This window comes from Citrus sinensis, chromosome 9 (genome assembly GCF_022201045.2).
Source record: "Citrus sinensis cultivar Valencia sweet orange chromosome 9, DVS_A1.0, whole genome shotgun sequence".
Taxonomy (NCBI): domain Eukaryota; kingdom Viridiplantae; phylum Streptophyta; class Magnoliopsida; order Sapindales; family Rutaceae; genus Citrus; species Citrus sinensis.
Genome location: NC_068564.1, coordinates 16,566,625 through 16,854,982, shown reverse-complemented (window position 1 = coordinate 16,854,982; position 288,358 = coordinate 16,566,625). Strand labels below are relative to the sequence as shown.

Sequence of the window (288,358 nt, the reverse complement as noted above, 5' to 3'; positions counted from 1 at the left end):
TTTTATAAAATTAAGATAATTTTGGAGCAATGAAGTAATAAATTACCTAATAAAAATGATTTAATTATGAAAATATAAGTTTATATAATTTAATTACTTTGTTGTAGATGACAATGAAATTTAAGTAGTACCAAAATCTTATTGTAATTTTATTTCATATATTTAATTTCGTGAATATATACACATATATATAGTAGTTTGTCGGTCTGAAATCTTTAAGTACGGGAAAAATCTAGGAAAGCTTTAAAATCGTGGGGTTTTAAAGGATTAAAACTTAAAACGCATATAAAAGCGCTTAAACTGCACGGTTTATACGTTTTTTCGGACTTTCCCACACTTAAAAATTCTGGATTGGAATGTTTATACATATATAAGTAGTCAAATCATAATTATACGCTAACACTAAATATATAGGTAGCACAAGATCTGTAAAAGATCATGAGAACGCAGATCAAGAGAGGATCTTGATTCATATTTAGGGATTGCGATCCTCTCCTGATTTGAGCTCTCCTGATCTTTAACAGATATTGTACCACTTGTATTTTAGTGTTAGTGTATTATTTGAATTTAACTAATTTTACTTTTTTATTTATTAACTATCAATCACGTTAATAAAATTTGCTCAGTAGAATATCAAATCAAGAGAGGATTTTGATCCATATACATAGACTACGATCTTCTCCTGATCTTTTACAGATCTTGTGCCACCTATATTTGACTACTAGTGCATGAATAGACTTTGACTACTTCTACTTTTTAATTTATTAGCCGGAAATCACGTTAATAAAATTTGTTCAGAAGAAGATAAAATCAGGAGAGGGTTCTGATCCTTTATTAACGTGATTGGTAGTAAATAAATTAAAAAGTAAAAGTAGTTAAATCATAATCATATACTAGCATTAAAATACAAGTACTCAACATTTGTAAAAGATCAGGAGAGCTCAGATTCGAAGAGGATTGTAATCCTTCTATATATCACCATTCATCCTCTCTCACCTATGCTCTCCTTGACAAAAATGTCAAACCGATTGATAAGGTCCCAGTCAAAAGCTTCCTAACAATCGCAAAAGACAAACTTAGATGCTCTACTTTGGGTGAGAACAAACCACAAGGCAAGTGTTTTTTTGATTATTTTTTCTCAATGAATTTTATTGATTATTAGAGCTTATTTATACTTTAAACGTAACCAACTACTCCGATATGCAACCGAGAGTGAAGCCTTACACATAGCTAAACAAGTAAAGAAGATAATATAAATGCAACAACTTAGCTGCAAATCCGATCAACTAAGCAACAATATATAACTTAAATGCAACAACTTAAGCTATAAATCCTCCACGGATAGTTGACGTAGCCGACTCCTCTGGCATTTAATTATTCCACATTCTGCATGCTGCATGCATGAGTTTCACGTCCTGCATGCATACTCTTCATACTTAGGATTTGGTTTAGGCGCCCTTGATGACCTCCATGGCTCCCTTTCCTTATCACCGATGCTGTCGAAATCCTCAGCAACTACGGTCTGATTGTATACAATCCACTTGTATTTGGTTTTAACATAAAAAATAATAGAAAAATGATTAGAAATCGTTTATTTAGAGTAAAAAGGTTTTAATAATTAGAAATTTTTCTAATGAGAATTTCAGCACTTCAATACTTTTGTACGCACTCCCTGATTGGAAGAGCACTTTTTAATAATAACTAAAATAAAGTGCTCACTTAAAAGCACTTTTTTAACATAAATTTAATCAAGACCAAAGTGGCGCTATAGTAATAATATAACTCCCTAAAGTTGCATTTGAAAGTAATCGAATTTCACCCGTAAGCTAGAAATTGAAACTCATACAGAAATGCGGTTACGATGGCGATGATGTCTTGCTGATGATGAAGAATTGATTTGATGATGATGAGGGATGGGGAGGATTAAAGGAAATGCGGCCCTGTTGAGCTATAGTGGAAGGTTTGTTTTGTTTTTTTCATTTTTTTTTTTGCTTTTATATTATAATTAAAAGTTGGTTTAATAGCATTTAAAAATAAAGTAATCCGGTCCGGGTTTCGTAAATATAGGTTCAATTGAACCCGGATTCAGACCTAGATAAATTCATGTTTAGAGAGCACTACCAGATTCCACATAATATTTTCATTACGTACAAGTGGAATTCAATCCAATTCGTTTAGGTGCGAACCCCACAACATGGCTTTTCGAATAGAAACTTGCAATTACCATAAGATGCATCTACTAGGCAAACTTAATTGCATGGTGTGTGACTGCCCACACTTAATCATTATGCTCTATCTCTTATTTAAATGTTTTGTCCCACGCTGAATGGATGTTGGTTATACCTCAAAATATATCTATTTATTGGCTGAGAATGCAAAGTAAGGAAGTTGTATTCCTCCAATATGCGTCCATTTGTAGTAGCTGTAACAGTGACCAAGTGGTTCACCCCTTAATTTCAATCATATAATTATTTTTTTTGATAAAATCAAAATATATTAGAAGCTATGAAGAAATAAATTACCTAACAAAAAATAATTTTATTATGAAAATATATGTTTATGATTAACTACTTTATTGCAAATGATAGTGAATTTTAAGCAGTATTAAAATCTGATTGTAATTTTATGTTATTTTTTTTTAATTTTGTAAAAAAAAAATAAAATTAAAACGTGATATACTGGTATTCCTTAAGAGTTTCAAAGAAGTGTTAGAAGCTTTAGGCGAGTCAACCTCTTTTGGACCCAGGCCCAAGTCAAGAGCAGCAGCACCTCATAGTTTATTGACTTTCCCTATTAATTTATTTTTCGTTACGTTTGGTTCCCTATAACCATTAAGCAAGGATGCCAATTCATACGCCCGTTTTACTCCATTTTGCTAGAACTACTGGTTCAATTAATGTCTGATTCCGAGAAAGAGAACTTTTTTCCTCACTTTTAAGACGGACTAATAAGTAAACTTTCTTCTTCCTTTTTTCACTTTCTCATAACGGAGAGAATTTCCGAAATTCTACTTGCTTGTATAGGGCAGATTTCTTCTTCCAAAATTAAGAAATGCAACCACTCTATAGTCTTCACCGCTTTCTTTCCTTACTTAACTCTAATAACGGAGGGCCCACGTTAAACGGATTGGGCTCACAGAATACTTCAGGGCTGGAGTGAAGAGCCACAAAAGCACCTGTCAGGACATGCCATTACTGTATTTTTTCAAAGCTTAATAAATTATTAGTGACTGAGGATATGGGAGCCAAACCAGCACTTATCGTCCTCGCCGTCCTAGTGTATATTATTTATTTTATGCACGTACACGGAGCTTTTTCCGCAATTTTTATTAGGCTATGTTTGGTTCTCAATTTTTTCAAGTTTTCAATTGAGTATTTAATCTAATTAATTTTACAGTCTTTAATCATGTTTCTAGTAATATATATAATGATTTTGCTTTGAAGTAAGTAGATAATTAAATTACACTCTGATTTGTATTTTTCTTTTTCTTAAACTTTTATTAGAAAGGTTTTTTTTTCTTAACGAACATTATAATACGTGTAATTAATTTGTGTTTCTGTTTATAATTTTTTGGTATGATTTGTATGTTTTTTTTTTATTTATCATACATCAAGTTTTGTATCATAATATATCATCATATCTGTTATTATTTATGTATGTTTTTTTCCATATGGACCAGATTGATAGCTTGAGCGTTTGCCTCGAGATCCCAGAGATATTTCAGAGCGTCAATGTCTCAGAGATGTCTCAAAGCCTCAATGTTCCACCAATCTCTCATGCCTAAATGAAGATAAAAATCAAGATAATTCTAATGTGTCTACAGTATCTCCGAGCCATTATTCACACGAACACACTTCAACAATTTAGAATTCACTACATCAAAACACTAGTCCGCCATAAGAACATAGCTATCCTATTCGTTATCGGCTGTCGGAACACAATCATCCCCTTTATAATTGTAATCCTACTCAGAATCCTCAGCTAGAATATGATACTTTTTATTCTTATAACTACCAACTTCTTGAATCTAGTTATCCTTATTATACTCGTGATTATGACTAAAATGAACACAATTATCACACACACCAACCCAAGAAATCTGACCATGATGACGCAAAAAAATATCTGATTGGTTGTTTAATCCTAATCCTAACGATTATTTGTTTAACTCTAATCCTCAAAGTCCCTCGTATTAGTTATTCTTCATGACTATATGTTAGAAAAATAACAACAGTGAGTTAACAAATAAAATCAGTAGCTAATTACACGAAATTAATTGGCAACAGAATTAAACTGCAACAAGACAGCAACTGAAATTAAACAACAGCAAAAAACAGCAACTGGAAATCAAACGAAAAAAAGAAAATAAACCTGAGGCCTGACAGCGTTCTTAAAATAGATTTACCACCTACTGTAATGCTTTAGGTTTGCTGGTAAGTGCTCTGTGTGCTGGTTTTTGTGTGTGTGAAAAACAAAAGAGGAAGCTGCCTTTTTATACACATGTGCGGATGTAACAGTAGCATAGTATTGAATTTCCGAATTCAATATATGCCATTTAATTATTGTAACAGCCAATTGAATTGTTTAAATTCAATTCAGCCAATTGAATTCAAAAATTGAATTGCATAACAACCCAAAAAATAATTGTGAACTTGTTACAAATCCTTTGAATTAAAAAATTGTGAAACTACTACAAAAAAATTAAAAGGAAATTAAAAATGTATCATGCTAGCTTGAGTGATTTTGGGCTGACATTCGCGTACGTAGGACGCGCGAGCGCACACGAGTTAAACCAAATCGGTCTTGGATTCGCACCCCCCTGCGGACGCGCGTGTGGAGAGCCTCTATCTTTATAATTCTTGCTCATGCATGGGTAAGTGTCTATATATAAACACAAATCCCTTGGCTTATTTTTCTCTTGTGAGATAAACCTCATTTCCTTTCAAATTTCCAACTTCAAGAGTGTACTTTGAGAGACAATTTTTCATTCACTCAAGCACCATTTTGAGTAAATAAATACACATTTACGAAGTATTCACGGAGTAGAAGCCGAACTTCACAAGATTTCCCACTTTCGCTAACTGGGACCCACTCAGAATGTGCCCTCAAAATAGCATATTGATATGCTATTTTTTCAACCCTATAAAGTCATTGTTGTTTGATTGATTTTACGTAGGTTTAGAACTTAATTTGGAATTTAGAATTGCTAATATGAGTCATTTTGCAATCTTTTCTTTATTCAACAGAATTGAGGAACTTTATTTATTTTAAAGTGATGTGTTACATAATTTCATATTGTATTGTATTGCTAAATTGAATTATTAAATAACTATATTTGTATTTCTTACAATGCACATCATCATATCACAGCGAGCTGATTACATTTGTGAGAACTAACAATTTAACTAACACTACAACTTATGATGAATGTAATATAAAATTCCCAAGCAGCTATCATTGATATGACTACCATGCACTACATCTATTGATTGGTCGGATGTAAAAGAAAAAAAAATAGCTTTTACAGAATATAGACCGCTGGATTTGATGCCTTACACAATCAGCGGCTGCAAAATAGTAGTGAGAAGTAGAATTTCATTCTAATTACAATAGTAATTACAATAACAATTGTAATTGCAATTCCATCAATAATTTCAATTGTTATTAAATAATATTTAATAACAATTATAATAACAATAGCAATAACAAAATTGTAATTGTAACAATAATTAGAATAACAATTGTAATCACAACTTTTTTAATGATACAATTGTAATTACAATTTCACTTACCATTGCTATAACAATTGTATTTTTAATTGTAATTAAAACTACAAATATAGTTGCAATTATACAAGAACAATTACATAGCCGTAACAATTACAATTACAGCTTCTATTACAATGACAATTAGAATTCCTATTGCAATTATAATTCCAATTCCAATTCCAATTATAATTACATATTCCAATTAAAATTCCTATTACAACTACAATTTCAAAATTTCAATTACAATGTCAATGTTAATTCCAATTATAGTTACACTTCGAATTTTAGTCTAGTGACAGTTAAAATGATTGACTAATTCCAATTTCAATTGCAATTTATATTAAAATAATAATTAATTCCTATTACAATTATAATTATGAATTTTTACATAATGGGTTTATAACTTTGGCTTTTCTTTTTTTAATTTATAAAAAAACTTTTTAACTAATTTGTTAACAAGTTACAATATTTTTGAAGAACTTATATCTTTTATTAATACTAATATTTTATACCATTGATCAAATTCAACAATGCACATTAGTTACATTATTGATATTGTAAAAAAATAGAAGTATCATAGAATAACCCTTACAATTACAATTGCAAAGGATTGCAATTAAATCTGTTGAATTTTTTCTAAATGAAAATAGCTATTTATTAATCAGACAAATAATCATCGAGCTATGAGCTCCAGAGGAGCTTCACTTAACCAAATACAACAGTTTGGCTTCAGCAATCCCAATTTAGACAACTTGCGAGCCACTAAATTACAAACTCTGGGGACAAACTTAAACGCAACATTAGCAACATCTTTAGCCAGATCTTGAATCTCATCAACTAGCGATCCAATCTCAATCTAATCTTACTCTAACTTGTGAGCTTGCCAATGATCAATCTAATTACATTTTCCAAACTCGATTCGATAATTAAGGGATAAAGCCCTATTAATTTGGCCATTTTTAGAACTTCATAAACAGTAAGTGGTTCAACAAATTCAACATCATCTAAGAAGTGATATCTTTTAGTCGCTACAGCCATGATTCCTCCTTGAAAGTTCTTTATAATTGCTCGTAAGCCAACCAATCCTCTATTATAATTTACTAGAGCTGGCAAAATAAGTCATCAGGTTGTGTTCGTGTCGTGTCAGTTTCGTATCATGTCAAATTTAGGTCGACCCAAACCCGACCCATTTAATAATTGTGTCAAAATATTGAGACCCAAACCCGACATGAAAAAATAATTGAGTTACCTAATAACCCACTTAATATCAATATATGAAAACAAAATTTACATCAAACATTTACATACTGTCATACATACATAATTTATCAATATTATAAAATATACATATCGACCAAAATATTACAGATTTACACTATTGAAGTTTTAATTATATATATGTAAATAATATTATATATCGATATTATAAAATATGTATGTCTACCAATATTTTACACATTTACACTATTGAAGCTCTAAATGTATATAAAATTTTATAAATAAAATACTGTGTTTATATTCATCTTTTCAAAAAATAAAAATAAAAGAGGGGATTATCTCTAATATTTGAGTTTTGATGACAAGAACCTGCAAATTATTTTAAAATAGAAAATATGTAACACTCTACTTAAATATCTATTTTTAAAATGTCTAAAACATAGTTACTTTGAATACGATTTCTACAAGTTTAACACAATAAATAAAACTTTCTTCATAAAGTAAAAGTCATACAGAGATTCCATAGTTTATTTCAAAACTTGATTATTACATAAAGCTAAGATGTTTATTTTATAAAAAAAACAAAGCTGAGCCCATCTTAAAATCCCAATGTTTGTTATGCCCATATGCACTTCGTCCTGGTTAGGACTTGGCGCTAACTTGCCCTACTCATCGTTACCTGCAATGTAAGGACTTTATGAGCTAATGCCCAATAAGATAACACTTTTATGCATGTATAAATTATGATGCATATGGATGACCATCTTAAGCTTTTAAAAGAAACTTAGAAAACACAAAATAACTTCATTAGGGCCCTAGGTATGTTGCACTACAAGGTTGGCACTTTTACTCTTTAAACAATATGCCCTTAGGCCTCATTAGTTGATCCTTAGGGTGTTACGTATCGCCATCCCCAAAAGATTTCTTTTCACTTAACTTTGAGGGCTTGCCCTCCTTGGAAACTTTGCCACCAACTAGTACAACAACCTATTTTTCATAAATTTTTTTTCTGAAACGTCTTTTCATAATGTAATCCATGATATGCATACATTCAATACAACTTATGTCATAACATTTGAAGTTCCTAGATGCATAACAGAATCAATACACAACACTATTTAAGAACAAGATTTTTAAATACAGGCGGCATAACCGACCATAGCATAATTAAGTATAAGTATCACAGATTAGGTGGCAGAGCCGACCATAACATAACTAAGTATCATTAATTAGGCGGCATGACCAACCATAACATAATTAAGTATCATAGCTTAGGCGGCAAAGTCGATCATAACATAACTAAGTATCATAGATTAGGTGGCAGAGCCGACCATAACGTAACAAAGTATCATAGCTTAGGCGGCAGAGCCGACCATAACGTAACAAAGTATCATAGCTTAGGCGGCAAAGCCGACCATAACATAACTAAGTATCATAGATTATAACTAATCACATCATAATAGCCATCACAATATAAACGAATGGTTGAAACTGAAGTTAAGTATGAAATGAATTTTGTCCTTACATTGCAGTTAAAGTGTTACTTACCTTTTGACCTTGACTTCTCTAGACTTTTCTAAATTGAGGATTTCTCTACTCTTGATATAACTTAGAATAGAAGAGAATGAAATTTTTAGGTTGCATTGAAAATGAATGGGGTAGGGGGTATTTATAGGATTTCTTAAGGTTAATGGATGACTAGGATTTTGCCACCATAACTCTTGATCAATGGTTGAGATTAACCTTCATAAATAACTTACTAAATTCTAGAATTCTTAACTTTCTCTACATACTTCTACTTACATCATCACTTATGTCATCATTTCTTATGTCATTGCTTATGTCATTGCTTATGTCATCATTCCTTAAAATTAAATATTATAAACTTAAGGGGCTTGTTAGCTTAAAATAAATTCTAATATATTTAAGCGAGAAAATTGTACCTCACAAAATATAATCGTGTCATTGATCAGGTAAATAAGTTAAGAACTTTAACCCTAACCCAACACATAAAAAAAATCATGTCCACCCAGACCTGACCCATTTAATAATCGTGTTAAATTTGATGGCCCATGCCCATTTATTCATGTCGTGTTCGTGTTGGATAATTAGGTTTTGTCGAATTTTCCCAGCTCTATAATTTACAACTACATCTACATTCATTTTATACCAAGGAACATTATGGGGAACCAATGTCGAATGGAATAGTTTTTTCTCAAGACCGACTTGTCTAAAGAGTTGGAGAGATCTATAAAAATGCAACAGATCCACTACTCCATTATAGGTTAGTAATGGACAACAATTTCCTCTTCCAAAAATCCAATTATTCCTTGAACTCCAAATAATCTAAGCTATCATCTTAAACAAGCCATAATCATCTTTATTACCATTTTCTATTATAGACCAGGCCAGCTCCTTGAACCTTAAGTGAGGAATTTCCCATAAAGTACCAAAAAATATAGAGCTTTTATATCTTTTTAGCACAACCACACTTTACTAGAGCATGCATAGTAGCCTCACAATGAAGTTTACATCTAGGGCACCAAGATTCAGTCATGATTTTTCTCTTATAGAGATTTTCGTAAGTTAGAAGTTGAAATAAAGTTATATGCAATGCATAGTCATTGTAAATCTGAGTTTTTTTTAATATAGATACAAAATGTATAGATTGCTCTAATCCTATGATTGTGTTTATCACACAAACCATAAACTTCTAAAGAGATTACAATTATCAACATTTATCAAATAAAGCACCCAAGTAGTCTACAATTTATTAAATGGAGACTTTGTACAACACATGTGTCATGACATGCATGAGGAAGAATGCAACATGATGTATGATAAACAAATGTTAACCAGGTGTACTTTCGTTATTACACCCCTGCAAGGTAGACATTTCGTCGTGTACATTAGTTTCAATCATGAAGCAACAAATGGAGTATTGTGAAGACCTTTGTTAAGTGTGTCAAGAGTTGATTTTTAAATGATTTACTAAAAGGAAAGCGATGATTTTTATTGCTGTGACAAGACACACATACCTTGAATGAACTTAGTCTTACATGTCTTAACGGAGTTTAACATAGTTTTTAAAATTTCATTCGAGGGGTGACCTAAAAGCTTATGCCAATGATTTAGAATAGGCTTTATTATGATGAAAGAATAAGTAGAGAAAGATCTATTGGAAAGAAGGCATTTGGGCCACTTGTAAATCCCCTCTCCATTCTAGCCTTGCAGTAGAATTGCCCACATGCTCAAGTCCTTGACATGAAAAAAGTGGGGAAGAATTCAATAAAGATATGTAGAATTGTGATGTAAACATCAGATTCCTATGCATGGATGAAAAATAAAGTATGTAATATAAAGAAAAGTTTTTACTAAGAGAGTCAAGTAAAAGAGAACTAGTGTGAGAAATGGAAAGATCTACACCCTTGCCAATCATCAAAGTACCATTTCCATGATAAGGACTTTTGATAGAGAGATTTTGTAGATTACTACGATAACTCTATGAAACGAGAGTTATCATGACACTTTTAGACTTGAATCAGTAACACTTAGAGAGTAAATGATATGTTTTTATTGCATTTTAGTTATATTTTACATGAATATCCATTTTAGTTTAATTCTAATAAATTGAATTGTTTTAGAATAATTTATGCTTAGATTATATACATAATTGTAGGTAACCGAAAGCTCAAGTTTGAAAGAAGGAATACTGCCGCAACAAACTTGTATTGACAATGAAAGAACTTGACTACAAAAGAATTGAAACAAGTAAGAAATAGTGAAGATGTTGTAGAACGTTGCTGTAGCACTGTTGCTGCAGCAATCCTTGAGCAATGAAAGAGAAGATTTTGCACGCATCAACTAAAAGATTGCGATATGGAGTTTTCAAAAATGGAAGATACGCGCCTTAGACTTCTGGTTGCCCTAATTTTAGGCTACAAAAGGAGCACACATACAAAGAAAAGAAGGAGAGTCATCACCAAAGAAGAAAAGCACATAGAAAAACACGAGAAAACATAAATCAAGAGAGAGATTGAAGGCTGTCCTAGAGGAGAAATTACAGACATCAATTGGAAATTAGTTCTTCTTATTCTTTTCTTGTTTTCTATTTATTCATGAAGATATATTAGATGGCTGAAACTCTTTTATTTATTTTTCTATTACAAATCATGAACTAAATTTGATTGTGGTTGAGTGATAAATGATCTTAATGGATGTTTGATTGGCATATGTGTGTTGCTCTGTGTTTGCTATAACATTTTGTCTAAATTGTGCTTAATTTAATTCTCTATTTCGGCTGACCACCCATTTAGGGATACTAACTAAGAAAGAGTCTAAAAAAGGTCTGACTTAGTGGATCTAATTAAGACAATACTTGGTTTTAGATTGAGTTTCCCAAGTTGAGTTAATTTCAATTTGATTAGGGTCATGCTTGATCTAAAATTAGTGATGAACTAGACATAGGGATTCACATTGTAGGGTAAATGGAACCTAGATCGATTAATGTTATATTTAATGTTGGCGTAACAATTGGTCACTGTTAGGTCGAATTAGATATAAGATATTTAACATGAGACAATTGAGGATGTATGAGAGATTCTACCCAATGCTGTATTATATGTTGTAGCAATAGACTGAAAATTGAAAATAATAATCAACACCATTAAGTGAGTTTATTCACTCAACTACTCCATTCCCATTGGTTTTATCATTGTGTTTGACGTGAGAATTTTTTTTACTGCATTCTTATTTATTGTATTTTTATTAGTTTATTAGTTTTATTAGTTGCTTTATTTTCAATTAAACAAAACTACATTGTTAAGGTTGGATTAGCAAATCTGATAACATCAATCCCTATGGAGGCGATCTAAATACTCATCAGTGTATTACTTGCTGTGTACACTTGCACATTAACACTTATAGCATTAGAGATTGCACACACCAAGTTTTTGGCGCCGTTGTCGAGGATTGATTGCTCATTGTGATTTGTGAAATTAATCTTAAATGGTGCTAATTTTTTATTTTATTTTAATTTGTTTGTTTTGTGGACATGACTAATCTAGCAACCCTTGTATGCGCAAATACAAACAATGTTGAATTTCAGTTTGATCTAGAAATTAAAAGAACTGCAATGATATTAAGAAAAGAGCAAAGAAATTCAAAAGCTGCTATAGAAATGGATGATTTATAAGATATGAGGAATTTGAACCCTCAAGGAGAAATACAACGAATGAATGCACAAAGAAGTCAAAAAGGTCAGAATGAGCATATTATTTATAGGCCACTAGGGAATAACAACATTATTCATATGGCAGATGATAGAGACAGAGCCATTAGAGATTATTCAGTGTTGACTCCTCAAACCATAAACCCTGGAATAGTTAGATCTGAAGTGCAAGCTGATAACTTTGAGCTCAAATTAGTGATGTTCCAGATGTTGCAAACAATGGGGCAATTCAATGGGTTATCATATGAAGATCCTCATCTATACATCAAGTTATTTTTGGAAGTAAGTGATGCTTTTAAGATTGCTGGCATATCGCAGGAAGCCTTGAGACTCAGACTTTTCCCGTTTTCTTTAAGGAATCAAGCAAGAGCATGGTTGAATTCTTTACCACTTGACTCTATCACCACATGGAATGACTTGGCTGATAAATGTTTTATGAAATATTTTCCACCGACCAAGAATGCAAAATTAAGGAATGAGATCACATATTTTTATCAATTTGAAGATGAGAGTTTGTATGATGCATGGGAAATATTTAAGGAGTTACATAGGAGATGTCGTCATCGTGGTATTCCTTGATGCATACAGTTGGAAACTTTCTATAATGGTCTCAATTCGAGTACTAGATTAATACTGGACTCTTCAACAAATGGGGCTTTATTATTTAAGTCTTACAATAAGGCTTATGAAATTTTGGAGAGGATAGCTAACAATAACTATCAATGGCCATCAACCAGGCAAGTTGCAGCAAGAGGAGCAGCATGAGTCCATAATGTAGATGCCTTAACAATATTATCAGCCCAAGTAATCTCATTAACAAATATAGTGAAGGCTATGATTACTACTCCAGTAACTGTTAACCAAGTTGCTGAAGCATCCTGCGTTTATTGTGGAAAAGGACACTGATTTAACAATTTTCCTGAGAATCCAGGCTCGATCAACTATATAGGCAACTTCAACAGACGGAACTAGAACAATCTATATTCAAACACTTACAACCCTGAATTGAGACAACACCCAAACTTTTCATGGAACAATTAAAATCAGCATGTTGTAGCAACCAGTGGACAAAACAGACCTGCTCAACCACCTGGATTTCACCAGCAAAATCAAGGGTAAAGAAACACTAGCAATGATCAACTTAGTTATCTTGATGAGATACAACACTATCATTAAGTCATCGGGCCGAAGGTAAAGGAGCGGTGGTAATATGGTGGGCAATTAGGTTGGTTTCGAAAATAAAGTTAGTGAAATCTTTGGTAGTGTGACCTTTTTGGTCATAAAGTTGGCAAAAACCCTTATATCCTTTTTTTCTTTTAAGAAAATTGGTTGAAAGAATTTTGGTTAGGTTGGTTATTTGAATTTGTATGATGTCAATTGGAAGATTGTGGAGTGAGTGATGGTGATGCAGATTGGCCACAATTTTGGTAAGTGTTTCATCTCTTTTTAGATACCTTCAAAGTCAACCAACTTGTCATACAATTCATCAACAGTGATGGAATTTTATTGGGCTCAGACACTATCTATGATTTCTTTAAACTCTTTCTTGATAGTGTTGACTATGTGAACAAATAAATCATCACCTATAGTGGAGGAATCAATGAGAGTTAACTCATCAGCTATAGATCATAGATTATTCAAATAACCCGCGAAGGGTTGATTATCTCCACAAGAGCGAGTCAAGCACCCTTTGAGTTTAAAAACTCTACTTTTACTTTTGTTGAAGTATAATCGTTCCAGTTTTTCCCAAGCCTGCTTGGATATTGAACGACTAGCAATCAAGGGTGATACCCTTTCTATCAAGGATGCAAGAACCACATTAAAAATTAATTGATCTTGTCTTTTCCAGAGAGAGTATTCTGGGTTTATATTAGAGACAATGTTGTTACTTGAAGGTGAGATTTGATCAGGACATTGGAAGTGTTCCATTTATGTATTTTATCAAGTCAGAGCCATAAGCTAACGAGGGAAGCTGGGCTATCCAAGAAGTTGTTGGGTGTCAATCGAATTGGGAGCTGAGTTGGAACATCGACAAAGAAACACTCCTTGATTTGAGTTGCTAACTGTGTGGTTGAAGTTGCTGTAGAATGTTGGCTAATTATTGCAAGGATTGTAAATCTTGTTAGAGGTTGCTCTGATACCATGAAAGAAATTTATATTCAATGCATAATCATTGTATGGCTGAGTCTTTTAATATGGATACAAAATGTGCAGATTGCTATAATCCTATGATTGTATTTATCAAAGAAAGCTATAAACTCCTACAAAGATATACACTTATCAACACTTTTACTCCTAAAAAGATAAAGCACTCAAGTAGTCCACAATCCATTAATTGGAGATTTTATAGCACCAATCCTTTAATTGGAGATTTTATACAGCGCACGTATCATGACGTGGATGAGGAAGGATGCCACATGAGATAAAATAAACAAAATGTTAACCAGATGTGGTTGTATTATTAGCAGCAAGTTGTTGATGGCCCTCAAAAAGAGTATTTTAATTTGTATGGTACAGAACAAGACCGTAACTACTTAAATCCACCTTAAGCACCATTAGGATAAAAAAGATTTTTAGGAAATTTCATCAGTAAAGATACTTAATAACCACTCTTCACTGAATAAATTCCTCTTTTTTCATAATACTAGGTTAATTTGTTTAGTCTCGAAAAATAAGGAAGATGAATTTTTTGAATAATTCACCATCAATTGGGAGAAACGTTTGTAGACTAGTTGTTTATTCCAATAGCCCCTTCTATCAGTGAGTTCAACAACCATAGTTTCATCAGGCAAAAGCTTTGGTAATACTAGCTGGAAAGTATGAGGCTTTGGTAGTTATCTATCTGAGTAGACAACAATTGATTTACCATCACCTAATCGTCATCTAGAACCATTCTCTAAAACTTATTGGCCCAAAGTAAACTCCTCCATATATATAAAGGGTTTGACCCCAACTTACTTTTCATGACTCCCTTCTAGGTAAATATATAGTCTTGAGTACCCTTGACAACAGTAATTTTGGACAATGAAGCAACTCCAATATTGCTTGCTAAGAAGTGCTTGATTAAAAGCTCTAAGATCACAAAAGCCTAACCCACTATCTTTTTTCGACACACACATCTTTTTCTAGTCCATCTGGTGAATGCTCCTTACCTTCTCATTAGATCCCCACCAAAATCTTGCAATGATTTCTTGAATATCATCAATTTTGTGATGGAGGGATAGAGAAGTGATTAGTGCTAAGAGGGATAGAGATGTGATGGAAGTTAACCCACTATCCTCAAATAAATAGAGAGATTTGCGAAGCTAAGTTTTTCCATGATTCCTATTAAGTGTTTAGGTTTGACTGGAGATATCTTTGTTCAGGAACAAATTTTTTATGGAGCCATAAATCAGGATGGTTTGTATGATGTTCATATATCGGCGAAGGTTGGGTTCCACCCCCACTGGCAACCATGGATCTCATTTTTTTGAACATTCGAAGCTTAGATCGGATAATATTCATCTAAAATATTCTAGATTGAATACGAATATTAAAAATTATCCAATTGGATATTGGACAACATGGATTATTTGTTTATTTGTTACCACCAATTTAAATAGAATTAAAATTAAAAAATTATAATTTAAAAAAACTAAAACTAAAAAGCAATATTATCAATAATATTGTTTAATTAAATCGTCAACATTATTGTTCTAGCAGTTACGGTACTGTCACCAGTAGAGACAATGTTGAATGTTGGCAAATTTGACACTACCAGTTTCATAGTTATACGGTGTATAGAATATTACTAATTTTGTCGAGCCAAACTAGACGATAGTGGTAAATAGGTCACCAAAAGTAGCGGCAACAACATGTTCCGTTGTCTAACTGTGGTGCATTAAGATTCATGGTCACCTTGGTCATATTCATTGGCTGATGGTGAGTTTAGTTCAGCTAAGGGTGTACCTCACTACCCCGCCAGCAGCCATGAATCTCATTTGTTATAACATTCAGGACTTGGATCAGATAATATTCATCTAAAATATTCTATATTGAAGTGTGAATATTTTTAAAATTATCCAATTGGATATCGGACGAACATGGATATTATTTGTTTATCTAGTACTACCCATTTATCTAAAATTAAAATTAAAAAATTATATTTAAAAAAAATAAAAAACAAAAATATCAGCAATATTATTTAAGAAGTTGGCATCGTCATTCTTTTAGCAATTACGGTGCCATCACAAGTGGAGACAAGGTCGAATGGTGACAAATTCGACACCACCAGTTTTATAGTTATATGATCTACGAAATAGTACTAATTTTGTTGACCAAAGTAGACAATTGTGGCGGAAAGTCACCCAATGTAACGGTAACAACAAATTCGATCGTCTAACTGTGGTGCATTGAGATTCACAACCACCTTGGTGATACCCGTCGGTTGATGGTGATTTAGTTCAGTTGGCGGTGTACCTCACAGCCCCATCGTTATAAAGAGGAGTTAAGTTGCAGCCATTGTTTAAGGATGCATTTTCACTACATCATTTAGTTTTATCATTGTATAAATCTTAAAATTTTGAATATGATGGTACCTGAATCATCTTGATTTTACCACCTTATTTTCCATCTTAGAATAGTAACAACAAAGATATTAATTTATTATTATTTTTTGTTTAGGGGTAAAATTGGAATGATATTTCTAGACTAATAAATGAATGACACGTCAACAATTATAAGGGCAAAATAGGCACAATACTTAAAGGAGTATAAAGATGCCATTTGGAAGAATTTGCTATATTGGATGGACTTGAAAATCAATAGTCAAGTTTAGATGCTTCAAGATATTTATGAGAAAGAATAAACCTAGTACAAAAGGTATATTCTTGTTCTTTTTCCCCAAATATGACACATAGCCTTAAAAATATCTTCTCCTTTTAATCTAAGCATGACATACAGTCTTAACTTTTATGCACTCTCTTTACCACTAGCCTCTACTATATAAATGTCTTATTCACCCATATTAGGGCATGCTCTCTTAAGTTGTCATCCATTTGCCTCCTCTTCTCTTGTTTCACACACATACTCTCACTCTTTCTCCATCTTTTAGATCATCATTCACTTCTCTATTTTTTGGAGGTGCTTTTTTATCTCCACCTTCATCATCTTCTCTACCTTATTATCATTCTCTATAACTTTATTCACCATCTTCATCTTTATCAAGACCAAACATTTTTATATAACTATCTAGCTTATTTTATTCATCTTGTATAATGTAAAATCTTATGTAACCTCTTATTTATACAATAAATTTGTGATTACTTGCTCCTGTGGACGTAGGCTAAAGTTCGAATTATGTAAACATTGTATTTTCATTGTATTTATGTTTGTTTTGTTGCATTTTCAATTTGCAGTCGAGATTGTGTTTTAGGTAGACTTGACGTACCCCACTTGCACTAAGTAATCGGTGAGACACCTAAGCTATCCTTTGAGTACATCTAAGCTATGCCTAAACTAACATTACCCCTCATATCAACTACTACAAGGCTCTACTGAGCTCTCCCTATTTTTCCTCACACGACCATCTCAGTTTACTATGCATATTCCTTTAGTTCACCACCTACCCCAAACATCATAAAAACATACCTAAACCCAAACTTAGCGAACGCTCCCACCAAATATAAATTTTATTTGCTTGAATCAGATTTAAGTTAGATCCAGTAAGCACCACCCAATTGGTTCGAATAGGATCCTAGCGAAAATTTGGTGAAAACATTTTATATTATAAGAATTATCTTTTAATATTAATGATTTAAGGAATACGAATAAGATAGATTTTTTAATTTAAAACATATTATTAATCATGTTATTAGCATATTAATAATACATTAGTAACATTAAGGATGGCAAAATCTGGGTCCAATTCTGAGTTCAACCTTCCCAATTTCAAACTTGGATATCAATTTTTCTTACCGAATCCGGATTTAAACCTGATTTTTTTTACTCTAAGTCTAGCCCGTGTTCAACCCAAAAAAATCCGGGTTCCCAAATTGCAGGTTTTAGATTTAATCCAAGTGAAAAAATCAAATATTGATTTCATGGTGTTTTTAGTGTTTACCTGGTTGTTGCGATTTTAATATGTTGATATGCTCTAGATTTAAACACAAAAAACAGCAAAGAGGTAAGAAGAAGACAACAACGGGAGGTAGAAAAAAGAAAAGTCGCAGAGGCAGTGGCAAAGGAAATCAAACAATCAACAGGGAACAAAAGAGAGAAGCAAGCATCCTTGGGAGTGCAAATGGAGCTGGGACCGACTTACTAGATAAAGATAATGGAAATTTTCCATATGTAGTAGGTGATGATGCCTCTAATATTGGAGTTACAATCAATGGTAATAGCTCCAGTCGTGGGTTTAAGAAAGTTATCTCTAAAATCTGCCTTAATACAAAATGCTTGTTGATTAATTGGCAAACTTAGACCAGGTTATGCTTGACCATGCTGCATTGCTGTCACTATCTTGAATTTTGCCTGATTATGTTTTCTTGGCTATTTTTTTGATGATGTATTTTCATGATTGAAGCGATGATGATTGATAATAATGATTCGATGAAGAGAAGTTGAAGATAAAGGAAAAGGAATGGCTTTGAGGGCTGCGGCTGTAATGTGAATTAGGGGATCTTTTTTTTTCCTACTTATATTAAAAATAATTAAAAAATTAATAGTAAAATAAAGATATCCAAATCTAGGTTTTGGATATGCCGGTTCATCCAAACCCAAATCCAATCGGGTCGATAAAAACGCATACAGATACTAGATTTATTTTAATTCAGTTCACATTGAATCCGGTCTGGATTTTTTGGGTTTGTCCGCGTTCGGGCTAGGTCCAAGTTAAATTGCCATCTATACGTATTATTATCTTATATGATTTTTGAATTTAATATGTGTGTGTGTGTGTGTGTGTGTATATATACAGGGATATTATGGATAATTATAGATTTGCACATATATGTGCAATATCCATATCTAGCTGGCATTTGCAATCCTTAATTCTAATTACAGTTATAATTCTGATGACAGTTTCATCTTAATTACATTACAAATACCATTACAATTGTATTTTCAATTCCAATTTCAGTTACAGCTCAATTCCAGTTACAATTACAAGTTCAATTTCAATTCCAACTACAGTTACATTTGCCATTACCATTACAATTATAATTACAATTCTAATTCCATTGATAATTCTGATTATTTCAATTCAATGACAATTACAACCATACACTATATAAATTGATGTAAGTCATATTTTGTTGACGCCAAAATCTAGTCGAGTTGGTGTATGGGCTACCAACCAAATGTCAACGCTAGCATTTGAATTTGTTTATATTGGGATATAGTCTCTACCTAGAAGTCTAAGTAGAAACCAACAACCATGAGCTGAACCTTCGCAAGCACCTGTAACCACAGAAAATGATCAAGCGCGCTAGAAGTTTTTCTGGTGTTAACCCTCCAACGCTCTAGTCAGGTTATGGTGTACTAGAAAAATATAGTGTCTATCTATTTGCACAGATGAATGCATGAAAAAAATAAGAAATCTCTCTTGTTTAAAATAAAAAATAAGGAAAGAAGAACAAAGAATGTAGAAGAGATAGTGTAAAAAATATATAAAATGGATAAGACCCTTACATTTTGAATTCTTTGGGAGTTTGATAGAGGTTAGAATCCTCTCCCCGTTGGACTACAAAATAGCAGTCTAAAGATAGGGCTCAATCCCTATCGAGAGAACCAAGGAGTGGTTTTGATAGAGTCTGCTCTTGGTTGGCTCAATTTAACTCTCTTCGCTAGGACCCTACTCATTGGTTACCTTCTAACCGAGATGATGTACTTAGGGTTAGTGCGGGGGTAAAAGCTTGTTTAATCCCTATATTATGAGGTTAGTGCCAATTTAGTCCCTATATTTTTAAAAATACCTCAAAACATCCCTACTACTAAATATTGACACTTATGCCATTATTTTTTATTCTTTTTAACTTGCTTTTACAATATCACACTCTTATATTAATAAAAAATTATATTATCAAATTAAACTCAAAAATAAAATAAAAACAAAAAAGGTATATAGTAATTTTTGTGGAAGCTTACGTATGTCTAAAAAATTAATATTGTAAAAAATTACATTATCAATTTTTTTAGAAAAATTAATATTTTAACTCAAGAGAGTGTTCCACAAAAATTAGTTTATATTTATATTTTTTTTATTTTTTAGTGTTAAACTGGTAATTTATTTTTTTTCTTTTTAATAATATCTAAAAAATTATTATAATAAGGTAATTTTGTAAAAATAAGTTAAAAGGAACAAAAGATAATGGCAAGAGTGCCAATAATTTAATGATAGGGATGGTTTGAGGTATTTTTAAAAATATAAGGACTAAACGGATACTAACTTCAAAATATAAGAACTAAACGTATTTTTATGCTTAGTGTGAAGTGAGCGTAGTCGGGTTTTAGGAAAACTTGATTGTGGTCGTACTATTCTACCACTCAAACATATTTTAATTTTAATATTATCAACATAATTGAAATAATATTTGTTATATACTTGTATTATTGCTCTAATAATATTCGTATAGAACACTAAAAGTAACACATAGGCGGGTAATCTACGGCCTTAGCCTTTAGGAAAAAATTCATTTATCATCTTTTTTAGGGCAAAATAACTAGCCTAGTTTTTTACCCAAAAATTTCAATTCTAATATTGCTAGATTGTTGTTATCATCATCATCATCATTGTCTCGACTATTGTATGGCAGCCACTAGCCCATTCGTAGTTTTCATGTCGATACGTATTATGAAATATTTGAAACTTTTACCTTTTATAACTTGTGACATAAAACTTTTAGTCTTTTAGTTAGTGTTTTTTTTTTTTTTTTTTGTCTAAAGACTAAATCGATCTGATCCAATTTCCTTTCTGGGCTATTAATCTGCCTTTTAAGCATATTCCAATGCCCTTCTAAAAGAGATATTAAAATAAATGTGATCATATTTGAAATAAAAACATGATGGCTATAGTATAATGATTATGAAGACCTTTATAGATAACTTAGTTTGAATCTCAACAACCATATTTATTTTTTTAGAATATATTTGATCAATTTTGCGCGATTATCTTATATCACTATACTGAGCTAAACCTTTCCTAATCTAAGTTCCTGGGTCCACCATTTTATTACTCATTACATCTCCTCTTAACGACTTTGAGTCTATTAAAAAGAGATTTTATACTTTAATACATATCAATAACTAATGGGTTTTTAGATAGTGCCTAGTTTCTTTTTCACTCAAGGGTCTCATCTAGTTTTGGGGCTATTGAGACCTTTGTCTAAATCCCAACAATGTATTTGATCATTTGTACAAGATTGCTATATATTACTAGATTGAGAGCCAAGTCTCCCCACTCTAAATGCATGGTCTGCCATTTGGTGATACAAATGGTAGTAAAATTTACGAAAAAAATTATTTTTTATTTGAAAAAAATGAGCGAAACCCTCTTATTTATCAAAACTAATCAAAAATCCATTCATATTTGGAACAAAACACTATAAAACCCCCTGCCATTATACTTATTCCTAATTATTAATGCTTTTGCTTCAATTACTGTTTAATGATTGAGGGGCTGCAGGGGCCCCCCCCCCCCCCGCCGCCCCCCCAGTTTTAATAAATAATACAAACATTTATAATAAACATTCTTCATTAACAAAAAAAAAAACACTCAAAATATTTAAATATAGTTTAGGAACAAAGATATCTACACCCCTAAAATTTGGAAAAATGGTCACAAAGACCCTAAGTTTTCAATAAGGGACACTAAAACCTCCTTTTGAACATAATACCCTTTCACTCTATAAACCCAAAAATATTGACCCTAAAATTTTACAATAAATAGAAATAGGGCATTAAAATAAATGTAATAATATATACATTTTAAAATAATTTTAATATTTTTTCAATGTATTTGACCTATTTTATTATATTAAAGTACTTTTAATAATAAATAGAAACTTAATATTAAAATAACGAATTAAAATTAATTTGAATTTAATATTATGTAAAAAATAATTTTGATGTTATAAATGGGGAGACATTTGTTAATTGTAAAATTTGTTTGACCCACATATTTATTTAAAATATTTATAATAAATATAGATATATTATTGAAATAAATATAATAATTTAAAATTTTTAATATTATTTTAAATGTTAAAAATAATTTAATAGTATTAGTCTACTAGATAGATTATATCATTTATATTAAATTTGTATTAATTAAAAAATTTTAAACACAATTTCTAATTACTATATTCAAAGGGTATTATGGTAAAAAAAATGGAGTCTTGATATCCCTTTTTAAAAACTTGAGGGTGTTTATAACCATTTTCCCAAAACTTGGTGTATAGGTTTCCTTAATTCCTTTTCCCTTTAATCTAATAAAAACTAAAACTAAAACTAAAAAATAAAACCAAAAGCTAATCTTATCTTAGTCCTAAACCTAAATCCTAATCCTAATCCATACATTTCACACGTTTCATGCATACACAGCAACTAGGGGGCCGCCTCCACAATGCTCTCACATCCAACAACCAGCGAGCTGCACTTTCGCCCTGACTACCAACGATCACCAACCAGTGCATCCACTTCTGCGAGGTGCGGCCACCACCCCCAACCACATCAACAATAAGCTGCTTGTATGTTCTAATATTTAATAGATAAAAGAGAATTTATAGGAAGAAAACAGGTTATTCCGAGTGAACCACTCTCTAAATCAAGACTCCACAGTATAGAAAATATTTATCTTTCCTCTAGTACATTTATCACAACACATGTATAAACAAATAGATATCTACTTTTAACTCACAAATAAAGCACATCTAAATTAACTGTAACACAATAACGATAGGCTAGCATGGCTCAAATTTATTACACTAAATAAACGTGCTTTTATCCTCAATGCAAATAAGTGTCCCTTCAATCATAAAAAATTGGGGATTTTGACATTTATGGCCAGGAGCATATTTTCTATGACAGTAATAGTAAAGTGCACAATCTTTATAATCCTTCACTTCAATTGGGGTAAAACATCTGATGATTGGTGGTGTATGATTGATGGGTAAAAGTCCTAACAAACTTTGAGTTATAGACTGGATTTGAGAGGGTTTGTTACAAAGGTTGCACTTTTCTTCAATAAGTCTAGCAAGTCCAATGGTTGTTGATAATGACTGAAGATTTTGAATAACTCTAACCAAATTTCATCTTTGAGTCCTCCAACAAATCTATCAATTAAGAAGCTTTCAGATACATCCTCTACCATCTGAAACAATCTCTCAAATCCTTCTTGGTATGCCAATACGGTGGTTTTTTGTTTTAATTAGAATAAAGTCTTTAAAGTATCATCGAACTCAGTTGATCCAAATATTTTAAGATAAGCTTGTGAAAACTTAATCCAAGAAATTGGTTCTTTTGTTTTCATTAGCCAACGAAACCACTATGGTGTAGTTCCTTTAAAATGGAAAGCCGCCAATTGCACTTGGTATTCCTTTATAATCTTCTTATACTCAAAATTTTATTCGACCCTATAAATCTGAGTATTTGGATCTTCACCATTGAAATTTAGGAATTTTAATATTGGATGAAGGACAAATTTATTTTTCTAATAGATTAACTAGATTCTCTTGACATCAGACTTTGTATCACATTTGCACTGACTTAGGAATATTGGGAAGTTAATTGGTTATACTTGGTTCGACTCTAAAATTTGTTAAGAATATCTTAAATAATTGCATCTTGATTTTCCAATTTTTTTTTATGGTTTGGTTGCATCAGCCATTGGGAACTTGGTTTTGATACCAAATGTTATATACGTTCTAATATATAATAGATATAATAGAATTTATACGAAGAAGAAAGGTTGTTTTCAGTGAACCCCTCTCCAAATCACTACAAGAAAAATAGTATTTATTGACTTTAGAATAGTGTTAAAAATTACTTTCACTGACACCTACTAATTGTGTCAGTAAGTGTCAGTAATCTGGCAGTCAGAAAAATAGTAACACTTGTAGGGGTTTGTGATTACTATTACTATAGTATTACTAGATTTATGACACTATGGTATTAATAGTTACTGATAATGATCGCTTGTTAAAAGTTACTTTCACTATAGTATCACAAATATTATGATACTATAGTGATAGTGTTTACTAACAATTATTACACGTCAATAGTTTGTTTTACATCGAGGAGATGACATTATAGAATGAACGGATACTAATACTTTAGTGTCAGCAATTTGTAATACTATAGCATCACTAATATTATGACGCAATAGAGCTCTCACTTCCTAATACATTTTTTAGCGTCAATGGCTTGAAAGAAAAGATGCTCATGCATTATTGTTGTTATTCTATTATTTTCATTGTTCTTTTAGTTTTGCCAATCAAATAATGGTATTCAAAGAAAATATTAAAATTAAACTAAAGTACGAAACTGAATAATTAAATATAAGTATATAACATTCCTACTAAAATTTAAATAGGTACCAAATAAAATACAAATACAAATATCTAAAATATTGTTTGAAAACATCTCAAATATTTACATGAAACAACATAATGACAGTTTGCGGAAAACAAACATCCTCAGTACATCTACTCTTTGACCTTCGCCTTTCCCACCTATAAGTGTAGCATATAGAATCAATTAGCTACTATGCTACAAAAATCAATTCTTTGGTATTTACAAGCAAAAATATAATTTACCTTATTATTGTATGTTACAATTAACTTTGCAACAGACATGGCCCACTGATTGCGAAGTTGCGAGAGATCGGCCATAGTGTACTCATCACAGCCCTTGAACTTCAAAAATAAAGCAACAAAATGTATTAATAGAGACCCACTGTACAACCTTCTTTCTATTACTCTTCACTTGATGCATTGTTATCCCACTATAAGTAATAAATAACAGATGCAGCAAATTAATCCACAACATAAAAAATTAAAGAAGAATTAAGTAAACTAATTAAACTTACTCATTCACCATTTGCTTCAACTCATCATCAAGATTATCACCTAATGGATCAAGATAATATATTTTTCACCTCACCATATCAATTGCTACTAGCACCCAGTGGCCACTAAACAAACCATTAAAAAAATAGATTACAAGATAAATTTAAATAATTTATGTTAAAAAAAGAAAATAAACAAAAAATAAATAAACTATACCCTGGATTATATAGGAACACAATCATCTGGGTTATTTGTATCTTGTCTAAAAGGTTTGAAATATAGGAACACCTATTTGGGTAGCTTGCTTGACTTGAATGTAACTTGGCTATTAAAAAAAGAAACTTTTATGACATGAATATAAGAAATAAATTAATGACAGTTTGTAAAATCAGAAAACATAATAAAAACATAAATCAAGTTTTTTATTTCTTGCTTGATCCATATCTCCAAAATAGAATTTGAGAGCTCTGTAAACTCAATGACTTCATTGCAAATTTGCTTGTCAAATCTACTCTCCCAGTAGACATCAAAAGTCTTCAGATCATGTGCAACATAATCGACCGTGGCAGTGAGCTCTCAATCATCAAAGAAAAGATGTTCATCTGTGAACTTTGGTTCTCATTTCATGCTTTCACAGCTCCACAAGTATTCTTTCTCAGAACAAGTTTCCTTGCTGTCACTGATTTTGCAACAATGGGTTCCTTTGTTGTTTCTTTCTGTTCATACAGATATACCACGGCGTTTGTAGGAGACTTTCGGCCATCGACTTTTCTCTTTGAAGGAGTTAATCTTGAAGATCTTCTTGGGCTGATTTTTTTAAGTGGCTTCACAATCTACTGGGGGTGGATTCTGTGCAGGGGAGGTGTGTTGATGTTTTTGTCTGGTTTTGGATAAACAATGGGGACATTGGTCACTGACTTTGGGGTAGCTTTAGGGTTGTTAGGAACTGACTTTCAAGTAGCTTTAAGGTTGTTAGTCACCGACTTTGGAGTAGCTTTGGGATTGTCAGTCACTTACTTTTGAGTAACTTTGCTGGGTGATCGACTATCTATCTCCATCTTAACACTGCAACCACCTTTGTAGTTAGGAAAGTTAGAACTACCAACTTCAGTGTTGTTGCAGGCGTTTATCCTTGCATTCATTTAATCTAATTGAGCTTGCATGAACTGAAAACTTTCTTGATACATTCTCCATTCTCGCGCCAACTCTTTAGGATCAAGAATATTGAAATACACGGATGGGGTGATGAATTGACCCAATCCTTGTACCCGACTTCCATTAGGCTTCTTTTGAAGGGCTTCACCCAGGATATCATTCGATCATTGGGATTGGAATGCTCCCTGCTCAACTTAGCTTCTTAGCTCACTTTAAAAAATAAATACAAAAATATTTGATCAAAATTAGAAATAAAAAAATAAGTTAAATAATGACAGTTTATACATACATCGCATTACTAGCATTTTTCAAAATAAACAAAGCAACCTAATCTATTAGTTCACATTATCTTGGATTATAAAATAATTCAGGCAGCTTTCAGTTTCAAACTATTTGCATTGGTAAATTTCAATGGTGGTGGAAACTTACAATTCTCTCAGCCACTTACTGCACTTCAGGTGTATAAGTTCCATTTTTTTTTTGTGAGCCAATAACCAGGCTTCACTGCGGTCAACCTCACGCTCAAAAACTCCGAGGTCCAACTACTGCAATAATTCAATAAAAATTGAATTCAAAATTGCTATAAATCATCATATTATTTGTATTGAAAATGTCATAAGTTTGTATAGAGTGGTTATTGTACTTACTCTTTTGTGCAAAAGCCTAGCATATCCTGTGCTGCCCAAGTGATGATTGTACACATTCTTCACTTTTTTTTCCTTTGTTGCCTTACTTTTTTCCTGCACAAAATGGATATTGATTAAAATGGTTACATGAACTCAATAATATTATCTAACAAACAAAGTTTTAAACGTACCTGAAAGTTTTCAGATAAAATCTTATCAACAAAGCTCTTCCAGTCCTCTTTTCTAATGCCTTCATACCCACGAAAAGGGTTTTTCAGTGAACTCAAGTTGTTTGCATTGGGCAGAATATATTCATTGGCCAACTTACATCTAAAGCCCCTTAATGCAATTCCCATCCACTTAAACACTTGGGTTTTCTCCTTAAGACTCAACTTGAACTTTTCCTGAAAATGAATCCATAACGTCTCCTTAATGTCTAGTGGCCCTTTCCTCCAATCATCATATATAATTGGAACTCTTTCCCATACAATCACTCCAATGTAGTTCTTCAGATCGTTTCTCTTTTTTCCAACTGGAACTCCATACAAATTGTACATAACCTCAGCCTCATCACTAACTCCTCTCTTCAAGTCTTTCTTTTTTGTAAGGTTTCGTCTTGGTCTTCCTTCAAGATCTAGATCATATGTTGGCTCCTCATTTTCTACCATGTCTCCAACAAACCTGCAAATAAATAAAAGTGGATGAGTGCACTAGATACCAATATAATATCCTAATATAATAATAAAATAATAAATTAGTTGTTGACTTACGGGAAGTAGTGCTAATAAGGCATAATAGTTGGATTATTCATTTTTCGCACCAATATTTACATGAAAAACATCAACAAATGATCTTACATAAATTCCTCATCACCTAAATCTAACTTACATTGTGGAAAATTGTTGAATAATGGCTCATACTCATCAATGCCATCACACATAGCCTCATTTGAATAATTACATTTTTCACTCACTGAACAAACAGCTGATTTACTATTATCTAACTGATCTTTCACATAAAACACTTGCTTTGTGTGACCAACTAGAATGAAATAGTCAGATTTGTAGCCTATTCGATCTAAATTGACTATAGTGAACCCTAACTCATCAACGTTAACCCTCAATCATCTACCCAATCGCACTTGAAAATGACCTTCTTAACCCCCAGATAATGAAGCTGCCAAATTAACAACCCCATAAAAAGGCATATCTGTAGAATGGGAATTTTTGTCTTTCGAACTTGAAATCTGTATAGTGGTAGCAACCACATAAACGCCACTGTTTTGTGTTCTGTGGTTGTCCCGGCCTCTCGTATCAAAATGAAAACCATTAATACAGTAGCCTTTATATGTAACCACACTTAAGTGGGGTTTGTTTGCCAGCCACCATACTTTTTCGTCAACCGCTACATTATTTTCTTTATCAGTTATTACTTATTGTTCAATTAATGAAACCACAATAATTAGATGAAAGAGAAAAGTTTGTTTACTTTTACATGGATACTTTTATTAGACCTAATGAAGCTAATATAACCTTTTGTTTCAGCCAATTAGCAAACGTACGGGAGTGCTTGTTTGGCAACCATAAAGGCTTTTTTAATTGACGAGGGTGTTTTGATTGCAATAAGGCCAAATGCTCCCTAAAATTATACCAACAGAATTAATAAAATTGAAAAAAAAAACTTAACGAAAAAGAGGTGCAAATTTTTAGTCACATACTCTATGTATGGTTGAATCTCGGGGGTGTTCACCAAAACACATTTGCACCTCCGAGTGGCCTTTCCACTGTAAAATCAATTAGACAACCAGTAGATACTCCGATTGATTTACAATTTGAAAGGTATTCAGCATAAAATTCAAGTGCTTCCTCAGCAATATAACACTCTGCAATGCAACTTTCAGGACGGTATCGGTTGCGTACATAACTCTTTATAGGTTTCATTTCCCTCTCCAATTGATACATCCATTGAAGGTAAACCGGGCTACATAATCTAACTTCTTCAACTAGATGGACCGTTACATGGACCATTATAGCGAAGAAGGCAAGTACGAAAGATTGTTCTAAATTGTATAATGTGATTTTAAGTTCCTTTTGCAATTGGTCTAGAGAATCGGGCTCTACTACCTGAGAACACAAAGAATTAAAGAAGAGGCACAACATGATTACTACAGATCTGACATTTTGAGGTAAACAATTCCGAATTACTAATGGTAGTAGTTATTGCATCAAGGTATGACAATCATGAGATTTAAGCCCGTGAAGACGACAATCATTCATTGAAACAAGATTTCTAAAATTAGAACAATAGCCATCAGGAAATTTGACACCTTGCAAGGTTTCACAGAACATTTTTTTTTTCTTTCTTACTTAAAGTGTACAGGGCAAGGGGCAGGACTTTGTTTTGTTCATCAGGAGCTAATACAATAAATGCTTTGTTAATTTTCTCTCTAAGCTCTGGATGTGTAAGATCTTTTCTAGCATTAATTTCATCTTTTGTTTTCCTCAGTTGATGGAGTAATATGCCATAAATGCTCTCACATACATTTTTCTCAATATGCATCACATCTAGTTGATGGTAAACTACCAAATGTTCCCAATATTCTAAATCAAAGAAGATTGATATCTTTTTGTAAAGCAACTGAGCTACATCCCCATTACCCTCACCTTCACCTTGAACTTCATTATCACCCTCACCCTCAACTTCAACCTTACCCTCAACCTCACCTTTACCTTCACCCTCATCCTCACCATCACCATCACTCTCACCCTCATCTTCATCATCACCCTTACCTTTACCTTTACTGTTACCCTCACCTTTACCCTTACTGTGACTCTCACCCTCACCCCGTTTTTGATTTTTTTAGACCTTTTTTTTCCCAAACTTGGTGTTAATGTCAGCCACCAAGTTTAAGATCTTTGTACCAGACAAAGGCCTAGGAGGATTTTCAATAAACAGCCTATGGCCCATATATGACATTTTCCGACTATACGGTAGCCAACATACACATGTATTTGTCCCAAAAACTGGACAACCCTAGTACCCCTTAACAATACACCCATACAGGTTTCTATGAGCTAGAAAGTCACTAATCGTCCACATTAACACAGCTTGTAAATTAAAAGTTTGTTTCTTATAAGCATCAAACACATCGACACCTACATCCCATAAGGTTTTCAAGACCTCAATCAATGGTGCTATGTATACATTTATGTCATTTCCAGGTTGTTTAGGGCCAGATATCAGTAGAGACAACATCATAAACTTCCTCTTCATTCACAGCCATGGAGGGAGGCTATATGTTATCAATGTAACAAGCCAACAACTATAAGTAGTGCTAAGTGTGCTATGTGGGTTAATCCCATCATATGATAAAGCCAACCGAAGATTTCTCAACTCTTAGGCAAAATCAAGCCATTTCTTATCAATTAACTGCCAAGCTGGTGAATCTGCCGGGTGACAAAGCTTGCCATCTCTAATTCTTTTATTTTCATGTCATGTTAAGTTCTCAGCAGTTTATGGTGATTGAAACATTCTTTTGGATCTAGGAATTATAGGAAAATATCATAACACCTTTTTAGGAACCCCTTCTCTAATTTTTTTTTATCCATCTTTTCTTATTTGCCACCTAAATGCTTCACACCTTGGGCATTCACTAAGATTCTTGAACTCATTCCTATAAAGAATGCAATCATTTCGACATGCATGTAATTTCTCATAATCTAAGTCTTATAGCTTCCTTATTTGTTTGGCCTCATACATGGACTTAGGCAAATTATTATCATTTGGCAATATCTCATTCAACACTTCCAATAAAACTGAAAACTCACTATCAGACCAGCTATAAAGTCCTTTTATATTGTACAGTCTCATTAGACCCGATAACTTTGAATGCTTTGCACCCAGATATAGGGGCTTTTCAGCATCTTCAAGCATATCTTTAAAAGAACTAGGATCTTTATCACAATGTTCAAAAGCATCATGAACCATGTCATCTACATAACTATAATTCGGACATGTAAAACGCTGATTTTGTGGCTGGTCTTGGCATTTTACAGAGGTAAGTTTCGAGTCCGCCTCACCGTGCCAATTTCAAACTAAATATTTTTCTAGAAAATCTTTTTTAAATAGATGTAGCCTCACTTGTTCATGAGTCAAAAACTCTATATTACAACAAGAGGTACAAGGACATCTAATTGACATTCTATGTTCAGAATTAAGAATGGCAAACTCCAAGAAATCATCAACCACATCACTATACTCATCAGACAATCTATCACATAATATCCAAAGTTTTGTCCATAATATGATTGTTACCTGTTCATTTGTTAGATGTTATTAGTTTAATAAGTTTAGATAAATTGCACAAATAACTTCAAACTCTTATGTTTAAATTAAAAATAAAAATTGCAAAATAAATCTAAGTTCTATTTGTTTAGAGTCACTTAAATACATGTATGCATTCAGCAACCCTACAAAGCATATATGTAAGCATTCAGCAACCCAATAGAGCATATATGTAAGCATTCAGCAACTCAACAAAGCATACATGTACACATTCAACAAGCCAACAGAGAATACATGTACACATTCACCAAGCCAGCAAAAATACATGTACACATTCAGCAAGCCAACAAAACATGCCACATCCACATTTTTCAAAATTTCATTTTCATATTAGAACAAACAAAAGTATATATTATAACAAACAATTTAATTCCAAAAGAGTCTATGCAACAAAAACGAAACTAAGACCATGCATGTCAATATTTAAAACATGTCAGTACAAGTAAAACTCAAAGCACAACAATAATAGAAACTGAAAGAAAGTGAGTGATTTAAAAGAATTACCAAATAAAGACAGTTGTTACACCATAAACTTTTGTGATTCTTCAAAAGTGAGAGATTGAACTGAACATATTAATTCAACTGATTAGAGCTGCTCAATTGAAATAAACATGCAAGATATAAGAAAAAGTAATAACAAACTAAACATTCTAGTTGAAAGTCAATAATTCAATATTAAAATGCAAACAAAAGTTTCCTATACAAACAAACAAAAGGTCCCTTTCAAAAGTTTATTAATTTGAAGATCATGTAAAACAAATAAAAAATAAAAACAAACAAATTGCATGTGGTTGTGACACTAAAATGGCCAAGGCTATTATATCCATCAACATATGAATGAAGATTTAATTATATTGTTAATTACTATGTCAGAGAGCTGTACAAGGGAAATCACATTAAAAAAAAATTAAGGACAATGTTTGTTGTTGTTGAAGGGTTTGCATGTGAAATATTACATTTATACCAAGTCTAGCAAGGGCATTATAGGGAAATGATTGATGAATTGACCGGAATTGAATATGTATCTTTATCAATGGCTAATTAAATGGAACAAGTTAAGCTCAAAATTGAAAGCATCATGCAAAATTCTAAATGCAATTTCAATAAACGGGGAAAATGAGAAAAACCCAAATCTGCATGGACATTGTATCCATCAATTCCAGTTAAAGTGTACATGAAATTCAAAGTCAAGTGACATGGCAACTAAAGAAAGAGAGGAAAGAAAACTGATTTGAATCAAGCACTTATAAAAGCACTCTTAGTTAAAAACTCTGGTACAATAACTCAACTTTAATTGCCTTTACCTCTCTGTTATGTTTTCCCAGGTCCCAAATTATAAAAAAATCAAGATTATAGAAAAAAAAACTAAGAATTTTAAAACCCATTCTATAGTTAAACGGCAACAAAACAACATGCATGAGGAAAATAGGCACTGTAAATTGGAAACATAATAATTAAAAAAAATATAAATAAATAAATAAATGGCACCTTCAAAAATGAATTTATCGTAGTGGAGAGATCGAGAGAGAGATCCAAATCATGATAAAAAGGAATTCCTCTGCTTCGGGCTTGGTTGGGATTAACGTGAAGTTTGATTAGAATGTACAGTATCAACAGTAGGGGATAGGATTTTAGGGTTTTGTTTACTTAACTTTGATAGAAAAGGAGAACCGAGTGGTGAAGAATGATGAGTGAATGACTTCGAAAAAAATTTGGTTCGATTTTGGTCTTAGGGTTAGGATAAAACGATGCGTTTTACTTATCTTTATTTTTTTCTAAGTGAAACAATACCGCTTCTAACTAAAAATATATTATTTACTTGTGATATTTCAGCCAAACCCGCTAAAATTTTCACTCATGAGTGCTCAATACATTTCAAGTTCTTCATATAACAAAAATAATATTCTACAAATTCAGTAGCATAACTAACAAAAAGTCACAACGGTTTTAATTTTAAACTTAAAAGCTTTGGCTTTGAAAGGTCTTGGATTCGAATGTCAGTTTGAAACGAGATTCAAATTTTATTTTCTTTTACTAATACCTTAGTGTCACCAAGAAAAAGACCATTGTCTTTTTCTTAAACTTAAATGCTCCGATGTTCGAGGTCCCCGGTTCGAATTCCATCTATTACATGATTAGAATTATTTATTTTTATTACTAATACTTTAGTGTCAAAGATTTCTGATGTCTAAATTTCAGACACCATAGTATTATTAATTTGTGATACTTATGTGTTAAACACGGAAAATAGCCCATATGTATAAAAATACTAATATTTTTTAATAAAGTGTCACAAACCAAGTGTCAATAAAAACTATTTTTCTAGTAGTGAATCAAGACTTCGCAGTTTAGTGAGTACTTATTTTTGTTCTAATACATTTATGATAATATATGTAAAAGAAAATAGATAACTGCTTTTAACTCACAAATAAAGCATATCTAAATTAACCGGAACACAATAACTGTAGGCTAACATGATCATACTGTTTACACTAATTAAACATGATTTTATCATCAAAGCAAACAAACAGGCTCTTTTGCATGTATCCCAGCATGCCACCACGCCATCACTTGCACACTAGCTCCGCAGCAACCACCATACGGTCCTTCAGAATCACACCACCCTCACCACTAACAAGAGCGCCATAACTCTCTTTGTCGCTGTCGGCTTCCAAATTATGATTATAGCAAGTGAATTTGATTTAATTTTGGGAATTGAAATAGTGATTTGAGGTTAGCCTTCGTATAGACATGCTTTTGGAATTTATTAAATTGAGATTTTCTTGAAACTTTTTTATCTAATACTGATTATTATCTCACAATTTGTCAATATTAAAAGACTAGAATGCCCTTCTAAGGGTAACTATTAATGTTGACTTTGTATGTACGACTTTATAACGGCAAGGGAGTTTTACAATATTTTGAAACATGAGGGAGATTTTATTAGTTTTGATAAACAAGAGGGAATTTCAATGATTTTCTTGTTTTCATTTTTTAGGTTCAAAATCCATCCAAAAAAAGAAAATAAACGAAAATATAAATTTAACAATACTATGGTTCTATAGTTCAATGGCCATATAAAATAAGAAATAATATTCTTGCTAACATTAAATTAGAGCAAAAGCTTTTATGTCACCTCTAAGACATCTTCATTGACACAATTTTTTATTTTCTTCAATAAGTTTTACGATACCAGTTCAAAGCCTCTTGCATCCAGATCTCACTTTACAATGTTGTGCTCCACATAGTTCAAATTGTTTTTCTCTATTGATTTCAATTCAGCTTCCATCCATTAAAAAAAATCACTTGGAAAAAAAATTAATTGGAATTACGATTATATTAGTATAAATTGTAACTTAAAATATATTACTTGGAAAATGTAAAAACAAATTTGCAGAATTTAATTGTTAAATAATTTACTTTTTTTTATTATGTCGACATTCCTTGCACTTAGAACATATCACAGTTCTCAATACATCCTTACCATCAAGATGGTCTTCTAATCTCTAGACAAGAACCAGGAGATCGTTTTGCTATTGGTGGGTTCACCTTCAACTCTAGGATGTCCTATGGAACTTTCTAAGAGGTAATGCACCAACTGAATTGACAAGTACTGCATATGCCTTCAATAATAATTTCTTGGAGCAAAAGTAAGAACATAGACATATGTAATCCACTAGAGCCTATAGGCAAGCAGCAATTGAATGAGCACAAACAAGTAGATCAAGTGGAATAATTTATAGCTATAAGTCTTGTAACTTATGTCGAATAACCCCTCTTTCACACTACCACTTCAAATCTGTAATTTATGCTTAGACACAGGATGAATGTCCATTCTTTAACCTGAGCCTTTCTTTCAACTACTATTTTGTTTGCCCATGTCGTTAAAGGAGTATCATTGTTTCTGCCACCTTTTTCCTATTGTGAAATCGTTGTTGTAATGCTTTTCTGAAGTGGTTAATCAAATGAGTTATGAAAAAATTTTGCAAAATCGTCATAAAAGAATTCACATTATCCACAGTGTTAGTAGTTAGAATAATGTACCCCCACCATCAAATTAAGATCGCGGCCACTTACACATGCCCACGTTATTTTTTAAGCAATTAGCTGCTCTTGAATATATCCACTACAACCCTTCAAGTTGTGTTCTAAGCTCTTTACATCTATATTACTTTGCTACCTTTATAAACATGGGCTCAAACTTATCCCAAAAAGCTTTTGACATCTTAAATTTTGACTTGACATTATCTTTTATATATTAAAACAAATGCCATGGGTAGCAATACTTATTAGTATTAAAAAAAATTTTATTATCAAGCGATAAAAAATATTATTTTGTACTTATATTATAATTTATATTTGTATTTATGCAATATATTAGGGATTATTAATTATTTCTTAACTATATTTAATTTTCTATAATTTTTGTGTATTTATTAGATTAAATATTAAATTCACGTAACTCGAGACTCCAAACTGATAAACAAATGTCAAATTTGGATTCCGAAGGTCCGAAAACTTTAAAATGAGTCAAGATCGGCTTAAAATTGAACTTGTGTAAAAAGTTAACTTTTTTGTTGACTTAGTACTGATTGGATGATAAAATGAGCTTACAACAGATATAAGTGCATTGGATAGCTGTCAATTTTGACTAAATCTCAACCATTCATGATTCAATGGTCACGATCGTGCCACGTGGCAATGGTTGGTGAAGTAAGTTGTAGGATCCGAACCTTTGTATTCAAGTCGACCCGATCCACCCATTAACTCGCCAAATCTCAATTGTTTTTTGACTGAATCGAACGTCTCACATGCTGCCACGTGTAATGTTGACTTTTGAAGTTTGACCAGCCGTTGGAACTTGATTTAATGGCTATGAGGAGCACATGCATAAAGCTTGTGATGAATCACAAAACACTAAATTATGAATGTATTTTTCTATAAATAGAGTCTCATTTTATATTTTGGGCATCTCTTTTCTTCTCAATTTCCCTGTAATATTAATTTTCAGGTGTTTTTTAATATTTTACATAATTATTTTTATAAATAAAATTAGTTTTTTTTTTCAATTTTTTTTATTCCTTTTAATTATGAGTAATTTAATTTTAATAATTATTTTTATTTCAATTATTCTTAGCTAAATAACAATAGTTAGGGTAAGGTGAAACTCTTAGGAAATAAATATGATTAATCAAATTCTATTTTTAATTATATAGATTAAACTATTTTTTATTTAATTTTATACATATTTTATATTTTGAAAATTTGATGTATTGTAGACAAACAAAGGAGTTTGGCACAATAAGTTCTCAATATCTTAATATAAAGTATGGTAAAATGGTATTTTGACTTATTGTAGACAATTAAATTTTGGCACAATAAATACTTAATCCATAATAAAATTAATAAGAAAATAATAATAATTTATATAATTAATCTTTACTGCAATAAATAAAAAAATGGCAAAAAGAATTTATTAAAATTTATTTACTACTAAGAGTGGATCTATAACCCTAACTAATTCAATTTCATAGTTTCATTTACATTAAGTTGTTTATATTCAAGTTTTAGTTTCAATTTTCGATAAAATAAAATAAACAAATTAAACCTTTTCTTTATGGATCAACTTCGGACTCACCGAACTATAATATAACAAGACACTCTTATACTTGGGAGTTGAAAATCACTTTTAAATTGTGTTAAGTTTTTGGCATTGTTGCGAGGGAAAAATATTTATTTTGTTTTAATGTTATGTTTCTCACTTTTCTATTGTGCAAAGTTTCATTTATCCCCTTTTCCTCTTCTTAAATTTTGTTTTGTCCACAAAATGTTTCAGAATCTTCACTTTCATCCCACAGGGACATGGCTTTGTTCTAGACTTCTAAAAATTATTGTGTGCCCATAAAATTATAAAGAATTGGCAAAAAGATCCCCGGACAAAATTTCTAATAATAATCAGACTTGGACTTACATCTTGGACTTATTTGGACTCAATTTGGACTAAGCAAACTGAATATTGACTCTTATTTTTTAAAAAAATTTAGTTATTTAATTTTAAATTTTATTTTATTATATGGCTGGCTTGACCGTCTAAATTTTAATTTAACTTTCACTTTTGTTATTATTTCGCATTTATTTTATTCTTTATTTTATATTGTTAATTTAAATGGTCGGTTCAACCACCTAAATTGTTATTTAATTTTCATTTTCATTTTTTTCACATTTTTTTTTTACACTTATATTATTTGCATATTTAATTTTCATTTTTTTGGGTGCAATTTTCATTTAGTTCTTGTGTTACTTATTATTTTGAATATTATCTTTGTGACATAATCATTGCATGAGACGATGATCTCTAACTTCAAGTAGCAGATTAATTCGTAGATCTCAATCTCCATCACCAATCATGGACGAGATCCAAAATGAAAACTTTTTGGCCAAACCTAATCCTCAGATTGATCAAGGAGACGATCATTCTCAACATTATGCACGTTATCAGAATCAATCAAGGACTTTGAGAGACTACATGAATCCAACCAGAACGGGAGCACCGTCGTGTATAGTATTTCCTCCAGAAGCATCTCGATTCAACTTCAAACCAAGTATTATTCAACTTTTACCAACATTTCATGGTTTAGAATCTGATAATCTATACTTACATCTAAGAGATTTTGAGGAAGTTTGTAATATATACGCAAACCAAAATTGTAGCATGAACATAATTAGATTAAAGCTTTTTCCTTTTTCATTAAAAGATAAAACTAAAACTTGGCTACAAAATCTTAGATCTGGATTAATAAGAACTCGGAATAACATGAAAAAATAATTTTTGAAAAAATTCTTTCCACTTCATGAACCAATTTTACTCAAAAAATTGGAGAAACATTATACCAATGTTGGGATAGGTTTAAAGAATTGCTCAACATATATCTACAACATGGTTTTGAAACTTGACGATTGGTCACTTATTTCTACGAGGGCTTGACACCCCAAAGTAGACATGTTGAAATGATGTGAAATGATGAATTTAGAGATAAAAATCCTGAAGATGCACTAGATTATCTTGATCAATTAGCTGAAAATGCACAACACTATGATACTGTTGGAACTTTTGAATTGACAAATAAACCACAACCATCTCCATCCAATGGAGGAATCCACAATATGAGGGAAGATCATGATTTACAAGCAAAATTTTGCATCCCTAGTTAGGAAGGTTGAAGCTTTAGAGCATAAAAAGAGTGATCAAGTAAAATATGTTCAAGAAATTGCATGTAATGTTTGTAATTCTAATGATCATTTCACTCAAGATTGTCTCACTCTGCCTGTAATTAAAGAATGTCTACATGATCAAGCTAATGCTATTAACACTTTTAATAAGCCAAACCCATATTCACATACTTATAATCATGGTTGGAGAAATCATCCAAATTTTAGTTTGAGGAAAAAATAATAATTCACAATCTTCACAAGCACCACCTCCATAAAATTTCAAAATGATCAGTCTTGTGCACCATCTGTTCCACCACCATGGAAAAATCTGAAAGAATCAATGCATTCATTCATCAGAAAGCAAGATGTTATTAACAATCAAAATGCACAAACTTTTTCTGATTTGAAGGATACTCTTGATAAAATTGTTTATGTACTCACAATTCAAGAAACAAGAAAATTTACAGTTCAACCACAACCAAATCCTAAGATTCAACAAAATCCACCCGTGGACTAAGTCAAGTCAATTATAACTCTTCGTAGTGGTCACGTTACTGATAGACTTATTCCTGAACCTTGTGAAGATGATGAAAATTCAAAGGGTAAGGAAGGACTAAAGGAACTTACACCTAGTGAAGAAATAACTAGTGTTCCACCTGAACCACCATTTCTGTATGCATTAAATAAACCAAAGAAATCAAACTACTATTCTGAAATTTATGAAATCTTTAAGTTAATATTTCTCTATTAGATGCAATCAAGCAGGTACCTTCATATGCCAAATTTTTAAAGGACTTGTGCACTGTTAGGAGGAAATTAAAGGTAAGAAAGAGTGCTTTCATAACCAAAAAGGTAAGTACCGTTCTATCTACTAATAATAAATTGAAATTTAAATATTCTGGTTGTCATATTATTTCTTATATTATTGGTGATCGCAGAATTGAGCATGTGTTACTAGATCTTGGTGCTAGTGTAAATTTGCTTCCATATTCAGTTTATTTTCAACTTAATCTCGGTGAGTTAAAATCAACTTCAACTACACTTTTGTTCGCCAATAGATCAGTTTAAGTACCAAAAGGAATAGTGGAAGATGTTTTAGTACAAGTTGATAAACTCATATACCTTGTGTATTTTATTGTCTTAGAAACTGAACCTATTGTGAATAAATATAAACTAATTCTTGTAATTTTAGGTCGACCATTTTTAGCAATTTTAATGCTTTGATTAATTGTAGGAATGGTTTAATGAATTTATCCTTTGGAAATATGACTCTGGAATTGAATGTTTTCAACATGTGCAAGCAACTTAATGAAAATGATACTGATGAACAAAAGAAATTGTTTGAATCTTGTATAGAGGAAAATATTCGAAAAGTGGATTTTTCTGAACTCTCTGATGTTTGCTTAGTTAATTCAATTGAGTCAAATAAGTAGTTTGAATTTGATATTTCTAATATAAATTTGTTGCTTGATTATGTACTGACTTTACAAAATTATGATGAAGAGGCAAAATTTGAGGAGCTTGGAATGATTCTGAAAAGTAATTTTTAGAAGTGTAGAACAAAGCCATGTCTATGTGGGATGAAAGTGAAGATTCTAAAAGACTTTGTGGACAAAACAAAATTTAAGAAGAGACATAGAGGGTAAATGAAACTTTACACAAAAGAAAAGTGAAAATCAAAACACTAAAACAAAATAAATACTTTTCCCCTGCAACAACGCCAAAAGCTTAACACAACTTAAAAGTGATTTCTAACTCTCCAATTTAAGAGTGTCTTGTTATATTATGGCTCGGTGAGTCCGAGGTCGATCGACAGAGAAAAGAATTAATTTTTTTATTTTATTTTATCTAAACATGAAAATAAAACTTGAATATAAACAACTTAATTTAAATAAAACTATGAAATTGAATTAGTTAGGGTTATGGATCCATTCTTATTAGTAAATAAAATTTAATAAATTCTTTTTGCCATTTTTTTAGATTTATTGCCCAAAATATTAATTATGTAAATTATTGTTATTTTCCCATTAATTTTATTATGTATTAAGTATTTATTGTGCCAAAATTTAATTTGTCTACAATAAGTCAAAATACCATTTTACTATACCTTATATTAAGATATTAAGAATTTATTGTGCCAAACTCCCTTATTTGTCTACAATAAATCAAAATTTCAAAATATAAAATATGTTTAAAATTTAATAGAAAATAATTTAATTTATATAATTAAAAATAGAATTTGATTAAATCATATTTATTTCCTAAGAGTTTCACCTTACTCTAACTATTGTTATTTAGCTAAGTATAATTGAAATAAAAATAATTATTGAAATTAAGTGACTCAAATTAAAAGGAATGAAAACAACTAAAATTGAAAAAAAAAACTAATTTTATTTATAAAATTAATTATGCAAAATATTAAAACACACCTGAAAAATATGATTACAGGGAAATTAAGAGAAATTGAGAAGAAGAGAGATGCTCAAAACATAAAAATGAGATTCTATTTATAGAAAAATACATTCATAATCCAATGTTTTGCAGTTTATCATAAGCTTTATGCATGCACTCCTCACAGCCATTAGATCAAGATCCAACGGCTGGTCAAACTTCAAAAGTTAATATTACACGTGGCATCATGTGAAACGTCCTATTCAGTCAAAAAACAGTTGAGATTTGGTGAGTTAATGGGTGGATCGGGTTGACCTAAATACAAAGGTTCGGATCCTACAACTTGCTTCACCAACTATTGCCACGCGGTACGATCGCGACCATTGAATCATGAATGGTTGAGATTTAGTCAAAATTGACAGCTATCCAATGCACTCATATCTATTGTAAACTCATTTTATCATCCAATTAATGTTCAATCAATAAAAAATGTCAACTTTTTGTACAAGCTCAATTTTAAGCTGGTCTCAACTCATTTTACCTAATAAACACAAAAAAATACACAAAATTAAATATAGTTAAAAATAATTAATAATCCCTAATATATTGTATAAACACAAATATATATTATAATACAAGCACAAAATAATATTTTTTATTGCTTGATAATCTAACAATTTTTATAACGACACTCTTGATGGAAATAACAACTCTTTTGATGGAAGTGCGTCGAATGAAGGTAATTACTAATTCTAGACCATCACTAATTACTAATTCTAGACCATCACTAATTACATCATATAATTTCATCATAAACCATTCCCAATAATCATTGTTTTTGGAATCCCCAAACTCAGTAGCTACCACACACAATTGATTATTTCCATTCAAGAGTATTGTCACAAACGTCGTTAAGTACTATCTATTGCAATCACTAGCTTGATGCACTATAAAAAACCATTGATGCAAGATCCAATAGCTACAAAATAGCACAAGAAACTATTATTGCCATTCAATTTCAGGTGAGTAATTGTACCTTTATTTTCCTTCTCCAATACATAAAAGTACTTGAGGAGTAAGTTATATGACTCCGATGGACTTCCTTAAATCATTTCAAGAACAAGTTCTCTAGTCCAATATGCTTGCTAGTATAATAAGTGAATATTGTGCTCCTATTGCATATATGCCAGAATGTCATTTGGAGTATATATTTACTTCTCCTGAATAAATTTTTTTATGATGAGATGACCGACAACCCAATTCCTTGCCTAACGAAGAACACTGGGCAACACCTCATTATGACAAGTGTGTCTCTTGTCACATCTCATCACTACCTAATTGACATTCTTTTGATTTGAAGTTCTCTTTGCACAAAGACACCATTTACATGATTTTGAAGCACAATGCGCCTCGAAATGTATTAATATGGATCTTGCAACCTTGAAATCGAACTTATCTCTAAAGAAAACTTTGAGCAGCTATAATATTAAATTAAACTTGAAATCAAACAACTTCCCCACACAAACATCATTAGACCTACAACTTTGAACAAAGTCTAGAGTAACAAAGTCTGTAGGAAAAACTGGAGTAATACTAACAAAGGGGTCAACTACTAGCCCTTTAGAATAGGGCTTTAGAGTAACAGTCAACTTTAGTGTGCTTTATGCTCATTTTGAAAGTGAGGCAAATCTTTCCTATCACCAATTAGACCTTTATCATGCAATTGTTCCTATCATTGATAGTATTATCAAAATTACTATCATCACCATCATCAATAAGAGCATCGAAAACACCATCATCCCTATCATCAATTAGACTATTGAAAAGACTTTCATCCCCATCATCAATAGGGCTATCATGCGATTCAGCATTAATGTTCTCTACTAGTGTATTATCCATCTCGTTAATGGGGTTATCATTATATTGAAAGGAAGAGTAACCTTATAGCAGCAAAGTCATCGGTGGTACCACCTCTTTTTCAACAACCGCCAGCGTAATGTTGTTCTCATCAATGTGATCATTATTCTAGTAGATTCAAGATTAATGTTGCTACATTAATGTCGTTACTGGTAACACCTCTTCTTGAATATCAGGGATGTAGATGCTTGCTCTGTATGAAGTTTGAGCATCTTGCATCACAGGCTTTTGATCCGGTACTTTAGGGGAAGTGATAACAAAAATAGCTATGCACTCATAGTTCAATAGATTAGAGCCCACATATAACACAACATTTACCATTTCATCATCAAGTATGTCCATAGGTAGTGAACACGCGGGTTGGGTAGAAAAAACTCGACCTTGAACTTTTCTTCACTGTGATGCTAACATCATTTAAATTTATTTGCAAAACCTCATACATTCTTGCAAGAAATTGATCAGACATACAATCTTTCCAAAAAAAAAAACTCTATTCATGCCATTCATGTATTCAAAAATAATCATCTGCCAATTTCTCCCATGATCCATCAGAACACATTTAAAGAACAACTACTCCATTAAGCTTGAATAGTTATGAAAAGAATAAAAAAATTATTATACAATTAAAAATTGAACCTATACTTAAGTGTGAAGGCACATGTCGTACAAGCTCGTTCGTTTTTTTGGTTTCATCTCTTAGGTTGCTTTTACTCAAAATACTCACATAAATTTCAAAAAAAACGAAATCAAAAACCATATTTGTAATAAAAATAAATGCTAACTTTAACATCTTTCTTTCCAATTGATGATTTTATTTATATAACTACATTTGTTTCATGAAGGTCATTTGTTGACTATGGGTGAGGTTTGATATTTTGTTGAGAATGACATTTGTTTTGCAATTTGTTAATATGTTTGAGGGTATTTAGGTTTAAAAATTAGATTTTTTGCTACAATAGATTTTAAAAAGGGTTGGGCTACTTTAAACCCACTAACTCCCTCTCTAAGCTCTCTATTTAAATTAAGTTTTTATTTTGAAAATAATTTTTGTTATAGTTACTTAATCAACCTTATTTCCCTTTCTCTCCCACAATTTCACAGTAAGCAATTTAAACTTTTATCTTTCAATTTCAAATAAACATTGACTCGTGCTTCTCAACTTCTAAACATCAATTTCATAATGGCTATTACAAATCGAGAAATTAAAAACCTACCATAAAAAAAGAATGTCAATCAATTTTTACTAATTAAGATTCTATGGATTTCTTATTTATTCTTGAAACAACAAATTTAAGATTAACAAAAGGAATAAAATAGTAATAGGAAGAAAGAAATAAAGTTTTATTACTAAGAAAAGAAAAAAAATCAATGGCCAAAAGAATGAAATTCAGATTTCAAGATGCATAATGTGATAATATAGAGAAAATACAAATCTTAAAATTGAGAGAGAACGAGTACGAATAATCTTGAGGTATTAAAATTAACACATATATATATTAAGGTGGGTATAAAGAAGAATTTGATGGATTCAAGACTCACCCCTTTGAGAAGCACAAAAGTTTTTGGCTAATTTATGTAAATTTTCTAAAGACAACTAAATTTGGACACTGCACTCATTCATTGAACTAAAGCGAGATAAGGAACCGATGTTGCCAGTTATTTCAAGGAACCGATAGGAAAATAGCTTCTATTTTCTTTTTATTTACCTAATTTAAAAAATTAAATTAAATTAAAAATAGAATAAAAATATGTAGGGAGTTTCCACGCCTCCGAGGAATTTTGAAACACAGTAATTCCTCAAACCATCTCAAGAACGCCTTTAAGGAATGCCTTCTTTAGCAGCAGAAAATACGACTTCAACTTAAATTCATTCCATCAACGTATAAACTCAAGAAGATTGTAGTTACAACAAACACACAAAAGGGCATAAATACCAGAATGGCAAAAAATATTTTCAGATATAAAGAGATACAAAAATTAAAGAACTCCAAAAAAGGGGTTATTTATTGCAGAGGTCAGCTCAGAGCCTGCTGAATTGAGCACCGCCATGTCAACCTTCTCTCTTGGTAGAAACAAGAACTCACCCCCTTCGATTTTCTCAAATCCGCACAGCTCAAGAAACTCTAATCCCCCCTTCAGTGCACCAACTCTATCCTGTTAATTGCAACACAGCATGACATTTAGCGAAAACAATTAAGAAAAGCAATCAACCTCGTATTACTGTATCATGGACCAACAGAAATCTTCGTATTGCATATGGGTGGGAAAACAAATTGGCAAACCAAACTTCTGTCAAATCCTAAACCAATCAAATCAAAATTTAATGGATTCGGATTTCATTTATTTAAGAAACGAATATATTCATTTAATTCGTTTACCATACAAAATTAAATTAAATAATAAATAAAAGCAATAAATAAAGAATTCAATGGATTCATCTAAATTCGATTAAAATCTAATCAATAAAATTGATTTATTACAACTAGATCCAAGCTAAACACAATTACAATAAAAAAACAAGAGGCAAAAGAAACTCAAAAGGCATAAGGAAGGATCAAAAGGCATAAGGAAGGATGACTTTGACAGTTGTCATAGGCATAGCTATTCAAGACCTTGTCACTGACACAGCAAAGAGACGTGAAGCTAGCCAGAAAATGTTGGATGAGAGCATTGATCTGATTTTTGGGATGTTTGGTTTGGCTTTCGTTTGGGACAACAAAGAAACGGGTCTTCAAATTCAAGTGAGAGAGATTACAATAGAGTAAGGAAAATGAAGAGTGGAGCTAGCGCCGGCTGATTAGTGATGATGTCGTTGCTTTCATTTTCTTTTTTGTCTTATTATCATTTCATAATTAAAAAACTCCCTTGTACCTTGAAAATGTTCAAACAATTTTTTTATTTAATTTTAATGGTAAATAAGTAATTTTATTAAAAATGTCATTTATTAATCTATTCATTTATAACCCATTTAATAAACGAATACGAATCTGTGACCTCAAACCGGGATTCAATTCATTTATTTAATGAATCAAATCGGATTCACCTATTTATTAAATAAATCAATTTTTTCAAATCCAAACCCATTTATTTCGACTCGAATCGAATCAGATTAATGAATCCTGACCCAAATTGCCACCCATAGTATTGCATCATCATCATTAGGATTTTTGGCAACAGAAATCTACTTACTTCAACAAGTATCAAGATCTATTGTGAAAAAGTTCCATACCTGAAAAGTTTGATTACTGAGTCTGATTTTTCTGAACTTCTCCTCATTAGGATTTTTGGCAACATTCCCTATATATGTTAGAAGGGTCTGGAATGCTCTCTTCACTTTAGCATCATCATCCTAGTCCAACAGAAAACAAAGTGAAATGACTGGACGTGATATAAACCAACTTAACAAGCATTACAGAATCCCCACGGCAGAAAATTGAATTTTAAGGGGAAAAAATAAAAAGAAAAGCAGCAAAAGAGATGTTAACATAGAAATGTATATGCATAGTTCCAAGTAACAATATTTTCATTGAAAAAAATTCAACCAGAAATACTGATTCCATTTTTACTGAGCAATTTCTTCCTTGCAGAAGGAAGGCAATATCCATAAGACATAATAAACACATATTCCTTTTGTTTAATGTTAAATAGAATCCATTCATCAGCTCTACTTGCAAACTACCAAGCCTTCAGCAGGTACAGGGTATTCTGCATGATCACCACATGTTAAAGGTATATATTCAAAAGATTCAAAAGCTGACTTCACAAATGTTCAAGAGAGACCTTCAAGATACTCTCTTAAATTTAGTAAAATGTCCAAGATGAGACCTTAGTAATTTAATCGACCATTTTCATTGGTCCATCCGCCACATATGTTGGTGTCCTTGTGAGGGTGCATGGAATGCGTGAGCATGTATGTGTAAAGAGAGCTTATACTTCTCCTCATATACAAGAGACTCTTCGTGTAAAAGGCTGCTGGTTGCTTCAATAGGCAAAATCTCTAGGGATGGTACAAAAGGCCTAGAGTTCAAATCTTGCTCACGAGAAGGTTGGGAGGGGCTTTACGTAATATTTTTTTTAAAAAAAATATTGTAAAATGTATCTTTTGCAGAACCAATCACTCTACTTAAAATGTTTATCCATGCGCATCATCCATTTGATATTTCTGGTCAATCAGGCATTCTAAGTCTCAGATCTAAGTTTATGAATTTTTAGCAATTGATAATATATGATTTCAAACTGGGCCATTACTAATTGTTCAAGCAAAAAATAACAATTCCAAATTGTCTACTAGCACAACCACTGAATGACACCAACGGATCATATATTGAAAGCCATTGAATATGACTGACTATGTATGCTTAAAGTTCTTTTAAAGTATTTAATAGCCAAGAAATAATCAAGAGCATGGTGTGCTGATCAAATTTACCTTGTGATTTTGTTTAAGAGATCGCAAACACTCTCTCATTTGCTCTACCTTTGTGGCAGGCCTAATAGGCAACATGCTCTGCAATTCAGATGCAAAAATGATGTATTTTCAAAATACATCTGGAGCATATTTTAAATGAATACATCAGAACCTGAAAAATCAAACAACCTAATACCTTTTTCTCCTCGACAACGGGTGCCGAAGATTTCGTGGTTGCAGGATCTTCTGGGGGCAATCCAAGTCGCCTCCTCCGTTCTGCCTGTGAAGATGTAATTACAGTAACTAAACTATAATAGGCAATTCCGAATGAAATGTAAAATAACTTATGGAAAGCAGTTTATAGACAAGGACAATTAAAAATCCTATACAAGCAAATTTTCACCATTGCCATTACTTACATGATAAGGAGCTAGCAGGTCTTTGCCCACTCAATAAAAAGAGAAGTTTCAAAATTTCCTCTTTCTTTAAATGAAAAATTAAATGACCGTTGATGAATATAAAGCTAAATATATTAAATACATTACTTAAGATTTTGGGGGGGGGAAGAGGAGCAGTAACCTTATCTTCTTCCAATTTCTGACGAATTTTTTCCCTAGCTCTTTTCTCCTCCTCTTTCTCAGCTTTCCGCAAGGCCAATATTCTGGAGAAAACCAATTGTTCAATCCCAATGAAGAATGAAACAAAGTAATGCTTATCAAAGAGCATCTTATATTATACAATATTATTTTATTGGAACACAAATTCCTTGAAGTAGTATAAAAAGGATACACTAAATCAAGACATACCGTTTCCTTTCATTTTCTTCCTCAATCCGTTTTGCTTCTAGCAGTTCCTTGCCTATTCGAATTCTTTCCTGCCAGAAAGAAAATACTAGAGCTGAAAAAAATTTACCCAAAGACAGGAAACAAATTTATGGAGGTAAAATTAAGGATACAGGGCAATGTATCGCAAATATAGTGAAGTTATACATGAAAGTTGTCCCGCCTGTCAAAATTTAATCCCTTAGATGACTGCAAGTTTATACGTTATTACAAACGATAGTTGCATCTAGCTGGATGTCATTCTCAAGTCAAAGATAATTATGGAAAGTACTGAAACAAAGCTATCAATTGACATAAGCCAAACTCCAGAAAACATTTTTCTCGTTCAGCAGTATGCTGCTGCCACCCCCCTACCCTCCACTCACTTTGTCCGTTTGTCCCTCCCTTTTGATCACTTGTGCAACACAACAAAAACACGAATTTCCTCCTTTCTACCCATAATTTCAGGGTATCTATTACAGCAACTGTGGAGCAATTACAAATTAAGGGGGATGGAAAAAAATTAAAGCTGAAAACAGCAGGCTATATTTAAGTTCCCACTAAATCAAAAAAAGAAGAAAATGAAGAAGAAGCAATATGTAAATGATACATATACAGAAATTATATGGGCTTATTTCATCAATGCCAGGAAAACAATGACATGCCTACATAAAAGAAAGGATTATCCCGTTTGTCACAGGCTTACACACAGACATACATATCAGCACATGCATAGGTATTTATGTATCTGCATTTGACACTGCAAGTAATTCTAAGATAAGCGAAAAAGAAAATTAAGAACCACCTTTTCCCTCTCTCTTTCCATTCTCTTTTCTTCTTCCTCTTTCTTCTTGCGAGCTCGCTCCCTTGAGATATTTACAAGAACAAGAGATAGAAAAGATTGATATGAAAAGTTGAGAATAAGCAAGCCTCAATACATTGGAGATGGGAGTTTACTGTCTCAAAGAAAAATATTAAAGCATAATTCAAAACAGTCAGAAGATATGGAAGTTTACATATGTATCGTGCATGTATAGGAAACTGAACAATATATGAAAGTTTACATTAAAAGTTCAAAAAGTCTAAAAGAACAGAAAAATTAAACCTCTGGAAACCAAAAAAATTACAAAAAGATAAATTTTATTTAATAATGTTTAACCAAGGAAAACAAGGGTCAAAAAAGAAATAAGAATCTAAAAACAGATTATTTTACTGCAGGCAAGATTTAAGCCCTATAACCTAAACTAAAGCCACCTATAGAAACATTGCCTACTAGGATGCAGCCAAGAACCAGAAAATAGTGTCCAAAGATGCATTCGTAATGTAAGATAGCATGTAGCAATTACAATATCCATCACTGAAGAAATAGACCGCATAAAATATGCCATACCTTAGTTCTTGTGCTTTGAGCTTAATTTCCTCTGGTGTAAGAGAAGATTTAGAAGCCTCACCACCACCACCACCACCACTGACAGGTACCTGAGCACAAACAACCCAACAAGATTAAGACCATTTTGAACCACACAAATACACACACACACGTGTGTGTCAACATATGCGCGCATGCACACACATATATATAAGCATAGATAGATACATAAATATACATACATGTATAGGTACATGTATGTACGTACACACTCACAAACACATGAAATCTCAAAGCAAAGGTCTTCGCTCCTCTCCATCCATCTTTTCTAGGCCTATAGGTTTAGAAAGCTAGAGTTGCTGCCCGCATAGAAATGCAATGACTACACCAGCACCAATGCAAAGGAGCCATTGTCATCTCTGTCTGCTATTAATGTAACCATAGGGGGTCAAAGGAAAATAAAAACCTCTTAGTATTCAACTATTAGGAAGCTGGTATAATGTAAGTAGTTGTTCTAATTAAAATAATAAGAACAAATATTTAAACCGTAAACAAGGTACTAATTAAGTACCTTGTAAAGGTTATTAAACCATTTTTTTTTGTATTGATAGTGATAACTTATATAAAAAGCCCTTGTTTATATATATTTCAAGCCAAAGGCAAAGTGTAACTTTCCAATGTGGGACATTTGAATTTTCATGTCTGATCTTGTAAAAAATTTTTCATCATATTTCTATTGGGTTGATGAGAACTGGTCCAAGACTTGCCACCATTTTTTTCTTCTCATTTGAGATATCATGTACAATAATGTTACGGATCCCAATATTTGAGTCCAAACTTGAGTCCCATTACCATGTGTCACTCATCTATTGAATGATGGATTTCACAGCTGTAAAATTACTTAACCACCATTGAATGGATGAATACCACATCTGTTGGAACTCAAATTGGGACTTAGATGTTGGGATGTCTAGCATTGCTCTTATGTAAATGAATCCACCACTGAAACTAATAAGTTAAAAGTAAATGGTAAATAAAACAAAGCAATTCCCATTTATCTACTGCTGGCCATGTTGGAAGGAAAGAGACACCTTTTTTCTGCTACATAATTTATTTCGTACACTTCAGGAGGCTCCATGCCTTCTAGAATACTTGAAGACTAAAAAAACTTTCAATTGAAGGTACTGATATTCTTTCAATTGGTAGGGTCTTTTTGCTTATCCTCATATCATTCAAACGATAGCATTGGGCATGAAATGCTATCATTTTATTTTGACCCAGTTTAACAGTTTTTTTATTTCTTCTCTGAAGTTTATGTTAAACAAAAAATAAAATAAGTAAAATAATTGAATTCTAACAAAATAAGAAAAGAAGTAAAATAATTCAATTTTAACTGTGATCAATGCCTTTGGCTTTTGAAAGAACTTTTTGAATCATTTCAAATGTCCCAATCAAAAAATTAACTTTTTCCTTTGGCTTTGTAATATACATTAGTAGGAGTGTCATGTCATTATAAAAAAAAACAAACGCTAACAACCTTCACAAGGTAATTATTTTATAGTACCTTGTTTCCAATTTAAATATTGTTCTTATTAGTTTATTTATAGTTGTCAGAAGGGAAAAAATAAAAAATTCCATCGGACTCCTAGGAAGCTATCGTACTATCAGTATGTACATGTACATGTACATGCATGTGTTTGTACATACATATAATATATAATATGTGCGTTTTGTTTTGGGGGGGGGGGAGAATTTGGAGCTTCTTTTTTTATCCCCTCTCTTTTAAATATTACATTAACGCAATCCCAAGATCTTCCTAACCTATTGTGCTCAAAATGCAGACCTCAAAATTCAGACCTTTGTAATCATACCACCCCAAGAGATAGTACAAGTTGAAACAACTAGTACTCACATGGAAAAAAAAATTATTTACTATTTAGAACAATGAGAAATAAATATTTATAATATCTTGCTCTAGTAAGCATGTTACTTGCCTCACAGCTCACTACACCATCACACAACAGCATGCTAACCAATCACATCTTGATTTTGTGGGTGTGAGGGTGTGCCAGTGGGGGGTTGGGTCATGCTCTCAATTCTCAAATGATTATATAGTAAAAAGGCTACCATGTCCTAATATGTCAAGGAATGAGTTGACTCCATGCATTCTTTATTTGAACCCTTTAACATCAAGAAATATAACCTTGAAGTAGGGAGCCTACTTTCTTGCACCAAAAAAGGCTACGGCAGCCTTTATCTTCCACTTAAAACAATATAATATATAAACAAATTGCCAAAGGTGCTGGAGGAATCTTTAATAGGATAATAGCTGGTCCAGAATTTAAGAAAATCAACACATGCATAGATATGAGTAAGCATGCATATCATACCATGGGCATCTCATCGATGTCTGGGTCATTCTCATGCTCGACTACCCAATTTACAGCAGCCTCAACACTAGCATTACCTGAGATTGAAAGCACTTTTTCTTTTAATAAGAAACTCAAAAATGTATGAAAGAAGAAGATTTAAAACAGACAAAAGGACAAGCTGTCGACTGAGAAAACAAGATCGAAACATAAAATTAAAATAGCTGTAAATGAATAATTAGCCTGTAATCAAAAGAAAAGATAGACATAATGCAAACAAAATATTTAAAGAAAACTACCATTATAAGGCATCCGCAAAACCCATATACATAATATAACTTTGAAAGTTGCACAATCTTATAGTACACAAATCACTAGACAAAAGTTCCATCAGTTAATTTTATTAATCAACTAATAGATAAATGAAATAAAAATAATAATAATACAACACATATATAGAGGAAAAAGATAATGAAAATGTTGTACTTCATCTGCTAAGCATTAATCTACGGACATTTTCCACTTCTTGTGAAACCACTTTTCTACGAATAGTCTATCCTAATTCTTATAGGCCAAAAAACATATCACCAAACAGAACCAATAGAGAAAGTAAGAGGATTGAACAAGTTCCTTTCCACTTATACAAAGGAAATTCAAAAGGACACCTAGCCAGTTGTCATGATTAACAAACGAGCTTCATTAATTATGTATAAACCAATAAGCAACATCAAATGGAAACCATCTGACAAATAGACTCCAAAGAATAGTTGGTTCCTCTTATGCAATGGAAAACAACAACACAGTGAAAGTCAATCAGGGAAATGTGCCTTTCCATTCTCCAAGCCCACAAAACCAATCTTAGAGGTACTCTTTGTAATACCATAATTTTCAATTATCAGATTTCCTTTGTTCAGAGATGATGGACTATAACTAAAATACCCAAAATTGAAGCCTCAACCTCAGTCAAAGAATTATTATTATAGTCTAATAAAAAATCATATGATAATATTATTCAATGACCTCACCAGAATAATAAAGAGCTCGGGTTGCCCGTGCAACTGGAAAACCCATTGCTTCTAGTTCCTTGAGCAGCTCTTTGTCAACTTCAGGTTCAACCATTTCTACAGTAGAAAAAAGGCAATTACTAAAGACAAAACAAAGATGATAAAGAGCACCAAGAACCATTTGGTTTCAAAAGCAAAAAGGAAAAAAATTACCTTGAAACCCATTATGTTCCTAAACATAGGAACCCTAGCATAACAAATGCAAACAATTAAATAGCAATGTTTTTCCAACATGACAGGATGACCAGTATCAAATATTCATGATCTAGAACTATATGCCACTTCTTAAAGCAACCAGAGACCTTGGAAAAGAAAAGGTGCTAGAAGAAAACATATCATTCGAAATAGGCAAAAACCAAAGGGATGGTGGACCTTGTGTACAAGGGCTGGAAATTGAAATGACACAATAATGGAGAAATCCTTCCAGAATATTACATAAATGAATCCATTACGGGTTGGCCAAAGAGATTAATTGACTACTCAATCGCAATGCATACAAAACACTAAACTTCAAAAATACCTTCTGGTTGGCTACCACTCATATCCACATCTATGGCCTCTCCAGAATCAGCAGTTGCTTTCGGAACTTCTAAGCTTATAGGCTTTGCAGCCTCAGAAGTCTTATCTACAAAATCGGTATGACCAGTTCTCTTCGTATGCAGATCAGTTTCCTACACAATCAAACAAAACCAAACCCCAACAGTTACAAACAATGCATAAAAAAGAAAAAAAAAACATTTTTTGGAGTTCGTTTCGGAGAAACAATCTGTCGTTAATCAGGAACATTCATTCACAAACACGATCGCAAAATTCTAAGTCCTAATATGGTTTCAATTAAGCAGAAAGTTAATGATCAAATCTCAATTGAATACATAGAAGTTGCAGCAGCATAGCATAAAGTTAGGTGAAGAAAAAGTGCATGAAATGGAATGGCAGGGAAGGGAAGGGAAAACGGTACCGTTTTTGATCGGCAAGGTTTGCCGCAAGTAGCGCAAACGAGATTGAGAACAGCTTCGGTGGATTCGGAGAAGTTGGAGTGAGAGGTCAGCTCCGCGTGCTCTTGCGCTTCCTGTACAGACCTCAAAAGGGCCCCACAGTCGCCGCACTTCAACGAGACCCCCGCCATACGTCACCTCGCCTCCAATTCAATTGGATCTCCGAATTAGAGAATTAGATTTAGCAGAGTAAGAGAGCCCCTTGTGTTGTTATTTATTAATTAATAGTACTACTGGCGATGATGCTTCACTTTGTTGTTCGTCAACTTGTTGGTCAGGTAAACGATGAAAAATTTAATTTCGATTTTCTTTTTCTTTTTTAATTATAATTGGAAAATAATTCTTGTAACACTGATGAACTTTTAAAATTTAAGAATAACGTTGGTATTATTGTTGACTAATATTTTTAGAGAAATTATTTATCATTTACCCTTAAACTTGTTCTCCCATAAAAAATATTACAATACCTTCAAGTTATTTTATTCATATATTCTAAATACTTCTTTGGAATTAAGATGTTATATTTTTAAGGAACAGTTATTTTAAAAATAACTATAAAATAAAAATTAATAATATATAATAAATATTAATTTTAAATAATAATTTTGATAAAATTATTAAACATATAATAAATTTTCTATTATACAAATAAAAAATCTTATCAACATAACTTTTAAACTTCAACAACTAGTATTTATCAAACACTTTAATACCGTAACTTAAAAACTACAACTATCCAACCTTAATTTTAAATGTACCATAAATTTATAATATAAATTATTCATCCACCAAACCATTAGTTTTCATTAAAGAACTAAGAAAAAAGGTAATGAGCCCCCTAATGTTTAGAAAAATAAACATAAGTAAATTATTTTTAATAATAAATTTATTTTTAATTTATAATTACTATTATTTCCTTATGATAAATAAATCAATATATTAACTGGACATATTTGATTAAATTCAATAACCAATTGAGCAACCTAGACCTCAGCGGCATGCGCTTCAACAAGAAGATTAGAGCTGAACACACAAAGCAAACAATGACAGCCGCCATTCTAGAGGCTATTCCTACAAAACATCGAAGTCGATCGCAAAACTGTCCCCATGTTGCCTTATTCATCGATGAATGAAGCCCGAGGAAATTGGTTTCACATCCAAGAATGGAGTTTATTTTGGTGACAATTTCATTTAGGGTAAATTCCATTGTGCCCCCTACTAGATGACTATCTTCAAAATACCCCCAAGGATACGAGAACATCACTCTAACCCCCCCCCCCCCCCTCCCCAAATTATCGTGATCTCCCTATTGAAGTTATGAGCTTAAAGGGTAAAGTCGTGTTTGAACAAATACCATAACGAGCATTATCCTAGAGGAATGTGAGATGTCAAATCAAGATAGTCTTTCAACTACTTCCTAGAATTTTATAATTTTATATAGGATGATAGTTTATAATAAGTTATTTTCAAAATTTTAATTAAGAAAATATATAAGTGGTTAAATATAAAAATAGTAAAGTATCCTTTTCTCTTGGCGCGAACCATCATTTTGTTCACAGTTTAGAGAGAGAAACTTTTAAACAGAGCATCAAAATATTAGCCATAAACAACGCATTTCTGTTCGAAAGACTACAAAAAAAGTGACCATTGGAGAGTGGTTGCTGGTAACAACCTTACGATGGCAAAGGTAAGAAATTTTTTTTTCATTCAGTTATTTCCATTAAAATGGGTTTAGTAGCATTTTTTAAAATGTAGGACAATATTAATTAACAATGTTCTGTATATATGAAAAATTTGTGCTATTACTGTTATTATTTGAAGAAAATTGGTTTAAACCCTAGTTATTAATGAATTGGGACATTTTGTTTTCATTTTACCATTAACAAAATTTATAGTATTTTTTTTACAAATAAGTTGCTGGAGATAAAAAAACAAGCATATACATTTTTATGATTTTTTTTATATATATTGTCTTGAGTGGTTGTTTAGTAAACATAACTAAGAAACTAAATTATTAATATATACCCTATATGTTTTGGTTTTAGTGATGGGTATTTTGGTTTTGTTTTCATTTTATGATATCATGACTATGTTGGTGTTGTTATTGATATTTGTAATGCTTTTGTTATGGAAGAGGCACTTGAAGGTGAAAGGCTTTGTCAACCTTTTTAGTGAAACTTTTGAGGTTGGCCTCATTGACACTGACTTTTTGAGTTGTTATGATCAATACTGCAATGAAAAGAATGGTTTGGAGAAACAATTATAGAGATGAGAGACTCATCATTAAAGTTACACTACCATGAAATGGAAAGAAAGGTACAACAAATAATAATCATGAGTTGTATCAGATATGGCACTTGCATAATGAGAAGTATATAGGTATTGTGTTTGACATGACCATCATATCATTTAATGTGACGAATGTGATTAAAAGAAGGTTGTTTAAGGATGATATAGAAGATCTTGCTGCTAGGCTTAATGCAGAACCTCAGAGTATGTTCTTTGTGTTTTAGAGGTAACCAACTGACAATGTTGAAGCACAACAATAAGTACATGTAACTACTATTGGAAAAAAAAAGTGTTAAAAGAAAGTCACTAGCAAGAAAGAGTTCAAGAAGAATTTCATAGACCAAATTTTATAGGCTCTCTATTCCAAAACCAGAGTCCACAACTAAGGCCACCACTGCAACAGAAGATGATATTCAAACACAAACCACAACTAAACTTGATACTATAACAAAAGCTAACAATCCTAAAACAAAAACCACAACTCAACCCACCACTGCAACAGAAGCTAAACCTGAAACACAAACCACAACTCAACCCACCACTGCAACAGAAGCTGAACCTGAAATACAAACCACAACTCAACTCACCACTACAGCGGAATCTGAACTTAAAACACAAGTCACAACTCAACCCACAACTGCAATAGAACATAAGCTTGGAACACAAACCATAACTCAAATCATTATCTTCAAGTCCAAACCATATCCGGATCATACTCATGGATCTCCAACTGAAGTTGAACTTGATATTTAAACTACACAAAATGTACTAGAGAAATTAAAGGCACCTATCAGAAATAATATACAACCTAGTGTGTTTAATCTTTTTGTCACACCTACAAAAGAGGCTGTAGATAAAACATTCTTAGATTTTGATTAAGTCACAATAGAATTACCACCACAATTTGACCAAACCTTATTCCCAATACCAACAACAACAATACTACCTTAGTTTGACAAAACCCCCCATCATCAATGCCTACATTTAACCATCCTTCAGGTGATGATGGTCCAAAAAAGGGTGCTGATGAGGATGAGGCTACCTTACACCTTTCAAAGTATAGTGATCACTTATCTAATTTTCATGTTACTGATGAAGGCCTGGATAAGTTTGCAGTGGAAATTAATGAGGAAGATGTTGAGATTGTTGATCCACCACTGTCTCAATTCTTAAAGAATAATACATCCCATAAGTCTAAAAGATCAATTGTTGCATATTCTCAAATAGAGGTAGCAACTGAAAAAGCAAAAGATTTAGTGCCTACTAAGAATTTACTATCAGAGGTTGTGCAAATTGAACCTTATAAAAGAAAAGGGAAAAATGACAGCAAGTCACTTGTTACAATCACCCCTTTACATAGGCAAGCTAATAAGATAAGGACTGCTGATGTCCAAATTAGAGCTTATCAAAGGATTACAAATCAAATATGCCTCATTCTACTGCAATAAAGGTTGATAAGAAGTCTGTAAAGAAAAAAGAAAGAAAAACCAACTTTGTGGATTCTGAGCAAATCATGAGTAGGTCCAAGGTAAGTAAGAAGAGCAAATCAAGCAGGAAGGATGATGGTGCTAGTCCAACAAGACATGCAAAGGAAGATGATGAGATGCTACCAATTAAAGAAATTGACTTACAAATCTAGTCAGAATAAAAAGATGACATGTGTGGAGCCATAAGAGTAGATAAGAGCTAGCCTGAAGAGGAGGATGACTTACTTGATGGATATAAAAGTGATAATGGTGACTATGTGTCACTTTCAGAGAGTACAGAACTAATAAAATTTATAGAGGGAATGATGTTCAAGAATTTCATAGAATTTGCATGGGCTTTAAAGAATTACTATATTCAACAGAGTTTCAAGGGTAAGAGGATCAAGTTCGAGAGAAAAATGATTTCGTGTGGCTACTATACAGACAAGTGCCTATTTAGAATATATGCTGCATTTCAGAATTGGGCAAGTGTTTTCAGATTTGGTCCTTGCACAACATACTCACCTGTGAAGGCCTTGATAACAATCATGAGGTAACTAAAGCTTGGATAGCAAGAAAGTACTATAATAAAGTGTCGTTGATCCAATGATAGGAATGGACACGTTGTGGATGATCTAAAGAAATTGCATAGGATGACTATTGTTCCACAAAAGGCTTACAGGCAAAGAGAAGAATTTTAAAATCAAATGCTGATGGTGACTATATTAACAGCCTTAAGTTATTGTCGGATTATGCAAATGTCATCAAACAACTAATGCCAGGGCATTGGCCTTGCTGAATATGACAAAGTATGACATACCTACTGATAAATGCAGGTTTTAAAAGGTTTATAATGAGCTTCCCAAACCTTAGAAATGGGTTCAAGAAGGGTTGTAGGCCGTTCATAGGGTTTGATGGCTGTCACTTGGAGGGGCCATTTAAAGGTGTGTTGTTATCAGTAGTAAGTTTAGATGCAAATCAGGAGACATTTCCCATTGTAATTTGTGTTTGTGAATATGAAAATACTCAAAGCTAGACTTGGTTTTTAGGCCACTTGCAAGAGTATTTAGTTGATGAAAGGCAGTTGACATTAATAACTAATAGGCAAAAGGAAGTACTTAATGCACTTCATTTAGAGTTCACTGGAGCACAAAATAGGTTCTATACAAGACATGTGTTTACGAACCTCAAGCCAAGATTCCCTCAAGTAGAGTTGAGGGATTAGTTTTAGAGGGCAATTAAAGCATCAACTAAAGATGTTTTTGTAAAGGCAATGAATGCATACAAAAAATTGATAAAGATGTATTTTAGGGGTTGAGAAAGTTAAACCCCAAGTATTGGTTAGTGCATGCCTTTGATAAGTTTGTAAAGTGTGATCAAACAACAAACAACATGAAAGAGAGTTGAAATACATGGCTTGGTGAAATGAAGAAAGCACAAGTTATAGCTTTGGTGGAGCATGTTAGGAAACAGATGATGAAAGTAATAACTTAGAGGAGATAAACTTCTTGAAGTGGCTAAATGATGTTCTTGCTATTATTAATAAGAAGATGAATAACGTGCAGAAGATTGGTAGGAATTATCATGTCATACCAGCCAGTGATGCCTTATATAAAGTTGAAACAGGCTAAAAGTCTTATATTGTCAACCTTCATGAGCCTACATGTAATTGTGGGCTATGCCAGATTAGTGGCTTATCTTGTAAGCATGTAATGTTTTGTACAGCTCACACTAGGGGTACTTATGAGAAGTACCTTGCTCCTTGTTTCTTAAAGGATGCATATTTGAGATGTTATTTTGGCATAATTCATTAATTGCCGAACAAATCTAAATGGCCACATGTTGAAGCTGATGAAATATTACCCCCAATTGTTCAAAGACTATCTAGTAGGGCCCAAGACATGTAGAAGAAGGGAGATTGATGAACTACCAACACATAGAAGAAGTTTTGCAATATATTATTCATACTGTTGAGGTATTAGTGACAATATAAAAGGTTGCCCTGTTAATCTAGCCAATGCACATAAGAAGACTAGGCATATATTGGTTAGTTTGAGATTGCTTATAATTTTTCAATTTTTTTTGTTACTGTTAGGTTATCTTTAAATTGCCCCCACTTAGAGTGACTACATATGGGGGATAAATTGATGTTTTTACATTTTTAGGGTGTAAATTGAAGTTTTGTCATTATATATTGGGAGTAATATGAATTTAACCATATTCAAAAGATTAAGTGTACTCACCTTACAAAATTTACTTCACTGTGCTAAACAGAAGCATCGCAAGAACTGGGCAACAACCTCAAGCTCAGGAGCATCATTTATAGGAGTGGATGCTACTGGAAACTCAATATCTAGTGGATCTGCATCAAGTATGTGATGTTTGATAAATGATAATAAAGTTAAAAGTCAATATTTAAACTGAAATATAGTTTTATTTACATGAGTTAAAATCGTTAATGATAGATGATGGATTATAATCAGCAACTGAGCCATCACCTAATACTTTAATGCCTGTCCTAAAACAATCAACAAAGGGTTCAGTAACAAAGAAAGCACCAGCAACAAAGGAAGCATCAGGAATAAACGGAGCAAAAGAGAAACCAAGGAAGGCATCAACAGCAAGAAATGCAATTTTTGATCAATTTTCAGTGCCACCAACAAGTGGCATTGAAATTAGAGATGGAAGCAAATCTGATAGGGTTACTCCACAATCTACCTCAATTTAAACAAAGAAAGATTTGAAGAGCAAAGCAATGGCTCAAAGTGGTTGTAAGTTTTTTTCTTTTTCTTTAAAAATCAATCTTTTTTATTTACATGTAAGATATTGTTTTGCCATCATGGTAACTACGAATTGGGGCTTTATGTTGTAGAGAAATACTACTACAGTAAATGGCATAATGGCAGTAGTACATACATTTCTGGAAAATCATACTAATGATTTAGATATTTTGATACTTTTGAATACACTGCTACAACAATGCTATATATATATATATATATATATATGTAATTACAACTTAATTGTAGACTTAAAAAAACTAGGGTGCAGTATGTGTGCTCATGTTTTTTTGGAATTGTTAATTTCATAATTTCATTAATTATTTAGGCTAAATTACTATTTTTGGGGGCTATTGTAGTTAATATTTGGTCTGTAATCCCTTGTCATAGAAGTTGAAAAGCCAAAATGTAGTATGTTGTCGATGATGGTGAATATTAACTGGAGTGTAATATTTTGTTGAATTGAAAATACATACCACTAAATGTAATACATAAGCTTTTTTGGTACTTGTAAGTTCTTCATTCAACTATTTAATTTAATTTCTACTACTTTCTCACCTCATACTTTAGTTATGAGCAACATTAAGCATATACATCATGCAAAGTACCAGCATGAATAAGATAATATGCAGCAGCCTAATGATTAAATATGATTTTACAGCAAGTCTCATCTCCAGCATCTTCTTGTCTTTAACTCCCATATCATCATCACCTTTCGAACCGTCATGCAACTTTCCCAATCCTCTTATAACTACTCTATACTCGTACATACTTAGTTTCCACAATTTGAAGAAATCACAGCCTTTATTGTTGCAATTGTAGTACAACTTCTTAGGATTTGCAACAAACTCTGAGATGTATATAGATGCACATTTACTGCAATCTCTGCATGTTTTTTTTTTTTGAACTTGAGCATCTTCCCATTGATCTCCAACTTCTCTTTTTCATCTTCATCTTCGTCTTTGACATCAAACCAACCAGGTCTTAAAGACGACATACCTGTTATTATTATTTTTTATTTTTTAGTTATTTCATGCTTGTGATTTTGCCAAGTATGAACCTTGTTCAAATCTGTAAAATAATGGTCAATTTAATTTTTGAATTCGAATTGTTATAATCATGGAAAGAGAAGGATGATTTTTTTTTTTTTTGCAAAATGAGTACTTGGAATCATACTGCAAATCCCAGCAAAAAAAGTGTTAATTTAATGGCACCCCTTGTAATTTTCTAGAATCCAAAGCCCAAATAAGGAACCAACTTTTAAAACTTTTTGACCAAACAAGTAAATATACATTTCTAATATTATAAGCCTAACACTCCCATGTTTTTTTGACAAAGATGTTCCATCAATACCTTTGTAAAACTCAAATGTTCACATAATAACACTGTTAGATAGAATATTATGTTTCTTACAAGGATAGTCCCATAATTTAATTAGTCAACGTCAGTCAACCATTTAAAGTAACGGCAATTTGGGGGGAGGGGTAAAATGATGTTTTTGTAGCCTTGAGTTATTTTGAAGATAGACACTTCAATAGGGGGCACAGTGAAATTTACCCTTTCATTTAAAACATTCTTATTGATTGGATCAAGTAAGAGTTCAATGGAGTTTTGTATCATGAGATCATGCATGCGAGACAGTGGAACATAAACAATGCTCCCAATATTGGATGGCTTATCAAAGGGGTTGCTGATTTTGTGAGGCTAAAGGCTAATTATATGCCTGAATGTTGGGCGAAATAAGGGGAGGGGATCATGTGGAATCAGGGACACAAAAGTGTTGCTGCTAGGTTTTTGGAATATTGCAATGATCATAGAAATGGGTTTGTGGCTGGCTCAACAAGAACATAAGAGATGGCTGTAATGATAATTTATTTATAGAGCTGCTCGGGAGGAGTATTGATTAGTTGTGAAATGACTGCAAGGCTAGTAGGGGAATTAGTTAAGCTTAATTATGTAGCTACTTTAGTAATTGTAAATTATGAGGACATAATAGTAATTATAAATTAAAAATAAATTTAGTGTTAAAACAAATGAAATTTACTAATAGGAAGGAGTTATAAGTCTTTTTTAAAATATTAAGGAGTTTTATGTCTTTTTCCCCAAATATTAAGGGATTCACTATCATTTTCCTAAAAATTAACATAGTTGTAACAAATTGACTATTTTGCTCTTGAACTCAAAAAAAATCATAGGAAAATTATTAATCATATACCCTAAGTTTATCATGTTATAAAAAATATTCAGAAAGTTTGAATTTATTTGATTTTCTACCTTTAATTTATAATTTGTATCAACTATCCACCAAAACGACAACATTGTTATAGTATTTAACAAAATTTAAGTAAAATGGTCATTTTACCTTTGAATTCAAGTAGGGATGGCAAAATCTAGATTCATAAAAAAAATGCGGTCCAGATGTGGGGAGTATCTGCACGTACTATAGGTGGATTTTCCAGATATATGGATCCGCATAATAATAATTCAAATATAATTTTAAATATGACAATTTACCTAATAATATCAAATAAAATCCAATTATAATCAACAACCAACTATTCAACATCAATTCGACATAGATAACATACGACAACACCATAAATCCACAAATAAAAAATTTACAACATAAATCAAAGATAAAAAAAAATCTAAGGTAAACCAATTCATTACAATAATCTCTAATTATTATTATTATTATTATTATTATTATTTTAGCTTCTTTACATATTTTTCAAAGTCAATGAAGATTATAGAGTTAATTATGCTTACACGTATTAAATAAATGATTTAACTTATATATTTTTCAATTGTAATTTAGTTAAATAAATAATTTAATCATAAAAGAATGCAAATCTAGATATCCAATTTTTTTGATGAATTTGCGTCTTGTTCTAGATCTGGATCCACATGGATCTTAGATTTTGGGCTCCAAATCCTCATTTTATAATATACGAATCCAATTTTTTTTGGATTTGGATCCGGATCCTCTCGATTTTTTATGATGCGGGCCGGATCCAAATTTTCTTGCTATCCTAAAATTCAGGAACATTTTTGGCTTTTTATCATAAATAATAAAAAAGTAAACTATTTTTTAAATTATAAAGTTGAATATAATGATTGGATTAATTGGATGTTTACAAATTAGAAGTTTAAGATTAATTTATAGATTTAGTTTGATTATATGAATTTATGAAGATAAATTGAGAAGACAAATTAAATTTTTTTAATGAAATATGTAAAATTAAGTGTATTAAATTGATTCGGCTTCATTAAAAGCAAAACGAACGTCCAACAGTATTCTTCATTGTAAATAGACAAATATTAAACTCAATGTTATGAGAAATTTGAATCGTTTTGAAAGTGAATTTAATTAAAATCTGAATAAGGGGTAAAGAGGACATTTAGTTGTGTTTAACGAATCAGTAGGTCGGACAACTAATGTTTTGACATAAATACCCCTTTTGAAGGAATTTTACTTTATTTGTGCTATGACGTAAAATGTCTACTTTGCCCCTGAGATGATTGTAGTTAACTTATGACAAGCCCAATTTAGAGACCACCAGGCCCAAAAAAAAAAAAAAAAGACAAAGCAAAAACCACAAAATACAACTAACTTTGAACAACGTACAATTGCAAATGTGATGTGATTCAACAAACAAAATCCCAAAATTTGATTTCCATTTGTCTTTCTTTGTTTTTCCAATATCCAACCAAACCGTCGATATTTTCCTGAGAAAAAAAATCAAACAAAACCAATCAACCCCATGACCCAAAACCCTATTACTACTGAGCGTTAGAGTTATAGGACGATGAGTTCGAGGCATGATCTCTTCTTCTTGAACTCACCCTCTTCATCGATTCTTGATGGAACAACGACAACGACAACACCTCCAGCACCCCACTTCCATTTCCAAGGCAATCGATCCCGAGGATGTCAAAGTCATCGAATGGGAAGATTATGACCAAGAGCTTGCCCGGTTGTGGAGTCTCTCTTCTGCCCTCAGTCAAGCTAACGACAAGAAACAAACCCTTCAACAGAAGCTACAGTCCCTTATTCAGGTACCCTCTTGTTGGTTTATTGGAAATTTGATTCCTTTTTGTCAAATTCAATTATCAAATTATTAGTTTGCAATTGGGGTTGTCTAATTGTGTTAGGGTTTAGCCATTTGAATTAATGAACTATGTGTTTTTTTTTTTAATATAGAAATATGTTAGATAATTCTTGAGCCTTAATTGATTAGCCCGCGGGTTAGCGGGCGGAAATGTGGTTGGGCAGGTCAAGGCTGAGTCATTGAAACGATCTAATGAGCTTGAAGAGATGAGAGAGAGACTGGAGGCTAGAAGATTGTTAATGGAGAAAATGTCTATGCGTTCTAAGGTTGAAAAGGAGGATGCTAAAAACCAGGAGGAGAGACTTAGTATGGAAGTTAGATCTCTATTAGTGGCTGGGACGGCTTTATCTGTTGCGAGGAAAAGATTGCAGGTAAAAATCTTAATTTAATTGAATGTTTGTCTAGATTACCAAATAAATTAGGTATTTCATATGAGATTCGAAGCAATGTTGTATACATTTTCATTTAGTTGTGAAATGCGTAGAGACGTTGTTATTGATAACTAGTTTGAATTCAATGCTTATACTTGATCATTGTTGAGTAATATCAATGGAAGGATCATGAATCGTTAATGTCTTGGACATTGAGGTGACTATATTTCATTGCTACAATAAGTTTGTTAGCCCAAAAACAAAGATGAAATCATGGAGTTGGTACTCATTCCTGCTAGAAGGCAACCAGTAAACCTGATTTCATTATTTGAAAATAATGCTGATGCTACTATACGACTTCTTTAGAGATGCCTTGTGAGTATTTCAGACCGACTTAAAATTTTTTTTGATGAATGAAGTATCAAGTGCTAACTCATTTATGTGTGATGATTGTGTGCCTGCTCTAGTGTGGAAGTCATAATATTTCCAGCAGTTTGCAAAGTATATTTGGCTGAAATGTGACACTTGAGGTGCAACTTGGTCCGTCTATGAATATGATGAAGTCTAGGGAGAATTTTCCTAGGACTCGTAATGGGGGCACTTTATTGTATATTGGTGTAATTGAAAATTTGACCATGCTTTACTGCAGGAATCAAATAGGTTACTTGCTGGAGAAAAGGGCTATGGTCATCTCCAAAAATTGCAGAAAATGTTACGAATGAGGCAACAATTTATGATTTCACAAGTTTCATTTCTCTATCCTGTAAAGATCTTGGTTGGACCAAAACAAGAGCAAGAGCTTGAATCATTTCCAAGCGGTAATAGATCAGGTAATTTGCAAGTGCATAAATAAGCCCCCTAATGGTAGATATAATAGAAACAAGAAGACCTAGTTTTAGAATTAAGATTATATTATAAAACTACCCCTAATGCTAGTTATAATAAAAACAAGAGAACCTAGTTTGACATTTAAGATTATGTAATAAAATTAAGTTTTCTTTTCTTGTATCGGGTACCAACATCATTTGTGCATTAAAATGTTTGCGGGATTCCTTTCTGTCCCCAAGGACTCTTCCTTGTACTCCCTGGGAGAAAAAAAGGAGAAAAAAATGATACTCTGTTGCGGGACCTCTCAATTAGTCTGAATTGGGCTGCTTGTTGTCATTTAAAAATAATAGGTTTTCATGTTAGATTAGGAGTAAGAGTTTTTTTTTTTTGGTTCACGTTTTATATTTGGTTCTATCAGGGAATTCTGCTGCTTCTAAACCTGTAAACCCAGGATCCTTGACGATTTTAGGCCTGCATTTGACAATCCTTCCTTTTACAAAGATGAGTCTCTTTACTGATAAGAAGGAGGTTCAGAGGTCTGCAACTGCCATGGGATATATTGCACATGTGTGTTCTTTCTCTTTGCTAAATATAAATTCTTCAACTCTTAATATTATATTGTCTTAGCGGGCATCAAGGATTTATCTATATCTCTGACTTCGATGCATATATGAACACACACACACACACACACACATTATTATAACCATTTTTGGAATAGGAAATCCAAGACAGAACTTATCATTTGATGTCAACTTTAAGATTTTAATAATAACAGGAAATAGTTCCCTATAACTCTGTAGAAACCAGCGCCCAAAGAGATCCGAGAAAATGCACTTTATTCCAAAGGAAATTACTGCCTTCCCTTTTAGCAGCTTCATAAATCCTTCTATTCCTGGCCAACCAAATCAACGAAAAAATTGCATGAAAGAAACATGATAAAATTGTTCTGTAAATTACTTCTAAAAAGTTTGATATTTAATGTTTTTGCTGATTTATGTCACTTAGAAAGAATGCACTTCAATAAGTAGTACTATCTATTGGTTATTGAGGTTGCTGTTAAAGTGTTAATTCAATAGAAATGTACTTAACTTGTTAAGCTTTTCTTGTAGGTTGTTTCACTTATTGCTTCCTATTTAGAAGTTCCTTTACGCTATCCTCTGCGCTTGGGTGGTTCTCACACATATATTAATGACTATGCTCCTTCAATAGAGCCTACATCTGATTTGTCATCAAATATAGCACTTTCCACAAATACGAAGCCTGCAGAATTTCCTCTCTTTCTAGAAGGTCAAGATGCTACAAGAGCTGCTTATGCTGTATTCCTGTTAAACAAGGTATTCTTTATTTATATGTTATCTTCCGATCAATATTGCTCGTTAACGCAAAGTCAATATCCTTTGATGTTTAGCTATTACCTTCAAGACAGTTAAATCTACATTATTTTTCAAGGTTTTGTGTTACTGCTTCATCATCCACTGTCTAATTTTCAGTATTTGTGTGTCTGTTATTTTCGTGTGTCTCCACTGGTGTATGATCTTCTTTGTCTTTTGTTTATTTATTTGGTGTTTATGTTTAGAGGTTGAAGGTGTCTTGTCTTAAAGTCACTGCTTTCTGTGATAGAGTGGCTTTTAAATAACAGAAGTGCAATCTAAAGCTCTCAACTTCTGTATGTTGCTAATTGGGATGCACATAAATAGTTGTGGTAGTGGGAGCTGGGAGTGTCACCCAATGTTGCATCTTCCTGCAGTGGTGCAACTAACTGTAATTGTGCGCAAAATATTGCATGGTTATTGACTACTAGGCATGTGTTCTGGTGAAACAGTTCCAAATTTTACTATTGGCTTAGTCTATGCTAATATATAGCAAAGACTCTGTTTGGTCTCTGCATCTGAATTCCTTCTAATATGTTGTATAATATTCTTTGTTCTACTTTAAGTTACTGTGAACAGTTTTAGAGTTGTGAAAATGTCACTCTTTGTAACATTAAATAGGGAACTTTCAATTTGAGAAACAGAATCAATAGGTCGTGGATAGACTACATAGTAAGATGCACCTGCAGCTTGTGCCTTTTGGATACTTCATAGAAAGAGAGAAATTAATTCTATTGGAGAGGTAGGTATGATAAGTTCAAGCTTATGTTATCCAATGTTCTTTTCTTTCTCTTTCTCTTGTAAATTTTGTGTCGGGCATGCCTTAATTGTCTGGCTACCATCCTAAGATGTTTCTTTATCAATCTTTATATGTTGTGAATAATATCTTGTACATCCATAGTGAATTAATAATCTTTGATTTTCATTTATACTTTTACGTGATCTTGTTTTAGAAGTTTGTTTGCTTAATTGGAATTTGAGATGCATCTGCTTCTCAGTGTGACCTATTTTATATCTTCCTATTATTCCAGGATATAGAGCAGCTTTTAAATTACATTGGTGTTAAGAGCTTAGGACCACGACACGTGCTGGCTAACTTGAAGGAGCTTTTAAGGACCATCCAGTCTCCGGAATACATAGATACATGATATAGTTAGCGAATAGATCTTGATGGTAACTCGGCAACTTTAGTGTATATGGATTACTTGTATTCTTCTTATACAGGTGCATATTTTTAGCGTAGCACCTTCCATAAAACCGTCAATCAACATCTGATTTTTATTTTTCTTTTCAATTTTATGGGGGAAAATCATTTCCCAATTCTTTGAGTATATTGATGAGATTTGATTGGCAAAGTTCCTTGTTGTGAACCACTCTTTGGAAATATCATTCAATATTGATACAGGTTGATCTTCTTTCGAATTTTTGTTAGTAAATCCGGCTAATTTTGAGTCTAAATATCTTGAATTGCAGCATCATAGAGTTGATATGTGAGTGTCTTTTTGATGCAATATTTAAAGAAGCAATCATCCAAGGTATTTAAGAGCCAATGATAGTACACTTATAAATGATATTACAATCGTATATAATTAGGGATTCACAAGGAAGAGAAAAAAAAATCAACATGAATAAAATTGTTTGAAAACTACTTGACTAAATCTTTGGAATGACACTGAATTGCTTGACGTTTTATCCAAAATGATGTATAAGGTATATAAATAAAACAGCTTAAAAATCACATTTGACTAAATCTTAAAGAGTAAAATTGCTTAAAACTATTTGATAAAATCCTTGGCTTGTACGAGATAATCTTTACCATGTATGTGATTTCTTTAGTCCAGAACAAATGAGGATATTGTTCACAGTCAAGGTTCCTGCCAAACAACAAATCTAATCTATAGGTGTTTTCACATCAAGCCAACAGATGATGTTTCCATTTATATCTGTTTCAGAAGTGAAAAACAGAAGAATCATTTCCTTCTAATTATTATTGTTGTTAAAAATCATACATCAAAGATGGGCATCTCATCAAAGGCAAACTTGATACCAGCTACACAATGTGTCCATTTTTCGCTAAGCTTATGCATCCAATTCCCTGGGAATCTGGGAATTGCTTCTTCTTGAACTTGAGATGTTGTATTCCTATTCTCCACTACACCATTTTGACCATTAAACAAGTTTCTACTACTTTCAATGCCTTTATTATTGTCAAACTCCATTGGAGTCTGTAGTTTTACCTTTATCTTTACCGGTTTCCCAAGCTTTGATTTATCTTCCATTCTTGCAATCTCAAGAGCCTTTTTACATACAGGGAAACCCTGATCATCCCAAGCCTCCAAAATCACACCAGAGCCAAGACATCTTCTTCCCTGGTAAAAGGCTGCAAACTGGCCGGCTGCTAGGCCTTGATCATCTTCCGATAACTGGACAACTGCAATGTCCTCACCACCATCTTCACAATGCTCAATCGTCAAACTGCAATTGTAGAAAACCGAGCTTACAGTGAGTCAGTTACTACCATCAAGGACTAGGGCAATAAGGCATCATAATTGCAAGCATCTGCAAAGACTGTCATAATTACCAAGACCATGATAATCATGGAACAACTAGTCCACATTTGATGCGTTCTAATAAAGTGGTAATCTTTTCCTAGAATACCTATCACCCATTAGTATCCATGTTTATTTCAGTTTTCCTGAATGGCCTAGCATGCAACACATTCAAGAAATGGGCAATTTTTTAAAATGCTCCCTTGAGGTTTGAGACAGTTGCAAGTAAATGGTGAAAATTAATTTATTTGTAAACATTCCCTTGCATTTTGTTCCGTTTAATCCGCGTTTAGGTAGCTGGGGGCATTTATGACAATTCCTGAGAGAACCAAAAGTGTTGCAACATTTGTTGCCTCCAGCACAGTAACTGAGACTTGCCTTTTTAGTCCCCATGCTCTGAGATCCAAATTTCTTAGGTTTTCAAAAGCCTTTGATCGAATGCGTTGAGCTCATTGTTAGCAAAGCTTGAATTGTTGGACTATTAACGCTTGAGCTACAAAGACATATTTGTTGAATCTAATTAAAGAGAAGCTATTGACTGCGCTGATTGTTCTATTAAACCCTGGGGTTACAGAATCATTTCAAGTAATGAAAAAACATTTGATTTGAGCACCAAATCTTGCAACTCTCGATTGAACCCTTGCGAGACTCCGCCCTCAAATTGAGTCAACAGCTCACAAGTCCTCCTCGCTGCCACCATCTCCATCCAGAGCTTTCAAAGCCTTTGTGAGTCTCTTGACATGCTCTTGTGTCGAGACCCACCGAGTCAAGAAGCTTTTGAGGCTATTAACGCTTGACCTACAAAGACATATTTGTTGAATCTAATTAAAGTCTAATTAAAGAGAAGCTATTGACTGCGCTGATTGTTCTATTAAACCCTTTGAACTGCTGGGGTTACAGAGAATCATTTCAAGTAATCTATGAAGGGTTTTGACGAGGGTTTTGAGGTCGGCGATGTGTTGAGAGAGAGTAGGGAAATGTGGGTCCTTGGAGAGGAGGGCATCGGATTCGGTCTCGAACTTGAGCGGAGCTAATGGCGGATGGGTTGAACTTAGCCGAGTCGGAGCTAGGGTGCGCTTGGAGATCGACTTCTCAACCGAGGCTTGCTTAAGAGCTTCTAGAACGTTGAGCACTCATGGAGGTTGTTCCTGCCCGGATGGGTCTTCCATAATCACAACTCCTTTGATTTTGTGCTGTTTTGATTGTTCACGGAGTTACATGAAATAAAGGCAACGACAACTCACTGAGTCACTGTCAACCAACCGACTGACCAACCAATTTGTCCTGAGGCTTGAAATTTCCCTGCTAATCTTTTAGCAGCGTCAGGTATACAAACCGTCATTAGGGTAATTTCATCTTTTCAAAGTCAACTAACTGTCAACTAACTGCCAACTATAAATTTAACTAACGCTGAGGGAGTGCTTCCAAATAAATCTATTTTCACCATCTACTTGCAACTGCCTCAAACCTTGGGGAAGTTTCTAAAAAATTACCCTTCAAGAAAATGTGTCAAAAGAGTTTAGACCAGTTGATCAATAACTGAAATTGTTCCTTGAAGGGATTATGCAGGGTGTTAGCTGAGATCACAACTGCTTTCTCTTAACCAGAAGGGGAAAAAAGAGTGACTGTGTGGAATGTTAAAGCAGAAATTAGTGCAGATAAATCATGAGAAGAATTCATCCCTACCTTACACTGAAGCTGACTGATCTTCTCTGGAGGCAATCCACTAAGCAATTTCAAAGAGCCAGCATGAAATAGATGTCGTTTCTTGTCAAATGAATAGTAATTTCTTGACACAAACACTATATTGTTCTCAATATCCTTCTCAACAACATACCTGTAAACAATGTACAACAACCCTTACGCGGTGAAACTGAAGAACAACAAAACAAGGAAGAAAACAAAAGATTCTAATCAGCGACAACCAATAGTAAAAAATATTGATAAGAAGATAGCAAAATATATATTCAAATGAATTATCTAAAGTATGAAAGAAGTTATTGATTGATTCAATTTTAGCAACTGTCATTTAAGAGGATCATACCCCAGAAAAATAATATAGACAGTTACTTAAAAAAAAAAAAATACTATCTTTGGCAAAAAGAAAGAGTGACAGCATACCCCTCAGGGTCCTCCAAGGAGACCTAGTTCTTGGTGTTGACCAATTGTGTAGAACCAAAATCCCCGATGTTTTTCAAGGAAGTCCCCTGTCTCAGCTTCCAATATGATACCTTCCACTACCCAATGTGTCTGGCAACAAATTCACTAAATTTTATCTACAGAAAATTAGTTGTCAGATGCAGTCACAAATTACAAGCCCATCTTCATGCACTTGGAAGGTATAAACATTTTTACGTAAAAATTATGATGAGGGGGTTGACTTCTGTGGAATAGTGTACAATTCCTTGCATTTATGTGCATCAGTGCCTTACAAATCAAGACATAGGTTCATTTTTTTATTATGTTTTGTGTTCTCTGCTGATTGTTTGAATGAAATGCTTTGGTGCTTTGTGATTTATAATATTTTGACCTTTAACCTTTTGGCTTTCACCAAATATGAAAATTAGAGAGCTTTATCATTAAGAGGATAACATTAAGAAAAAAAAAATAATTATAATAGTAATAATAGCAAAGGTAATATGCTCAAACAGGTTCAGAAACTATTATACTATATAGTGCTGTAGAAATTGGATTATAACTTAAATCTAGAAGAATTTTAGTCTAAAAACAACAGCTTGCAGAGCCTACCTTCCCCAGGAAGCAGATTCCCCATGAATCCTTTTTATCCTTGTTACGCAGATCAAATTTTGTAGCAAGCTTGCGAACTTCTTCCTGCCGATAATTTGGTAGAGAGAATTTACAACAATAGAACTCAAAAAGAAAAGAAAAGCACGTGTATGCAAAACTTCTGCACAATGGTAAGTAAAAACTAGGACATCCAATCTGCCTACAAGGTAACTACATTGATAAAATTCATCATTTGGCACAAGGGAAGAGAATCCCCATCTAAGTCCCAGATTCACATTTTAAATATGTGAAATTCAATGGTAATTGCACTAACATGGTTTGCATATTCTAAGGATTTCAGCCCTAGACTTGGAAGATGGACAGCTCTTGCAAGCATTCAATAGACTCAGCACCGACGTATTATGAGATTTTTTTTTCCAATCCAATTCTCTTTTCAATCACAGTGAAGGTGTGTGTGTGTGTGTGTGTGTATTTGTCCTTCTTGAATGAGGGTATCCCCACCACTTAAATTTCAATGCATTGGAAACTGTATTTTTTCGTTTGTTAGTGGCATCATCAATTTTTTAAAATGTTGGTGTCCTCATTAAAGAATTACTCTCTCTCTCTCTCTCTCTCTGTGTCTATATATATATATATATATATATTGGAATATTACTCTATATCATAGGAACAAGCCTGGACAAGAAAAGCCTCAGGATCTTTTGGGAACAATCCATTGTCAACACTCACACAAATAAGGAAGAAAATGAAAAGTTATGAAAAAATGTGGGACCTGGGCATCTCAAACTTTCCCAACACAGGGCCATACATTTAACTCTTTCACAACCACACTCTATAATACTCACTCACCACTTCAAATGCCACATTATTAGCAACTGCTCAATTTCATTAAATATGAAATAAATCACATGTAAATTGATATTAATAAGGCAACATAAAGGTTTCATGGCAATGAAACTAGGTATTGTTAACCTTGGGTATGGTACCAAGTGGAAAATAAGTCGTCTAAGCTGGGCCTGTGACAGATGTGAAAGGAAGTACATTTGATCCTTGACCTACAAAAAATTAAAAGGATAAATTTATCAAATACTGGAATAGATGCAGGTTGAAGAACTAGTACGCTATACAAGCATGACATACAAGCTCTACCATGAATGCAGAATGAATTAGCTTACTGTAGGATGCACAATCAAATCATTCAACTTTTCAACGGTATAACATCATTAAAAAATTAAAAAAATGAAAAATAAAAATTATAGAACTATATATCAAATCTGGATGGAATCTGTTTAAATCTCAATCCTATGACTGGCCATAGATTATGATAAAAGAGATTTGAAAAGGATAAACAAATTGGGGATGAATTCATGGTGCCTCTGGGCTTTTCATATTTAAGTGACAATCACTATTTTTTATGTGAATAATGGTCATAATATCTAATAAGAGCATTTATAAAAGCAAAAGCTTCAGCAGAATTCCTTAGAAAAACATGCCAAATGGAAACAATCAAGTCACCAATACAGGAGAGAAATATGAAAGCACAAATGTTTATCCAGGATAAGCAACTTGTCTTTTGATAATTCTACACAGAAGGCTTATCCTTATGATCCGCAGATGAGTGGACAACATTGGCATAATGCCCAGAAGCAACGTAATCAAATTCCATACTGCTGATGGCATCCATGAACACACCTGAACAGTTAAAAATGACATAATTTGAAAAAGTGAGAATAAATCATTGGATTTAGTAGAACCCTTCAAGTTAAGATGATACATACCAAATTTTATTCTTGTATTACAAAGGACATCTGGGTTGGGTGTACGGTCGCATCAATATTCTTCAATAATGTAGGATACCTGAACAGAAGAGCAGATGCATTCATACAAGACTGAAAATTAGCTTTCCTGATCTTTTCTAGATCTCACTGAATAAGATGGCAATAAGGAAGATCAATAACATAAAAGATAGTTTGAATTAATTTTCTTAAGGTACACAAGAAAATATTAACAAGTTCCTGATTGAATAGAGCAATCAATAAAAATAAATCGAAGAAGCTACATTAAAGGGGCAATACATACCACATTTTTCCAGTATTCATCTGTTAAATGCACTTCTAGTGGTACATCAACCTGAATGAAAACATACGTCATTTAATTTCACTTGTGAAGGTGTTCCGTCTGCAATACCTATAACAATAAGATCAAGACAAGATTTTGCAAATCATAAATAAGAACTAGATACTTTTATAAAATCATGAAGGTAAAGAGCCAGTATTGCATAATAAATAAGAAAACATAAAAATGAAGAAGCTTCGTTGGACTAGAAAACAATAAATGTAAGTCCTACTTCCTTGTTAACCACCCCGACACCGCCAACAAAAAAAATGAAAATCCAAATCTTGCTTCCTAAATCATTTTAAACTGCACATGTGTTTCAAAGCAATTCAAAATTTATAGCTTAGGGGTAAAGCAATTGAAAATGAGAAGGGCAACCTGATCATAAACAGCTTTTGCATACTTCATATCTTCTTCCAATGGGCATTCAGTCCAAAAGTTCTCGAAGTCTTCCTACACAAAACGAGGAATTAGAAACAGCCTGCTCTACTGTCTTATAGACCACAAGATTTAATATTTTTAGGGTAGTATCATGTGTTGAAAAAAACAACTGCTTCTATGCATAGACCAATTTTAATACATTGGAGAGGAATATTGACAAACAATTTGAACATAAATATATTTTCAATATGCCGTCAAAGAACCAAAACTAAAACCATGCAGAAGTTCAAATGATTGCTCAAACAATTGCGACATTAATCATAAAAAAAAAAACTAAAAAAATAGCGACATTAAAAAGAAAAACAACTTTCTATTTAAATAATTCAAAATGCTAATATTTCTACACCCAATTTCAGCTTAACTTCGCAGAGAATTCATATTACCAAAACTGAGTCACAACACACACATACAACAAATCGCCATAAGAGTATTGATTATCCCATTATTTGAAAAAAATTTCAAACTTTCAACAAATTCAAATGATGGCAATATTTATCCAACAATGCTTCACCAATAAACATAAACATGCCAAATCTCCAAATATATCACACACGCAAGCATATTCACCAATACACTTGAATCATAAAGTAATTAAAAGGTGAAAGAGTAAGACATACTTGAAACCAAATTTTGAGGTAAAAGGCTATGCAAGAATGACCAGCAGCATTAAGAAGTCTAAGTGCAACACTGCTATCAACGCCGCCGCTCAAAAGAACAGCAACCTTAAGGCCCTTTCGATGGGGCATGCAGCAAGAGAGATAGTGGGGTTCAAAATCAACACTAACATTCGAATTAGGATTGTGTTGTAAAGAGTGTGAGCTGGGTTGATGTTGACAGAGAACAAGAGTTAAGGAAGATTAGTTTTTGGTTACGAGAGTGAAGAAGGGTTCTAGGTTTTGGAGAAGAGAGAGAAAAGAAGGGCTTAAGGTGAGAAAGTAGGGGAGACATTGGTGGTGACTGGTTTTGATGTCAGTCTCTGTTCAGTATTTCAAGTTGTAGGATGATAATCAATGGGGCCTTTAGTCCAGTGCACTTACAATAATAATAACGAGTGATTTGAGCCCATAAAAGTATTTATGAGGTTTATTTATAATTTTTTTTAATTATTAAATAATTGAGTGGAGTTAATTTATTCTTTACGAAATATGAGTAGAGTGGATAGTTCTTGAATATTTGAAAGGGTTTGAAAAATTTAGACAGCACTTCAGAAGAGTACATAGCACGAAGAAGGTCCAAATTATAAAATCTATTTATAAATATTAATTACAATACCTACTGTATAACAATATTAAAAAAAAAAGTTGTAGGATGATAGAAACTCAAGAGGGAGGTAAAATCCAGATCCGGATTCGTATATAGCTACATTTGCATAGTGCATCCATATCTGCAAAAAGGTATACAGATTTGGATGCAACGAATTTTTTAGATAAAGAATCTGTATAATACTAAATTTAAATATAAAAAAGTTAATGTATTAATGTAATAAAATTAAATAAAATCTAGTCATAATTCAACAATTAATCATTCAAACATTTAGAATAACATACAATAACACCATAAACTCACAAATAAAAATATGACAATGTAAATCAAATATCAAGAATAATATAAATTCAATTGTCCAATAAGTTCAAGTCTAATGTTGGCACAAATCTGCAAATAAAACATCACAAACTCACATAAATTCCAAGCTGGTGTGCTTTACTTTTAGGGTTATGTTAGATTTTTAACTTTATTATTAGCATTTGGGTCTACATTTTCTAATATGTACATGTAAATTTTTTCGGATTCAAATCTTCCAAACTTTTACGAATGCGAGCCAAACTTGGATTTTTTTTGCCGTCTCTACTCAAAATATTGAACATAATGAATTAAGTTAGTTTTAGTTGGTTACGTAATTAATACAATCATGATAAATAAATGATAGGAGGATTATGCCTTCAATCTCGTTAAGAAGTTTTTAAAGTAATTTATTTATCCTAATGATAATAATAGTCATAGAGTGGTTTACAAAATGAAATATAGGTAAGATGACACAATTATTTATTTAGTTATCTAAACATAGTATACTAGTAATTTAAGGCTTTCGTCACCTACAAACTAAGAGATTTTATTAATCGGTATTTCTTGTGTCACTTAAATATGAGCAGTACTATATAAGAATTAATGTAAACTTATTTCAGTAATTGTCTGATTGTAAATATTAATTGTAATTTTATATAATATAAGTTGTATTCTGAGCATTAATTTCATATAATTTAAAAAAACAATAATATAGGAATTCTTTAATCCAAGAGTTTAATAAAAAGTTTTTCATCACATAGCATATAATCACTTAGAATAACGAAGCTAGTAATGATTTAATTCAAATTAATTCATATCGTGCGTATTAATTATATATTTAGGCTTTCATAAAGAGATTATTATATATATATGTTAGTCTTAACATTTATCAAATTGGCTGTAAAGAAGAAAAGAGCCAGCGTAGCTTATCTATAGAGCGAAAAAATATTTAGCATCCTTGGTGAGAAAAGGGAAGATGTGGATACAATATGGCTTTAGTTCATCACATGATCTCCACATTAATTGTTCTTCTTGTACAATTTTGACATGTTCGTAAACGGCCTAAAGTCACTAAAACCCACACTCAGTTTCAAACAACTAAACCAAATCCATGCCCAAATCATTAAAATTCCTCAACCCCACATCTTAAACACATTGCTAAAACTTCTAACACAATCATCCACCCCACAAAATGCAATTCCCCTCTACAACAAAATGCTCAACTGCCCATCTTCATATAATCACTACACCTTCACTCAAGCCTTAAAGGCATGTTCCTTAGCCCATGCACACCAAAAAGGCCTAGAGATTCATGCCCATGTCATAAAATATGGCCATTTGCATGATATATTCATCCAGAACTCATTGCTTCATTTTTACGTAACTGTAAAAGATATTTTTTCTGCCCATCAAATTTTTAACTCCGTAGTTTTCCCAGATGTTGTTACTTGGACTACTATCATTTCTGGGCTTTCTAAATGTGGTTTTCATAAAGAAGCCATTGATATGTTTTGTGGGATAGATGTTAAGCCTAATGCTAATACACTAGTTAGTGTTTTATCTGCTTGTTCTAGTTTAGGGTCCCGTAAGTTAGGCAAAGCTATTCATGCACATAGCTTGAGGAATTTAAATGAAAATAATATTATTTTGGATAATGCAGTATTGGAATTTTATGTAAGATGTGGGTCATTGGCGAGTTGTGGCTACTTGTTTGTGAAAATGCCTAAGAGAGATGTGGTTTCTTGGACTACAATGATAGGAGGTTATGCAGAAAGAGGATTTTGTGAAGAAGCAGTGAGTGTTTTTCAAGAAATGGAGAAAACAAAGGAAGCTGAGCCTAATGAGGCCACTCTTGTCAATGTATTGTCAGCATGTTCATCGATTAGTGCATTGAGTTTTGGTCAGTATGTGCATTCCTATATAAGTACTCGATATGATCTTTCTGTGAGCAATCTTGTGGGCAACGCTGTGATTAACATGTATGTTAAATGTGGTGATGTGGGTATAGCAATTCAAGTCTTTAATATGCTTGCATACAAGGATATGATCTCATGGAGTACTGTAATTAGTGGCTTGGCCATGAACGGCTGTGGCAGGCAAGCTTTGCAGCTCTTTTCTTTGATGATCATTAATGGGGTTTTTCCTGATGATGTAACCTTCATTGCATTGATATCCGCATGTAGTCATGGTGGCCTTGTTGATCAAGGATTGATACTTTTTAAAGCTATGAGCACTGTTTATGAGATTGTGCCCCAAACGCAGCATTATGCTTGCGTTGTTGATATGTATGGCAGAGCTGGACTCTTGGAGGAAGCAGAGGCTTTCATTAGAGAGATGCCAATCGAAGCTGAGTGGTCAGTTTGGGGAGCTTTACTGAATGCTTGTAGAATTCATCGGAATGATGAGATGTTTGATCCAATCAGGCAAGAGCTTGTCAACAAGAAGGGAGTTAGCGTTGGGACTTTTGCATTAATGTCAAACACTTTTGCTGGTGCTGATAGATGGGAGGATGCAAATAAGATCCGTGATGAGATAAGACGCACGGGGTTGAAGAAGAAGACAGGCTGTAGTTGGATTGAAGTGAATCCATCTATCTTTTAAGAGGAAAGGGTATCATTCGAAAAAATCAAAAACATGTGAAATGCTTACCACGGTGAAGAAAGTCTTTTTACAAGATTCTGTTTGGTGCTTAAAAGAATGTTAACCAATGGCTACTTGTAAACAGGCATTCTCCAAACTCGATTCATGATCAATAGTTCCCTTTTTCAATCGTGTTGTTAGTGAGCATAAATTGGCACAACACCTGGTCCAACTCTTCACCATCTTCGGGTCTCATCCCTTCTTTTTTATCCATGCCATTGGGCCAGCCCCGTACAGACACGTCATATATGATAAATTTTGCTTCAAACTTTGCTCGACTGGGCTGTAATTTGCAAATTGTTTGACAACCGGAGAAGAATTATCATATATTGGCAGAAATTAGAGCCACTATGCAATTATTAAACAAAGATGTAAACTCAGGTTAAATCTTTATCTCAACCAAATAAAAACAGTAAGGTAATAACCTTCAGAGATTCAAAATTGCTCTAACAACAACATTTTTAGCTCCTCCACCCAAAATCTCTTGACAGCAAACAGCAACTACAGAACATAGACGTATACTCAGGTCAAATCTTTATCTTTTTTTTTTTAATCCCCCCAAACAAATAAAAAAACAGTAAGGTAACAACTGCTCAGATTACATCATAACTCAAAATAATGTCCCAAATTCAAAATCGCCCTAGCAACATCTTTAGAAAGAGGAAAAGGAAAACTCCTCCACTCAAAATCTCTAGACAGTTCAGTCAATGGCAAGTACAATTCCATTGTATGTGCACCACTGCAACACAGAAACCATTCTCCATAATAAGGGAAGCCATATTGATTGCTCAAAAGTTTCAATCCCGCGATGCAATACATAGAACATTCTTCTCTGCAAGAAAAGAAGCAATATTAATTGCTGAGATGACCCAAAAAAAATAAATTGCAATTACAAAGAAAACCTCTAAAAAGGACTGAAAGGAAATGAAAACAGCACTACTTCGATGGTTTTTATATGGAGTAGATTTAAGAACTACTAAGGGGGTTAAAGTCCATTGACTTATATAAATGTCATTTATTCTCTTAGTTATTCATTGTTGTCTGAGCAACTCACCCACCAAAGACTATATCGTGAATAGAAAAGAATGCACATTTCATATCCATTGACATCAACCAAAAGGAGTTCAAAAAGTAGCCGCAAGAAGTCTACAGATAATTTCCATGAAGTAAACAACTAAGATAAACCAACATAGAGCATTTTCAAAACAATGAAAATCAACAAGGGGCAGAAAATTAAAGGAAAATGCATCTCCAAAAAATATGCGGTAGTATGACTAGGTGAAAATCCTCAAATTGCCAATCCTATCAACTATGTGATGTCTCAATAATAAACCCAAAAAAAAAACAATTAGGAAGGATTAACATACACATTTAAGATTGTAAACAACAAGGTGCACTCACGTGTATTCTTGTAATGAAAGAAGGGCTCAACGCCCACTAAATAAAAAACTACTTGTCAGGCAACTGCAAATTTTCATTCTCATCTAATAATCACAGAAACAGCAAACAGCAAAAAATCAAACAAATTCTAATGGCCAAAGATGATTGGCATATCAAACATTTTCTCATTTACAAACATAAATAACAAAAACTCATATGGAATAGACACACAGCTAAGCACAGAGAAGAACAGAAAGATACAAAAGACAAGCTGAAGCAAGTTACCAAAGAGTAATGCAAGAAATATACCTTAAACATTTCAACGTCTGTCAGTTTTTCCAATGGAACGTTTTCCAGAGAATAAATGCTTTGGCTTCAGTGTAGGAATAACTCTATCAGCTTCTCCACGACGAGCATCCTTGTTCCTCTTCTTAACAGATTTTTTGCCGAGTTTAATCGCCTTAACCTTTTGAGCAGAATCCTTGAAGCCTTCACCAGGGGCAACTTCACTTGGAGGCCGTGACCTTGACCTTGACCGAGGTCGGGACATTGACCTCAACCTCAACTTCTTGTTAGGTTGGTCCATGTCCATATCCATAGCATCACCATTATCCTTGTCTCCCCTGTCAACAGACCTCTCCCTTTTGCGACCCCTAGACTTGCTTCGGGCACGATCGATAGCCATAGAGGGATCCAATCCCAAAGAGGATAGCTGCCTACCCATTCTCTTAGTTGTAAACTTCTTGTCTTTATCGAACTTTCTTGGTACAGAGGGCCGACTTTCTGCAGTGCTTTTCTTGATCCTGTGCTGTTGGATGAGCAAGCTTTTCTTTTTCCTGATCTCTGCCAACGCTTCTTTCTCTTCTGGCGTCAGCTCCTTGCCATCCATTTCAAAATCATCGTCTTCCTCCTCTTCCTCCCTAAGACCTTCTTCTCGTTCCAGCTCTTCAAGCCTCAATAAGATATCAGGATCAACAAAGTCATACACATTGTGACCATCAAGAATTTCGGGCATTACATCGTCTTTCCATTCTTCATTAGCCAAGATATAATTCTTCTTCAAACTAGCAGAATATACACCAGCTCCACCATTCTCATCCTCCAAGTCTTTCTCAGTTTTCCTCCTCTCCTTCTCAGCTGCTTGCTTAGCTTTAGCTTCCAAAACTGCCTGAGGGATACAAGGTGGTCTTTCCTTCTGGTCACGCGGCTTTGGTATTGCAACATGAAAGCGATTCAAGCAGTCATTTATCTTTTTGGTTTTCATCTTTAATTCTACCCTTTGATTCAATAACCTCTCACAAGCTGCATTCTTCACAGCAGCTACCCCCTCTTCATTCAAAGTGCTCATTGTCAATAGCACTCCCTCATCATCACCAACTTCACCTCCCTGACCCATCACAGTCTTCATTGCTTCAGCTTTCATCTCCATGACCAATTTCTTGTCTTCCTCCGAAATCCCATCCAGCGACTGCAAATCAGTCTTGTTGCAGACAATAATCAAGGGCTTATTCATAAACAGAGACTTAATGCTGTGGAAAAGAGCTGCCTGTTGAGCAATACTGTAACCACAAGACCCAGATATGTCTAAGAAGAACAATACGGCAGACCGTAGATGTGCCAGCGCCGTTATACTGCACATTTCAATAATGTTACGATCCTCAAAAGGCCGATCTAAGATCCCTGGAGTATCAATCACTTGATACCTCAGGTACTTATAATCTGTATGACCTACAAAGAGTGACTTTGTAGTAAAAGCATAAGGCTGTACATCAACATCAGCCCTTGTGATCTTGTTCATAAATGAGCTCTTGCCAACATTAGGGTACCCACAAATCAAGATTGTACGAGTGTTTGGGTCAATTGAAGGCAACCTTGCCATGTGTTGTCTGATCTGTTCTAAATAAGCCAAACTAGGGCCTATTCTCTTCACCACTGTACACATACGGCCAAGAGCAGCAACCTTAAGCGACTTGCAACGATACAACGAATCACCATACTTCAACAGCTTCACATAGTCTTTAGCAATCTTGCTAATAAGGTTCCTTGCAGTATTTATTTGGCCAAGTGCAAGTTTATAATGATCCTTATTGTAAAGGACATGCAAAAGATCTCCATAAAAAGGATGGATATCATCTAGGTGAGGAAACTCATCTATGATTGTAGATAGCTTCTCAAAAAAATTCTGTTGAGTGTATTTCACCTTACGCATGTAAAACTGACGGAGACGAGTAATGGAATACCCTTTGTGAACAACAGTTGGTGTTTGCCGCTGAGTACGGGATAGAATAATGTCGACAATGTCTTTCCCATTGGGTACCACGGTAATCTTCTTAAAGTTATATTGCACCATTTTTTACTATTTTCCTGATAAAACAGATTAAATAAATTCATATCATACAAATGGCAAACGCCTAATCCATATTCAAAACAATAAAAGTTTACTCATGACAACAAAATCAAATTCAATAATCTCTAACATTTTAATCATAATGAAACTGAACCAGTCAATATATTCATGATATCTCCAATGAAATACAAAAACGTATAAAATATAATAACATCAAAAACCCAGAAAATAAAAACATCAGAATTCACTACAATGCTAACAGAATCAAATCATTCAATATCAAAAAATAAGGTGATGTAGAGTGCAGATAAAAAAAAAAAAAAAAGCGCCGTTTGGGGGTAAAAGAAAGTGGGGTTATCGCTTACCAGGTGCTGTGGCAGCAGTCGATAGAAAGAGAACAATGAAGAAGAAAGGTTTTGTAAAACCCTAATCTCGTTTATTCTCATGGGCTTTTATAGTTTCTGATATTTATAAAAGCAACCCTTGAAGGTATGTAATTTGCATGAAAGCCCAAACATTTTATTTTCTTTTTAACCCATAAATTTATTGCTAACTTGCTGTTACATCCTTCATACTTCATATAGTAATGAAACAGTAATAAACAGTTTCATATAAATTATGTTTTACAAACTAATCTGTCATATTATAATTCGTTAAACTAAAATCATGGTAAGATCTACATGATTTATTTTTGTTTTATAATTTTAATTAACCAATTATATATTATCGCATCAGTTTGTATGATGTTGTTTGTATAAATGTTTATGACCTTATAATTATTTTTCTTTATATAATGTATATTTGTTTTAAACTCTTGAATTTCATAATTTACCTTCTCTGTGCATAAGTATATGAAGATAAAATTGAGAACTCTATTCATGATTGTGGTGGTGGAATTCTCATTATTTAAAATGTTGTTGTGTCCCACTAAGTAGTTGGATATAAGGAGCGTTTATCTTTTTAACTAATGAGTTTATTGACTTAATTACAATCAGTAAAGTCATAAATCTGTTTTCTTTTAATTTAATAAAAATATTTATTTATTAAGTCATCAAGTTATTGAACTCATTTTTTTAACTTTTTACTTAATATAAAAAGTCTAAACAATATTATTAAAAGATATAATACTTTAAAATATCTCTATCTAGTTAATTTATTTTTATCCTTACTTGTATAAAACTTACTAATTAGCATTATTATTCATCAATATAACTTGTGATAATGTAATAGTATATTATTATTATTTTTATCTTTTTATATTCTTAAAATTAGCATTATTTATCTTTATAAATTTTTACAAATATTTTTCATATAATAGAACATAAACTACAATAACATTGATTAAAATATTCTAATTTATCAAGGGTTGTATTCACTTGAGTATGATTTATATTATAATAAAATGTTATCTTACTTATGTTTGTTGATATTTTTATTACTTTTTTAATATTTAAACTTTGTGAGGGCACAAATATAAGGGAGTGTTTGGTGTGTGGTATTGCATAGCATTAGTTTGTACACCCAACATTAGTTGAACAAATCCCATGTTTGGCAATTGATTGAAAAGCAGTGAGCATCATTAATCTTTACCCTTGGAGAGTGTGTTAATGCGGCAACTATTGCATTAGTTTTTTTTAATAATAATAATAATAAATAAGTATAACTTTTTAATTTAATATAATGCTATATTATATTTTAATTTTTATATATTACAAATATAACTAAATAATGCATTATTTAATTATATTAAAATAATTAATATATAAAATATTAATATTTAATAATTTAATATAACTAATAATAAATACTTAATAATATATAAAAAAAATATAACATACTATTACATTATTTAATTATATTATTGTAATTAATATATAAAAATTTATTATTATTTAGCAATTTAAAATAACTAATAATAAATGTTTAAATATGAATAAATTTAATATAAAATATTATTACATATACTATTGAATTCTTATTTGGATTATTTAGCACAATTTGTGTTGTTAGTAAATGTGTTACAACTATTGTATCACTTTATTATTTTGTAATTATCTTGTGGTATGTATAAACTTACTTTTGAACAAATACTATAGGTTTTAACTATTTATTTATGTTGTTATAATATTTAGAAATTACTTGATTAAATTATTTACTACGATATTTATTTCACAGGTCATATATTTAGAAAATACTGAAAAATTAATGTTATACTTCTGAAAATTTAATGTTAGCAGCTTTAATCTTTATGAGGAATTATGATCTTTTTAACATTTATATTAAAAAAATGTTAGATTTCTAAAATTTAATACTTCTATTTAGTATTTTTCTAAGTATTAATAAATATTATTTTCTAAGTATATAATTTAAATTAATCACAAAAAATTAATACAATACAATATAGCATTAAACATTGTGTAGTATTGTCATAATATAGTACATAGTATAAAATATTATACAGTATGCCAAACACATCCTAAAAATACTGGTTTTAAGACAATTTAAAATAAAAAAATTTAACATTTAGGGTCATTCTTTAGTGGAGTGACTAAAATTACGACATCAATACCGTAATAGATGTGAATCATTAGATTTAAATGAAAAATCTCCACTATTAATTCTAAAGAAATAGGTAATCAGTTACCCAAGTAGTAGATAATTATCTTTTTTTTTAGTTTAAATTGCAGGTTATATGTACTACTCCTATATGTAATTTACAAAATTAACATGTTACTTGAAACTTAGTGTTGATTTATAAGTTTTATATTACATTTTTAGGTTTTTATTTTCTTACCACTATGAAGATTAGCTTAACACTCCAACATTAATTTATCGTTTTTTTCTTCAATTTACTACTTCTAAATCTGCATTACAAAATTTTTATTTTATTTTACAGTTGTTGCCAATTTACAATTCTTATATTATTTTTTTACAATACTGAAGATCAATTTACCACTGCAACAGTAATTTATTCATTTTTCCTTTAATTTACTACTCCTATATGTGATTTATAAAATTTTTGTTTCATTTCACATTTAATATCAATTTACAAGTCTTATTTCAGTTTTCTAAGTATTTGTTATTTCTACAATGCTGAAGAATAATTTACCACTCCAATATTAATTTACCCTATTTCCCTTTAATTTACCACTCCTATGCGTGGCTTACAAAAATTTTGTTTCATTTCACATTTAATGTTTATTTACAAGTCTTATGTCATTTTTCTGAGTATCTATTTCTTTTACAATCTATAAGATCAATATATCACTCAAAAATTAATTTATCCATTTTCTTTCAATTTACTATTGCTATGTGTGGTTTACAAAAACTTTTGTTTTATTTCACACTGAATGTCAATCTACAAGACTTATGTCATTTTTCTAAGTTTTTTTTTTTATACAATCTTGAAGACAAATTTTCCACTCCAACATTAGTTCACTCATTTTCACTTTAATTTACTCCTCTTATTTGTGGTTTACAAAATTTTTATTTCATTTCAAATTTAATATCATTTTAAAAATATTATGACATTTTTCTAATATTTTATTTTTTTTATACAATCATGAAGACTAATGTACTACTACAACATTAATTTTTCTCTTTTCTCTTTAATTTATAGCTACTGTGTGTATTTTACAAGATTTTTATTTTATTTCACACTTAATATTAATTTACAAGTCTTATGTCAATTTTTTAAGTTTTTCTAATAATTCTGAGGACCAATTTATCAGTCAAACATTAATTTACCCCTTTTTCCTTCAATTTACTACTTCTGTGTGTGGTTTATAAAATTTTTGTTTCATTTGATACTTAATGTCAATTTACAATCTTATTTCTTTTTTCTAAGCTTTTGATTGAGTGCTGGAGAATGGTACATTTATAAATGATAAAATTATCATTTTGCAATCTAAATCTTACTAATAATTTTACTTTTATGTATTTAAGTAATTTAAACTTTGATTGTGTGTGTTTTGTTATAATTTAAGTATTTCATATATTTCAGGAGTATTTTCGTAATTTCACGATTAATGAGAAATTGAACAAGAACAAATAGCATATTTGAGCTCATAATAGCTAAAAACCTTAGGAAGGGTGATGAGATTGAGGGCAAAACTGTCACAAACACATGAGTGAGGCATATTCAGATTCAAGTTCCCGTCGATACCCGTCACAAGAGCTTCAGCAAAGAAATTCAAGGAAGAGCTTAATGGGCTGATTCAAGTAACTTGGGCTCAATCAAATTTGTAGAGCCCTGTTGAAGGAATCGCACATGATAAATGTATAATTCAAGCTCTTGAAGTTTTCAAATAATCACTTCCTCGAAATAGGAAGTTGGCTTGCCTATTATGGTGGGAAAATATACTACTTTCCTTTTTGGATACTTTTCTGTTTCTTAAGGAGGCTAGTGGAGAAACAAATCAATTATTTCTCTTTTAATTGCTGAGTTTCCATTTTAATTGATGTAAGGCATTTAAGCCAAATTAGGATTCTGAATTAATTTAAATTCTTTTCTATTCACTTAGATTAGGATTCTGATTTGATTTAGATTCTTTCCTTATTTGCTTTAGATTAAGATTATGATTTGATTTTGGTTTTGCAATACTAACTAGGCAACTCAAGAGGGGGGATGAATTGAGATTCTAAAAATTTAAGCAGTTAAAACTTAATGCAATTTAAACAAAGCAACAAATTCGAAATAAACAAATTAATGTGTAATGAAAAATAGAGAGATAGCGTAATAAAGAGAGTAAACACATGATTTTTACGTAATTCGGTCAACAGTGCCTACGTCCATGCCTCCAAGCTCACTGGGCTTGACGATTTCACTAAGTGAGCCTCTAAGTCTCCAACAACTCTTAAAATTGACTTTCAAGGTGTCAATACACCTGTACAACAAGATATTGTCCCAAATCTTTTAACCCAAGTGTATTCCAACACTTACAATCACTCAAAAATAAAGATTACAAAAATGTTTCTCTCACACCACGTAAATGGTTGCAAATGAAAGCTTAAAGTGTGAATCATTGAAACAAAAACAAGTTTAAAGCTCAATAAGAATTGTATACTCAATAGCAAGCTCAATGATAACCATTGAATCTCTATTTGTTTGAATTTGATTGAACTATTTTATAGTTGGAGCTGAAAACTAATTATTGTTTACTTTTTGAGAATAATCAGATCACGGTTAACTGCTGTCGCATCACCATTTTGACTTGTTCAAAATGACTATTATACTTAGATTTTAAATAGTCAGTTAATCATTTGAAGTTATCGGTTAGTTGTTTATTTCCAAAAACCTGCAAAACAATTTTGGCTAATCGTTTGTGCTAAACGGTTCAAGGTTATAATCCATTCTTCTCTGGAATTTATCGATTAGCCATTTTCAATAAACGGTTCACTGTTATTTTCCGGAATCAACATTAAACAATTCTTTGCAGAAAATGATTTTCTGATTAAAGTTAACAGTTGTCCATTGATTAAAGTTAACAGAAAATTTTTAAAGATTTTGAGATTTCGAAAATTTTGAGATATATGCAATATGCAAACTTATTCTTCCCCTTCATCATAAAAAAAAAGTAAAAGATTACCATAAAAAAGAAACTTATCCTCCCCCTTCAAGTGAAAATACTAGCAGAACCTACCCCTAACATGAAACATCTCTTTAAAAATCAATAGCAAAATTTACACCCAAGAAATTAAACTCAACATCCAAGCCAACATCACGGTAAAATCAATGCCAAAATAACCATAATCATCCAAACATATATCTCAAGTAACAATAAAACAAAAACTATCCAACGTATAGAAAACACATGATCATCTAAAATGTAAGAATGTTGTGTGAAATTAAAAGATAGAGACAAATAAGAAACTATTGTTGAGGAGGAGATGAAGATGAAGAAGGTGGAATCTTGAGAGCTGTGAAGATATGCAGATGACCATCCAGAATCTACTACTGTTGATCAAGGATTTGCTGCTACTGAAGCTGAAATGTAGCAAGCTGGGTCTGAAGCTATTGCTGCTACTTGAAAAGAGTACGAACATCTCTAACTAATTATTGCATAAGATCATCTAAAGCTAGTGGATCCTCCGGAGCTAGGGGCTGGTCGGTATCCATTTCATGCTTCTCAGAATCAGATTCTGCTGTAGGCTATGATACGAATCCTTGATGTGGAAGTGGAGGTCTAGCTTGCAGTTTAAAATTTAAAATTAGGTAGCTGATCAGGAGAGTAAACGTCTTTAAGCATCCAGTTATCTTATGAAGCTAATAGGGTGTCTTGGTTTTTAGACGAGGGTATTTTGATCCACTTCCTATTCTTCCAATAAAAGCCTATACCTGTTATAGCTTTATCATTAATCCTCTTGGTCTTCAAATAAATCGAATCTCGAATAGGTACTTGGAAATTTCGCAGTATTTAAGAAATAATACTATCATAAGGGAGCAACCTATTATTAACCCCAAGAGTGCTTAACATATGCCTCAAAATAACAAAACCTAGTTTAATAGATCGGCTCCTAAGAAGACTATCTAGTAACCCGACATCCAATCTCGTCGCCTTATCTGAATGTCCCTTTCTAAAAGTGATAATATGTTGTAAGATAGTGTGAAAAATCCTAACTTATAACAGTAACAATTGAGAATGGAAGGGGAGAACGTAAATATCAGTTGTAAGGTCTCGACGCCTACAAATATTTCTAACACCACGATTATGAGCAAAATCGGCAAATGAGAGGGCCTTCCTAGATCTATAAATCTTGTGACCAGCATCCTGAGTTACTAGGATTTTGTTTGAATCCTGAACATCAAATTCTATTGGAACACCTCCTACATTAGTGATTATCCGATCTAGCCTATTTGTAGAAATTTTCATATTTGAGTAAAAGACACGAACTAGATTAGGATAAACCTGATCATCAATATCTAATGTTGACTCCTAAGGCAATAACATAGCTTTCATACAAATCCACATAGTAAGAATCAATTACCTTACGGCCCATAAAGCGGGTTTCGAAGCGTTTGGCCAGAGGAGATGTGGGAAAGTGAATCCTTTTGAATTCTGAAGTCTCCCTAGGTGATATTGGATTCCTATCGGGAATGAATTTCCTCTTGCGAGCAGCATGCGAAGACTCAACCATGGTTATAAATATGAAATTTGGGATTTTTAAGAAATGATGAGAATGGAAGAAATTCAACCGATTAAAATAAGTATGGATGGTAAAAAACGTGATTATGATGCTTAATTTGACTAAAAAGTTGTAATACCCCTATTCTCCCAAGGGTATTTAAGTCTTTTTAATTTTTAGTGATCCCTTTTACCCTAGTATAAATAGAACAAGATGTCCTTTCCATTATGAGAGCGGAGGAAGGAGAAGTCGGCTAAGATAAAAAAAGACTGAAAAGAGGGAGAGAGAGAGAGAAGGAGAGAGAAATGGAGAGAAAAGAGAGAAAAGAAAAGAAAAAAAGAAGTTAGTTCTATCATAGACAACACATGAGATCAAGTTGTTCTTGTTGGGAGAAGTTTTGGAGGTAAGTTTTAATTCTTGATTTTTATTAAATTGTTGTGGAGAAGCATGATTGCAATAGAAGTACAAACCTAAGATTTTACAGAAATATACTGACAGTGAATTATTATGAAAATCATAGTAATTTGTACAAATTAATTTTGATTCTGATTTTTGGGTATGTTAAACTAGACATCGTCTAGAATGGTTTGAAACTTGTTTCAAGTTAATTAGATAAGATTGCAATTAATTATGATTTTTCAAACTCAAGTCTGAAAACTTGGAAATTTCTAATTTCGGTGAATAACGTGAATTACAAAATTATTTTTACCATAGCTAGACTACTTAGAAAATTATGAAATTTGGATCAATGATTTTTATATATGTCTAGTATGATTCTGTAAATTTTCATGATGTTATGATAAAGCAATAAATTGTTTTGTATTTGTAAAGCAAGTGTGTTTAAAACATAAAATTGTTTGACAATATTGATGATGTCTGAAACGTCAATTATTTTTAATAGTTTTTGAAGGAATTATGTTATAAAATTTTTATCAATGAGCTTTTAATGTGTTATTATATGGTCTGTAAAATTGGAGAGTTTTCCAATGAGGGAATAATTGTTCATGTCCTTGAAGAGCTAACACAAATTGAGTAAAAAAGGATAAGGAGGCTTAACAAGCATCACTATTATAAAATCATGATATTCGGGTCTCAAACATCTTGCTAGCTGAAAATTTTTTCTAATTCATAAATGAGCTTTTTGATAGCTACAAGGCTATCATATAGCATTTCGAATCATTAAAAATATTCATTAGTTGAATTAAAACCTTTCTTTAAAGACAAAAGTCTATTTGTTAGATGTACTTCTCTTTCTTTGGTCATGGAAAATAATTGTTCTTTGAGGGAACTCTGCACTTGTTAAGCCGTTTTTGCTTTAACAATCATGCCAAGAACTTTCGTAATTATGTCCCGTAACTAGGAGGTTAGCAAGTTGTCGTTGTCATCCCATACTCCAACCTTTGATGAGCTTGGCGTGTGATGGTTGTTGAAGCCAGCAAAAATAAATATCTACTCTAAATAAATTGTGTATAGTGATTGAGCAGGGTTGTATCCATAGAGATCGGTAATTATTTAAATCCTTTTAAAATATAAAATGCAAAATGAGAGGTTTGTTGACAATAATAAAAATCAAATTAAAACAACAAGAGTACGAATTAAAATTGTAATTCAAATTGGAGAAAGTTCCGGTTGAAGGAATTAACTGAGCTTGATTTGACTACTGATCATTGATTCAAATATAAATCATTACTACTTATGAATAGACCGGTTATAGCTGCTGAGACCCTCCAATAGCCAATTTCTCCTTAACTAGTCGATAACCAAGGTACGACCATTGGTTATTTCCCTAATCAATAGACAACTCTAGATACGATCATAGGATTTAATCAATTGACAGTCTGAAAAACCAGAGAGACCCAAATCCTAATCAACAAACGCATACGATGGTTCATTTAAATTAGATTGTTTATTCTCATAACACAACTCACCGCTATGCTATTTTTCATAAACATTAAAATCTTCATATGATGAATCATTTAATTGACAATATATTAAGTTGATAAATTAAATAGTGGCCAATTATCTAATTAACAAATATAATCATGACAATAATTTAAAGAATAAATAAATATCCAAAAAGTAATAAAACAATTAAAGCATAAGAAAGATCTCACAGTAGTGATGAATCAAAATTTCATTAACCTTCAGCCAGAAAAATAGGTTTAGTTCTTCATAGAGAGAATAGAAAAATTTAGATCTATGGTTTCTTTCTTTTTTCCAATCTCCTCTTTTTTCACAATAGATTCCTCCCTTAAATACTATCTCTCTCTTCTCTTCTAGAGTTCTATTTAAAATAAAATACTAATATCTGAAATATTAAATTCATAATTACAAAAATAACCAAAAATACAAAACATGTTAAACTAAAAACTACAGGTCCGTAGTTGACAGCACGCGCCCACACCTTATCAACAAAGTTCTTCTGACGCTCATAATTTCTCCAAGAGAACAATCATCCTTAAACATCATCTTGTAGCTCAATTTTAGCACCAATCAATAGAATTGCACCTACAAAAATAAAACACAAGTAAATCACTATTATTAAGTGCAAAACATCGATATTAAGGGAAGTAAACAATGCAAAACTAGTGCATAAATTGCACTATAACAAATTTCCCCACACCAAGATAATGCTTGTCCTCAAGCATATAACTCAAGACTAATCCCAAATCTCCACTCAATTCTCATCTCAACTCATCCAAAAACAATCTTAAGCAAGCATACCTCAAGAATTTAAGTCGATAAACATTCGAGAGACAAGGATTTTAAAGCATAGAATCTCATAAGCTAGAATAAAAACATTCAACCACCAAGAAGATCCATTCAAAATTCAAGTGCGACAAGATTTAATAGCCCTCTCAATGACTTCACTCCATGCACTCAAAGTGTTTAGGGTGTCATTTATGCACTCAAATCAAATCAAAGAATGCTATTACCATAAGCTTGCTTATATATCACATCTCAATCTAGAAAACATGAATTAAATGCAAAAATCTAAGGGTCTTAAAAAGTTTGTAATGGGGTTAAATGGGTTAAATGAAAAAGAAAGGTTTATGAAAGAAAAAGAGATCAAAATGTGAAGAATGATCTCATTGAATGAACCTTATGATATCAAAACACTTATTTCTACTCAAGTCGCTAAGAATGTAAACATTTTTTTCTCTTTTTTTTCGATTTTTTTTTGTGATGAACCACTTTGAGACACTAAAAATTTCAGAAGTACTTTTTTAATAAGCACGTGGGCACGCCTTATAAAAATTTTTCTTCAGGCCAAAATAAGTAAAAACATTATTTTTTTTTAAAAATCTGAATCAAAATTAAAAGAAGATATGACAAAAAACAAAATAAATAAATCATTTGGGTTGCCTCCCAAAAAGCACATTTGTTTTATGTCTTTGGCTAGACACATTCATGCATCAATCTCCATAAATGGGACTCTCGAGAGCCACTTCCTCCACAATATTCACCAAAAAACCTTCATAAAAAGGTTTTAAGCGAGCACCATTAACTTTAAAAACTTTCTTAGAGGTCAGACTCCGAATCTCAATTGCACCATGAGGAAAAATATTAGTAACAATAAAAGGTCCTACCCAACGAGAACGTAATTTATCAGGAAAAAGTTTAAGCTTAGAATGAAAAAGAAGAACTTTTTGACCAACAGAGAACTCCTTTCTCAAAATCATTTTGTCATGAAATGTTTTCGTCTTTTCCTTGTAAAATCGCGAACTCTCATAGGATTAGTTTCTAATCTCCTCCAACTCTTGCAGCTGCAACTTCCTCTACTTTCCCGCTTCATCTATCCGCATATTGCATTTCTTAACCGCCCAGTATGCTCTGTGCTTAAGCTCTACAGGTAAATGACAAGGCTTACCAAATACTAAACGATAAGGAGACATACCTATGGGAGTTTTGTAAGCGGTGCGATACGCCCACAATGCATCATCTAATCGCAAACTCTAATCCTTTCGATTTGGACTAACTGTCTTTTCAAGAATTGATTTGATTTCTTTGTTTGATATCTCAGCTTGTCCACTTGTCTGTGGATGATAGGCGGTAGACACTCGGTGGGTAACATGATATCTTTTAAACAAAGCCTCCACCACTCGATTATAGAAATGAGTGCCTCTATCACTTATCACCGCTCTCGGTACACCAAACCTGGCAAAAATATTAGACTTGACAAAGTCTACAACTTTAGCATTGTCAGTCCGGGTGGCCTAGCCTCTACCCACTTAGAAATGTAATCCACTGCTAAAAGAATGTAAGCATTGCCAAAAGATGAGGGAAAAAGTCCCATAAAATCAATGTCCTACACATAGAATATTTCACACACAAGAATAGGGGTCAGTGGCATTTGATTTCTATGACGTAAATTACTAGTCTTTTGACAATTCTCACATGACTTACAAAACATGTATAAATCACGAAATAAAGTGGGCCAAAATAAACCACATTCTAACACCTTGGATGCTGTCCTTATGGGACCAAAATGACCACCACATGCATATGAGTGACAAAACAGAAGAATAGAAGGAATTTCAAACTCAGATATGCACCTTCTGATGACTTGGTTAGAGCAATGTTTCCACAAGTAAGGGTCATCCCAAAGATAGTATTTAGCATCGCTCTTAATTTTATCTTTTTGAACCATCGTCAGATCACTAGGTAGTGTTCTTGTAACTAAGTAATTGACAATGTCAGCGTACCAAGGAACCATACCTTGAGTTACAAAGATATGCTCATCTGGAAAATCATCCTTCAAAGGTGCTGCTTCTTCACTCGTGGTCAATCTACTAAGGTGGTCTGCAACTAAGTTTTCTACTCCTTTCTTGTCACAGATCTCCAAGTTGAACTCTTGAAGTAGTAGGATCCAGCGGATAAGTCTCGGTTTCGATTCCTTCTTGGCGAGTAAATATCTGAGAGTTGCATGGTCAGAAAAAACAATCACTTTAGTACCCAGTAAATATGAACGAAATTTTTCTAAAACCAAAACAATAGCTAAAAGTTCTTTTTCCGTTGTTGAGTAATTGCACTGAGCACTATGAAGTGTTCTTGATGCGTAATATATCATGTGAGCAGCTCTTCCAACCCTTTGTCTGAGAACAGCACCAACATTATAATTACTAGCGTCGCAAATTATCTCAAAAGGGAGGCTCCAGTCGGGTAGTTATATAATTGGAGCTGAAGTCAATAACTCCTTAAGCTTATTAAATGCTACCTTGCATGTTTCATTAAAATCAAATGTCATATCTTTCTGAAGAAGCTTGCATAAAGGCTGAGCTATTTTCGAAAAATGCTTGATAAATCATCTATAGAAACCTGCGTGACCAAGGAAAGAACGAACTTCCCGCACACATATGGGATGAGGTAAAGATTTAATAACATTTATCTTAGCTTTATCTCTACCTCAATTCCTCTAGTAGAGACTACACGATCCAAAATAATGCCTTGATCTACTATAAAATGACAGTTTTCATAATTCAAGACAAGGTTTGTTTCAATGCATCTTTCAAGCACTTTCTTCAGATTATAAAGACAATCATTGAAAGAATCAGCATAGACCGTAAAATCGTCCATAAATACCTCTATAGTGTTTTCTACATAGTCTGAAAAAATACTGACCATGCACCTCTGAAAAGTGGCGGGAACGTTACAAAGACTAAATGGCATACGTCGGTACGTAAAGATTCCAAAAGGACATGTGAAGGTAGTCTTCTCCTGATCCTCAGGCGCAACTTGTATTTGATGAAAACCTGAATAGCCATCAAGACAACAAAAGTGAGATTTTCCTACCAACCTTTCAAGCATCTGATCAATAAAAGGAATAGGAAAATGATCATTCATAGTGAGTGAATTAAGCTTTCTAAAATCAATACAAACCCTCCACCCATTCTGAACTTGGGTAGATACTAACTTACCATAAGAATTCTCAACAATTGTTATACCAGTTTTCTTCGGTACCACTTGTACCGGACTTACCAATTTGCTATCCGAAATTGGATAGATAATACCTGTATCAAGAAGTTTTAGAATTTCTTTCTTCACTACTTCCATTATGAGTGGATTCAAACGACGTTGAGCTTGAATAGAAGGTTTGGCATCTTCCTCCAATAATATTCTATGCACGCACGTGGACGGACTTATCCCTTTAATATCTACAATTGTCCACCCAATAACCTTTTTGTAATCCTTCAGCACTCTAATAAGCTTTTTTTCCTCTAAAGTACTAAGCTTTGAAGAGATGATCACTGGAAGTGTCTCATCATCTCCTAGAAACATGTACTTTGGATGACTCGGCAATGGTTTAAGCTCTATTTTCGGTGCCTGCAAAATAAATGGAAGAAGTTTTGCATGAGATGAAGGTAATTCAATATTAGACATATAATGAGTTAAAGTTCTCAAAGAATTTAATTCATAAATTGTCTCTAGCAATATAGAATTTAAAACAAACTCATTTTCATCATTTTGCAATCCTTTGAGGCCCAAACTGTGATTTAAAGCAGCTACCAATGAATCTTCAACATCTAAATAAAAAACTTCCTGCACTATAGGGTTAATAACATTCATAGAAAATACCGAATGTTCCTCACTAGGATATTTCATGGCATCATACATATTGAACTCTATAACCTCTTCATCAAACTCCATAGTGAGAGTCCCTTTATGTACATTCATTTTAGTTCTAGCAGTCTTAAGACAATGTCTTCCTAGTAAAATTAGGACATAATTAGAGGAGTTATCCTCTTCCATATCAAGTACATAAAAATCAGCAGGAAAAACCAACTTATTAACTTGTATTAAGACATCCTCTAATACCCCATTAGGATATGCATTAGACCTATCAGCTAGTTGAATTATCATGCATGTTTCTTTTAATGCACCAACATTCAAAGACGAATAAATAGAACGAGGCATGACATTAATAGAAGCTCCTAGATCTAACACAGCCTTCTCAACTCTAACACTACCAATTTTGCAAGGGACAGTAAACATACTTGGATCCTTGCACTTAGGAGGTAGTTTCTTTTGGAGAACTGCTGAAACATTCTCCCCCATGTGAACTCTTTCATCTTCTTTTAATTTTCTCTTGGAGGTGCACAGTTCCTTAAGGAATTTAGCATATTGAGTTATTTGTTTTATAGCATCTAATAAGGGAATATTTACCTTAACCTTGCGAAATATCTCAAGGATGTCTTTATCTTGTTCCTTCTTCTTGGATTTTACAAACCGGCTTGGAAAATGAGGAGGTATCACCACAGGTAGAGGTTTCGCTCTGGTGGGTTGCGCATCTTGAGATTTAGGCATCAATTCATTATTTTCAAGCTCATCTTCTACATGCTTTGTCACTTTCTTACTAGGCACTTGCAACTCCTTCCCACTTCAAAGGATGACAACACTAGCGTTTTGTTTTGGATTCACCTCAGATTGTGAAGGCTATCTCCCTGATACTTGAGACTCGAGACGACTCATTGTAGTCGCCAATTGACTCACTTGGCTCTCCAAATTCTGAATGCTTGTTGTAGTTGCCTGCTGAAATTGTTGAGTGTTAGTTGCAAGTGATTTAATAATTTCTTCAAGAGATATACCTGACTTGGAGTTTGACTGTGGAGGGGCTGGTTGTCTTGGTGGATACTGTTGTGGGAATCCTGACGGCCTAACTCCATAGCTGAAGTTGGGGTGATCCTTCCATCCCGGATTGTATGTTTGTGCATAAGGATCATACCTCCCCTGAGGCATGCCTGGAAATCCTCCAACTGTATTGGCTTGTTCAACGAGTTCTTCTTGAAGTGTAGGACACATATCAGTTAAATGACCCACATTGTAACAAATGCCATAAGTCTTCACCTGTTGCAAATTACCTATAACAAATTTTTCCACAAGAGAAGTAAGTTTATCTAAACGTTATTCAACAGAAGAAATATTTACCTCATTCACCTTCCTTGAAATGGGATCTTGCCTGCTGCCAAATTGTTGAGCATTGGCAGCAATATTTGAAATCAACTCCCTTGCTTGAGTAGGGGTCTTGTTCACCAACACACCTCTATTAGTAGCATCTATAATACTCCTATCCATTAATGACAGTCCTTTGTAAAAATATTGAATAAGAAGTTGATCAGAAATCTAATGTTGAGGACAACTGGCACACAATTGTTTGAATCGCTCCCAATACTCATACAAAGTCTCCCCAGGAAGTTGTCTGATCCTACAAATATCTTTTCTGATGTTGGCAGCTCTTGAAGCAGGAAAGTACTTCTTAAGGAACTACTTCTTTAAACCATTCCACGTTGTAATCGATCCAGGAGACAAGTAGTACAACCAGTCTTTAGTTAGCCCATTTAAAGAGAACGAAAAAGCACGCAGCTTAATTTGCTCTTCAGTCACGCCTTGTGGCCTCATACTTAAACACACAACATGAAACTCTTTGAGATGTTTATGAGGATCTTCACCTGCAAAACCATGAAACTTGGGTAATAAATGAATAAGACTAGACTTTAATTCAAAATTTACCTTCAAGTCTACATATTAAATGCAAAGTGGTTACTAATTCAAGTCTGGTTCAGCTAACTCTCTAAGAGTTCTTTCTACAGGTGCAACTCTATCCATCACTTGTTCTTTTGAATCGCTCGATGATTCAACTAAATTAGGCACTGTATTTGTTTCAGAAAGCGAAGGCGATGAGGATCATTGCTTAGCTCGCTTCGTCTGCTGTCTCAGTTGCCGAGCTGTCTTTTCAATTTCAAGGTCAAACGAAAGTGTACCTGTACGAGAAGAACGAACCATACACAAAGTAAAACGTAAAAATGATTAAATAAATGACACCAATCCTCGGCAACAGCGCTAAAATTTGATGGTTGTCGAAGCCAGCAAAAACAAATACCTACTCTAAATAAATTGTGTATAGTGATTGAGCAGGGTCGTGTCCACAGAGATCGGTAATTATTTAAATCATTTTAAAATGTAAAATGCAAAATGGGAGGTTTGTTGACAATAATAAAAATCAAATTAAAGTAACAAGAGTGCGAATTAAAATTATAATTCAAATTGGAGAAAGCTCTGGTTGAAGGAATTAACTCAGCTTGATTTGACTACTGATCATTGATTCAAATATAAATCATTACTACTCATGAATAGACAGGTTATAGCTACTGAGACCCTCTAATAGCCAATCTCTCCTTAACTAGTCGATAACCAAGGTACGACTGTTAGTTATTTCCCTAATCAATAGACAACCCTAGATACGATCATAAGATTTAATCAATTGACAGCCTGAAAAACCAGAGAGACTCAAATCCTAATCAACAAACGCATACGATGGTTCATTTAAATTAGATTGTTTATTCTCATAACACTACCCATTGCTATGCTATTTGTCACAAACATTAAAATCTTCATACGATGAATCCTTTAATTGACAATAGATTAAGTTGATAAATTAAATAGTAGCCAATTATCTAATTAACAAATATAATCATGACAATAATTTAGAGACTAAACAAATATCCAAAAAGTAATAAAATAATTAAAGCATAAGAAAGATCTCACAGTAGTGATGAATCAAAACTTCATTAACCTTCAACCAGAAAAATAGGTTTAGTTCTTCATAGAGAGAAGAGAAAAATTTAGATCTAGGGTTTAATTCTTTTTTCCAATCTCCTTTTTTTTCACAATAAATTCCTCCCTTAAATACTCTCTCTTCTCTTCTCTTCTAGAGTTCTATTTAAAATAAAATACTAATATCTGAAATATTAAATTCATAATTACAAAAATAACAAAAAATACAAAACATGTTAAACTAAAAACTACAGGTCCGTAGTTGATAGCACGCGCCCACGCCTTATCAACAAAGTTCTTCTGACGCTCATAATTTCTCCAAGAGAACAATCATCCTTAAACATCATCTTGTAGCTTAATTTTAGCACCAATCAATAGAATTGCACCTACAAAAATAAAACACAAGTAAATCACTATTATTAAGTGCAAAACATCGATATTAAGGGAAGTAAACAATGCAAAACTAGTGCATAAATTGCACTATAACAAATTCCCCCCACCAAGATAATGCTTGTCCTCAAGCATATAAATCAAGACGAATCCCAAATCTCCACTCAATTCTCATATCAACTCATTCAAAAACAATCTTAAGCAAGCATACCTCAGGAATTTAAGTCGATAAACATTTGGGACCACTACAGTAAGTAATTAGATGTATTGAGTTTGATCAAAATAAAAGTAGAACTTTGGCAAAAACTTTAAATGCTAAGAATAGGTTCTGTGGTGGCCATGGCTTTTGATTTTTAAAGCTCTAATACCATAAAGAGAATAATAATTGTAATGACTTTTAATGATTATTAATAGTTTGTACAAACCCATATGTGTAGAAATAGGTAATGACATAAAAAGTAGTTTATAAAAGAATGCTTGAAAATAAAAATATTACAATGCGGTTACAACTAAGGCTTTTGATTTGTAACTAATATCTTGGATTCTTTGGATCTTTGGATCTCCTTGATAATGCTTTACAAACTGCAAGATTTTCTCCTTGAATAACTTGATAATCACTAGTTTGACAATTGATCCTTTCCTTATCAAATATTCTTGCCATGCCACAATAAAGACTGGGAAATTAATGTGTCTAACGGACAAAACAAAGAAGCATAATTAGATGCGCCTGCACACAAATCGGGGTTCCCTTTATATGAAATACTAGATAACCTCCTTGATGGTGATTTCATTGAGTTGCAAGGATGCATGTAGATGGTTGGACAAGTGCGGCCATTTAAGCGTCTCGCGAGAAGAGACCTAGGCTAAATAAACTAAAAGACTCCGTCAGAGGTCAACTTGTAGATTACGTTAAGAAAATCAGGATGCAAACTTGATTCACTAACAATCATTTGGCAATCCAAGCGTGTGAAATTCTTTCTTTTTTTTTTTAACAAAAACCTCTAAAAATTCAGACCAAGTAATTGTATTTTTCTCTCTTTATCACTATACTAAGGTTGATACTCTTAGAGATTTTTTTCTTTTTGATTTTCTAAAAAGATTTTCTAATTAAGGTAGTAGTAACTAAACCACGCAATTGTGGTATAAATTTTTTCAGAAAACCAGAAAACTGACTTGAGCATCGGAGGGTAAATGCTAAAACATTAACGCCATAAAAATCTCTAGTGTCTCTTAATTGCTTTCTACGAGTGCAGCAATCTTTTGAAAAAGTGCTCGTGGTCGTTCATATCCACTTAAGCAAAAAGATGTAAGTCAAAATTATCTCTCCAGCTAAAACAAATTTAAGTGTTGGCGCGGCCATCTGGTTGATAACTCTAGGAAATGAGAGTTATTACATCTATTCTAGACTTGAATAAAGGCCATTTAGAAAGCAAATAATGTATTTTGATTACATTTTGGTGAACTTTTGCATAAACATTCATTTTAGTTGAGTCTTAATAAGTTTTGCTTGAATCATAGTAATTTGTGCTAAAAACCGGTTTTAATTTGTAGGTTTTAAATTCATAAAAGGATGCGGAGACATTAGATGAGAAAGAGGGGGAAAGAAGATGATCACAAAAGAAGGAAAGCACAATCGGAAATGACACAAGTGCTATTGCGGATGTTAGAGCAACCAATGCTGCAGCAATCTGGGAGAAACGCGGGAGAAAATATAGGCGCGGGTCAGCTATTAAATTACAATCTGCATGTTTTCTAATTAAAACACGGGCACGCGCATGGGCGTTGGTTTGGAAAACCTAATTTGGAAATATATAAAGGAGGCATGCACCACATGGAAGCGGCGGTGGAATTAACATTAAAAAATAATTAAAAAGGCAAGAAGAAGATCAAGATTAAGGAGGGCTATTCAGCATCATTGAAGCACCGAAGAGGATCCTTAGACTTTCATCGTGCTCAACTCATATTATCTTTCTTCCTTTGATTGATTGGATGTATTCTGCGATCAGTATTTTTATGTTTATTTTTCTCATTCAGAATATGAACTGAATTTACTTGTAGTTGAGTGACAAATAATCCAATGGGTTCTTGACTGTTCTTATATGATGTTCTGATAATGCTGTAGCATTATACTCTAATAGTTTTTATGATATAATTGTTATTTCGGTTGACCACCCATTTAATAGTTTCAGTTAAGATAGAGCAGCAAAATGGCATGTCTTAGCGGACATTATTAGAGTATTACTTGTTCTTAAATTGAGTTTCCTGGATTAGGTTATCTTAAATCCCATAAGGGCAATGCTTGAAATTAAGATTTGTGATATCCTAGACATAGGTGTTCACCTTGTAGGGTAGAGAGATTAAAGATCATAAAGCCATACATTAAATTTATGAGCAACTGTTCATTGTTAGTAGATTTAAAGGTATGAGATTTCCAACATACGATAGCTGTGGATACAGATTTGTTCTACCCAGTGCTGCAGCACTTATCATAACAACCAGTGCTAATTCGGTAATCAACAGTCACCCCATTAGGAGAGTTTGATCATTCAACTACTATATTCTCAATTGAACCTTGGACACATTTAATTAATTTTATTTTATTTCGATATTGGTTTAATTCCCATCTCTCACAATTATTATTTACGATAGAATTATTTGGCAATTGTTTGTTTCGGTCTTTAGTTGACGTGCATTATTGTAATTGCTTTAACATTTTGAGTAACATCAATCCCTGTGGAGACGATCTTGAACACTCATCACTTTATTACTTGTTATGTATACTTGCACATTGGCATTGATAATAATTGATTATACAAATCAATCAACAAGTTTTTGGCGCCGTTGCTGGGGATTGATTGTTTATTTTTGGAGTGTGAAGTGAATTGCGATAGCACCATACTTAACTCAATTCATTCTATTGATTGGCAGATCAATATGTGCATGCACAAAAATAAATCTGAGGTATTCCAATTCGATTGTGAGATTGAATTCGATTGTGAAAGGACTATCAGGAGATTGCGAAGAGAACAAAGAAATTCAAAGACTGCTTCAGGCATGAATAACTTGCAAGATGAGGGAAATTTGAACCCTCACAGACCTTTACAACCAGCAAACATTCAAGAAAAGCAGAATGAATGTGCTAACGGGAGACAGCCAGGAAATAACAATATTATTTACATGGCAGACGACAGGGACCGAGCTATACGAGATTATGCTGTGCTAACTCCTCAAGTTGTCCATCCTGGCATCATCAGACCTGAAGTAGATGTTGCAAACTTTGAGTTAAAACCAGTGATGTTTTAAATGTTGCATACAATTGGGCAATTCAATGGACTGCCAAATGAAGATCCTCATCTCCATCTTAAATTGTTCTTGGAAGTAAATGATACTTTCAAAATTGCTGGAGCAACGCAAGATGCCTTAAGGCTGAGGCTTTTTCCTTATTCCTTAAGGGATCGAGCAAGAGCATGGTTAAATTCATTACCATCTGATTCCATCACTACATGTAATGAATTGGCTGATAAATTCCTAATGAAATATTTCTCACCGACAAAGAATGCGAATTTACGGAATGAGATTACCTCATTCCATCAAATTGAAGATGAAAGTTTGTACGAGGCTTGGGAAAGGTTCAAGGAATTGCTCAGAAGGTGTCCTCATCATGGTATTCCTTGTTGCATTCAATTGGAAACTTTCTACAATGGGTTGAATCCGAGTACAAGGTTAATGGTGGATGCTTCAGCAAATGGAGCTCTATTATCCAAATCCTATACTGAAGCTTATGAGATTTTGGAGAGAATTGCCAATAATAACTACCAGTGGCCTTTAGCTAGGCAACCAGTAGCAAGAGGATCAGCAGGGGTACATAGTATTGATGCAATTACAGCCTTATCAGCTCAAGTAACTTCATTGACTAACATGGTAAAAGCCATGACAGCTGCTCCAACAACAGTAAAGCAAGTTACTGAACTTTTTTGTGTTTATTGTGGTGAAGATCATGATTTTGATAATTGTCCTGGAAATCCAGCCTCAGTAAATTATGTGGGTAACTTTAATCGACAACCTCAGAACAACCCATATTCAAATAATTACAATCCAGGCTGGAAATAACACCCAAATTTCTCATGGAGCAATCAGAATCGAAATGCTCCAGCATTGAATGGACTAAGTAGAAACACACAACCACAACCACCTGGTTTTCATCAACAAAGTCAAGGGCAAAAGCATATCAGTTAGGATCCAATCACTTCATTGGAAGTATTAATCAAGAAGTACATTGTAAAGAATGAAGCAATTGTGCAGAGTCAAGCTGTGTCCTTGAGAAACCTTGAGAACCAAATGGGACAATTAGCTACAACAATGAGCAGCAGAACTCAAGGAAGCTTACCTAACAACACAGAAGATCATAGGAGAGAGAGCAAAGAACACTGTAAAGTGATTAGTCTGAGATCTGGAAAGCATGTTGATATCCCAGTTGAGGTGACCAAAAATGGGATGGAAGGCATTTCAGCTCAAAAACCAACTTAAAAGGGAAGCATGTTACAGCAGACTCCCCATCAAGACACTGATGCAAGGGACCCAGCTACAGCAACTGTAAAAGAAAATCAACCAGATCTTGCTGAAAAAGAAGTTACAACACTAGTAGCCACAACCTGCACTAACTTAAACAAACAGAGTTTGGTACCTTCTGAATCTAACAAGCAGTTTAAACATCCACCACCCTTCCCTCAAAGGTTCCATAAACAAAAACAAGACAAATAGTTCAGCAAATTCCTAGAAGTGTTGAAGCAACTGCACATAAACATACTTTTTGTGGAAGCTTTGGAGCAAATGCCAAATTATGTAAAATTTTTAAAAGATATCTTGGCACGAAAAAGAAGGCTGGGAGAGTTTGAAACTGTTGCTCTAACACAGGAAGGCAGCCATATGCTTCAGAGTAAAATTCCCACAAAATTGAAAGATCCAGGGAGTTTTACAATACCCTGCTCTATAGGGAATAAGTATGCTGGCAGAGCACTTTGTGATTTGGGAGCTAGTATCAACTTGATGCCATTATCTGTATTTAAGCAGCTTGGAGTAGGGGAGGGCAGACCAACAACTGTCACTCTGCAATTAGCTGACAGATCCCATGCATATCCTGAAAGAAAGATAGAGGATGTACTGGTGAAGGTTGACAAATTCATTTTTCCAGTGGATTTAATTGTGCTGGACTTTGAAGCTGACAAAGAGGTACCCATTATACTTGGCAGACCTTTTCTAGCAACTGGAAAGACTTTGATAGATGTGTAGAAATGAGAGCTGACCATGAGAGTGAATGATCAGCAAGTCACATTCAATGTACTAGAGGCTATGAGAAACCTTGATGAAATAGAAAATTGTAATTTCCTAAGTGTAGTGGATCTTGTTGTAGCAAACAGACTGGACAGATGCTATAGTAATATACTTAACAAAGTCACCACCTTTGAGGAGGTTGAAGAGGAAGATGTTGCAGCAATTCAAACAGATTAGATGGACAAACTGCAATCTAATGGGCACAACAAGGTTATTGAACACCTGAATCTTTCAGACAGGGAAGTAAAAACAACTTTGCCATCTATTGAATTACCCCATAGTTTTGAATTAAAACTGTTACCTTCACATTTAAAGTATGCTTATCTTGGTCAAAACAACACACTCCCTATAATCATTTCTTCTACTTTGGATGCAGGTCAAGAACAAAGCCTAGTAGATTTGCTGGGAAAATATAGAAGAGCAATTGGATGGACCATGGCAGATATAAAGGGTATCAGCCCATCAATATGTATGCATAAGATCCTTTTAGAAGACTGTTCCAGCAATTTGGTGAAGCACTAGAGAAGGCTGAATCCTATTATGAAAGAAGAGGTGAAGAAGAAAATCATCAAATGGTTAGATGCTGGAATCATATACCTAATATCAGACAGTTCATGAGTAAGCCCAGTTCAGTGTATTCCAAAGAAAGGAGGGATAACAGTAATGGCTAATGAGAAGAATGAACTTATTCCTCCAAGAATAGTGACTGGATGGAGAGTGTGTATGGATTACAGGAAGCTCAACAAAGCAACAAGGAAAGACCATTTCCCACTTCCATTCATAGATCAGATGCTGGACAGACTTGCTGGAAAAAAATACTACTGTTTCTTAGATGGGTATTCAGGCTACAACCAGATTGCTATAGCACCAGAGGATCAAGAGAAGACTACATTTACTTGTCCTTATGGAACATTTGCCTTCAGAAGAATGCCATTTGGGCTATGCAATGCTCTAGCAACTTTTCAGAGATGCATGGTGTCTATATTTTCTGATATGGTAGAGCAGACCTTGGAAATTTTCATGGATGATTTTTCAATTTTTGGAGAGACATATGGTAATTGTTTACACAACTTGAAAAAAGTTCTTAAAAGATGTGAGATGACCAACTTAGTACTTAATTGGGAGAAGTGCCATTTCATGGTGCAAGAAGGAATAGTGCTGGGTCACAAGATATCCAAGGATGGTATTGAGGTAGATAAAGCCAAGATAGAGGTAATAGATAAACTGCCACCCCCAACCTCAGTAAAGGGTATTAGAAGTTTTCTGGGTCATGCTGGATTCTACAGAAGGTTCATCAAGGATTTTTCCAGAGTAGCCAAGCCTCTATGTTCATTGCTGGAGCATGATAAACCATTTCACTTTGACAAAGAATGCCTTCAAGCATTTGGAGAATTAAAGAAAGCCTTGATCACTGCTCCAGTAGTTATATCTCCAGATTGGAATTTACCATTTGAATTGATGTGTGATGCTAGTGATCATTCTGTGGGAGCAATATTAGGGCAAAGAAAGGATAATGTTTTTTATTCCATATATTATGCAAGCAAAACTCTTACTCTAACTCAGATCAACTACACCACTACAGAGAAGGAGTTGCTGGCAGTAGTTTTTGCTTTTGAAAAATTCAGAGCTTACCTGGTAGGTACTAAAGTAACTGTTTACACAGACCATGCAGCCATCAAATATTTAATTTCAAAGAAGGATGCCAAACCAAGACTAATAAGATGGATCTTATTGCTTCAAGAATTTGATCTGGAAGTTACAGATAGAAAGGGGACTGAGAATTAAGTAGTAGACCACTTGTCACGGTTGGAAGCAGACACTAGTACATTGACAAGGAAAGGCATCATTGAAACTTTTCCTGATGAACAGCTGTTGGCAGTATAGCAAGCACAGATATTGCAGCAGTCAGAATCTCCATGGTATGCAGACTTTGCTAACTATCTAGTAAGTGGGTTACTACCACCTGAGCTGAAGTTTCAAGAGAAAAAGAAATTTCTTCATGATGTTAGAAGCTACTAGTGGGATGACCCACATTTATATAAGTTATGCTCAGATCAAGTAATAAGACGATGTGTTGCAGCAGAAGAAATACCTCATATACTGGAGTCATGTCATGCTGCAGCATATGGAGGACATTTTGGTGGTCATAGAACAGCTGCCAAAGTTATGCAATCAGGTTATTATTGGCCCACTATTTTTAAAGATGCTTATGAATTTGTTAAATGTTGTGACAGGTGTCAAAGGATAGGGAACATAACCAGCAGACATGAGATGCCATTAACTAACATACTGGAAGTAAAAGTTTTTGATGTTTGGGGAATAGATTTCATGGGACATTTTCCCCCATCATTTGGAAACTTATATATCTTTGTTGCTGTAGACTATGTCTCCAAGTGGGTGGAAGCTACAACATTACCTACCAATGATGCTAAAACCGTGGTGACATTTCTTTAAAAAAATGTTTTGTCTAGGTTTGGTACTCCTAGAGCAATTATTAATGATGAAGGTGCACATTTTTGCAACAAAATCTTTGCTGCAACAATGATGAAATATGGAGTCAGACACAAGATAGCAATAGCATATCACCCACAATCCAATGGTCAGGCTGAAGTGTCCAACAGAGAGATTAAAAAGATCTTAGAAAAAGTAGTGAACCCAACAAGGAAAGACTGGTCTTTACATTTGCATGACTCTTTATGGGCCTACAGAACAGCATACAAAACCCCACTCGACATGTCTCCTTACCGAATTGTTTATAGCAAGGCTTGTCATTTGCCCCTAGAACTAGAGCATAAAGCACACTGGGCACTGAAGAAACTAAATTGGGACATGCATGCTGCAGCAGAACAAAGGACGCTTCAACTTTGTGAGCTTGATGAGTTAAGGTTCTTTTCTTATGAAAATGCAAAAAATTATAAAGAGAGAACAAAACATTGGCATGACAAGCATATTCAACACATGAAGTTCATCCCTGGTCAATTAGTGTTGCTCCACAATACAAGACTAAGGTTGTTTCCGGGAAAGCTCAAGTCACGATGGTCTGGCTCATTTAAGCTATTGAAATCTTACCCTTATGGAGCTGTTGATCTTTTAGATGAACAAACGGGTCACGAATTCAAGGTTAATGGGCACATGGTTAAGCATTACATACACCCAACAGCAGAAGGGTCAAATGAGGTGTTATCCCTTCAAGAACCCCACTATTGAGCAAAGACAGAAAGTCAGATTGAAGGACCTTAAATCAAGTGCTTCATGGGAGGCAGCCCATTGAGGAAGCAGCCACATCAAACCAATTTCGATATCTTTTAGTTTTATGGACAACTATTCCTCTTTACCATTTTATTTAATCTTGTTTTGCCATGTTAACCATTTATTTTTATCCTTTTACATTATTGCATCCTTCTTTTCGATTTACTTTAATCTACCTTATCTTAATAATTTTAGGCTTAATTTTAGTTTGAAATAAATGTGACAATTGAATTTCATATTGACAAGTGCAAGTATCTGGTGGCAGAATTCAGAGGACGACAACCACGTGTCAGACGCTTTGGTATGGATTCTGTACCCGTTGTTGGAATGAGCAAATGGGGGCTGTAGCAACAAATTTTCCCGTTACAGTAAATTAAAGGTTGAAGCCTTCACTTACCGTTGGAGATGAAATCGTGACAGATGGACGCTCGGATATGGATAGAAATTGCGGAAACAAATCTCCGAAATCACAGCTTTAATTTCAATGACCGATAATTTTGGGATATGCACATTTAATTCAAATATTTTATTCCCTCAATTATCTCTAATTACTGTAGTTATCTTCAAATTACAGTCCACTATAAAAAGGAGTCACTGTGCTTAGTGTCCACGCCACTATTCTCCATCTCCTTCGCAAGTCCAACTCTCATAATTCTTTAACACTTCTTCTCTTTTGGCTCTCAGGAACAGTAACCTAACTTTGTTACTGCTACAGCAATGCCGCGATATAAGAAAACAGCGAGCCACCTCAAAGATCCATTACGATTCTAGAGTTACCATGCCGAAGAAAAATACGAAGAATTCATAGAGCCACGCAGGATTCTAGAAGAAAAAAGGTTTCAATTTCCAGACCAACTCACTGGAATTGTGAAAACAATTCATAATGCTGCAGCAAAGCGAGGATGGCTAGAGTTTTGCAAACACCCTCGCAATCCTGTACTGCTAGTGGTAAAAGAATTTTATGCCAATTTGGTAAGCCCTGATCAGCACAACATCTGGGTAAGAAATACATTTGTTCCATTGGACTCTCGTGTTATCAATGCTTTTTATAACTTACCTACTGAGATTACTTGCGAGTATGCTAAATTGCATGATAAGTTAACCCCAAAAAAGTGAACCACCATTTTCACAACTCTTACCATCGAAGGGGCATCATGGGTTAACGAGGAAGGGTGTGTAGTTAACAGGATAGATTTGAAACCTATTGCTAAGGTGTGGGTGAAATTTTTGAAATATAGACTTATGCCCACCACTCACACTACTACGGTTTCACAAGAAAGATTGGTTTTGCTATATGTTCTTGTTAGAGGGCTCCCCATAGATGTGGGTAGCATTATTGCCAAAGAAATCTGAGAATGTGCAACCAAAACTCATCGAACTGCTGCTTTGCTATTTCCTTCACTTGTCACCAGCATTTGTGTAGTTTCAGGTGTTCGTCTTGAAGCCAGCGATGATCATGTCAAGAATGAGGGTGCCTTTACGGCACAAACAATTGAAAGAGTTGCTGGCGAGAGTGCTGGAACAACCACTGAACCAGTTGCTGTAACAGGAGCACGACGAACTCTTGGTTTAGAACAGACCATCCAAGCACTCAGCACCAGTATCAATCAATGTGTGAAAGCTCAGTAGAGGGAAAATGGTCGGTTTTGAAGCTATCTACAGCACCTGGATAGACAACTATACAAATTTACTGAGTACATGAAATGCAATCATCGGAACTTCCCTGCTTCTCTGCTTCAGCAATACAATTTTGACACCAGCACCACAGGTGCTCCAGCAGAAACCAGTGAAGAAGCCACTGCTTCAGATGAACCAGCAGAGCAAGCTGCAACTGAACCACCAGCAGAAGTTGACTTAAAAGATGCTGAACCATCTGACCCACCTGAGGATGAAGGTGACAAATCTGAGACAGATAGCTCACCCTCAGAGGTAGAGGATAATTCAGAGCATGAACGTGAGGAACCACCCATCCCCACCTAGTCCAAAACTATGAAGCAGCACATTATTCAAGAAGATGAGGAGGAAGACCTTGACGTGGAACCTCTTATTCCAGTCTTTGTAGGCAAAAGAAAGTCCAAGGGTAAAACAAAAATGGCAATACTTTCAGCCTCTGACGATGAAATGGAGCAAGTTGATGCTGAGTTAGTTGCTGCAGCAGCTAGAGCCAGGCCTACATCTAAGCAAGCCAAGTAACTACTTGAGGTAATAGCTTCCATCACAGCTGAGGGCCAGGCAGCTGACGCATTGACTCAAAAGACTCCACAGCCAAGTCCTAGCCAGCCTATCCGCACCAGTCCAAGATAACCCAGCAAATGAAAATGCAGTACATCTGCGGGCACTGCTACAGCAACCCCAGCTGCAACTCTTCTCACCATCCCTGCAGTGAAAAAGAAAAAGACATTGCCAGCTACCTCCCCAAAGGCTTCACCAAAGGATAAGCTGTACAGTGCATCCAAGAAACTCTGATAACATCACATCATGGGCTGCAGTCCCCACCACAGGGGAGTACTTTTCTCTCACTAGTTTCCTTCTTGTTAAAAAAAAAAAGATTTGTTTGTCCATTTGTGTGTTTGTATTTTGTTTGCTTGTGAGGACACAATATCTCTCAAGTTTGGGGGGGTTGTTTTCGAATGCATGTGTTTTATGTATGTGTTTATGTTTGTGTTGTGTGAAGCTCTATTATCTGTTATTTGTGTATGGATTTAAAAACCTAATGAAGATAAATTGAGTGCTATTAAGTATTTATGAGAATGCCAAGTAGAGATAGTTATAGATAAAAGTGAAATTTTGTCCCAACACTTGGCCCGTGATTGAGTTGTATGAGACTGCTAGAGCAAAACCAAAAGAATAGAAAATGTCTTAAGATTTGAAGGGAGAAGCATGTTGATTGACTGTGATATTTATGAAATAAAACTCTGCTCCAATGGCTTAAGTTGCTGAAATAAAACTTAGCAATTAAATTACAATCTGCATGTTTCCAAATTAAAACACAGGCACGTGCATGGGCGTTGGTTTGGAAAACCTAATTTGGAAATATATAAAGGAGGCATGCACCACATGGAAGCGGCGGTGGAATTAACATTAAAAAACAATTAAAAAGGCAAGAAGAAGATCAAGATTAAGAAGGGCTATTCAACATCATTGAAGCACCGAGGAGGATCCTTAGACTTTCATCGTGCTTAACTCATATTATCTTTCTTCTTTTGATTGATTGGATGTATTCTGCGATCAGTATTTTTATGTTTATTTTTCTCATTCAGAATATGAACTGAATTTACTTGTAGTTGAGTGACAAATAATCCAATGGGTTCTTGACTGTTCTTATATGATGTTCTGATAATGCTGTAGCATTATACTCTAATAGTTTTTATGATATAATTGTTATTTCGGTTGACCACCCATTTAATAGTTTCAGTTAAGATAGAGCAGCAAAATGGCATGTCTTAGCGGACATTATTAGAGTATTACTTGTTCTTAAATTGAGTTTCCTGGATTAGGTTATCTTAAATCCCATAAGGGCAATGCTTGAAATTAAGATTTGTGATATCCTAGACATAGGTGTTCACCTTGTAGGGTAGAGAGATTAAAGATCATAAAGCCATACATTAAATTTATGAGCAACTGTTCATTGTTAGTAGATTTAAAGGTATGAGATTTCCAACATACGATAGCTGTGGATACAGATTTGTTCTACCCAGTGCTGCAGCACTTATCATAACAACCAGTGCTAATTCGGTAATCAACAGTCACCCCATTAGGAGAGTTTGATCATTCAACTACTATATTCTCAATTGAACCTTGGACACATTTAATTAATTTTATTTTATTTCGATATTGGTTTAATTCCCATCTCTCACAATTATTATTTACGATATAATTATTTAGCAATTGTTTGTTTCGGTCTTTAGTTGACGTGCATTATTGTGATTGCTTTAACATTTTGAGTAACATCAATCCCTATGGAGACGATCTTAAACACTCATCACTTTATTACTTGTTGTGTATACTTGCACATTGGCATTGATAATAATTGATTATACAAATCAATCAACACTGGTCACTATACAATTTGACCAGATTTGTACACCAACATTTTAGTGCCGTTGGTCGGGATGAAACAAAAAGCTATTTTGCTTGAGAATGCTGTAGTAGATAAAGAAACAAAGACAAAACAAATATGAACACTAGAGGCAACAACATCCAAAGAACGAGAGTAAAAGTAAATGAAACTGCCACTTTGTGAGAGATCACGAATGAAGCTAGAGATTAGGTGGTAGGCCATAGGATAGAGCGAACAAAAAAGCGCATGGAAAGTCTTACAATAATGTTGCATGAATTAAGGGATAAGCAAAAAAAATCTAGCATAAGGAATTATAAGGAGAATCAAAACCTACTAGAAGCCAACAACAGAAGGTGGACTGTAATGACACTAGAAAATGATAATATAGTACCACGAAGGGAAGGGGGTTAACTTCATAGTGAGCTGGACTTATAAAATGCCAAGAGAAGGGTAAATATCTAAGAAAGGGAACTGAGGCAACACTTACAAGATGTGGAATGTGAGCACAAAAGATAGCCGCATAGAACCCTAATGGCACTAGGGAACTAGAAGGAAAGATGCGAAGGTTGGCAGAAATTATCAAAAAAATGCAAGGACGCGTAAGGGCGCCAAATTGGAGATTAATATTTGATGGTAAGCTCCCAGCTCTTAGTGGAACTTTTAGGCATAATAATTTTAAGAGATTTTCATTTTCGTGACCTTGAGGAAAAATGATCCTTTGATGCATATTGAGTAATTCAATTAAATGACTGGGGTATAAGGCTTGACACAATTGTAGTGGTGGAGAGATTTGAGAAGACTATACTAAAAACCCCTCAGCATAATAGTGTTATAGAAAAGATGAATAGAAAAATCAAAGAAAAGATTAAGTGTATGCTTTCTGATGCCAAGTTTTCAAAATCATTTTTGGCAGAAACTATGCACACTGTAGTTAATTTAATTAACTTTAAAGAGTTTGGACTATGATGTTTTTTATAAGCACTTAAGAGTGTTTAGTCAGAGCTTATGCTCACATCCCTAAAAAAAAGAGATCGAAACTTGATAATAAAACCAAAGAACGCATTTATTTAAGCTATGGACATAAAGAATTTGGGTATGGATTATGGGATCCAGTAGCAAGAAAACTAAGAAGTAGAGATATTATGTTAATTAAAGATAAAATAGTTGGTGATGAAGAGAAGAGTGATGAATCTTAGTCATCTCTAGATATTCTTATTATTTCAACTTTAGTTTCTCCACGTATAGTTTATGATGATCATTAAGGAGTTAAAAAGAATAATATTGGCAATCCAACAAAACTAATTAAGCACTTTCAAAACCATATGCACCATTAGTTGAGACAGAATTAAGAAAATCCACTAGAGAACAATGACTTTCCAATAGATATCCTCTATATGAGTTTTTTATGCTCAGAGATGGAGGAGAGCAGAATCTTTTAAAAAAACTATATCTCATCAGTATAAAAGTAAGTGGGTTAAAACCATTTAATTAGTGGTGGGCAAAATCAGATTCGAATTGAGTTCGGGTCAACCCGATCGGATTTCGGGTTGGTCGGATTGAAAAAAATGTCATCCGAACTCAACCCGAATATGTGATCCGATTTGAATATGCTCGGTTCGGATAAAAAAATCGGGTTAAGAATGGATCAGATCGAATTCGGGTCGTATTATTTAGGTTGTAGAGAGAATTGTAATTTTCTTTTTTAAATCACATCCTGGATTTGATAACTAAAGTTAGAATTAACCGCTGCAAATTTCATTACAATCACGGAAAATTTATATCTCCAATTTGAACACACAAAATTGAACAATCATTTCAACAAATTAAGAGAACAATAAAAATCACAATTCTTTAACTTCTCATCCTTTTCACTAATTCAAACGACTTTACAACATCCCTCAGGTCAATAAAACCAATCCCAAGCCTTAAAAAAATGGGTTAACTTTCACAAATTATTAACATCACCTGTAAATGGCTTCATCAGAAAATGCCATTTCGGCAGTAGAGAAAGGTTGCGGACATGGCTACTTGGCGCGACCATGGATCTAGTGTGCTTGGTGGCAACCAGCGCAATCAAAACGAAGGCTCACGGCTTGGTATAGTGGACAATGGCAGTGCGATTTGCTGGCACAATCAAAGAAGCGAAAGCTCATTGTTGAGTGTTAAAAAAATGTATATTTATAAAGGAGAAAATCGTCATTTTACATTTCAAGTCTTACAATACCCTTACTTTTATGTATTTAAGTTTCTTGTGATTTAATTACGTGTGTTTTATTTTAATTAATTATTTTATATATTTTAGGGGCATTATGGTCATTTCACAATGAACGAGAGGTCAGACAACAAAACAGACATCGCTTTGAACTCAGGACGGTCGAAAACCTTAGTAGGAGCATAAAAGGAAAAATGACACTGTTCACATGTACGGTACTGTCTACGTTACAGTTCATGACACTGTTCACATAGATGGATCGATGACGTGGCATTGACCGATAATGTGGCATTGAATGATGAGGTGTCACAATCCTGTTGGACTAAAGTTCTTATACACTATTGATTGGTGACATGGCAGCATGTTAGTGGACCAAATATTGCGCGTACGGTACATGCATATACATAGAATTATTTTCAACCAAACCGCGTTACTGTTCAAGTTGGGTCAAACCGTGTCACTGTTCAAACTGCGTGGTCAAACCGTGTACTATTGACTGATGACGTGGCGCAATCCTGAGCGTCGAAACTGTTTTTAATATGATGACTATGATTTACTCAATGTATCTATAAAAAGCCCCTAATTTGGCATCTCTGAATCCATTTTTGGCCTCTATTTTCTGTAATTCCTTCTCCATCTTGTATTTTCTACGTATTTTAATAAATTTTCATTTTGCCCCTAGTTCAATTATGAGTAGCTAACTTTCTTTCAAGTTTGGGTTGAAGGTGAAGTCTCAACATGTGTCATAGGCTTTATTTGGTAAATTTATTTTCTCTTCCCCTCTAGTTTTTGTGGATGTTTTGACTTCTTGTCGATAAATAATAATAATCTTATCTAGATACCACCCTGGTTTCACCGACTCCCTAGTACAAGGTTATTATTATTGGCACGATAAGCCCTTAGCACTATATTGATTAGAGCGTGGTTCATAAGGTGTGGAAACCCCCCTCATGATTTTATTGGCATTAATATGGAATATTTAGCCCATGGTGCATGTTGATACGGATCCAAATACCCAAGTACGTCATTTCAATAGATTTATCTTCAATTTATTATCGTCATTTCAATTCCAATTTTAGAATAATCTAAGTCACTTTCACCACAAATCCAACCATCTTCATAGAAAATTAATTCTACACAGTTAAAATCCACCTCCACGTGGGATCGACACTCGTCACCATTGATCTATTCTATAATAGATTCGTGCACTTGCGAGTTCAATAAAATTTACACAACAAGTTTTTGGCGCCGTTGCTAGGGAGGTAAGTTATTTTAATTCCTAGATTTAATTTTTGTGAATAATTTCTTTTATTTGTTTTCTTGTATTTTTTTATTAAAAAAAAGAAAAAAATGAATCTGCATTTAGAGGCAATAATTTCTTTTCTTTTTCTCTTCTTTAAAGTTTTGTAATTTAATTTTCAAGTTATTTTTCTTTGCAATTTTTGTTTATCTTATTAATTTATTTTTAGTTAATTTATTTCATGTATTTGTTTTAGTGTTTTTATATAAAGGTTTTAACAACGTGATAATGTTAGTACCGTAATTTTTCCTTATTCTTTATTTTTATTTGTTTTGTTCCCATTTATTTATGTTCTTTGCATGCATGGTCGAAGGTCATTATTACCTAATCTTGAGCCTATAAACCTTGAATTAGAAAAAATACTGCGCACACACAAACACGTTAAAAATAAAATGGATTTGCAACAACAAGCACCACCACATGAGAGGCCATTTAAGGACTACTTTAGTCCCTTAGGTAATTTGAGCACATCATGCATAAGATACCCAAATGTAGCTGCTAGGAGTTTTGAACTAAAACCTAGTGTGCTAAATTGTCTCCCAACATTCTATGGCCTAGAAAATGAGGACCCATATAATCATTTGAATGATTTTCATGCTGTTTGTCAAACATTTAGATATGAGAATTTTTCAGATGATGATGTTAAACTTAGACTGTTCCCATTTTCTTTAAAGGATAGAGCTCGTTCATGGCTCAATACATTGCCTGCTAATAGCATTACATCATGGGAAGAAATGGTAACGAAATTTTTGAATAAATACTTCCCTGTGCATAAAACCAATGCTATTCGCATGGAAATTTCAGAGTTTACCCAGAGAGATGACAAGCAGTTTTTCGAAACATGGGAGCGATTCAATGGGCTACTCCTGAAGTGTCCACATCATGGGTACGAGAAATGACACCAATGCCAATACTTTTTGGAGGGATTATTGCCGAATGTGCAAGAATGACTAATGGCAACAAGTGGAGGAAAGTTAATGTCAAAAAGAGCATCAGAGATTTGAGAATTCTTTCAACGACAAGCGAATAATTCCCAACAACGGAGTCGATCACTCAGGAATACTAGAAGAATTAAGGGAGTCAATGAGGTTCACGTTGTCGAGTGAACTTCGGGAATCAAAGAAGTCAAAGAGATGGTTGAAGGTCTTTCCCGACAAATAGCATCATTGATAACTACTAAATCAACAGAACCACATGACCATGACTCATATCTAGATCAAGCCAATGCCATAAGAGTAATGAGAAAACCATCAAATTACAACCCATACTCCAACACATATAACCCTGGATGGAGAGACCACCCCAATTTTTCATAGTCTCAAGGATTCCAATAGAATGGACCAGCAGCAACCAATTCCTCAAATTTCTCAAGCCTCTCAACCCCCATTTAAACCATTCAATCAGAACCAAAACTACTCTCAACCCAGACCATGGGAGGGTTCACTTCAGAATTTCAAGAATATTACTCACTCCACGATCGAGCAACAGAACCGCACCATTGATGAAATATGAAATGAGATGAGAGTAGGTTTCAACTCACAAGCCTAATCAGTTTCAAGCCTTGAGAAGATGGTGGGACAACTTACTTCTTCGGTTCAGACCTTGTCAATGACTGTTGAGAAAGGTTAATTTCCAAGTCAACCAGTGCCTAATCCTAAAGGAGTACATGAAGCAAGTACCAATTCACCACAGTAGCATGGAGAGGTCAAAGCAGTCATGACCTTGCGAAAAGGAAAAGAAGTCGACAACAAAGTGGAGATGCCGGTGACAAAAACAAATCAAATTATACCTGTGAGTGTTGAGGACTCACCACCGGAGGAGAAAGAAGAAACTAACCCACGAGAATACGTTCCCAAAGCTACTTTTCCTCAGAGATTAGCTAAAGGAAAGAAGGAAAAATCCATAGGTGAGATTCTTGAAATCTTCAAACAGGTAAGTGTCAACATCCCTTTACTTGATGCTATAAAAGAAGTTCCATCTTATGCCAAGTTTCTTAAAGACCTTTGTACTAAAAAGAGAAACATTCAAGTTCAAAAGAAAGCATTTTTAATAGAAAATGTTAGTATAAGGAACCACACAATTGAGAATGCTTTGTTGGATTTAGGAGTTAGTGTAAATCTGTTACCTTACTCAGTTTTCGTGAAATTTGGACTAGGAGAATTACACCAAACTCCAGTGATGTTACAACTTGCAGATCGGTCCACGAAAATACCTCGTGGTATTATGGAGAACGTGCTTATCCAGGTAGACAAGTTTTATTTTCCTGTTGATTTCATTGTAATTGACATTCAACCAATACAGGATTCAAGGAAGTACATCCCCATTATTCTAGGCCGACCTTTCTTGGCAACTGCGGATGCTCACATTCAATGCAGGACTGGAAATATGCAGTTGTCCTTTGGCAACATGACTATGGAGCTGAACATCTTCAACAATGCCAAACAACTTTATAATACAGATGATGGAATTGTTGATGTGGATTTAATTGAAGCATTAGTTGACGACACTTTTCTTTCAAACCTTAGGGATGACCCTTTACAAACATGTTTAACTCACTTTGGTTTGGATTTTGATATTGATAGATCAGTTGATGAGGTCAACGTCGTACTTAACTCAGCACTATCCATGGACACTAATAAATGGAAGTCAAGAGTTGAACAACTAGCAACGTCAGAGAAGAAACTCATCCCATCATCAGAATCACCACCAAAACTCGAGCTCAAACCATTACCCAACACATTGGAATATTCGTTTTTGGGAGAAGAAAGTACTCTGCCGGTAATCATCTCATCATCCCTAAATGACGTACAAAAAGGTAAGTTGTTGGATGTTTTAAAAGTGCACAAAGGAGCATTATGATGGACCATAGCAGACATCAAAAGTATAAACCCAGTAGACTGCATGCATTACGTTCACCTTGATGAAAATGCTAAACCTATTAGGAAAATGCAACGTCAGTTAAATCTTAACATGAAAGAAGTTGTTAGAACTGAAGTCCTTAAACTATTAGACGCATGTATCATTTATCCAATTTCTGATAGTTCATGGGTCAGTCCTGTACAAGTTGTCTCTAAAAAGTCAGGAGTCACAGTAATTACCAATGCTGATAATAAATTAATACCAACTAGAGTAACTACAGGATGACATGTATGCATTGATTATAGAAAGTTGAATTTTGTCACACGTAAAGACCATTTTCTTTACTATTTATCGATCAAATGATTGATAGATTAGTAGGCCATGAATTTTATTGCTTTCTAGATGACTACTCGTGATACAATCAGATCCCCATAGCACCAAAAGATCAAGAGAAGACCATTTTCACTTGCCCTTTTGGCACTTTTGCATATAGGAGGATGCCATTTGGATTATGTAATGCACCTGTTACATTTCAACGATGCATGTTGAACATTTTTTCTGATATGGTTGAACGATTCCTTGAAGTCTTTATGGATGACTTTTCTGTCTTTGGTGATTCATTTGATCAATGTTTATGTTTACATAATCTAATACTAGTTCTGCAGAGATGTATTGAGAAACACTTAGTCTTAAATTGGGAGAAGTGCCATTTTATTACCTTGTTCTCGGTCACATAATTTCGAGTAAAGGTATTGAGGTTGACAAAGCCGAGGTGGATCTCATTTCTAATCTTCCTCCACCCACAGTCAGAGAAGTAAGATCTTTCCTTGGGCATGCTGGTTTTTATAGACGTTTTATTAAAGATTTTAGCAAAGTTTCTAGACTCTTATGCAATCTACTTGGTAAGGATGTACCTTTTATCTTTAATGATTCATGTTTTGTGGCTTTTGAAAAATTAAAGCAATTGTTGACATTATCACCCATCATTCAACCTTCAAATTGGAGCTTACCATTCGAGTTCATGTGTGATGCATCTGATTATGTAGTAGGAGCATTTTTAGGACAAAGAGTTGATCGAATTCCCAATGTTATTTACTATGCTAGTATGATATTGAATGATGCACAATTGAACTATTCAACCACTGAAAAAGAAATGCTAGCAGTAGTGTTTGCATTGGAAAAATTTTGATCTTATCTCATTGGTTGTAAAATAATTGTGTTCACCGATCATGCTGCTCTTAAATATCTTCTCACAAAAAAAGATGCAAAAGCTAGACTAATTCGTTTGGTGTTACTTTTGCTGGAATTCGACTTGGAATTTAAAGATAAAAAAGGCACATAAAATGTTGTGGCAAACCCTCTCTCTCGTCTCCATTTTGACACAATTACAGAACTATTAACATTGAATGAGTCATTCCCAGATGAACAATTGATGAGTGTGGAAGTATTACCGTGGTATGCTGATATCGTTAATTATCTTGTTATAGGTCAACTTCCAGAGCATTGGACCAAGTAAGATAAAGCTAAATTTTTTTGCGGAAATAAATAATTTCTTTTGGGATGACCCTTATTTGTTCAAGTATTGTGCATATCAAATTATTAGACGATGTGTCCTAGAAAATGAAATTCATAATATTTTTTCATTTTGCTATGAACAAGCTTGTGGAGACCATTTCAGCGCTAAGAAAACAACGACTAAAGTTTTACAATGTGGTTTCTATTGGCCAACTATACTTCGAGATGCATTACACGAAGGAATATGATGCCACTAAATCCAATTTTAGTGGTTGAGATTTTTGACAGGTGGGGTATCGACTTCATGGGACCATTTCCTCATTCTTTTGGCCATCAATACATATTGGTTGCTGTTGACTACGTATCGAAATGGGTTGAAGCAATTCCATGTATAACTAATGATCATAAGGTGGTGATAGGATTTTTTAAAACAACATTGTTTCACGCTTTGGATTTCCTCGAGCGATAATCAGTGATGGTGGTGCCCACTTTTGTAACAAAGCATTCAAAGCTCTTTTGACAAAGTATTCAATCATTTACAAAGTGGCAACTCCATATCATTTGCAAACCAGTGATCAAGTTAGGATCTCTAATCAAGAAATAAAGCATATATTAGAAAAGACGGTAAGGCCAGACAGAAAAGATTGGTCATTAAGACTTGATAATGCATTATGGGCATATAGAACGACTTTCAAGACCCCGATTGGGATGTCACCCTACAGGCTAGCGTATGGAAAAATTTGCCACCTACCTGTGGATCTCGAGCATCGTGCATATTGGGCCATCAAACAATTCAACTTTGACATGCAGCAAACTAGCTCAGAAAGAAGATTACAACTGGCAGAACTTGAAGAAATTCGCAATGACGCATATGAAAATGCCAAGATTTACAAGAAGCAAATGAAAGTCTTTCATGACAAGCAAATTATGAGAAAATCTTTCACTCCAGGTCAGAAAGTGCTTTTATTCAATTCTCGCTTGCACCTATTCCCAGGTAAGTTACACTCTCGATGGTCTGGCCCCTTTACTGTTTTTTCACATGGGGCAATTGAAATTAAGGAACCAAAGAACAGTGTCAGGTTTAAAGTTAATGGTTAAAGATTAAAGCCATATCTAGAGTACCAACCATATGGAGAGTACACCGAAATAAATTTGAGTGACCCACCAGATTTGAATTGAGTTTTTTTTTTCTTTCTTTTTTTCATTTTTTTTTATTATTCTTTTGCTAATTGCAATTATTTTTCCATAAGTGTGTTTGTTTAACCATTAAGTTTTTTCTTATCATTGTTAATCATGAGTGCCATAGCTAAACAGTTCCTCCTGGACATTCTTAAACCACTTCAACGTGTAAAATCTCATCTTAAAAGACAGATTTGATTTTTTAAAACACATCGTATTTGGGCTCTCCCACCACCAGAGTTAGTATCCTATGTTGAGGATTTAGAAAGCCAACTCAGAGACATTGAGAGAAGTGTCTACAACATCCAGTTGGAGCTTAAGGTAAATTCAATAAGAGGACGATTGTAATTTTCTTTATGTGTTTTAGTTTGTTTTTCTTTGATTGTGTGCTTTAGTTTGTTACCCCGGTGAAGTGGCGGATAACGGTACTCCATGACAATCAAGTCGGTTACTTCAGTTTCCCATAATAACTGATATTCTGAGGCGAAGGTATAGACAGAAACGAGATTCTAGCAAAGCTTCACAATCGATTCCCTTCACTTCCTCAGAATGCCCTCCTTACAATCTATAAAGATCGGTCCGAACGCATGCGATTGCTCATGAGGAATAACATACCTGCTGACATCCGTTAGTTAATCGAGGCTAAAGTATGATTGGCAGGTGAGTTACCTTTAAAATTTATTGCATACATGCCTGGTTATGGTAAAGAAAATTATACAAGAAAATGAAGAGCTCTAAGAATTTCTGTTGTTTGTCATAAGTATGCCAGAATGAGTTGCGATAAAAAACCATGTTATTTAGGAATGGTGTCTGATAATAAGGAAGATAAGATTTAATTGATTAGGGATGGCTTGAATAAGGAGTCATTGGATGATATCCTTTTGTCTCTTGAAACGCATTCCAGTAGATATGTGCAAGGAGCGATTCTCCAATTATGGCCATTATTACAGAAAGAGCATGCACGATAGAGTCTCAGAAATCTGACTATAAACGACCCTGTTTGCCAGTTTATTCCTCGACCCATAGAGGGCATTCAAGCCGTTTCTGGACGTAAAACCAGAGAAAAATGTGAGCCACAGTCGCAACTACCTGTAAATATCCTTTTACTTCACTGTTATTTTATTTCACTGTTGTTTTATCATTTGCATTATTGTTTTTAATAATTTTATTTCATCATTGTTTCTTTTTTCTTTTTACCTTTTCCTTTTTGATTCACGAGCCATGTGCTTTACGTGTTATTTGACACTGACATGCTACCTCATACACAGCTGTGACCAACTGTCATCAAGATTCTTAAATATGATTTTTTGTTATGCATTCACAAATTATTTTTGAAAAGTATCCCAATGGCAGCTACTCCCAATAAACAATTCAAGAACATTTGTGTGCTTTCTGGATTTCACTATGACAAACATAAAGAGTTCGTTGAGGCAGCCATAGATCTTGGTCGAAGTATAGCAGCGAGAAAATTACACTTGGTGTATAGAGGAGGTAATCGAGGGTTATCAAAATTGGTCTCAGAAGCTGCTTTTGTCAGAGGAAGCCAAGTGTTAGGCATCATCCCAAGAGTCCTAAAACCTTTGGGCAGTTTGTCTGACTCACTGACTAGAGAAGAGTTAGTCGTCTCAAGTATGCAAGAAAGAATAACTGAAATGCTTAATCATGTTGATGCTTTTATTTTCTTTCCAGGAGATCTTGCAACACTATAGGTACTTATCACACTAGCATCTTGGGCCCATCTGCACATTCACTAGAAACTCATCGGTTTGTTAAATGTCAATAACCTTTATGATGGCTTCATTGCATTTCTTAACCATGCAATAAAAACTATTTCATTCCTTCCAATGCGAAAAAGCTTTTTATTTGTGCTCACACTGCTAATGAGCTACTTGATATGTTACAAGCTTATTGACCGGAGCCAGACCCATGGACCTTTGTGTTGGAGCATCCAAATAATGATGGTAACAGTAGCCACATTAGATTTAACTCTCCGCTTGTAAATATTTTCTTTTGTGTTGCACCACCCAGGTGATGTCTTCTAAACTCTACTTTTTTCCTTTAAAACATTGAGGACAATATTTCGTTCTGGTTGGGGGGAGGGAATAGTCGACAATTGTAGAATCTTGGTTAAGTTTTTACTGATTTTTTGTTGTAGAAACTAATTGTTGCTAACTTTTAATGTTGAAGATGGCTTAATATGAAGTGTAGTGACTCTAGAAACGCATCTTCATCGTTTGAAAAAAAAAATAAAAAAAATAAAAAATTAAAAAAATTCAGACATTTTCTTTTTCTTTATTAAGCTTTATATTCATTTTTCTTCCTCTTTTTAATTTCTCCTTTATAAATATATATTTTTAAATTTTTGAGTTGAAGATGGTAGAATATGGAGTGTAGTGCCTTTAGAAATGCATCTTCTTAGGTTTAAAAAAAAGTGTGATTTGTTTTAACATTGGATAACATGATTAATTTCAAATTTTAGTATTTGTATTATCTTTGGTCTTAAGTGAGGTTACGCTGTGTTTGCTACTCTATATGTTGATGTCAGAAACAAATATGAGTTGCTTGAAGGAATGAACATGTCATAATAAGTACCAAGTGAGTTTTTGAGCCTATAATTTTTCTTGGAGATTAACCCTTTTGCCCATTCTTTATACAACTTAGCAGCTTATTATTTTATACACGATCTCTAGATTTCTTTTGAGTTAACCCTTAAAAAAAATTGTAAAATAAAAAAAGGAAAAATGTGTGTTACTACATTTGGAGGCCCATCTAACTAGTAGATATGGAAGATTATTTAGAGTTCTAAATGATGATGGAAAGGCCATCTTTGATCCGTTTGAGCCTTTCTAGCCATTTGTTTTATAAAATATCCATAGTTAACACTTTTGAGCCTTTAAAAAAAAAATTTCTTTGTCAAACTTATCATCTTGACCTACTCCGATTTGGAGTATTACCCGATATCTTACAAGTTCCATCACCTATTTATGTTTTAGAAAAATGTAAATAATTATTTTGTTCAGTGAAGTTATGCCAAAAAAAAGCAAAAAAAAAAAATTGTTGTTTCAAAAATAAAAATAACAATAATAGGTGAAATCCACCTTGCAACTTCAAAAAAAAATCTCTAGATTTTTCTCAAACATATACTTTTTTTTCCTTATTTCCCCTCCTTTGTTAGCCATGTCCCTAGCCTACGTTACGTCCTAATAAAAGTCCTTCTTGATTTTAGGAAACTATAGTCTGAAGTAGACGCTAGTTATTTAGGCTAAAAAGATGTAGTGGTGCATAAAAAAATAAATAAATAAATAAATTGGGTTAACTAACATTTTTATTTGACTTGATATAGTATTATTTCTAACCTGAGGGCATATTTCTTTTATCTTGGTGAGAGCATGTGATATCACTTCTTTATTATTTTCTCTCAATTGCCATTCATTGGAGTGACTATTTTTATTGGGTTTAATTTCTTTGTGAAAGTGTCACTATTTCCAGTGAGATTTTGGGGTTTAACATGTCATTCTTAAAAGTAGCTGGGACAAAGTCTACTGGGCTGATTTATGTGGATGGTTAATGTTGATGTGATGTTTCTTTAGACTGGAGATAATGCTTATACTTTTATTTTATTATTATCATTAGTCTGATTGAATAAACATGATTGTTAAAAAAAAATATTGTTTTGGATTTGAATTTTGGTTGGGGGGTGTGTTGAGTGTTAGAAAATGTATATTTATAAAGGAGAAAATTATCATTTTACATTTCAAGTCTTACTAACACCCTTACTTTTATGTATTTAAGTTTCTTGTGATTTAATTACGTGTGTTTTATTTTAATTAAGTATTTTATATATTTTAGGGGCATTATGGTCATTTTACAATGAACGAGGGATCAAACGGCAAAACGGACATTACTTTTAAACTCAGGACGGTCGAAAACCTTAGGAGGAGCATAAAAGGAAAAATGGCACTGTACACATGTATGATACTGTCTATGTTACTGTTCAAGACACTGTTCACATAGACGAATCGATGACGTGGCATTGACCGATGATGTGGCATTGAATGATGAGGTGTCACGATCTTGTTGGACTAAAATTTTTATACACTGTTGATTGGTGATGTGGCAGTATGCTAATGGACCAAAAATTGAGCGTACGGTACATGCATATATATAGAATTATTTTCAACCAAACAGCATTACTGTTCAAGCCGGGTCAAACCGTGTCACTGTTCAAACCGCGTGGTCAAATCACGTACTGTTGACTGATGACGTGGCGCAATCCTGAGCGTCGAAACTGTTTTTAATCCGATGGCCATGATTTACTCGATGTATCTACAAAAAGGTGGCCTCCCCCCTAATTTGGCATCTCTGAATCTATTTTTTGGGCTTCATTTTCTGCAATTCCTTCTCCATCTTGTATTTTCTATGTATTTTAATAAATTTCTATTTTGCCCCTAGTTCAATTATGAGTAGCTAATTTTCTTTCAAGTTTGGGTTGAAGCTGAAGTCTCAACATGTGTCATGGGCTTTATTTGGTAAATTTATTTTCTCTTCCCCGCTAGTTTTTGTGGATGTTTTGACTTCTCGTCGATAAATAATAATAATCTTGTCTATATACTGTCCTGGTTTCACCGGCTCCCTAGTACAAGGTTATTATTATTTGGCACGATAAGCCCTTAGGACCATATTGATGAGAGCATGGTTCATGAGGTGTGGAAAGCCCCCTCATGATTTAATTGACATTAATAAGGAATATTTAGCCCATGATGCATGTTGATACGGATCCAGATACCCAAGTACGTCATTTCAAGAGATTTATCTTTAATTTATTCTCGTCATTTCAATTCCAATTTTAGAATAATCTAAGTCACTTTCACCACAAATCCAATTATCTTCATAAAAAATTAATTCTACACACAATTAAAATTCACCTCCTCGTGGGATCGACACTCATCACTATTGATCTATTTTACAATAGATTCGTGCACTTGCGAGTTTAATAAAATTTGCACAACACTCACTGCTTAAAACAAAGGCTCAAGGCTCATGACTTGGTGCGATTTGCTGGTTTAATTTTACGGCGCACAGTGGCGGTTCAACGGTGGTGACTGGTGCCGATAAGATTGGTTCTTTGGAATTGGACTTTTGGATAGTGGTGGGCTAGTGGCTGCTTGTGCTTGTATGGTGTTGAGAAATGATAAATTAGGGTTTTGTGTTTCTTTATTTTTTTTATTTGCAATCCGATTGAATTTTTAGATCGGATCAGGTTTGATCCGATCCAAACATAATCCGATCGTGTTTGAAAAAATCAATCCGATTAGGTCTTACTGTTAATCTGCATTTGATCCGAACCCAAAGTATTTGGATTGGATGGGGTTGGGTCGGTTTATTTGCCCAGCCCTACATGTAATAATAGATGAAATCCATAGAATGAGAACCACACTTATGATGTTGAGTGTTGGAGAATGCATATTTATATAGGGTAAAATTTTTCATTTTATACTCCAAGTCTCACTAACATTTCCACTTTTACGTGTTTAAATCCTCTAAACTTTTATTATATGTGTTTTCTAATTTTATGTGTTTCAGAGATATTTTGCCCATTTCACGACTAACAAAAGTTGAACAGTAAAATGGATAGCATTTTTTAACTCGAAACAGTCAAAAACCTTACAAGGAGCATAAACAGGTATGTGGTACTGTTCACTATACGGTACTGTTTAAATATATGGTATTGTTTACATATACAGTACAATTATATGGCATTGACCGATGATGTGGCAATATCCTATTTGACTAATGATATGGCATTGACTGACGATGTGGCGTTGGCCGATGATGTGGTAGGATGCTATTAGACCGAAATACTGATGTGGCAACATTTTATTGGATTGAAATGCTGATACGGTGTTGACTGATGATATGCTCCAACCAATCAAAACTTGTCACATGTCGCAATCCTGAGCATTTGAATTATTTTCATCCAATGGCCATGATTCACCCTTTGCACCTATAAATAGAGGGCTCCCTCCAAATTTGATGACCATGAATCCATTTTTTAAACTTCATTTTCTGTAATTCTCTTTTCATCTTGTATTTTTGACGTATTTTAGTAAAATTATCATTTTACCCCTAGTTCAATTATGAGTGGCTAATTTAGTTTAAAGTTTGAGTTGAATGTAAAGTCTTAAGGTGACCCATGAGCTTAATTAGGTAAGTTTATTTTATTTTCCTCCTTGATTTATGTGGTTGTTTTGACTCATATTCGATAAACAGTGTATCTTGTCTAGATTTTGAACAATATATTGACTCCCTAGTGAAAGATCGTTACTATCTGGTATAATGAGCACTTAGCACCATAATTATTAAAGAGAATTTCTCCTCTAGTATTTTATGGGTTGTCTTGACTTAGTGTCAATAGAGAGTGCATCTAAGCTATTTAGTGGACAATCTTGTTACGTTGTCGACAGAAGGATTATTATCGTCTGGCACAGTGTGTTCTTAACACCACACTTAATGGAAGATCATTACCCTCTGGCACATTGAGCGCTTGATACCATATTTATTAGAGTGAGGATTATGAGGAGTGGAGATACCCTCCTCGTGAATTAATTGGAATAAAAAATAAAATATTAAGCCCATGGTGAAACGTTGGATTATGAATCCAGAGATTCAAACGTTTCATTTGCATAGTTTTCATTTGTAATTCATTCTCGCCATTTTATTTTAAAATTTAAAATCACTTACAACCAACTCACACAAACACTTAGAAAATTAACACTACACATAAAAATAACCTTCTCGTAGGATCGACACTTATCATAACAAATCTATATTATAATAGATTCGCGCGCTTGTGAGTATAGTAAAATTTGTACAACATAAATCATCCAAAGGGAAAGAGGACGCTGAATAACAAATGGGTTTACATGTTGAAAACTGAAAATAACTCACAGTAGGCGTACAGGGCTGGATTGGTTATGAAGTGTTTTAGTTAAAAGAAAGATGCCGATTTTGAAGAAATATTTTCTCCTGTATTGAGGATGTCTTTTATTCTAGTTGTTATAGATTAGTAGCTAGCTTAAATTTAGATATTGAACACTTGATGTAAAGATAGCTCTCTTATATAGTGACTTAGGGGAGAAACTATACATAGAGCTACCAGAATGGTTCAATGTTAAAAGGAAAGAAGAACTTATGTGCAAGTTAAAGAAAAGTTTGTATGCTAAAACAGGCACCAAGAAAGTATTATAATAAGTTTGATTCTTTTATGGAGAATCATTGTTTCAGCAAGACATTGTTAAACCATTGCCAACTACATAGGCAAAGCAGATTTTTGGCATGAAGATTTCCCATGATTGAAAAAGTAGAAAGTTATGGTTATCTCAAGAAGCATACTAACATGACTCAAATGTGTTATTATTCCCAATTATAAGATTGTCTAATTATAATATAACAAGTGAGTTGAGGGTCGAACCATGGGAAATTTAAAATCTAGTAGTCAATTTATTAACCAAAAAAATTAAAAGCGGTAAAGAAATTAATAGGAATCAATCTAAAAATATGTTAAGGTTATATAATCCATTCTCAGATTTTAAATTATGGTTATAACAACTCTCTTCTATTTGTATTTTGCATTTTTTTACCAGTTAATTATTATGCCATTTAATTCTTAACTAACAATTAGTGTGATAAATATGGAATCAAGTACTTAATATGCCTTAACTATATTAAAATGCCGATATTATGTCAAAATACTATATAAATATGAAGAAATTTAGATTTATAAATTAACATGACATAAAAAAAAACTGATAAGGAAGAAAAACACAGCAAATAAAATAAATTTTAAGGCTCACATGAGAGAGTAATTAATCAATAATTTGAATTCTCGAGGTTCACCTTTCACCTCAGCTAAAAAAATTAGCCACTTGTATTGATTAAAAAAAACATTCATTTTGTTTAACAAACTTCTGAAATATATTACAAGAGAATGAACTATACAAAGAAGAAAGTTTTCTAAGCCTTAGTCTCAGTTTCCTCTCTTCTCTCTGCACTGCCCTTGTTCTTCTTTTATTTTTTAATTCTTTATTATTTTTTATTATATATTTACATAGAGAAGCGTGATGGTCCGGTGGCAAAATGACCACCTGACTATCACCAATCTGTTTGCTCACTTTCCTCTTTTTTATTTTTATTTTAAATATATTTCCTCAGTCATGCATTCCAAATGGCTTTAGTAACTCTTCTCTGTTTCTCGTTTCCAGTTCCAATTCCTCTTTATTCCTAAAATATATCAACAATATAAAATTAAAATAAAACTAACATACTACAAATTAATTTAACATAAAATTATATTTGGAGAGTATTAAAATAATTTATGAGTTATGAGCAAATAAATCAACACTGTAATACCAAGTTATTATTAGGCCCTAACAATTTAAGCGATAAAAAATTAACAAAATTGTAAACCCAAATTAAAATCTCTTTTTCATTTTTTGAAATTTATGTTTACTTGTTTCATCGGATTAATGACAATAATCAAATAAAAGTGTAAGCATTATTTTTTGCCTAAAGAAAATCACACCAGCATAAATCAGTCAAGTAAAATAGTGCAAAATGATAAATTATTAGAGCTACATTAATCAAGCCACCTCTAATAATGATGTGTTAAACCCCAAAATCTCATGGTTAAGAATAACTCTCTCAAAAGAAAATACCCTAAAAAACAATTACTTTAATACGTGGTGGATTAAGGGAATAGTAAAACAATATCACATCTCTAATCAAGGTGAAAGAAGCCCACAACTTAGAAATAAAATGATCTCAAGTTAAGAAAATTACTAGCCAAGCTAATTTATTTTTATTTTTATGCATCACCACATCTTTTAGTCTATATTACTAGTTTCTACTTCAGACTATAGTTCCCTAGAATTAAGAAGAGCTTTCATTAAGACGTAACGTAATCTAGGAGCATGGCTAAAAAAAAAGGGATAATAGGAGAAGCAAAATATATATTTGAAAAATAAAGGACTTTCGGAGATTGCAAGGTACTTTTCATTGGGATTTTTTTCTTTTTTTATATTATTTTATTCATTTTTTATTTTATTTTTTATAACACTATTTTCACAAATATATAATCTTTATTAATTTTCAAATATTTGAGGGAACCCACTCTAGGTTGGGGTTCTTCCGGTGTCGATGGAGAGTCGCCCTTGAGTTGAGCGACAAGGGTGCTAAGCGACTTTCTCTCCAGACAGTCGCGCACCTTTCACCATAAAATATAGTGTAATACTCCATACTGGAGTGGGACAAGATGATAGGTTACCAAAAAAATTTTTTTTTTCATTTCTCTAGCCTCAAAAGGTTAACTATGGATACTTCATAAAACGATGGCTTGAAAGACTCAAATGGATCAAAGATGACATTTCTGTCATCTTTCAGGGCTCTAAATAATCTTTAATATCCACCAATTCAACGGACTTTCAGATGCAGCTGCACAAATTTTTTTTTCATTTCAAATTTTATCACTTTTTTTAGTTGACTTTTAAAAAAATATAGAGATCTTGTATAATAAACCGTGAAGTTGTATAAGCAAACAAGGTTATTCTCCAAGGATAATAGGCTCAAAAACTCACTTGGACTTACCATGACATGTTCATTCCTTCAAATGACTTAATCAACTCACTCATTAAATTTCTCAATTTACATTTCAACCTACAAGGTGGAAAACATGGTATAACATAACTCAGGGCCAAAGATAGTACAAACACCTAAATTTGGAAGTCATTATGTTATCCAATATTAAAAGATCACACCAAATTTTTTTTTTGCTTCTTTTAAAAAAATTAAAAAAAATAAAAGAAGAGGTTAGAGCGATCACATCTGAATGGATTACAAAAACTTAAAGGGAGATGATTAAAAAAAAGTTAGAAAATAATTTTTTTAAAAAAAACTCTAAAACTAAGAAGATGCATTTCCGAAATCACTACACTCAATATTCAGTTATCTTCGACTTAAATTTATTCAAAGTTAGTCTTTATAACAAAAATTAGTAAAAACATCACCAGGACTGAGACATTCCATAACTATCAGCTATTCCCTCCCTCTAACCTGAAGGAAACATTGTCCTCATTGTCTTAGAAGAAAGAAGTTAAGTTTAGAAGACATTGAAATCCTAGTTATACGACCCAAGAGGGGTGAATTGAGTTTCTAAAACTTTGAACAAACAAAACCACACAATAAAATAAATTAATTCCTTAATGAAACCAATAACAATAAATTTAACAATGCACAAAATTAAAAAGATAAGGGATGAGAAAATCAAATGCAGAGAGTTTTACGTGGTTCGACCAACTTGCCTACCTCCACATCTCCAAGCTCGTCGGGCTTGAGAATTCCACTAATCAAGCCTCAAAGGCTTTAAGAACACTTACAATTGACTTTATAGGTGTCAGTCAACCTTTACACTAAGAGATTATCCCCAATCGCTTAACCTAAGTGTATCCCAACACTTACAATCACTCAAAATAAAGATTACAAATGAATTTTCTCTCACACAATGTATATGATTACAAATGAAGGCTCAAAGTGTGAATAAATGAAACAAGAACAAGTTTAAGGCTCAATGAAGGTTGTATTATTAATTGCAAGCTCAATGATAACTCATGGATCTCTCTTCATTTGAATTTGATTGAACCATTTTATAGTTGGAGCTAAAAACTAGCTGTTGTTGACTTTTTTAGAGAAATCATATTGCTGTTAACTTCTATCGATTAACTGTTTTGACTAGTCCACATAATCATTGGCCTAAATTTCAAATAATCGATTAACTGTTTGGAATTATCGGTTCGCTGTTAAATTCCTGAATCCTACAAAACAAAATTGGCTTGACCGTTTTTGCTAAACGGTTCAAGATTAACATATAATTTTATTCTGGAAATTATCGGTGAACGTTTGATATTAACGGTTCACCATTTAATTCTAGAAACCTGCAAAACAAATTTGGCTTGACCGTTTTTGTTAAACGTTCAAGATTAAAAGTCAATACCTTTCTGTAAATTATTGGTTAACAATTTGAAGTAAACGATTCACCGTTGTTTTCCAAAATCAGCATTTTTATATAATTTTCGTAGAAAATGATTTTTCGATTAAAGTTAACTATTATCCAAATTTCATGAACATATCTAAAAATATTATACGGCCTTTAAGAAATTGTTTAAAGAAAGCTCCAACGTTTTTAATAAAAAAACATATAAAGTTTTTTATCGTCAAAATCAATATTATAAACATATACATTGTAACAGACATAACCTAGCCACTGTTAGAAAATATTTACAAACGGAGAGTTAAATATAATTTATACATTTTACGAGGGTTAAGCCATAATCATTGGTTAACCAATCCAACACTAAAGTCATAGGATCTGACTTTAGTTTGTAAACTTACAAAAGAACAAGTATCTCGTTAGTAGTAAGAGCACAAATAAAGAGTTTTTTTTTTTGTTGAGGATAGAATGAAATAATTCTTGATTGCATGATTAGGAAATGCTATTAAGACATAATTAAAGTTATTAATATTTAACAAACCAATGAATTTTATTTATGGATATTCAAATGATCCCAAGAAGTAAATATAATCAACGTCCCTAAAGTTGTAAGATCTTCTGGCAAGAAATTGAAGGCACCATCATGATTTAACATTTCATATATTCTTTCTTGCAGACTTGAGATAACAAACTCTCTCTAGTTGGTGGACTGGGCAGACATCCCAAAAGTTTTAAAGCTTTTGGAATTTTGTCTAGCACTTGGCTTACTCGAATAAAAGCAGCTTCTAAGACAATCTTTAACAACCCTCAATCACCACCTCTATACACAAGATGTAATTTTCTCTTAGCTATAACACGACCAAAATCTATGGTTGCTTGAATGAATTCATTATACTTTTCATAGTGAAATTCAGAAAGCACACAAATGTTTTTAAGTTGCTGCTCAAACTTGCTGCCATTTGAACAATTCTAAAAAGAAAAAAAAATTGAGTGCTTGAAAAGGAGTACTTATTTAAAGATCTTGGTAACATACACAATGATACACAGCTATGACTGGGGTGGTGTGTTTGTCAAATGACGCGTAAAGCTTATAGCTCAATAATTCATAAGCAAAGAGTAAAAAAAAAAAAATAGTGATTAGATATAAAATCACACAAAAAATAATAATAATAATGCAAAAGATAAAAGAACAATAAAATAAAAGGATATTTACTAGTGGTTGTGATTATGGCTGACATCTTCCTCTGGTTTTATACTTAGTAACAATTTGAATGCCCTCTATGGGTTGAGGATAGGCTTCCCATTTGGTCGGGGTGTTCGCGGATCGGATTTTACATATTAGACATCAATCCATATTCGATTCACAATTTTGCGGATTATAATATTTCAATCCAATCCAATCCACGGATTGATTAAACTCAATTCAAATCCAATCCATACATCTGCGGATTGGATGCGGATTTGATTCAATCCATATCCAATCCATACATCTGCGGATTGGATGCGGATTTGACTCAATCCATATCCAATCCATACGTCTGCAGATCGGATGTGGATTTAACTTAATCCATATCCAATTCACTATTTTGCGCATTAGTTTCCAAATTAAAAAGTTGTAGTTCTCCCTAATCCATGAACTAATGAAATAAAAAAAAATCTAATATAAAAATGATTTTACTACCAATTAAATTTAAAATTGAATAAAATTTAAACAAATTAATTGTTTAAATAAAACCAAAATAATACATTCAAAGTTTCAAAATATAGCACATCGAGATTAATTGTTCAAATAAAGCTACAATAATACGTTTAAAGTTTCAAAATATAACACACTAAGATTAATTGTTCAAATAAAGTTACAATAATACATTAATATAACACCGAAATTAATTGTTCAAAGAAAGCCAAAATTAATTGAAATGGCGAAGTTTTTGAAACCAAACACAGTCTGATCCTTTATTAGGGCTATCGCACTTGTCGAAAAGTGGTAATTACGAAGCCATCAACGATGGGAAACAGGAGAAGTACGGGTGGCGATCTTGAAGGTTGTGATAGTATAATTGTTTGGCTGGAACTAATGATTGTGAAGTGGCTCAATGGACTCGGGGAAGAAGATTGCTTTCTCGCTAGAATCACACGGCCGACGTCCTACAAATCGATGTCGAATGTGTATCGAATTAGTATTGGGTGTTGCTAGTGCTTTTGACGGCGGAGAAGCTTAGGTTTTTTGTTTGCAAATTGTTAGTGACTTGGCGTTACGTTACTTTGTTTTTGGGTAACTTTGCAAATTGTTGGTAACTTGGCGTTATGTTACTTTGCTTTTGCTAGTGCGTGTGACTTTACTTTTATTTTTTTTTACAATTTTTACAAGTTATATTTGTATATTTGATTATTTAATTATTTAATTATTTTTTATTTAATATTATTATTGGGTAATGGCTAAGATATGTTATAGTGCTTATGTAACTATGTAATGTCACATTTATAATATTCTTTAATTAAATTTATATTAATTTTTAACTATATAAATAAATTTTTTTTTTTTTGCGGATTCACGGATTTTTACCGATTTACATAAGTAAATCCATATCCAATCCATCGACTGCGGATTTTTAAATTTTCACAGATCGGATTTATACAGATCGAATTTCACGGATTAGACAGATTGAGCGGATTGGATTGGATTATGAACACCCCTATCATTTGGTTTTGGAGTCAGATTCCTAAGACTGAACTTTGCACTTTCTATTTGGAACAACTTCCATAAATTATGAATTTCACTTACCACATATTCATTCGGATGCATATCAAGAGATCGTAAGATATCATCTAACAATTCTTTACTCATGCCATTCTTAACAAACTTGATTTTATCTTCATGATTTATAGAAACTATTCCTAAAGTTGTGGTCTTTTACATGCAAGTCTTACACAGTTAGGACATTTAGAGCAAAACCACTTAGCTGTTCTTTTTTTAACAAATATGTTTTTACCAAAACCAGACACGTAAGAAACAAATGGATTAGAAAACTCACCTGCCTATTAGATATTTGCTTCAATTAACCAACAAATGTCAGTAGAAATCTCATTGATCATTAACAAATGCAATCGTTTATAATGAGCTTTGTAAATCTTCATAAAAGCATTTTAAGAGACAGAAGTAAAATGCTTATGCAATTTATGTTGTATTTCTTCCATTTTTTGGTTTCAATTATTATGGAAAACTGAAAATACCAACTTAAAAAGTCACAAATTACCGTTATCTATCATTTATACTAGAAAGTGAATCAAAACATATCATAGCAATGAATCAAATATGCAAAATCAAGTCAAAAGTGAAAGAGAACGAAAAAATAAAAACACACAATAAATATAATCAAACATATAACTCCTCGGCAAGAGCACCATAAACTTAACACGACTTAAAAGTGTTATTACTCCTAAGTATAAGAGTGTCTAGTTATAGTATAACTTGGTGAGTCCGGGTTGAACCACGTGGAATTTAAAATCTAGTAGTCAATTTATTAAACAAAGAAAATTGAATGTGGGAAAGGAAATTAATAAGAATCAATATAAAAATATACTAAGGTTACGGGATCCACTCTTGGATTAAAATTATAGTTATAGCAGTTCTCACATATTTGTATTTTGCATTTTTTTCCAGTTAATTATTATGCCATTTATTTCTTAACCAACCATTAGTGTGATAAATATGGGACCAAGTACTTAATGTGCCACAACTATATTGAAATGTCAACATTATGTCAAAATACCATATAAATCTGAAGAGATCTAGTCTATAAATTAACATAACATAAAAGAAACTAGTAAGGAAGAAAAACACAAATAAAATAAACTTTAAAACTCACTTGAGAGAACAAAATTTATGTGTTCTCCACTGGTAGGCTATTTCAAGCTTACTTTCGAGCATTGTCCTTCAAGTGAGAGAGAGAAGTAAGAGACAAGAAGAGCTCCTTATGCTTCAGCAGTTAGCAGATTGATGTATGCTGTAGTTTGTGGAAGGCTGGATATTACTTATGCAGTAAGTGTAATCAGTCATATCTCTCTAATCTTGGAAAAGGATTCGCAAATATCTCTTAGTCGTTTCAACACTAGCAGTAGTGAAATGGATTCACAAATGTCTTAGAGGCACTTTTAAGGTATGTTTATGCTTTGGTGGTGACAATTTTGCGTTACAAGTGGACAAAGATACAAATATGGCAGATGATATTGATTTTAGAAAATCCCTATTAGGATATTTGCTCATCTTTACAGGGAGAGTAGTCTCATGGCAGTAAAGACTTCAGCAGTGTATCACTTTTTCTACCACTGAAGCAGACTATATTGTAATGACTAAAGTTTGTAAAGAAATCTGGTTGATGAAGAATTTCCAATAAGAGCTAGGTGTGAAAAAAAGTAGCTTTCCTGTGTACTGCGACAATCACAGTGCCATTCACTTGGAAAAAAAATCGATATACCATTCAAAATTCAAGCATATTGATGTGAGGTACCACTAGATACAAGATGTGCTTGAGAAGAAATTGTTAGTGTTTGAAAAGATTCACCCAATGAAGAATGAGTCATTATAAGCAGAGAGCGGGCTTGGTGGTGCCCCCCACATAACCTAGAGGGGGAGATTTGTGGGTTCATCTTATTGGGATGGTCTAAGCTCAAAGCTTCCATTAGTGTAGTTGTTTAAGTAATTAAAGAAAGAATAGGGGTAAGTGAAATTATCCAATATAATACATAAAAGTAAATAAGCAGAAGCAGCAGTAACGTGGGAACAACACAAAAATGAGAGAGACCAAAACAAAAAAAAAACAAAAGAGAGCCTATGGCCGACTATTCAATTTGTAAGTAAGGGTTTCAATATTTGATTAGACAATTAGAAGGAGAATTAACTCTGTTTTCTCATGAATTTGGAATGTAAGTTCTTAGCATAGTCCTCTACATTCTTACTAGTTTTTATTTTTATTTTATCCTTTCGTTGGTTGTTATTTAAAATACTCATTTGTTAGAGAGATAGATATTAGAGTCTTATTGTGAGCCAAAATTGTTGAGATTGTTGATGTTGTTAATATCTAATGTTATCTGAAGAAGAATTTGTGTTTTAATCCCATTATTTATTTAGTGGAACATTACATTGGACTATAATCTCATAGTTTTTTCCAATTTGGGTTTTCTATGTAAAAATTTGTGTCTCTTCGAGTTGATTTATTACTTTGTATTGTATTGGTTTATTTTCTGTGTATTAATTTGTGATGCATATTCCATTTTAAGCACACAAGGAGGGAAAAAGTTTGCTTTCGCTTTCTTTGTAGTTGTTTGTGTGAATTCTTTTCCTAACATTATAAAGGACTGAATGCTTTATTGATTTATTTTCTTAGGGTACACGACGTATCATGTATTTATATCAAGAATAGAGGAATTATAAATGGAAGAAACATTTTTCTTGAATTATTGGGATTCATTATAAACTTAGACATTGACTAGTCGTTGGCTAAGTTACGAAGAAAATCTAGACTTGAATGATAGTTGGCTATCTTTTTTTTTTTTTTTCGCGAGTTTGCATGTCACAAGATTGTGTGAGATGATTCCATTGCAAGCCTTTAGTAGAGTAATACAAATTGCCATATTTGTTTCCAATGGTTTGTTACTTAGGACCATATGTGACTATTTGAAATCCATGAATTCCACATGTGGTGGGCAATGTATATAAACATAGTTGTCTTTTATAAGTAGTTTAATAGTATTTTATACTTTAATTAATTACATATTTGCGTGTATTATTTAGTTAATGATGCTTAGGACCAGATGTTAGGATTTTACAAAATTCAAATTTTAACTAGAATAAAAAAAAATTAGGGCTAGGCTCACTTACATGTAATGCAACATTTAAATAAACTCATGAGTCAACCTATAACAGCTCAATTGTTTCACTTATTGTAATTTTTATTATTTTGCGTGACAATTCAAGCGTTGTTGTATGTGACATATGATGTAACGTAGCATGACCCTAAAGAATTATATATTACATATTACATCATTGTACTATTTTGACAATTTTGATTCCAAGTCCAAATTAAAGTAATATTTAATTTTTTTATCTGAAATATAAATGAGTTTTAATTTTTCTAAAGTATGAATACAAATATTTGAACAATATTTTTTTAAATATCTGGATATAAATGGCTTCTTTTTATTTTTATAAATATAAAAATATTAAACATGATTATTTGATATGTATATCCTTTTAAATCAAAACAAAAAATAAATTAAATTTTATAGTTTAAGAAATAAGTATATTTTATAGAGATAGTTTTGGAATATATAATGTTTACTTCTCATTTAGACCTTTTCTCTATTTAGGTAAAAATCACAAAAGTTTATTTGTTATATTTAGATGTAAATATTTGAAAATCAGACATAAATTAGAAACACAAATGTAAATTTTAAAAAAGATATGAAATTAATAAAATTTCAGACATCAAACATTTAATAAACAAGCCTTTAGATTTTATAAAATTCGGACATGCGGACTAGGTACACTTTTGTATGTATCATTTACTGTCACACCTTTAATTTTATTTTGCGATATTATAGAGAGAGCCCAATAATTATTTTCAAATGAAACGATCAACACAATTTCACAAATTGAACGAAACTTACTGTGAGAAGATGTTATTAAGATATTTGCTCATCTTTACAGGGAGAGTAGTCTCATGGCAGTAAAGACTTCGGCAGTGTCTCACTTTTTCTACCACTGAAGCAGACTATATTGTAATGACTAAAGTTTGTAAAGAAATCTGGTTGATGAAGAATTTCCAATAAGAGCTAGGTGTGAAAAAAGATAGCTTTCCTATGTACTGCGACAATCACAGTGCCATTCACTTAGAAAAAAAAATTCGATATACCATTCAAAATTCAAGCATATTGATGTGAGGTACCACTAGACACAAAATTCAAATTTTAACTAGAATAAAAAAAATTAGGGCTAGACTCACTTACATGTTATGTAACATTTAAATAAACTCATGAGTCAACCTATTACAGCTCAATGGTTTCACTTATTGTAATTTTTATTATTTTGCGTGACAATTCAAGCGTTGTTGTATGTGACATATGATGTGACGTAGCATGACCCTAAAAAATTATATATTACATATTACATCACTGCACTATTTTGACAATTTTGATTCCAAGTCCAAATTAAAGTAATATTTAATTTTTTTATCTGAAATATAAATGAGTTTTAATTTTTCTAAAGTATGAATACAAATATTTGAACAATATTTTTTTAAATATATGAATATAAATGGCTTCTTTTTATTTTTATAAATATAAAAAATATTAAACATGATTATTTGATATGTATATCCTTTTAAATCAAAACAAAAAATAAATTAAATTTTATAGTTTAGGAAATAAGTATATTTTATAAATAGTTTTGGAATATATAACGTTTACTTCTCATTTAGACCTTTTCTCTATTTAGGTAAAAATCGCAAAAGTTTATTTATTATATTTAGATGTAAACATTTGAAAATCAGACATAAATTAGAAACACAAATGTAAATTTTAAAAAAGATATGAAATTAATAAAATTTCAGACATCAAACATTTAATAAACAAGCCTTTAGATTTTATAAAATTCGGACATGCAGACTAGGTACACTTTTGTATGTATCATTTACTGTCACAACTTTAATTTTATTTTGCGATATTATAGCGAGAGCCCAATAATTATTTTCAAATGAAACGATCAACACAATTCCAAAAATTGAACGAAACTTACTGTGAGAAGATGTTATTAGATCCAGAGGCTATTGCATTCTTGTTTCAAGTCAAGCTCTTGATCTTGAACAAACTCCAAATCAGGCATTCTGTCATTTCTTGAGTTCATTTTCCGTTTTTCCAAAAAAAATGATGAGAAAAAAAATCGTAAGTTATTTTTGTCAAAGTGACTCCAAACATAAATTTCCATTATTTTCGTTTTTGCGAACAAGTTTTGTATGTTACAATTTTTTATTATACCTTTATTATTTTCTCAACAAGCTACCAGTTGTTTCTTCCATAATGAAATGGCAATATAAATTGGTAACGTAAACACTTTTCTAGATGCACAAAATTTTTTAGACAAATCTAAAATTCTGTGACTATTTCTAAACACAAAAGGACCTGTGTAACAATTTTTGAAAGAAAGATTCTTTCTGATGTCAATGTCTTTTTCTTTTTTCTTTTTTTTGAAGAAAAGGAAAAATATTTTTTTAGAAAAAAATATGTTGATTTAATCAGAGTCATCTTGGTTTAAATAAATAATTAATCTTCTAGTATAGTAGTCTAGCTGTCAGTGCAATGTACTGATTATTCAATTCACTATGTACAAATTATGAGTTATCTTAACATTATGAACCAAAAAAAAAAAAAAGCACATCTTGTAAAGCACACTTGTAGAAAAATCTTCAAAAATGGTTCCATGATCCAGATTTACACAAAATCAAGCTAAAAAAGACATGGCCAAACTTCCACAAGATATGTTTACTGATACACTATCGCGGCTACCTATTGAGGTCCCTTTTTATGGTTTAAGTGTATATCCAAGACATGGTTTTCTTTAATCTCTAATTCTCAATTTGCCAAATTCCAACTCTAACAAGCAATTTTAAAAGTCCGGTACCAGTGATAAAATTTGTAGAGTCTTACTCACGACTTCTCCACTTCAATCCATCGATTATAGAGCATTTGGATTTGGTGATCTAAGTAACGGTAATGTAACACTGCAACTTGGTTATCCTGGGAAAAAAATTCCTGAAGATGATGCTACTATTATAGGATCCTGTAATGGCATGGTGTGCACATATTTTGATTCCACCAACATGGTTTTGTGGAACCTGAGTACTCGAGTTTCCAGGGAATTCTGAATGCCTGATCCTTTTCCTGAAAAAGATGATTTTTCAAATGGGTTTGGTTATGATATCTTTGGTGATGATTATAAAGTGATTAGATGTTTTATTTCAACTATTGGAAATGGAAACGTTTCCAGGGAAACTAAACTTCTTGTTTTTTTCCCCTGAAAAACAGTTCCTGGAAAGAAATTTAGTACTTTCTTTGGAGTGCTGATATCTTCAGAATAGGAGTTCTGTCAAATAACCTACTGCATTGGCTTGAAATGCAAAAAGGAGCTTCTGAGAAGAAGTATGCAATTGTGTCATTCGATCTGATAGAAGAAAGATTCGAAGAGATTTTGTCTTTGCAAGATCATACTGACCAAAATACGTATGTTGTAAACTAGAGAAATTGGAGAGACCGCCTTATCATTTTCAACGATCAAAAGGACCGTAGTTTCGGGGCCTGGGAATTGAAAGAATCACATGGACTAGAGTGTTCAGCATCTCAAGTAAGATATTTCCTAAATATGAATATTATCCAACTCTAGTAGGCTTTACTAAAGAGCATAATTTTGGTGGAGATTGATGGAGGGAAGTTAGTTTTGTAGAACAAAAAAGGAAAAGACATTCAGAAGTTTTGAGATATATGATGAGTGGCATTGATTTGAAGGTATCATGTGCGAGGAAAGTTTAGTTTCTCCAATTGTTGATGAAGCAAGCAAGTTTTAGAAACAATGCTCTAAGGAAAAGGTAATAATGACATTATCAGTTTTGGCCTTTCATTTTTTTTTTTTTTTCTGAACACTTATCACTTGCTGCATCTGAAATGTGATTCATAATGGCAGTGGCATCTTTACAACTCTTTAAAAATAAAAAGCGCAAAAATAGAAAAGAAAATTGCCATATTCATATTCTACCATGTCGTATATTCATTTGCTTTTTCTGATCAAGATGCATGAGCCTCAAGTGGGTGCATTTAAGGTTGGGTTTTAAAGTTTATTGAAGCACTCAACAACTTACAGCAACTCATAAATGCAATTATTGCCACAATAATGGAAGTATCTTTCAAATTTTTATTTTGATCAAAAGTCATCTGGATTTAATCTATAAATAAATCTGCATGTGCATATAGTCTTAGTGTCTCTAATGGCTGATATTTAAAAACTATGTCCATCTCAGCTTAGGTGTCGATGCATTGACCAATTAAATCAATCATAAACAGATTATTAGTAAGGTGTGGATCACCTCTTATGAACTCAGTGTTTCTCTCGTGCTTTGCCGATGTGAGATTCGCCTAGGGTGTTATATACACCCTCTTAGGGACTCAGCGTCTTTGCTGAGATTTGCCCCACCATGGCTCAAGAGGACACGTAGAATCGCTCTGATACCATAATGTCATGACCTAACTCAGACCTGACAAAATATTGTCTACTTTAGGCCTTAACAATGCCCGTGTGTGTTTGTTTATGGGGCGCCTCAAAGCTATAAATTTCTTATCATTTCTTATCTTTTTGAAGCTATCAAAAGATACACTATAGTTTGCAATAAGAACAGTCCTGGCTAAGTGTTGGCAGGAGAAAGAATCTAGAGATAATTTTTAATAAAGATGGTTAATTTAGAAATTTTATATGCGTTTAGTGAATTAATAATGCTGCATGTATTTAAAATAGCACAAAATTTAATACAAAAGCATAAAAAATTAAAAAATTCTTGTGTTGTGGTGAATTCTTTTCTTGTAATGAATTTTTTTTTTCAGTGATGGCGTACTATTTTTTATACTATTTTTTTTTCTTATAAATTGTTATTGGCAGCCAAACGATGAATAAATGGTAAAATATTAATGTGAAAAATCACTGCACCTCTTCGAATTTTATTTTTTAAAAGATAGGGAGATAAATGATTTCAAATTAATCTTTAAACTCTCTAACTTTTGTCAAATTTAAATTCGAATAGCTAACAAAATAAAATTAATTGAAAACTCTACCTCCGTACTCCGAGTGCAATTATTTTGAGTCAAATTAATGTCTTAAAAATTTGAAAAACAGACCAGCACATTGAACATATAAAATGTGCCTGTATATACATCACACCCTGCCAATCACGGTGCTGTAATAATGAAACGACCCGCCCCGCAACTTCCCAGGGCGAGTCTATCTAAACTCGTAAAATCGAAACTATTCTATAAAAATTTCGGCAGAGTCTCCTTTATAAATAAAACATATCCAATTCTGCAAATTATAAAGCAACACTCCCAAAATAATTTAATATCCAACCATCCTCCATAACTAACTTCTCAAATCAATATATCAAACATCATCCAAATCATCCTCATATCAAAATATATCGATTATCCTTAATAACATAAAATAATAAATAAACACAGCTCGCAAAAATCTCAAATATAATCATAATTAAATCCACGACTCCTAGCACCATCACGTGGCCACAATATCACACTAACGTTCGCTACTGGGTTGACTGATGTACCTGTAAATCTCCTGTGGGGGGGGGGGGGGGAAATAGAATAAAAGAGGGGTGAGTATAAAACTCAGTGAGCTCAGTGAATAGATAGTAGCTGCTGACAATTTAATAAATTTATTTAAAATCATTTAATCTTTCTCAAATCACTTCCTCAAATCAATTTCATAAATCAATTTCTCAAAATATCATAAGAACTTGGTCAAACTCATTTAATGCAAATCAGTTCATTGAAACACTATAATACATATATTTGCATAAAATCGATGGAATCATATAATACTCATCATATCAAATACTGAATACTAAAAATTGTCATCAAACAAGTACCCAAGGAATAATCTGATCATATCCGGACCTCGACGGACGGGCAATAACGTACTATTTGGGTAACGTCACGCCCCGGAGCTACAACGGATAGATGGGGACGATCTCATCTCATATCTCATATATCTGTACTGTGCATGCATAAGCCCCCAAAAGGCAAAAGCGCCCGAACACACGGCCCAAAGCCTCTATGTGTGTCCCGACGGGCCCCAAAGGCCTCTATCTCATCTTATCTGTATCTCTTTTCTGATCTCATATTATCTGTTTCTCTGTATCTGGAGGGAAGGGTACTGTCTAATGATTTCAAAAATAACATATACATAAACATAGAATCTCATCTGAAATCTCATTTTCTTTCTATTCAACATATCTCAAAATCTGCTCAATTCTAATATCATGCCTTTACTCAAAAACGCTAATAAAATCATTAATCAAACTCATTCTCAATAACAATAAAGACCAACACATAGATAAAATTAATTTGCAGGAAAATCATTTAATCGAAGCATTAAATACTTATCATAAAATCAGCATATACTATGAAAATAGGTTTTGTATATTCTACTCACAGTAATGATGTCTAGACTCGGTATCAACAACGTCCGCGGGTTGATTCTTGTTCGCGGATGCGGATCCTCCTAATCACGGAAACACTATAATTATTCTCCGTAAATAGAAATACAACCAATTTAATATAATAAATCTCGAATCCTATTAACGATAAACTATTCCCACATGAGTAAAATTACCAAAATGCCCATACATGTCAAAATTACCAAAATACCCCAACATCAATATTTTACCAACTTATCCTCAAATTTCATTATTTTACCAAATTATCCTCATATTCATCAATTACCATATTGTCCTCAATTCAGATTACATAAATTAATCACATTGTCTGAAATTACGAAATTACCCTCGGGGCATAAAATTACCGAAATGTCCTTAACGTCTTAAATTACCGAATTACCCTCGAAAGCATAAATTACTTCACTGCTCTCACTCAAAATTACCAAAATGTCCACTGATTACATAAAATTACAAACTCACCCCAAAGTTCCATGAATTTACCGAATTGCCCCTGCCGGTCAACGGTGACCGGACTTCAGTCAACGACGACGGGGAGCTTAGGTCTGCTAGTTCCGGCCTCGGTGAGTCCAACGGTGGTGGCCGTGAGTCGCCACGCGCGCTGCCGGCGGCGGATCGAAGCTCCAAAGATCCGCAAGTTTCCGGTGATCGTTCGGCGGTTTTCCGGCCTCCCTGGTGATCGTGGTTGGTCGGAAATTGTTGCTGGAGATGTGAGGAACCAGTTCCAAGTGATGGCACGTCACAAATCCGGCGGAATCAACGACGACGAAAACGGATCTTGGCCGCGACTTTCGAGCTCCAATCGCCGGCGTTCTGGCCAGTTTCCGGCGACTAGGACCACGGGGATACGACGGTCGGCTTCCAAGCTTCAGATCGGTACCAAGCACGGCCGGTAAGGTGGCCGAAAACGGGAGAACTCGTCGGGTCAATATCGCGGAATCGGGTCGGGTTTTCGGGTTAACAGGTCCAGCTCTCTCTCTCTCTCTCTCCCTCTCTCTCGGGTATTCTCTCTCAAAAATACAAACCCGTTTCCCCCCTTTTTCCAGTTATACAATTCTGCCCTTTTTTTTTTTTTTTTTTTTTTTAAGCTTAATACAAATTAAGCTCAATTCGGACCCGTGATGAAAATAAAATCCGACCATCGGCGCGTGTAATCGCGCTCAATTATTCTTGATAAAATGTCGTGACGAATTTAAAAATTAATAGCGAAGAGGAAAATTAAATCACTTACTTAATTAAGAAAATCGGAGTGCATATGTTACAAATAATTGAATCATTGATCAGTAAATATATCTTATTGTCCTTTTCTCTTGCGCATGCATCATTACGAAGTCATGCTAACAGTGTTGTTAGATTGTAACTTGTTAGATTATAACAAATCATATTTGCAAATATTCACATGAGGAGTCAAAGATGCTTGCATAAAGTTAGTCCACATTTGCGAGCGAGCGTGATTATATATAATGTGCTTCTCGATTATAGTGTGTGATCAATCAGGCAAGCTTAATTTAATTGATCATCAGTATCTATGGATGCGAATCAAGATCAAGGAGCGAAAGAGTTGTTTCAAGGCCAAGCTCAACTGCATAAGCTCTTGTTTAATCATTTAAGCTCGATGTCACTCAAGTGCGCGATTGAGCTAGGCATAGCGGATATAATTCACTGCCACGGACGGGCCATCACTCTTTCTGAGTTGGTTTCGGCACTTGATATTCAGCCTACAAAAACGACTGGTTTATTCAGGCTCATGCGCTTGTTAGTTCACTCGGGCTGCTTTAACAAAACCAAAGTCAATGGACAAGAAGAAGCATACGGGCTCACAGCTGCTTCTACTCTGCTCATCAAAGACAAGCCCTACTGTTTTTCACCAAATGTTTCATTATTTCTTGACCCATGTTTTGTCGCTCCATTTCAGTCTTTAAGTAGTTGGTTCAAAGGGACTGAGCTCACGTTGTGGGAAACTGTTCATGGAATCAAGTTCTGGGAATTTATGAATCAAAACCCTGGAATAAACCAGCGGTTCAATGAAGCAATGGCCAGTGACACTGAAATAATGACAAGCTTTGTTGTCAAAACCGAGTGCAAGCAAATCTTTGAAGGGTTGGGCACATTGGTTGACGTAGGAGGTGGCAACGGATCGTTTTCCAGAATCATCTCTGAAGCATTCCCTGGAATCAAATGCACTGTACTCGACCTTCCGCATGTTGTTGCTAACCTGCCTGAGGCCGACAACTTGAAATACATAGCAGGTGACATGTTTCAGTTTATCCCTCCGGCAGATGCCTTTCTCTTCAAGGTAAGATCCAATTTTAAAAATTTAAAACAACTTCTTTACCGTTTTCGTAAATACCAGTGATTTTTTTCAATTGTTCTGTGTGCAGCACACATATCCGGACGTTAGAATCTTACAAAATCAGGATTTGGATTTTACAGAATCTAGAAGTTTAGGCTTTAGCATGATCATTTACGTAGTCATTCTCTAGTGCGGTTGCTCTCATTTTTTCAAGTGTAGATTCGAAGTTTACCATATTGGTAAAGGCTTGTATAACATTGAAACTTATATTTTCATAACTTATATGTATATGTATTTATATGTGCGTGTGTGTGTTTATAGGCGGAGTAGAAAAACGTTTAACCTACAACACTATAAAATTATTTTACAATATTTAAAACAATGAATCTGCATTCTAAAAAGTATGATTTGTGTATGTGTGCGCGTATAGATAGATAGATAGATAGATAGACGCACGCACGAACTGTTGGGATTTTATTAAAAAGAAAAAGTTCATTTGTAACTAAAATGTTAGATCAAACAACAGAACTGCACTATAAGTAGTGGATATTAATTAAATGAGTGATTGGCATGGTTGCAGTTGGTTTTTCATGGATTAGGTGATGAGGATGGGTTGAAGATACTGAAGAAACGCAGAGCAGCAATTGCAAGCAATGGTGAGAGAGGAAAGGTAATAATAATAGATATTGTTATCAATGCAGAGGAAGAGGAACACGAATTAACCGAAACAAAGTTCTTGTTTGACATTATGATGAGCGTTAACGCTAATGGGAAAGAGAGAACTAAAAGTGAATGGGCAAAGATATTCTCCGACGCTGGGTTCAGTCACTACAAAATAACACCTATATTTGGCATGAGATCCCTCATTGAAGTCTATCCATAAAGAATTGAGTAACAGTATGCCCGCAAGTCTCTTGTACTGCTTGATGGAATAGCAAAGTTCCGTTCAAGATGTATGCGTAGTAGTTGAAATGTCTCGAAATGACTAGAAAATGAGGTGACACACGGGTTTAAATATAGGATGAGTCACTCAATTAAAATGCTATAGTCTTTTGGGATGGAAACTTAAATATCCTAGACCACCCTTTAATATATTAAGAATAAAGGATTTGTGTGTACTATGTTATATTGCATTTTGTTATTGTTTCCAGCATCTGCTCTTATGTTTTATCTTTACTAATAAAGTTACGATCTTGCTTAAGTTATTGTGTTCACAAAACAAGTAACTGCAAAATAATTTATATTGGTACTTTGGATATTTACAATTAGGTTGTACATTAATGATAAATGATTCAAAATTTATCTTTGCAATGTAAGTAAAAAAAAATAATTAGTAAAAAATTAAAAAAGTAAAAATAACCTATTCATATTAATGAGTAATATTACTATTAAAAATTAATATTTCAAAAGTATAACATCCCCACGATTCTTCTAAGCCAATCAGAAACATCATCAGCTAAGATTGTTTGATGTAAGACAAAATTGAAGTTTACTTATCTTATTTAGTATTTTAATTTTTTCAAGCAGAATTTATAATTGGACTTTTATTTGGGGGTGCATGGATTCTCTTTTCCAGTTTACTATTAGAAAGATTATGTCACGGGTTTAATAATTTTTTATCATTAAAATCCTTATTTTATGCGAGGGTTTTATCTATCTTGATCACATTTCCACTATGTTATTAAGAAAATCTTCAATTAACATGCAGTATAATATCCAAGTCAACTCAATCAAGTGAGGCTAATTAAAACTGAGGATCAAATAGCACAATCAACCTTACATAACAAGCAAGGATAATGAAAGCCTTGAATTAATCACTAGCCGTTAGTCCTCTATCCGTTTCTTTTAATTTAACTAGGTGGAAGCCAAGAATCTTGAGCAAAACTCTATGCCCCATATTGTATATGTATCCAACAATTCGTCAATGAAACTTTTTTTTATGGTACCACAGCCAATCTTGAGAATCACAGACATGCATGGTTATTATGTTTCAATGAAAAAAAGTTTGCCACTAGTGAACCTCTTAAGAAAGTTGGCTTGCTTGATCGTAGATCAGTATACAAAAGAAATTCAAATCTATTTGTGATTATTTGGCTGCCATCAAGAAACCAGTGGAAGATGTTGATAAACAGTGGCAATTGGCACGTGGACTTGGACCAGACCCGAGACCTCTCAAGGTAGCGATGCTGGGAAATCCTCCATACCGTCAATTTGGTCCTTTTATATTACAAGGTTCAAAAAGTTGAATTACTTTTCTATTAATGCAAGCTAGTATCCAAGGTGGTCAATGGATCTAGAGATGGGGGAAAGAAAAAAACACTTAAAGGAAGATGGTGGTTAACATTGATTATGTTAACTGCTAGCTCATTTGTAAATTTGAAGGATAACAAAGACTTTATTGTAATTCACCCTATTAAAAGTGCAGTGTGATTATACAAAGAGCAGTGTTAGGCATCTTGAAATTTTATCTCAAATGATACGATATTCATTAAGTGAATGATGGTATAGTTTAATTAACTCACGTAATATTTATGAAAAATTGTGAATCACTTCATGAAAAACATGTTACATACCATGCATATCACATAATATTTTAGTGTGTATTATCTTCTCTTTAATGATAAATTGTATTGTGGGCATTTAAATATATAATATTGGAAAATTTAACTAAAGAGTTGGTGTAACAAAATATTTTGATAAGGATATCTGATGAAATTTCAAGTAAATTTCATTTTCACCTTAAATTTCAAGCGACCTGAATATATGCACTATGATTTATTCAGAGCAATCCGAAACCGAAATAATATGAGCTTTCAGATTGATTAAATGTTTTTCCCAATACATTCAGATTTCAGAAAGTTTCAAAAGAAAGCTGAAAAAACATATCAATAATTGAAATGAAAAAAGTTGGAAGGAGGTATCTAAAAGTCAATTTCAACGCCAATGATGTGTAATTCCACATGAGCAAACTAGTTAATTGCCATGAGAAAACGAAAAGAAAAGAAAAGAAAAGAAAGGTGCATAAAAATTAATTTGACAATAACAGCCACGTTCGCCCACCCCCCCCCCCCCCCCCAAAAAAAACATAAATTTCATTTGACAATGATATCCTGATATCCATGACCTCAACTTGGGAAAGGAAAAACAAAAAAAAAACTCCATCATATAGAAATTTCATTTGACATATTATCATTTATCTTGCTTCGCTTCGTATCATTTGTGTATTTTATTGTCTTTGAAGCATATGATTTTTTTTGTTTGGTACTATGTTGGTGTTGTTTTAATTTCTATATTAAGAAACGTGATTGTTATATGGAAGACATATTTTGCGGAAATAATGGGATTCATTCTAAACCTAGACATTGACTAGCTAGCCGTACACTATCAGAAAATGAGACATTTTCGAGGGCAAGTACCCTTGGAAATATAAAAAGACTCTCAGAAAAACTCATTTTTAAGGGGGACATGTCGTCGATCGTCGTCGTATTAAGTCTTATCGGAAATGTTGAGTTTATGATGAGTCATCGGAGAAAAAAAATATTTCTGAGGATGTTGCCGTCGGAAATGGAATTAAATGCCCTCCGAAATAAGATAAGATAAACCTAGTTATTTTTATATTCAACTGCAACATGCCCTCATAAATAAAAGATACACTGTCGGAAATAGACTTATTTCATTAAATTTTTTTTAATCATTATTATTACCAAAACAAGAACTTGTATAAAACATAATCAAGAAGCCGAGACTAATGAGAAAAATAGTGCAATAAAAACAACTTTATATCGATGCATAGTCTCCATTTCAGAAAATCTAATAATTGTCCATAATTACTTCAGTTCATCAACTAATAGAGCAATGACAAGTCACCAATCATTTTTCATGAGAACTCAAAATATAGAACACTTCATTCACTTAATCTATTAATAAAATGAAATAAACAACTTATGCCTTCTGAGATGATTCTTGTGCAGACTTTCCAAGAACAAGTTTTATCATTCTTTTCAACTTCTTGATTTCTTTCTCTAAGTCTTTTACTTTTACTTCCAAATTACTACATTGATGCTTGTTACCTCCTTAACTTGGAGAACCATACACATCCTTGCCTTTGATGCCTGCTCCCTAACCAACAACACGACCATGTGCTGCTTCTTTTGTCACTTCTCGAGATATTTTCCATTCATCCACTAGCAAGCCTTGATCTATAACAGTGGATCTCATTGATTCCATTGTTTCCTATAATAAATACAAACATTTGTGTTAGTGCATATAGTAATGAAATCATGCAAATAAATCAGGAATATTATGAAAATTTAATATAAAAAACACACATGCATTTTCTTTGCCTTGTTACTTGCCCATGTCCCCTTACATGAAACATCTTGAATAAATCAAGTGGACTAAGTTAAGTACCTATTTGTTACTGCAATAAAGAATTGAAATTCAATAAGATCATAATAAATAAACACACTTCTTTTATGATCAAAGTCAAACATGTTCTCTTCCCATTTCTGTTCTATGCTTGGCCATTGGGATGAACTTGTAGTATGAATAAGTTTGGACTTGGTTCAATTCCTCTTGCTCGTTGTGCTTGTTTTCTATATATAATTTTAAAAAAAAAGCATAAAATCAACTTGGTGATTCTGAACCCATTGTTGAGTACTAGAGAATTCATATTTATAGAGGGTAAAATTATCATTTTATGCTCCAAGTCTCACTAGCATTTTCACTTTTACATGTTTAAATCCTCTAAGCTTTTATTATGTGTGTTTTATTATAATTTAAGTATTTTATGTATTTCAGAGATATTTTGACCATTTTATGACTAACGAGAAGTCAGACAGCAAAACTAATGGCATTTTTGAACTTATAATGGTCGAAAACCTTACGAGGAGCATAAATGGATATTCGGCATACGGTACTGTTCACATATTAGGTAATATTCACAAGTATGACAATGTTTCACATATACGGTATGATGATGTGGCATTGACCTATGATGTGGCATTGACCGATGATGTGGCAGGATGTTATTGGACCAAAATACTGATGTGGTATTGACTGATGATGTGGCAGCATCTTATGGGACCGAAATGTTGATGTGGTGTTGACTAATAATGTGTACCAACCAATCAAAGCTTGCCATGTGGCGCAATCCTGAGCGTATGAATTATTTTCATCTGATGGCCATGATTTGACACCCTTGAATCCATTTTCGAGCTCCATTTTCTATAATTCTCTCTCCATCTTGTATTTTCTACATATTTTAATAAAATTATCATTTTACTCCTTATTCAATTATAAGTGGCTAGTTTATTTCAAGCTTGGGTTGAAGGTGAAGGCTAAACATGATCCATGAGCTTAGGTAAGTTTATTTTCTTTTTCTCTCTGATTTATGTGGTTGTTTTGACTCATTGTCGACAGACAGTGTATCCTGTCTAGATTTTGCACAGTATACCTGCTCCCTATTGAAGGATCGTTACTGTCTGGCACAATTAGCACTTAACATCATATTAATTAGAGAGAAAATTTCCCTATAGTATTTTATGGGTCGTCTTGACTCAGTATTGACAGAGAGTGTATCTAAGCTATTTAATGGATGGTCTTGCCATGTTGTTGATTATTATCATCTGGCACAGCATGTTCTTGACACCACACTTAGTGGAAGATCATTACCCCTTGCACACTGAGCGCTTGATGTCATATTTATTAGAGTGAGAATTATGAGGAGTTGAAATACCCCCTTCATGAATTAATTGGAACTAAAAACATAAATATTAAGCCTATGGTGAAATGTTGAGTATGAATTTAGAGACTCAAGCTTTTCATTTGCATTATTTTCATCTTTAATTCATTCCCGCCATTTTATTTTAAATCTTAAGATAAAAAAATTCACTCCCAACCAACTCACATATACACCTAGAAAATTAACCCCATGCATAATTAAATCTACATTCTCGTGGGGCCAAACACAAAATCTATTTACAATAGATTCGTGCCCTTACGAGTAGAATAAAATGTGGACAACACCCATCAAGAACAACTCACGTATAAAGTACATAGACAATATTTATAAGTTTCTTATTCCTATAATGATTCTAGCAACTATAATTCACTGATAAATTAAAAGAATAACGAAGCTTAAGAAAGAAAATGGCAGAAAAGTATTATGCTAATAGTCATTATTAGTACTTTCCACCCCTCATCCATCCATTTGTCAACCATTTTACCTACCATCATATATCTCTAAAGTCATAACATGTCCTTGAGCAATTGAAACGACCCGTCCCGCACCCCCAGGGCGAGTCTATCTAAACTCATATAATCGAATCGATAATAATTATGATATCTAAGAATTCTATCAAAAATTCGACAGAATCTCCCCTATTAATAAAACATCCCCAAGCCTACAATTTACAAAACAATACTCCCAAAATAATTCAATATACATCCATCCTTCATAACCAACTTCTCAAGTCAACATACCAAATACCACCCAAATCATTCTAATATTAAAATATAATGGTTATCCTTAATTACAAAATATAACAAATAAATACAATTCGCAATATCCCAAATATCAAGATATTAAATCTACGACTCCTAACACCATCACGTGGCCACAATTTCAAATCTAACTATCGTTGCTGGGTCGACTGATGTACCTGCAAATCTCCTATGGGGGGGGGGGGGAAATATAATAAAAATGGGATGAGTATAAAACTCAGTGAGCTCAGTGAGTGGATAGTAATTTTTGAAAAATAAATTTATTTAAAATGATTTAATCTTTCTCAAATCAATTTCATCAAAATATTATAAGAACTTATATAAACATATTCAATTCAAATTAGTTACTGAAATAACTATATTACATAAATCTGCATAAAATCAATGAAATCATAATACTTATAATATCAAATACTGAATACCAAAAACTATCATCAAAGTGGTACCCAAGGGAATGATCTCATCATATCCGGACCTCGACGGACGGGCAATCAGGGAACCATCATGCCTCGGAGCTACAATGGATAGATGGGGAAATCTCATCTTATATCTCATGTATCTCAACATCTGCATCTCTGTAATCATCATACTGCATGCATAAGCCCCCAAAAGGCAAAAGCGCCCAAACACACGGCCCAAAGCCTCTATGTGTATTCAGACGGGCCCCAAAGGCCTCTATCTCATCTCATCTGTATCTCTGTATTCATCTCATATTATCTGTATCTCTGTATCTGGAGGGCAAGGGTACTATCCAATGATTTTCCAAACAACATTTTATACACATGTACATAAACATATAATCACATATGAAATCTCATTTTCTTTTTATTCAGCATATTTCAAATCCACTCAATTCTAATATCACGCATTTACTCAAAACGATAACAAAATCATTAATCAAACTCATTCTTAATAACAATAAATATCAACACATAGATAAAAATCAATTTTCTAGAAAATCATTAAATCGAAGCATCAAATACTTATTTATCAAAACATACTGCATTGTATCATAAAATCAGCATATACTATGAAAATAGGTTTTGTATATTCCACTCACAGTGACAAAGTCCAGACTCGGTATCAACAACGTCCGCGGGTTGATTGTCGTCCGCGGATCCTCCTAATCAAGGAAACGACATAATCATTCTCTGTAAATTTGAAATACAACTAATTTTACATAATAATTCTCGAAAAAAATATCTATCAACAATAAATTATTCCCACATGCACAAAATTACCGAAATACCCCTACATCCCAAAATTACCAAAATGCCCCCAACATCATTATTTTACCAAAATTATCCTCAGAATCTTTAATTACTAAATGGTCCTCAATTCAGATCATGAAATTACCATAATGTCAGAAATTATGAAATTACCCTCAGAGAGTAAAATTACCAAAATGTCCTTAACGACTTAAATTACCGAATTACCCTCGAAATCTCAAATTACCTCACTGCCCTAACCTAAAATTACCAAATTATCCACTGATTCCATAAATTACAAATTCACCCTAAAGTTTTATGAATTTATTGAATTGCCCCTGTCGGTCAATGGTGACTGGACTTCAGTCAACGACGACGGGAAGCTTAGGTTTGATAGTTCATGCCTCGGTGAGTCCAACGGTGTCGGCGGTGACCTCTCACGTGCGGCGATGGCGGCGGATCGTGCTCCTAAAGCCGCGAGCTTTCCAAGTGGCCGATCGTCGACAATCTGGCCGTTTCAGGTGACAAGGTTGGTCGGAAAATGATGCTGGTGACGTGAGGAGTAGAACCCAGCTGGAGGTGTGCCCAATTGAGGCGAAATCGACGGCGATCGTGATGGGTTTTTGGCCATGAATTTTCGAGCTTCAAACGACGGCGTTCCAGTCGTTTTCTGGCAATGAGGACGGCTGGGTTATGACGGCCGACTTCCAAGCTTTAGATCGGTACCAAGCTCGGCCAGTGAGGTGGTCGGAATTGCGAAATTTGTCTGGTCAAGGTCGCAGGTCGGGTCGGATTCGCGGGTTAAACCGAATCAATTCTCTCTCTCTCTCTCTCTCTCTCACGTGCCCCTCTCTCTTTCCTTTTTTGGAAACCAGCTTCCCACTTTCCATTTATAGAAACTGGATTCTTTTTTTTTTTTTTCACTTAAGCTTAATACAAATTAAGCTAATACCGGACCTGTGACGAAAATAAAATCCGACTACCCGAGTTTTTTAATTGTGCTCAATTTATCTCGATTGAATGTTGTGACAATTTTAAAATTAATATCGTCTCATTCTCTCTATCTCTTTAGATGTTTTAGGTGATTGATCCTTAGAGAATGTAATTCCATGTCTGAATGGTAATAAACCAGTCTTGGAATTTTCCATGCTAAATCTAGCCAATATCTTATCGATATAGATTGCTTGAGACAAGGCTGAAGTTTTATTCTTCCGGTCTCGTAGTAACTTGATACCAAGAATATAACTTATCTCTCCCAGGTCTTTCATATCAAATTGTTTTGCTAACCAAATCTTTATTGTAATCAATACTCCTATATCGTTTCCAATCAGGAGAATATTGTCTACACAAAGAACTAGGAAGGCTACAAATTTTCCCTGAATTTTCTTGTACACACATGGTTCATCAATGTTCTGAATGAATCCAAGCGATTTAATCGCTTGATCAAATCTGATGTTCCATGACCGGGATTCCTGCTTCAATCCATAAATGGATCTCTGCAACTTACATATCATGTGTTCTTGGCCTTTTTTGTATAAATCCATTTGGTTGCTGCATGTAGATGTTTTCTTCAAGATGCCTGTTAAGAAATGCAGTCTTGACATCCATTTGCCAAATTTCATAATCTAGCACTGCAGTAATGGAGAGCAGAATCCTAATGGATTTAAGCATAGCAACCAGAGAAAATGTTTCCTCATAATTGATTCCTTCTTTCTGAGTAAACCCTTCGGCTACTAATCTTGCTTTAAATGTTTCCACCCTTCCGTCTACTCCTCTTTTTCTCTTGTAGATCCACTTGCACCCTATAGGTTTTACCCCATTTGGTGTCTCTACAAGTTCCCAGACTTTATTGGAATACATAGATTCCATTTCTTGATTCATTGCCTTTTTCAAAATTCAACATCTCTATCTATTAGAGCTTCGTTGTAACTAGTGGGATCTTGTACATGTTCATCTGAGATAGCCGTATAGGTTTCTCCCAAAAGCATGTATCTCGCAGGTAACCTAGTTACCCTCCCACTACGACGAGGTTCTAGAAGTGATGGTTGTTCAAGGATAATCCTGTGCTGATCAGCTGGTTGTTGCTGTTCTTCCTGTTCTATAACAGGTGTTGAAAGCTTAGCATCAACCTGATCTCTTTTATTTCTCTAGTTTTACCTTACTCTTAGGTTATAAGTCATTATATAGTCTTCCTCAAAGAAAGTAAAGAATATTTCTATAAATACATTCCTATCTTGAGGACTATAATTCAGACTTTCCCTTATTCCTTTAAGATATCTAAAACATGCAAGCTTCTAAACACGAATCCATCTTCTCTATCTCTAATTCTAGTAGAAATACTAGTAAACTCCAAATACGAATGTGTCTCAAACCATGTTTGTGGTTTTTTCATAATTTCTTAGAGTAGTAGACACTGAGATAGATGAAACTAAGTTCAATAAACTTTGTAGTTTCAAATACTAGTATCTGGAATCAAAAAGGTAAATGATAAACCACTTAGTATATATCTTGTCTTATCCAAAAGAATCTTGTTTCTCCATTTAATTACACTATTGTATCATAGTGTTCATTGACAACCAAATAGTGCTTGAATTCTCCATAGAGATAGTCTTTGTTTCGATCATATCGAAGTTCTTTTATGTTCCTGTCTAATTGCTTCTGTCTTATCCACGTACTCTTTTGAATTTCAAAAGCAATGGAATCATGACGCATTTAGACAAACAAAAATAAAATGAATATTCATCAACAAGATTGATAGATGATTAGTATTAAAAATTGTTTAATTATCAAGCGATAATATGTTATTTTATGCTTATGTTATAATTTATATTTGTGTTTATGTAATATATTATGAATTATTAATTATGTTTTAAATATATTTAATTTTGTGTATTTTTATGTGTTTATTAGGAAAATTATTAATTTCACGTACTTCGAGGCTCCAAACAAATAAACGGAGGTCAAATTTGGATTCCGGAGGTCCGAAAACCTTAAGATCAGTCAAGATCGGCTTAAAATTGGGCTTGTGTAAAAAAAGTTGACTTTTCCTGTTGACCGAGCACTGATTGGATGATGAAATGAGCTTACAATAGATATGAGTGCATGGGATAACTGGCAATCTTGACTAAATCTCAGCCGTTCATGATTCAATGGCCATGATTGTGCCACGTGGCAATGGTTGGTGAAGCAAGTTGGAGGATCCGAATCTTTGTATTCGGGTCGACCCGATCCACCCATTAACCCGCCAAATCTCAACCGTTCTTTGGGCAAATCGGATGAGTCAAATGATGCCATGTGTGATGTTGACTTTTGAAGTTTGACCAGCCATTGGATCTTGATCTAAGGGTTGTGAGGAGCACATGCATGAAGCCTATGATGGACCGCAAAACACTGGATTATGAATTTATTTTTCTATAAATAAGGCCTCATTTTAATGTTTTAATCATCTCTCTACAACTCTCTTCTTCTCAAATTCTCTCCATCTCCTTGTAATCTTGATTTCCAGGTGTGTTTTTAATATTTTGTATAATTATTTTCATTAATAAAATTAGTTTTATTTCCAATTTTAGTTGTTTTTATTTCTTTTAATTATAAGTAATTCAATTTTACTACTTCTTTTTATTTTAATTATGCTTAACTAAATAATATTAGTTAGGGGAAGGTGAAACTCTTAAGAAATAAATATGATTTAATCAAATTCTATGTTTAATTTTATAAATTAAATTATTTTCTATTTAATTTTATACATGTTTTATATTTTGAAAATTTGATTTATTGTAGACAAACAAATGAATTTGGCACAATAAATTCTTAAGATCTTAATATAAGGCATGGTGAAATGGTATTTTGACTTATTGTAGACAAATTAAATTTTGGCACAATAAATACTTAATCCATCATAAATTTAAAGGGAAAATAATAATAATTTGTATAATTAATCTTTTGGGTAATAAATCTAAAAAAAATTGGCAAAAAGAATTTATTAAGTTTTATTTATTTCTAAGAGTGGATCCATAACCCTAACTAGTTCAATTCCATAGTTTCATTTAAATTAAGTTGTTTATATTCAAATTTTAATTTTAATTTTTAGATAAAATAAAATAAACTAATTAAATCTTTTCTCTGTAGATCGACCTCAGACTCACCGAGTTATAATACAACAAGACACTCTTATACTTGAGAGTTAAAAATTACTTTTAAGTTGTGTCAAGTTTTTGGCGCCGTTGCCAGGGAAAAGTTTTTTATTTGGTTTGTTTTTCCGTTTTTATTTTTCTCTTATATGTAAAATTTCGTTTTCCCCCTTTTCCTTTTCTTAAATTCTCTTTTGTCCCTAACTCTTCTCAGAATTACGTTCGGACCCCGACATCTTTCAACTGTTTCACTTTCATTCCAAATTGCTATTCTAAACTTCTAAAAATTACAGTTTGGCCATAAAATTAAAAATAATTTGTAATAAAATCCCTAGACGAAATTCCTCAAAATAATTAAGACTTGGACATACTTTGGACATATTTGGACATATTTTGGACATATTTGGACATATTTTGGACTTAATTTGGACTAAACTAACTTTAACTACTAACTCTAATTACTAACTCTTAACTTACTAACTACTAACTGCTAACTTTTTTAATTTCAGTTATTTAATTTTCTGCATTTATTTAATTTCGTATTTATTTATTTTTGCTTTATTGGTGGGTTCAACCACCAAACTAACTACTAACTCCTAATTTTTATTTTCAGTATTTATTTAATTTTGTATTTTGTTTTTGCTTTATTTTTTTATTGGTGGGGTTCAACCACCATTTTATTTATTTATTTTATTATTTTGCGTTTATTTTATTTTATTTTATTTTTTGCTTTATTGGTGGGTTTAACTACCATTTTTTCTTTTTCTTTCTTTTGCATTTATTTTATACTTAATTTATTGTTAACTGGTGGGTTCAACCACCAAAATTGTTATTTAATTTTCTTTTGTACACTTATATTATTTGCATATTTAATTTTTTATTTTATTTTATTATCAATTTGTGTAAATATTATCTTTATAACATAACCCTTGCATGAGACGTTGGTCTCGATCTTCAAGTGGCAGGTTAATTCGTAGATCTCAATCTCCACCACCAATCATGGATGAGAATGAAGGCGAAAACGTTTTGGGCGAACTTAATCCTCAAATTGATCAGGGAGACAACCAATCTCAACATGGGCACGATCAGAATCAACCAAGGACTCTGAGAGACTACATGAATCCAACCAGAACCGGAGCATCCAGAAGCATCTCGATTCAATTTTAAACCAGGTATTATCCAACTTTTACCAACATTTCATGGTTTAGAATCTGAGAATCCGTACTTGCATCTAAGAGATTTTGAGGAAGTTTGTAATACATACACGGACCAAAATTGTAGCATGAACATAATTAGATTAAAGCTTTTTCCTTTTTCATTAAAAGATAAAGCTAAAACTTGGCTACAAAACCTTAGATCTGAATCAGTAAGAACTTGGAATAACATGCAAGAACAGTTTTTGAAAAAATTCTTTCCACCTCATAGAACAAATTCTTTTAAAAGGCAAATCACTTCTTTCACTCAAAAAAATGGAGAAACATTATACCAATGTTGGGATAGGTTTAAAGAGTTGCTTAACATATGCCCACATCATGGTTTTGAAACTTGGCGATTGGTCACTTATTTCTACGAGGGCTTAATACCCCAAAGTAGACAGGTTGTTGAAATGATGTGTAATGGTGAATTTAGGGATAAAAATCCTGAAGATGCACTAGATTACCTTGACCAATTAGCTGAAAATGCACAACATTGGGATACTGTTGGAACTTTTGAATTGACAAATAAGCAACAATCATCTCCATCTAGTGGAGGAATCCATAACCTTAGGGAAGATCATGATTTACAAGCAAAATTTGCATCCCTAGTTAGGAAAGTTGAAGCTTTGGAGCATAAAAAGAGTGATCAAGTAAAATCTGTTCAAGAAATTGCATGTAACATATGTAATTCGAATGATCATTTCACTTAAGAGTGTCCCACTTTGCCTGCACTTAAAGAATGTCTAAATGATCAAGCTAATGCCATTAAGACTTTCAATAAACCAAACCCATATTCACAGACTTATAATCATGGTTGGAGAAATCATCCGAATTTTAGTTGGAGGAATAATAATAATGCACAATCTTCACAAGCACCACCTCCACAAAATTTTCAAAATCCTCAGCCTTATGCACCATATGTTCCACCACCCTGGAAAAATTTGGAAGACACAATGCATTCATTCATCAGAAAGCAAGATGCTATTAACAATCAAAATGCACAAACTTTTTCTGATTTGAAAGATACTCTTGCTAAATTTGCTTCTGCACTCACCATTCAAGAAAAAGGAAAATTTCCAGCCCAACCACAACCAAATCCTAAAATTCAACAAAATCCACCCGCAGACCAAGTCAAGTCAGTTATAACTCTTCGTAGTGGTAAGGTTGTTGATAGACCTATGCCTGAACCTTATGAAAATGATGAAAATTCAAAGGGTAAGGAAGGACTAAATGAACTTACACCTAGTGAAGAAATAACTAGTGTTCCACCTGAACCACCATTTCCGCATGCATTGAATAAACCAAAGAAATCAAACCACTCTTCTGTAATTTATGAAATCTTTAAGCAAGTGAAAGTTAACATTCCTCTATTAGATGCAATCAAGCAGGTTCCTTCATATGCCAAATTTTTAAAGGACTTGTGCACTGTTAAGAGGAAATTGAAGGTAAGAAAGAGTGCTTTCATGGCCGAACAGGTAAGTACAATTCTGTCTACTAATAATAAGTTGAAATATAAAGATCCTGGTTGTCCTACCATTTCTTGTATTATTGGTAACCACAGAATTGAGCATGCTTTACTAGATCTTGGTGCTAGTGTTAATTTGCTTCCATATTCAGTTTATCTTCAACTTAATCTTGGTGAGTTAAAATCAACTTCAACTACACTTTTGCTTGCCGATAGATCAGTTAAAGTACCAAAAGGAATAGTGGAAGATGTTTTAGTACAAGTTGATAAATTTATTTATCCTGTGGATTTTATTGTCTTGGAAACTGAACCTGTTGTGAATAGTTACAAACCAATTCCTGTAATTTTAGGTCGACCATTTTTAGCAACTGCTAATGCTTTGATTAATTGTAGGAATGGTTTAATGAATTTATCCTTTGGGAATATGACTTTGGAATTGAATGTTTTCAACATGTGCAGGCAACCTAATGAAGAAAATGAGAATGAAGATGATACTGATGAACAAAAGGAATTGTTTGAATCTTGTATCGAGGAAAATATTCAAAAAGGGGATTTTTCTGAACTTTCTAATGTTTGTTTAGTTAATTCAATTGAGTCAAATAAGCAACTTGAACTTGATATTTCTAATATAAATTCGTTGCTTGATTCTATGCAGACTTCGCAAAATTATGATGACGAGCCAAAATTTGAGGAGCTTGGAAGTATTGAAAAGACAGAACAACAAGAAGCACCTAAAATGGAATTGAAACCTTTGCTTGAAGGATTGAAATATGCTTTTCTTGGAGAAGAACAAACTTATCCTGTTGTGATTTCTTCTACTTTAACAAGCGACCAAGAAGGTAAGTTACTTACTGTTCTTAAAAAGCATAAAAAGGCAATTGGATGGACTTTAAATGATATTAAAGGCATTAATCCCTTAATTTGCACACATAGAATTAATTTGGAAGAAAATGCTAAAACATGTCAACAACCTCAAAGAAGATTAAACCCACACATGAAATAGGTAGTCAAAACAGAAGTCCTTAAATTACTTGATGTGGGAATTATCTACCCTATTTCTGATAGTAAGTGGGTAAGTCCTACACAAGTAGTGCCTAAAAAATCTGGAATCACTGTTGTTAAAAATGAAAAAGGAGAATTAATTCCAACACGAATTACATCTAGTTGGCGCATGTGCATTGATTATAGAAAATTAAATGAAGCCACTAGAAAAGATCATTTTCCTTTACCATTTCTTGATCAAATCTTAGAAAGAGTAGCAGGACATCCCTACTACTGTTTTTTAGATGGATATTCAGGCTATTATCAAATTCCTATAGCACTTGATGATCAAGAAAAGACCACATTTACATGTCCATTTGGAACATTTGCATTTAAAAGAATGCCATTCGGGCTTTGTAATGCTCCTGCAACATTTCAAAGATGTATGTTAAGCATTTTTTGTGATATGGTTGAACATTGTTTAGAGGTCTTTATGGATGATTTGACTGTGTTTGGGAATTCTTTTGATGATTGCCTTGATAATTTGGAGAAAGTTTTAAAAAGATGTATTGAAAAAGAACTCGTGTTGAATTGGGAAAAATGTCACTATATGGTTACTTCGGGAATTGTTTTGGGTCATGTTGTTTCTATTAAAGGAATTGAAGTTGACAAAGCAAAGATCGAAGTCATATCTAAATTGCCACAACCAAAAACAATTAGAGATGTGCGATCCTTTTTAGGACATGCAGGATTTTATAGGAGGTTTATAAAAAACTTTAGTGCCATATCTAAACCACTTTGTAACCTCTTATTAAAAGATGCACCGTTTGAATGGAATGATGATTGCCAAAAATCTTTTGAAAAAATAATTTGTCTTTTAACATCTGCACCTATTATGCAATCTCCTGATTGGTCTTTGCCATTTGAATTAATGTGTGATGCAAGTGATTTTGCTGTTGGTGCTGTTTTAGGACAAAGAAGGGATGGTAAGCCTTTTGTGATTTATTATGCGAGTAAGACTTTGGATAGTGCTCAAATGAATTATTCTACAACTGAAAAAGAATTACTTGCTGTGGTATTTGCATTAAACAAATTCCGTTCATATTTGCTTGGCTCTAAATCTGTTGTGTTTACTGACCATGCTGCTGTGAGATATTTGATGAGTAAACAGGATGCCAAACCGAGACTAATTCGTTGGATTTTGTTACTACAAGAATTTGACCTTACCATCAAAGATAAAAAGGGTGCTGAAAATGTTGTTGCTGATCATCTATCAAGACTCACATCCGAATTCTGCAATGATATAACACCCATAAATGATTCTTTCCCTGATGAATTTTTATTTTCTGTTACTTCAATGCCATGGTATGCTAATATTGTTAATTTTCTTGTTACAGGTAAAATGCCTTTGCAATGGAATGCTCAAGAGAAGAAGAAATTTTTTGTTGAAGTAAAGAAATTTTATTGGGATGATCCTTATTTGTTCAAATATTGCCCAGATCAAATTTTTCGGCGATGTATTCCTGATAATGAGGTAAGTAGTGTCATTAATTTTTGTCATTCTGAAGCATGTGGTGGTCATTTTTCTTCAAGAAAAACTACTGCTAAAATTTTACAGTGTGGATTTTATTGGCCTACCATGTTTAAAGACACATATGAATTTTGCAAAAGTTGTGAAAAATGTCAAAAATTGGGATCAATTACAAAAAGAAACATGATGCCCTTAAATCCCATACTTGAAATTGAAATATTTGACTGTTGGGGAATTGATTTCATGGGTCCATTTCCATCATCTTTTGGATTTGTGTATATATTAGTTGCAGTTGATTATGTCTCAAAATGGATTGAAGCAATTTCTTGTCGAAATAATGATAGTAAAACTGTGATTAAATTTTTAAGAGAAAACATTTTAAGTCGATTTGGAATCCCTCGAGCCATTATCAGTGATGGAGGTAAGCATTTTTGTAATAAGTCATTTGAGTCTTTAATGAAGAAATATGGAATTACACATAAAATTGCTACCCCTTATCATCCTCAAACAAATGGTCAAGTTGAATTAGCAAATAGGGAGATAAAACAAATTTTGGAAAAAACGGTTAACCCAAACCGAAAAGATTGGTCTCTTAGACTTAATGATGCACTTTGGGCTTACCGTACTGCATTTAAAACATCATTAGGAATGTCACCCTATCGGTTAGTTTATGGTAAACCTTGTCATTTACCTGTTGAACTTGAACATAAATCACTCTGGGCTATTAAAGCTTTTAATTCAAATTTGGATGATGCTGGTAATGTGCGAAAATTGCAATTGAATGAACTTGAGGAATTAAGGAATGATGCATATGAAAATTCAAGAATTATTAAGGCAAGAACAAAAGCATTTCATGATAAAAGAATTTTTCGAAAAACATTTGAGATTGGTCAAAAAGTGTTGCTTTATAATTCTCGTCTTCATTTATTTCCAGGGAAGTTAAAGTCAAAATGGAGTGGCCCATTTGTTGTAAAAAATGTATATTCACATGGGGCCATAGAAATTGAGAATCCAAATAACGGTGTCACATTTAAAGTTAATGGTCAAAGATTAAAACCATATCTAGAACATCACCCACGTGACGAGGACACCGAAATTAATTTGGGTGACTCACCAGTTCTTGATTAAGTCTTTAATAATTTTTTTTCTTTTTGTTTTACTATTATTTTACCGTTTCATTGTTTGATTTTTTTTCTTCTTTTTCTAGATTGATGCACTGTACATAGTTTTTTTTAACATTGTTTTTCTTGTGTAAGCGTGTTTGTTCGACAGTTGTACATTCTCTCATTAATTTTCATTTTACATCATGAGCACTTCAATGAGAAAATACCTGTTCGCACATATTAAAAGATTTTTGCGTATAAAATTTCACTTAAGAGGCTTGATACAAAGCTGTAAATCACATCCACTTTGGGATCTGCAACCACCAGAATTCGTGTCCTATGTTAAGGATCTAGAGGGACAACTTAGAACAGTAGAGAGTGGCATATATGAATTTCAAATGGAGCTTGAGGTTAACTCAATGAGAGGACGAATGTAAGTTCATTTTCCTTTTATATTGTGTGATTCTTTTTGCTCGCTTTCACGCTTGATTTGATTTTGCAGATTTGATTTTGGTGTGTTTTGATTTATTTTCCCGTATAAATGGCGGATAACGGTACTCCGTGACTTCTTAAGTCGGTATCTTCAGTTTCCCACAATAACTGAAACCCCAAAATCAAACATGGAAGAAATACAACATAAACTCCATAAGCATTTTCCCTCTCTCCCTCAAAATGCCCTCAGGAAAATTTACAAAGCTCGTTGTGAACGATTGCGTTTGTTAATGATCAATGGCATTCCTTCTGACATTCGTTGGTTAATTGAAGCAAATGTCCGATTAGCAGGTGAGTTTTCTGGTCAATTTGTTTCTTACATGCCTGGTTTTGGTAAAAGTACGTTTGCTAAGAAAAGGAGAGCTAAACGACTTGGCTCAAAATGTCATAACTGTGTAAGACTTGGTTGCAAACGACCAGATTGTAAATCTTTAGGAATGGTTTCTGATACTCCTGAAGATAAAATTAAATTCGTTAAAGATGGCATGAGTAAAGAATCGTTGGATGATATCTTACGATCTCTTGAGACGCATCGAAGTGGATTTGTGCAACGTGAGATTTACAATTTGTGGATACTATTCCAAAAACAAAGTGCACAGTTTAGTCTTGGGAATCTGACTCAAAAAGACCTTGTTTGCCAGTTTATAAGAAAACTGGATAAGAAGCCGATCCTCGACCCATAAAGGGCGTTCAAGCCGTTACTGGACGTAAAACCAGAGGAAGATGTGAGCCACAATCACAACTACTAGTAAATATCCTTTCACTTCACTGTTATTTTACTTTACTGTTATTTTATCATTTGCATTATTGCATTTAGCGATGTGATTTTGTATTTAATAAATATTTGGTTTTCTTTTACTGTTTGCTTTTTCTAATCATTACTTTCTTTTTACTGTTTGTTTTTGAATTATTTAGCCACGAGCTTTACTCGTCATTTGATAAATATTGCCAACTCATTTACAGTTGTTTCTCATTATTTATGTTACCAAGATCTTTAAATATGAGCTCATTTTTCAAACACTCACAACTTGTTTTTGAAAAATTAGTCCAATGGCATCATCTTCGAGTAAACAATTCAAAAACATTTGTGTGCTTTCTGGGTTTCACTATGGAAAGTACAAAGAGTTCGTTCAGGCAGCTGTAGATCTTGGTCGTGTCATAGCAGAGAGGAAACTGCATCTTGTATATGGAGGAGGTGAACGAGGGTTATCAAGACTTGTCTCAGAAGCTGTTTTTACCAGAGGAAGCCAAGTACTCGGCATTATCCCAAAACCCATGAAACCGCTAGTGTGCATGTCTGGCCCACCAATTGGAGAAGAATTAGTGGTATCAAGTATGCAAGAGAGAATATCTGAAATGATGAATCATGCTGATGCTTTTATTTTCTTGCCAGGAGATCTTGCAGCTTTTGAGGCACTAATTACATTTGCATCTTGGGCCCACTTGAACATTCATCAAAAACCCATCGGTTTGTTAAATGTTAATAATTTTTATGACGGCTTACTAACTTTTATTAACCATGCAATAAAGAATCATTTTGTTCCACATTCTGTAAAAAAACTATTTATCTCTGCTTCTACTGCTAATGAGTTACTTGATCTTTTACAAGCTTATACACCAGAGCCAGATCCACAGATGGTTGCACTGAATTGGTCGACTAATGATGGTAACGGTAACAGTAGCAGTAATAAGAAGTGCAATTTAGATTTAACTCTCCGTTTGTAAATATTTTCTGTTGTAGTGTTCATGTGATGTCTTCTACACTCTTTCTCTTTCCTTTTAAAACATTGAGGACAATGTCTTTTTCAGGTTGGGGGGAGGGAATAGTTGATAATTGTGGAATGTCTTGGTCATGGTTATGTGTTTACAAAAAAAAAAAAACAAAAAAAAAAACAAAAAAAAACATTTTTTTTTCTGTAAAGACTAACTTAGGACAAATTTGAGTCGAAGATGGCAGGATATAGAGAATGTAGTCTCTCTAGAAACGCATCTTCTTAATCTTAAGAGTGTTGTTAAAAAAAAAAAAATTGACTTTTTCTTCATGTTTGTTATCTACTTTTAAGCTTCTGCATAAAGTTCAGGTGAGATCTCTTCTTCTTCTTCTTTTATTATTCTCTTTTATTTTTATTTATTTATTTATTTTTATTTTTTGCATATCTGTAAAATTATAAAATATTAAGATAATGTTTAGATTAGGTCGTGGGGTGGGGATAATTGACGTATGTTTTAAATATGTGTGTTGTATTTCTCTTTTCTCTTTTCTTTTCTTTGTTAAAAAAAAAACCAAAAAAAAAATTGTTTTTTGTCTAGGATGGCCGTGTAAAGAGTCACGACTTTTGAGACGCATCCTAATAGTCTTGTTGTATTATATTTTGATTTTGAGATTCATAGTAAGTTGTTTTTGTTCCCTTTTCTTTGAATTACTCAAATTTGTGAACTCTCCACTTAGTTATTAAGTTATTTAATTGTTTACTCATTTAACAGGTATTATTGAATCATTCTTCACACACACATTATGACACATACTAGTGGGTTGTAAGTTAAAATTTTACGGCATTTAGTTCTTTTGATTTATTAGGAATAGTATCTAAGGTAGTAGAAAGTGTATATTTTCAAAAAAAAAATCAAAAAAGAAAAAAAGAAAAAAAGAAAAAAATGTTTTTAATTTTGTTATATCTAGAAACCCGAGTAATTAAGTCCATAGGGGTGCTTCAACACCTAGTGCCCTAAGGTCAACTGGTCTGGGAGTCACTGGCCTAAAGCTCGCTACATGGGTAATAGATATATTGTTTGTTTATTAGAAACCCGAGTAATTAAGTCCGTAGGAGTGCTTCAACACCTAGTGCCCTAAGGCCAACTGGTCTGGGAGTCACTGACCTAAAGCTCGCTAAACGGGTTAGAAATGTAATATAAAAAAAAAATGTGTGAATAATCTATTGCCTAAAGATATAATTTCTAATGAATTTTAGAACGAAATGTTGTTTTTCTTTTAATGAAGCCCCATAAGTATTGTGTTAATTACTTGAGCACAAAAGAAGGTTTGATGATTGTAACACCCCAAATCTAACACGTGCGGAGCACGTGAAGAAGGAGGTTACTCACAAATCATAATCTTTACTCATAAGTTTCAAACTGAAATTCCTCCAATTCTTATTCAAATAAATCCATAAATCCAAACGTCAAATACTAAATAATCTCTCTCGAGGACATATAAAAATAATAACAAAAGTCTCAAACTCCAAATTACACGTTCATAATAAAAGTAACTAAATAGAAACACAAGTTTATTCCTCCTCTTATTCAATAGCAAACGGAAACTGGAAATCACTAACTCCAAAGCTCAGTGCACCTCTCAAAAGAAACTTAATCTGCAAAAAGTAATGACGAGGGGTGAGCCGTCAACTCGGTAAGTAAAACCATTCCTAACACACTAGGCCTATCGATACCAAAAATATTGCAAGCCTTCTTTTGTTTAAAGCATATATCATAATCCATAATTTTCATAAAACGATATATCACAATAACATAAGATAAATTCTTAATAATTCAGAATATTCAAAAGCATATTTACTTACGAAGCAAATCATGTAATACGTATACAGAAAACAAACAGGTTAGCTCATGTCACATAGTGTCACCTATAGTCCCGGTGACCCGGCCAGAAACATAATCAGAATATCGTGTGCACACTCAGAACAGAAACCCAGTACTGGTCCAAACGGATATATCGTATATTACGATCAGAATCAGAATCAGACTAACTATGGACAATGAGCCAAAGCATTAAGAATCTCATACAATCATCAATAATTGAAATCAAACATAGGTACAAAACATTCGTATCAGTTTCATAAAAGTTCATATCAATAATATAGGCTTGCATAACATTTTAAAGATAACATCCTAAAAGGTTGTCATGTCATAAAAATAACTTACATATTCAAAAGCATTTATAAAATACTTTGTTAAAAAGAATGGTTTGAAAACATTTACATAAAGCTAATTTTGTTATCAAAATTAGTAATCCTTTAAGTAGTATCAAAACATTTATACTTATAATAATAATATCAAAATACTTATACATATCTAGTACATTAGGAATGAAGTTACTTACCTCGACAAATGAACTTGGATTAACACACCTCTAAGCTTAGGCCACCCATAATTCTCAATGAAAGCCCAATTTCCATAATTTAATATGTATGGGAATTTGTGGCGTTACAATGATATTCTGGATAATGAGTGAACATCAATGTGATAAAGGAATTTGGGAGAGTTCATTTATTTGGTAATTTAGAGGATAGATGAACAACTATTAACTTGCATGTGAATTTTATAAATCTTAATATAACGCTTTAATTGCTAGAGGGCTAGCAATAAGCTGGTTGGGGGGTGTGATTAGTATTAAAAATTGTTTAATTATCAAGCGATAATATGTTATTTTATTCTTATGTTATAATTTATATTTGTGTTTATGTAATATATTATGAATTATGAATTATGTTTTAAATATATTTAATTTTGTGTATTTTTATGTGTTTATTAGGAAAATTATTAATTTCACGTACTTCGAGGCTCCAAACAAATAAACGGAGGTCAAATTTGGATTCCGGAGGTCCGAAAACCTTAAGATCAGTCAAGATCGGCTTAAAATTGGGCTTGTGTAAAAAAAGTTGACTTTTCCTGTTGACCGAGCACTGATTGGATGATGAAATGAGCTTACAATAGATATGAGTGCATGGGATAACTGGCAATCTTGACTAAATCTCAGCCGTTCATGATTCAATGACCATGATTGTGCCACGTGGCAATGGTTGGTGAAGCAAGTTGGAGGATCCGAATCTTTGTATTCGGGTCGACCCGATCCACCCATTAACCCGCCAAATCTCAACCGTTCTTTGGGCAAATCGGATGAGTCAAATGATGCCATGTGTGATGTTGACTTTTGAAGTTTGACCAGCCATTGGATCTTGATCTAAGGGTTGTGAGGAGCACATGCATGAAGCCTATGATGGACCGCAAAGCACTGGATTATGAATTTATTTTTCTATAAATAAGGCCTCATTTTTATGTTTTAATCATCTCTCTACAACTCTCTTCTTCTCAAATTCTCTCCATCTCCTTGTAATCTTGATTTCCAAGTGTGTTTTTAATATTTTGTATAATTATTTTCATTAATAAAATTAGTTTTATTTCCAATTTTTGTTGTTTTTATTTCTTTTAATTATAAGTAATTCAATTTTACTACTTCTTTTTATTTTAATTATGCTTAACTAAATAATATTAGTTAGGGGAAGGTGAAACTCTTAAGAAATAAATATGATTTAATCAAATTCTATGTTTAATTTTATAAATTAAATTATTTTCTATTTAATTTTATACATGTTTTATATTTTGAAAAATTGATTTATTGTAGACAAACAAATGAATTTGGCACAATAAATTCTTAAGATCTTAATATAAGGCATGGTGAAATGGTATTTTGACTTATTGTAGACAAATTAAATTTTGGCACAATAAATACTTAATCCATCATAAATTTAAAGGGAAAATAATAATAATTTGTATAATTAATCTTTTGGGTAATAAATCTAAAAAAAATTGGCAAAAAGAATTTATTAAGTTTTATTTATTTCTAAGAGTGGATCCATAACCCTAACTAGTTCAATTCCATAGTTTCATTTAAATTAAGTTGTTTATATTCAAATTTTAATTTTAATTTTTAGATAAAATAAAATAAACTAATTAAATCTTTTCTCTGTGGATCGACCTCGGACTCACCGAGTTATAATACAACAAGACACTCTTATACTTGAGAGTTAAAAATTACTTTTAAGTTGTGTCAATAGAATACTCATAACCTCTTATAACATGTAAACTGATTAGTCCGTATACATTTGTATGCGCTAAATTATCAAATACAATGTTATGCTTTTAGCTCAAAAAGAGCATCCTTGTCATATTACTTTTCTAAATAAGATTTATAGAGTTACAATGATCAATCTTAATAGGCCAAGTCTATCATTAATCATTTTCTTAAAATCTTATTATAGTTTATATGACTTAAGCATAAATATCAGAGGTGATTTTTGGTTAGAAGAAACATTTCTTTTCTTAGATAAATGCATATACCTTTTATCATTATATCTTACTTTGAATAGATCAATGTACTTCTATGATATAAATTGTCTTTATAAATAACCAAAATAAGGAATAAACAGAGGATCCATAAATAACAGTGTACTCCTGTTTATTAAAACAAGCCACCGAAATTAAATTCCTCTAATATTTGGAAAAATAAAGACAAATATCAAAACTAAAGTCTTGTAAAATTGATCTAGTCTTTCAATTGATATAAACTAGCACGTCCTCAACTGTTGTTTGAAGCTTTCTTCACTTAATCTCTTGGTTTCCTGAAAACCAAATAAATGAATTACAAATAAGATTAGTTATCTTAGAATTCATTATTGTATGAATCAATAGAAATCTGAACTAATTAGGAAGCTTAAAGATTTCCTATACCTGATTTTAATAATCTTAGGACAATCTTTCTTCCAGTGACCCTTCTGTCCACATTTGTAACACTTGCCTTTTGGCTTGCCACTTCTTTTAGTGGACAGTTTGTCGATCCCAACTCTTGCTTGCTCATTCTTGTCTTTCGACTTAAGCCTTGAAGAGGATCCTTTTTCAAGAAGTTTTCTGCTATTATAAAATTCTTCTATAGCATGTAGTTCGTGCATTAATTCAATTAAGGTCATATCTTTATTGTTTAAGATATAGCTGACCTTAAACTCTTTGAATGTATCAGGTAAAGATTCAATCACCATGTTAATCTTTGATTTATCATTGTTTTGAACACCATGAATCTCTACCTCATTCAAATAGTCTATCATTTTGAGGACATGATCACGAACTTTTGTGCCCTCTTCCATCCTAGTATCCGTAATACGTTTTAATGCTGCTTCTCTGGAAAAATGGGTATTTTTCCCAAACATCTGATGAAGACTAGCCATTATTTCAGTGGTTGTTTCCATGCTCCGATGTTTCTTATGCAGTTCCACAGAAATCGAAGCCAATATATAGCGCTTAGCCATTTTGTTAGCTTCACACCATTTCTCATAAGGCTCCCTCTGATTTCTATAATCGTATAACGATGGTTCAGGAGGGCAAGGCTGGGCCAACACATATTTCCTTCCCTTAGCAGTGAGAATATTAAATAGATTGCATTTCCAATCTAAATAATTTTCGCCAGTGAGTTCATTTTTAACAAGGATAATTAATAATGGGTTGATGGAAGACATTTTCTGAAAAAAATAAAATAAACATGCATAAATACTTTGAAACAATATTCACAATAAATGACAAAAATGCAAAAAAACCATAAATGCATTTTAATTTATTGTAATGATAATCTAGTACCGCTTTGACAAGCTATCCGTTGGGGAAGTCATGTCTACACTTACTAGACCCAATTATCCATTAGATTATTTACTTTCATGTAGAGACATGATAAATAATTATCGCTATCCCTTTGGGCCTAAATTTGTTAACAGAGCTTCGTTGGGAAGGTTAATAATAAACTTTAGTTGAGTGTATAACCATTGTTTCAATCTAAGTATTTTTCATATCAATAGTCACCGTTGGGGTGAACAATCGATTGAAAAATATTTCAATTTTATCTTTGAAGAAGTTCATCAAATAAAATATCTAATATATATACCCTCTGAAGGGAGCATCACCGTATCATGAAGTCGAGGTATATATATAATTTTATTATTGAACTAACAATGGAGCCCGTGGGAAAATTATCTTGAATTTTCCTTCTCCCACTCAATATTTTAAAATTAGTTTTTCATTTTTAAAACATACATATTGTTAATTGCATGCTTCCTATAATATTATCTAGATGATATCAAATATTATTAAGCATGTGCAAATTTCAAACAATATAATGAAATTCATAATTAATGAATGACATGTATCATTATGCGTAGAGTGGCACTACCTATTCTATATGACATGTTATCATCCAAAACATAACATATAGAAAAACAATTAAATAATCTTAATTCATGACTTTCCTAATAATGAAAAATACATTAACCCTAAGCCTAATCTTCATTGGGCTTCTTGTCAATGTCCATCTTTCATAATCTTGTCTTTGTTAATGGACTAGGGGAAATTGGACTTTTAAATTTATAATTGGTCCAATTTTAATTTTTGGAAGGAAATAAATAAATAATTAAAATTTTTTATTAAAATAAAACTTTTTGACCAAAAATAAATTTAATGTGTTCAATTTTATCTATGCATTTTAATCCATTAAGCCCAAATTTCAATTGGGCCTAAAACTAGGATTCTTTAAGCCCAAAACTGTTTTTGGACTTAAATGCAAAAAATTGAAACGTATCTGCCCAAAGAGAAAAACTATGGAACTATAGGGATTTGAATGATAAAAACCATTGAAACCCTAAATCCATCTTTTTCTCTCCCCAGCCGCCATCACCACAAAGGCCACTACTGTTCAGAGACGCCAGCCATCTCCTACGCATCTTCGACGCCGAATCACCCGCCGCCACATCGCCAGACATGCACCAAACTCGCTCGCACAACTTGCTGCTTGTGCAGCGCGCGCTGCTGGCCACGCTGGCCGCGCGCCTGTTTGCTGCGCGAGCAGCCTGTGCCAACGCATGCTGCGCGTACAAGCCACACTTCCCGTGCGCGCTGTTGTACAAATTTTAATGAACTTGCAAGCGCACGAATCTATTGTAGTATAGATCAATGGTGACGAGTGTCGATCCCAAGAGTAGGTGGATTTTAATTGTGTGTAGAATTAATTTTGTAAATGGGTGATTGGATTTATGGTGGAAATGATTTGGAATATATTAAAACTTAAATTAAAATGGCGAGAATAAATTCTAAAATTGGAATTGAAATAGCGAGAATAAATTGAAGAGAATTCTATTGAAATGACGTACTTGGGTATTTGGATCCGTATCAACATGCATCATGGGCTAAATAATCCTTATTAATACCAATTAAATCATGAGGGGGGAATCCACACCTCATGAACCACGCTCTAATCAATATGGTGCTAAGGGCTTATCGTGCCAAATAATAATAACCTTGTACTAAGGGGTCGGTGAAATCAAGGCGGTACTAGACAAGATTAGTATTATTTGTCGAGGAGAAGTCAAAACATTCACAAAAATTAGAGGGGAAGAGAAAATAAATTTACCAAATAAAGCCCATGACACATGTTGAGACTTCACCTTCAACCCAGGCTTGAAAGAAAATTAGCTACTCATAATTGAACTAGGGGCAAAATGAAAATTTATTAAAATACATAGAAAATACAGGATGGAGAGAGAATTACAGAAAATGGTGTCCAAAAATGGATTCAGAGATATCAAATTAGGGGGGGAAGGCCCCTTTTTTATAGATACATGGAGTAAATCATGGCCATCGGATTAAAAACAGTTTAGACGCTCACGATTGCACCACGTCATCAGTCAACAGTACGCGGTTTGACCACGTGGATGAACAGTAACACAGTTTGACCCGGGTTGAACAGTAACGCGGTTGGTTGAAAATAATCATGTGTGATGCATGTACCGTACGCAAGATTTTTCATCCACTGATATGCTGCCACGTAACCATCAACAGTACATAAGAATTTTAGTCCAACAGGATCGTGACACTTCATCAGTGAATGACACATCATCAGTCAATGCCACGTCATCGATCCGTTTATGTGAACAGTGTCGTGAACAGTAACGTAGACAGTACCGTACACATGAATAGTACCGTACATGTGAATAGTGCCATTTTTCCTTTTATGCTCCTCCTAAGGTTTTCGACCGTCCTAAGTTCAAAAGTGATGTCTGTTTTGCCGTCTGATCTCTCCTTTATTGTGAAATGACTATAATACTCCTAAAATACATAAAATACTTAATTAAAATAAAACACATGTAATTAAATCATAAGAAGGTTAAATACATAAAAGTAAGGGTTGTTAGTAAGACTTGAAATGTAAAATGACGGTTTTCTCCTTTATAAATATGCATTTTCTAACACTCAACACACCCCCCAACTAGCTTATTACTAGTCCCTAGCAAATAAAGCGAAAATAAAATTCAAATTCAAAATGATATTTTTTTTAATTTAGAAACACTCATGTTTATTCAATCAGATTAATTATAGCAATCAAATAAAAGTATAAGCATTATCTCCAGTCTAAAGCAACATCACACCCACATCAACCATCCACATGAATCAGCCCAGTAGACTTTGTTATAGCTACTTTCAAGAATGACATGTCAAACCCCAAACTCTCACTGGAAGTAGTGACACTCTCACAAAGAAATTAAAACCAATAAAAATAGTCACTCCAATGAATGGTAATTGAGAGAGAAAATAATAAAGAAGTGATATCACATACTCTCACCAAGATGAAATAAATATGCCCTCAGCTTAGAAATAATACGATCTCAAGTTAAACAAAAATGCTAGTCAACCCAATTTATTTATCTTTTTTTTCTTTTATTTATTTATTTATTTTTATTATGCACCACTACATTTGTTTAGCCCACATAACTAGCTTTTACTTCAGATTATAGTTCCCTAAAATCAAGAAGGACTTTTATTAGGATGTAACGTAGGCTAGGGACATGGTTAACAAAGAAGGGAAATAAGGAAAATAAAGTGTATGTTTGAGAAAAATGCAGAGGAATTTGTTTTTTTTTTTTAAAGTTGCAAGGTGGATTTCACCTATTATTGTTATTATTATTATTATTATTTTTTGAATTTTTTTTTTGCTTTTGCTTGGCACAACGTCACTAAATAAAATAATTATTTACATTTTTCTCAAACATAAATAGGTGATGGAACTTATAAGACATTGGGTAACACTCCAAATCAGAGTGGGTTAAGATGATAAGTTTGACAAAGAAAGGTTTTTTTTTTTTAAAGGCTCAAAAGGGTTAACTATGGATATTTGATAAAAGGGATGGCTAGAAAGGCTCAAACGGATCAAAGATGGCATTTCCATCGTCTTTTAGGGCTCTAAATAATCTTCCATATCTACTAGTTAGATGGGCCTCCAAATGTAGCAACACACTTTTTTTTTTAATTTTACAATTTTTTTTTTAGGGTTAACTCAAAAGAAATCAAGAGATCGTGTATACAATAATAAACTGTTAAGCTGTATAAAGAATGGGCAAAATGGTTACTCTCCAAGAAAAATGATAGGCTCAAAAACTCACTTGGTACTTATTATGACATGTTCATTCCTTCAAGCAACTCATATTTGTCTCCGACATCAACATGTAGAGTAGCAAACATAATGTAATATCACTTAAGACCAAAGATAATACAAATACTAAAATTTGAAATTAATCATGTCATCCAATGTTAAAACAAATCACACAATTTTTTTTTTAAACAACATTCTACCCCCCAACCTATTCTAAACATGAAAGGAAAATATGCATGCAGAAATGTGAAAATGATGCATAAAAACTAATTAGAAATGTTACACGTAAAATGATAGAAAACGAAAATGGTTTTTTTTTTTTTAAGAAGATGCGTTTCTAGAGGCACTACACTCCATATTCAGCCATCTTCGACTCAAAAGTTGGAAAATGTATATTTATAGAGGAGAAATTAAAAAGAAGAAAAATAAACATAAAAACATAATAAAGAAAAAGAAAATGTCTGAATTTTTTTTTAAACGATGGAGATGCGTTTCTAGAGTCACTACACTCCATATTCAGCCATCTTCAACACAAAAAGTTAGCAACAGTTAGTTTCTACAATAAAAAATTAGTAAAACTTAACCAAAATTCCACAATTGTCGACTATTCCCTCCCCCCAACTAGAACAAAACATTGTCCTCAATGTTTGAAAGAAAAGAAGTAGAGTTTAGAAGACATCACCTGGGTGGTGCAACACAGAAAATAATATTTACAAGCGGAGAGTTAAATCTAATTTGTACTTCTTACTGCGGCTACTGTTACCATCATTATTTGGATGCTCCAACACAAAGGTCCAGGGGTCTGGCTCCGGTCTATAAGCTTGTAACATATCAAGTAGCTCATTAGCAGTGTACGCACAAATAAAGAGTTTTTTTGCATTAGAGGGAATGAAATAGTTTTTTATGGCATGGTTAAGAAATGCGATAAAGCCATCATAAAAGTTATTGACATTTAACAAACCGATGGGTTTCTGGTGGATGTGCAGATGGGCCCAAGATGCTAGTGTGATAAGTGCCTCTAGTGTTGCAAGATCTCCTGGAAGGAAAATAAAAGCATCAGCATGATTAAGCATTTCAGTTATTCTTTCTTACATACTTGAGACGACTAACTCTTCTCCAGTTGATGAGTCAGACGAACTGCCCAAAGGTTTTAGGGCTCTTGGGATGATGCTTAACACTTGGCTTCCTCTGACAAAAGCTGCTTCAGAGACCATTTTTGATAACCCTTGGTTACCTCCTCCATACACCAAGTGTAATTTTCTCTCTGCTATACTTCGACCAAGATCGATGGCTGCCTCAACGAACTCTTTATGTTTGCCATAGGTAAATCCAGAAAGCACACAAATGTTCTTGAATTGTCTATTTGGAGTAGCTGCCATTGTGATACTTCTCAAAAAACAATTTGTGAGTGCTTGACAAAAAAAATCACATTTAAGAGTCTTGGTGACAGTGGGTCACAGTTGTGTATGAGGTAACATGTCAGTGTCAAATAACGCGTAAAGCACGTGGCTCGCGAGTAAAAAAGGAAACAGTAAAAAGGAAAAAGTAAACAGTAATAAGGAAAAAGCAAACAGTAATAAAATTATTAAAGACAATAATGCACACAATAAAATAATAGTGAAATAAAATAACAGTAAAGTGAAAGGATATTTATGTTGAGTGTTAGAAAATGCATATTTATAAAGGAGAAAACCGTCATTTTACATTTCAAGTCTTACTAACAACCCTTACTTTTATGTATTTAACCTTCTTGTGATGTAATTACGTGTGTGTTATTTTAATTAAGTATTTTATGTATTTTAGGGGCAGTATAGCCATTTCACAATAAAGGAGAGATCAGACGGCAAAACGGACATCACTTTTGAACTCAGGACGGTCGAAAACCTTAGGAGGAGCATAAAAGGAAAAATGGCACTATTCACATGTACGGTACTATTCACGTATACGGTACTGTCTACGTTACTGTTCACGACACTGTTCACATAGACGGATCGATGACGTGGCATTGACCGATGATGTGGCATTGACTGATGAGGTGTCACGATCCTGTTGGGCTAAAATTCTTATGTACTGTTGATGGTGACGTGGCAGCATATCAGTGGACGAAAAATCTCGTGTACGGTGCATGCATCACACAGGATTATTTTCAACCAAACCGCGTTACTGTTCATCCGGGTCAAACCGCGTTACTGTTCAAAGTCGGGTCAAACCGTGTTACTGTTCATCCGCGTGGTCAAACCGTGGACTGTTGACTGATGACGTGGCGCAATCCTGAGCGTCCAAACTGTTTTTAATCCGATGGCCATGATTTACTCCATGTATCTATAAAAAGGGGGCCTTCCCCCCCTAATTTGATATCTCTGGATCCATTTTTGGGATCCATTTTCTGTAATTCCCTCTCCATCTTGTATTTTCTTCGTATTTTAATAAATTCCCATTTTACCCCTAGTTCAATTATGAGTGGCTAATTTTCTTTCAAGCTTGGGTTGAAGGTGAAGTCTCAACATGTGTCATGGGCTTAATTTGGTAAATTTACTTTCTCTTCCCCTCTAGTTTTTGTGGATGTTTTGACTTCTCGTTGACAAATAATACTAATCTTGTCTAGTACCGCCTTGGTTACACCGGCTCTCTAGTATAAGGTTATTATTATTTGGCACGATAAGCCCTTAGCACCATATTGATTAGAGCGTGGTTCATGAGGTGTGGATTCCCCCCTCATGATTTAATTGGCATTAATACGGATTATTTAGCCCATGATGCATGTTGATACGGATCCAGATACCCAAGTACGTCATTTCAATAGAATTATCTTCAATTTATTCTCGCCATTGCAATTCCAATTTTAGAATTTATTCTCGCCATTTTAATTTAAGTTTTAGCATATACCAAATCATTTCCACCACAAATCCAACAACCCATTTACAAAATTAATTCTACATAATTAAAATCCACCTCCTCGTGGGATCGACACTCGTCACCATAAATCTATACTACAATAGATTCGTGCGCTTGCGAGTACATTAAAATTTGCACAACAAGTTTTTGGCGTCGTTGCCGGGGAGGTAAGTAATTTTAATTCATAGAATTAATTTTTGTGAATAATTTCTTTTATTTGTTTTCTTGTATTTTTTTTTTATTATTAAAAAAAAAAGAAAAAAAAAAGTGAATCTACATTTAAAGGTTAGTATTTCTTTTCTTTTTCTCTTCTTTAAAATTTTGTAATTTAATTTTCCATTTATTTTTCTTTGTAATTTTTTTTTGTTTATCTTATTAATTTAATTTTTAGTTAATTTCTTTCACGTATTTATTTTTGTGTATTTTTATAGAAAGGTTGTAATAGCGCAATAAGGTTAGTATCGTAATTTCTCCCTCTTCTTTATTTTTATTTGTTTTGTTCCCATCTTTATTTTTTGTTTTGTTTGCATCTTTATTTTTATTTTATTTATTTGCATGCATGGTCGTAGGTCATTATTACCTAATCTTGAACCTATAGACCTTGAATTAGAAAAAACACTTCGCACACACAAACACGTTAAAAATAAAATGGATTTACAAGCACCACAGGAGAGGCCATTTAAGGACTATTTTAGTCCCTTAGCTAATTTGAGCACGTCATGCATAAGATACCCAAATGTAGCTGCTAGGAGTTTTGAATTAAAACCTAGTGTGTTAAATTGTCTCCCTACATTTTATGGCCTAGAAAATGAGGATCCATATAATCATTTGAATGATTTTCATGCCATTTGTCAAACATTCAAATATGAGAATTTTTCAGATGATGATGTTAAACTTAGACTATTCCCATTTTCTTTAAAAGATAGAGCTCGTTCATGGTTAAATACTTTACCTGCTAATAGCATTTCATCATGGGAACAAATGGTAACGAAATTTTTGAATAAATATTTCCCAGTGCATAAAACCAATGCTATTCGCAGGGAAATCTCAGAGTTTACCCAGAGAGAGGACGAGCAATTTTTCGAAACATGGGAGCGATTCAATGGGCTACTCTTGAAGTGTCCACATCATGGGTACGAGAAATGGCACCAATGCCAATACGTTTTGGAGGGATTATTGCCGAATGTGCAAGAATGGCTAATGGCAACAAGTGGAGGAGAGCTAATGTCAAAAAGTGCATCAGAGATTTGGGAATTCTTCCAGCGACAAGCGGATAATTCCCAACAACGGAGTCGATCACTCAGGAATACTAGACGAATTAAGGGAGTAAATGAGGTTCAAATTGGCGAGTCAACTTCGGGAATCAAAGAAGTCAAGGAGATGGTTGAAGGTCTTGCTCGACAAATAGCATCGTTATCGACTGCTAAATCAACAGAACCACATGACCATGACTCATACTCAGATCAAGCCAATGCCATAGGTGTAATGAGAAAGCCATCAAATTACAACCCATACTCCAACACATATAACCCTGGATGGAGAGACCACCCCAATTTTTCATGGTCTCAAGGATTCCAACAGAATGGACCAACAGCTCCAGCTCCACCAATTCCACAAAATCCTCAAGCCTCTCAGCCACCATTTAGACCATACAATCAGAACCAGAACTACTCTCAACCCAGACCATGGGAGGATGCATTCCAAAATTTCAAGAATGTTACTCACTCCACGATTGAGCAACAGAATCGCACCATTGATGGACTACGAAATGAGTTGAGAGCAGGCTTCAATTCACAAGCCCAATCAGTTTCAAGCCTCGAGAAGATGGTGGGACAACTTGCTTCTTCAGTTCAGACCTTGGCAATGACCGTTGAGAAAGGTAAGTTTCCAAGTCAACCAGTGCCTAATCCTAAAGGAGTACATGAAGCAAGTACCAGTTCACCACAACAGCATGGAGAGGTCAAAGCAGTAATGACCTTGCGAAAAGGAAAAGAAGTCGACAACAAGGTGGAGATGCCAGTGACAAAAGAAAATCAAATTGTACCTGTGAATGTTGAGGACTCACCACCGGAGGAAAAAGAAGAAACCAACCCACGGGAATATGTTCCCAAAGCTCCATTTCCTCAGAGGTTAGCTAAAGGAAAAAAGGGAAAATCCACAGATGAGATTCTTGAAATCTTCAAACAGGTAAGTGTTAACATCCCTTTGCTTGATGCTATTAAACAAGTTCCATCTTATGCCAAGTTTCTTAAAGACCTTTGTACTAAAAAGAGAAATATGCATGTCCAAAAGAAGGCATTTTTAACAGAAAACGTTAGTTCTATACTCCAATATAAAATTCCTTTAAAATGCAAAGACCCAGGCTCCCCCACTATCTCATGTAGTATAGGGAACCACACAATTGAGAATGCTTTGTTGGATTTAGGAGCTAGTGTAAATCTGTTACCTTATTCAGTGTTTGTGAAACTTGGACTGGGAGAATTACACCCAACTCCAGTGGTGTTACAACTTGCAGATCGGTCCACAAAAATACCTCGTGGTATTGTGGAGGACGTGCTTATCCAGGTAGACAAATTTTATTTTCCTGTTGACTTCATTGTAATTGACACTCAACCAATACAGGATTCAAGGAAGCACATCCCCATTATTCTAGGCCGACCTTTCTTGGCAACTGCGGATGCTCACATTCAATGTAGGACTGGAAATATGCAGTTGTCCTTCGGCAATATGACTATGGAGCTAAACATTTTCAACATTGCCAAACAACCTCACAGTGCAGATGATGGAATTGTTGATGTGGATTTAATCGAAGCATTAGTTGATGACACTTTTCTTTCAAACCTTAGTGATGATCCTTTACAAACATGTTTAACTCACTTTGGTTTTGATTTTGATATTGACAGATCGGTTGATGAGGTCAATGCCCTGCTTGACTCAGCACCATCTATGGACACTAATAAATGGAAGTCAAGAGTTGAACAACTAGCACCATCAGAGAAGAAACTCATCCCATCATCAGAATCACCACCGAAACTCGAGCTCAAACCATTACCCAACACATTGGAATATGCATTTTTGGGAGAAGAAAGTACTCTACCGGTAATCATCTCATCATCCCTCAATGACGAACAAAAAGGTAAGTTGTTAGATGTTTTGAAAGAGCACAAAGGGGCATTAGGATGGACCATAGCAGACATAAAAGGTATAAACCCAGTAGACTGCATGCATTACATTCACCTTGATGAAAATGCTAAAACTACTAGGGAGATGCAACGTCGGTTAAATCCTAACATGAAAGAAGTTGTTAGAACTGAAGTCCTTAAGCTATTAGATGCAGGTATCATTTATCCAATTTCTGATAGTTCATGGGTCAGTCCTGTACAAGTTGTCCCCAAAAAGTCAGGAGTCACAGTAGTTACGAATGCTGATAATGAATTGATACCCACTAGAGTAACTACAGGATGGCGTGTATGCATTGATTATAGAAAATTGAATTCTGTCACACGTAAAGACCATTTTCCTTTACCATTTATTGATCAAATGCTTGATAGATTAGCAGGCCATGAATTTTATTGCTTTCTAGATGGCTACTCAGGATATAATCAGATTCCCATAGCACCAAAAGATCAGGAGAAAACTACTTTCACTTGCCCTTTTGGCACATTTGCATATAGGAGAATGCCATTTGGATTATGTAATGCACCTGCTACATTTCAACGATGCATGTTGAGCATTTTTTCTGATATGGTTGAACGATTCCTTGAAGTCTTTATGGATGACTTTTCTGTCTTTGGTGACTCGTTTGATCAATGTTTACATCATCTAACACTAGTTTTGCAGAGATGTGTCGAGAAGAACTTGGTCTTAAATTGGGAGAAATGCCATTTTATGGTAAAACAAGGTATTGTTCTCGGTCACATCATTTCGAGTAAAGGTATTGAGGTTGACAAAGCCAAGGTGGATCTCATTTCTAATCTTCCTCCACCCAAAACAGTCAGAGAAGTAAGATCTTTCCTTGGGCATGCTGGTTTCTATAGACGTTTCATTAAAGATTTTAGCAAAGTTTCTAGACCCTTATGCAATTTACTTGCTAAGGATGTACCTTTTATCTTTAATGATTCATGTCTTATGGCGTTTGAAAAATTAAAACAGTTGTTGACATCATCACCCATCATTCAGGCCCCAAACTGGAGCTTACCATTTGAGCTAATGTGTGATGCATCTGATTATGCAGTAGGAGCAGTATTAGGACAAAGAGTTGATCGAATTCCCCATGTTATTTACTATGCTAGTATGACATTGAATGATGCACAGTTGAACTATTCAACTACTGAAAAAGAAATGCTAGCAGTAGTGTTTGCATTAGAAAAATTTCGATCTTATCTCATTGGTTGTAAAATAATTGTGTTCACAGATCATGCTGCTCTTAAATATCTTCTCACAAAGAAAGATGCAAAAGCTAGACTAATTCGTTGGGTGTTACTTTTGCAGGAATTTGACTTGGAATTCAAAGATAAGAAAGGGTCAGAAAATGTTGTGGCGGACCATCTCTCTCGTCTTCACTTTGACACAATTACAGAGCCATTAATATTAAATGAGTCATTTCCAGATGAACAATTAATGAGTGTGGAAGTATTACCTTGGTATGCTGATATAGTTAATTATCTTGTTACAGGTAAACTTCCAGAGCATTGGACCAAGCAAGACAAGGCTAAATTCTTTGCAGAGATAAAGAATTTCTTTTGGGATGACCCGTATTTGTTCAAGTATTGTGCGGATCAAATTGTTAGACGATGTGTCCCAGAAAGTGAAATTCAGAATATCCTTTCATTCTGCCATGAACAAGCTTGTGGAGGCCATTTCAGTGCTAAGAAGACAGCGACTAAAGTTTTACAATGTGGTTTCTATTGGCCATCTATATTTCGAGACGCTTACACTTTCTGTTCTTCATGTGATAGGTGTCAACGAATGGGAAGCATTACACGAAGGAACATGATGCCACTAAATCCAATTTTAGTGGTTGAGATTTTTGACGTATGGGGTATCGACTTCATGGGACCCTTTCCCCCTTCTTTTGGCCATCAATACATATTGGTTGCTGTTGACTACGTATCAAAATGGGTAGAAGCAATTCCATGTAAGACCAATGATCACAAGGTGGTGATAGCATTTTTGAAAAGCAACATTGTTTCACGCTTTGGATTCCCTCGAGCAATAATCAGTGATGGTGGTGCCCACTTTTGTAACAAAGCATTCAAAGCTCTTTTGACAAAGTATTCAATCACACACAAAGTGGCGACCCCGTATCATCCGCAAACCAGTGGCCAAGTTGAGATCTCCAATCGAGAAATAAAGCACATATTAGAAAAAACGGTGAGGCCGGACAGAAAAGATTGGTCATTAAGACTTGATGATGCCTTATGGGCATATAGAACGGCTTTCAAGACCCCGATTGGGATGTCACCCTACAGGCTAGTGTATGGAAAAGCTTGCCACCTACCTGTGGAACTCGAGCATCGTGCGTATTGGGCCATCAAGAAATTCAATTTTGACATGCAGCAAGCCAGCTCAGAAAGAAGATTACAGCTGGCAGAACTTGAAGAAATTCGCAATGACGCGTACGAAAATGCCAAGATTTACAAGCAACGAATGAAAGTCTTCCATGATAAGCAAATTATGAGAAAATCATTCACTCCAGGTCAGAAAGTGCTTTTATTCAATTCTCGCTTGCACCTATTCCCAGGTAAGTTACGCTCTCGTTGGTCTGGCCCATTTATTGTTCATACTGTTTTTCCACATGGGGCAATTGAAATTAAAGACCCAAAGAATGGTGTCACGTTTAAAGTTAATGGTCAAAGATTAAAGCCATATCTAGAGTACCAACCACATGAAGAAGACACCGAAATAAATTTGAGTGACCCACCAAATTTGAATTGATTTTTTTCTTTCTTTTCGTTGATTTGATTTTGTTTTCTTTCTTTATATTATTCTTTTGCTAATTGAAATTGTTTTTGCATAAGTGTGTTTATTTTACCATTAAGTTTTCTCTTATCATTGTTAATCATGAGTCTCATACTTAGGCCGTTCCTCCTGAACATTCTTAAACCACTTCAACGTGTCAAAACTCATCTCAAAAGACAGATTCAATTTTGTAAAACACAACGCATTTGGGCTCTACAACCACCAGAGTTAGTAGCCTATGTTGAGGGTTTAGAAAGCCAACTCAGAGACATTGAGAGAAGTGTTTACGACATCCAGTTGGAGCTTGAGGTAAATTCAATAAGAGGACGATTTTAATTTTCTTTGTGTGTTTTAATTTGTTTTTCTGTTTGTGTGCTTTAGTTTGTTACCCCGGTGAAGTGGCGGATAACGGTACTCCGTGACAATCAAGTCGGTTACTTCAGTTTCCCATAATAACTGATATTCTGAGGCGAAGGTATGGACAGAAACGAGATTCTAACGAAGCTTCACAAGCGATTCCCTTCACTTCCTCAGAATGCCCTCCTTACGATCTATAAAGCTCGGTCCGAACGCATGCGATTACTCATGAGAAATAACATACCTGCTGACATCCGTTGGTTAATCGAGGCTAAAGTACGATCGGCAGGTGAGTTACCTCCAAAATTTATTGCATACATGCCTGGTTGTGGTAAAGGAAATTATGCAAGAAAACGACGAGCTCGAAGAATTTCTGTTGCTTGTCATAAGTGTGCCAGAATGAGTTGCAATAAAAACCCATGTTCTTTAGGAATGATGTCTGATAACAGGGAAGATAAGATTCAATTCATTAGGGATGGCTTGAATAAGGAGTCATTGGATGATATCCTTTTGTCTCTTGAAACGCATCCCAGTGGATATGTGCAAGGAGCGATTCTCCAGTTATGGCCATTATTCCAGAAAGAGCATGCACGATATAGTCTCGGGAATCTGACTATAAACGACCCTGTTTGCCTGTTTATAAGAAAACTGGATGGGAAGCCTATCCTCGACCCATAGAGGGCGTTCAAGCCGTTTCTGGACGTAAAACCAGAGGAAGATGTGAGCCACAGTCGCAACTACGTGTAAATATCCTTTTACTTTACTGTTATTTTATTTCATTTCACTGTTGTTTTATTGTTTGCATTATTGTCTTTAATAATTTTATTACTGTTTGCTTTTTCCTTTTTACTGTTTTCTTTTTGACTTGCGAGCCACGTGCTTTACGCGTTATTTGACACTAACATATTACCTCATACACAACCATGACCCACTATCACCGAGACTCTTAAATGTGATTTCTTTTTTGTCAAGCACTCACAAATTGTTTTCGAGAAGTATCACAATGGCAGCTACTCCCAATAGACAATTCAAGAACATTTGTGTGCTTTCTGGATTTACCTATGGCAAACATAAAGAGTTCGTTGAGGCAGCCATAGATCTTGGTCGAAGCATAGCAGCGAGAAATTTACATTTGGTGTATGGAGGAGGTAACCGAGGGTTATCAAAAATGGTCTCCGAAGCAGCTTTTATCAGAGGAAGTCAAGTGTTAGGCATCATCCCAAGAGTCCTAAAACCATTGGGCAGTTCGTCTGACTCATCAACTGGAGAAGAGTTAATCGTCTCAGGTATGCAAGAAAGAATAACTGAAATGCTTAATCATGCTGATGCTTTTGTTTTCCTTCCAGGAGATCTTGCAACACTAGAGGCACTTATGACACTAGCATCTTGGGCCCATCTGCACATCCACCAGAAACCCATCGGTTTGTTAAATGTCAATAACTTTTATGATGGCTTTATCGCATTTCTTAACCATGCAATAAAAAACTATTTCATTCCCTCTAATGTGAAAAAACTCTTTATTTGTGCTCACACTGCTAATGAGCTATTTGATATGTTACAAGCTTATCGACCGGAGCCAGACCCCTGGACCTTTGTGTTGGAGCGTCCAAATAATGATGGTAACAGTAGCCGCAGTAAGAAGTACAAATTAGATTTAACTCTCCGCCTGTAAATATTTTCTTCTGTGTTGCACCACCCAGGTGATGTCTTCTAAACTCTACTTCTTTCATTTCAAACATTGAGGACAATGTTTCGTTCTAGTTGGGGGGAGGGAATAGTCGACAATTGTGGAATTTTGGTTAAGTTTTTACTAATTTTTGTTGTAGAAACTAACTGTTGCTAACTTTTTGTGTTGAAGATGGCTGAATATGGAGTGTAGTTACTCTAGAAACGCATCTTCATTGCTTAAAAACAAGTTCAAAAAAAAAAAAATTCAAAAAAAAAAAATTAATTTCAGACATTTTCTTTTTCTTTATTATGTGTTTATGTTTATTTTTCTTCTTTAATTTCTCCTCTATAAATATACATTTTCCAACTTTTGAGTCAAAGATGGCTGAATATGGAGTGTAGTGCCTCTAGAAACGCATCTTCTTAGTTAAAAAAAAAAAAAAATTCTAATAAATTTTTCTACATCATTTTCACATTCCTGCATGCATATTTTTCTTTCATGTTTAGAATAGGTTGGGGGGTAGAATGTTGTTAAAAAAAAAATTTGTGTTATTTGTTTTAACATTGGATGACATGATTAATTTCAAATTTTATTATTTGTATTATCTTTGGTCTTAAGTGATGTTACGCTATGTTTGCTACTTTACATGTTGATGTCGGAGACAAATATGAGTTGCTTGAAGGAATGAACATGTCATAAATAAGTGCCAAGTGAGTTGTTGAGCCTATCATTTTCTTGGAGAGTAACCCTTTTGCCCATTCTCTATACAGCTTAGCAGTTTATTATTTTATACACGATCTCTACATTTCTTTTGAGTTAACCCTTTAAAAAAAAATGGTAAAAAAAAAGAAAAAAAAAAAGAGTGTGTTGCTACATTTGGAGGCCCATCTAACTAGTAGATATGGAAGATTATTTAGAGCCCTAAAAGACGATGGAGAGGCCATCTTTGATCCGTTTGAGCCTTTCAAGCCATCCCTTTTATTTAATATCCATAGTTAACCCTTTTGAGCCTTTAAAAAAAAAAAAAAAAAAAAAAAAAAAAAAACCTTTTCTTTGTCAACTTATCATCTTGACCCACTCCGATTTGGAGTATTACCCGATATCTTATAAGTTCCATCACCTATTTATGTTTGAGAAAATGTAAATAATTATTTTGTTCAGTGAAGTTATGCCAAATAAAAAAAAAAAACAAAAACAAAAACAAAAACAAAAGTTGTTATTTCAAAAGAATAAAAATAGGTGAAATCCACCTTGCAACTTCCAAAAAAAAAAAAATTCTCTGCATTTTTCTCAAACATACACTTTGTTTTCCTTATTTCCTTTCTTTGTTAGCCATATCCCTAGCCTACGTTACGTCCTAATAAAAGTCCTTCTTGATTTTAGGGAACTATAGTTTGAAGTAGAAGCTAGTTATATGGGCTAAAAAGATGTAGTGATGCATAAAAAAAAAAAAAAAAAGATAAATAAAGTGGGTTGACTAACATTTTATTTGACTTGAGATCGTATTATTTCTAAGCTGAGGGCATATTTATTTCATCTTGGTGAGAGCATGTGATATCATTTCTTTATTATTTTCTCTCTCAATTACCATTCATTGGAGTGACTATGTTTATTGGGTTTTAATTTCTTTGTGAGAGTGTCACCACTTCCAGTGAGATTTTGGGGTTTGACATGTCATTCTTGAAAGTAGATATAACAAAGTCTACTGGGCTGATTCATGTGGATGGTTAATATGGGTGTGATATTTCTTTAGACTGGAGATAATGCTTATACTTTTATTTGATTGCTATCATTAATCTGATTGAATAAATATGAGTGTTTCAAAAAAAAAAATAAAAATAAAATCATTTTGAATTTGAATTTTGTTTTCGCTTTATTTGCTAGGGACTAGCAATAAGCTGGTTGGGGGGTGTGTTGAGTGTTAGAAAATGCATATTTATAAAGGAGAAAACCGTCATTTTACATTTCAAGTCTTACTAACAACCCTTACTTTTATGTATTTAACCTTCTTGTGATGTAATTACGTGTGTGTTATTTTAATTAAGTATTTTATGTATTTTAGGGGCAGTATAGCCATTTCACAATAAAGGAGAGATCAGACGGCAAAACGGACATCACTTTTGAACTCAGGACGGTCGAAAACCTTAGGAGGAGCATAAAAGGAAAAATGGCACTATTCACATGTACGGTACTATTCACGTATACGGTACTGTCTACGTTACTGTTCACGACACTGTTCACATAGACGGATCGATGACGTGGCATTGACCGATGATGTGGCATTGACTGATGAGGTGTCACGATCCTGTTGGGCTAAAATTCTTATATACTGTTGATGGTGACGTGGCAGCATATCAGTGGACGAAAAATCTCGTGTACGGTGCATGCATCACACAGGATTATTTTCAACCAAACCGCGTTACTGTTCATCCGGGTCAAACCGCGTTACTGTTCAAAGTCGGGTCAAACCGTGTTACTGTTCATCCGCGTGGTCAAACCGTGGACTGTTGACTGATGACGTGGCGCAATCCTGAGCGTCCAAACTGTTTTTAATCCGATGGCCATGATTTACTCCATGTATCTATAAAAAGGGGGCCTTCCCCCCCTAATTTGATATCTCTGGATCCATTTTTGGGATCCATTTTCTGTAATTCCCTCTCCATCTTGTATTTTCTTCGTATTTTAATAAATTCCCATTTTACCCCTAGTTCAATTATGAGTGGCTAATTTTCTTTCAAGCTTGGGTTGAAGGTGAAGTCTCAACATGTGTCATGGGCTTAATTTGGTAAATTTACTTTCTCTTCCCCTCTAGTTTTTGTGGATGTTTTGACTTCTCGTCGACAAATAATACTAATCTTGTCTAGTACCGCCTTGGTTACACCGGCTCTCTAGTATAAGGTTATTATTATTTGGCACGATAAGCCCTTAGCACCATATTGATTAGAGCGTGGTTCATGAGGTGTGGATTCCCCCCTCATGATTTAATTGGCATTAATACGGATTATTTAGCCCATGATGCATGTTGATACGGATCCAGATACCCAAGTACGTCATTTCAATAGAATTATCTTCAATTTATTCTCGCCATTGCAATTCCAATTTTAGAATTTATTCTCGCCATTTTAATTTAAGTTTTAGCATATACCAAATCATTTCCACCACAAATCCAACAACCCATTTACAAAATTAATTCTACATAATTAAAATCCACCTCCTCGTGGGATCGACACTCGTCACCATAAATCTATACTACAATAGATTCGTGCGCTTGCGAGTACATTAAAATTTGCACAACAATTTACAGGTAGTTGCGACTGTGGCTCACATTTTCCTCTGGCTTTACGTCCAAAAACGGCTTAAACGCCCTCTATGGGTCGAGGATAGGCTTCTTATCCAGTTTTCTTATAAACTGACAAACAGGGTCGTTTATAGTCAGATTCCTGAGACTATATCATGCATGCTCTTTTTGGAATAATGGCCATAACTGGAGAATCGCTCCTTGCACATATCCACTGGGATGCGTTTCAAGAGACAAAAGGATATCATCCAATGACTCCTTATTCAAGCCATCCCTAATGAATTGAATCTTATCTTCCCTGTTATCAGACACCATTCCTAAAGAGCATGGGTTTTTATTGCAACTCATTCTGGCACACTTATGACAAGCAATAGAAATTCTTCGAGCTCGTCGTTTTCTTGCATAATTTCCTTTACCACAACCAGGCATGTATGCAATAAATTTTGGAGGTAACTCACTTGCCGATCGTACTTTAGCCTCGATTAACCAACGGATGTCAGCAGGTATGTTATTCCTCATGAGTAATCGCATGCGTTCGGACCGAGCTTTATATATCGTAAGGAGGGCATTCTGAGGAAGTGAAGGGAATCGCTTGTGAAGCTTCGCTAGAATCTCGTTTCTGTCCATACTTTCACCTCAGAATATCAGTTATTATGGGAAACTGAAGTAACCGACTTGATTGTCACGGAGTACCGTTATCCGCCACTTGACCGGGGTAACAAACTAAAGCACACAAACAGAAAAACAAATTAAAACACACAAAGAAAATTAAAATCGCCCTTTTATTGAATTTACCTCAAGCTCCAACTGGATGTCGTAAACACTTCTCTCAATGTCTCTGAGTTGGCTTTCTAAACCCTCAACATAGGCTACTAACTCTGGTGGTTGTAGAGCCCAAATGCGATGTGTTTTACAAAATTGAATCTGCCTTTTGAGATGAGTTTTGACACGTTGAAGTGGTTTAAGAATGTTCAGGAGGAACGGTCTAAGTAAGGTACTCATGATTAAAAATGATAAAAGAAAACTTAATAGTTAAACAAACACACTTATGCAAAAATAATTTCAATTAGCAGAAGAATAATATAAAGAAAGAAAAAAAATCAAATCAACGAAAAGAAAAAAAAATCAATTCAAATCTGGTGGGTCACTCAAATTTATTTTGGTGTCTTCTCCATGTGGTTGGTACTCTAGATATGACTTTAATCTTTGACCATTAACTTTAAGTGTGACACCGTTCTTTGGGTCCTTAATTTCAATTGCCCCATGTGAAAAAATAATATGAACAATAAATGGGCCAGACTAACGAGAGCGTAACTTACCTGGGAATAGGTGCAAGCAAGAATTGAATAAAAGCACTTTCTGACCTGGAGTGAACGATTTTCTCATAATTTGCTTGTCATGGAAGACTTTCATATGTTGCTTGTAAATCTTGGTATTTTCGTATGCGTCATTGCGAATTTCTTCAAGTTCTGCCAGTTGTAATCTTCTTTCTGAGCTGGCTTGCTGCATGTCAAAGTTGAATTTCTTGATGGCCCAATATGCAAGATGCTCAAGTTCCACAGGTAGGTGGCAAGCTTTTCCATACACTAACTTGTAGGGTGACATCCCAATCGGGGTCTTGAAAGCCGTTCTATATGCTCATAATACATCATCAAGTCTTAATGACCAATCTTTTCTATCCGGCCTCACCGGCTTTTCTAATATGTGCTTTATTTCTCGATTGGAGATCTCAACTTGGCCACTGGTTTACGGATGATATGGGGTCGCCACTTTGTGAGTGATTGAATACTTTGTCAAAAGAGCTTTGAATGCTTTGTTACAAAAGTGGGCACCACCATCACTGATTATTGCTCGAGGGAATCCAAAGCGTGAAACAATGTTGCTTTTTAAAAATGCTATCACCACCTTGTGATCATTGATCCTACATGAAATTGCTTCTACCCATTTCGATACGTAGTCAACAACAACCAATATATATTGATGGCCAAAAGAAGGGGGAAAAGGTCCCATAAAGTAGATACCCCATACGTAAAAAATCTTAACCACTAAAATTGGATTTAGTGGCATCATGTTCCTTCGTGTAATGCTCCCCATTCGTTGACACCTATCACATGAAGAACAGAAAGTGTAAGCGTCTCGAAATATAAATGGCCAATAGAAACCACATTGTAAAACTTTAGTCGCTATTTTCTTAGCACTGAAATGGCCTCCATAAGCTTGTTCATGGAAGAATGAAAGAATATTATGAATTTCATTTTCTGGGACACATCATCTAACAATTTGATCTGCACAATACTTGAACAAATACGGGTCATCCCAAAAGAAATTCTTTATTTCTGCAAAGAATTTAGCCTTGTCTTGCTTGGTCCAATGCTCTGGAAGTTTACCTGTAACAAGATAATTAACTATATCAGCATACCAAGTTAATACTTCCACACTCATTAATTGTTCATCTGGAAATGACTCATTCAATATTAATGGTTCTGTGATTGTGTCAAAATGGAGACGAGAGAGGTGGTCCGCCACAACATTTTCTTTCCCTTTCTTATCTTTGAATTCCAAGTCAAATTCCTGCAAAAGTAACACCCAACGGATTAGTCTAGCTTTGCATATTTCTTTGTGAGAAGATATTTAAGAGCAGCATGATCTGTGAACACGATTATTTTACAACCAATGAGATAAGATCAAAATTTCTCTAATGCAAACACTACTGCTAGCATTTCTTTTTCAATAGTTGAATAGTTCAACTGTGCATCATTCAATGTCATACTAGCATAGTAAATAACATGGGGAATTCGATCAACTCTTTGTCCTAATACTGCTCCTCCTGCATAATCAGATGCATCACACATGAGCTCAAATGGTAAGCTCCAATTTGGGGGCTGAATGATGGGTGATGATGTCAACAACTGTTTTAACTTTTCAAATGCCACAAGATATGAATCATTAAATACAAAAGGTACATCCTTAGCAAGTAAATTGCATAAGGGTCCAGAAACTTTGCTAAAATCTTTAATGAAACGTCTATAGAAACCAGCATGCCCAAGGAAAGATCTTACTTCTCTGACTGTTTTGGGTGGAGGAAGATTAGAAATGAGATCCACCTTGGCTTTGTCAACCTTAATACCTTTGCTCGAAATGATGTGACCGAGAACAATACCTTGTTTTACTATAAAATGGCACTTCTCCCAATTTAAGACCAAATTCTTCTCGATACGTCTCTGCAGAACTAGTGTTAGATGATGTAAACATTGATCAAACGAGTCACCAAAGACAGAAAAATCATCCATAAAGACTTCAAGGAATTATTCAACTATATCAGAAAAAATGCTCAACATGCATTGTTGAAATGTAGTAAGTGCATTACATAATCCAAATGGCATTCTCCTATATGCAAATGTGCCAAAAGGGCAAGTGAAAGTAGTTTTCTCTTGATCTTTTGGTGCTATGGGAATTTGATTATATCCTGAGTAGCCATCTAGAAAGAAATAAAATTCATGGCCTACCAATTTGTCAAGCATTTGATCGATAAATGGTAAAGGAAAATGGTCTTTACGTGTGACAGAATTCAACTTTCTATAATCAATGCATACACGCCATCCTGTAGTCACTCTAGTGGGTGTCAATTCATTATCAGCATTCGTAACTACTATGACTCCTGACTTTTTAGGGACAACTTGTACAGGACTGACCCATGAACTATCAGAAATTGGGTAAATGATACATGTGTCTAATAGCTTAAGGACTTCTGTTCTAACAACTTCTTTCATATTAAGATTTAACCGACGTTGCATTTCCCTAGTAGATTTAGTATTTTCATCAAGGTGAATGTAATGCATGCAGTCTACTAGATTTATACCTTTTATGTCTACTATGGTCCATCCTAATACTCCTTTGTGCTCTTTTAAAACATCCAACAACTTACCTTTTTGTTCGTCATTTAGGGATGATGAGATGATTACCAGTAGAGTACTTTCTTCTCCAAAAAATGCATATTCGAAAGTGTTGGGCAATGATTTGAGCTCGAGTTTTGGTGGTGATTCTGATGATGAGATGAGTTTCTTCTCTGATGGTGCTAGTTGTTCAACTCTTGACTTCCATTTATTAGTGTCCATAGATGGTGCTGAGTCAAGCAGGGCATTGACCTCATCAACTGATCTGTCAATATCAAAATCCAAACCAAAGTGAGTTAAGCATGTTTGTAAAGGATCATCACTAAAGTTTGAAAGAAAAGTGTCATCAACTAATGTTCAATTAAATCCACATCAACAATTTCATCATCTGCATTGTGAGGTTGTTTGGCAATGTTGAAGATGTTCAGCTCCATAGTCATGTTGCCGAAGGACAACTGCATATTTCCAGTCCTGCATTGAATGTGAGCATCCGCAGTTGCCAAGAAAGGTCGGCCTAGAATAATGAGGATGTACTTCCTTGAATCCTGTATTGGTTGAGTGTCAATTACAATAAAATCAACAGGAAAATAAAACTTGTCTACCTGGATAAGCACGTCCTCCACAATACCACGAGGTATTTTCGTGGACCGATCTGCAAGCTGTAACACTACTGGAGTTGGGTGTAATTCTCCTAGTCCAAGTTTCAAAAATACTGAGTAAGGCAACAGATTTACACTAGCTCCTAAATCCAACAAAGCATTCTCAATTGTGTGGTTCCCTATGCTACATGAGATAGTAGGGGAGCCTAGGTCTTTGCATTTTAGAGGAATTTTATGTTGGAGGATAGAACTAACGTTTTCTGTTAAAAATGTCTTCTTTTGAACATGCATATTCTCTTTTTAGTACAAAGGTCTTTAAGAAACTTGGCATAAGATGGAACTTGTTTAATAGTATCAAGTAAAGGGATGGTAACACTTACCTGTTTGAAGATTTCAAGAATCTCACCTGTGGATTTTCCCTTCTTTCCTTTAGCTAACCTCTGAGGAAATGGAGCTTTCGGAACATATTCTCGTGGGTTGGTTTCTTCTTTTTCTTCCGATGGTGAGTCCTCAACATTCACAGGTACAATTTGATTTTCTTTTGTCACCAGCATCTCCACTTTGTTGTCGACTTCTTTTCCTTTTCGCAAGGTCATGACTGCTTTGACCTCTCCATGCTGTTGTGGTGAACTGGTACTTGCTTCATGTACTTTAGGATTAGGCACTGGTTGACTTGGAAACTTGCCTTTCTCAACAGTCATTGTCAAGGTCTGAACTGAAGAAGCAAGCTGTCCCACTATCTTCTCGAGGCTTGAAACTGATTGAGCTTGTGAGTTGAAGCCTGCTCTCAACTCATTTCGTAGTCCATCAATGGTGCGGTTCTGTTGCTCAATCGTAGAGTGAGTAAGATTTTTGAGATTCTGGAATGAATCCTCCCATGGTCTGGGTTGAGAGTAGTTCTGGTTCTGATTGTATGGTCTAAATGGGGGCTGAGAGGCTTGAGGATTTTGTGGAATTGGTGGAGCTGGAGCTGCTAGTCCATTCTGTTGGAATCCTTGAGACCATGAAAAATTGGGATGGTCTCTCCATCCAGGGTTATATGTGTTGGAGTATGGGTTGTAATTTGATGGCTTTCTCATTACACCTATGGCATTGGCTTGATCTGAGTATGAGTCATGGTCATATGGTTCTGTTGATTTAGCAGTCGATAACGATGCTATTTGTCGAGCAAGACCTTCAACCATCTCCTTGACTTCTTTAATTCCCGAAGTTGACTCGCCAATTTGAACCTCATTTACTCCCTTAATTCTTCTAGTATTCCGGAGTGATCGACTCCGTTGTTGGGAATTATCCGCTTGTCGCTGAAAGAATTCTCAAATCTCTGATGCACTTTTTGACATTAGCTCTCCTCCACTTGTTGCCATTAGCCATTCTTGCACATTTGGCAGTAATCCCTCCAAAAAGTATTGACATTGGTGCCATTTCTCGTACCCATGATGTGGACACTTCAAGAGTAGCCCATTGAATCACTCCCATGTTTCGAAAAATTGCTCGTCCTCTCTCTGTGTAAACTCTGAAATTTCCCTGCGAATAGCATTGATTTTATGCACTGGAAAATATTTATTCAAAAATTTTGTTACCATTTGATCCCATGATGAAATGCTATTAGCAGGTAATGTATTAAGCCTTGAGCGAGCTCTATCCTTTAAAGAAAATGGGAATAGTCTAAGTTTAATATCATTGTCTGAAAAATTCTCGTATTTAAAAGTTTGACAAATAGCATGAAAATCATTCAGATGATTATATGGGTTCTCATTTTCTAAGCCATAGAATGTAGGGAGACAATTTAGCACACTAGGTTTTAGTTCAAAGCTCCTAGCAGCTACATTTAGGTATCTTATGCATGATGTGCTCAAATTAGCTAAAGGACTGAAGTAGTCCTTAAATGGCCTCTCCTGTGGTTGCAAATCCATTTTATTTTTAATTTGTTTGTGTGTGCGAATTATTTTTTCTAGTTCAAGGTCTATAGGTTCAAGATTAGGAAATAATGACCAACGACCATGCATGCAAGGAACACAAAAATAAATGGGAACAAAACAAATAAAAATAAAGAAAAAGGAGAAATTACGATACTAACTTTATTGCGCTATTAAAACCTTTCTATAAAAATACACGAAAACAAATACGTAAAATAAATTAACTAAAAATTAAATTAATAAAATAAACAAAAATTACAAAGAAAAAATAAATTGAAAATTAAATTACATAATTTTAAAGAAGAGAAAAAGAAAGAAATACTAACCTTTATATGTAGATTCACTTTTTTTTTCTTTTTTTTAATAATTAAAAAAATACAAGAAAACAAATAAAAGAAATTATTCACAAAAATTAATTCTATGAATTAAGATTACTTACCTCCCCGGCAATGGCGCCAAAAACTTGTTGTACAAATTTTAATGAACTCGCAAGCGCACGAATCTATTGTAGTATAGATCAATGGTGATAAGTGTCGATCCCACGAGGAGGTGGATTTTAATTATGTGTAGAATTAATTTTATAAATGGGTGATTGGATTTATGGTGGAAATGATTTAGAATATGCTAAAACTTAAATTAAAATGGCGAGAATAAATTCTAAAATTGGAAATGAAAAAGCGAGAATAAATTGAAGAGAATTCTATTGAAATGACGTACTTGGGTATCTGGATCCGTATCAACATGCATCATGGGCTAAGTAATCCTTATTAATACCAATTAAATCATGAGGGGGGAATCCACACCTCATGAACCACGCTCTAATCAATATGGTGCTAAGGGCTTATCGTGCCCAATAATAATAACCTTGTACTAGGGGGCTGGTGAAACCAAAGCGGTACTAGACAAGATTAGTATTATTTGTCGACGAGAAGTCAAAACATCCACAAAAATTAGAGGGGAAGAGAAAGTAAATTTAACAAATAAAGTCCATGACACATGTTGAGACTTCACCTTCAACCCAAACTTGAAGGAAAATTAGCTACTCATAATTGAACTAGGGGCAAAATCAAAATTTATTAAAATACGTAGAAAATACAAGATGGAGAGAGAATTACAGAAAATGGAGTCCAAAAATGGATTCAGAGATATCAAATTAGGGGGGGAAGACCCCCTTTTTATAGATACATGGAGTAAATCATGGCCATCGAATTAAAAACAGTTTAGACGCTCAGGATTGCGCCACGTCATCAGTCAACAGTACGCAGTTTGACCACGCGGATGAACAGTAACACAGTTTGACCCGGGTTGAACAGTAACGCGGTTTGGTTGAAAATAATCCTGTGTGATGCATGTACCGTACGCGAGATTTTTCGTCCACTGATATGCTGCCACGTCACCATCAACAGTACATAAGAATTTTAGTCCAACAGGATCGTGACACCTCATCAGTCAATGCCACGTCATCGATCCGTCTATGTGAACAGTGTCGTGAACAGTAACGTAGACAATACTGTACACGTGAATAGTACCGTACATGTGAATAGTGCCAATTTTCCTTTTATGCTCCTCCTAAGGTTTTCGACCGTCCTAAGTTCAAAAGTGATGTCCGTTTTGCCGTCTGATCTCTCCTTTATTGTGAAATGACTATAATACTCCTAAAATACATAAAATACTTAATTAAAATAAAACACATATAATTAAATCACAAGAAGTTTAAATACATAAAAGTAAGGGTTGTTAGTAAGACTTGAAATGTAAAATGACGGTTTTCTCCTTTATAAATATGTATTTTCTAACACTCAACACACGCTGGCTACTGCGCGCTGCTGTCGTTGCGTGCGCTTGCTGGCAGCATGTACTGCTGGCCGTGCGCTGCTTGCTGCTGATTGCCGCTGTCAAAATTTCCGGCCTCCGTCGCTTTGATCTTGAAAATCCAAGATTAATTTACAAATTTCCTATGCCAATTTTGGCTTACAAAAATTCTATAATAGTAAAATAAATCAAGAGGGAAACATGGTGATAAAAAAACACCCCTTTTATTATAGATCTAAAGAAAAAATACAACGAAAAATCTAACCATGAATTAAGACAAACCAAAACATGCTTTATTCATATATTAAACAAATAATATATATGTAAATAAATTGTGCCACTCTAATACATAAATTTTAAGAATGATTTCATACGAAATTCTTATATATTAATATGAGATGGCGCTAATACCAATTGTTGGGAAAAATCAGGTTTTTAATTTTTTTATAAAACCTTTTGAAGATCGCTCTCATATAATATATAAGAATTTGTATTCTAGAAATCGTATCTTGAAAATCCGAGTTGGCTTTTTCCGCTGAGGTGATTGAGGCTCCTAGATCACGATCCGCCACCACCACTCCTATTAGATCACGATCCGTCACCACTACGCTTGTTAGATCACGAACCGTCACCAATGATCTTCCAGGTTATGGCTCAGGTTCGATCTGCACTTGACATGTGGGCGCCTTTATCACTACCAAAGCAACTAGCACGAGAAAATTTTTCTCTCAACAATAGAGAGAAAAATCTTATTCTCCGATCTGTATAAAGTGGCTGATCACTTTTCTTTAGAGAAAATAAGCCTTTTATATCACCCTTTAGTGAAAACCCTAGGCTCCAAATAATCAAAAAACAAAACCCACGTTATTTTCTTTTTCAATAGGGGACCCACCTTGTAAAATAACATAAGGCCCCCACAAAAGTTAATTAAATAGCTTCTCCCACTAAATGATATATTTAGGCTTTTGACCCAAATAGCTAGTTATCTTACTTATTAGTCCAGTAGTGGTGCAGTCAATTAAATGAGCTAACCCGGGGATCATTTGGGAACATACAATAGTGGCTACAATAATTAGGCCTGTAATTAAACTAGCCCAATTATTTAATTCCAAATCTACTCCACTAAAAGATTGGAACTGACTTCCATAATTATATGCTCGAATAATAATTCGTCCCAAGCCACATTGATTTCTTTACTGTACAATCCTTTGTACCACATCGTTAATTAAATTGATATCTCAACTGTCCAATTAATTTAATAACATCTTATTCCTTGATCCTTACTGGTTTTCTCTAATGATCATTTTCAACATACTAAATATGTTGACACACTCTGGCCAGAGAATTCTATGATCAAGTACCGAAAACCTATCAAGAGATGTGTTGTACAAATTCTATATTGTTAATCCATAACTCCAATACTCATAATTGCTCCCACCAAGATACCGGGTAATCTTGACCACAAGGATGTGTTGTGCCCATTGGTAACTCAAATGAAATAACAATTACAATCATGAAATCATAATTAACTCAAGATTAAGATTACAGTAAAATCAACCCCTATGAGATTTAATAAGTCTGACAGTTATTACAAAGTTAATTAAATCTCATATGTGATCCTATTCAATGTAGTCGTACTACATCAATAAATTCACACATGATTAAGACAAATCATTCAATGAATTTATTACAGTCTATACCTAAATAAAGTGCCCAACTTTATTTATCAACTGCGAACTAAATTTATTTAATCATAAGATAACTTGTATTTATGTCTTCTGTGAATCCACATGGTGATCACATAAATACATATAATATGATTAAATGGACTTTAATACAAATATTAATGCAATTAAGATATTTGAATAAAATACCTCATTAATTTTATTAATCAGAAAAAATGTTTATTACAATTAAATAAACACATATGCTTTTAAAGAGCATATTTTCCCAACAGATGGGGGGAAGTTAGTTTTGTAGAACAAAAAAGAAATGACATTTAGAAAATTTGAGATATGTGTTAAGTGGCGTTGGTTTGAAGATACATGTGTGAAGAAAGTTTAGTTTCTCCAATTGTTGATGAGGCAAGCAGGTTCTAGAAACAATGCTCTAATGAAAAAGTAATAAAGACATTATTAATTTTGGCCTTTCATTTTTTTTTCTGAACACTTGCGCTACTAGAAAACTATTAATAGATAACCGACAGTTTGTGACGTATTTTAGGAAAATTGACTTATATCATTATAGTATGAACGAATTATGATAGAATAGTGATAGAAATTTTTTCTATCAAGTGAAAGAAATATAAATTTGATCATGTTTGACCAAAATTTTGATTTAATATTTTATTAAAAGAAAAAGAAAAAAAGTGTATTATAATTTAATTGATAATTTAAATTATATGAAAAAGTAAATGAAGGAATTGAATGGGGAGTTTTATCAAAATGCTACAAAATGTTATGAGTTAGAAAACCTCACTCAACACCTCTCCAAACCTAAGAAATTGAAACCTTAGAAGTGATATGACTTAAACGTGTTTGATTTACTCTCAAGTATAAGAGTGCCTAGTTATAATATATCTCGGTGAGTCCGAGGTCAATTCACAGAGAAAAGATTTAATTTGTTTATTTTATTTTATCTAAAATTTGAAAATAAAACTTAAATATAAACAACTTAATTTAAATAAAACTATGAAATTGAATTAGTTAGGGCTGTGGATTCACTCTTAGTAGTAAATAAAACTTAATAAATTCTTTTTGCCATTTTTTAGATTTATTGCTCAAAAGATTAATTATATAAATTATTATTATTTTCCCTTTAATTTTATGATGGATTAAGTATTCCTTGTGCCAAAATTTAATTTGTCTACAATAAGTCAAAATAGCATTTTACCATACCTTATATTTAGATAAAAAAAATTTATTGTGCCAAACTCCATTGTTTGTCTACAATAAATCAAAATCTCATAATATAAAATATGTATAAAATTAAATAGAAAATAATTTAATTTATAAAATTAAAAATAGAATTTCATTAAATCATATTTATTTCCTAAGAGTTTTACCTTCCCCTAACTATTAATATTTAGCTAAACATTTTTTTTATAAAGGAAATTACTAAAATTGAAAAACACATAATTAAAAATGGAATTTGAAAATTGAAATAAAACTAATTTTATTGATTGAAAATAAATTACAAAGAGAGATAAGAAGAAGAATTTAGGGGGAAAGAAGAGAAGAGAATGTGTGTAGAGGTGTGTTCACCCCCCCTCTATTTATACTAATACATGGTAAATCCACACTACACAAATAAAAAAATCTAATTACATCTTAACCTTACATTTGTCCCACTAATAATCCCACTAATAAAACATAAACCTAACTTATCCACTCAAGCATATCCAACACATTCCACTGACAATTACCATACCTAATATGATAAAAACTTATAATTTTACAATTACCACATTTACCGTGGTAAAAACGTAAAAAAAATATGACAAAAGTCTTGGATCCTCCTCGATAATGACATAATTTCTCGGACTTCCGGAATCTAAATTTGACATCCATGCATTTGTTTGGAGCCTCAAATTGCATGAAATTATTATTTTTACCTAATAAACACACAAAATCAAATATTTAGAAAAATAATTAGAAATTCACAATATGTTACACAATTACAAATATAAATTACATTAATAAAACAAAATAACATTTTTATCCCTTAATAAACATACAATTTTTAACACTAATCACACCCTCCAACTAGCTTATTGCTAGCCCCTAGCAATTAAAGCGTTATATTAAATTAAGATTTACAAAATTCACATACAAGTTAATAGTTGTTCATCTATCCTCTAAACTACCAAATAATTAAACTCTCCAAATATTTTTTTTTTAACTCTTGGCCATCCACTCATTATCCAGAATATTATAAACCTTCTTTTGTGCTCAAGTAATTAACACAATACTTATGGGGTTTCATTAAAAGAAAACAACATTTTCATTCTAAAACTCATTAGAAATTCTATCTTCAGGCAGTAGATTATTCAAGCTCTTTTTTTTTTTTACAAAAATATTGCATTTTTAACCCATGTAGCGAGCTTTAGATCAGTGACTCCCAGACCAATTGACCTTAGGGCACTAGGTGTTGAAACACCCCTACGGACTTAATTACTCGGGTTTTTAATAAATAAGCAAATAGTATATCTATAACGCATGTAGCGAGCTTTAGGCCAGTGACTCCCAGACCAGTTGACCTTAGGGCACTAGGTGTTGAAACACCCCTACGGACTTAATTACTCGAGTTCTAGATTTAATTGCACTCATTCAATTTTTTTTCTTCTTTTTTTTTGTTTTTTTGTTTTTTGGCAATATACACTTTCTACCACCTTAGATATTATTCCTAATAAATCAAAAGAACTAAATGCTGCAAAACTTTTAACTTACAACCCACTAGTATGTGTCATAGTGTGTGTGTGAAGAATGATTTAATAATACATGTTAAATGAGTAAACAACAAAATAACTTTATAACCAAATGGAGGAGAGTTCACAAATTTGAGTAATTCAAAGAAAAGGGAACAAAAACAACTTATTATGAATTATAAAATCAAAATATAATACAACAAGACTATTAGGATGCGTCTCAAAAGTTGTGACTCTTTACACAGCCATCCTAGACACACAAAAAATTATTGATTGTTTTGGTTTTTTTAAAAAAAAAAATTAAACACACCTATTTACAATTTACGTCAATTATCCCTTCCCCCCAACCTAATTTAAACATTATATACATGCAGAAAGATGAAAAAAAGATAAAGAAAACATAAATAATAAAAGAAGAAATAGGAAAGATCACACATGAACAATCCGCTGAAGATGCGTTTCTAGAGTCCCTACACCCCATATTCTGCCATCTTCGACAAAAGCATTATTAGGATTTGCTATATTCTACATTTGTCAACTATTCCCTCCCCCCAACCTGAACAAGACATTGTCCTCAATGGCTTAAAGAAAAGAAGTAGAGTTTAGAAGACACAACCTCATAGCTCCAAGAAGATAGTTATCACTGAAGAGTTAAATCCAATTTGTACTTCTTACTAGGGCTAGGGTTACCATCATTAGTCAACCATTCTAAGGCTAAGGTCTTAGGATCTAGCTCTGGTTTGTAAGCTTGTAAAAGATCAAGTAACTCATTAGCAGTAGAAGCACAAACAAAAAGATTTTTTGCAGAGATTTGAATAAAATGATTCTTAATTGCATGGTTAATGAATGTGAGCAACCCATCAAAAAAATTATTAACATTTAGTAAACCGATGGGTTTTTTATGGATGTATAGATGGGCCCAAGATGCAAATGTAATCAATGCCTCTAAAGTTGCAAGATCTCCTGGCAAGAAAATAAAAACGTCAGCATGATTTAACATCTCAGTTATTCACTCTTGCATACTTGAGACAACTAACTCTTCTCCAATTGGTACATCAGACCTGCATCCTAGAGGTTTTAAGGCTTGTGGAATGATACCTAGTACCTGGTTTCCTCTAATAAAAACAACTTCTGAGATAAGTTTTGATAACCCGCGGTCACCTTCTCCATATACAAGGTGTAGTTTTCTCTCAGCTATGGCACGACCAAGATCTACAGCTGCTTGAACGAACTCTTTGTATTTTCCATAATGAAATCTAGAGAGCACACAAATATTTTTGAATTGTCTACTCGAAGATGCTGCCATTAGAATAATCTTCAAAAACAAGTTGTGAGTGGTTTGGAAAAAGAGCTATTATTTAAAGATCTGAGTGACAGACAAAATGAGAAACAACTGTAAATAGGTTGGTGTATTTGTCAGATGACGCGTAAAGCTCATGTCTCAATTATTCAAAAGCAAACAGTAAAAAGAAAAGCAAACACTGAAAAGAGAAAGTAAAAGAAAACAAATAATGATTAAATACAAAATCACACCATTAAATGCAATAATGCAAATGATAAAAGAGCAATAAAGTAAAAGGATATTTACTGGTAGTTGTGATTGTGGCTCACATCTTCCTCTGGTTTTACGTCCAGTAACGGCTTGAACGCCCTCTATGGGTCGACGATAGGCTTCCCATCCAGTTTTCTTATAAACTGGCAAACATGGTCTTTTTTAGTCAGATTCCCAAGACTAAACTGTGCACTTTCGTTTTGGAATAGTCTCCATAACCTGTGTATCTCATATTGCACATGTCCGCTTCGATGCGTCTCAAGAGATCGTAAGATATCATCCAACGATTCTTTACTCATGCCATCTTTGACGAATTTAATTTTATCTTCTCGACTATCAGAAACCATTCCTAAAGATTTACAAATTTCTAGTCTGCAACTAAGTCATACACAATTATGACATTTTGAGCCAAGTCTTCTAGCTCTTCGTTTTTTAGCAAATGTGCTTTTACCAAAACCAGGCATGTAAGAAATGAATGGATCAAGAAACTCACCAACAAATTAGACCTTTGCTTCAATTAACCAACGAATATCAGAAGGAATTTCGTTGATCATTAACAAACGCAATCTTTCACAATGAGCTTTGTAAATTTTTTTGAGTGCATTTTTAGGGAGAGAATGAAAACGCTTATGCAATTTATGTTGTATTTCTTCCATGCTTGATTTTGAGATTTCAGTTATTGTGGGAAACTGAGGATACTGACTTAACAAGTTACGAAGGACCGTTATCCGCCATTTATACGGGAAAATAAATCAAAACACACTAAAATCAAATCTGCAAAATCAAATCAAACATGAAAGCGAACAACAAAAAAGAAACACAATATGTACAAAGGAAAATGAATTTACATTCGTCCTTTCATTGAGTTAACCTCAAGCTCCAATTGAAATTCATATATGGCACGCTCTATTGCTCTGAGTTGTCTTTCTTGATCCTCAATGTAGGCCACTAATTCTGGTGGTTGTTGTTCCTAAATTGGATGTGATTTACAACTTTGTATCAATCTTCTCAAGTGAAATCTTATTCGCAAAAGTCTTTTAAGATGTGTAAACAGAATATTCCTTATTGAGGTACTCATGATGTATAATGATGAAGAAAACACAATTATTAAACACACTTAAGTAAGAAACATTACAACGTGTATCATTCAAGACAATCAAACAATTCAAACGGTAAAACAACAATGAAAAGTTAAAATACTCATTAAAAACTTAATCAAGATTTTGTGGGTCACTCAAATTTATTTTGCTGCTTGGTTCACGTGGTTGGCATTCCAGATAGGGCTTTATTCTTTGACCATTAACTTTAAATGTGACACTGTTTTTTGGATTCTTAATTTCTACAACCCTATGTGGATATACATTTTTTACAATAAATGGGCCACTCCACTTTGACTTTAACTTTCTTGGAAACAAATGAAGACGAGAATTATAAAGCAACACTCTTTGACCAATTTCAAATGTTTTTCGAAAAATTCTTTTATCATGAAAAATTTTTGTTCTTGCCTTAATAATTCTTGAATTTTCATATGCATCATTTCTTAATTCCTCAAGTTCATTCAATTGTAATTTCCGCACATTACCAACATCATCCAAATTTGAATTAAAAGCTTTAATAGCCCAAAATGATTTATGTTCAAGTTCAACAGGTAAGTGACAAGGTTTACCATAAACTAGCCGATAGGGTGACATTCCTAAAGACGTTTTAAATGTAGTACGGTATGCCCAAAGTGCATCAGTCAATTGAAGAGACCAATATTTGCTGTTTGGGTTAACTGTTTTTTCTAAAATTTGTTTTATCTCCCTATTTGCTAATTCAACTTGACCATTTGTTTGAGGATGATAAGGGGTAGCAACTTTATGTATAATTCTATATTTTTTCATTAAAGACTCAAATGACTTATTACAAAAATGCCTACCTCCATCACTAATAATGGCTCGAGGGATTCCAAATCGACTTAGAATGTTTTCTCTTAAAAATTTAACAACAGTTTTACTATCATTATTTCGACAAGACATTGCTTCAATCCATTTTGAGACATAATCAACTGCCACTAATATGTACACAAATCCAAAAGATGGTGGAAATGGACCCATGAAATCAATTCCCCAACAGTTAAATATTTCAATTTCAAGTATGGGATTTAAGGGCATCATGTTTCTTTTAGTAATTGATCCTAATTTTTGACAATTTTCACAAGTTTTGCAAAATTCATATGTGTCTTTAAATATGGTAGGCCAATAAAATCCACTTTGTAAAATTTTAGCCGTAGTTTTTCTTGAAGAAAAGTGCCCACCGCATGTTTCAGAATGACAAAAATTAATGACGCTACTTACCTCATTATCAGGAATGCATTGTCGAAAAATCTGATCAGAGCAATATTTGAATAAGTAAGGATCATCCCAATAAAATTTCTTTACTTCATCCAAAAATTTCTTCTTGTCTTGAGTATTCAATTGCGAAGGCATTTTACCTGTAACAAGTAAATTAACAATTTTAGCATACCATGGTATTGAAGTAGCAGATAATAAAAATTCATCAGGAAATGAATCATTGATGGGTGTTATATCAGTGCAGATTTCATATGTGAGTCTTGATAAAGATCAGCAATGACATTTTCGACACCCTTTTTATCTTTGATGGTGAGGTCAAATTCTTGAAGTAACAAAATCCAACGAATTAGTCTTGGTTTGACATCTTGTTTAGTCATCAAATATCTCACAGCAGCGTGATCAGTAAAAACAAGAGTTTTAGAACCAAGCAAATATGAGCGAAATTTGTTTAGTGCATATACCGCAACAAGTAATTCTTTTTCAGTTGTCGAATAATTCATTTGAGTACTATCCAAAGTCTTACTCGCATAATGAATCACAAACGACTTACGATCCTTTTTTTGTCCGAAAACAACACCAATAACAAAGTCACTTGCATCGCACATTAATTCAAAAGGCAAAGACCAATAAGGAGATTGCATAATAAGTGCAGATGTCAAAAGGCAAATTATTTTCTCAAAAGATTTTTGGCAATTATCAGTCCATTCAAATGGTTTATCTTTTAATAAAAGGTTACAAAGTGGTTTAGATATGATACTAAAGTTTTTTATAAACCTCCTATAAAATCCTGCATGCCCTAAAAAGGATCGCACATCTCTAACTGTTTTTAGTTGTGGCAATTTAGATATGACTTCAATTTTTGCTTTGTCAACTTCAATTCCTTTAATAGATATAACATGACCCAAAACAATTCCAGAAGTAACCATGTAATGGCATTTTTTCCAATTTAAAACGAGTTCTTTTTCAACACATCTTTTTAAAACGTTTTCCAAATTATCAAGGCAATCATCAAAAGAATTCCCAAACACTGTCAAATCATCCATAATGACCTCTAAATAATGTTCAATCATATCAGTGAAAATACTTAACATGCATCTTTGAAATGTTGCAGGAGCATTACAAAGTCCAAATGGCATTCTTTTAAATGCAAATGTTCCAAAGGGACATGTAAATGTGGTTTTTTCTTGGTCTTCAAGTGCTATAGGAATTTGATAATAACCTGAATACCCATCTAAAAAGCAGTAGTAGGGATGTCCAGCTACTTTTTCTAAGATTTGGTCAAGAAATGGTCAAGAAAAATGATCTTTTCTAGTGGCTTCATTTAATTTCCTATAATCAATACACATGCGCCAACTAGATGTAATTCGTGTTGGAATTAATTCACCTTTTTTATTTTTAACAACAGTGATTCCAGATTTTTTAGGCACTACTTGTGTAGGACTTACCCACTTACTATCAGAGATAGGGTAGATGATTCCTGCATCAAGTAACTTAAGAACTTCTGTTTTTACTACTTCTTTCATGTGTGGATTAATCTTCTTTGAGATTGTTGACATGTTTTAGCATTTTCTTCCAAATTGATTCTATGTGTGCAAATTAAAGGATTAATACCTTTATTGTCATTTAAAGTCCATCAAATTGCATTTTTATACTTTTTAAGAACAGATAGTAACTTACCTTCTTGGTCGCTTGATAAGGTCGAAGAAATCACAACAGGATAAGTTTGTTATTCTCCAAGATAAGCATACTTCAATCCCTCTGGCAAAGGTTTCAATTCCAATTTAGGTGCTTCTTGTTGTTCAGTCTTTTCAATAATTCCAAGCTCCTCAAATTTTGGTTTCCCATTATCAGTTTGCAAAGTCTGACAAGAATCAAACAACAAATTTATATTAGAAGTATCATGTTCAAGCTGTTTATTTGATTCAATTGAATTAACCAAACAAATATCACTAAGTTCAGAAAAAATCCCTTTTTGAATATTCTCCTCTATACAAGATTCAAGCAATTCCTTTTGTTCATCAATCTCATCTTCATTCTCATATTCCTCATTGGGTTGCCTACACATATTAAAAACATTCAATTCCAGAGTCATATTTTCAAATGACAAATTCATTAAACCATTCCTACAATTAATCAAAGCATTAGTAGTTGCTAAAAATGGTCAACCCAAAATTACAGGAATTGGTTTATAATTATTCACAACAGGTTTAGTTTCTAAAACAATAAAATCCACAAGGTATATGAATTTATCAACTTGTACTAAAACATCTTCCACTATTCCTTTTGGTATTTTAACTGATCTATCGGCAAGCAAAAGTGTAGTTGAAGTTGATTTTAACTCACCAAGATTAAGTTGAAGAAAAACTGAATGTGGAAGCAAATTAATACTAGCACCAAGGTCTAACAAAGCATGCTCAATTTTGTGAGCTCCAATAATACAAGAAATTGTAGGACAACCAAGATCTTTATATTTTAACTTATTATTAGCAGACAGAATGGTACTTACTTGTTCAGCCATGAAAGCACTCTTTTTTTACCTTCAATTTTCTCTTAACAGTGCATAAGTCCTTTAAAAATTTGGCATATAAAGGCACCTGCTTGATTGCATCTAACAGAGGAATGTTAACTTTCACTTGCTTAAAGATTTCATAAATTTCATAAGAGTGGTTTGATTTCCTTGGTTTATTCAATGCATGCGGAAATGGTGGTTCAGATGGAACAGTAGTTATTTCTTCACTAGGTGTAAGTTTATCTAGTTCTTCCTTACCCTTTGATTTTTCATTTTCACAAGGTTCAGGAATAGGCCGATCAATAACCTTACCACTACGAAGAGTTATAACTGACTTAACATGGTCCATGGGTGCATTTTGAATCTTCGGATTTGGTTGTGGTTGAGCTGGAAATTTTCCTTTTTCTTGAATTGTGAGTGCATAAGTAATTTTAGCAGGAGTATCTTTCAAATCAGAAAAAGTTTGTGCATTTTGATTGTTAATAGTATCTTGCTTCCTAATGAATGAATGCATTGTATCTTCCAAATTTTTCCATGGTGGTGGAACATATGGTACATAAGGATGAGTATTTTGAAAATTTTGTGGAGGTGGTGCTTGTGAAGATTGTGCATTATTATTATTCCTCCAACTGAAATTTGGATGATTTCTCCAACCAGGATTATAAGTCTGTGAATATGGGTTTGGTTTATTAAAAGTGTTGATGACATTAGCTTGATCATGCAAACATTCTTTGAGTGCAGGCAGAGTGGGACAATCTTGAGTGAAATGATCATTAAAACTACAAACATCACATGCAATTTCTTGAACAAATTTTACTTGATCATTTTTTTTTATTTTCCAAAGCTTCAACCTTCCTAACTAGGGATGCAAATTTTGCTTGTAAATCATGATCTTCCCTAAGGTTGTAGATTCCTCCACTAGATGGAGATGGTTGTGGTTTATTAGTCAATTCAAAAGTTCCAACAGTATCCCAATGTTGTGCATTTTCAACTAATTGGTCAAGGTAATCTAGTGCATCTTCAGGATTTTTATCTTTAAATTCACCATTACACATCATTTCTACAACTTGTCTAGTTTGTGGTATTAAGCCCTCGTAGAAATAAGTGACCAATTACCAAGTTTCAAAACCATGGTGTGGACATATGTTAAGCAATTCTTTAAACCTATCCCAACATTGGTATAATGTTTCTCCATTTTTTTGAGTGACAGAAGTGATTTGCCTTTTAAAAGAATTTGTTCTATGAGGTGGAAAGAATTTTTTCAAAAACTGTTCTTGCATGTTATTCCAAGTTCTTATTGATCTAGATCTAAGGTTTTGTAGCCAAGTTTTAGCTTTATCTTTTAATGAAAAAGGAAAAAGCTTTAATCTAATTATGTTCATGCTACAATTTTGGTCTGTGTATGTATTAGAAACTTCCTCGAAATCTCTTAGATGCAAATATGGATTTTCAAATTCTAAACCATGAAATGTTGGTAAAAGTTGGATAATACCTGGTTTGAAGTTAAATCGAGATGCTTCTGGAGGAAATACTATACACGACGGTGGTCCAGTTCTAGTTGGATTCATGTAGTCTCTCAAAGTTCTCGGTTGATTATATTGAGATTGGTTGTCTCTTTGATCAATTGGAGGATTAAGTTGGCCTAAATTGTTTTCGTCTTGGATCTCGTCCATGATTGGTGGTGGTGATTGAGATCTACGAATTAACCTGCCACTTGAAGTTCGAGACCAATGTCTCATACAATAATTATATCACAAAGATAACAAACAAATTAGTAACACAAAAACTAAATGAAAATTGCAAAAAGAAAAAAATGAAAAATGAAAAATGTAAATAATATAAGTGTACAAAAGAAAATTAATAACTTAAAATTAAATAACAATTTTGGTGGTTGAACCCACCAATTAAATTAACAAAAAAAAAGCATAAAATAAATGTGAAATAAAAAAAATAAAAAAACTGAAAATTAAATACTGAAATAAAAAGTTAGTAGTTACTTAGTTAAGTGTTAGTAGTTAGTTTTCTTGGTCCAAATTAAGTCCAAATAAATCCAAGTCTAATTATTGTGAGAAATTTCGTCTGGGGATCTTATTGAAAATTATTTATAATTTTATGGCCACACTGTAATTTGTAGAAGTTTAGAATTGAGCCATATGTGATGAAAGTGAAGATTCGGAAAGATTTTAGGGTCAGAACGTAATTATGAGAAGAATGAGTAAGAAACGAAAATTGTTGGGGTGAAACTAGAATTATGAAAGATGTGGGGGTAGAAGAGAATTTAAGAAAAGGAAAAGGGGGCACACGAAAATTTACACAAAAAGTAAAAAAATAAAAGGAAAAAAAAATACCTCTCCCCGGCAACGGCGTCAAAAACTTGACACGGCTTAAAACTATTTGATTTACTTTCAAGTATAAGAGTGCCTAGTTATAATATATCTCGGTGAGTCTGAGGTCGATCCACAGAGAAAAGATTTAATTTGTTTTTTTTTATTTTATCTAAAATTTGAAAATAAAACTTAAATATAAACAACTTAATTTAAATAAAACTATGAAATTGAATAAGTTAGGGTTGTGGATTCACTCTTAGTAGTAAATAAAACTTAATAAATTCTTTTTGCCATTTTTTAGATTTTTTACCCAAAAGATTAATTATATAAATTATTATTTTTTTCCCTTTAATTTTATAATGGATTAAGTATTCATTGTGCCAAAATTTAATTTGTCTACAATAAGTCAAAATACCATTTTACCATACCTTATATTTAGATAAAAAGAATTTATTGTGCCAAACTCCCTTGTTTGTCTATAATAAATCAAAATCTCATAATATAAAATATGTATAAAATTAAATAGAAAATAATTTAATTTATAAAATTAAAAATAGAATTTCATTAAATCATATTTATTTCCTAAGAGTTTCACCTTCCCCTAACTATTAATATTTAGCTAAACATTTTTTTTTATAAAGGAAATTACTAAAATTGAAAAACACATAATTAAAAATGGAATTTGAAAATTGAAATAAAACTAATTTTATTGATTGAAAATAAATTACAAAGAGAGATGAGAAGAAGAATTTGGCGGAAAAGAAGAGAAGAAAAGGTGTGTAGAGGTGTCTCCCCCCCCCCCCCCCCCGCCTCTATTTATACTAATACATGGTAAATCCACACCACACAAAAAAAAAAAAATCTAATTACATCTTAACCTTACATTTGTCCCACTAATAAAACATAAACCTAACTTATCCACTCAAGCATATCCAACACATTCCACTAAAATTACCATACCTAATATGATAAAAACTTATAATTTTACAATTACAACATTTACCGTGGTAAAAACGTAAAAAAATATAACAAAAGTCTTGGATCCTCCTCGACAATGACATAATTTCTCGGACTTCCGGAATCCAAATTTGACATCCATGCATTTGTTCGGAGCCTCAAATTGCATGAAATTATTATTTTTACCGAATAAACACACAAAAATACACAAAATCAAATATTTAGAAAAATAATTAGAAATTCACAATATGTTACACAATTACAAATAAAAATTACATTAATAAAACAAAATAACATTTTTATCCCTTAATAAACATACAATTTTTAACACTAATCAAGAAGCTCAAACCCTCACTCACGATTAAATAAACTTCCTACATTCACAACCAATTAACATGAGTAAAAGAGTTGACTTTCAAATCCCACCGATAGGCCATAGAGTCGACGTCCTGGTAGTGGTTCTCGTCAATTCACAAGAGTTTGATCGAAATTATGAAAGAGCTAGTGTTGATTCTTGGCTTCAATTCCAACGAAAGGTGAAGCGGCAGGAAGAGGGAGGAAAGCAGATAGATACAGGTAATGACAAGTAATGTGTTGTTGGTGGTGGCTTGTGAGGTTTGGATCAAGATTCTATCACATCCTTCTACCACAGTGATGTTACTTTCTAGAAATCATTAACTAAGGTAATTTAATTAATTAACTATATTTAAATTTGTTAACTCTCAATATAAGATTTACTTACAAAAATGAACTCAAATTTGTCTTTTCATTTGATCACATTATGACCATTATTTTTTTTTTAGCCACCTAAATTACGTTGCCCGTGATTTTCGGACACAAAGCCATTAGGTAATTCAATTGATCAACCTACTTGTTTTTTTTTCTTAAGTTCATTTGCTTAATTATTCACTTTATTGACTTAATTATCATTAGTGGCGTCCGTGAGATTTTGGAGATTGCAACTGTATACACATGCATGACCCAACAATCAAGTGATCAACATAATAAATAATAGTATGAATAATCATGAAATAGGTAGGAGTCAGTTACTGAGAAATAATGTGCCATAATATAAGAAACTTTGCATCTTATAACTTTTCCAGCCTTTTATGATGCAGAATTTTCTAAAAGTTGAATTGCAATTCAATGTTTGCTTTTCCGATTATTTATTGGACAAAAAGGAATTTAAAAATCAAATTTTAGTGATTTTAAAATAATTGAACATGCTACCAACTCTCTTGTTAGAAGTTGTAATTTCCTTGATAGATTCTAGGCTTCCATGGACTTGTGAAGTATTAAGTTATCTCTTGCAAAAAAAATGTATTCACTCTACTAAGGGAACTAATTATTATGGGAAAGGTAATGTTTCTAATTCTAGATAATTTCTTTTTCTTTAATGCAGATAGTTATTTTAGCCTACATTTCTTTGTTAGTTGGATAATTCACATATATGCAAATGAATTATTTATTTCATTTACATATCTTTGCCAAAAAAAAATAACAATAAAAGCAATTTAATAAACTGATGTAAATGCTATTATTATTACTAATTTGCAGGCTATTTGCTATGACTTCGACAATGGTGTCTATCATAGATAACATTATTTTCTTTTCTAATTCTTTTGAAAGTATCAATTGAGAATTTATGCAAACTTTAGCTATTTTGCTATAGATTTGTTGTCAAAATAGCTGCTGAAAGTTTATAGGGACCTTTTTTTTTTTGGCTTTTTTGCAGTAAAAACAACCCTTGGTAAATTGCAGGGGTTGTTTTCACTATAGAACGGCAACATGACAACCTTTGTAGATTTTTAAGGGTTTTTTGCTGTGTTCTAAAGTCAAAACAACTCCTAGCAATTTTTTGGATTATTTTGTTTTGAAATTTTTTTTGAAAATTGTTGACGAAAGATGGGAACAACAGTATTTTTTTAAGAGGCTTGATGATGAGTTTGATAATTTGGCAAGTGTTACTAGACTAAAGTGAAAAAAGTTTATGTTGAGGTTGAAAGTTTAGGTGAGCAAATGCACATTTTGGTTGTTCTCGGGGTAAAAACTAAGAAATTGGAAGGAGTTATACACGATTCTGTACAATTCAAGCCTGAAGAACAAAAGCATGAAAGCGGGATGATTTTGTAAATTCTTGAATAGTATATATCTCAACTTGCTTTTATACTATATCTGTGGCATTATTTTTGAAGTTTGACAATATTAATCTTGCGATTAACACTTTAATGCAAAGAAGGAATATACTCAGGATGAACTTAATGAGGTTCTTTTGGAGTGGGCTAACCATTTTTTCCACATCCTTGTCGCATTTGCAAAATAGTTAGTATGAGTATGAAACTGTAGATGCACCTTGTTATTATTTGTTACAATTTGTTGAAATTAAAGTTTTAGTGTTAAACTATAATGGTTGTTGTTAAGGATTGCAGTATAGATGTTTTACATTTGATAATATTAGGTATTTTGATTGATTTTGGTGTAGATTGGGTTGTGGGTATAGGTCGGAGTGTTGCTCTGTATATCGCTAGAATTAGAGTGCTGTTGGAAGATGGTGGGTTGTTACGCATGATTTGGAGTATTAGTTGGAGTGTTGTTGGGTATGTGGCTGGAATTATGATCAAGATGCATGAGCCTTAAGTGAGTGAATTTGAGGTTGGATTTTAAAGTTCACTGAAGCACTCAACTACTTACAACTTCTAAATGCATATGAAGTAATTACTGCCACAATAATGGAGGTATTGTTCAAATTTTTATTCTGAGACAAAGTCATCTGGGTTTTAACTATAAATAAAATCTGCATTTGCATATAGTCTTAGTGTCTCTAATGTCTGATATTTAAAAACTATGTCTAGCTCAGCTTAGGTGTTGATGCATTGATCAATTAAATCAACGATAAATAGACTACTAGCAAGATTAACATTATGATATCCCAGAAAATAATCTTCTGATGATTATAAATCCATTAGAGGTTTCATTTCTACTGATAGAGACGTTTCCAAGGAAACTGAGTTCATCTTTTTTTTTTTCCATCAAAATAAGTCCTTAAAAAGAACTTAGTACCTTCGCTTTAGAATTGACATTTGTGGATCAGGAATTGGCTTGGAACACAAGAGAGGGGTTTAGATAATTAGCACTTGCAAATAATACAACTTGTGTTATTGAAAAAAAAATAATAACTCGTATTCTGACTTTAATTGTTTACAAAGTGAATTTACAAAAGTTATGTATATAATGAAATAGCTAGCTATCAGAGATTTAATTACATAACTACAGAAATATAGTTGGACTACATAATCTGCTTTCCTAAACTACAAAATAGGTAATGAAATACTTCCTTTTTAAAGATACATGATATTGCAAAAACCTTGATAGTGAAATTCAATGATAGCGTTGACTTGTGCAAGCTATGTTGTATGTTTTAACCGTTGGTGAATTTTCTTCTGTTGACCATTTATAGCTTGCTTATTACTCCCCCTCAAGTTGGCAAGTGACATACGATCTGGATGCTAAGGTTTTGTTAGAAATTGCGAAACATGACTTTCGAGAGAGCTTTGGTGAATACATCGACAATTTCCAAGGAAGAAGGAACTATTTTTGTCACCATTGAAGGAACTAATTTTTTCACCATCTCACCTTCTGCAACCTTTTCTCAATGAAAGTGATAACCAACCTCTATATCCCTGGAGAAAAAATGTAAAACAGGATTAATAGTCATATATAAAGCACTTAAATTATCACTAAGCAATTGAGGAGGTTGAGCAAGAGAAATCCTTATTTCACGAAAGAGATATGTGACCCATGTTAGCTCAGTTGCTGTCAAAGCAAGTGCCTTATATTCAACCTCTGCATTGGGTCTAGATACTATAGGTTGCTTTTCGAAGGACCAAGAGATACATTTAAGGCTTCGGGGTAACTTACTTTCAATTCTCTCTCTATGGTGTTATCTCGTCACATGCAATTGGGAGATATTGGAATTAGTGCCCATGATGGGCTAGATAGGCCTAAGAAAAGAAACATCTAGAAGCTTATTTTATAGAGAGTTTAATATAATTATTGCATGTCTAATTAGGCTTTGAGTGTTATGACGTCTTTTGATTGACTTCAATCACTCTTATTAGCTCCCATATAAACATACCTATTGTACTAAAATAGAGGTGCATGATGCTTGATTTCTTCAAGCGATGCTTATATATATTTAAAAATTGAGAGCTGCTTGCTTACATTTGATGGCCGTTCGGTGGCTATATAAAATGCAAAAAAATTTAACAGTGCCTTCATTTACCAAATTTGAGAATCCAGAGCAAACAAAGGAAAATGGAAGAGAAATAAGAAAGTGGAAAAGAGAAAAGAGAAGAAAAAGAAAATAAGAAAAATAAGAAAGAAGTCAAATGTGGGGAAAAGAGAAAAAGAAAGGAAAATGAGAAAAAATATTAGGGGAAATAGAATTGGATAGTTAGATCTACATTAAGTGAGTTAGTGGGTAATAAACACTACTAGAAAAATGGTCTTTACTGACACTTGGTTTGTGACACTTTATTACAAAGTATCAGTATTTGTATACATATGGGCCATTTTCCGTGTTTAACACATAAGTATCACAAATTAATGATACTATGGTGTCTGAAATTTGGACATCAGAAATCGCTCACACTAAAGTATTAGTAATAAAAATAAAATAATCATAATCATGTAACGGATGGAATTCGAACCGGGGACCTCGAACATCGGAACATTTAAGTTTAAGGTATCAGTAAAAGAAAATAAAATTTGAATCTCGTTCCAAACTGATATTCGAACCTAGGACTTTTCAAAGCCAAAGCTTTTAAGTTTAAAATTGAAACCGTTATGACTTTTTGTTAGTTATGCTATTGAATTAGTAGAATATTATGTTTCTACTATAAAGAACTTGAAATGTATTGAGTGCGCCTGAGTGAAAATTTTAGCAGGTTTTGGCTGAAATTTTACTAGTAAATAATATATTTTCAGTTAGAAACGGTATCGTTTCACTTAGAAAAAATAAAGATAAGTAAAACGCATCGTTTTATCCTAACCCTAAGACCAAAATTGAAGCTAATTTTTTTCTAAGTCATTCACTCATCATTATTTCACCACTCGGTTCTCCTTCTCTGTCAAAGCTAAGTAAACCAAACCCTAAAATCATATCCCCCACTGTAATCAAACTTCACGTTGATCCCAACCAAGCCTGAAGCAGAGGAATTCATTTCTATCACGATTTGGTTCTCTCTCTCTCTTCACTGCGATAAATTCGTTTCTGAAGGTGCCATTTATTCATTTTTATTTATTTTTAATTATTATGTTTCCAATTTACAGTGCCTATTTTCCTCATGCATGTTGTTTTGTTGCGGTTTAACTATAGAATGGGTTTTAAAATTCTTAGTTTTTTCTGTAATCTGGATTGTTTATAATTTGGGACCTGGGAAAACCTAACATAGAGGTAAAGGTAACTGAAGTTCAATTATTATACTAGAGTTTTTAACTAAGAGTAGTTTTATAAGTGCCTGATTCAAATCAGTTTTCTTTCCTCTCTTTCTTTAGTTGCCATGTCACTGGACTTTGAATTTCATGTACACTTTAACTTGAATTGATGGATACAATGTCAATGCAGATTTGGGTTTTTCTCCTTTTCCCCATTTCTCGAAATTGCATTTAAAATTTTGCATGATGCTTTTAATTTTGGGCCTAACTTGTTCCATTTAATTAGAGCCTGATAAAGATACATATTCAATTCGGGTCAATTCATCTATCTTTTCCCTGTAATGCACTTGCTAGACTTAGTATAAATGCAATATCTCACATGCAAACCCTTCAACAAGAGATCAATCTTCTTTGATTTAGAATATTGGGAACATTTGTTAGTTCGCCATCAACTAAATGTGATGCATATTGAGAAAAATGTATGCAAGAGCATCTATGGCACATTACTCCATCAACCGGGGAAAACAAAAGATGGAATTAATGCTAGAAAAGATCTTACATATCTAGAGCTTAGAGAAAAAATTAACAAAGCATTTATTGCATTAGCTCCTGATGAACAAAACAAAGTCTTGCCCCCTGCCCCATACACTTTAAGTAAGAAGGAAAAAAAATGTTCTGTGAAACCTTGCAAAGTGTCAAAGTTCCTGATGGCTATTGTTCTAATTTTTGAAATATTGTTTCAATGGATGATTGTCGTCTTCATAGGGTTAAGTCTCATGATTGTCATACCTTGATGCAACAACTACTACCATTAGCAATTTGAAATTGTTTACCTCAAAATGTCAGATCTGTCATAATCAGGTTGTGCCTCTTCTTTAATTCTTTGTGTTCTAAGGTAGTAGAGCCCAATTCTCTAGACCAATTGCAAAAAGAACTTACAATCACCTTATACAATTTAGAACAATCTTTCATACCTGCCTTCTTCGATATAATGGTCCATTTAACAGTCCATCTAGTTGAAGAAGTTAGATTATGTGGCCTGGTTTACCTTCGATGGATGTATCCATTTGAGAGAGAAATGAAACCTATAAAGGGTTATGTACGCAACCAATATCGTCCTGAAGGTTGCATTGCAGAGTGCTATATTGCTAAGGAAGCACTTGAATTTTGTACTGAATACCTTTCAAACTGTAATTCAATCGGACTATCTATTGGTTGTGTAATTGATTTTACAGTCAAAAGGCCACTCAGAGGTGCAAATATTAAGGTGGTTAATGGCCCTACATTGGCGCAAGCGCACCGATGTGTTTTGGTGAACACCCCCGAGATTCTACCATACATAGAGTATGTGACTGAAAATTTGAACCTCTTTTTTATTTATTTTTTTTTCAATTTTATTAATTCTGTTAGTATAATTTTAGGGAGCATTTGGCCTTATTGCAATCAACTCACCCTCATCAATTAAAAAAGTATTTATGGTTGCCAACCGAGAACTCCCGTACGTTTGCTGATTTGCTAAAACAAAAGGTTAGATTAACTTCATTAGATCTAATAAAAGTATCCAAGTAAAGGCACACAAACTTTTCTCTTTAAACTAATTATTGTGATTTTATTAATTAAACAATAGGTAATAACTGATAAAGCAAATAATGTAGCGATTGACGAAAAAGTATGGTGGCTGGCAAACAAACCCCACTCAAGCGTGGTTACATATGATGGCTACAGTATTAATGGTTTTAATTTTACTACGAGAGATCGGGACAACAACCATATAACACAAAACAGTGGGGTTTATGTGGTTGCTAATACTTTACAGATTTCAAGTTCGAAAGACAAAAATCTTCATTCTGGGGATATGCCTTTTTATGGGGTTGTTAGTGAAATTTGGCAGCTTGATTATCTGGGGGTTAAGAACGTACTTTTCAAGTGTGATTGGGTAGATGATAGAGGGGTTAATGTTGATGAGTTAGGGTTCACTGTAGTCAATTTAGATCGAATAGGCTACAAATCTGACTGTTTCATTGTAGCTAGTCATGCAAAGCAAGTGTTTTATGTGAAAGATCAGTTAGATAATAGTAAATCAGTTGTATGTTCAGTGAGCTCAAAATGTAATTATTCAAATGAGGTCTTGTGTGATGGCATCGATGAGTATGCACCATTATCCAATAATTTTCCAGAATGTAAGTTAGGTTTGAGTGATGAGGAGTTTGTGTAAGATTAGTTGTTGATGTTTTTCTTGTAAATATTGGTGCGGAAAATGAATAATCCAACTACTATGCCTGATTACCACTACTTCCCGTAAGTCACCAACTAATTTGTTTTTTTTATTATTTTATTATTATATTGGGATATTAGATTGGTATCTGGTGCACTCATCCACTTTTATGTATTTGTAGGTTTGTTGGAGACATGACAGAAAAAGAGGAGCCAACATATGATCCAGATCTAGAAGGAAGACCAAGACGAAACCTTACAAAGAAGAAAGACCTGCAGAGAGGAGCTAGTGACCAGACTGAGGTTATGTACAATTCCTACGAAGTTCTAGTTGGAAAAAAGAGAAACGATCTGAGGAACTACATTGGGGTGATTGTACAGGAAAGAGTTCTAATTATATATGATGATTGGAGGAAAGTGCCACTAGACATCAAAGAGATGTTATGGACTCATTTTCAGGAAACGTTTAAGTTGAGTCTTAAGGCAAAAACCCAAGTATTCAAGTGGATGAGAATTGCATTAAGGGGCTTTAGATGTAAGTTGGCCAATGAATATATTTTGCCCAATGCAAACAACTTGAGTTCATTGAAAAAGCCTCCTCTTGAGTATGAAGGCATTAAAAAAGAGGACTGGTAGAGCTTTGTTGATAAGATTTTATCCAAAAACGTTTAGGTATGTTTAAAATTTCTATTAGTTAGATAATATTATTGAGTTCCTGTAACCATTTTAATCAATATCCGCTTTGTGCAGGAAAAAAGTAAGGCAGCAAAGGAAAAAAGAGCAAATAATATGTACAATCATCACTTGGGCAGCGCAGGATATGATGGGATGTTGCATAAAAGAGTAAGTATAATAACCACTCTATACAAACTTATGACATTTTCAATACAAATAATAGGATGATTCATAGCAGTTTTCAATTCAATTTTTGTTGAATTATTACAGTAGTTGGACCTCTGAGTTACTGAGCGCGAGATTGATTGCAGTGAAGCCTGATTATTGGCTCACAGTAGAAAATATAGAACTTATACACCTGAAGTGCAGCAAGTGGCTGAGAGAATTGTAAGTTTCCACCACCACTGTCATTATTTAACTTATTTGTTTTTTTATTCCTAATTTTGATCAAATATTTTTGTATTTATTTTGTAGAGTGAGCTAAGAAGTCAAGTTGAGCAGGGAACGTTCCAATCCCAAGGACCGAATGATATCCTAGGTGAAGCACTTCAAAAGAAGCCTAATGGAAGTCGGGTGCAAGGATTGGTTCAATTCATAATCCCATCCATGTATTTCAATGTTCCTGACCCCATGGAGTTGGCGCGAGAACAGAGAATGTATCAAGAGAGTTTTCAGTTTATGCAAGCTCAATTAGATCAAATGAATGCAAGGATAAACGCCTGCAACAACACTGAAGTTGGCAGTTCCAACTTTCCTAACTCCAAAGGTGGTTGCAGTGTTAAGATGGAGATAGATCGTCGATGACCTAGCAAAGTTACTCCAAAGTCAGTGACCAACAACCCCAAAGCTACCCCCAAGTCGGTGACCAAAGTTACTCCAAAGTCAGTGACCAATGACCTCACTGTTTGTCCAAAACTTGACAAAAACATCAACACACCTCCCCTGCCATCCCCTGCACAGAATCCACCCCCAGTAGATTGTGAAGCCACTTCAAAAATCACCCCAAGAAGATCTCCAAGATTAACTCCTTCAAAGAGAAAAGTGGATGGATGAAAGTCTCCTACAAATGTCGCGGTATATCTGTATGAACATAAACGAACAACAAAAGAATATGTTGTTGTAAAACCAGTGACAGCAAGGAAACTACTTCTGAGAAAGAATACTCGTGGAGCTGTGAAAGCAAGAAAAGAGAACAAAAGTTCACAAATGAATATCTTTTATTTGATGATTGAGAGCTCCCTGTCACGGACGATTATGATTGCCCATGATTTGAAGACTTTTGGTGTCTACTGGGAGAGTAGATTGGACAAGCAGATTTACAATGAAGTCATTGAGTTTACAGAGCTCTCAAATTCTATTTTGGAGATATGGATCAAGTAAGAAATAAAAAACTTGATTTATGTTTTTACTATGTTTTCTGATTTTGCAAATTGTCATTAATTTATTTCTTATATTCATGTCATGAAAGTTTCTTTTTTTAATAGACACTTGTATGAAGAGATGGATAATGGCAGTGGTGTTATTCCAATTCAATTTGGATGCATAGTTAAGTTACAGTCAAGTCAAGCAAGCTACCCAAATAGGTGTTCCTATATTTCAAACCTTTTGGACAAGATTCAAATAGCCCAAATAATTGTCTTCCCATATAACCCAGGGTATGGTTTATTTATTGTCTATTTTATTTTTTAACATAAATGATTTAAATTTATCTTGTAATCTGTTTTTTTTTTTTTTACTTGTTTGTTTAGTGACCACTGGGTGCTAGTAGCAATTGATATGGTGAGGCGAAAAATTTATTATCTTGATCCATTAGGTGATAATCCTGATGATGAGTTGAAGCAAATGGTGAATGAGTAAGTTTAATTAGTTTACTTAATTCTTTGTTAATTTTTTTTGTTGTAGATTAATTTGTTAACCATCAGGCAATTTCAAATCTAACAATCTTTTGCAGAAGATTTGTGTTTTTACCCTTGATAATGTATGTGGTGTTGGTGGAAGAAAAGTACTCTTCTCACGCACATTTGGATGTAAATCTTTCCTTATTTTTAATTCCTTCAAATCCATACGAGAATGAAGGCCATCCTTTGATTTTCCCTTTATATTGAGCAGAGTCCCAACTATGCTATCACATACATTCTTCTCTATATGCATCACATCCAAATTATGACGCAACAAAAGATGCTGAAAAATCAAGAACAATAAGAGTATCATGAGGAATTTATTTAGGCATTATCAACATAATTACAAAAAATTTATTCAATAGAATCATACCTGCCAATATGGTAAGTCAAAAAATAATGACTTTTTTTTTTCACACCGAGTATTTTTTTATATTCCTTTTGTTCTTTCTTGAACTTTTTCCCCAATCATTTTTTATGTCTTTTACCTCATTTAAAATTTGTGTTCCAGACATTATTCTAGGTCTTTCCTCAAGTTCTTCATGACCATTAAACCATGACTTTTTGAATCGGAGGGAATGGCCAGAAGGAAGGAAGCATCTATGACCCATATATACAGTTTTTTATTGTATTTTAACCTTTTTGAGCATGTATTAGAACTGCATATAGGACATGCTGCCTTACCTTTTGTGGCATATCCTGCCAAGTTGCCATATGCAGGAAAATCGTTAATTGTCCACATCAAAATTGCTTTCAAGTTGAAAACTGTCCTAGTGAATGCATCATAAACCTCTACACCATTCTCCCATAGCTGTTGTCGATCATCTATTAGCGGTTGTAGATAAATATATACGTCATTACCAGGTTGTTTAGGCCTTGGAATCAACAATGTCAACATTATAAATTCTTTTCTCATTCACAACCATGGTGGGAGATTGTAAGTTACTAACATTATTGGCCAGCAACTATATGTTGAACTACGAATACCAAAAGGATTAAACCCATCCGCTGCTAGACCTAACCTTAGGTTTATAGGATCTTTGGAGAACGAAGGCCATTTTTTTATCAATTGTCTTCCAAGCTAAGGTATCCACTAGGTGCCCCATTTTATCATCATTACTTTTATGATCATAATGCCATCTCAATTGTTCTGCCATTTTTGGTGACTCAAACATCCTTCTAAACCTTGGTATTATGGGAAAATAAGTCAACACTTTTGTTGGACTTCCTTTATGAATCTTTTTATTTCGACCATCTAATTTCCATCTAGAAGATCCACATTTAGGACACGTTTCACTTTTCTCTAGGTCATTTCTAAACAAGCAACAGTCATTATCACAAGCATGTATCCTTATACAATCTAGTTGAAATGGTTTCAATAACATTTCAACTGAACGAGTAGAATTCGGAATAGTATTTAATTCGGGTAACATATCACACAAAATCTCCAAGAGGTTATCAAAACTCTTATTTGAGTATCCGTACATAGTCTTGTGCTTATTTAAGACAGCCGCTGCAGATAACCTAGTGTACTTTGAGCAACCTGGGTACAATGGGATTTCAACATCTTCTACAAAATTCATTGGGCAGTTATCTTGCTGCTCATCAACATTTTCATGAATACCTCTATAATGGTCATCTACATCTCTAGACATGCTATATGTATTAGTCATTTCCACATCAATACCTTTTTTCCCTAACTGTTCCCCATGCCATACCAAGTAGTGTAAGACATATCCATCTCGTCTTTCAACAAATGCAATACAATTGTTTCACCATTTTGATGACATAGGTTTTGACATTTTTTACAAGGACATCTCACTAAACTTTGGTTTTCTACATTTAATGTTGCATTTTCCACAAACTTTTTTACTCCTTCACGATATTCTTTTGTATTTCTACAAATAAACGTAAAATATCAATTAAAATTAATAACATTATAAGAAAATAGGAAATATATAATTGTTATTTGGCGAATTAAAAAACCTTTTAAGTTGAACCCAAGTTTTGTCCATCATCTTAAAGTCCTCACTTGACCTGAGACCATAGAGCCATGCAATATATCAAAAAGAAAGGATATTTTTATTATTTTTACACCTAAAAGGAAAAAAAATGCAAGTAATAGAAAGCTTAAAGCTTTGTATTATTTTTATTATTCCTTTTGACCTTTTAAAGCACGTAACAAGCTTAAAGCTTTGTACATACCTGAGGGATTGATTTGAGAAGATGAACTTTAACTCAGCTACTTTTGACCGGTTAGAAAAAGGGGAAAGAGAAAGTTTAGAGCTGCAAAGAGAAAAAGATGAAAGGGATTTGGGGAAAAAATAATAAAATGCTTTTGGGGTTTTTCTTGGGGTGGGAAGAATGGGCGCCAATGTAGAAAAGTTAGCGCCACTTTAGAGATTTTTTTATAATAAATTCTATAACACTTAATAAAAAGTTATAAAGTAACTTTTTAATATTTATTTTATAACTTCTTTACAATTACGCTATCCTAAGTGTACATTTATTTAGCACTTTTAAAAAATGTCATAGTAAAATGTTATAATATGGGCGCCAATCTAATGAAATTTGGTGCCTAAAAAAGCATTTTTTTAACGATTTTTTTTTATTTCTATAGCATTTTAAAAATTTTATAATTTTTTTTCCAATAGCTTTTACAAAAAATGTCATAAAAACTATTAAGTAACAATTTATTTTATAACTTTTTTTACAAAACGCTATGCTAACTAACGTTTTTATAACTTTTAAAAAATATGTCATAATAGTAATGTTATACATCTAACAAAATTTCAGTTTAATAGCAATTTTTATGAAAAATGCTATAAAATGTATGATTGTGATGATATTCGATATAAAACGCTATAAATTAGTGCTATAATAAATCATATTTGTTGTAGTGGAATAACATGTTACATACCATGCATATCACATAATATTTTAGTGTGTATTATTTTCTCTTTAATGATTAATTGTATTGTGGGCATTTAAAGATATAATATTGTAAAATTTAACTAAAGAGTTGGTGTAACAAAATATTTTGATAAGGATATCAAATGAAATTTCAAATAAATTTCATTTTCACCTTAAATTTCAAGCGACCTGAATATATGCACTATGATTTATTCAGAGCAATCCGAAACCGAAATAATATGAGCTTTCAGTTTGATTAAAAGTTTTTCCCAATACATTCAGATTTCAAAACGTTTCAAAAGAAAGCTGAAAAAATATACCAATAATTGAAATGAAAAAAAGTTGGAAGGAGGTATCTAAAAGTCAATTTCAACGCCAATGATGTGTAATTCCACATGAGCAAACTAGTTAATTGCCATGAGAAAACGAAAAGAAAAGAAAAGAAAAGAAAGGTGCATAAAATTTAATTTGACAATAACAGCCACCTTCCCCCCCCCCCCCCCCCCCCCCCAAAAAAGCATAAATTTCATTTGACAATGATATCCTGATATCCATGACCTCAACTTGGGAAAGGAAAAACAAAAAAAAACTCCATCATAAAGAAATTTCATTTGACATATTATCATTTATCTTGCTTCGCTTCGTATCATTTGTGTATTTTATTGTCTTTGAAGCATATGATTTTTTTTGTTTGGTACTATGTTGGTGTTGTTTTAATTTCTATATTAAGAAACGTGATTGTTATATGGAAGACATATTTTGCAGAAATAATGGGATTCATTCTAAACCTAGACAATGACTAGCTAGTCGTACACTACAAGAAAATGGGACATTTCCGAGGGCAAGTACCCTTGGAAATAGACAAAGACTCTCGGAAAAACTCATTTTCAAGTGGGACATGCCGTCGATCATCGTCGTATTAAGTTTTATCGGAAATATTGAGTTTCAGATGAGTCGTTGGAGAAAAAAAAAAATTTCCGAGGATGTTGCCGTCGGATATGGAATTAAATGCCCTCCGAAATAAGATAAGATAAACCTAGTTATTTTTATATTCAACTACAACATGCCCTCAGAAATAAAAGATACACTGTCGGAAATAGACTTATTTCATTAATTTTTTTTTGATTGTTGAAATATCTATATTAGGGAAGTAATGTAACAAACATAATAATAATATACGAAATATACTAAATGTAACTTCATTAATTGCAAAAATTCATAAAATCACATTCGTCATTCAAAAATGCAACAAAAATATCAATTTTATACTATCTTTTACAGAAAAAAAAATATATATATACCCAAGTATATACAAAATGATATCACCATATCTTAGATATGTTCAATCATCCTCTAAAACAACTTCAGTTTCTGAATCATTTACCTCAACTTCATCATCCTCATAACCATCATCATCTTCTCCCGTCAAAACAATGTCTTAGGTGAAAGAAGGAATTTTAATCATTATTATTACCAAAACAAGAACTTGTATGAAATATATCAAGAAGCTGAGACTAATGAGAAAAATATTGTAATAAAAACAACTTTATATCGATGCATAGTCTTCATTTCAAAAAATCTAATAATTATTCCATCATTCACCTATATTAGAAGCTTGTCCATAATTACTTAAGTTCATCAACTAATAGAGCAATGACAAGTCACCAATCATTTTTCATGAGAACTCAAAATATAGAACACTTCATTCACTTAATCTATTAATAAAATGAAATAAACAACTTATACCTTCTGAGATGATTCTTGTGCAGACTTTCCAAGAACAAGTTTTATCATTCTTTTCAACTTCTTGATTTCTTTCTCTAAGTCTTTTACTTTTACTTCCAAATTACTACATTGATGCTTGTTACCTCCTTGACTTGGAGAACCATACACATCCTTGCCTTTGATGCCTGCTCCCTAACCAACAACACGACCATGTGCTGCTTCTCTTGTCACTTCTCGAGATATTTTCCATTCATACACTGGCAAGCCTTGATCTATAACAGTGGATCTCATTGATTCCATTGTTTCCTATAATAAATACAAACATTTGTGTTAGTGCATATAGTAATGAAATCATGCAAATAAATCAGGAATATTATGAAAATTTTATAGCAAATACACACATGCATTCCTTTGCCTTGTTACTTGCCCATGTCCCCTTACATGAAACTTCTTGAATAAATCAAGGGGACTAAGTTAAGTACTTATTTGTTACTGCAATAAAGAATTGAAATTCAATGAGATCATAATAAATAAACACACTTCTTTTATGATCAAAGTCAAACATGTTCTCTCCCCATTTCTTTTCTATGCTTGGCCATTGGGATGAACTTGTAGTATGAATAAGTTTGGACTTGGTTCAATTCCTCTTGCTCGTTGTGCTTGTTTTCTATATATAATTTTAAAAAAAAGCATAAAATCAACTTGGTTATTCTAAACTCATTGTTGAGTACTAGAGCATTCATATGTATAAAGGGTAAAATTATCATTTTATACTCCAAGTCTCACTAACATTTTCATTTTTATGTGTTTAAATCCTCTAAGCTTTTATTAGGTGTGTTTTATTATAATTTAAGTATATTTTATGTATTTGAGGGATATTTTGGTCATTTTATGACTAACGAGAAGTCAGACAACAAAACTAATGGCATTTTTGAACTCATAATGGTTGAAAACCTTAGGAGAAGCATAAATAGATATTCGACATAGGGTATTGTTCACATATAAGGTAATATTTACAAGTACAACACTGTTTCACATATACAGTATGATAATGTGGCATTGACCGATGATGTGGCAGGATGTTATTGGACTAAAATACTGATGTGGCATTGACTGATGATGTGGCAGCATCTTATGGGACCGAAATGTTGATGTGGTGTTGACTAATAATGTGTACCAACCAATCAAAGCTTGCCATGTGGCGCAATCCTGAGCGTACGAATTTTTTTCATTTGATAGCCATGATTTACCTATTGTATCTATAAATAGAGGGCTCCTCCGCCTAATTTGACACCCTTGAATCCATTTTCGAGCTCCATTTTTTATAATTCTCTCTCCATCTTGTATTTTCTACATATTTTAATAAAATTATCATTTTACCCCTCGTTCAATTATAAGTGGCTAGTTTATTTCAAGCTTGGGTTGAAGGTGAAGGCTAAACATGATCCATGGACTTAGGTAAGTTTATTTTCTTTTTCTCTCTGATTTATGTGGTTATTTTGACTCATTGTTGATAAACAGTGTATCCTATCTAGATTTTGCACAGTATACCTGCTCCCTAGTGAAGGATCGTTATTGTTTGGCACAATGAGCACTTAGCATCATAGTAATTAGAGAGAAAATTTCCCTATAATATTTTGTGGTTCGTCTTGACTCAGTATTGACAGAGAGTGTATCTAAGCTATTTAGTGGATGGTTTTGCCATGTTGTTGATTATTATCATCTGGCACAGCGTGTTCTTGACACCACACTTAGTGGAAGATCATTACCCCTTGCACATTGAGCGCTTAATGCCATATTTATTAGAGTGAGGATTATGAGGAGTTGAAATACCCCCTTCATGAATTAATTGGAACTAAAAACATAAATATTAAGCCTATGGTGAAATGTTGAGTATGAATTTAGAGACTCAAGCTTTTCATTTGCATTATTTTCATCTTTAATTCATTCTCGCCATTTTTTTTAAATCTTAAGATAAAAAAATTCACTCCCAACCAACTCACATATACACCTAGAAAATTAACCCTATGCATAATTAAATCTACATTCTCGTGGGACCGAACACAAAATCTATTTATAATAGATTCGTGCCCTTGCGAGTACAATAAAATGTGCACAACACCCATAAGAACAACTCATGTATAAAGTACATAGACAATATTTATAAGTTTCTTATTCCTATAATGATTCTAGCAACTATAATTCACTGATGAATTAAAAGAATAGCGAAACTTAAGAAAGATAATGACAGAAAAGTATTATGCTAATAGTCATTATTAGTACCTTCCACCCCTCATCCATCCATTTGTCAACCATTTGTCTCCATATTATCAGAGGCACATTAACGCTCTCCAACATATGGATACTAAATGCCCTTCCTGAACTCTAACATCTAATCAGGAAAATAAATTTCCATATGAATTTCTACGACATCTTTAAGCTTCTGCTCTGTACATGTATAACAAAATTGTGCTTCCTTGAAACGAGCAAATAGTGTTTCAAATTCTTCCCTTTGATATTCAGAATATTTAATATATGGCCTACTGATGCTATTGTTGAAGATGACACCAATTTCACGTGCAGCTTTCGATGTTATAATTCTTGCAATTTTTGAGAAAACGTATTAAGTAAATTTCCAGCTATTAGAACAAAAAAAAAATTAAATGTAAACAACATACAAAACCAAGACATGAAGTTGATTTTACCTACCATCATATATCTTTAAAGTCATAACATGCCCTTGAGCAACTGCTTTGGCCTTTCCTCGACCATTTTTTTCTTTTTGCTACTTGAAGCTGGTACAAAATCAAATGAGATACAAATTAGCCATTAATTAAAATTTAATTGTGCATTAAACATTAAGTTAATACCTTCATCTATTGTAGTAAAACATAAAGCTTCACCACCAATTATAGAGCTAATTCAGTATCCCTGTTATGTGTGCTAGCTTGAGACTTTCCTTTGCCAGCAGCTATGTCATTTGATCTTGTAATTTTCATTTGTCTTTTTCCCTTCGTTAGTAGCTAAAGACTTCTTTTTGTTTATAGTTGGAGACTTTCCATTTTTAACCATTCTATCAAACCTTATCTTGAAATTCTTGCAAGCATTTTAAAGAATAAAGCATCATTAGAAGCCAATTAAACATTCAACAAAACTATTTCAAACAAACACAAATGGTAGAAACGGTTAGATTAATAATAATTACAAAACCTACATGATAAAAAAATAATGCAGCATGCACGGTACAGAGTCATAATAAGTTACCATTTTTAACTAGCAAAAGGAAAAAGGGAATATTTTTTCTAATTTGCAAAGTGTTAAGCTCATTTGTTTTTCAATGCCTAACCAAATCTTATTCTTTCAAAACCTTAGCACATGATTCTCTGAAAAAGGTGCTAACTTCTATAAAAGCATCACAAATTTCTTTAAGTAAAACCTCTCGTATTGTAAGAGACAATAATCTCTTTGAGAACACATGACAATCATGAGTCTTCATGCACGGAATTTTATGCTCGAGTATATTCAGACATCTTAACAAATTAGCTGAATATCCATCTGGAACTTGCACATTCATAAGCCACTCACACAATCTTTATCTCTTTTCATTTGTCAAACTACAAGAAGCAATGGGGAAAATAGGTTTTCAATCATCATATTTTGGGTGAAGCTCATGCATTATATTCAAGGATTCTATATCAAGGCGACATTTAGGTTATCTTTTGTTTTGCCATCAATATTAAAAAGTGTGCCAAGTATATTATCCCGCATATTTTTTTTTCAATGCGCATGACATCTAAATTATGACACAGCAAAGGCGTTTCCAGTATGGTAACTGAAAAAAAAAACTATGTTTTTTCTAATTCTTGTGCTTTTCAAACCCATGAATGACTTGCTTTTTCCCTGTTTTACCAAATATTATTGGCCTTAAACTTTCAAGTTCATTTATCCCTTGCTCACCAGATGGTCTTTTCGGTGTAGCTTTCTTTTCTATCATACCATCAAATTGGCTCTTTTGAAATCTCTACTTATGTCCCAATGGCAAAACTCGACGATGCCTCATATAATATATTTTTGAAATGTGATGTAATCTATGATGAGCAGTCTTCTTAGCACAACATGGGCATGCCAACTTTCCTTTTGTGCTTCAACCAGATGTAAGATCATATGCAGGAAAGTCATTAATTGTCCACATAACAACTGCTTTCAATTGAAAATTTAAATGTGTGGAAACATCATAAGTATTCACTCCATTTTCCCACAACTCATTCAACGCATCAATTAATGGCCTTAAGTACACATCAATATCATTACCTGGGCCTTTTAGGCCTGGGATAAAGAAAGACATGAACATATGCAACTCTTTCATACACATCCAATGTGGAAGATTGTATGGAAATAAAAGAACAGGCCAACAACTGTATCCAAAATTCATATTTTCAAAAGGATTGAAGCCATCAGTAGCTAAACCCAGTCGAACATTACGGGGATCGCTATAAAATGACTCATAAATGTGATCAAAACTCTTCCAAACCTCATAATCTACATAATGCCTCAACAGCCCATCTTTAACACACTTTTCAGAGTGTCATCTCATGTGTGCAGCTATTTTAGATGACATAAATAACCTTTGAAGTCTAGGAGTAATAGGAAAGTAACATATAACCTTCCAAGAACATTTTTGGCTTTCCCTTCACCACCTTACCTTTTGTCTTCCATCTCGAAAGCCCACAAGTTGGACATTGAGATGCATTTGCAAATTCTTTATAATAGATTATACAATCATTCATACATGCGTCAATTTTTTCATAATGCAAACCATTATCTTTAACTATCTTTTTTGCATCATAATTACACTTAGGTAATTTTTCACACGAAGAAAATGCATCCTTCAAAATCTCCAATAATGTGTCAAAGGATTTGTTACTCCAACCATTAATTCATTTGACATGCATTAATGTGACAAAAAAAGATAAGGTGGAATATCTCATACAATTTGAATACAATGGTTGTTGTGCCTCTTCTAATAATTTATAAAAACTTAATGCATCATTTTTAGGATCTTGGAAAAACTTTCTTTGACTTGGCCAAACATATCATTATATCCACCATCACGACCATCATCACTATAACAGTCAGCATCATCATTATCACCATCACTATCACTATCACTATTACTCTTTCTATTAGGGTGGATGATTGATACACCCTCAAAGTGTTATAATATTTTTGATAACAGAGCATCTATAAGGTATACGGATAATAATATCCCATAGTATCAAGTAGTGTAGTCCAATCTCATCCCTTTATATAAAAGATGTCTTTCCACCTCGCTCTGAACTAATCTATACCTATTGGTACACTTAACGCATGGATATAGGATTTTTTTATCCTCATATTTAATGTGCTTTTTTTATCCTCATATTTAATGTGCCTAAAAGCATAATCAAGAAAATTGTTCACTCCACTAACATATTCACTTGTTGACTTTTCTAATTACATCCATGATTTATCAACCGACAACATGTCTGAATCAAAAAAACTATATGAAAGGCAAAATCATTATGCAAGCAGCAGCCACAGTAGCACTCAAGAGATATACTACATCATTTAAAGAAACAAAACCCTTTGCAGACTTTAGAGAACAAATTCTAACCTACAGAATATAATTAGAGAAGCAGCCACCACAAAGCACAGAAGCTTCTTTGTATAGTGGTACAACAATCGAAACCTTAAACATGTCCATTAGTATTAAAATTGTTGACATCAAACAAAAATGAAACTGAATATCATTTTTGCTGAGCTCTAAATATGACTATCACTAATTTTATTTTATTTTATTTTTGCTAAGCACTAACACTCTTGGATTTCCTTTGAATGTTCCTAAATATCATCTTTAATAACTAATCAAAGTTGACTTTCTAAAATAGTGTTTTTTAATCCTATAAAACAAAGCAAATAAATGCAAACTCGATTAACCAAACAAGACATGGTTGTGCACCCTGTGCTCCTAAATTATGCAAACTCTGTAGTTAATTACACATTAACTACACCATCGAGAATTATCACAAAACATATTTATTACAAATTCATGTTAATGGATAAAGTAATTATCAATTAAGTTTTAAGGAACTTGGTGAAATTCAAGTCATTAAGGCCCAAAAAGTAAAACTTTAATAAGATTGAAATGCAAGAAACGAAAGTAAACAACTGAAATAAGAATAAAAATTACAAGTATCAAAACTATAGATCAAGTGATGCCTACAAAGAGTTGATGAGTTGACTCAGAGAGACACATAAGATGCACAAAGTTGTGAATCTACAACTCTAAAACCCTAGAAAATTTATGATATGAAAGAAAAATCATGAAGAGGGAGATGGATTGGAGAAACTGTAGGAAAAGCTAAAAAGAGTTAAAAATTTGCAAGCTAAAAATTCTAAGTAAATTTACTTTGAGGTGCTTCTACATGCAAACAAGATACAGAGAGTGAGAGAGCAGCAGATGCTAAGCTAAAAATAGTGTCCCCATTTGTTCGTTTGAATTTTCTTTTAATCAATTTGTATTAATTACAATGTCTTATTTTGTTTAGGGGCTTTATTTACTACCAAAGGGTTGGGCTTTATTTAATTGGCTTTGTTACTTTTGTATGAACTAATAATATCTTATTTTTGTTTTATTTATATATTTTTTTTATATTTATAGGAGTTATTTATGTTTTATCTTTTTTATAGGAGGTTCAAGATTTTATTTTAATTTAGTATTATATTTCCTACCACAAATTCATTATTATCAGGGGCAAATTACCCTCTGAAAACTTTATCATTTTTTTAATGATTTTCCAACAACTCCTTTATGTCCTTGTAAAAAGTGCTTATTATCAAGGGTAAACAATGCCATTGGAAATATTTGTTCGATAATACAGCTTTTTGTTGTAGTGTGTTGGAAATGTTATGAAGAAAATCTAGACTTGAATGATAGTTGGCTATCTTTGTTTGGTGAGTTTGCACGTTACAAGATTGTGTGAGATGATTCTATTGTAAGCCTTTGGCAAGAGCGATACAGATTGGCATATTTGTTTCCAAAGGTTTGTTACTTGCCATGTTGATGTTGGATTGTGTTGGTGTGTTGATCTTTTCCATGTTGGTACGTGATTCGTGTGGCTGCATATGGTTCATGCACTGTGACTATTTGAATTCCGTGAATTCCACATGTGGTGGGCAATGTATGTTAACAGCCCCCTTGAGATCAGTTGGGTTATAGAGTGAATGCCAAGCTTGTGCTGAAAGAGGAAGAAAAGATCTTTACCCAGTGGTTTGGTAAGCAGATCTATAGTTTGCAACAAGAAGGGAACATGCTTGGCTTCAAGAAGTCCTTGAATGACTTCTTCACGAATGAAATGGACATCGATTTCGACTTGTTTGCTATGAGCATGAAGAAGTGGATTATGTGTCATGTTGATGGCGCTCTTATTGTTGTTGAGGAGGTGAGGAACATGTAAAGTTGAGACCCCGATGTCCTAAAATAAAGTAAGAATCCAAGTTAATTAAGCCATTTTGGGAGACAAATTAAGCCCGATATTCTACTTGTACAATGGATCATGCAACAATTTTTTGTTTCTTGCTACACCATGAGATTAAATTTGTCCCAAGGTAAACACAAAAGCCTGTTGTGCAACATTCTATTTCAAGGTAGGGTTGCAAAAAAAGTCCAAGTCGAGCTGCATGGATTGGGCCTGGATATGGGCTGAAAAATATGAAGCCCGTAGAAAAAGCCCGGGCTTTTTAATTTATAACTAAAAAATATATCAAATTAAAATACTATATTAACATTTTTTATACTAGTATTTACAGGTGGGCATGTATTGGTTTTGATTGGGTTTTAAGTAAACCCAAATCAAACCATAAAAGTTTGGGTTCGATCCAAACCAACTCAAATAATTTCAACCCAACCCATTTGGATTTGGTTTGGGTTTGGTTTGAATTTTATTATCAAAATATTTTTTATTTTGATAAATTTAATTATATAAAAATTATAAAAATTATAAATTGTTATTAATTATTAAATTGATACTAAAAAATGAAAAAATATAGTGGATAAAAATTATAAATAATGAATTTTACAATAACTGAATCCTTAAATTAAAGAATACTAGAAAATTAAAATAAAGTTTAATCACAAAAATCATTAATTCTCAATAAATAAGAACATAAACACTAATAATAAACTTCCACAAACATGACATCAACAGGTAAATTCAAAGAAAGCAAATAAAAAAAATTATGTGAGTGCCATTTAGTTAAAATAATAAAATTTCTTTAAGTAAAAAAATGTATCCTTTGACTTATAATTATTGAGATGATAATTTTCTATCAAATGGTGTTTTTTGTTTTTCAATAGGTTGATTGCTCATTAATTTCAAGATGGAGGATCAATGTCAATAAATCCCATCAAAATAAAAAAACGGAGTATTATTTATGCTACAATATCAATATAGCACACAAAATGTTAATTTTATTTATAACAAGGATTTATAATTTCTGTCACAATAATATTTTATCAGTGGCGAAATATTATTTTTCATAATTATTAATTATTTCCTTCCAATGGGCTAGGTAACTATGCCCTCAAAAACCATCCTAACATTATTACTATAATTTTCCTTAATTTAAATACAAAAACAACAATATGGATTTGGTGTTTTTCTTATTACAGTTAGAAACATAAAAGCGGTAATTATGTAAGTATAATATGAGTTCATAAATTAAAAAAAAATGATTTCATTTCATCAAACACTAATTTCATCTCATTTAATTATTTACAGTAGCATTTATTTAATTCAGATTTGTTTTTACATGTTGTTTTCTTTTTCTAACTGTTAACAATTGATCACGCCGTGAACAATTTAATAATAACCTTTCACTTATTTTTTTTTTCATTTATTTCATTTGACAAGTTTGAGTTTTGGGGTTTTGTTCATGACTCATGGGTAAACCATACCCAACTCATAATGAAATGGTTTTTTTTATATATAAAACCCACATTTAACCCATTTTCATAATTTACCCAACTCAAACCATTTAATTTGGTTTGGATTTGGTAAACCCATGAATTGTGGGTTTATGCCCACCCGTATTAGTATTTGTGATTTATTATGTTGTGTTACTAATATCAAGCCTGGACTTTTTAATTTATAAGTAAAAAAATATCAAATTAAAAACTCAAATATTATATTAATATATTTTTTTATTTAAGCATATATTATCTATTTTGTTGGGTTACTAATATTTTAAATATTTGACTATTATTCTATTATGTATAGAATAATTATCTTTAATTTAATTTTTTTTACTTCATTAAAAATTTATTTAAAAAATAATGAAGGCCCAAGCCTGCCCAGTCTAAGTTTGGATGGGCTTTTGAATGGCATGGGCTTATTCTCAACAAGTTGGGCCTTGGCCTAGGCTTTAAAAGGCTCAGTTCAAGCCTATAGAATGGCAGCAAGACAGCCTTTGTAGATTTTTAGGGGCTTTTTGCTGTGTTCTAAAGTCAAAACAGCTCCTAGCAAATTTTTGGACTATTTTGTTTTGAAAACATTTTTTAGGATTGTTGAGAAAAGAGGAGAATAACATTAGTATTTTTTTAGGAGGCTTGATGATGAGTTTGATAAATTTGGCAAGTTTTACTAGACTAAAGTGAAAAAAGTTTATGTTGAGGCTGAAAGTTTAAGTGTGCAAATGCACATTTTGGTTGCTCTCGGGATAAAAACCAAGAAATTGGAAGGAGTTCTGCAGGATTCTGTACAATTCAAGCCTGAAGAACAAAAGCATGAAAGCAGGATGATTTTGAAAATTCTTGAATAGTAAATATCTCAACTTGCTTTTATACTATATCTGTGGCATTATTTTTGAAGTTTAACAATATTAATCTTGCGATTAACACTTTAATGCAAACAACGAATACACTCAGGATGAACTTAATGAGGTTCTTTTGGAGTGGGCTAACCATTTTTTCCACATCCTTATCACATTTGCAAAATAGTTAGTATGAGTATGAAACTGTAGATGGACCTTGTTATTAGTTGTTACAATTTGTTGAAATTAAAGTTGTAGTGTTAAACTATAATGGTTGTTGTTAAGGATTGCGGTATAGATGTTATGCATTTGATAATATTAGGTATTTTGATTGATTTTGGTGTAGATTGGGTTGCTAGGTATAGGTCAGAGTGCTGTTGTGCATATCGCTAAAATTAGAACGCTGTTGGAAGATGGTGGGTTGTTACGTATGATTTGGAGTATTAGTTGGAGTGTTGCTGGGTATGCGGCTGGAATTATGATCAAGATGCATGAGCCTTAAGTGGGTGAATTTGAGGTTGGATTTTAAAGTTCACTGAAGCACTCAACTACTTACAACAACTCCTAAATGCATATGAAGTAATTACTGCCACAATAATGGAGGTATCGTTCAAATTTGTATTCTGAGACAAAGTCATCTGGGTTTCAACCATAAATAAAATATGCATTTGCATATAGTCTCAGTGTCTCCGATGGCTGATATTTAGAAACTATGACCAGCTCAGCTTAGGTGTTGATGCATTGACCAATTAAATCAACGATAAATAAATTACTAGCAAGATTAACATTATGATATCCCTGAAAAGTATCGTCTGATGATTATTAATCCATTAGAGGTATCATTTCTACTGATAGAGATGTTTCCAAGAAAACCGAGTTCAGGTTTTTTTAGTGAAAATAAGTCCTGAAAAAGAACTTAGTACCTTCGCTTTAGAATTGACATTTGTGGATCAGGAATTGGCTTGGAACACAAGAGAAGGGTTTAGATAATTAGCACTCGCAAATAATACAACTCGTATTATTGAAAAAATAATAATAATAACTCGTATTCTGACTTTGATTGTTTACTAAGTGTGAATTTACAAAAGTTATGTACATAATGAAATAGCTAGCTATAAGAGATTTAATTACATAACTACAGAAATACAGCTGGAGTACATAATCTGCTTTCCTAAACTATAAAATAGGTAATGAAATACTTCATTTTTAATGATACATGATATTCTAAATTCTTGATACTGAAATTCAATGACAGCCTTGACTTGTGCAAGCTATGCTGTGTGTTTTAACCGTTGGCGAATTTTCTTTTATTGATCATTTACAGCTTGCTTATTAGTCCCCCTCAAGTTGGCAAGTGACATATGATCTGGATTCTACGGGTTTGTCAGAAATTGCGAAACATGACTTTCGAGAGAGCTTTGGTGAATACATCGACAATTTCCAAGGAAGAAGGAACTAGTTTTGTCACCATCGAAGGGACTAATTTTTTCACCATCAGACCTTCTGCAACCTTTCCTCGAAGAAAGTGATAATCAACCTCTATATGCTTAGAGCGAGAATGGAAGATAATATTAATAGTCATATATAAAGCACTTAAATTATCACTAAGCAATTGAGGAGCTTGAGCAAGAGAAATCCTTATTTCACGAAAGAGATATGTGATCCATGTTAGCTCAGTTGCTGTCAAAGCAAGTGCCTCTTATTCAACCTCTCCATTGGGTCTAGATACTGTAGGTTGCTTTTCAGAGGACCAAGAGATACATTTAAGACTTCGGGGTAACTTACTTTCAATTCTCTGTCTATGGTGTTATCCCATCACAATCAAGTGGGAGATATTGGAATTGGTGCCCATGATGGGCTAGATAGGCCCAAGAAAGGAAACATCTAGAAGCTTATTTTATATAGAGTTTAATATGACTATTGCAAGTCTAATTAGACTTTGAGAGTTATAAAGTCTTTTGATTGACTTCAATCACTCTTATTAGCTCCCATATAAACATACCTATTGTATCTAGAATAGATGTGTATGATTCCACACACATGCAATGTTTTAGAATGAGCCAACTATATGCTTGATTTCTTCAAGCTATGCTTATATATATTTAAAAATTGAGAGCTGCTTGCTTACATTCGATGGTCGTTCGGTGGCTATATAAAATGCAAAAAATTTTAACAGTTGCTTCATTTACCAAATTTGAGAACCGAGAGCAAACACAGGAAAATGGAACAGAAATAAGAAAGTGGAAAAGGGAAAAGAGAAGAAAAAGAAAATAAGAAAAATAAGAAAGAAGACGAATATGGGAAAAGAGAAAAAGAAAGGAAAAGGAGAAAAAATATTAGGGGAAATAGAATTAGATAGTTAGATCTACATTAAGTGAGTTAGTGGGTAATAGATTTATGAAATTTAAGTAGTTATGATTTAATTTGTCTTATACGTATAAGTTTTTATATTAGTTCTAATAGTTAATTTTGAATCATGTATTTTAGGAGAAATCCAAGAATCTAAGAACCCACAGCAGCCCCAACGAACCCGGAGTGAAACAAGCTCTGTAGGGATACTATTATTACTATTATGTATTCCATGAAGCATTTATGTTTAGTAGTATGATTTAATATAATGTTATGATTACACGTACAAATATTATATGTTTGATTAAGTTATAAAATGTGATTGCCAATCGCCATATATGTGCCCTTCCTTATAAACTTCGTGCATGCATATTCAGAGTTAGACTACTCTGCCCGTGCGATGTAGTTAAATTCCATTGGGTATTGAGAGGTTTTTGCCCGGCTCTACTCATGCGATGATGATCCCAGTAAGTATTGAGAGTTATTTCCTTGGGTATTATTTGGTGCAGTTTTGTCATGTATGTATTATTTCCTATGTTTACAGATGCATTACTTATTATTATTATTATTATTATTATTATTATTATTATTATTATATATATATATATATATATGGTTGCAAGCTCATTATTTTCGTATTTATCCCTTTTCCGCCAGGATTTCGCAAGATTTCGTGCTAATCAATTCTAGTCAATTAAAGTTGGGCCACGAGACGTATTGCCTCATGACTTGCATTTTGAGCACGTTTATGTTACTTATGTTTTTATGTATATATATGTGTAGGGTAAGTATATATAGTGAGATATGAATTGTGTAAGTTTTTAATATATATTTTTGGATGAGGTATAGAGGTTGTTATGTGTTTATAGTGGAGACCATTTTTATATATTCATGAATTAAATTTGTGCCGCGAGTTATAGTTATTAGATCGTATGATTCACCTTGGATCTGACATATAGGTGAGGCAAGCTGAGTCATGTGATAAGGGTGTGACAGATATGAAAACATGAAGAAGATATTAGAAAACACAGGGATTGAAAACAAGAGAAAATGGCAGTGGGCTCTGGCAATGTGATACGAGGGGATTTTCTTTTATTATAATTATCCTCCGACTATAAACATACAGTAGCGTGATGGTTTTCTTTGAGATTATCCTTTGTCTCTAATCAACTTGACATGATATAACTTATTGTGATCTACTTCCGCATTCAAGGATCAAAATGTATGTTTTTGGATATCCTATTAACTGTATGTTGAATATGTACGAATATCAACACTTATCGTTTTGAAGCTATCAAAAGATAGACTATAGTTTGCAATAAGAACAATGTAGGTTGAGATTTGTCAGTAGAAAGAACTTAGACATAAATTTTAATGAAGATGCCTAACTTTGAAAATTTCATATACGTTTAGTGAACGAAAAAGTCTGCATGTATTTAAAATAGCACAAAATTTAATGAAAAAATTCTTCGTGTTCAGTATTAACTCCAATTGCAGAAATGCAGGGTTGAGCAATTACTAATATTCTGGTAGTTGCGACTTCTAGAGAAATATAAATGTGGCGTAAACAAATGCAAAGAAAATATGACACAATAATTTACGTGGTTTGGAGTAAGGCCTACGTCCATGAGCAAACACTGGAAGATAATTCTACTAATAATGAAAATTTACAAAAGTGGGAGAAACTCTCAACACCCAAAACTCCAATACACTCAAATGGAACCTCACTAGAACACTCAAGTGGAAGCTCTCTTAAATCTCTTAAATCGCTTCACTTGCAATTGCTCTCTACTTCTCTCAAATTGGGATGCTTACAATTGCAAAATACTTCTCTATTTATAGAGAGCATTTTGCAAAACGTTGAGTCGAAACTTGCATTGCATGTATTAAAGTTATGCATATTTGTCAACAATTGCACGTGTAATTTGTTGCCATCTTCAATTTTCAGCATCATTGTTGGTTGATTTATATAATCAATTACTATCAATGCCAATGTGCAAGTATACACAACAAGTAATAAAGTGATAAGTATTCAAGATCGTCTCCACAGGGATTGATGTTGTTCAAAATGCTTAAGCAATCGCAATAGTGCAAATCAACTAAAGATCGAAACAAGCAATTGTCAAATAATTCTATCGCAATTATTAATTTCGATAGATGGAAATAACACAATACTGTAATGAAATAAACTAAGTTAAATGTGTCTAAGGTTCAATTGAGAATATAGTAGTTGAATGATCAAACTATCCTAATGGGGTGACTGTTGATTACCGAATTAGTACCAGTTGTTACAATAAGTGCTACAGCACTGGACAGAATAAATTTGCATTCGCAACTATCGCATGTTAGAAATCTCGTACCTTTAAATCTACTAACAATGACCAGTTGCTCATATATTTAAGGTATGGCTTTATAATCCTTAATCTCGCTGCCCTACAAGGTGAACACCTATGTCTAGGATATCACAAATCTTAATTTCAAGTATTGCCCTTATGGGATTTAAGTTAACCTAATCCAGGAAACTTGATTTAAGAACAAGTAATACTCTAATAATGTTCGCTAAGACATGCCCTTTTGCTGCTCTATCTTAATTGAAACTATTAAATGAGTGGTCAACTGAAATAACAGTTATGCTCATAAAAACTATTAGAGTATAATGCTACAGCAATACCATAACAACCTATAAGAACAGTCAAGAACCCATTGGATTATTTGTCACTCAACTACATATAAATTTAGTTCATATTCTAAATGAGAAAAGTAAACTTAAATATACTGATCACAGGATACATCCAAACAATTTCAAAGAAGAAAGATAATATGAGTTGAGCACGGTGAAAGACTAGAGAATCTCCTCGGCTCTTCAATGATGTTGAACAGTCCTCCTCAATCTTGATCTTCTTCTTCTTCTTGCCTTTGTAATTATTTGGATGGTAATCTCTCTGCCACTTTCTATGTGGTCCATACCTCCTTTATATAGTGTAAATTAGGTTAAAACCAAAACCCATGAGCGTGCATGTGTTTAAATTAGGAAACATGCATATCGTGATTTCATTGCTGACCCGTGCTTAATTTTCTCCCGCATTGCTCCCAGATTGCTGCAGCACTGGTTGCTCTAACATCCGCAACAACACTGTATTATTCCCGATTGTACTTTTCTTCTTTTGTGGCCATCTTCTTTCCTCCTCTTTCTCATCTAATGTCTTCACATCCCCTCATGAATTTAAAACCTACAATTTAAAACCTGTTTTTAGCACAAATTACTATGATTCAAGCAAAACTTGTTAAAACTCAACTAAAATGAATGTTTATGCAAAAGGTCACCAAAATGTAATCAAAACACATTATTTGCTCTCTAAATGGCCTTTATTCAAGTCTAGAATTGATGTAATAACTCTCATTTCCTAGAGTTATCACACCTCCAAACTTAAACTATTGCTTGTCCTCAAGTAATGACACATACTAACATTTCCCACAAACAAACATGCACACAACTTTAGCCCATAGTAAATCGGTTATAGACTTAAGCTTCTTTCTGTCCATAGTGTGTGTGTGCTTCCTTTTTTATTGAATTCCAGATATGCTGTAACATCACTAAAGGACTGCAGAAATTTCAACAGTGATATACTTTATTCATAAAAGGGGTAGCATAAATTTCACATATTCAAATTGTGATTGCTTTAACATTGATAATCTGGGGGATAATCAACCTCCTCACTGTAACATTTATTTTTCATGTGAATGTCAATCACTTGTAATGATGATACCCAATTACTCAAGCCATGCCCATATCAGGGTTGCTGCAGCAATATCTGTGGTATAATCTTATCTCAAGGTATCTTTGACTCAAGGCTGAACATGGGGCTCATGAACAGACCTGGCTACTCAATGCCTTAAATATATGACTTTTTTTTTAATTATATGCTACCGGACTACTCATAACTCTCGCTACCTTTTACACATTTCTGCATATGAGGTGCATACTCAGATCTGGTTACTCAGCAACTTAAGCCATTGGATCAGAGTTTTATTTCATGAATATCACAGTAAATCAACATGCTTCTCCCTTCAAACTTAAGATATTTTCTATTATTTTGGCTTTGCTCTAGCAGTCTTATACAACTCAATCAAAGGCTAAGTGTTGGGATAAAATTTCACTTCTATCTATAACTATCTCTACTTGGCATTCTCATAACTACTGTATAGCACTCAATTTATCTTCATTAGGTTTTGAAATCCATACACAAATAACAGATAAAAGAGCTTCACACAACACAAACATAAACACATACATAAAACACATGCATTCGGAAACAACCCCCCCAAACTTGAGAGATGTTGTGTCCTCACAAGCAAACAAAATAAAGGCACACAAATGGACAAAAATTTTTTTTTTAGAACAAGAAAGAAACTAGTGAGATAAGAGTACTCCCCTGTGGTGGGGACTGCAGCCCATGACGGGATGCTATCAGCGCTTTTTAGATGCACTGCGCAGCTTATCCTTTGGTGAAGCCTTTGGGGAGGTGGCTGGCAACGTCTTTGTCTTTTTCGCTGCAGGGCTGGTGAGAGGAGTTGTGGCTGGGGTTGCTGTAGCAGTTCCTGTAGACGTACTGCCTTTTCGTTTGCTGGGTTGTCTTGGACTGGTGCGGATAGGCTGGCTAGGAGTTTGCTGTGGAGGCTTTTGAGTCAATGCGTCAGCTGCTTGGCCCTCGGCTATGATGGCAGCAATTACCTCAAGTAGTTGTGTGGCTTGCTCAGATGTAGGCATAGCTCTGGCTGCTGCAGCAGCCAGCTCAACATCGACTTGATCCATCTCATCTTCAGAGGCTAGAGGTGTTGCCATTTTTGCTTTACCCTTGTCATTTCCTTTGCCTACAAAGACTGGAATAGAAGGTTCCACATCAAGGTCTTTATTCTCCTCTTCTTGAATAATGTGCTGCTTCCTAGTTTTGGACTGGGTTGGGATGGGTGGTTCCTCACGTTCTTGCTCCGAATTAGCCTCTGCCTCTGAGGGTGAGCTATCAGTCTCAGACTTGTCACCTTCTTCCTCAGGTGGATCAGATGGCTCAGCATCTTCTGAGTCAACTTCTGCTGGTGGTTCAGTGGCAGCTTGTTCTGCTGGTTCATTTGAAGCAATAGCTTCTTCACTGGTTTCTGCTGAAGCACCTGTAGTGCTGGTGTCAAAATTATACTGCTGGAGCAGGGAAACAGGGAAGTTTTGGTGAGTACATTTCATATACAAAGCAAATTGGTGTAGTTGGCCATCCAGGTGTTGTAGATAACTCCAAAACCGATCAGACTTGTCACATTCTTCCTCAGGTGGATCAGATGGCTCAGCATCTTCTGAGTCAACTTCTGCTGGTGGTTTAGTGGCAGCTTGTTCTGCTGGTTCATCTGAAGCAATAGCTTTTTCACTGGCTTCTGCTGAAGCACCTGTGGTGCTGGTGTCAAAATTATACTGCTGGAGCAGGGAAGCAGGGAAGTTCCGGTGAGTACATTTCATATACAAAGCAAATTGGTGTAGTTGACCATCCAGGTGTTGTAGATAACTTCAAAACCGATCATTTTCCCTCTACTGAGCTTCCACACATTGATTGATATTGGTGCTGAGTGACTGGATGGTCTGTTCTAAGCTAAGAGTTCGTCGTGCTCCTGTGACAGCAGCTGGTTCAGTGGTTGTTGCAACACTCTCGCCAGCAACTCTCTCAATTGTACGTGCCATAAAGGCATCCTCATTCTTGACATGATAATCGCTGGCTTCAAGACAAACACCTGAAACTACACAAATGCTGGTGACAAGGGAAGGAAATAATAAGACAGCAGTTCGGTGAGTTTTGACTGCACACTCTCGGATTTCATTTAGAAATGATGCTACTCACATCTATGGAAAGCCCTATAACAAGGACATATAGCAAAACCAATCTTTCTTATGAAACCGTAGTAGTGTGAGTGGTGGGCATAAGCCTCGATTTCAAAAATTTCACCCACACCTTAGCAATAGGTTTCAAATCTATCCTATTAACTACACGCCCTTCCTCGTTAGCCCATGATGCCCTTCGATGGTAAGAGTTGTAAAAATGGTGGTCCACTTTTTCGGGGTTAACTTCTCACGCAATTTAGCATACTCACAAGTAATTTCAGCAGGTAAATTATAAAAAGCATTGATAACACGAGAGTCTAATGGAACAAGTGTGTTTCTTACCCAGATGTTACACTGATCAGGTCTTACAGAATTGGCATAAAATTCTTTTACTACCGACAGTACAGGATTGCGAGGGTGTTTGCAAAACTCTAGCCATCCTCGCTTTGCTGCAGCATTATGAATTGTGTACACAATTCCCGTGAGTTGGTCTGGAAATTGAAACCCTTTTTCTTCTAGAATCCTACGCGGCGTTATGAATTCTTCGTATTTTTCTTCGGCGTGGTAACTCTGGAACCGTGATGGATCTTTGAGGCAGCTTGTTGTTTTCTTATATCTCGGCATTGCTATAGCAGTAACAAATTAAGGCTACTGTTCCTGAGAGTAAAAAGAGAAGAAGAGGTTAAGAATTAGGAGAGTTAGATTTGTGGAGGAGATGGTGAATAGTGGCGTAGAGCACTAAGCACAGTGACTCCTTTTTATAGTGGACTTGCAATTGAAGATAAATACAATAACTAAAGATAAATGAGGGAAGAAAATATTTTTAAATTGATGCACAAATCCCAAAAATATCGGCTAGTAAAATTTGGCATTAATTTCAAAAATTTATTAGTAATTGCTATCCATATCCAAGCGTCCATCTGTCACGATTTCATCTCCAACGGTAAGTGAAAGGCTCCAGCTTTTAATTTTTTGTAACGGTAAAATTAGTTGCTGCAGCACCCATTTGCTTATTCCAACAACGGATACAGACTCCATACCAAAGCGTCTGACACGTGGTTTTGCCTCTGAATTCTGCCACCATACACTTTCAATTGTCACAATGGAAGTCAATTGTCACACATACTTTCCATAAATTCAAATTAGTTCGAGCATCTAAAAACAAAGAAATCAAATAATAGCAAAAGTAAATAAAATGCAATAATTTGAAAAAAGATAATAAATAGCTAGAATGAAAGAACAAAAATTTAAATAATATGGTAAAAAGGGAGAGCTGTCAACTAAACCAATGGAGGTCAAAATTGGTTTGAAATGGTTGTCTCCCCAAAGGGCTGCCTCCCATAGAGCGCTTGATTTAAGGTCTTTCAGCCTGACCTTCCTTCATTGTTTAATAGCTGGGTTCTTTAAGGAGTAACACCTCCTTTAAACCTTCTGCTGCTGGATGTATGTAATGCTTAACCCTGTGTCCATTAACCTTGAATTCGTGGCCTGTTTGTTCATCTACAAGATCAACAGCTCCATGAGGGTAAGATTTTAACAGTTTAAACGGGCCAGACCAATGTGACTTGAGCTTTCCCGAAAACAATCTTAGTCTTGTATTGTGGAGCTACACTAATTGACCAAGGGTGAATTTCCTGTGTTGAATATGCTTGTCGTGCCAGTGTTTTGTTCTCTCTTTGTAGATTCTTACATTTTCATTTGAAAATAGCCGTAATTCATCAAGCTCACAAAGTTGAAGCTTCTTTTGCTCTGCTGCAGCATGCTTGTCCTAATTTAGTTTCTACAGTGCCCATTGTGCTTTATGCTCTAGCTCTAGGGGCAAATGACAAGCCTTGCCATAAACAATTCGGTAAGGAGACATACCGAGTGGAGTTTTGTATGCTGTTCTGTAGGCCCATAAAGAGTCATGCAAATGTAAAGACCAATCCTTCCTTGTTGGGTTCACCACTTTTTCTAAGATCTTTTTAATTTCTTTGTCGGACACTTCAGCCTGACCATTGGATTGTGGGTGATATGTTGTTGCTATCTTGTGTCTGACTCCATATTTCATCATTGCTGCAGCAAAGATTTTGTTGCAAAACTGTGTGCCTTCATCACTAATAATTGCTCTAGAAGTACCAAACCTGGAGAAAACATTTTTTTGAAGAAAAGTCACCACGATTTTAGCATCATTGGTAGGTAATGCTGTAGCTTCCACCCACTTGGAGACATAATCTACAGTAACAAGGATATATAAGTTCCCAAAGGATAGGGGAAAAGGTCCCATGAAATCTATTCCCCAAACATAAAAAACTTCAACTTCCAATATGTTGGTCAATGGCATCTCATGTCTGCTGGTTATGTTCCCTGTCCTTTGACACCTGTCACAACATTTAACAAATTCATCAGCATCTGTAAAAATAGTGGGCCAATAATAACCTGATTGCATAACTTTGGTAGCTGTTCTGTGACCACTAAAATGTCCTCCATATGCTGTAACATGACATGACTCCAGTATATGAGGTATTTCTTCTGCTGCAACATATCTTCTTATTACTTGATCTGAGCATAGCTTATGTAAATGTGGGTCATCCCACTGGTAGCTTCTAACATCATTAAGAAATTTATTTTTCTCTTGGAACTTCAGCTCAGGTGGTAGCAACCCACTTACTAGATAGTTAGCAAAGTCTGCATACCATGGAGATTCTGACTGCTGCAGCATCTATGCTTGCTGTACTACCAATAGTTGTTCATCAGGAAAAGTTTCAGTGATGTCCTTCCTTGTCAATGTACTAGTGTCTGCTTCCAACCGTGACAAGTGGTCTGCCACTTGATTTTCAATTCCCTTTCTATCTTTAATTTCCAGATCAAATTCTTGAAGCAATAAGATCCATCTGATTAATCTTGGTTTGGCATTCTTCTTTGAAATTAAATATTTAATGGCTACATGATATGTGTAAACAGTTACTTTAGTGCCCACCAGGTAAGCTCAGAATTTGTCAAAAGCAAAAACTACTGCCAGCAACTCTTTCTCTGTAGTGGTGTAATTGATCTGAGTTAGAGTGAAAGTTTTGCTTGCATAGTATATGGAATGAAAAACCTTATCCTTTCTTTGCCCTAATACTACTCCCACAGAATGATCACTAGCATCACACATCAATTCAAATGGTAAATTCCAATCTAGGGATATAACTACTGGAGCAGTGATCAAGGCTTTCTTTAATTCTCCAAATGCTTGAAGGCACTCTTTGTCAAAGTGAAATGGTTTGTCATGCTCTAGCAATGAACACAGAGGCTTGGCTACTTTGGAAAAACCTTAATGAATCTTCTGTAGAATCCAGCATGACCCAAAAAACTCCTAATACCCTTTACTGAAGTTGGGGGTGGCAGTTTATCTATTACCTCTATTTTGGCTTTGTCTACCTCAATACCATCCTTGGATATCTTGTGACCCAGTACTATGTCTTCTTGCACCATGAAATGGCACTTTTCCCAATTGAGTACTAAGTTGGTCATCTCACATCTTTTAAGAACTTCTTCCAAGTTGTGTAAACAATTACTGTATGTTTCTCCAAAAACTGAGAAATCATCCATGAAAACTTCCAAAGTCTGCTCTACCATATCAGAAAATATAGACATCATGCATCTTTGAAAAGTTGCTGGAGCATTGCATAACCCAAATGGCATTCTTCTGAAGGAAAATGTTCCATAAGGACAGGTAAATGTAGTATTCTCTTGATCCTCTTGTGCTATAGCAATTTGGTTGTAGCCTGAATACCCACCTAAAAAACATTAGTATTTTTTTCCAGCGAGTCTGTCCAACATCTGATCTATGAATGGAAGTGGGAAATGGTCTTTCCTTGTGGCTTTGTTGAGCTTCCTGTAATCCATACACACTCTCCATCCAGTCACTGTTCTTATAGGAATAAGTTCATTCTTCTCATTAGCCATTACTGTTATCCCTCCTTTTTTTGGAAGACACTGAACTGAGCTTACCCATGAACTGTCTGATATTGGGTATATGACTCCAGTATCTAACCATTTAATGATTTCCTTCTTCACCACTTCTTTCATAATAAGATTCAACCTTCTCTGGTGCTCCACCGAATTGCTGGAACAGTCTTCTAACAGGATTTTATGCATCTATATTGATGGGCTGATCCCCTTTATATCTGCCATGGTCCATCCAGTTGCTTTTTTGTATTTTCCCAGCAAATCTACTGGGCTTTGTTCTTGACCTGCATCCAAAGTAGAAGAAATGATTACAGGGAGTGTGTTGTTTTGACCAAGATAAGCATACTTAAAATGTGAAGGTAACAATTTTAATTCAAAACTAAGAGGTGATTCAATAGATGGTAAAGTTATTTTTACTTCCCTGTCTGAAAGATTCAGGTGTTCAATAACCCTGTTGTGCCTACTAGATTGCTGTTTGTCCATCCAATCTGTTTGAATTGCTGCAATATCTTCCTCTTCAACCTCTTCAAAGGTGGTGACTTTGTTAAGTACATTACTGCAGCATCTGTCTATTCTTTCTGCTACAACAAGATCCACTACACTTAGGAAATTGCAATCTTCTATTTCATCAGGGTTTCTTATAGCCTCTAGTACATTAAATGTGACTTACTGATCATTCACTCGCATGGTCAGCTCTCATTTCTGCACATCTATCAAAGTCTTCCCAGTTGCTAGAAAAGGTCTGTCAAGTATAATGGGTACCTCTTTGTTAGCTTCAAAGTCCAGCACAATGAAATCCACTGGAAAAATGAATTTGTCAATCTTCACCAGTACATCCTCTATCTTTCCCTCACGATATGCATGAGATCTGTCAGCTAATTGCAGAGTGACAGTTGTTGGTCTGCACTCCTCTACTCCAAGCTGCTTAAATATAGATAATAGTATCAAGTTAATACTAGCTCCCAAATCACAAAGCGCTCTGCCAGCATACCTAGTCCCTATAGAGTAGGGTATTGTAAAACTCCCTGGATCTTTCAATTTTTAGGGAATTTTATTATGGAGCATATGGCTGCTTTCCTGTATTAAAGCAACACTTTTAAACTCTCCCAGCCTTTTTTTTCGTGCCAATATATCTTTTAGAAATTTCACATAATTTGGCATTTGCTCCAAAGCTTCACCAGTACATCCTCTATCTTTCCCTCAGGATATGCATGAGATCTGTTAGCTAATTGCAGAGTGACAGTTGTTGGTCTGCACTCCCCTACTCCAAGCTGCTTAAATACAGATAATGGCATCAAGTTAATACTAGCTCCCAAATCACAAAGTGCTCTGCCAGCATACCTAGTCCCTATAGAGCAGGATATTGTAAGACTCCCTAGATCTTTCAATTTTGTGGGAATTTTACTCTAGAGCATATGGCTGCTTTCCTATGTTAAAGCAACAGTTTCAAACTCTCCCAGCATTCTTTTTCGTGCCAATATATCTTTTAGAAATTTCATATAATTTGGCATTTGCTCCAAAGCTTCCACAAAAGGTATGTTTATGTGCAGTTGCTTCAGCACTTCCAGGAATTTACTGAACTGCTTGTCTTGTTTTTGCTTCTGGAACCTTTGAGGGAAGGGTGGTGGATGTCTAAACTACTGGTTAGATTCAGTAGGTATCAACTCTGTTTGTTTAAATTGGTGCAGGTTGTGGCTACTGGTGTTGCAACTTCTTTTTCAGCAGGATCTGGTTGAATTTATTTTACAGTTGCTGTAGCTTGGTCCCTTACATCAGTGTCTTGATGGGGAGTCTGCTATAACATGCTTCCATTTTGAGTTGGTTTTTGAGCTGAATTGCATTCCATCCCATTTTTTGTCACCTCAATTGGGATATCAACATTCTTTCCAGATCTCAAACTGATTACTTTGCAGTGTTCTTTGCTCTCTCTCCTAGGGTCTTCTGTATTGCTAGGTAAGCTTCCTTGAGTTCTGCTGCTCATTGCTGTAGCTAATTGTCCCATTTGGTTCTCAAGGTTTCTTAAGGACACAGCTTGACTCTGCACAATTGCTTTATTCTTTGCAATGTACTCCTTGATTAGTACTTCTAATGAAGTGATTGGATCCTGACTGACATGCTTTTGCCCTTGACTTTGTTGATGAAAACCAGGTGGTTGCGGTTGTGTGCTTCTACTTAGTCCATTCAATGCTGGAGCATTTCGATTCTGATTGCTCCATGAGAAATTTGGGTGTTGTTTCTAGCCTGGGTTGTAAGTATTTGAATATGGGTTGTTATGAGGTTGTCGATTGAAGTTACCCACATAATTTACTGAGCCTGGATTTCCAAGACAATTATCAAAATCATGTTCTTCACCATAGTAGACATAAGAAAGTTCAGCAACTTGCTTTACTGTTGCTGGAGCAGATATCATGGCTTTTACCATGTTAGTCAATGAGGTTACTTGAGCTGATAAGGCTGTAATTGCATCAATGCTATGTACCCCTGCGGATCCTTTTGCTATTGGTTGCCTGGCTGAAGGCCACTGGTAATTATTATTGGCAATTCTTTCCAAAATTTCATAAGCTTCAGTGTAGGATTTGGATAACAGAGCTCTATTTGCTGAAGTATCCACCATTAACCTTGTACTCGGATTCAACCCATTGTAGAAAGTTTCCAATTGAATGCAACAAGGAATACCATGATGAGGATACCTTCTGAGCAAGTCCTTGAACCTTTCCTAAGCCTCGTACAAACTCTCATGTTCAAGTTGATGGAATGAGGTAATCTCATTTCGTAATTTTGCATTCTTTGTCGGTGGAAAATATTTCATTAGGAATTTATCAGCCAATTCATTTCATGTAGTGATGGAATCAGATGGTAATGAATTTAACCATGCCCTTACTCGATCTATTAAAGAATAAGAAAATAGCATTAGTCTTAAGGCATCTTGTGTTGCTCCAGCAATCTTTAAAGCATCACTTACTTCCAAGAACAATTTAAGATGGAGATGAGGATCTTCATTAGGCAGTCCATTGAACTGTCCCACTGTTTGTAACATTTGAAACATCATTGGTTTTAACTCAAAATTTACAGCGTCTACTTCAGGTCTGATGATGCTAGGTTGTACCACTTGTGAAGTTAGCACAACACTAATGCACCGGATCCCATCAGAACTCCACAGTTAAGCGTGCTTGGGCGAGAGCGGTACTCAGATGGGTGACCACTTGGGAAGTCCCCATGTTGCACCCCTCATTTTGCTTTTCGGCTGGTTAATTATCTTTTCGCGGCCGACTCCTTCACTTTTGCGTGCGTTCGCGGGTTTCGATCGCCGACACGGGGTCTCCGGGGCACCTCCGACCCGCCGGAGAGCGTGAAAAGTGCCCCGGATGGGTGAATCGTGCGGCCGCGTCAGGGCAGGCGAGGGGGGTACGGGTTCAGTAGATTTTCAGTGCACATGCTAATGGGTGCAACCATACTAGCACTAATGCACCAAATCCCATCAGAACTTCGCAGTCAGGCGTGCTTAGGCGAGAGCAGCACTAAGATCGGTGACCTCTTGGGAAGTAAACGTATTGCACCCCTCATTTTGTCTTTTCGGCTGGTTAATCCTCTTTTCGCGGCCGACTCCTTCACTTTTGCGTGCGGTCGCGGGTTTCGATCGTTGACGCAGGGTCTCCAGGGCACCTCCGACCCGCCAGGGAGCGCGAAAAGGCCCCCGGAGGGGTGCATCGTGCGACGGCCGAGTCAAAGCAGGCGAGGGGGGCATGGGTTAAGTAGATTTGTAGTGCACATGTTGATGGGTGCGACCACTAGCACTAATGCACCGAATCCCATCAGAACTTCGCTGTGAAACGTGCTCGGGCGAGAGCAGGACTAAGATGGGTGACCTCTTGGGAAGTAAACGTGCTGCACCCCTCATTTTGTCTTTTCAGCCGGTTAATCCTCTTTTCGCGGCCGACTCTTTCACTTTTGCGTGCGGTCGCGGGTTTCTATCGCCGGTGCGAGGTCTCCGTTGCACCTCCGACCCGCCGGGGAGCGTAAAAAGTGCCCCAGAGGGGTGAATCTTGCGGCAGCCAAGTCGGGGTAGGTGAGAGGGGCACGAGTTAAGTAGATTTGCCGTGCACATCCTGATGGGTGTGACCACTAGCACTAATGCAATGAATCCCATCAGAACTTCGCTGTCAAGCATGCTTGTGCGAGAGCAGTACTAAGATGGGTGACCTCTTGGGAAGTAAACGTGTTGCACCCCTCATTTTGTATTTTCGGCCGGTTAATCCTCTTTCGCGGCCGACTTCTTCAATTTTGCATGCAGTCGCGGGTTTCAATCTTCGGTGCGGGGTCTCCAGAGCACCTCTTAATGCCGGGGAGCGTAAAAATCACCTCGGAGGGGTAAATAGTGCAGCGGCCGAGTCGGGGCAGGCGAGGGGGGCACGGGTTAAGTAGATATGCAGTGCACATGCTGATGGTTGCTACCACTAGCACTAATGCACCGAATCCCATCAAAACTCCGCAGTCAAGCGTTCTCGGGCGAGAGCAATACTAACATGGGCGACCTCTTGGGATGTCCTCGTGTTGCACCCCTCATTTTGTCTTTTCAGCCCGTTAATCCTCTTTTCGCGGCCGACTCCTTCACTTTTACGTGCAGTCGCGGGTTTCTATCACCGGTGCGAGATCTCTGTTGCACCTCCGACCCGCCGGGGAGCATAAAAAGCGCCCCTGAGGGGTGAATCGTGCGGCGGCCGAGTGGGGCCAGGCGAGGGGGGCACGGGTTAAGTTGATTTGTAGTGCACATGCTGATGGGTGCAACCACTAGCACTAATGCACTGAATCCCATCAGAACTTCGCTGTCAAGCGTGCTCGGGCGAGATCAGTACTAAGATGGGTGACCTCTTGGGAAGTAAATGTGTTGCACCCCTCATTTTGTCTTTTCAGCCGGTTAATCCTCTTTTCGCGGCCGACTCCTTCACTTTTGCGTGCGGTCGCGGGTTTCTATCGCCGGTGCGAGGTCTCTGTTGCACCTCTAACCCGCCGGGGAGCGTAAAAAGTGCCCCGGAGGGGTGAATCTTGCGGCAGCCAAGTCGGGGTAGGTGAGGGGGGCACGAGTTAAGTAGATTTACCGTGCACATTCTGATGGGTGCGACCACTAGCACTAATGCAATGAATCCCATCAGAACTTCGCTGTCAAGCGTGCTTGTGCGAGAGCAATACTAAGATGGGTGACCTCTTGGGCAGTAAACGTGTTGCACCCCTCATTTTGTCTTTTCGATCGGTTAATCCTCTTTTCGCTGCCGGCTACTTCAATTTTTCATGCAGTCGCGGGTTTCGATCGTCGATGCGGGGTCTCCAGGGCACCTCTTAATGCCGGGGAGCGTAAAAATAGCCCCGGAGGGGTACATAGTGCAGCGGCCCAGTCGGGGCAGGCGAGGGGGGCACGGGTTAAGCAGATTTGCAGTGCACATGCTGATGGTTGCTACCACTAGCACTAATGCACCGAATCCCATCAAAACTCCGCAGTCAAGCGTGCTCGGGCGAGCGCAATACGAACATGGGTGACCTCTTGGGATGTCCTCGTGTTGCACCCCTCATTTTGTCTTTTCGGCCCGTTAATCCTCTTTTTGCGGCCGACTCCTTCACTTTTGCGTGCAATCGCGGGTTTCTATCGCCGGTGCGAGATCTCTGTTGCACCTCCGACCCGCCGGGGAGCGTAAAAAGTGCCCCTGAGGGGTGAATCGTGCGGCGGCCGAGTGGGGCCAGGCGAGGGGGGCACGGGTTAAGTTAATTTGTAGTGCACATGCTGATGGGTGCAACCACTAGCACTAATGCACTGAATCCCATCAGAACTTCGCTGTCAAGCGTGCTCGGGCGAGATCAGTACTAAGATGGGTGACCTCTTGGGAGTAAACGTGTTGCACCCCTCATTTTGTCTTTTCAGCCGGTTAATCCTCTTTTCGCAGCCGACTCCTTTACTTTTGCGTGCGGTAGCGGGTTTCTATCGCCGGTGCGAGGTCTCTGTTGCACCTCTAACCCGCCGGGGAGCATAAAAAGTGCCCCGGAGGGGTGAATCTTGCGGCAGCCAAGTTGGGGTAGGTGAGGGGGGCACGAGTTAAGTATATTTACCGTGCACATTCTGATGGGTGCGACCACTAGCACTAATGCAATGAATCCCATCAGAACTTCGCTGTCAAGCGTGCTTGTGCGAGAGCAGTACTAAGATGGGTGACCTCTTGGGCAGTAAACGTGTTGCACCCCTCATTTTGTCTTTTCGGCCGGTTAATCCTCTTTTCGCTGCCGGCTACTTCAATTTTGCATGCAGTCGCGGGTTTCGATCGTCGGTGCGGGGTCTCCAGGGCACCTCTTAATGCCGGGGAGCGTAAAAATAGCCCCGGAGGGGTACATAGTGCAGCGGCCCAGTCGGGGCAGGCGAGGGGGGCACGGGTTAAGCAGATTTGCAGTGCACATGCTGATGGTTGCTACCACTAGCACTAATGCACCGAATCCCATCAAAACTCCGCAGTCAAGCGTGCTCGGGCGAGCGCAATACGAACATGGGTGACCTCTTGGGATGTCCTCGTGTTGCACCCCTCATTTTGTCTTTTCGGCCCGTTAATCCTCTTTTTGCGGCCGACTCCTTCACTTTTGCGTGCAGTCGCGGGTTTCTATCGCCGGTGCGAGATCTCTGTTGCACCTCCGACCCACCGGGGAGCGTAAAAAGTGCCCCTGAGGGGTGAATCGTGCGGCGGCCGAGTGGGGCCAGGCGAGGGGGGCACGGGTTAAGTTAATTTGTAGTGCACATGCTGATGGGTGCAACCACTAGCACTAATGCACTGAATCCCATCAGAACTTCGCTGTCAAGCGTGCTCGGGCGAGATCAGTACTAAGATGGGTGACCTCTTGGGAAGTAAACGTGTTGCACCCCTCATTTTGTCTTTTCAGCCGGTTAATCCTCTTTTCGCGGCCGACTCCTTCACTTTTGCGTGCGGTCGCGGGTTTCTATCGCCGGTGCGAGGTCTCTGTTGCAACTCTAACCCGCCGGGGAGCATAAAAAGTGCCCCGGAGGGGTGAATCTTGCGGCAGCCAAGTCGGGGTAGGTGAGGGGGGCACGAGTTAAGTAGATTTACCGTGCACATTCTGATGGGTGCGACCACTAGCACTAATGCAATGAATCCCATCAGAACTTCGCTGTCAAGCGTGCTTGTGCGAGAGCAGTACTAAGATGGGTGACCTCTTGGGCAGTAAACGTGTTGCACCCCTCATTTTGTCTTTTCGGCCGGTTAATCCTCTTTTCGCTGCCGGCTACTTCAATTTTGCATGCAGTCGCGGGTTTCGATCGTCGGTGCGGGGTCTCCAAGGCACCTCTTAATGCCGGGGAGCGTAAAAATCACCCCGGAGGGGTACATAGTGCAGCGGCCCAGTCGGGGCAGGCGAGGGGGCCACGGGTTAAGCAGATTTGCAGTGCACATGCTGATGGTTGCTACCACTAGCACTAATGCACCGAATCCCATCAAAACTCCGCAGTCAAGCGTGCTCGGGCGAGAGCAGTACTAACATGGGTGACCTCTTGGGATGTCCTCGTGTTGAACCCCTCATTTTGTTTTTTCGGCCCGTTAATCCTCTTTTCGCGGCCGACTCCTTCACTTTTACGTGCGTTCGCGGGTTTCGATCGCTGGCGCAGGATCTCCGTTGCACCTCCGACCCACCGGGGAGCGTAAAAAGAGCCCCTGAGGGGTGAATCGTACGGCGGCTGAGTGGGGGCAGGCGAGGGGGGCACGGGTTAAGTAAATTTGCAGTGCACATGCTGATGGGTGCGACCACTAGCACTAATGCACTGAATCCCATCAGAACTTCGCTGTCAAGCGTGCTCGGGCGAGAGCAGTACTAAGATGGGTGACCTCTTGGGAGGTAAACGTGTTGCACCCCTCATTTTGTCTTTTCGGTCGGTTAATCGTCTTTTCGCAGCCGACTCCTTCACTTTTGCGTGCGGTCGTGGGTTTTCATTGTTAGCGCGGGGGGCAACTCTGACCCGCCGGGGAGTGAGAAAACCGCCCCGGAGGGAGGAATCGTGCGGCGGCCGAGTCGGGGGAAACGAGGGGGGCACGGGTTAAGAAGATTTGCAGTTCACATGCTGATGGGTGCGACCATACCAGCACTAATGCACCGAATCCCATCAGAACTCCGCAGTCAAGCGTGCTCGGGCGAGAGCAGTACTAACATGGGTGAACTCTTGGGATGTCCTCGTGTTGCACCCCTTATTTTGTCTTTTCGGCCAGTTAATCATCTTTTCGCGGCCAACTCCTTTAGTTTTGCGTGCATTCGCGGGTTTCGATCACCGGCGCGGGGTCTTCGTGGCACCTCTGACTCGCCGGGGAGAGCGAAAAGCGCTCCGGACAGGTGAATCGTGCGGCAGCCGGGACAGGGCAGGCGACGAGGGCACATATTAAGTAGATTTGTAGTGCACATGTTGATGGGTGCGACTATACCAGCACTAATGCACCAAATCCCATCAGAACTTCACAGTCAGGCGTGCTTAGGCGAGAGCAGTACTAAGATCGGTGACCTCTTGGGAAGTAAACGTATTGCACCCCTTATTTTGTCTTTTCAGCCGGTTAATCCTCTTTTCACGGCCGACTCCTTCACTTTAGAGTGCGGTCGCGGGTTTCGATCGCCGGTGCGAGGTCCTTGTTGCACCTCCGACCCGCCGGGGAGCGTAAAAAGTGCCCCGGAGGGGTGAATCTTGCGGCAGCCAAGTCGGGGTAGGTGAGGGGGGCACGAGTTAAGTAGATTTGCAGTGCACATCCTGATGGGTGCGACCACTAGCACTAATGCAATGAATCCCATCAGAACTTCGCTGTCAAGCGTGCTTGTGCAAGAGCAGTACTAAGATGGGTGACCTCTTGGGAAGTAAACGTGTTGCACCCCTCATTTTGTCTTTTCGGCCGGTTAATCCTCTTTTCGCGGCCGACTCCTTCACTTTTGCGTGCGGTCGCGGGTTTCGATTGTCGGCGCGGGGGGCACCTCTGACCCGCCGGGGAGTGAGAAAACCGCCCCGGAGGGATGAATCGTGCGGCGGCCGAGTCGAGGGAAACGAGGGGGGCACGAGTTAAGAAGATTTGCAGTTCACATGCTGATGGGTGCGACCATACCATCACTAATGCACCGAATCCCATCAGAACTCCGCAGTCAAGTGTGCTCGGGCGAGAGCAGTTGTAACACCCCAAATCTAACACGTGCGGAGCACGTGAAGAAGGAGGTTACTCACAAATCATAATCTTTACTCATAAGTTTCAAACTGAAATTCCTCCAATTCTTATTCAAATAAATCCATAAATCCAAACGTCAAATACTAAATAATCTCTCTCGAGGACATATAAAAATAATAACAAAAGTCTCAAACTCCAAATTACACGTTCATAATAAAAGTAACTAAATAGAAACACAAGTTTATTCCTCCTTTTATTCAATAGCAAACGGAAACTAGAAATCACTAACTCCAAAGCTCAGTGCACCTCTCAAAAGAAACTTAATCTGCAAAAAGTAATGACGAGGGGTGAGCCGTCAACTCGGTAAGTAAAACCATTCCTAACACACTAGGCCTATCGATACCATAAATATTGCAAGCCTTCTTTTATTTAAAGCATATATCATAATCCATAATTTTCATAAAACGATATATCACAATAACATAAGATAATTTCTTAATAATTCAGAATATTCAAAAGCATATTTACTTACGAATCAAATCATGTAATACGTATACAGAAAACAAACAGGTTAGCTCATGTCACATAGTGTCACCTATAGTCCCGGTGACCCGGCCAGAAACATAATCAGAATATCGTGTGCACACTCAGAACAGAAACCCAGTACTGGTCCAGACGGATATATCGTATATTACGATCAGAATCAGAATCAGACTAACTATGGACAATGAGCCAAAGCAATAAGAATCTCATACAATCATCAATAATTGAAATCAAACATAGGTACAAAACATTCGTATCAGTTTCATAAAAGTTCATATCAATAATATAGGCTTGCATAACATTTTAAAGATAACATCCTAAAAGGTTGTCATGTCATAAAAATAACTTACATATTCAAAAGCATTTATAAAATACTTTGTTAAAAAGAATGGTTTGAAAACATTTACATAAAGCTAATTTTGTTATCAAAATTAGTAATCCTTTAAGTAGTATCAAAACATTTATACTTATAATAATAATATCAAAATACTTATACATATCTAGTACATTAGGAATGAAGTTACTTACCTCGACAAATGAACTTGGATTAACACAGCTCTAAGCTTAGGCCACCCATAATTCTCAATGAAAGCCCAATTTCCATAATTTAATATGTATGGGAATTTGTGGCGTTACAATTTCTCCCCTCCTAACAAAAATTTCGTCCTCGAAATTAAAAGGTTACCTTATGCATGGAAGAGTTGAGGATACTTCTCCAACATTTCTGCTTCTCTCTCCCAAGTGGCTTCCTCAATAGAATGATTCATCCATCGTACCTTCACTAGGGGAATAACTCTATTCCTTAATACTTGTTCGTCTCGATCGACAATCTCAATAGGCTGTTCCTCATACGACATGTCTTCATTTATCTGAATCGGTTGATAGTCTAGCACATGTAAAGGGTCTGCAATGTACTTTCTTAACACAGACACATGAAATACATTGTGAAGCCTAGACAGACTTGGTGGTAAAGCTATGCGATAGGCCACCGGACCAATTCTCTCTAAAATCTCAAATGGTCCAATAAATCTAGGGCTAAGCTTTCCTGTCTTCCCGAACCGAAACACCCCTTTCCATGGCGATACTTTCAAGAAAACAAAATCTCCTTTTTCGAATTCCAACTCATGTCTACGACGAACTGCATAACTCTTCTGTCTGCTCTGAGCTGTTTGAAGACGTCCTCTAATCAACTTGATTTTATCAACAGTAATCTGTATTAATTCTGGACCCAAAAGTTTTCTTTCACCAACTTCATCCCAGCAGATTGGGGACCTACACTTTCTTCCATATAATGCCTCAAATGGTGCCATGCCAATACTCGAATGGAAGCTATTGTTATAAGCAAATTCGATCAACATTAGGTGCTCTTCCCAACCACCACTCAAGTCTAGGACGCAAGCTCGAAGCATATCCTCAAGGGTTTGAATAGTCCTTTCGGATTGCCCATCTGTCTGTGGATGAAAAGCAGTGCTAAATCTCAATTTCGTCCCCAACTCTTTATGTAAGCTAGCCCAAAATCTTGCAGTGAACAGTGGATCTCTATCAGACACTATTGACACTGGAACCCCATGAAGCCTCACTATCTCCTTAATGAACAACTTAGCTAGTTGCCCTACATTGTCTGTACTCTTCCTTGCCAAGAAATGAGCTGATTTCGTCAATCGATCAACAATTACCCAAATGCAATCACATCCCCTCCTAGAACGAGGTAATCCAGAAACGAAATCCATTGTTATGTGTTCCCATTTCCACTGAGGAATAGGAAGCGTTTGTAAAGTTCCTGCTGGTCTTTGATGCTCAATCTTTACTTGTTGGCAGACTAAACACCGAGACACAAAAGCAGCAATATCTCTCTTCATATTCCTCCACCAAAAACTTTGCTTTAGATCACGATACATCTTAGTACTACCAGGATGCATACTGTAAGATGATTCATGAGCTTCTCTTAAGATCTCTGCCTTCAACTCTTCGTCTGCTGGCACGCATAACCTTTGTCCCAACCATAATCCATCCCCATTATCAAGTCTAAATCCGGGCTTATGTCCTTTGCTCACATCTTCACGGATTTTATTGAGTTCTATGTCGTTCTTCTGAGCTACCTTAACTCTATCAATTAGAGTGGGTTGGACTGTCAAATGTGCTAACACGTCTGCTTGCCCATGAGTAACTACCTCAATCCCACATCTCCTCAAGTCTTTTACCACATGAGATTGCATGGTGATAAGATGAGCCATGCACCCAGATGATTTCCTACTCAAGGCATCTGCTACCACGTTTGCCTTACCTGGATGGTAATTAATAGAACAATCAAAATCCTTTACCAACTCCAACCATCTTCTTTGCCTCAAATTCAATTCCTTTTGAGTAAACAAGTACTTCAAACTCTTATGATCGGTGAAGATCTCACAAGTCTCCCCATACAAATAGTGTCTCCAGATTTTTAGAGCAAACACTATAGCAGCCAATTCCAAATCGTGTGTTGGGTAGTTTTGTTCATGATTCTTTAGCTGCCTAGAAGCATATGCTATAACCTTACCATGTTGCATTAAAACGCAACCCAAACCTTTTCTGGAAGCATCACTGTAAATCACAAAACCTCCACCTTCAGAAGGGAGAGTTAAAACAGGGGCAGTCACCAAATAACTCTTGAGCTCTTGAAAGCTCTTTTCACATGCCTCATCCCAATTGAACTTCACATTCTTCTTAGTCAAATTAGTCAATGGTGCTGCTATGCTAGAAAATCCTTTGACAAAGCGCCTATAATAACCTGCCAATCCTAAGAAACTCCTTACTTCAGTCACACTAGCAGGCCTTTCCCAATTCACAATTACCTCCACTTTGGCTGGATCTGCTGAAATACCATCCTTCGTCACTATATGTCCCAAAAACATCACACGATCAAGCCAAAACTCACATTTCTTAAATTTTCCATACAACTTCTTCTCCCGCAATGTTTCTAATACAATCCTCAGGTGCGTCTCATGCTCCTTCTTACTCTTAGAGTAAATTAATATGTCATCAATAAAGACGATGACAAACTGGTCAAGATAAGGTTGGAAGATCCTATTCATCAAATCCATGAACGCTGCAGGAGCATTAGTTAATCCAAAAGGCATAACTAAGAACTCATAGTGTCCATAACGAGTTCGAAAAGCTGTCTTCGATACATCCTCACTTCTTATTTTCAATTGATGGTAGCCAGATCGTAAATCAATTTTAGAGAATACCGCTGCACCTCGTAATTGATCAAAGAGGTCATCAATTCGGGGAAGAGGGTATTTATTCTTGACGGTAACCACATTCAACTGCCGGTAGTCTATACACAACCTCATTGAACCATCTTTCTTCTTTACGAACAAAACGGGAGCACCCCAAGGTGACACACTAGGACGAATGAAACCCTTATCTAGTAATTCTTGTAGCTGGATCTTTAGTTCTTTTAATTCAATGGGTGCCATCCGATATGGTGCCTTGGATATAGGTGTAGTACCAGGAACTAATTCTATAGTAAACTCAACCTCTCGATCTGGGGGTAGTCCCGGAAGATCTTCAGGAAATACATCAATAAACTCCCTTACAATAGGTATGTCTTCAAGGCACGCCCCATCGGGATGGTCAGCAACTATATACGCTAAAAATCCTTCACACCCCTTCTTTAGCATTTTCATTGCCTTAACCATAGAAATCAAAGCTTTATGACTCTTATGATTCCCTTGAAAATGAAATTCTTCCTCGCCAGGTAGGCGAAAAATAATTTCCTTAGCAAAACAATCTATTGAAACATGGTAAGGTCCTAACCAATCCATCCCCAAAATCAAATCAAAATCGTGCATCTCTAAAGGTAAGAGATCCACAAGGAATTCTTTATCACACAATCTGATCACACATGACTTATAGACATGATCTATAAACTGGCAATCCCCCATAGGGGTACTAATTGTCACGTGAACATCCAGTGGTGTGATAGGCACATTAGCATAACGGGCAAACACACAAGATACAAATGAATGTGTAGCACCAGGATAAAAAAGAACTTTGGCTTCTCTAGAGAATAAGGACAATGTACCTGATACTACATCATTGGACACCTCAGCATCTTTTTCTGTTAGTGCAAAAACACGCCCTTGCACCCTCGGTTTCTTCCTCTGCCCTTCGTTAGTCGGAGTATTTGTAGTCTCGCTACGTCTCTTTGGGCAATCCATAATCCTATGCCCAGATTCTCCACAAGCAAAACAAGCTCCAGTTTTCCAATGGCATTCACCAGGGTGCCTCCTTTCACAATGTCGACAAATGGGGTAGTTCCTCCGAGTGGTGTCACCAGTAACACCCTTGTTATCCCATTTGTTACCTCCACCATTATACTTCTGGGAGTGAGTGCCCTGCCTAAAGGAACTTCCATTTCGCGGTCCACCTTATTGATTCTTCTTATTTCTCTGATCCCTTGTAACTTGGGCTTCAAGAATATCCTTCTCCGCAAGAATTGCTCGGTCCACCAAATCGGCATAATTGTTAATCTTAAGGATGGTCAATCGCCCTTTAATGTTAGGACGTAACCCTTCCAGAAACTTCCTACACTTACTACCTTCATTAGCAACCAAGGTATGAGCAAAACGAGAGAGGGCAGTAAATTGTTCCTCATACTCCGCAACAGACTTTGTTCCTTGAGTCAACCTCAAGAAATCAGCCTCCATCTGATGTCGAGCTCGTTCAGGAAAATACTTTTCATGAAAAGCCTCCAAAAATAACTCCCAAGTAATGGGTGCATCTTGCAAGCCAGCCCTTATGAGACGAGATTTGGCATCCCACCAGTGGTCTGCCTCACCCTGAAGGACAAATGAGGCTAATATTACCCTTTGATCATCATTACAACCCATAGCCACAAATATCTTCTCCATCTGTTTTAGCCATGCCTCTGCAACCATGGGATCGGCAGTCCCCTGAAAGGTAGGTGGTCCCAATTTCTTAAATCGTTCTAAGTTCACCATAGCCCTATGATCTCTTGCGCCACCTTGCCTTTCAACTGGCACATTCTCTTGTGCCCCAACTCTGCCTCTAGCCATATCTTGAATTAACTTACTTTGTTGTTCCATCAATCTAAACATTGCGCGCATCATAGGATTTCCTTCGTTAGCCATCTCGTGCAAGGTTGGGTCAGCATCGTCAGCGATACCTAAAACATCTCTCGAGCTAGAGGCATGCCTAGCACCTCCCCTACGTGACATCTCTTGACTATAACACGGAGAATAAATAAATAATTAAAAAGGGTAAATAATTCATAGCTAAAGGTCGTGCAAGCGCGCAGAGTACTGAATAAGTAGTGTAACTAAGAAAATTTGATATTGTAAACAAGAGCAATAAATATTTCATTCTACGTTAATACCAAAGATCATATAACAAGAGTTATTACAAAGTCGCAAGCAACATAGAAAGCCAAAAAGACCAAAATAGAATTACTAGTCATAAATGATTACTCCTTGCCTTAAAATATTTAATCACTCTATTAACCTCAATAAAGTCTACAGAGTTTCATGTCCTACAGCCACAAAGTTCATAGGTGTACTCAACCGGATAGGAAAAGGATCTATTTTTACTTTCCTTTCCTTAGTCGTGACTCCATCTGTCTCGATTTCCTTAGGAATTCTATAAGGTAGTTTATTTAGACCTGGAGATACCCATCCTTTGCTATAGTAAGGCTTAAATCGAGGTCCTGTCCAAAATAGGCGACGTATTACAAGCTTATTCTTGTTAGCTCCCTTGCCATAAACACGTAGTCCACGTATAGCCTCATTGAGCTTCTTTCTTGAAGCTCCAGGTCCTGGAGGAGTATCGATGTAGACCTCTATAGTCCGTCTTAGTCTATCATCCATTCGCTGCTTATGAAGTCTCCTAAGATCTTTGACAAGAACTCCTCCTAAGATAAATTGTTCGGTCCTATCAATTTCTGTCCATCCCTTATTCTTGACACTTTTCATACCCATATTGTCCTTCTTCATGTCTACAAAACAAATGTAATCGATTTAATTAGACAATCTAATTAAACCGTAAAAGAAAGTCTACAGAATCCTAACCTAGTTGCTCTGATACCACAATTGTAACACCCTAAATTTAACACGTGCGGAGCACGTGAAGAAGGAGGTTACTCACAAATCATAATCTTTACTCATAAGTTTCAAACTGAAATTCCTCCAATTCTTATTCAAATAAATCCATAAATCCAAACGTCAAATACTAAATAATCTCTCTCGAGGACATATAAAAATAATAACAAAAGTCTCAAACTCCAAATTACACGTTCATAATAAAAGTAACTAAATAGAAACACAAGTTTATTCCTCCTCTTATTCAATAGCAAACGGAAACTGGAAATCACTAACTCCAAAGCTCAGTGCACCTCTCAAAAGAAACTTAATCTGCAAAAAGTAATGACGAGGGGTGAGCCGTCAACTCGGTAAGTAAAACCATTCCTAACACACTAGGCCTATCGATACCATAAATATTGTAAGCCTTCTTTTGTTTAAAGCATATATCATAATCCATAATTTTCATAAAACGATATATCACAATAACATAAGATAATTTCTTAATAATTCAGAATATTCAAAAGCATATTTACTTACGAATCAAATCATGTAATACGTATACAGAAAACAAACAGGTTAGCTCATGTCACATAGTGTCACCTATAGTCCCGGTGACCCGGCCAGAAACATAATCAGAATATCGTGTGCACACTCAGAACAGAAACCCAGTACTGGTCCAAACGGATATATCGTATATTACGATCAGAATCAGAATCAGACTAACTATGGACAATGAGCCAAAGCATTAAGAATCTCATACAATCATCAATAATTGAAATCAAACATAGGTACAAAACATTCGTATCAGTTTCATAAAAGTTCATATCAATAATATAGGCTTGCATAACATTTTAAAGATAACATCCTAAAAGGTTGTCATGTCATAAAAATAACTTACATATTCAAAAGCATTTATAAAATACTTTGTTAAAAAGAATGGTTTGAAAACATTTACATAAAGCTAATTTTGTTATCAAAATTAGTAATCCTTTAAGTAGTATCAAAAAATTTATACTTATAATAATAATATCAAAATACTTATACATATCTAGTACATTAGGAATGAAGTTACTTACCTCGACAAATGAACTTGGATTAACACAGCTCTAAGCTTAGGCCACCCATAATTCTCAATGAAAGCCCAATTTCCATAATTTAATATGTATGGGAATTTGTGGCGTTACAGCAGTACTAACATGGGTGAACTCTTGGGATGTCCTCGTGTTGCACCCCTCATTTTGTCTTTTCGGCCGGTTAATCCTCTTTTCGCGGCCGACTCCTTTGCTTTCGCGGGTTTCGATCGCTGACGCGGGGTCTCCGGGGCACCTCCGACTCGCCAGGGAGAGCGAAAAGCGCTTCAGAGGGGTGAATCATGCGGCGGCCAAGTCGGGGCAGGCGACGGGGGCACAGATTACGTAGATTTGTAGTGCACATGCTGATGGCTGCGACGATACCAGCACTGATGCACCGAATCCCATCTGAACTCCGCAGTCAAGTGTGCTCGGGCGGGAGTAGTACTAACATGGGTGACCTCGTGGGATGTCCTCGTGTTGCACCCCTTATTTTGTCTTTCGGCCAGTTAATCCTCTTTTCGCGGCTGAATCCTTCACTTTGCTAGCGTTCGCGGGTTTCGATCGCCGGCGAGGGGTCTCCGGGGCACCTCCGACTCGCCGGGGAGAGTGAAAAGCGCTCCGGAGGGGTGAATCGTGCGGGGGCCGAGTCGGGGCAGGCGAGGGGGCACAGATTAAGTAGATTTGTAGTGCACATGCTGATGGGTGCGACCATACCGGCACTAAGGCACCGAATCCCATCAGAACTCCGCAGTCAAGCGTGCTCGGGCGGGAGTAGTACTAATATGGGTGACCTCGTGGGATGTCCTCGTGTTGCACCCCTCATTTTGTCTTTTTGGCCGGGTAATCCTCTTTTCGCGGCCGACTCCTTCACTTTTACGTGCGTTCGCGGGGTTCGATTGTCGGCGCGGGGCCTCCGGGGCACCTCCGACCCGCCGGGGAGCGTGAAAAGCGCTCCGGAGGGGTGAATCGTGCAGGGGCCGAGTCGGGGAAGGCGAGGGAGGCACGGATTAAGTAGATTTGTAGTGCACATGTTGATGGGTGCGACTATACCAGCACTATTGCACTGAATCCCATCAGAACTCCGCAGTGAAACGTGCTCGGGCGGGAGCAATACTAACATGGGTGACCTCTTGGGAAGTCCTCGTGTTGTACCCTTCATTTTGTCTTTTCGGCCGGTTAATACTATTTTAGCGGCCGACTCCTTCACTTTTGCGTGCATTCGCAGGTTTTGATCGCCGGCGCGGTCTTTGGGGCACGGGTTAAGTAGATTTGCAGTGCACATGCTAAAAGGTGCGACCATACCAGTAGTAATGCATCGGATTCTATCAGAACTCTGCAGTTAAGCGTGCTTGGGCGAGAGCAGTAATAAGATGGGTGACCTCTTGGGACGTCCTCGTGATGCAACCCTCCTTTTGTCTTTTCGGCCGGTTAATCCTCTTTTCGCGCCCGACTCCTTCACTGTTACGTTTGTTCGAGGGTTTCGATCGCCGGCGCGGGGTCTTTGGGGCACCTCCGATCCGCCGGGGAGCGTGAAAAGCGCCCCGGAGGGGTGAATCGTGCGGTTCCCGAGTCGGTGCAGGCGAGGGGGGCACGAGTTAAGTAGATTTATAGTGCACATGTTGGTGGATGCGACCATACCAGAACTAATGCACCGGATCCCATCAGAACTCTGCAGTCAAGCGTGCTTGGGCAAGAGCAGTACTAAGATGGGTGACCTCCTGGGAGGTCCTCGTGTTGCACCCCTCCTTTTGTCTTTTGGGCCGGTTAATCCTATTTTCGCGGCCAACTCCTTCACTTTTGCATGCGTTCGCGGGTTCGATCGCCGGCGCGGGGTCTCTGGTGCACCTCCGACCTACCGGGGAGCGTGAAAAGCCCCCCGGAGGGGTGAATCGTGCGGCGGCCGAGTCGGGCCGGTTAATCCTATTTTCGCGGCCAACTCCTTCACTTTTGCATGCGTTCGCGGGTTCGATTGCCGGCGCGGGGTCTCTGGTGCACCTCCGACCTACCGGGGAGCTTGAAAAGCCCCCCGGAGGGGTGAATCGTGCGGCGGCCGAGTCGAGGCCGGTGAGGGGGGCACGAGTTAAGTAAATTTGCAGTGCACATGCTGATGGGTACGACCATACTAGCACTAATGCACCGGATCCCATCAGAACTCCGCAGTTAAGCGTACTTGGGCGAGAGCAATACTAAGATAGGTGATCTCTTGGAAAGTGCTCGTGTTGCTATTAATTTCTTATCTTTTCTTATCTTTTTGAAGTTGTGAAAAGATAAACTATAGTTTGCAATAAGAACAGTGTTGGCTAAGTGTTGACGGTAGAAAGAATTTAGAGATAATTTTTAATAAAGATGGTTAATTTGGAAATTTTATATGCGTTTAGTGAATGAATAGTGTTTCATGTATTTAAAATAGCACAAAATTTAATACAAAAGTATAAAAAATTCAAAAAAAATCTTGTGCTGTGGTGGATTCTTTTCTTGTAATGAAACGTTTTATTTATTTTTAGTGATGGCATACTATTTTTTATATTATTTTTTTTTCTTATATATTGGTATTGTCAGCCAACAGATGAATAAATGGTAAACTATTGATGTGAAAAATCTCTGCCACCTTTTCGATTTTTTTTTTAAAAGATAGAGAGATAAATGATTTCAAATTAATCTTTTAACTCTCTTAACTTTTGTCAAATTTAAATTTGAATAGCCAACAAAATAAAATTAATTGAAAACTCTACCTCCGTACTCCGAGTGCAATTATTTTGACTCAAATGAATGTCTTAAAAATTTGAAAAAACAGACCAGCACATTGAATATATAAAATGTGCCTGTATATATATCACACCCTGCCAATCACGGTGTTATAATAATGGAATCATTGATCAGTAAATATATCTTACTGTCCTTTTCTCCTGCGCATGCGTCATTACGAAATCAAAGTTAACAGTGTTATAACTAATCACATTTGAAAATATTCATATGAGGAGTCAAAGATGCTTGCAAACAGTTAGTCCACATTTGCGAGCAAGCGTGATTATATATAATGTGCTTCTCTATTATAGTGTGTGATCAATCAGGCAAGCTTAATTTAGCTGATCATCAGTATCTATGGATGCGAATCAAGATCAAGGAGCAAAAGAGTTGTTCCAAGGCCAAGCTCAACTGTATAAGCTCATGTTTAGTCATTTAAGCTCGATGTCACTCAAGTGCGCGATTGAGCTAGCTAGGCATAGCGGATATAATTCACAGCCACGGACGGGCCATCACTCTTTCTGAGTTGGTCTCGGCACTTGATATTCAGCCTACAAAAACGACTGGCCTATTCAGGCCATGCGCTTGTTAGTTCACTCGGGCTGCTTTAAAAAAACCAAAGTCAATGGGCAAGAAGAAGCATACGGGCTCACAGCTGCTTCTACTCTGCTCATAAAAGATAAGCCCTACTGTTTGTCACCAACTGTTTCAGTATTTGTTGACCCATTTTTTGTCGCTCCATATCAGTCTTTAAGTAGTTGGTTCAAAGGGGCTGAGCTCACGTTGTGGGAAACTGTTCATGGAATCAAGTTCTGGGAATTTATGAATCAAAACCCTGGAATAAACCAGCGGTTCAATGAAGCAATGGCCAGTGACACTGAAATAATGACAAGCTTTGTTGTCAAAGCCGAGTGCAAGCAAATCTTTGAAGGGTTGGGCACATTGGTTGACGTAGGAGGTGGCAACGGATCGTTTTCCAGAATCATCTCTGAAGCATTCCCTGGAATCAAATGCACTGTACTCGACCTTCCGCATGTTGTTGCTAACCTGCCTGAGGCCGACAACTTGAAATACATAGCAGGTGACATGTTTCAGTTTATCCCTCCGGCAGATGCCTTTCTCTTCAAGGTAACATCCAATTTTAAAAATTTAAAACGACTTCTTAACCGTTTTCGTGAATACCAGATGATTTATTTCAATTGTTCTGTGCGCAGCACATATATCCGGACGTTTGAATCTTACAAAATCAGGATTTGAATGATTCAAATCAGATTTAAAGCAACTGCAAAATGCTATACAACTCTAAATTTAATTAACATTTGGATTTTACAGAATCTAGAAGTTTAGGCTTGAGCATGACCATTTACGTAGTCATTCTCTAGTGCGCTTACCCGCATTTTTTCAAGTGTATATAACTATTCATTTCACATATGACAATTCATGATAATTTGTATTCTGAAAGAGTGTATATAATATAATATATTTTTGTAAACGAAGGAAACAGCAGCTTTGTGGCATTGGATTTATACGGTCCCCCGGTAATTAAACAAAAACAATTAACTTTTTATGCAATTATTGTTACCGAACACATTTTTAAATAATATATCCAACAGTGCATAGCAGTAGGTCTTTCGAAAACTCACTAAATTTAACATTAAAATATCAATATATTAATAAAAAAAGTTTATTCTTTTATCACATACTGAGTTGGTGGAATAATCCCAAGCAATTTTTTTCGGCCTGTACGTCAGTTTAGTTGCAAACAAATTTTAAAATTACAATAAAATAAAGAAATTGTGAGAATGGAACAGCTCCCCCTGAAGCTTACATTTAATTTAATTACAAAGCCCCACGAGCAGGCAGATGTTTATTTCAAAACCAAAAATGGACGAGGAAAAGGTTACCCAATTGAGAATCAGAGCATGCATCAGACGAGCTCAATATCATCAGACAATTTTTTTTTCTTTTTCTGCATATAAATTAATTATGTATAACATTGAAACTTATTTTTCCATAACTTATATGTATATGTACAAATGTGTGTGTTTATAGGCAGAGTAATAAAACGCTTTATCTACAACACTATAAAATTATTTTACAATATTTAAAACAACGAATCTGCATTCTAAAAAGTGTGATTTCTGTATGCATATAGATAGATCAAGGGGTGGGCAAAATCGGGTTCGGATCAACCCGATCGGATTTCGGATTGATCGGGTTGGAGAGAAATTCATCCGAACTCAACCCGAATTTCAGATCGGATCGGATCGGATCGGGTTGTATTCGGTTCGGGTCGGATCGAATCTAAAATTCGGATCAATTTCCGGTCAATTCGGGTTAAGGACAAAAAAGAGTTATTTTGTTAATTTTGGGGTTGTTTAATAATTATTTAATAATTACAATATCACTTTTATACAATTAGTTCATTTTAGTCCATTTCCACTTTCGACTTTCCAATGATTGTCATAAAAAAAATATATAAACTAAAATAGAAATGAAAAAGTTGTGAGCTTGGAGGACTTGGTGCCGTGAATCTCGGTCTCGGTCTCGGTCTCGTTGGAAGAACAACCATGGATCACTTCGCGCGGGTCAAGCAGCAGCCGATGGATCAAGCGGTAATGGGTTTCATCGATGGCTCATGGCTTCACGGGTTTCGTCGATGGCTACCGGAAAAGCAAATCCGATTGAAGTGAAGTGAAGCAACCGTCGATGCAGCAGCAAGCAGATCCTGTCGTCAATGCAGCAGATCTGGTCAAGTGGTGTGCTGCCTCTAGCCTGCTGCTGTGCTAACCGTTTGTGGTTATGTTGTTGCTTGTAGTTGTTTGAGTGAGTTGTGAGGAAAAAGAGGAAGAAGATAAAGAAGATAAAGAAGAGATTGAAGAGAAAGAACATGGAGAGTGTTGGTGTGAGGCTGTGAGGCTGTGAGCCATGGTGTTCGTATCTGCTGTGTAGCCATTTAGATTTTGTTGGTTTTTTTTTTGTTTAAGCAACCCGATCGGGTTTTCGGATCGGATCGGGTCAAAGATACAACTCGATCGGGTTTCAAAGATTTAATCCGATCGGGTTTTATTCACGACCCGATCCGATCCGAACCTAAAAATTTTCGGATCAGATCGGGTCGGATCGGGTATTTTGCCCACCCCGACGCACAAACTGTTGGGATTTTATTAAAAAGAAAAAGTATTCTATATTTTAACTAAAATGTTAGATCAAACAACTGAACTGCACTATAAGTAGTGGATAGTAATTAAATGAGTGATTGGCATGGTTGCAGTTGGTTTTTCATGGATTAGGTGATGAGGATGGGTTGAAGATACTGAAGAAACGCAGAGCAGCAATTGCAAGCAATGGTGAGAGAGGAAAGGTAATAATAATAGATATTGTTATCAATGCAGAGGAAGAGGAACACGAATTAACCGAAACAAAGTTCTTGTTTGACATTGTGATGAGCGTTAACGCCACTGGAAAAGAGAGAACTGAAAGTGAATGGGCAAAGCTATTCTTCGATGCTTGTTTCAGTCACTACAAAATAACACCTATATTTGGCATGAGGTTCCTCATTGAAATCTATCCATAAAGAATTGAGCAACCGTATTCCCGCAAGTCTCATGTACAGCTTGATGGAATAGCAAAATATCGTTCAAGATTTAAGTGTACGTGGTAGTTGAAATGTCTCGAAATGACTAGAAAATGAGGTGACACGCGGGTTTAAATAGAGGATGAGTCACTCAAAACAAGTAACTGCAAAATAATTTATATTGGTACTTTGGATATTTACAATTAGGTTGTACATTAATGACAAATGATTCAAAATTTATCTTTGCAATGTCAGTAAAAAAAATAATTAGTAAAAAATTAAAAAAGTAAAAATAACCTATTCATATTAATGAGTAATATTACTATTAAAAATTAATATTTCAAAAGTATAACATCCCCACGATTCTTCTAAGCCAATCAGAAACATCATCAGCTAAGATTGTTTGATGTAAGACAAAATTGAAGTTTACTTATTTTATTTAGTATTTTAATTTTTTCAAGCTGAATTTATAATTGGACTTATATTTGGGGGTGCATGGATTCTCTTTTCCGGTTTACTATTAGAAAGATTATGTCACGGGTTTAATAATTTTTTATCATTAAAATCCTTATTTTATGCGAGGGTTTAATCTATCTTGATCACATTTCCACTGTGTTATTAAGAAAATCTTCAATTAACATGCAGTATAATATCCAAGTCAACTCAATCAAGAGGCTAATTAAAACTGAGGATCAAAAAGCACAATCAACCTTACATAACAAGCAAGAATAATGAAAGCCTTGAATTAATCACTAGCCGTTAGTCCTCTATCCGTTTCTTTTAATTTAACTAGGTGGAAGCCAAGAATCTTGAGCAAAACGCTATGCCCCATATTGTATATGTATCCAACAATTCGTCAATGAAACTTTTTTTTATGGTATCACAGCCAATCTTGAGAATCACAGACATGCATGGTTATTATGTTTCAATGAAAAAAAGTTTGCCACTAGTGAACCTCTTAAGAAAGTTGGCTTGCTTGATTGTAGATCAGTATACAAAAGAAATTCAAATCTATTTGTGATTATTTGGCTGCCATCAAGAAACCAGTGGAAGATGTTGATAAACAGTGGCAATTGGCACGTGGACTTGGACCAGACCTGAGACCTCTCAAGGTAGCGATGCTGGGAAATCCTCCATACCGTCAATTTGGTCCTTTTATATTACAAGGTTCAAAAAGTTGAATTAATTTTCTATTAATGCAAGCTAGTATCCAAGGTGGTCAATGGATCTAGAGATGGGGGAAAGAAAAAAAACACTTAAAGAAAGATGTAATTGATTGATTATGTTAAATGCTAGCTCATTTGTAAATTTGAAGGATAACAAAGACTTTATTAAAAGTGCAGTGTGATTATACAAAGAGTAGTGTTAGGCATCTTGAGATTTTATCTCAAATGATACGATATACATTAAGTGAATGATGGCATAGTTTAATTAACTCACGTAATATTTATGAAAAATTGTGAATCACTTCATGAAAAACATGTTACATACCATGCATATCACATAATATTTTAGTGTGTATTATCTTTTCTTTAATGATAAATTGTATTGTGGGCATTTAAATATATAATATTGTAAAATTTAACTAAAGAGTTGGTGTAACAAAATATTTTGATAAGGATATCTGATGAAATTTCAAATAAATTTCATTTTCACCTTAAATTTCAAGCGACCTGAATATATGCACTATGATTTATTCAGAGCAATCCGAAACCGAAATAATATGAGCTTTCAGATTGATTAAATGTTTTTCCCAATACATTCAGATTTCAGAAAGTTTCAAAAGAAAGCTGAAAAAATATATCAATAATTAAAATGAAAAAAGTTGGAAGGAGGTATCTAAAAGTCAATTTCAACGCCAATGATGTGTAATTCCACATGAGCAAACTAGTTGATTGCCATGAGAAAACGAAAAGAAAAGAGAGGTGCATAAAATTTAATTTGACAATAACAGCCACGTTCTCCCCCCCCCCCCCCCCCCCCCCCCCCAAAAAAAGCAAAAAAAAGCATAAATTTCATTTGACAATGATATCCTGATATCCATGAACTCAACTTGGGAAAGGAAAAACAAAAAAAAAAACCTCCATCATATAGAAATTTCATTTGACATATTATCATTTATCTTGCTTCGCTTCGTATCATTTGTGTATTTTATTGTCTTTGAAGCATATGATTTTTTTTGTTTGGTACTATGTTGGTGTTGTTTTAATTTCTATATTAAGAAACGTGATTGTTATATGGAAGACATATTTTGCAGAAATAATGGGATTCATTCTAAACCTAGACATTGACAAGCTAGCCGAACACTACAAGAAAATGGAACATTTCTAAGGGCAACTACCCTTGGAAATAGACGAAGACTCTCAGAAAAACTCATTTTCAAGTAAGACATGCCGTCGATCGTCGTCGTATTAAGTCTTATCGGAAATGTAAAATTTCTGATGAGTCGTTGGAGAAAAAAAAAATTTCCGAGGATGTTGCCGTCGGATATGGAATTAAATGCCCTCCGAAATAAGATAAGATAAACCTAGTTATTTCAGCTGCAACATGCCCTCAAAAATAAAAGATACACTGTCGGAAATAGACTTATTTCATTAATTTTTTATTGTTGAAATATCCATATTAGGGAAGTAATGTAACAAACATAATAATAATATACGAAATATACTAAATGTAACTTCATTAATTTCAAAAATTCATAAAATCACATTCATCATGCAAAAATGCAACAAAAATATCAATTTTATACTATCTTTTACAGAAAAAAAAATATACCCAAGTATAGACAAAATGATATCACCATATCTTAAATATGTTCAATCATCCTCTAAAACAACTTCAGTTTCTGAATCATTTACCTCAACTTCATCATCCTCATACCCATCATCATCTTCTCCCGTCAAAACAATGTCCTAGGTGAAAGAAGGAATTTTAATCATTAGTATTACCAAAACAAGAACTTGTATGAAATATAATCAAGAAACTGAGACTAATGAGAAAAATATTGTAATAAAAACAACTTTATATCGATGCATAGTCTCCATTTCAAAAAATCTAATAATTATTCCATCATTCACCTATATTAGAAGCTTGTCCATAATTACTTAAGTTCATCAACTAATAGAGCAATGACAAGTCACCAATCATTTTTCATGAGAACTCAAAATATAGAACACTTCATTCACTTAATCTATTAATAAAATGAAATAAACAACTTATAGCTTCTGAGATGATTCTTGTGCAGACTTTCCAAGAACAAGTTTTATCATTCTTTTCAACTTCTTGATTTCTTTCTCTAAGTCTTTTACTTTTACTTCCAAATTACTACATTGATGCTTGTTACCTCCTTAAATTGGCGAACCATACACATCCTTGCCTTTGATGCCTGCTCCCTAACCAACAACACGACCATGTGCTGCTTCTCTTGTCACTTCTCGAGATATTTTCCATTCATCCACTGGCAAGCCTTGATCTATAACAGTGGATCTCATTGATTCCATTGTTTCCTATAATAAATACAAACATTTGTGTTAGTGCATATAGTAATGAAATCATGCAAATAAATCAGGAATATTATGAAAATTTAATATCAAATACACACATGCATTTCCTTTGCCTTGTTACTTGCCCATGTCCCCTTACATGAAACATCTTGAATAAATCAAGTGGACTAAGTTAAGTACCTATTTGTTACTGCAATAAAGAATTGAAATTCAATAAGATCATAATAAATAAACACACTTCTTTTATGATCAAAGTCAAACATGTTCTCTTCCCATTTATGCTCTATGCTTGGCCATTGGGACGAACTTGTAGTATGAATAAGTTTGGACTTGGTTCAATTCCTCTTGATCGTTCTGCCTGTTTTCTATATATAATTTTAAAAAAAGCATAAAATCAATTTGGTTATTCTGAACCCATTGTTGAGTACTAGAGAATTCATATTTATAGAGGGTAAAATTATCATTTTATGCTTCAAGTCTCACTAACATTTTCACTTTTACATGTTTAAATCCTCTAAGCTTTTATTATGTGTGTTTTATTATAATTTAAGTATTTTATATATTTCAGAGATATTTTGGCCATTTTATGACTGACGAGAAGTCAGACAGCAAAACTAATGGCATTTTTGAACTCATAATGGTTGAAAATCTTAGGAGGAGCATAAATGGATATTTGGCATATGGTATTGTTCACATATTAGGTAATATTCACAAGTACAACACTGTTTCACATATACAGTATGATGAAGTGGCATTGACCGATGATGTGGCAGGATGTTATTGGACCAAAATACTGATGTGGCATTTACTGATGATGTGGCAGCATCTTATGGGACCGAAATGTTGATGTGGTGTTGACTAATAATGTGTACCAACCAATCAAAGCTTGCCATGTGGCGCAATCCTGAGCGTACGAATTATTTTCATCTGATGGCCATGATTTATCTATTGTATTTATAAATAGAGGGCTACTCCACCTAATTTGACACCTTTGAATCCATTTTCGAGCTCCATTTTCTATAATTCTCTCTCCATCTTGTATTTTCTACATATTTTATAAAATTATCATTTTACTCATTGTTCAATTATAAGTGGCTAGTTTATTTCAAGCTTGGGTTGAAGGTGAAGGCTAAACATGATCCATGGGCTTAGGTAAGTTTATTTTCTTTTTCTCTCGACAAACAATGTATCCTATCTAGATGTTGCACAGTATACCTGCTCCCTAGTGAAGGATCGTTACTGTCTGGCACAATGAGCACTTAACATCAGATTAATTAGAGAGAAAATTTCCCTATAGTATTTTGTGGGTTGTCTTGACTCAGTATTGACAGAGAGTATATATAAGCTATTTAGTGGATGGTCTTGCCATGTTGTTGATTATTATCATCTGGCACAGCATGTTCTCGACACCACACTTAGTGGAAGATCATTACCCCTTGCACACTGAGCGCTTGATGTCATATTTATTAGAGTGAGAATTATGAGGAGTTGAAATACCCCCTTCATGAATTAATTGGAACTAAAAAAGAAATATTAAGCCTATGGTGAAATGTTAAGTATGAATTTAGAGACTCAAGCTTTTCATTTGCATTATTTTCATCTTTAATTCATTCCCGTCATTTTATTTTAAATCTTAAGATAAAAAAATTCACTCCCAGCTAACTCACATATACACCTAGAAAATTAACCCTATGCATAATTAAATCTACATTCTCGTGGGACCGAACACAAAATCTATTTACAATAGAATCGTGCCCTTGCGAGTACAATAAAATGTGGACAACACCCATCAAGAACAACTCAGGTATAAAGTACATTGGCAATATTTATAACTTTCTTATTCCTATAATGATTCTAGCAACTATAATTCACTGATGAATTAAAAGAAAAACTAAGCTTAAGAAAGAAAATGGCAGAAAAGTATTATGCTAATAGTCATTATTAGTACTTTCCACCCCTCATCCATCCATTTGTCAACCATTTTACCTACCAGCAGCCACAGTAGCACTCAAGAGATATACTACATCATTTAAAGAAACAAAACCCTTTGCAGACTTTAGAGAACAAATTCTAACCTACAGAATATAATTAGAAAAGCAGCCACCACAAAGCATAGAAGCTTCTTTGTATAGTGGTACAATAATCAAAACCTGAAACATGTCCATTAGTATTAAAATTGTTGACATCAAACAAAAATGAAACTAAATATCATTTTTGCTAAGCTCTAAATATGACTATCACTACTTTAATTTTATTTTATTTTTGCTGAGCACTAACACTCTTGGATTTCCTTTGAATGTTCCTAAATCTCATCTTTAATAACTAATCAAAGTTGACTTTCTAAAATAGTGTTTTTCAATCCTATAAAACAAAGCAAATAAATGCAAACTCGATTAACCAAACAAGAAATGGTTGTGCACTTTGTGCTCCTAAATTATGCAAACTATGTAGTTAATTACACATTAACTACACCATCGAGAATTATCACAAAACAACTTTATTACAAATTCATGTTAATGGATCAAGAAATTGCCAATTAAGTTTTAAGGAACTTGGTGAAATTCAAGTCACTAAGACCTAGAAAGTAAAACTTTAATAAGATTGAAAAGCAAGAAATGAAAATAAACAACTGAAAGAAGAATAAAAATTACAAGTATCAAAACTAGATCAAGAGATGCCTACAAAGAGTTGATGAGTTGACTCGGAGAGACACAGAAGATGCACAAAGTTGTGAATCTACAACTCTAAAACCCTAGAAAATTTATGATATTAAAGAAATATCATGAAGAGGGATACGGATTGGAGAAACTGTAGGAAAAGCTAAAAAGAGTTAAAAATTACAAACTAAAAATTCTAAGTAAATTTACTTTGAGGTGCTTCTACATGCGAACAAGATACAAAGAGTGAGAGAGTAGCAGATGCTAAGATGAAAATAGTGTCTCCATTTGTTCGTTTGAATTTTCTTTTAATCAATGTCTTATTTTGTTGAAGGGCTTTATTTACTACCAAAGGGTTGGACTTTATTTAATTGGCTTTGTTACTTTTGTATGAACTGATAATATCTTATTTTTGTTTTATTTATATATTTTTTTATATTTATAGGGTTTATTTCTGTTTTATCTTTTTTATAGGAGGTTCAGAGATTTAATTTTAATTTAGTATTATATTTCCTACCACAAATTCATTATTAGCAAGGGCAAATTACCCTCTGAAAACTTTATCACTTTTTTAATGATTTTCCAACAACTCCTTTATGTCCTTGTAAAAAGTGCTTATTATCGAGGGTAAACAATGCCCTTGGAAATATTTGTTCGTTAATATAGCTTTTTTTTGTAGTGCGTTGGCAATGTTATGAAGAAAATCTAGACTTGAATGATAGTTGGCTATCTTTGTTTGGTGAGTTTGCACGTTACAGGATTGTGTGAGATGATTCTATTGTAAACACCATGAGATTATATTTGTCCCAAGGTAAACACAAAAGCATGTTGTGCAACATTCTATTTCAAGGTAGGGTTGCCAAAAAAGTCCAAGCCGAGCTGCATGGATTGGGCCTGGATATGGGCTGAAAAATATGAAGCCCGCATAGACTGGGCCTAAATAAGGGCCTAGAAAATGCCCGAGCATTTTAATTTATAAATAAAAAAAATATCAAATTAAAAAATTAAAATACTATATTAACTTTTTTTTATATTAGTATTTACGGGTGGGTATGTGTTGGTTTGGTTTGGGTTTACTTTAAACCCAAACCAAACCAACCCAAATAATTTCAACCCAACCCAAACCAACCCATTTGGATTTGGTTTGGGTTTGGTTTGAATTTTATTATCAAAATTTTTTTGATAAATTTAATTATATACAAATTATAATAATTATTAATTGTTATTAATTATTAAATTGATACTCAAATATGAAAAAATTATAGTGAATAAAAATAAAAATAATAAATTTTACAATAACTTAATCCTTAAATTAAAGAATACTAGAAAATTAAAATAAAGTTTAATAACAAAAATCATTAATTCTCAATAAAAAAGAACGTAAACTCTAATAATAAACTTTCACAAACATGACATCAACAGGTAAATTCAAAGAAAGCAAATAAAAAAAATTATGTGAGTGCCATTTAGTTAAAATAATAAAATTTCTTTAACTAAAAAAATGTATCCTTTGACTTATAATTATTGAGATGATAATTTTCTATCAAATGGTGTTTTTTTTTTTCAATAGGTTGATTGCTCATGAATTTCAAGATGGAGGATCAATGCCAATAAATCCCATCAAAAAAAAAAAAACGGAGTATTATTTATGCTACAATATCAATATAGCAAACAAATGTTAATTTTATTTATAATAAGGATTTATAATTTCTGTCACAATAATATTTTATCAGTGGCGAAAGATTATTTGTCATAATTATTAATTATTTCCTTCCAATGGGCTAGGTAACTATGCCCTCAAAAACCATCTCAACATTATTACTATAATTTTCCTTAATTTAAATACGAAAACAACAATATAGATTTGGTGTTTTTCTTATTATTGTTAGAAACATTAAAGCGGTAAATTTCAAAAAAATGATTTCATTTCATCAGACACTAATTTCATCTCATTTAATTATTTACAGTAACTCATGAGGCATTTGCATCTTAATAATCCTTTGTGGCATTTTATCTATGAGATATGCGATTGTTGAAACAACCTCGATCAAATGCTCAAATGGTAATAAAGATTCAGATAACATTGTAAAGGTAGTCTTTATTATATGTCTATGCTTCCTTTCAGCAGCTCTATTTTGTTAAGGAGTATAAAGACATGAAGTATGTTTGATGATTCCAGATTATTAAAGGTCTTGTTGGAAAATGATAGAGATTCTCTTTATTTTCTACAACAAAGTCAAAAGAGTGAAATTCCACTGAACAATTTATATCATCTATAAGTTTGTTAACTAACAAGAGGTTCTCTTTAAGTTTGAAAGCAAGCAAAAAAAATTTTGAAGTTTAATTTCCTATGCGTGGTATCACCAATATGAGAACTAGGTAAGTTTTGGACATTCCCTACAAAAATCTTATCAAAACATTTGCAAGGAATAAATTTCCTAAACCTACTAGTGTTATTTATCATGTGGGTAGTAGCTCCTAAATCAGGATAAAGTTGTGGGTCGTTCTCATCATGCAGATTCATGGCCACAAGGGCTTGTGGTACTGCCTTTTAAAGAGTAAAGTAGTAGTACCTTTGTTTATAAGCAGTAGCATTATGGTTAGTCTTGCCATAAATTTTATGTATTATACCTAATTTAGAATTATGTTTCCACTTATTGGTGTCTGTGTTGTAATGTTTTGGTGTAGGTGGCAGATTGGACCATTATTGTTGAACTTTAGCTACAGCAAAGAGTTGTTAGAGGGTAATTGATTCATGTTGAAAGATTGATTCATGTTGTTATGCCCACTGTTAAAGGGAAAATTTCCTCTTCCACGAAGGTTGTTGTTGAAGCATCCTTTTTGTCCTTGTCCTAAAAAACATTTCCCATGTCCACGTTGGCCAAAGAAAGCTTGCTGTGGATCCGCTTCTTTGCCATCATTTTACTGAGCGATCACAGTATGCTCATGGCTTTTTAAGGATGATAGGAATAATTTTAAACTTGGATAAGATGGCTTGGTCAACACAACCATTTTTAAGTCAACAGACTCGATTCTCAGTGCTCATGTTGTTGAAAAGACTTTGACATCATCAGTCAATGGCTTTCCAATGGCAGCTAGATTTTCGTACAGGCCTTTGAATTTTTTAAGAAGTAGTCAAGCTTCAGGAAGCTTTCCTTAGGGAGAATAGATTATCTTTAAGCCAAGACTCATGCTCCTTCGTAGCGGGGGCTTGTACTCTTAAATGAAGAGATAAACTTCTCTTGTTGTTTGTCATCCAACTATTGGTATAAGGATGTCTTCCATCATCATTCCATGTAACCAAGTAAAATAGCCTATAATTGTCTGCTAAAATTGAAAAGGTAGGGTTAGTGACAAACTATCCATTATTTGGAAATTGTTTAGGGTAGTGCATCATTAGAGATGTGATTGGCGAGTCCTAGGTTGCTGATCAAGAGAAGGATTTAGGACCTCCATAAGAGATAATTGTTGCTAGAGAGTCTGACAGAGATTAGGTTGGCACATTGATGGACAATTTACCGAGAGAGTTTGGCCTCAATTTGAGTGTTACATAAAGAAGCATAAGCTCAGATACTATGGTAACTTTCAAGAGTATTGTATGTTGGATCCATCTCATTTTGGTGGTCCAAGCCGAAAGCTTCCATTAGATTGGGTGTTTAAGTAATTAAAGAAAGATTGGTAGGCTAAGTGAAATTAGCGTATATAATTTATAAAGGCAAATAAATGAAAGCAGTAGTAACATGAGAAGAACACAAAAATGTGAGAGAGAGAGAGGAAAAAAAATGCAATGGCCCACTATATCAATTTGTGTTCAAGGGTTTCAATATTTGATTAGGCGATCAGAAGCAGAATTTAACTCCATTTTCTCCTGAAATACCTACTTGTTAGAGAGACATATATTAGAGTGTTGTTGTAAGTCAAGATTATTAAGATTCTTGATGTTGTTAATCTCAAGTGTTATCTAGAGAAGAATTTGTGTTCTTGTCCCATTATTTATATAGTGGAAGGTTATATCAGACCGCAATCCTATAATATTTCCCGATTTGGGTTTTCTTTGTAAAAATATGTGTCTTGTGGTTGATTTATTGCATTAAATTGTGTTGGTTTTTTTTTGTGTATTAATTCGTAGTACACATCAACTTTTAATCACACAAAGAGGAAAATAGTTTGTTTTTACTTTATTTGCAACTATTTGTGTGGGTCCCTTTCCTAACATTATGAATGACTGAATGCTTTTGATGTATTTTCTTAATGTACAAGAAGGATTATGTATTTATACAGGAGTTGAGGAATTATATATGGAAGAAATATATTACAGAAATAATGAGATTCATTCTGAACTTAGACATTAACTAGCCGTTGGTTATGTTATGAAGAAAATCTAGACTTGAATGGTAGTTGGCTATCCATTTTTTGGTAAGTCTGCATGTCACGAGATTATGTGAGATGATTCCATTGCAAGCCTTTGGTAAGAGCAATACAAATTGCCATATTTGTTTCCAAAGGTTTGTTACTTTCCTTGTTGATGTTAGATTGAGTTGATGTGTTGATCTTTTCCATGTTGGTACATTACGCGCGTGTCTGCATATAGTTCATGTGTTGTGATTGTTTGAAATCCATGAATTCCACATTTGGTGGGCAAATTTTCCCACCACATAAGAAGAGGATAGATGACTGACAATTTGTGACGTATTTTGGGCAAATTGACTTATATCATTATAGTATGAACGAATCGTGATAGAATTTTGGTCTGTCATAAATCGATGATGGTTTTGTTATAGAATTATTGTCTATAAAGAATTTATGATAGAATAGTGATAGAAATTTTTTCTATCAAGAAATTGTGATAGAAATATAAATTTGACCATGTTTGACCAAAATTTTGATTTAATATTTTATTAAAAGAAAAAGAAAAAAAGGTGTATTATAATTTCATTGATAATTTAAATTATATGAAAAAGTAAATGAAGGAATTGAACGGTGAGTTTTATCAAAATGCTACAAAAAGTACACCTCTCCAAACCTAAGAAATTGAAACCTAGAAGCTCAAACCCTCACTCACGATTAAATAATCTTCCTACATTCACAGCCTATTAACCTAAGTAAAAAAGTTGACTTTCAAATCCCACCAAGAGGCCACACAGTAGATGTCTTCCTAGCGGTTCTCTTCAATTCACGAGAGTTTGATCGAAAATTATGAAAGAGCTGGTGTTGATTCTTGGCTTCAATTCCAACAAAAGTGAAGCGGCGAGAAGAGAGAGGTAAGCAGATAGATACAGGTAATGACAAGTAATATGTTGTTGGTGGTGGCTTGTGAGGTTTGGATCAAGATTCTATCACATCCTTCTACCACAGTGATGTTACTTTCTAGAAATCATTAACTAAGGTAATTTAACTAATTAACTAAATTTAAATCTGTTAACTCTCAATATAAGGTTTACTTACAAAAATGAACTCTAACTTGTCTTTTCATTTGATCACATTATGGCCATTATGTTTTTTTAGCCACCTAAATTACGTTTGCCTGTGATTTTCGGACACGAAGCCATTAGGTAATTCAATTGATCAACCTACTCTTTTTTTTCTTAAGTTCATTTGCTTAATTATTCACTCTATTGACTTAATTATCACTAGTGGCTTCCCTAAGATTCTAGAGATTGCAACTGTATACACATGGATGACCCAACAATCAAGTGATCAACACAATAAATAATAATATGAATAATCATGAAATAGGTAGGAGTTAGCTACTGAGAAATATTGTGCCATAATATAAGAAACTTTGCATCTTATAACTTTTCCAGCCTTTTATGATGCAGATTTTTCTGAAAGTTGAATTGCAATTCAATGTTGCTTATCCGATTATTTATTGGACAAAAAGGAATTTAAAAATCAACTTTTAGTGATTTAAAAAGAATCGAACATGCTACCAAGTCTCTTGTTAGAAGTTGTAATTTCATTGATAGATTCTAGGCTTCCATGGACCTGTTAAGTATTAAGTTATCTCTTGCAAAAAAAAAAAAAAAAATGTATTCACTCTGCTAAGGGAACTAATTATTATGGGAAAGGTAACGTTTCTAATTCTGGATAATTTCTTTTTCTTTAATGCATATAGCTATTTTAGCCTACATTTCTTTGTTAGTTAGATAATTCACATATATGCAAATGAATTATTTATTTTATTTACTTATCTTTGAAAAAAATAAAAATAAAAGCAATTTAATAAACTGATGTAAATGCTATTATTATTACTAATTTGTTGGCTATTTGCTATGACTTCGACAATGATGTCTATCATAGATAACATTATTTTCTTTTCTAATTCTTCTAAAAGTATCAATTGAGAATTTAGTGCAAACTTTAGCAATTTCGCTATAGATTTATTGTCAAAATAGCTGATGAAAGTTTATAGGGGCTTTTTTTTTTTTTTTTTTGCTTTTCTACAGTAAAAACAGCCCTTGCTAAATTGCAGGGGCTGTTTTCACTATAGAACGACAGCAAGACAGCCTTTGTAGATTTTTAGGGGCTTTTTGCTGTGTTCTAAAGTCAAAACAGCTCCTAGCAATTTTTTGGACTATTTTGTTTTGAAAACATTTTTTAGGATTGTGGAGAAAATAGGGGAATAACTGCAGTATTTTTTTAGGAGGCTTGATGATGAGTTTGATAAATTTGGCAAGTGTTACTAGACTAAAGTGAAAAAAGTTTATGTTGAGGCTGGAAGTTTAGGTGAGCAAATGCACATTTTGGTCGCTCTCGGGATAAAAACTAAGAAATTGGAAGGAGTTATGCAGGATTTTGTACAATTCAAGCCTGAAGAACAAAAGCATGAAAGCAGGATGATTTTGAAAATTCTTGAATAGTATATGTCTCAACTTGCTTTTATACAATATCTGTGGCATTATTTTTGAAGTTTGACAATATTAATCTTGTGATTAACACTTTAATGCAAAGAAGGAATACACTGAGGGTGAACTTAGTGAGGTTCTTTTGGAATGGGCTAACCATTTTTTCCACATCCTTATCGCATTTGCAAAATAGTTAGTATGAGTATGAAACTGTAGATGGACCTTGTTATTAGTTGTTACAATTTGTTGAAATTAAAGTTGTAGTGTTAAACTATAATGGTTGTTGTTAAGGATTGCAGTATAGATGTTATGCATTTGATAATATTAGGTATTTTGATTGATTTTGGTGTAGATTGGGTTGTTGGGTATAGGTCAGAGTGTTGTTGTGTATATCGCTGGATTTAGAGCGCTGTTGGAAGATGGTGGGTTGTTACGTATGATTTGGAATGTTGTTGGGTATGCGGCTGGAATTATGATCAAGATGCATGAGCCTTAAGTGGGTGAATTTGAGGTTGGATTTTAAAGTTCACTGAAGCACTCAACTACTTACAACAACTCCTAAATGCATATGAAGTAATTACTGCCACAATAATGGAGGTATCGTTCAAATTTGTATTCTGAGACAAAGTCATCTGGGTTTCAACCATAAATAAAATATGCATTTGCATATAGTCTCAGTGTCTCCGATGGCTGATATTTAGAAACTATGACCAGCTCAGCTTAGGTGTTGATGCATTGACCAATTAAATCAACGATAAATAAATTACTAGCAAGATTAACATTATGATATCCCTGAAAAGTATCGTCTGATGATTATTAATCCATTAGAGGTATCATTTCTACTGATAGAGATGTTTCCAAGAAAACCGAGTTCAGGTTTTTTTGGTGAAAATAAGTCCTGAAAAAGAACTTAGTACCTTCGCTTTAGAATTGACATTTGTGGATCAGGAATTGGCTTGGAACACAAGGGAAGGGTTTAGATAATTAGCACTCGCAAATAATACAACTCGTATTATTGAAAAAATAATAATAATAACTCATATTCTTACTTTGATTGTTTACAAAGTGTGAATTTACAAAAGTTATGTACATAATGAAATAGCTAGCTATAAGAGATTTAATTACATAACTACCTAAACTACAAAATATGTAATGAAATACTTCCTTTTTAAAGATACATGATATTCTAAATTCTTGGTAGTGAAATTCAATGATAGCCTTGACTTGTGCAAGCTCTGCTGTGTGTTTTAACCGTTGGTGAATTTTCTTTTGTTGACCATTTACAGCTTGCTTATTAGTCCCCCTCAAGTTGGCAAGTGACATACGATCTAGATTCTACGGTTTTGTCAAAAATTGCCAAACATGACTTTCGAGAGAGCGGTGAATACATCGACAATTTCCATGGAAGAAGGAACTAGTTTTGTCACCATCGAAGGGACTGATTTTTTTGCCATCAGACCTTCTGCATCCTTTTCTCGAAGAAAGTGATAATCAACCTCTATATGCTTGAAGCGAGAATGGAAGACAAGATTAATAGTCATGTATAAAGCACTTAAATTATCACTAAGCAATTGAGGACGTTGAGCAAGAGAAATCCTTATTTCAGGAAAGAGATATGTG

At 34.2% G+C, this 288,358-nt stretch overlaps 9 protein-coding genes, 2 long non-coding RNA genes, 11 other non-coding genes and 22 pseudogenes across 24 annotated transcripts; 32 read left to right on the top strand and 12 right to left on the bottom strand.

Moving 5' to 3' along the window:
- Window positions 1-12,681: 12,681 nt before the first annotated feature.
- On the bottom strand, window positions 12,682-12,788 carry LOC112495684 (small nucleolar RNA R71). The gene has a single exon (XR_003062013.2). It is a non-coding gene; the product is annotated as a small nucleolar RNA R71 (small nucleolar RNA).
- A 31,965-nt stretch (window positions 12,789-44,753) lies between these two features.
- Window positions 44,754-54,170, bottom strand: LOC102615084 (uncharacterized). The gene is made up of 12 exons (XM_006489755.3): window positions 53,891-54,170; window positions 53,453-53,603; window positions 52,894-52,989; window positions 51,890-51,966; window positions 49,521-49,609; window positions 48,936-48,996; window positions 48,116-48,183; window positions 47,889-47,970; window positions 47,506-47,589; window positions 47,331-47,408; window positions 46,134-46,253; window positions 44,754-45,058 (listed from the first exon to the last, which is right to left on the bottom strand). Exons 1-12 carry the CDS (start codon window positions 54,056-54,058, stop codon window positions 44,882-44,884), a joined length of 1,251 nt encoding a protein of 416 aa, XP_006489818.2. The 5' UTR covers window positions 54,059-54,170; the 3' UTR covers window positions 44,754-44,881.
- Window positions 54,171-64,083: 9,913 nt separating this feature from the next.
- LOC102614397 (vacuolar protein sorting 38) lies at window positions 64,084-68,568 on the top strand. Of its 3 annotated transcripts, none has more exons than XM_006489753.4 (6): window positions 64,084-64,521; window positions 64,739-64,945; window positions 65,595-65,775; window positions 66,192-66,340; window positions 66,886-67,110; window positions 68,178-68,568. In XM_006489753.4, the coding sequence occupies exons 1-6, from the start codon at window positions 64,327-64,329 to the stop codon at window positions 68,292-68,294; spliced, it is 1,074 nt and encodes a 357-aa protein (XP_006489816.2). In that variant the 5' UTR covers window positions 64,084-64,326; the 3' UTR covers window positions 68,295-68,568. The 3 variants fall into 3 exon arrangements, with proteins under 3 accessions (XP_006489816.2, XP_006489817.2, XP_015389257.2); XM_006489754.4 differs by having other exon boundaries at window positions 64,373-64,521; window positions 64,716-64,945; XM_015533771.3 differs by having other exon boundaries at window positions 64,380-64,521; window positions 64,704-64,945.
- A 1,535-nt stretch (window positions 68,569-70,103) lies between these two features.
- On the bottom strand, window positions 70,104-75,855 carry LOC102621829 (uncharacterized; annotated as a pseudogene).
- A 1,922-nt stretch (window positions 75,856-77,777) lies between these two features.
- On the top strand, window positions 77,778-79,163 carry LOC107178497 (pentatricopeptide repeat-containing protein At1g08070, chloroplastic-like). The gene has a single exon (XM_052434032.1). The coding sequence runs from the start codon at window positions 77,778-77,780 to the stop codon at window positions 79,161-79,163; it is 1,386 nt and encodes a 461-aa protein (XP_052289992.1).
- A 395-nt stretch (window positions 79,164-79,558) lies between these two features.
- LOC102614112 (nucleolar GTP-binding protein 1-like) lies at window positions 79,559-83,372 on the bottom strand. The gene is made up of 3 exons (XM_006489752.4): window positions 83,295-83,372; window positions 80,892-82,946; window positions 79,559-80,034 (listed from the first exon to the last, which is right to left on the bottom strand). The coding sequence occupies exon 2, from the start codon at window positions 82,930-82,932 to the stop codon at window positions 80,902-80,904; it is 2,031 nt and encodes a 676-aa protein (XP_006489815.2). The 5' UTR covers window positions 82,933-82,946; window positions 83,295-83,372; the 3' UTR covers window positions 79,559-80,034; window positions 80,892-80,901.
- Window positions 83,373-94,240: 10,868 nt separating this feature from the next.
- On the bottom strand, window positions 94,241-210,989 carry LOC127899889 (uncharacterized; annotated as a pseudogene).
- LOC127900117 (small nucleolar RNA R71) lies at window positions 98,174-98,280 on the top strand. The gene has a single exon (XR_008052140.1). It is a non-coding gene; the product is annotated as a small nucleolar RNA R71 (small nucleolar RNA).
- LOC112496796 (small nucleolar RNA R71) lies at window positions 103,557-103,664 on the bottom strand. The gene has a single exon (XR_003063364.2). It is a non-coding gene; the product is annotated as a small nucleolar RNA R71 (small nucleolar RNA).
- LOC127899698 (uncharacterized) lies at window positions 143,866-146,148 on the bottom strand. Its single transcript, XR_008051641.1, has 3 exons — window positions 145,489-146,148; window positions 145,005-145,073; window positions 143,866-144,128 (listed from the first exon to the last, which is right to left on the bottom strand). It is a non-coding gene; the product is annotated as an uncharacterized LOC127899698 (long non-coding RNA).
- LOC112496860 (trans-resveratrol di-O-methyltransferase-like) lies at window positions 146,494-148,520 on the top strand. The gene is made up of 2 exons (XM_052433317.1): window positions 146,494-147,322; window positions 147,900-148,520. Exons 1-2 carry the CDS (start codon window positions 146,555-146,557, stop codon window positions 148,200-148,202), a joined length of 1,071 nt encoding a protein of 356 aa, XP_052289277.1. The 5' UTR covers window positions 146,494-146,554; the 3' UTR covers window positions 148,203-148,520.
- LOC127899695 (uncharacterized) lies at window positions 160,324-165,715 on the top strand (annotated as a pseudogene).
- LOC127900109 (small nucleolar RNA R71) lies at window positions 160,592-160,700 on the bottom strand. Its single transcript, XR_008052133.1, has one exon. It is a non-coding gene; the product is annotated as a small nucleolar RNA R71 (small nucleolar RNA).
- LOC127899697 (uncharacterized) lies at window positions 165,908-166,661 on the top strand. The gene has a single exon (XM_052433319.1). It carries the CDS (start codon window positions 166,058-166,060, stop codon window positions 166,610-166,612), a length of 555 nt encoding a protein of 184 aa, XP_052289279.1. The 5' UTR covers window positions 165,908-166,057; the 3' UTR covers window positions 166,613-166,661.
- LOC127899696 (probable cytokinin riboside 5'-monophosphate phosphoribohydrolase LOGL10) lies at window positions 166,922-167,669 on the top strand. The gene has a single exon (XM_052433318.1). The coding sequence runs from the start codon at window positions 166,980-166,982 to the stop codon at window positions 167,652-167,654; it is 675 nt and encodes a 224-aa protein (XP_052289278.1). The 5' UTR covers window positions 166,922-166,979; the 3' UTR covers window positions 167,655-167,669.
- Window positions 181,111-181,214, bottom strand: LOC127900154 (small nucleolar RNA R71). Its single transcript, XR_008052172.1, has one exon. It is a non-coding gene; the product is annotated as a small nucleolar RNA R71 (small nucleolar RNA).
- LOC127900126 (small nucleolar RNA R71) lies at window positions 197,284-197,387 on the top strand. Its single transcript, XR_008052148.1, has one exon. It is a non-coding gene; the product is annotated as a small nucleolar RNA R71 (small nucleolar RNA).
- A 12,961-nt stretch (window positions 210,990-223,950) lies between the features above and the next one.
- LOC127899699 (uncharacterized) lies at window positions 223,951-226,236 on the bottom strand. The gene is made up of 3 exons (XR_008051642.1): window positions 226,116-226,236; window positions 225,897-225,947; window positions 223,951-225,808 (listed from the first exon to the last, which is right to left on the bottom strand). It is a non-coding gene; the product is annotated as an uncharacterized LOC127899699 (long non-coding RNA).
- An 18,978-nt stretch (window positions 226,237-245,214) lies between these two features.
- Window positions 245,215-246,249, bottom strand: LOC127899888 (uncharacterized). The gene has a single exon (XM_052434031.1). It carries the CDS (start codon window positions 246,247-246,249, stop codon window positions 245,215-245,217), a length of 1,035 nt encoding a protein of 344 aa, XP_052289991.1.
- Window positions 246,250-253,211: 6,962 nt separating this feature from the next.
- LOC112496795 (small nucleolar RNA R71) lies at window positions 253,212-253,319 on the top strand. The gene has a single exon (XR_003063363.2). It is a non-coding gene; the product is annotated as a small nucleolar RNA R71 (small nucleolar RNA).
- A 329-nt stretch (window positions 253,320-253,648) lies between these two features.
- LOC127900196 (5S ribosomal RNA) lies at window positions 253,649-253,767 on the top strand (annotated as a pseudogene).
- A 213-nt stretch (window positions 253,768-253,980) lies between these two features.
- Window positions 253,981-254,099, top strand: LOC127900103 (5S ribosomal RNA; annotated as a pseudogene).
- Window positions 254,100-254,316: 217 nt separating this feature from the next.
- LOC127900111 (5S ribosomal RNA) lies at window positions 254,317-254,433 on the top strand (annotated as a pseudogene).
- Window positions 254,434-254,650: 217 nt separating this feature from the next.
- On the top strand, window positions 254,651-254,767 carry LOC127900182 (5S ribosomal RNA; annotated as a pseudogene).
- Window positions 254,768-254,982: 215 nt separating this feature from the next.
- LOC127900198 (5S ribosomal RNA) lies at window positions 254,983-255,099 on the top strand (annotated as a pseudogene).
- Window positions 255,100-255,316: 217 nt separating this feature from the next.
- On the top strand, window positions 255,317-255,433 carry LOC127900091 (5S ribosomal RNA; annotated as a pseudogene).
- Window positions 255,434-255,650: 217 nt separating this feature from the next.
- LOC127900197 (5S ribosomal RNA) lies at window positions 255,651-255,767 on the top strand (annotated as a pseudogene).
- A 550-nt stretch (window positions 255,768-256,317) lies between these two features.
- On the top strand, window positions 256,318-256,433 carry LOC127900097 (5S ribosomal RNA; annotated as a pseudogene).
- A 217-nt stretch (window positions 256,434-256,650) lies between these two features.
- Window positions 256,651-256,767, top strand: LOC127900171 (5S ribosomal RNA; annotated as a pseudogene).
- A 550-nt stretch (window positions 256,768-257,317) lies between these two features.
- On the top strand, window positions 257,318-257,434 carry LOC127900082 (5S ribosomal RNA; annotated as a pseudogene).
- A 217-nt stretch (window positions 257,435-257,651) lies between these two features.
- On the top strand, window positions 257,652-257,768 carry LOC127900161 (5S ribosomal RNA; annotated as a pseudogene).
- Window positions 257,769-257,984: 216 nt separating this feature from the next.
- Window positions 257,985-258,101, top strand: LOC127900192 (5S ribosomal RNA; annotated as a pseudogene).
- Window positions 258,102-258,318: 217 nt separating this feature from the next.
- On the top strand, window positions 258,319-258,435 carry LOC127900086 (5S ribosomal RNA; annotated as a pseudogene).
- Window positions 258,436-258,645: 210 nt separating this feature from the next.
- On the top strand, window positions 258,646-258,764 carry LOC127900199 (5S ribosomal RNA). Its single transcript, XR_008052209.1, has one exon. It is a non-coding gene; the product is annotated as a 5S ribosomal RNA (ribosomal RNA).
- A 217-nt stretch (window positions 258,765-258,981) lies between these two features.
- On the top strand, window positions 258,982-259,100 carry LOC127900130 (5S ribosomal RNA; annotated as a pseudogene).
- Window positions 259,101-259,317: 217 nt separating this feature from the next.
- On the top strand, window positions 259,318-259,434 carry LOC127900149 (5S ribosomal RNA; annotated as a pseudogene).
- A 5,236-nt stretch (window positions 259,435-264,670) lies between these two features.
- LOC127899887 (uncharacterized) lies at window positions 264,671-265,480 on the bottom strand. Its single transcript, XM_052434030.1, has one exon. It carries the CDS (start codon window positions 265,478-265,480, stop codon window positions 264,671-264,673), a length of 810 nt encoding a protein of 269 aa, XP_052289990.1.
- Window positions 265,481-267,778: 2,298 nt separating this feature from the next.
- Window positions 267,779-267,897, top strand: LOC127900201 (5S ribosomal RNA). The gene has a single exon (XR_008052211.1). It is a non-coding gene; the product is annotated as a 5S ribosomal RNA (ribosomal RNA).
- Window positions 267,898-268,111: 214 nt separating this feature from the next.
- On the top strand, window positions 268,112-268,230 carry LOC127900155 (5S ribosomal RNA). Its single transcript, XR_008052173.1, has one exon. It is a non-coding gene; the product is annotated as a 5S ribosomal RNA (ribosomal RNA).
- Window positions 268,231-268,447: 217 nt separating this feature from the next.
- On the top strand, window positions 268,448-268,566 carry LOC127900203 (5S ribosomal RNA; annotated as a pseudogene).
- A 133-nt stretch (window positions 268,567-268,699) lies between these two features.
- Window positions 268,700-268,818, top strand: LOC127900139 (5S ribosomal RNA; annotated as a pseudogene).
- A 217-nt stretch (window positions 268,819-269,035) lies between these two features.
- Window positions 269,036-269,154, top strand: LOC127900078 (5S ribosomal RNA). Its single transcript, XR_008052108.1, has one exon. It is a non-coding gene; the product is annotated as a 5S ribosomal RNA (ribosomal RNA).
- A 366-nt stretch (window positions 269,155-269,520) lies between these two features.
- LOC127900121 (5S ribosomal RNA) lies at window positions 269,521-269,639 on the top strand (annotated as a pseudogene).
- An 874-nt stretch (window positions 269,640-270,513) lies between these two features.
- Window positions 270,514-273,733, top strand: LOC127899690 (trans-resveratrol di-O-methyltransferase-like; annotated as a pseudogene).
- The last annotated feature ends 14,625 nt before the right edge of the window (window positions 273,734-288,358 follow it).

What these genes read in the sequence shown, in the direction of transcription:
- LOC112496860 (XM_052433317.1), top strand. Translation starts at nt 146,555, where the DNA reads ATGGATGCGAATCAAGATCAAGGAGCGAAAGAGTTGTTTCAAGGCCAA. An exon ending in CAGATGCCTTTCTCTTCAAG is followed by an intron (nt 147,323 to 147,899) that starts GTAAGATCCAAT and finishes GCATGGTTGCAG; the next exon opens with TTGGTTTTTCATGGATTAGG.
- LOC127899887 (XM_052434030.1), bottom strand. Translation starts at nt 265,480, where the DNA reads ATGTCACGTAGGGGAGGTGCTAGGCATGCCTCTAGCTCGAGAGATGTT.
- LOC102614112 (XM_006489752.4), bottom strand. Translation starts at nt 82,932, where the DNA reads ATGGTGCAATATAACTTTAAGAAGATTACCGTGGTACCCAATGGGAAA.
- LOC102614397 (XM_006489753.4), top strand. Translation starts at nt 64,327, where the DNA reads ATGGAACAACGACAACGACAACACCTCCAGCACCCCACTTCCATTTCC. An exon ending in TTGCGAGGAAAAGATTGCAG is followed by an intron (nt 64,946 to 65,594) that starts GTAAAAATCTTA and finishes GCTTTACTGCAG; the next exon opens with GAATCAAATAGGTTACTTGC. An exon ending in CTGTATTCCTGTTAAACAAG is followed by an intron (nt 67,111 to 68,177) that starts GTATTCTTTATT and finishes CTATTATTCCAG; the next exon opens with GATATAGAGCAGCTTTTAAA.
- LOC127899696 (XM_052433318.1), top strand. Translation starts at nt 166,980, where the DNA reads ATGGCATCATCTTCGAGTAAACAATTCAAAAACATTTGTGTGCTTTCT.
- LOC127899697 (XM_052433319.1), top strand. Translation starts at nt 166,058, where the DNA reads ATGGAAGAAATACAACATAAACTCCATAAGCATTTTCCCTCTCTCCCT.
- LOC127899888 (XM_052434031.1), bottom strand. Translation starts at nt 246,249, where the DNA reads ATGAAATGTACTCACCGGAACTTCCCTGCTTCCCTGCTCCAGCAGTAT.
- LOC102615084 (XM_006489755.3), bottom strand. Translation starts at nt 54,058, where the DNA reads ATGGCGGGGGTCTCGTTGAAGTGCGGCGACTGTGGGGCCCTTTTGAGG. An exon ending in CTCAAAGCACAAGAACTAAG is followed by an intron (nt 48,997 to 49,520) that starts GTATGGCATATT and finishes AAATATCTCAAG; the next exon opens with GGAGCGAGCTCGCAAGAAGA. An exon ending in CCGTTGTCGAGGAGAAAAAG is followed by an intron (nt 47,409 to 47,505) that starts GTATTAGGTTGT and finishes TCTGAATTGCAG; the next exon opens with AGCATGTTGCCTATTAGGCC.
- LOC107178497 (XM_052434032.1), top strand. Translation starts at nt 77,778, where the DNA reads ATGCTCAACTGCCCATCTTCATATAATCACTACACCTTCACTCAAGCC.